Consider the following 282,870-nt stretch of genomic DNA (forward strand, 5'->3'; position numbering starts at 1 on the left):
GGGAGAGAAATAATGCAAATCTAGAGTTACTAGGAAACAATCCTGTCCTAACTGTTTCACTCTCATTTTATTATTGTGCAACTACATGTATGTTTTTAAATAACTTCAACATCAACCATTTCTTTCAAACTCTAAAAAAAATCATTACCATCTGAATATATGTTTCCCTAATTTTCGGAAGAACTCAATTAGTAAAGACATATTTGGGACTGAAAATATGTCAAAAATAGGCATATTCAACGAGGTTAAATTTAGACGTTCTTATAAGGAAACACGTATCTTTGTTGTTTTCTTAGCTATGTAGGGTTTTTACACATTTTAAAACAAGTAATTCAACACTCTATGACTCCTCCTTCTCCAAGATTATTATTTTTCAATATCATGATTATTATTTCTACACGCGAACAGATGTCAGTCAAGGAAGAAATCTTTTTATGATTTGGTAATAATGTATATTTAATTAGCCATTTTAATAAACTTGAAAAAATTTAGAAACTTTGATAACAGCTGTCGCACATTATAAAGGACCAATTAACTTATTTTCAAAAGTTTTAGTATTTCAGGGCTAGCTTTCTAATGTGAAGAGTGGTCGATGTGAAGAATGTCAGGAAATTTGCGGCAATATTTAATAAATTTTATCTTCGTGAAAGATTAAACTGTTTTGAATGCATTACTTAGAAAATGTTCACCTGCGAGTTTATATCTGGAATCTTTTTTAAAAAAAACCATTATTGTAAATTAGTTAGTAAATACATCAGGTTAGAACTAAGTACGTCACGAGGAAGAATGGATCGCATGAGATGAAATCTGTTTCAAAATGACCGCACGATAACAAAATCTCATTCCTCATGAGATGTTTTTATTTTTTCGTGACTTGCATCGTCAGGTTGAAGTCATGAAATATAATGGTGATGTCTTATGCATCACGAAATGTTTTTTTAAGATTTACGTCAACAATTACACGTTGTTCTTTCCCTATAAAAAAACACTCAAGAAACCTTGAAATGTTCTTAACTCTTCCCATTTAAAGCCTAACTATATTTCTAAATTGTTCTTAATGTTCCTGCTATTTTGTCATTTTTGAAGTTTTAAAGATATATTTAGTAATTTTCAGGTATTGACAAAGCCTTAAATGTTTTAAACATTTTGCCTTTTGACATCGAAGCCGGCAACGAAAAAACTTGTTTAGCCGTCAAGTAAGCGGTAGCGACTTTGACATAGGCAACAAACTATGGGGACGAGGATGCGATCTATGTTGACCGATCGCCCGATTTGACTAATTTTTAACCTCGTTAAAGGGGTTGGACCAATTTTGTTTCTAGTGGAAACCCTCCTTAAGACACGCTTGTTTATCTTATGCTCTCTCCTCGTAAAAGTTGTTTCAAAGAGTGGTGATGAATTAATGCAATAAGGGTAAACCGAATTAGTACCGCTTTATTGTGAAAATATCTATATGATGCATCATCTTTGAAGGTAAAAATTCTGATAGCATGTTCCGTCATTAGTTGAAAACCATGTTTCATGCATGGCAACATTTGAGCTGTATATAATCGAATTGCTTGGTTGTACTTTCAGCAACATGACAGGAAGTACGCTTGATTAGTTTGATTAGCAGTGACTGACCACGAAATGTCAGTATGGTAAACCACATGGTTAGTTGTATAACGGTTTTTGTATTCACAACGTGTCGCGCAAAAAAATACGAAAGTTTTAATCTCTTCGTAAAAAATAGGTTTTTTTTAAAAAAAATTCAATCGGTAAAATGTTCTTAAAAATAAACAATTAATATAGATCTAATAATAAATATACAGAAAAGTACAAAAAAGCTGCAAATTATTTTTTTTTAATAAGAAGAAAATCAACCTCGTCTCCAGGACATTTTGCGAATAGCATTTGATTCTGGGTTAGGTTGGAAATAAGCGAAATAGGGAAGTCTATGTTATGGGAAAAAGTGAAATTCTAGTGAGTAAAGATGGGGTACAAATATTATGTATTCTCAGGGTGACTTTTTAATTTGATGTGACAGAAAAGAAATTTGATATTATCCCTACGCCACTTATAATAAGTCTATCGAATGTTGTTCACAGCTTAAACTCTTTGTTTTTACTTTGTTTTAAACTTGATCGTCGCGAGCCATTGAAAAATAAAAGATGAATAATTGATAACCTCCGCGATCAAGAGACCAACCAACCACTGTACAGCAACATAAACCACGAGAAACTAAGTTGATATTTACAGCAATGACCTCTGGTTGTGGTCCCAGTACTACTTTTGTCAACAACTTATCTAATTAATCTTTACCTATTATTTATTTATCTTAAGATTATCAAACAAATCTAGTTTTCAAATATCTGAATTTTAAAACAAAAATAAAGTTTGTTTTTTAATGTGCTTCAAAGTATTTTTCAAAAAGTTCGCGCGGTAATTTTTTTTTTCAAAGTTTACCTCTAGAGGTTTAGTGTCAGCTGTGTTCTTATTAAACTATAGCACAGCGGGAAATTTAAACAGAAACGGCAAAAAATTCTAAAACTACTTAACACACACAGCTGGTAATTGTTGTTTTTCTTCTTCCCGCCAGTAGGCATAACGTTTAAAATACAATTAAAACACAGGAACCTATGGGGAATACCTTTCAAATAAAACAATAGAAACACAAAGTGTTATTAGCCAATCAAATCAAAGTTTATTTGATCTTTTAGCCAATCATTTTTATTTATTATTTTATGAATGGCTTTTGTTATGTTTTGATCTGTTCATATGATCAGACCAAAAGATTATGTTGAGTAGTTCTTGTTTGGCCACTGAGTCAGCGGTGCAAAAAGCTTTTAAAATTTAAAATTTAAGGAGGGAATTTTGTTATAGTAATTTATAGTGATTTATAATAATACGAGTCATGGCACTTATAAGTGAATTGAGACGTTCTTTGTTCAATATTCCTGCTGGAAAAAAAGTTTGTCGTAGTTTATTTGGGACTGTCGATCATGATGAAATAAAAGCAGACTTAAAAAAAGAATATAACGAACACATACAAATAAAGACAAAGTTATGGAACTTTGACTTTGAACGTAACATACCAAAGAATAAAGAAAATGGACTTAAATGGGTTGCTTGTCCAACTAAAGTAGCCGAGTATACTGTAAAGCCTGGAGTTAGTTTAATCACAGCATTTTTAGAAGAGGAAAAAGTCGCAAAAAATAGTTTGACGCATGAAGAAAGACATCTTTCCTTGAGCCCAAATTCAGTTTCTGAAGGGTTAAGATCAAGACTTGAAGAGAATAATACTAAAGAAGATAAGAGCAAAGTGATTGACGAAGATTGTAGAATTGTACGTATTGTTAACACCTCCCCAACTCGTCCTCGGTTACATCGGTCAAACCTGAACGACATTGTGACTCGTACAGTGCTTTCTACGACGAACATGTTATCCTGTGGTGGAAAAAGAAAACGAGATTCTCAGCCTCGTATTGATGGTAAGGAACTAAATTTTAAAATATTTCTAGCATTTTCAAGCTAAGACATAGGACGGTAGTTATTTCATTGTCTTCATAAAAAACTGTTATCTTCCATGACGTTAACTTTGATATGAAGGAGGGACTGATTTACCAGTATTTCTTTTTTGTTATACTTCTGTTGCTAAGATGATATAATTTTTTTTATTAGAAAATTGGGACAGGCCCGCCTCACTATTTGATGTTTGTACCGATGAGTACACAACTTTTTCCTAAATGAATTTTTTTTATTGTTTAAAATTTCTTTGTTTGGTGAAGAAAAATATTGCTACCCTATTAATTATTGATAACGCGTGGAGGCACATATGTCTGAGCTCTGTGATAAAACATGATGCCGAGGTGTGTAAATATCGGCGTCTATACTGAACCTTACACCTGGGAGTGCAAGAAAATTATTATACTTACACCGCTCATTAATTTGAATGTTTTATCTATTATACTTAATGATTTGGCTTATAATATCTATATATTTTATTTTATAATTAACTAGGTATTAAAAGCTTAAAATAATTTCTAAAGGCTAGTGTCTTTCCCCATTGTGTAGAGTGGTTGATTAGCAAAACATTGGGGTCCAAAAGTTTAGCATTATTAATTTTAGTGAACCTTTCCTTGTTGTACATAACAACACGTGTTCTTAGGAAATACTTCTTATTTTCTGTTTATATAAATAATTCAATGTATATATCATGAAGTAGAGTTTTGTAAAAAATGACTCAGCGATTTCTATCTCGAACAAAGAAAACTCCAAAAAAGAAGAAACCTGATAAGTATTAAATTTTAATATTTTTCTTCGTTTAGATTTTATGAAGAAAAAGAAACCTCGCGTATCAATGGATCTATCCCAGAAATCTTTACGAAAAGATATCTCTCCTATTTCAAGACGACTACGGTCATCACCCTCAACTCAGGTATGATGAACCTTTTTTATTGACAAATTCAAAAGTCATTACATATTTTCCTGAAAAAAAATAACTATTTCCGAATCCAATTTAAAACGCCGGTTTGCTGGGTGACATTTATACTATATTGACGTTTCTCATTCATTGTATGTTCGCATACGCTTCAATGAATGTTTAATTACTACGATGTAGTGCATCTGGCTATCTGTAGTATCGCCATAGCAGCCGCCATTTTGAAGAGACGTTTGTTTTTGTTTTTATTCACTTTTTTATTTATTTGTTTATTTTGTTGGTTTTAGGTTTCCGTATAGATGTTCCTATTGGTTCGAAAACACGAAAGCATTTCTTCCAAGAAGATATAAATTTAAATATTTTCATTTTGAAAAGACTATTTTTTGCAAAGTTTTTTTTTGTTTGTATTTTTTTACATCATAAATTACCTACATGATGTAATCCCACCCTCCCTTGTTTTAATATATACAAACATTATCCTTATTTACTTTGTCAAAAATTACATATTTTTTCAACAAACATATTATAGTGCGTGCGGCCATTGATGGGCAACGTTATGTCAATATTTAATATCGTACGATATAATACATGTATTTTTTTGTCTGTAATATTATAAATTTATTTTTTATGTCAGACTTATTGTTCCTAAAGAAATTGTATATAAAACAAACCATTTAACGTATCATTTGTATATACGATCTTAATTTATGTGATAAGAATCCGGCATATGTCGGTTCATACCATATCTGTTGTTTTTGTTGCGTTCACGAAGTGTCTGAAAATTAAGTGTCACTTGAATGACGGATATTAAAAAGGCGGGAATCATAGATTCGAGGGATAAGTGAAAACCAGTCTGTCTGATTATTTGCCAAAGGAGGAGGAGTTGATTTATCTTAAGGATTTTATAATAAGCTTTGTTATACATTCTTAGCTGTTAACGTTGACATAAAACCCTGCTAAAGGTTTCATTTTTCAAATATATTTATTTGTCAAGAAAGAATTTTTTTTACCTGTGGTATGTTTTTATTAACTGAGACAAAAATATAACAACACCAATATAATCTTGGCTTAACCCTTTTTTTGAAGAATCCCAAATTATCAATATTTTTTAACAAATAGCTTTAAATTTTAAACCGATTTCTGGCCACCTCCTAACTCAAGGCATTCTCGTCTTCAGAGCTCTTTGAGATTAAGACTTCGAGTTTATCTCAAAGAGCTTTGGGGTCTAGAATGAACTCAAAGTAGATGAAAGTGAACACTGTCGGATGGGAATTTTGGTGTAAGCCTCATCTTGATATCTTAAAGTTAAGTGATCACGATATATGGCTAATAGACGTTAAGTCAGTATTTCAGACTTAATGAGACGTACTTTGGAAGATTTATTGACAAACTTTTTAGAGGTGACGCGAAATATGGTGTAATAACATCAGTTATAAATATTTTAAAAATCAACGATAACTTCAATCATATTTTCTTAAAATTTAAAGTAAATTTTAACATAAAAAAAACTTGCGTTAAAATAAATATAGCAGCACGACCTAAGCAGGTAACTGTACAAATACAATGGCACGTTATTGTACAAAAGGAAGCATGAAATAATATTAGTTGCTCAACGTGGAAAACAATTTTACGCATGATTATTCTTCTTATTAAAACAATTTTTTAAGAGAAATAATTATACTGAAAATAACTGACGAAAAAAAAGCTATAGCAAGGCGAAATGTTACAAAAATTTATTTTCTTTTTGAAAAAAAGCAACACAAAAAATGTGAATAATATTAAAATGCTGGAAATATTAAATCAAAATAAGAACAACTTTAGGCTAAATAAATATATGTGAAAAAATAAAAACAATGCTAAAATCAAATATCCTGGTTCCTTTTTTGAACAGAAACGCCAGCGCGGTTACTATATTTACTCGAGTGTCACACTTGAAAGATCTGATGGTGAAATAGTTTATGCAATCTTCCATTAAAAAAGCTCTCTTCTTGAAAAATTGATTTTTCAAATGGTAAAAAAATATGTATGACGAAAGCAATCCTGCTTGATACATGCATATGAATCCTAGATTACGTTTTCCTGCGCTACAATATATTTTTTAAATTTATTTTTCTGTAGCACATTTAAATTATTAACGATTTCTTGACATCTCAAAACTAAATATACACACGCTAACTTTGAGTGAATAAGATAATTCATCTAAAGCTTGGTTTCTCTAGCAATAAGTCATCACTTTCGTTATGCGTGCAAACTAGAAGAAAATAAAAAGTGTCGTATCGATGAAACGCAGGCGAGGAGTGCGCATAGAATGCGTTTTTCGAAAACAGGTGTATCGAAAATGGTTTAAGAAAACGCGGTACCAGCATGCATCGCGTTGAGAAACAAGTGTTCGTACAACTACGAACAGTATGGTACAAAATATAAATCAACTATCCACTTAACTGCGACCTTTCTTAGAAATAAAAAAGGGTTCTAAAAAAACAAGCAATTCTGGCACACCCATTTTTAGCAAAAATGCAGAAAAAATTTAAGTAAGTGCCTGTTCCACATAGTAACAAAAATGCAGCTTAGCTACGGTTGATAAAAACATAAGACGTGTAGTGCTCATTAGCTGAAAATTGCTAAAAAAGAGTTTTAAATATTATGTCACAGAATTTCTCTTTGTATTTACAAAACAAAAGTAAATTTTATATGACCATCTTGCCCAGTATTTTTGCCTTTTTGACAACCTTAGATCCAGGTCTTGTTAGGTTTTTTAATATTTATAGATGGAACACGTCCGTCGTTTTTATTTTTCAAAATTAGTAGGCTATGGAATTTGCCCCTCTGACATCCCCCGCTTGCTACAGACCTGAGAGGACATATACCCACATCAACTTATTACTGACGACACAAAACTTGACAACATGCCATCTTTAGCTTTAGCACTATGGGAGCCTGAGGATGATGATCAGTATACGTTTTTTAGGGGGAAGGTAAAATTACTGTGCTAACATTGATAATTTGAGAGATAATTTGAGAGCAAAAAAATCGATAAACAACAACAATGTTTTGTTGCCAAAACGATCCCAGGTGAACGATTTGATTTCATTTGAAATTAACCGCGTTTCAATTAAACCATGTAAAGATTTTTAACGTTGTTAATTATCTTTCTTTTAATATTTTTATTACTTATTATATTCTCACGATATAATAAAGTTTGCACGTTTTCTATAACATGCTGATAATTACACTGCATGAATAAAAACCCGTTAAATTGATGCTTGGCACATTTTTATAAAAAGACAATATTCACATGTTAGCAGAAGGTTACACAAAATGTCATGTTGTTTCTGTTTTTTTAAAAAATAAAAATGATCTGTTAATTATATGTAATTCTCGTCCCCAGAGCTCTTTCAGGTTCGTATGAAAGAGCTCTGGGGATGAGAATGATTATATGTAACAGTTACAAAAAAGAATATATTCGCTAATTCACTTGACACCCTAAAACTATATTCTCTTCCCCAAGACTTCTTGTATTGTATGCTTTTAAATGTGTTTAGGTTGTTCTTTGTAGGATAAAAATCGTATTATGTTTTTAGGGTATGAGGGTGGCGGTGGTGGAGGGGACGGGAGGTGTGGTCAATTTTGTGTTAATTTTTTCTGAAATCAAAACAGTGATACGAACTTTGGTAAGAATAAAAAAACCAGGATTATCCATGGGTGAAAAACAGAACAAAAATTTAGATCAACCTTAGGATCCACATGGTTTTGCATTAAGAAATATTAACCTAAAAATTAAAATCCACCTCATCCCCAGGACCCCTTCTTCACTTTTTGACATTAAGTGGAAATGAACCCTAGCAAAAAGTTTCCTTAGTTGCCAAAAACATCTTAAAAAAATATTGCCATTATTAAGAGCGTTTTAACGTGTTTTTTTTAAGAAACACCGTATAAATAATTTAAAGTCCACGACATATATCTGATAAGATTTTTGTTATCAACCACATTTCATCTATCAAATTACTCAAACAATAGCAGTTTTTTTCAAAATGCTCCTTTAGAGCTAGTCATGTTCAGCACGATTAATGTTTGGTAACTGTGACGAATGAATGTCTTTTTTGCTTCTTTGTTAACAAAACCTACCAGATTTTTATATAGTTAGAATTTAATAGTTTTAAAGGGTTAGCAACATTTATTTAAAAGACGTTCCCACATTGTTTACGAGTCTTCATTAACCTTAAGTTAATGATCTGCAAGAACTTAAGATCAGCAAGCAACATCATTACTTACAAGAAAACAGTGGAAAATCTCCTACAAGGCTATATATACATAAGGCTAGACAGCTTTGTTGTATCTTTCCAAATTTGATACATTTATTTGCGTGTTTATCTTCAGAATGGGATTGTTTGTTTCCATATACCTTTCTGGCTACATGACTTTTTCTTCATCAGTTGTCTGTAAGGGTTCTACTTTATGACAGTCGAGCCACGATAATAGTTTTACATATAGTAAAAATTCCTCCCCTTGATCAAGCACGAAAACGTATCCTGGAAGAAAAAGGAACTTGCATTTTTAACCAAAAAAATATTGAAATTCCGTATATTTATTACCTAAATGGTGCAAGAACGGAAAACACACTTTAAAAAAAAAACAATTTTTTGTTTTCCTAGGTATTGAAGGGCTCGGCTTATACGCGTGTTGCATATTTTATGCATGACGTATGGCATAATCAGAAACTATGCGGCAGTTAAAAATGGTGGCGCGAGAAGGAATACTGAGTACTTTTTTACATTCCCCTGAATATAATAATACGCGGGTAGCTTTTACGCGGGTGGGCTTGTACTCGGGTGGACTTATCTGCGGCATTTTACGGTATTAGACATTAAATTAGACGTTATTAAACATAAAAACATATTCAATTCGAGTATCCAAAAATATCTGTTAAAATTGGAAAACTAATGCTGTTCAGGCAATTTTACCGGACGTTTCCTACTTTCTTTTTACTTTTAAAAAGGGCGGAAAGGGACGTGCCTGAATCATGACTTTAATACTTTTTTCCGACGTTAAAACTTTAATTCACTTTTGTTAACAGACAAGTAATCGTTCAGCAGTTAATATTATTGTTATTAAGCTGGCTAGACATAAAACCATAGACGAAAACAATCTTTTTTTGCAATCAATGGATGTCTAGCAACCGTTGATGCTACGGGTAGATCATCTATCACGCTCAACAAATTTGTTATGACGGTAAAAAGGCTGGTGTGGATTACACTCTATTTGCTTTATAAGAACAATTTTATAAGAACACAAGCCTCGGATTTTAACGAAAAATAAAAACGGCTCAAATCATCGGTTTTATTATTAAGAACAATTAGAGTCTGCATTTTTCTATAAATTGAAAAATCAAAGTATGGATTCTGTTACAAATTTCTATCAAGGTACGTACGGATAACAATTGTGCTTGGTTGCGATCGTTTCTTTTCTCACCTACCATGAATGCAAGATGGTGTTTATAATTGTGTAAATGTTCAACAGCATAATTATTAGGCTACCTAAAAACAAGCCCGGGGGACGAAGTTGATAGATTACAGAAAATTTTATAAAAAAATCCTTCAACAAAAACAACATGGCCAAATTCTTGAGATAGGTTGGTGGTTTCTAATGATTCTTATAACAAAAAGCGTGCATATTACAAAAATATGGGACCTACGGAGGTATGTACGAACAAGCCTTCAAAAGTTATTTCCACTGCAACAAAAAACAACTCGGATCTATAATAGATACATACATTGCTAAAACCATTTGAGGGAAATTCAATAGTGCGAAACTAGTTTTTAAAAGGTTTCCTATTTTTTGTTTTAATAGCACAAAGGTATAATCATGGCATGGTATAATCAGAGAACCTAGAATTAACATTTGGTTCTGCAAAATTGCGTTTTTGTTAGTTGTTTTGTAATTTCCGCACTTTCTCAGAGTAGTTTTCGAGCTCTTCTTCTATGGATTTTTCTTGTTTGGAAACCAAAATATATTTTATTTAGTCCTTTCATCATCCGTACGATTCTAGGATGACTGCTGTAAAGCATCGCTGTGTTGCAACGATAACGCGTAGTCCCCATAATAATAATCCGATTTTAATTGAACTTGTTTCGATTTTTATAATTTTTTTTACACTACTTTCTAACACATCTGCTACACGGAATAATTCTCGTCAGGGTCCACAAAGGCCCTAAAATCTGCGCGAATCTGTTATAGAAAAGGCTATATGACAACTTGTGGAAACGAACTTTAAAATTTATTTTGTTCTGTGACTATGAGTGGGAGGAGATGGATGATGGCATATGTCGTGTGATAATTTGTTGTAGTACGCGGAAATTTTTGCTGCGATCAGGCCGAGAATACAGGATTTGCTTAGAAAAATAAAGAGCAAAAATGGTAGAACAGAAGTGCAAATTTTTCTAGCCAAAAGGTCCTAGCCAAAACTGAAGTTTTTTGGTCTGTGTTTCTGTTGTTTATTTGACTGTGGACAAGTGGTAATATTTTTAGTAATCTGTTTCCTTAAGCCGGTTGGCTATTTTTATGCATAAGTATATATTAACGAGATAATAATTTCGAAGTGGCTATTTTATACGTGAAATATTATTTTTTATTCCTGTGCTGTGTGTACGACGTAAGGTTTTTGGTGTCTTTTGTTAGCTTCCTAGCTAGCTAGGTAGCTATAGAACTAATTTGTTTTAATCCTTATACTATATTGGCAAATGTTTTTCTTTACTTATAAGCAAATTATGTTTTAAGTGAAATATTCTCTTGGTTGGAGCGTCATGTGGCACAAACTTTTAGTTGTGAGGAAACACAGGCGTTTCATGGTCAAACAAACATGGTCAAGCTTTGATTAATCCAGAACTACAAGTATCGGATTAAATTAAAGCTATATAAATTAGCAATATGACATGTTAAAAGTTAGCTAGAAAACAAAGATTTTATGAAATATTCAGTCCTTATCAAAGAAAGAAAGATGTGCATATTTTACATGGCTAGCCTGACAAATATCGAAGAATATACCCTGTCCATTATTTCCAGGAGGGGTCATGGCTTAGATGGAGAGTCCTAGAGTATTTAATGCTCATTTTGAGCTACACAGAGCCCGTGCTATACTAGACAACTCCCGGCAATATCCAACAACCCACACAGTGTGCCATCTCCCCAATTTCCCTCACATGACTTGGGTTAACCCAGAATTATGGTAACATTCACTCACCCATATTGAATCACTGTCAAGAGGAATCGAACCCCAGTCTCCCGCACAGAGTACCAGAGCTATAACCACTAATCTACGGCGCCACTATAAAGAATCAGTCCGGGATAAGGCTACCATAAAAAATATCTTATGATCGCGTCCTGAAGACCCTGCAAAAATGAGTCGGCTGGTCGGTCGGGTGTATTTTTTCCTGGGATTTTCAGATCGGAGCAAGTAAGGGCCAAAAAACAGTATAGCGCCACTCGAACATCGTTTGCAGACCCTTTTTCGGACCTGTACCTTTTCTCAGACCGTCTATTTATGAAGAGATGACTGTATAAACAGCATGTTTTCCCTCAAACCATAATAGCTACCCCAAAAAATACTGACCTGTAATTGGCTTAAAAGTATCATGTGACATTTGCCAACCAGGATTTGTTGAAGAGGGGTCTTTTCCTGTGGATTTTTTCTCAGGGAACAATGGTTTAAGGTTTTAAACTATTATTGATGTCTAGATTAATGCCTTCTTATATATCAGAATTTATTTGAAGTCCTAACAAGTCTTTTGTGTGAAGAAATGGGCTGAAAATAACTTTGCTTCACCTAGCATCCTTATCTTTGTCCTCCTACGCAGATACCAGAGCCGAGAAAGAGCTTACCACTGAAAATGTAAACAAAGAATTCATCTATGCGATGAAATGTAGTTATCAACAGGAATATTTAATACAGCAGTTTTAAAACACTTATATCTCTTTAGGTGTTAGTCGAAAATGATTCCATACATTATTTTGATCAACATTTTAATCTCTACTCCTTACAGGCAGAGAATAAACTAATTTTCACCAAATTTTCAAAGTCAGCAAAACACCTCAAACAATCTATTTTTTCCAGTACAAAGTATATATTAATATTTATTTAAATTTTTTTAATTGCTGTTATTTACAAATTTTATAGACTTTGCACTGAAAGTATTTTCAGCATCATCACACGCAGGTTATTGTTATTTGAACAATAAATTTTTCTGATCTTTTCAATTTCTCATGATTTAATAATTTTTGTTTTGTTTGTTTTTCTCCCTTTTTCGTAACCTTGAAACAACTGTACAATCAAACACTAGTAATTAAGTAAGTAAGAATTTATTTCGTTTAAGTTTTTGCTACTTTTAAAATTTTGGCTTTCTAGCCACCATATAAGTAGTATAACACAATACAAGATTTGGGGGTCCGGATACTAGTGCTTTAATGTAAACAGAAACGCCAATATAGGCCTCTCCTTCTTTGGCACTTCTAGCATGCTTCGCTACCCTGAAAAGAGGTTCAAAGTCCAAAAATGAAGCACTGTTAAAAGCTCTACTACTAGTAGTATTTATTTGCTGCTATATAGATTGTACATAAATGGACTAAAAAAATGTAAATTCAAATATAAATATATGATACATCCTAATACAAACTAAAGCAGCCAGGAGACCAGACAATAGCAAAAGCTTTAAAATGAGCGAAAATTTTTTTTGGAGAACTGTGTATATAGGTAAATAAATTAAGTCTAGATAGACTGAGTGAGGTGAGGTCAAAAGTGTTGAAATGATTTTGAAGAGAAGTTAGTGATTGATAGTGAATGGAATTAGTGCCATAAGTTAAAGTTCTAATAGAAATTGAAAGGAGTTTGTTGAAACATCCTCTGGTATTTGATAGATAAGTCAGATTAATTTATTTTTTAACTTGTAAGGGTGGTATTTTATTAAGAGCTTTATAAATTAAGAAAACATTTAGTGTAAAACAAGATCGGCAAAGGTGGGTATGTGTAATATGGTAAATAATGGTTGTGAGTGGGCATGGTGATCAGAAATTGTTATCAGGCAAACTGCAGTTTTTTGAAGTCTGAATATCAAGAAATAATTGGAAGTTTTTGACCCCAAACTTGTGTTGCATATGAAAGGTGAGAATGGAAAAAAGCAAAATAGACAGTGCAAAGGGTGTCCTGTGATAGGTAATAACGTAGTTTTGTGAGAATACCATTAGTTCTACAAAGTTTAAGAGCAAGGGCTATAGTGATAGGACCATAATAAATTTTCATCTAAGAATACCCCCAGGTATTTTACTGATGATGAGAGAGTAAGATGTTGGCCACCTGGTTTTAGTTTAATATTATAGTTAGTTTTCTTCTTGATGTTTCTAAAGAGAATAACTTCTGTTTTGGTCACATTTAGAGCAATTTTATTGGCAGTGAGCCACTTTATTAAAAATTTAAAATCAAGGTGGTATCATCAGCAAAGAGAAAAGGTTCACAGTTAACTATTGATTTAGGGATGTCATTGGTATATAGTAAAAACAGAGCCTTGTGGTACACCATGTGAGATGGAAATTTTGGGATTGGAGCTGTGACTATTAACCAAAACATTTGCTTATATATACTGATACATATCCTGATTGGATAGGTATGATTTAAACCATTGTTTAGCTATACCTCTAATTCCATAGTCTGACAAGAAGAATTCCATAATCTACAGTATCAAAAGTATTTTGTAGATCAATAAATACCCCACATGAGAAGTGTTCTTTGTCTAAGAATAAGCAAATTTGTTCAGTGAGCCTGATAAGTGCATAAGAGGTAAAATGCTGGCTGCGAAATCCTAACTGTTTTTTAAAAATCATCTTGTGTGTAAAGGTGGTTAAAATAAACCACTGTGAAGAACACCAGAATTAATTTAATTAATTGCTGCTTTTTTTCTGCGTTGAACCTAAATATTTATTTATAAATTTGAACTAATTTTTTCTTACCACCTTTTATATAGTCGAGGAGGGTGAGGGTAATTTTTTGCCATTTTACAAAATTTAGTTTTACTCTATTTGCCGCAACCAGAAAACATATTTAGCATTTTGTACTATCTCTATGTTTAGAAAATGAAATTATGTTCAAATCCTTTGAGTTAACGTCCGGAAATGGCTTAATTATTATGCCTTCGCGGCAGTCTTTTTGCAGTTTTTACGTTCCAATTTTATGTGGACTTGATTCGATAAATAAGTATGATTATAAATCCTTTAGGGGTATTTCTTAGTTTTTGATGTTGAAATTTCAGGGATTTAATGTGTTGACATATCCTGCATCATAATGTTTGTCAAGCCTAATGTTTTAGTTGATTATTTCAAGTATATGTCAACCAAAGTGGATATTTTTTGTCTAGGTTGTAATGCTATCCCAATTTAGAATGGTTTTCAAGCCATATAACAGGACAAAAGTTTCTAAATGGAAAAGCAGGACAAAACTACACCATTTTGATAAAAAAACCCTTGGGGTTGGTGCATCCATTTCTAAGCCATACTTTCCATTTGTAAACTGAGCACAAATCACCTTTTTATAAGAAACCTAAGCATTTGGGTGAACTCAAGGTTTCGTAATTTTTCTTATTTAGGTTTTGACAAGTTTCTTGAAAGGATTGTTTATTTTATTTCAAGGCTTTGCAATATATTGAAAGGAATTTAATAACACTATTGTTATTGTTATGAAGTCCCATGCAAAGATTTGATCAAGTAGACTAAGAATGAAAATAATAAGTGATTTTTGATGAAACCATTTTTATTATGGAGCTGTAAATGCTGATCAAGAAAATGTATAAGATCACGTGCTTTAAATAACAAACGGTATACAACAGAGATATTGCAGTCTAAATATTTTTAATGACATATAAATCTGTTGGTCCTGAAACAGGTAGGTCTGGCCCAATTTTGGGGATTCAGTTTAATTTCCCTAGGTGGCCGCACTTACGCATATGGGAGTTTCCACATTATTGGCCCTAGAAATATATAAAACACTGCAATGACTTTGCCAATATTAATTACTGTATCAACGTCAGTTGGGAAGTCTAAGAGTTGCATAAAAATTTGATGAGTTGATGTGAATACATCAATTTTTGTATGGTTCATCATCACATTGGTTATTCAAATCATTTTTGGATTGATCTGTTGTCATAGATTTTGTTCACTTTTACATATACTTGGCTGTCTTTTTATTAAACATAAGTTCCCACAACTGAAATTAATCAATTTTCTTTAATCATTGCATAAAATTCCATTTTATTTTTTTTGATTCCATTAAAAACACTTTCCTATTCTGTGTATTGATTACATTAAGATCTCTGCATCACTTCTGGATTTTGATTCCAATGTCATCTCTTCTTGATGAAACCTTTTCAGGTCCCAAAAGTTCTTTAGAGTCCCCTTGCAGGTTGTGTGATAGTTGTGACCATTGACAATTTGATTTCTAACAGCTGCATCAGCTGTCGTGGTCCACAATTATTTGACATATTGGACAATGTGTGCTCCCAAATCATGACCTATCAATGTTTGGTTTTCCATTGGCTTGTATAAATCCTTTATGGCCAAGGCAAATATTGATTCAGTCTGTCCATCCCCATCATTCTCATTGAGTTGTTTTCTACAACATCTCCAAAAATATTTCTGTCAAGTTGTAACATTGAAACAAGATGTTGTGTTCTTACTTTTTTCAACAATTCACTTCTCGTAGCTTTAAATGTTCAACAATTCCTTTTTTAAAGTATATTTGAATTACCTTATTGTGTACCTACAATTGTGCATGTGTGCTTTAGAACCTCAGAATATTGCAAAATTATAGTAAAAAAAACTTTGAAAACACCCAAAATTGACAAAAAAATTTTAAATGGAGCATTGCTTGTGGTTTGTCCACTTAGTTAGAGAGGCGAACAGTTTTTTAGGTATACTGTTATGACATCCATCAGCCTGTTTAAATTGAATCTTGTCTACAAAACTGTCAATAAACAAAAGTTTGTAAAATGTTTTTCTTTTCTTGTGTAGAGTTTAACGTTCATCAAAATATTGCTGTGCTTTTAACGAACCATTAAAAGATATAGAAAGAGAACTACTTTAAGTTGTTCTCTTGTTGCCTCTTTTGTGTAGAGCATGAAACACTGACCAAAATGAGGTATATGAGATCATGTATTTTTTAGGATAGGAAGATACTAAGGTTAAGGGTTTTTTAATGGCGTCATCAATCCCTTGATTTTTAAGCAGACATGCGATTTGACCAATTTTTGTGTCTAAGGTATTTGGCTGCGAAGTTAAAAGTGCGCTGCAATAGATTTACTAATTTTATGTTGCTGTGAGAGGTTAAACTAATGTCAAGGCCTTGTAAGTGATAAAACAAATTTATGAGTGATGTTTTGCAGCATTTATGGACAAAAAAGTTGTAAAAAATCTAACCCTGTATGCAGAAAAAAAGCGAAAATTCTGCAGAAGTTCCACCCAAGAAAACAAAACATACAGACTGTTTTTACACTTGTAATTGGCTCTTTGTGATTGGTTCATTTGATTTCTGAGTTCGCCCTGAGAAATTTATTTACATCTAAGGTTTAGAATTAAATTTAATATTCTTGAGAAAGGCTAGTTTAAGTAAGCTACATATTCATTTATTCATTAAACATTCTCTGTTATAGATCTATTGTTACCAAGTTTAAATTTTTTAAGGATCATGTTATTTTTGTTACAGTGTCTAAATATGTAAAGAATATGTAGATTGACAATGTCTGTGACTACAGTGGTGGAACCAAGTACAACAGCTACAGTTGTTGAGCAAGTCAAAGAAGAAGAAAAACAAGAGGTTTGCCTTTTATTAAAATTGATTTTCGCAATATTTTGTCACATTTATTGCAAATTACCATTGAATTAACCCATATGTGAAAATCGACATTTTATCTTAAACAAAATCCTGAAACAGAAAAGCTATTCGATGGTATTAGAAAAAACTTACTTTACTCTGTCAGCCATTATTGTATGGCTGTTAAAACATGCTTTTATTTACAATTTTTAATTTCTGTTGCAAAACAATAATTAATTTCTAATTAATTTTTGTTGGAGCAGGTTTAATTTTCAACAATCATGTTTAGTTTATTTGCCGTAACACTACTCTTTAGACACCCACATTACGGCTTAAGCTTCCAAAATCAAATAAAAAGATACAATGGCAGGAAGGAACAGTTGATAATGAGAATATGGGAAAAAAGTCTTCAAAATGTAAGATAGTCCTATTTAAAGTGTGTAAATTTAAAATTCAGCAAAAAAATAATTAACTAACAGGAAACCAGTATTTTGCTTACTGAATACTTTTTATTTCTATTTATTGTCAGCCAAAAGAGTCTTGTGATCTTGCTATTATGAACAATAAATAATAGATCGACGTCATTTTTAAAACGTTTTTCATAACGAATGTTCCTTTTTTAACTTACATAATTTGAACTGATTAGCTTTTGATTCTGTTAGCATGTTAAAAGTTAGTTGCTCTTTGATGTAAGTTGGTTTAATGTCTGTTATTTAGGTTGCTGTGTTTACAAGAAGCCTCGTATGTTTGGAGAATCTTCTTCTGAAGAGGATTCCGATTGTGAAAATGAGGATAAATGTAAAGGCCCTAAAAACTACCATAAGCGCTCAAAAAACAATAAACATAAACACGATGACTGCAATGCATGTCCATAAAATTGAATGTTGTATATATAATAAATTTATTGTTCAATTTATTTCAATATTTGTATAGGATGCACATAATTTAAAAACTGTTTCTTTTAACATGTGGAGATGTCTGTAAGAAAGAACACTCTTATCAGTTTTTTGAATGTATTGCTGAATGAGGCTGTTCGGGTTATGAGTTTGTATTTTCTCGTTACGAACCAAAATATATTTTTTTTGGCTTATCTATTTTTGATCGCACATAAACGTGTTTTTTGTGTCATTTTTGTAGTTCAGTTTACTGTTAACAGAAAATATAGTATTCTAAAAAAGAAATTGGTGTATATGTTTAAATGTCTTATCCAGTTATTGTCAGTTTGGAAATTTAGCAAGTTTAATTTGAAATAGGATATCTTTACTAAAATCTTAGGATATCTTTACTAATATCTTGGATATGCTGGAATATTCCATAATAGTTTTAAGAACATTTTTTGTGGTTGTCTTGATGTGCAAGAAAGATGCTATACCAAGATGTGAGTTGGTCTAAAATAAAGGCATATTAATAGTTCTTTATGTTTCCTACCATTATGCTTCTTAATCAGTTGTCATAACGGTGGGTTTTATGTAAACAAGAATGTAACTTTTATTTCTATTATGTAAATATTTCTTAAAAAATAATACATCTTAACTTTTGTAGCTAGTTTGCTTTTCACAATATTCACACACAGAAATATTACACTGCTATTTAAACATTAAACAATTTTTTACCAAGATGAAGCCAGCAAGTACTTCAGCACTGCCACCTAATATCCAGTTTTATCGTCGAACTTTACCCACTTCTTGTGTATCATTTGGCAGCGAAGAAGGAAAAGCACTTTTTAAAGATGCTTTATTAACTGGCTATGCTAACATATACTTTCCATTGGCTGAGCAGTTTCGCACACAAAGTGAGCCAGCATACTGTGGACTTTCTACTCTTGTCATGGTTTTAAACGCATTAGCTGTAAGTAATTTTATAAAACTTAATTTTGTTACAATTTTTCTTATAAGAAACAAACTTTTGTTTTTAGGTTCAACTTGGATGTTTTTAAAATTTTTTTTGAGTACAAGCACTATCCCTCAAAAATGCTTTTCAACAGGATTTTTGTTAGTTTAGAAATTTACTCCTTAAATTTCCTTAAAATGTTTACTAGTCAACAATTTCAAGTTTCTTATATATAAAAAAAACATATAGTTGTTTAATTGATGAATTTTGCAATCATTTTTTCGTTCTAGGCTCTTCACAAAGTCTGGAAAGCCAGTAAGACATGGGAAATTAGTTTTTTTTTTACTGAATTTGAGACATTTAAATAATTTTGAAATATTTGACCATTTTTTGAAGATTTCTTCATATTAAATAAAGAAAAAAAGGAAGTTAATGAAGATATATTTTGAAAATCATTTAGAAGATTTTTTAGAAGGTTTTTTCAATCTTTCCTTGCACAAGTAAAGGTCAAACACGAGCGTAGACATCACGACATCAGCAAGCGAAAGTTGCATTGTTTGTTTCAACAGTCAATACAAAATTTGTGATATTTATGAAATTAATTATAGGTAGATCCAAAACGAGTGTGGAGAGGTGCTTGGCGTTGGTATCACGAGGAGATGTTAGACTGCTGTTTGTCTTTGGATGTTGTTCAACAACAAGGAATTACCATGGAGCAGTTTATATGTCTTGCTACTTGCAACAATTTGGATATCAATACAGTGCGAATCACTGATGATGAGAGCATAGAGGACTTTAGGAATGTCGTGAAAAGAATTTGTTCAGGTGGCGGACAAATATTGACATGCTCATATTCACGTCGAGTATTGGGACAAACTGGGGATGGACATTTTTCTCCTATAGGTATGTTTAAAAAAGTTCGATTTTATGTTGTTTAATTAAATTAAATACAAACCATGTCGGTGGAAATTTGTTGTTTTTTAAATTATAAATTTTCTTGGCGAGGTGGCAGAAATTGCTTAATAGCTATTACTGAAATTTCTACAATAGTCTATGATCATGAAAATTTCAATTTTTTGAAAAGTTTTTATTTTTTCAACTTCACCAAATGTTATTTATGTTATTTTCATCGTTCTTGATAAGAAGACTGGATATCTTAAAGTCATTTAACTCATCTTTCAGAAGCGTCAAACAAAATTTTAAAATACAAATCAGAGAACTACCACTAATAATTATACATTTGCTCCTCAATTTTTGAAAAGGTTCCAATCTTTGTAGTAGAAAGTAAAGGTATTCTCATAAAGTTAAAAGTTAACCAACCTTTACTTATTATACCACACTAAATGAATTCATTGGGTGTTTCTTTCAGGTGCGTACAACGAAGAGAAAGACATGCTTTTAATTTTGGATGTCGCTCGATTTAAGTATCCACCACATTGGATAACAGTTGATCTGATGTGGAATGCGATGAAAGCTCTCGATAAAACAACAGGTACAGAATTCTTATAGTTTATATACCTTTTTTTGTTTCCATTTTTAAGCAAGACACTGGCTTTACTCAGTATTCATAATGATTCTCGTACTTTAAGCGAGACAACAAAACAATTCTCTACAACAAAAAATATGATGCAGGATTTCAAAAGTACGGTAAACTTGGTTTCTTTGTTGGTTTCAGTTAGTTTCAGTTTATTTCATTTCGATTGAAACTTACCATGACTGGCTAACTACTCTAGCAAAGGTTTCAAAATTCAATAACATATTGCCCATTTCCACAAATTTTTAATATTTTTTATGGAAAATCGTGAAAAACGGACACTCTTCATCAGTAATTTATTATATAAAAGAATATACAAAATTGACCATGAAAATACACGAAGCTTTTCGTAATTAAAACTTTTACATCGTCAGGTAAATAATACTGCTATACAATAAAACCACTATATATATAATAAATTTTTTTGATGAAACTCTCAAAGGAATGTGAATAATGAGATGTGTAGAATAGAAAATAAAAATAGAAAACAATTTCATCATTAATTGTTACACACTATTAGATTTTTTTACTTTTTTGGAAATCAATATCTATATTGTTGCAGTAGTATTAGGTATCGATTTGAATATATTATTGATATTTAGGTCATCCCCGTGGTTACATAATAATGCGTAAAACTCAGGAAATGCCACTTCTTTTGTTTCGCCTCTCAAATACATTTCGTGTCACCATTGCAACCGAGAAACTTTCCAGCAGTAACATGGCAAAATTTTTAAAATCGTGGAAAGAATTCCTTAAGATGACTGATTGCTGCGGAGTGTGTGAGAATTTGGAGGGAGCGGTAACATATGCATTGAAATCGCTCAACGAGTCACTGGCAGCTCTATTAGAAGAGGAGTCAGTGTTCACCACGCAATTTAATACCTGCTGTATAGATGTATTACCAACTGAGCATGTCGATGGTGTGGAGAAGTTACTAAAATCGATTGAGAGTTTAAAAATTTACCAAGTTGTAAAAAACTGGTTCGCAAATTTCAAGTTTAATAATCAAGGTGTCGTGAAACCTAAAAGTATGTGTCGGTGTTCGTCGAGGAGGTCCAGAATCTCAAGGGTCGGGGTTTCATACAGTCAACGTCCGGAATATCATTCTGAAAATGAAAGTAACAGCACAGATCACAGTGTGGAATCATCATGTCGTAACAAAGGTGAAAATTTAGTGACACAAAATCATTACGTGACCATGTTATTGTTAAGCTGGCCGTACCCTCAACACTCACAGCCTGGATACGTGTGCTGTTTATATAAATATGTTGAGGATAGCATGAAGGATTGTGAAGCGATTTTGGATAACGAAGTAAGACAACTAAAGCAACAAATCAATTCATTGATTTTAATGGTAAAATCCTATGATAAAGCATGATTTCTTCTTTTGATTGCATTATCAGCATATTTTACAAAGATCGTAGTGACCAAGGACGTAGTGGCGTGTTTTGATTTTTTAGAATTAAGGCTGATTTTTTTTACAATAATTAACGTAGTTCTAAAAATTGGTGGATATGAAAGGGTTGAGGTATCGACAAATTTTGAAAATTGCGCACGTTAATTCTTTATTTATATGTCGTATACTTAAGTCATTTTTTTAGATTTAAACTTATCTTTGTGTTTATAACACCTTTTATTTCCTTACTTGTTTATTATAAGCTGCCAATTTCTTCGTGCAAACTAATGTTTAGATTTGAACTAAGTTTGTTACTTGCATCTAATCGCAAAGAATTTAGAAAATCTGCTAATTTTTTTGCAAAATTATCCGTCAGAATTAACGACAGGTTGTATTTTAAAACATAACGATATATTTTGTGATTTTTTGTTTTTCATTTTGTGCTATTGTGTTTGAAAAAAAGTCCTAATTTCGGCTCATATTAATGTTTTGAACAGATCAAAATTTTTTACTTAATTTTTGTTGTGCCAACCAACCAACCATTTGACCTTCTTTATTTCTGTTTGAAGTAAGTTTTGCCAATTTTTTCATTTTTAGCATATTAAGTGCAAAAATGCTAAAATGCTTTAAAAATAAAGAAAATCCAATTTTCTTTTGAATTTTTATTTTGCATTGTTTTTATTTTTCCTTTTATTTGTATAATAATGAATTATTAAAAGTGCAGTTATAATTTTATGTACTTCAAAGAAAGAAACTTTCGCGATTCCAAAAAAAATAAACTTTTTGAGAATTGTCTCTCTTAAAAATTTTTCAAGAGAAACAAATTTTGCGGATTGATATTTCAACGGTTTTTCGCGACAATCACCTTTCGAAACATGTGTAGATATCACAGCGTATGGATGTAGCCTATGGATGTTGTGTATGGGCTTGCCATGAAAATGCCAGCAAGAATAAACAAGCGAAAACCAAAAATAGAGAGAATTTATGTCCGCGAAACATATTTCAAGGATTCTTTGAAGTAATGACACATTATTTATTTTTAGAGATTTCAAATAGTTTTTTTTTAACTAAGTTATTTGAATAGTTTTTGAGTAGAGTTTGTTTAGGTCACTTTTATTGAAAAAAAGTAATCTTCACTGTGGTATAATTTTAAAAAAAATTGCAATTATTTTTAGATTTAATTCGATTTTATTTTTATATTGAGGATTTAAAAAATGTGTGTAAATTTTACGTAAGAATATAAATTATTTTGGATACATACAATTGCAATTTGATGTAATATTTTTGTGCTAGATGAGCTGTTATAGGGAATATTGCGGAAACGAAATATATTCGAAATTAGATTCGAATTAAGTTTTGGTGTCATGTTGTAAATTTACTTGGTGTTATTGTTATCATATCAAAGTGTTTTTTTGTGCAAGATATTTAGATGAGGCTAGCTAATAATCCTTTTCGATACTTCCACCAAATCTTCATAGAGGACATCTCCATAATCTTTTCGTTTTTCGGTAATTAATATTTCACAATTTGTGTTGTTAATAGAACACTTTTTTACTATGTTATAATTTTATAAGAGCATGTAATTATTTTTGAATTTAATTTAATTTTATTTATATAATTGTTAAATGTGTGTGATTATAATTTCACGTAAAAAAGGAAATTAGTAGCTATTCGCTGAATCCGTGAGAATTATTCTTGCGAAATTTGGATTTCTAGTTTACAAAATTCACAAAATTTGATTTTCGCGTAGCATTCAGGCTAACAAGATGGTTTTTATTCTTATTTTTCTATTGTTTTTAACCTGAAATAATCCCAGACTATTATTCTTATAAAGCATATTTTTAAGAAAAAGGCGTGTCACAAGAATGGCTTGAAGCAATAATCAGTGAATAAAATATTTGTATAAATCATTTTTATTTTTTTTAAAATCTCACTTTTTCCTTACAAACAAGGAAAAGTTAATTCAAAAACACTAAATAAATAATTCCATATTAAAATTACAATTTAAGAAAATATTTTACAATATTATTGCTCATTCCAGATAGCGTCGAACGGATTCATGTGTTTTATATACAGTTGTGTCTTGTTTTCTTTGTGTTAAGAGACCATTTCTAAAAAAAAAGACGAAAGAATGATAAGCATACCCAGGCATGATAAGCAGCAGAAGCTGTTCTTTTTTTTGTTACTGTTGTATTAGACTTTACATGGAATTGATGGAAGGAATTTGGTTTATTTTCTCTTTGATTGCAAAATTAATTTTTGGGGTCTTTGGCGAGTTCTAGCTATTTTATTAATTTAGCGATTTATATTAATTATTCGCGCAAAATTAATGACCTTATGATAATGAGCGATCACTTCTACAAGTTGTGTTAGTAACAAAAAAGTGACTTACCATCAGTTTGGTTGCATTTAGTTACTGTTCCAACATTTTTACCAACTTTAGTAGCTACCAACGCTTGTAGTTTTTGTACTTGTATGATTAGTGATCGATTAGCTACTTCAAGACTGTTCACTTTTTTCTTTAAACCGTTATTTTCTGACGCATACGAATCAACTCTATAATTAAAAGAATAAATATTTTAGAATCTACAAAGGTGTACAGTTTACAACAGAAACTTTGTGACCAGATTGTCCAACTGTTTTTCCTGCTTTGCAGATACGATTCTAACATCAATGAACGATATTCCACTTTTCATTTGCTGTTTTTGAGAGCTGTGTATAAAATGAAGAACTGAATGACAAGACGGTTAACTTACTTTTTCTCTAAGGCTTCCATATATTCTTTTTTCTTTCTTCGACTTTCTTGAGCTGAAATTTTGTTCTTAATCTTCCTTCGCACTTTTTTTAATGCTCGTTCTTCCATTTTATTCAAGGGTAAACCAGTTGGTACTGGGAGTCCTTCTATTATGAGTGTTCGTTTTTCTTCTTCAGATAAATAAAATGGCTGTCGCTCATGTGGAGGCTAAAAGTTCACAAAATGTCATTATTAAATTGGGCTTCCATGGTGGATCACCGTGAGACAAAATTTATCAAACAAGCACTCATTGCTACTTACAATATCAATATATTGTAGTGTTTCACAGCTATTGTAACTATCTCGACGATCCAAATCAATTGGAGGAGAGCATGGTGATGATCCAGATGAAGACGAAGGAGATTCATAACCTTTTGAAAAAAAAATAAAAAATACGGTAAAACGCATGCTATTTTTTTATCACTTAGTTTAAAAAAACGTTGTGGTTTTTTAAGTCAGTTCAATTCTTTTTTAGCTTCCAGTTGTAAATCAGATGAAGATTTTTATGTTTATTTTGCTGAACAGAGGGAAGAGAACATGTTAGCCTATTTGTATACAGTTTTGTTAATCTGTAGGCATTGCAATTTTCACACAAGCACTTTTTTAAAACAAAGCGTATATATAATAACGTTTTGGGTTGCTCATGTTGTTGTCAGGCTGTAAGATGCAAGTGTTCTTAGGATGTCCTAAGGCCCACTATTGTGTAATATTTTGGCTTAAAAACACATGTATGAAAATAATGCTTTTAAAAGCAAAATTTTATTATTTTCTAAACGAAATAAAGGATAATGAAACATGTTTTTCATTTTATTGGATTTTATATTTTTTTCAAGCCTTCTTTGACAGTTGATCAAACAGAACTTCCACCAACATGGTTGAGATGTAAATAGCGATGTATCGTGTATACAGTTATGTAAACAAAATGTCAATTGGAACCAGGGGAAACCCCATAACAGACTCGTTCAAATTTAATCCGTTACAACATCGAGATTATAGTTTAATGACGCTTTTAATAGTTTTTACAATTTATATATCGTTAACAAAGGAAGACTTATTTAAATGTCTGTGTTAATCTTACTTGAGCTGAGGGAAAACAATATCTGCACACAATTCCTCATTTGTCGGATCAATACAACAATAGATTAACATTCAAAGGAAGTTTAGAAATCACACTTTTTACATCTGAAATTTTAATATATCGCTATGGTGATTTCTGACTTCTTATGAAAGAATGTCCTCCTCGTATTGTGCCTTTCTTAAGAGTGTAGGTTTGTTTCTATAGTTAACAGATAAGGGGATTCCTTTACGAGTTGAGTTAGTCATTTAGATGGTCGATGATTCATGACATTTGTATGCAGTTATCATGTCTTTTCAATTGGATATCAAAGAATCCTAATTTGTTGTATCGTGTTCATGGGCCTCCACCGTATGTTGCTCCTCTGCTTAGTAACGAATGCCCACTATTTTTATTTTAAAACATCCAAAATGCCCACTGTCTTTCTCTTGAGCATAATGGACTGACAAATCAATCTTAAAGAGATATTTTTTTTCATTTGGCATGAACGTGCAACGTTTGTAATCTTGTTATAGACATCATAGCATGATGCATGATTCATGCTTTCCAAAATAACTAATACACGATAGTGAATTACTTTATGGCACGTTGAAACAGAACATTAGCTATGATTGTTTGCGATTCTCCGTGCACAGATTCTAATTTCAATACTGTCTTGTCTAATTTCCCTATGATTACTAACATGAAATGATCTTTCTATTTGTTATTGCAACTGACCACATCCGTCTGTACGTTCTAAGTCGTTTGTGGAAGATCCTGAACTTAAAAGATGGCCGACTCTACGACCACTTAAAAAGCTTTGAACCTCTGCAAGCAACATTTGCTCATAAAATATTATTTCGTATTTAAAATAACATTGATTTCCTAAAATATCTGTTATATATATATTCAAATTTTTTAATTCACTTACCAGAATCAACTTCTTGATTTTCTTTGTCAACTTTCATTAAGCCTTGTAAAACGTTGGTCTGTAAAATACCGTTTATACTATTCTGTCCAAATTTTGAGAATGTATTAGCAGCGGTTACATCTTCTTGTCTTAAGTACTGCGGTTCTTCTGTTTTTATATTATTGTTTAATTTTATACATTTCTTTAAGTTGATGACATTTTTAGTTTTTTCAGTGTTACCTGTTTGACCAGATATTTTGCTGAGTAAATTGGCGTTGATTATATTAAAATTCGTGCCGGCTAGTTTTGCACGATTTTCAGGCGTGTTCATAAATAATAACAATTTCTGTTGGTTTTGTTTTTCTGTCTTGGAGAAGTGTTTATCGACTTCCATTTCTGTTGCTTTACTACTCAAATTAATGTTGTTATTTTCTTCAATTTTGACAGGATAATTTTGATTTTTACATAAGTTCAACGTATTCGTAGTGTGTGGTTTTGTTTGTGATAACAAAGGATTCGATTTCCCTAGTGTCGGTGAAGGTAACGATTTTATACTATTTGATTCATTTATTAAAGACGAATTATTGATGTAGTCTTCTGTGAAAGTGGAAAGGGAGTCAAAAAATAGATTGTCTCCACCCCCATTTATTGATGTCATTTTAGAAATAGACGGGGTGCAATGGGTGCTTGCGATGTCACTTAATGGTGGATTTAACCCAGACATGTTATCGTGTATCGGTTCATCAAAGAAACTGGAAAGCCAATCAACATTTACGTCTTCGTCTTCTTCGCAGGGCTAAAAGAAATTTAATTATGCAATTATTGATTGAAAATAAACGAAATATAATTAGCATAATTAGTATTAGGAAAAAGGGTAAGATGACAGGAAACGTGTGACTACCGAAACAACTTCCTTTGTTATTATGGTAATGTTTGTGCTGCCACTTAAAAAACAAACAAAAAAACAAATAGTGACCGGTTTTTACGTACTTGACAATAAGGAAAAAAATATTTCTTTTTATTCTTTATATTTCTATTTCTTTAAAAAACTCTATTAAGTTTTCGGTACACCGATTTTTTTGCCATTTGTCAGATATTTTTCACGATAGCTCTATGGTGACATACACGTTGAATTTAGTGACAAAATTTTCGGTCTCCACTTATGACTAAAAATAAAAGTTTGCGTTGAATTGATTTATAGAAACCCCATGTTTTATACAGGTGAATTTTCAATTTGAACATCACGGTATTTACTGCTCATTCATATATTACATTTGAGTGGCAATTACTAACCGTATATCACCCAGCTCTTCACAATTGAGCAATAAAAGAGGCTTCGGTGGTTTTTTTGCAATGCATTGGGAATTAAGTTTGTCTTGTAAATTATGATTTTTAATCAAGAACAATTAAAAATAAATTTTTTCCAAATTGAATGAAAACGTGAAAAAATTATTTGCTTGACGAACAAATTACAATATGTCTCGTTTGTATTTTTCAGGTGTTTTTTTTTTTCGTTTTTATATTAACACTTAAGTTTCAAATTTTAGCTTTCATAAAATAAATTTTTACCAATCAAAATATCACACGCAAAGGACATTCCCTTTTTAGTAAGGTTTTCCTCAGAGTAACTCGTGGTCGATAAATAAATTTTTTTTTGATCACACAAGATTAAAATAACAACTTCACTTTAATTTTGTTTTTCTTCTGAAAGTTTAACAACCGATATAAAATTACACAGACTTCCGAAAATTATGTCAAAATTCCTGTGACAGACGAACATTTATTTTTTTGATATTTCCTGTGTTAAAATAAACATTTTGTTTACATTAAGTTAATGACACCTGACTGTCTAACTTCATGATCAGCTGTATACATGTATGATTTGTAGCGGAAGTACATAGATTAGGAAGAAGAAATTTTATTGTACAATTAAAATTTTTATTTATATCTTTTTATCCAAACAGGATATTATGTGACGAAACAGCCACTGTGCTTTCTACTAATAAAGATAGCTAGAACCTAATAATTTGTCCTTTTTACTTCATGATCACACAAAAATATCAAATCTGTTCTTACAGGAAAAGGCCTGGTGGGAGGTTCAAATAAACGAAAATCCATGAAAACTGAATTAATAACAGAACATTAACAACAATAAGATTAATGTTAATCATTTAATCGAATTTACGAAAATACTTTCGAATTGCATTGAATTTTTTTCTTACTTCCTCATAATTTCGATCTTTACTTTTAATTTTCATACTTTCGCTGACTGGTAATTTTTCGCAAGGAAACGTTTTTTATGCGGAAGAAATATGAAAATCAAATGCAATTCTGATTTCATAAATTTGAGTTTATAAATTCAGTGAAATAGAAAGGGCGAAAATCTAATAAAGAAAAATATAAAAAGGAAATAAAACATGGCAAATAATAAAATAAAAAGCAAATAAAAACCTTAGAAAAGAGCTACTCACAAAAGTCGCTTAGATTTAGTTTCAAGCGTATCATAAGTACCTATAGATATGGACAAACAGAACTACCACAACGCATTCCTCCACAATAAACAAAGAATTAAGAGTTGTAAATAAAAGCAACTTACAACAGTCGGAACGCTCTCTGGAAAGTTGTTATAATCATGTTCTGACAAAAAATTGTCCAAAATATTTCCAGTATTCTGTCCGTAATCTTCAAGTTCCAATTTTTCCTTCTTCACTATAGATAAATCCACCTCCATAATCTCTTCGAGTAACATGGGAATAAAAAGTTTATATTAATAATCAATACTTTGAAACTATAAAATTTTGTTAGAACTTCCAATAAAATATTCCAATAAACTTGAAATCAGCTTTCAATATTAACAACACTCGGTAAGTTATGGTTTCCAGTGCAGTTATTGACAATTTAATCCTTGCGTACACTGCGACTTTGTGTCTTCTGATGTATCTCAAGACATATGGATAAGTTAAAATCCCACTTTGAAATTCAAATTTTTACTACTTCTTTGTTTAAACACAGACATGATAATAACAAAAGCTTTAATAAAAGGCATAAGATTACAAAGAGCCAATCATGCTGAAGCATTTAAACAAAAACGACCAATCAGATTTCTTGTTGTTATGGTAAGACTCAATCATGTTTAAGTGCGGGTGTTCCTTTTAAATCTTATTGTTTTGATTTTTTTTACAGATAGAACAATACTTAATATTATGTTTTTTCCTTTGTGTAATTGTCAATAGAAACAATTTTGTATAATAAAAATTGTCTTTTCACTGCTAGGAGACATCGTGATTGTAATAAAATATTTTTAAGCAGGCGGAATTTTTTTGCAACTTTTTTTTATCGCTAAGAAACGCACGAGGTGTTGCTATTCAGAATGTTTGGCAACAAATTTATGCCTGACTTGTTTCGGCGCATGTATTGAGCATTTATTTTCGAATTCCTCGGTGTCGGTCGATCAAAAAGTCATTGGCATATTTGATCATGCTTGCCTGACAGAGATTGGTTGAAAACAGGTTGTTTGAATATTTTCGCGCTTGAAAACAATGCAGAAAGAAAAAAATATTCTACGCCTTGGGTTCATTCAATGATAAAAAATTGGCGCGCGCGCGTTAATTATATGTCTGAATGAGAAAAAATGTTTTTGAATTTAATGAAGTTTTTTTTTGCGTCAGTAGATTGTAAGGCTTAATCTAAAACTCTTCTAGGTGTGCTAAGTTTGTTTTGAACGAAGACCGGATCTAGAGTCCCGTTATAAATTGTTGTGAAGAAATAGTTATATATAGTATTAAAAATTACACTCATGTCAGCGAGCTTCTCGATTCATCGTGTGTTGGTTGTGGTAAAATTGTTTTTCTCGAGTAGAGACCTTCCGATATTCCCTTAGGTCATCAAAATTATCACCTACACTGTAGTACATATTCTTAACTCTTGGATTAAATTTTTATCCAGTAATTGCAGGGTAGTTGAAATCAAACACTGGATTATTAGGAGAATAATTTGTGAATTGTGAAAGCCGCTTTGTCTTGAGGAAATAACAAGATCTTTCTGATAAGAAAGCCACAATCTCAGAAATCTAGGTAATATCAAAAATGATAATTTTAACTGTTTTTATACAATACTGCGGTCTGTTTTTTTATTTTTATTAAATAAATTATAATTCCATCTGTTTATAATCATATAAAAGTTCTTCGGAAATGTTTTCAAAAATAAAAAAAATGCATTAACTTATCGTCGACCCGAGGATCACTCCTGATTTGGAAATGTGAAATTCTTAAGAATTATCGAGGCTCGGATAATTGAATGAAGTATATTTTTCGAAAAAATGTGTATGTGGTGATATATCACCACGGTAACGAGACAGTATACTATGGAACGCCAAGGCTGCCTTATTCGATGATTTCATTCGGTCATAAAACACTATTTGTCGCTAATTGTATTCGATTTTGTTAAAATTCATTCGATTTTGTAAAAATTCATTCGATTATGCGCTAAATTCATTCGATTATGCGCTAAGTTCATTCGATTATGCGCTGAATTCATTCGATTATGCGATGAATTCATTCGATTATGCGATGAATTCATTCGATTATGCGATGAATTCATTCGATTATGCGCTGTTTGCATGTGATAAATTATTCGATGCGCTGAATTCATGCGCTAAATTATTCGATGCGCTGTTTGCATGCGCTAAATTATTCGATGCGCTGAATTCATGCGCTAAATTATTCGATGCGCTGAATTCATGCGCTAAATTATTCGATGCGCTGTTTGCATGCGATAAATTATTCGATAGTTTTGGCGCCTCAATCAAAACTCAAGGATTACAAAATTAATATGGCTGACGAAAGAACACGAGCTATATTAAAGAAACTTGGATTGAAACACCTTATTTTGAAGTTTAGTGAAGAAAATATAACCGCTGATTTGATACCAAAGCTTTCTCTAAAGCATTTCGAAAGCTTAGGTGTAACAGATAATGGAGTTATAATGAAGCTACCATAGGACAAGGAAAGATTTATATACGTCCAATTCAAAAGTCGTTGTCGGTAATACCTCTGCAAAAGGCAAGTACAGTAACAACTTCTATCAAAGAAAAATGTTTAAATTGTTTTGAGGAGTTTTGTCTCGAAGAACTGAGACAACATACTGAGTTATGCATGCCATACTATGAATCTAGTGATGATTCAGAAGTTGCATTACCCCCTGTGTTATCAAATGAGGTGACCCATGAAGAGGAAAACAATGAAATAACTGAAACTGAATCTGCTTTTCGAATAAGCTATGAGTACATTCCAGAAACAAGAGATCAAAAGCAGGATAATGCTAATAACAACGAAGAATTTGATCTCAATGCAAACATTAACAACATCATCAGTTATTGCATTGATAATCAAGTGAATTCACCAGTCGAGATATTACGGTATATGCAGCAGAAGTTAGTTCAAGGTCGAAGTTTAGAAATAACTGATATTGCGGTTCATGATGACAGACCAACAAATTTTATCATGGTTGATCGGGCCAATCTTATTGAAACTGGTTTAGAAGAGATACGGGAACTGCAAAATAAGTTGATTTGTTTATCTGTGCAGTTTTATGGTGAGGTAGGAAAGAGTATTATTTTTATCTTCATGTTTAATATTAAGATTGTTTTTTTGTTCATCAGTTAATTTGTTTATTTTACCAGACATGTTTGTGTAATCATTATATTATATTATTTATCATTTATATTATTATATTTTTAGTTGGCAGAAGATTATGGAGGGCCAAGAAAAGAGTTTTTTCAACAGATAATAAGAGAAATCAAAGAAAAATACTTTGATTGTGAAATAAACTTGTTTCCTTTAAGTGATTATTATGATATTGGAATAGTTTTTGGTACGTAATTACACTCAGCGTTATACCACTGTGAGAAATTGAAAAAAGGAACACAAAAACATTTCTTGTTGTTGTGAGCTTCTTAAAAACTAAAAAAAAATCTAAAAAGATAAATATTCTATGAAAATGAGTGTTTATTCTTATTTTTTTAGGCTTGAGTTTGCTTCAGAATGGCCCATTTCCACAGTTTTTGGAAGAAGATGACCTGCAAAAAATATTTTTTAACGAAGAACCTGGCAAATTCAATGAACTCCGAAGAGCTTTCAAGGATCTTGGAATTTTCCAAGTTTGTATTATATATTTTTGGATGTTTCTCTAAAAGAAGCTTTTTCTCATAAAGCTTTCTCTTAACATACCGTATTTCCTCTTATCCGTCTGTTTTCTAATACCTAAATTCAGCATTTTAAGGTTTATTAGAGGGGGCGTTAATAGAGGAAATACGGTAAGTAAATACATAAGGAAAAGATCTGTTGAGCATTGTATTTACATCTACACTCAATGAGTTTATTTATCATTATAATTAGTTATCATTGCTTTCAGATTGTGGAAGCCTTTCCTATCATGCTACACCTTTTCCGACCCAATCCTAATGCTACTTTCACTTTTAAAAAACTGGTCAACTTGCTTCAGCCAAAATGGGCAGCTGAAGGGTCAAACGAACATTACAGGCAGAAAAAGCTTTATCCGTCATTAATGAAATATTTGAGGCAAGCACATGGTAAGTGTCAAATTTAAATTTCCACGCGCTCGCTCCGCTTTTCTATAAACTAAATAGCCAAACATTTTTTATTTTGTATGAGCAGAGTTTCACAAAGGAAGCTGGCTTCTGCTACCTTAAGGGAAGAAATTATGTGCGGAAGAAATATCTATATATAAACTTTCTATTTTTGTTACTGTTTAGGTGGAAAACGTTCGGGTGTTTCGCTTCCCGATGTACTAAGGTTTGTCACTGGAAGTGAAGAAGAGCCTTTGTTAGGATTTGCACTGGCCCCTTCGATAAAATTTGTTCCGGTGATGGAAGAAGGTCGATTTCTTCCGACAAGTAACACTTGCATTAATCAATTGCAATTACCAATGGAAAGTAATGCTATTTCCCTTCCAGACGAAAACGCTCTGTTCGGTTTATATGACTTAGCCTTTTCTAGTCGATTTTTTGGACAAATTTAAAAGTCGTCGACAGTTTTATTATTTATGCCTATTAGGAACTTAACTCTTGTGATTAAATGCAAACATTTATGCTTTCTTTCGTTACCTTTTCACTGATTCAAAACTTATTTTATAATTGGTAGTTGTTTACTTGTAAACTTCGTTTTGTTTACGGTGTCCCTTTCCAAAGGGACACTTAATTTTTGTTTTATTCAGAGAGAATATTTTTTATATTTTAGCTCTTATCGTTTGTATTCATTTTCTTATATTATAGGAGAATAAATGTTCCGTAGTTTCTTCAGAAATTTTCGATGTACTTTGCAAGATTAGACTGACGCTTAATCGTAACACTATGGTAAAGTGTTCCCGCGAAATTGTTAATTTTCTAAGAAATTCAGAGGTTACCATTTTTTAATTTTAATTTTGATTGAGGCGCCAAAACTATCGAATAATTTATCGCATGCAAACAGCGCATCGAATAATTTAGCGCATGAATTCAGCGCATCGAATAATTTATCGCATGCAAACAGCGCATCGAATAATTTAGCGCATGAATTCAGCGCATCGAATAATTTAGCGCATGCAAACAGCGCATCGAATAATTTAGCGCATGCAAACAGCGCATCGAATAATTTAGCGCATGCAAACAGCGCATCGAATAATTTAGCGCATGAATTCAGCGCATCGAATAATTTATCACATGCAAACAGCGCATAATCGAATGAATTCATCGCATAATCGAATGAATTCATCGCATAATCGAATGAATTCATCGCATAATCGAATGAATTCAGCGCATAATCGAATGAACTTAGCGCATAATCGAATGAATTTAGCGCATAATCGAATGAATTTTTACAAAATCGAATGAATTTTAACAAAATCGAATACAATTAGCGACAAATAGTGTTTTATGACCGAATGAAATCATCGAATAAGGCAGCCTTGGCGTTCCATAGTATACCATGTCAAACTTAGATTTAATATATTCCGTTTGTACATCCGTCAGGAATAAAACACGGAAAATACAATCAGTTATTTTTACATCAAACTATTTATGGCCACTATTTTAATTAGTGTATAACTCCTTTACTGAACATTATATAACCATTTTAGATTTATATAATATATCGAATATTTCAAATCTGATATTAGCATTGCGTAGTTTAACTTCAGCTAATACTTCTCTCCATATTTCATGTATCTTAGCAACATCAACTCAGCTGATTATATGTCTATTGTGACGTCATCGGATTGATCAACCCCCGTGTTTATACACCTGTAACAACATGAAGGTTACAAATATTTCATTAGCACTTGTAGACAACATCGAGCGTGCGTGTTTCAATGAATTTATAGAAAAAATCGACTTTCGATTCTTCCGATTTGTGTATGTTACATGTGCTTGCTAGTTTTTAACATGTATCAGTCAGCCCGACTATTTACAACTTGCTTCATACACCCGTGGAATAGGGTAACATAGCGTTAATTTTCCTTTGAAAACTCCTTCCCAGTGCTTTTTAAGGTTTTTATCGAGTAGGTGCCATCTTTCTCAATTTGTTATTTTATGGAATAAGAACATTTAACTGCATGAAAGCCTTTGGATTTTCCTAATTCTTTGCACTGTAAAGATTAACGAGTGTGTAGTCACATGGATAGTTACAAACGAATAAATCTCTAAAAAAAACTTTTTACAACACACAGACGTGTAATTTCTGCAAAATGACGAAATTTTGTCAAATTCATTGCATAATCATGATTTTGATCATGTTTTTTGTTCGCACATCCCAGTGGAAGTATTCTCACTTAACGACTTGCTAAATTCAACTTATCTAGTGTACATTGAGGACTGGTGCTGAAGTTGTTGTGTTAGACGTAACATACCGATGAGATATATTCATTCATATATAAATATGAATTTAAAGTTGGTTGCTATAGTGAAAGTTGTGATTTATTCGTACACAAAAAGTTCCATTTTCTGTTTAACTAACGACGCGAGATTAAGTTATATTGACCGTAATAATCTGTACCATTGACCCCAAGGGTTTACAACAGCTAACTCATTTAACCCTAGAACTCCTGTCTGCTTAATGTACAAATTCAGAAACAGCCGTCATTAAATCGTCTTCAATTGTCAGGAACTGTGTCACATCTAGAAAAATAAAAAAGCAATATAACTTATAAATCATAGTGGCACTATACTAGAAAAAAGCATTTAGGTAGCTTAGCTACATCAATATATTTGAAAACTTAATTCTGTTACTTTCGTTTCAATCAAAGTTAAAGGTATACATTCTGTTAATTAAAAAATATAAGAAAAAAAAAAAAAATAAGTTTGATGTTAACCGTTCAATTAAATTTACGAAAATGTTTTCGAATTGCATTAAATTTTGTTCTTACTTCCTCATAATTTTGATCTTTTGATTTTCATACTTTCGCTGACTGGTAATATTTTTTAAGTAGTATAGAATACAAGGAGAATTTCTTTATATGAAAGAAAAAAAAAATTAAATCTGAATATATAATTTAAATGTTGGAAATTTAATTAAATAGAAATTAGCTTATGCAGCTATATTTTACATGAACAACATTTCTTTTTTCAGCCCGTTCCTTACATTTGAGCGTTAAAGTACAATGTGTTTAACAACCTCGTTTCCGGGATCCTAATTGGCTTTGGTGTCAGAAAAAAACCCATAATGATCTGGGAATGAGGTTGTTCTTTATTTTCTCTTACTTTAAGGACAACAACATCCGCGTTTTTATGCGTCTTTTGGTCATTTTCGCGAAAGTTTATGGCTTTGGAAATTATAAATCAGCAAAAGCGGGAAACTTTTTACCACGCGAAGTCTTGGATATTTTTTAAGACGCGGGAGTTTTTTCTCCACAAAAAAATTAAAAACGGAGAAACCTCAAAGTTACAATAACATTTGGTGTATTCATTCTTTATTGGTCACATGAACATTTCTCGGAGATTCCGATTCCTTAAACAGTAATGGATGCAGACTTTTGATTCCTAATAATAAGAGAAAAGAAAAATTAGTATTGTCGCCATTTGCAAAAGTTTATATTCGCGCAAATGAAGTAATTTTGGCTTTTGGCAAAAACAGTTTACGCAAATTCGTCCCAAGATTTAACCAGCGAAATGTTTTGTCCCTAAAGTAGTTTATAGTAATACGAAAGGTTGTCCAAAAAATGGCATGAATTCACTTTTATTTTTTGCTGGTGAAGAATATCTTATGGATATAAAAGGACTAAGTGCGAGGTTGTTCATTTGCTTAAAGTTTCACCAGAGAAAATCAATAAATAATAATTAAAAAGGTTTATTATCTTGGGAAAAAATATTGATATGTATCATAATTAGTTGCATGTTTTCAATTTGATTTTCCCTTTGGTCATAACAACGCTAATTAAGTGATAAAATCATGACTTTTTATGTAATTTACTATCAAGACGATTTCTATGTCGGCAAGTTTTCTTAGGTCACGTAATTTTTTTCTTAATTGTCCAGAAGAGAATAACATTTACTGTTTGCGAAAGAGGGATTCATAAAGACAAAAGTATTCATTTATTGGAAGTGATAATAAAAAATGTACACAGTAATTGACTGGGGACTTTCGCGGGAAATTTCTTTTCGTGAAAAAACCTGTGTAGGCTATTTTCTACTTAAAGAGAATTTTCGGAACGAAACGGAAAGAAAAAATTTAACGCGATTATACTTTCTAGGAACGGAACGAAAAGGAAAATTTTCCACTAACGCGCTGTAAACATTGTAAGTACGCATGCTCAGAAGCTTTTCCGTTCCTATCCGTTCTGTTTCGTTCCTATCCGTTCTGTTCTGTTCCCCGGAAAATTTTCTTGAAGTGGAAAATAGCCAGATGTATAACTCGAAAGATTCATTCAAAGCTGGAAACATTTGGATTTCAAGATTTCTTAAATAACTTTCCAACTAGTGAGGGTATGTGTGTTGGTGACTTGAGGTGCACGTAAACTATTTTCTTCTTTTAACAGCTCATATGTGAATTACAAAATTGATTTACGTTTTATATTGCAGGTGTTTTGATACAGCTACCATGAACCACACATTGGCCTGAGAAGAATTATTTCACAACGGTTCAAATTTATTTTAAATTATTAAGTTGTTTAAAGAGTAACATCGATTCTCAATCCTGCGGTGGTCCAACATTCACTTTTTTCGAAAGAGAGAAAAAATTATTTTAGTTCAAACTTTATTTTTAAATTTACAAATAAAAGGCGTACGATACGTTAACAGATGTAGTGATAGAAATAAAAAGCCAAGATGTTGACAGTACTACAGAGTATACTGTGTTTGTCAATTCTAATGATCTGCAATTGTCAAAACCATAGTTGTAGGGATATCATGAATAGAGATATCGTTATGAACTATACTTTAAGTAAATTTAAAATAAATGAATCTCTGCTGACCAACAAAAGCTTGTTCCAAGAAGATTTTATCAAAAAAATACGTTTAGCTATTTATCATTTATCAATGGATACATTGTGCGTACAGACTCCATCGCATGACACTTTGTATGTTTGGTCACTGCGTGTATTATACGAAGAGATTGCAAAAAACTGCGAAAAAAGTGGAGGAGAGTTTATAGGACGAACAGGAATCTGTTTTTTATCGAATGGTACGCACAACGTTTCCATCCCAATGAAGAATTTGATAGATTCTAAGATTTCTTATGCTGTTGGAATCGGTGGAAATATCTTTAGTACAATAACATTGATTATTTTGCTGGCCACGTACTTCTTGTTTTCTGAATTGAGAACATTGCCAGGTAAAAATATCATGGCGCTATCCTGTTGTGTTCTTATAGTTCACACACTTCAATTGGTGATAACAATTGGAATCCATGGTCGTTTTTGTATTGCAAGTGGAATATTACTGCATTTTGTGATGTTGAAAAGTTTCTCGTGGAAAGTAATATCATCATTTGATTTGTGGTATACGTTTTCAAGGAATTTCTTAAGAGATAACCAATGGAAGAAAAAGCAATTTAAATATTATCTCATCATCTCCTTTGGTTGTAGTGGTTCTGTAATATTTATATCACTAATGTTGGAGTACGCAGGAAATTGTGGAATGGGATATGGCGCGCATAATCATTGCTTCATTACAAAACTACTTCCACATTTTCTTCTTTTTATCCTTCCAATTTTGTTAATCGTTATATGCAATATTTTCGCTCTAATTATTACCATCCGAAACATTTCTAAGGCTAAGAAATCCACTAAAATGGCTCACCAGTCTTCACACAATGACGTCATGTTTCTTTCAAGAATGTTCATCAAGATATCGATAGTCAATGGAACAGGATGGTGTTTTGGGTTGCTTGGTGCATTTATTGCGTCTTCGTTTTGCATGTATATATATCTCATCGTTGTTAACTTTCAAGGATTTTTCATTTTTTTAGCATTTTGCGTCAACAGAAGAATATTTAAGCTTTATTGTCAAAAATACAGACAGCTTAAATCTAATTATACATTTGAAAATACTTTTGCAAGCTTTGGACACGATGGCCACGAAACACAGGATAACCACGAAGCACACGAAACGCACTATGCACACGAAACGCACGATAATTACGTCATACCGGAAGACAATCAAGTGGAGTCTTCTATTTGATATTTGTTTTTCTATAAACACAACTGAAGATACCACCATCCTTTTGCAACCAATCAAACCAACTAGCAAGTAGTAAAATTTTTCAAATTTTAACAAAAGTTTGAATTACGTTGTTGGCCTGTGTATACACAAGGAGTAGTGTACTACTACAAACTGCTATATAGCTCAGAATGTAACTGTAAAATGTTTATTTTAATTCCGTTGTTCAAAAAGTATTTATCTTTTATTAACCCTATTATACCTGAGCTTTTTTGGCCCTTGTAACCCTGAGGGGGAGTGCCCGCGGGTCATAAATCCTGAACCAGTTGTGCTTAAGTGATGAAACTTGGCTCAGTTCGAGAATGTCTTAGTACAAACTTAATCCAGGTAAAAATAATTTGATGACGTCATAGGGATTAGAAATGACGTCATTTCGGCAAGAAAATTTCTTACTTTAACGATAAAGATAAAAAGGCCCATTCTACCAGAAATATTGATGCTCATGTCATTAAACATGGCACATATGCAGAAGAGAGCATTTAAAGATAATCGATGCAAGGAAAGCAATATAATGACGTCATTGGGATCCGAAATGACGTCAATATGCTGGATCGATAATTCCTTCTTAATCTGGTCTGCTTTTTGTCCCTAGCAACCACATATAACCTTAGCAATACCTTGGTTACCACTTAGTAACCAACATACATGTAATAAATATTTATATACTCAATACAACATCTTATAACATTCTTACATGAATGTCAACGGTTTTCAAAATTCCAAAAAATTTACCCCTGTCCAAAAAATGCAATACCCCCAGCAAAGTACCAAATCTTTCCAAAATTTTTTTTTCATCAGAAGACCTAATAAAAGTTAGGAATAGTCACAAAATTTTAGCACTTAATCACATGTGTATCTAAAGTTATGCCTAGTCAAAGAGGCCACGGGCACTTTGTGCTCCCCCCATGTATAATAGGGTTAAGGAAGGATACAAAATTTAGTCAAAAATCATATTGCTGAAATATAAAAAGTTTGAATATGTTTTCAATTTTTTAAAGTTAGAATTTTGGTAACTGCCATAATATGCCATTCACAATTTGATATATTAGGTATGGAAACAACATTTTATAGGAGACACTAGTTTTCCGTGCTAGGATTGGTCAATACTGCGATATATAGAAATTTGATCTTTAATTTGTATATCCAAATGCATTTTATTAATTCTAGATAAAATCTCTCTTGGATTTATTTTTTCAATTTAATGGCAAAATATTATAATTATTGCGAGATTTATCTTGAGTCTCCCCCTATTTTGGGAATTTATTTTTACAAATTGTATCTCAAAATGTTACTGCGATACTTTTTTATGACTAGTGAACGAATTCTTAATAGCAAAAATTAACCCCACAAGATTGAATGCAGCAATAATTATTCTTAAGGAATTAATATGTAAAAATAATCTCGATCCAAATATAATTACTGATACCTTGTAGGTCTAAAAAGGTTTAAGTTACCAAAGGAAATAGTTCGAGTTCTTATTACTTCGTTTTGACTGAATAATGTTACATGTGAATATTTTTAGCTAACTGGTGGAATATTTTTGTAAAAGTTATTGCGCCCTTGCGCCCACCCACATATGTTTCAAGTGTCTCTAATTTGTAGCTTTTTAGTGGCTGTTAAACGAGAATAAATTTTACGCAGTTTAGTGCAGCATTTACATGGCAGGTAGTTTAGCTTGAGAGACAAACATATAAAAATCTCGGCGTTAGTATTCGAAATTTGAATTATTTGTTAACTTGTACTGAGAAATGGGACCAATTTAAATAAAATTACAATAATTTTCCAGCATGGAAGCATGGATAAGAGTTTCCTCGAAAATTCTTTTATATTTATTCTATGACGATACAGAAGTTTTAATCTTTTTTTTATTAATAAATATTTTTCGCAAATTGTGAATTACACCGCGAACATCACGTCCGCTAATTTGCATTTTTTGTGATAATTAACTAAATCTTTAATTCAATCTTTTTTTTAAAATTACACGCTTCTTTTATGAGCAATATGTTATACGCAATATTAGTTTCGTATTCTTAGTAAATATAAGAAAAGACAAAAATGTGAAAAAATAATAGTTTCGAGACTTTCCTAAAAACTAATCCTAAAATGTTGGAATTCCTCGTATCACATAAATGTGGTTAAAAATGTAGTTATGATCGGCACACCAGAACAACTGAGCAACCAAACACGCGAAGTTAACCTTATTGAACACATTAAATAGATAGTCAACATGTAACAACTAAGCAAGTACTGAACCGGTAAAATAGAAGAACTTCAACAACATTGATTGTTAGGTGCATTATTTCGTGTTGTAAAAAAAAAGCGTGCACCAACATTTTGAATTCTTTTGCTATTTTTGACATAAACGTCCGTTTTAGTTTTTTGTTATCAAAAAATTGTGGTTTGAATATATTACGTGTTAAATTTTTTGTCACTTCTACGTAATGAATTACAGGTGTTTAACACAGCGAAAATATGGCAATGATCAAACCGCACACAACAGTTGTAAATTTTTGTTTAAATTATTAAATTCCTTTTATAAAAACTCCAGCAGCTGGTTGGATCCACTTGCTCGGAAAAGGAAGCAAAGAACAAAATTTTTGGACTGTTTATATCGCTGGTTGTGACTTTGAAAAGGAGAAGATATACATTCATACAGGTAGAAAATGGAGACCTTGTTTCAAATTACTTTGGTTTTGCCCATCCTGTCACTTTCAACATGTCAACATTCTGTTATTGATTGCAGTGGACCTATGGATAAACAAATTATGAATTATACTTTAAGTAAATATGGAATAAATGAATCTCTGCTCACCAATAAAAGTTTATTCCATAAAGATTTCATCTGGAAGATACAGATGGCTATTCTTAATCTAATGACGGATAGCCTTTGTTTATACCATGTATCTCATGACAGTATGTATGTTTGGTCACTGCGTGTATTGAACGAAGAAATTACAAAGAACTGCGAAAAAAGTGGAGGAGAGTTTATAGAACGAACGGGAATCTGTATGTTATCCAATGGTACGCACAACTTTTCCATCCCAATGAAGAATTTGATAGATTCTAAGATTTCTTATGCTGTTGGAATCGGTGGAAATATCTTTAGTACAATAACATTGATTATTTTGCTGGCCACGTACTTCTTGTTTTCTGAATTGAGAACATTGCCAGGTAAAAATATCATGGCGCTATCCTGTTGTGTTCTTATAGTTCACACACTTCAATTGGTGATAACAATTGGAATCCATGGTGGTTTTTGTATTGCAAGTGCAATATTACTGCATTTTGTGATGTTGAAAAGTTTCTCGTGGAAAGTAATATCATCATTTGATTTGTGGTATACGTTTTCAAGGAATTTCTTAAGAGATAACCAATGGAAGAGAAAGCAATTTAAATATTATCTCATCATCTCCTTTGGTTGTAGTGGTTGTGTAATATTTATATCACTAATGTTGGAGTACGCAGGGAATTGTGGAATGGGATATGGCGCGCATAATCATTGCTTCATTACAAAACTACTTCCACATTTTCTTCTTTTTATCCTTCCAATTTTGTTAATCGTTATATGCAATATTTTCGCTCTAATTATTACCATCCGAAACATTTCTAAGGCTAAAAAATCCACTAAGATGGTTCACCAGTCTTCACACAATGACGTCATGTTTCTTTCAAGAATGTTCATCAAGATATCGATAGTCAATGGAACAGGATGGTGTTTCGGGTTGCTAGGTGCATTTATTGCGTCTTCGATTTGCATGTACATATATCTCATCGTTGTTAACTTTCAAGGATTTTTTATCTTTTTAGCATTTTGCGTCAACAGAAGAATATTTAAGCTTTATTGTCAAAAATACAGACAGCTTAAATCTAATTATACATTTGAAAATACTTTTGCAAGCTTTGGACACGATAGCCACGAAACACAGGATAACGACGAAGCACACGAAACGCACTATGCACACGAAACGCACGATAATTACGTCATACCGGAAGACAATCAAGTGGAGTCTTCTATTTGATATTTGTTTTTCTATAAACACAACTGAAGATACCACCATCCTTTTGCAACCAATCAAACCAACTAGCAAGTAGTAAAATTTTTCAAATTTTAACAAAAGTTTGAATTACGTTGTTGGCCTGTGTATACACAAGGAGTAGTGTACTACTACAAACTGCTATATAGCTCAGAATGTAACTGTAAAATGTTTATTTTAATTCCGTTGTTCAAAAAGTATTTATCTTTTATTAACCCTATTATACCTGAGCTTTTTTGGCCCTTGTAACCCTGAGGGGGAGTGCCCGCGGGTCATAAATCCTGAACCAGTTGTGCTTAAGTGATGAAACTTGGCTCAGTTCGAGAATGTCTTAGTACAAACTTAATCCAGGTAAAAATAATTTGATGACGTCATAGGGATTAGAAATGACGTCATTTCGGCAAGAAAATTTCTTACTTTAACGATAAAGATAAAAAGGCCCATTCTACCAGAAATATTGATGCTCATGTCATTAAACATGGCACATATGCAGTAGAGAGCATTTAAAGATAATCGATGCAAAGGAAAGCAATATAATGACGTCATTGGGATCCGAAATGACGTCAATATGCTGGATCGATAATTCCTTCTTAATCTGGTCTGCTTTTTGTCCCTAGCAACCACATATAACCTTAGCAATACCTTGGTTACCACTTAGTAACCAACATACATGTAATAAATATTTATATACTCAATACAACATCTTATAACATTCTTACATGAATGTCAACGGTTTTCAAAATTCCAAAAAATTTACCCCTGTCCAAAAAATGCAATACCCCCAGCAAAGTACCAAATCTTTCCAAAATTTTTTTTTTTCATCAGAAGACCTAATAAAAGTTAGGAATAGTCACAACATTTTAGCACTTAATCACATGTGTATCTAAAGTTATGCCTAGTCAAAGAGGCCACGGGCACTTTGTGCTCCCCCCATGTATAATAGGGTTAAGGGAGGATACAAAATTTAGTCAAAAATCATATTACTGAAATATAAAAAGTTTGAATATGTTTTCAATTTTTTAAAGTTAGAATTTTGGTAACTGCCATAATATGCCATTCACAATTTGATATATTAGGTATGGAAGCAACATTTTATAGGAGACACTAGTTTTCCGTGCTAGGATTGGTCAATACTGCGATATATAGAAATTTGATCTTTAATTTGTATATCCAAATGCATTTTTAATGCTAGATAAAATCTCTCTTGGATTTATTTTTTCAATTTAATGGCAAGATATTATAATTATTGCGAGATTTATCTAGACTCTCCCCCTATTTTGGGAATTTATTTTTACAAATTGTATCTCAAAATGTTACTGCGATACTTTTTTATAACTAGTGAACGAATTCTTAATAGCAAAAAATAACCCCACAAGATTGAATGCAGCAATAATTATTTTTAAGGAATTAGTATGTAAAAATAATCTCGATCCAAATATAATTACTGATACTTTGTAGGTCTAAAAAGGTTTAAGTTACCAAAGGAAATAGTTCGAGTTCTTATTACTTCGTTTTGACTGAATAATGTTATATGTGAATATTTTTAGCTAACTGGTGGAATATTTTTGTAAAAGTGATTGCGCCCTTGCCCCCACGCACATCTGTTTCAAGTGTCTTTAATTTGTAGCTTTTTAGTGGCTGTTAAACGAGAATAAATTTTACGCAGTTTAGTGCAGCATTTACATGGCAGGTAGTTTAGCTTGAGAGACAAACATATAAAAATCTCGGCGTTAGTATTCGAAATTTGAATTATTTGTTAACTTGTACTGAGAAATGGGACCAATTTAAATAAAATTACAATAATTTTCCAGCATGGAAGCATGGATAAGAGTTTCCTCGAAAATTCTTTTATATTTATTCTATGACGATACAGAAGTTTTAATCTTTTTTTTATTAATAAATATTTTTCGCAAATTGTGAATTACACCGCGAACATCACGTCCGCAAATTTGCATTTTTTGTGATAATTAACTAAATCTTTAATTCAATCTTTTTTTAAAAATTACACGCTTCTTTTATGAGCAATATGTTATCAAAATATTAGTCTCGTATTCTTAGTAAATATAAGAAAAGACAAAAATGTGAAAAAATAATAGTTTCGAGACTTTCCTAATCCTAAAATGTTGGAATTCCTCGTATCACATAAATGTAGTTAAAAATGTAGTTATGATCGGCACACCAGAACAACTGAGCAACCAAACACGTGAAGTTAACCTTATTGAACACATTGAATAGATAGTCAACATGTAACAACTAAGCAAGTACTGAACCGGTAAAATAGAAGAACTTCAACAACATTGATTGTTAGGTGCATTATTTCGTGTTGTAAAAAAAAGCGTGCACCAACATTTTGAATTCATTTGCTATTTTTGACATAAACGTCCGTTTTAGTTTTTTGTTATCAAAAAATTGTGGTTTGAATATATTACGTGTTAAATTTTTTGTCACTTCTACGTAATGAATTACAGGTGTTTAACACAGCGAAAATATGGCAATGATCAACCGCACACAACAGTTGGAAATTTTTGTTTAAATTATTAAATTCCTTTTATAAAAACTCCAGCAGCTGGTTGGACCACTTGCTCGGAAAAGGAAGCAAAGAACAAAATTTTTGGACTGTTGTTTATATCGCTGGTTGTGACTTTGAAAAGGAGAAGATATACATTCATACAGGTAAAAAATGGAGACCTTGTTTCAAATTACTTTGGTTTTGCCCATCCTGTCACTTTCAACATGTCAACATTCTGTTATTGATTGCAGTGGACCTACGGATGAACAAATTATGAATTATACTTTAAGTAAATATGGAATAAATGAATCTCTGCTCACCAATAAAAGTTTATTCCATAAAGATTTCATCTGGAAGATACAGATGGCTATTCTTAATCTAATGACGGATAGCCTTTGTTTATACCATGTATCTCATGACAGTATGTATGTTTGGTCACTGCGTGTATTGAACGAAGAGATTACAAAGAACTGCGAAAAAAGTGGAGGAGAGTTTATAGAACGAACTGGAATCTGTATGTTATCCAATGGTACGCACAACTTCTCCATCCCAATGAAGAATTTGATAGATTCTAAGATTTCTTATGCTGTTGGAATCGGTGGAAATATTTTTAGTATAATAACATTGATTATTTTGCTGGCCACGTACTTCTTGTTTTCTGAATTGAGAACATTACCAGGTAAAAATATCATGGCGCTATCCTGTTGTGTTCTTATAGTTCACACACTTCAATTGGTGATAACAATTGGAATCCATGGTGGTTTTTGTATTGCAAGTGGAATATTACTGCATTTTGTGATGTTGAAAAGTTTCTCGTGGAAAGTAATATCATCATTTGATTTGTGGTATACGTTTTCAAGGAATTTCTTAAGAGATAACCAATGGAAGAAAAAGCAATTTAAATATTATCTCATCATCTCCTTTGGTTGTAGTGGTTGTGTAATATTTATATCACTAATGTTGGAGTACGCAGGGAATTGTGGAATGGGATATGGCGCGCATAATCATTGCTTCATTACAAAACTACTTCCACATTTTCTTCTTTTTATCCTTCCAATTTTGTTAATCGTTGTATGCAATATCTTCGCTCTAATTATTACCATCCGAAACATTTCTAAGGCTAAGAAATCCACTAAGATGGTTCACCAGTCTTCACACAATGACGTCATGTTTCTTTCAAGAATGTTCATCAAGATATCGATAGTCAATGGAACAGGATGGTGTTTTGGGTTGCTTGGTGCATTTATTGCGTCTTCGTTTTGCATGTATATATATCTCATCGTTGTTAACTTTCAAGGATTTTTCATTTTTTTAGCATTTTGCGTCAACAGAAGAATATTTAAGCTTTATTGTCAAAAATACAGACAGCTTAAATCTAATTATACATTTGAAAATACTTTTGCAAGCTTTGGACACGATAGCCACGAAACACAGGATAACCACGAAGCACACGAAACGCACTATGCACACGAAACGCACGATAATTACGTCATACCGGAAGACAATCAAGTGGAGTCTTCTATTTGATATTTGTTTTTCTATAAACACAACTGAAGATACCACCATCCTTTTGCAACCAATCAAACCTACTAGCAAGTAGTGAAATTTTTCAAATTTTAACGAAAGTTTGAATTACGTTGTTGGCCTGTGTATACACAAGGAGTAGTGTACTACTACAAACTGCTATATAGCTTAGAATGTAACTGTAAAATGTTTATTTTAATTCCGTTGTTCAAAAAGTATTTATCTTTTATTAACCCTATTATACCTGAGCTTTTTTGGCCCTTGTAACCCTGAGGAGGGGGGGGGAGTGCCCGCGGGTCATAAATCCTGAACCAGTTGTGCTTAAGTGATGAAACTTGGCTCAGTTGGAGAATGTATTAGTGCAAACTTAATCCAGGTATAAATAATTTGATGACGTCATAGGGATTAGAAATGACGTCATTTCGGCAAGAAAATTTCTTACCTTAACGATAAAGATAAAAAGGCCCATTCTACCAGAAATATTGATGCTCATGTCATTAAACATGGCACATATGTAGAAGAGAGCATTTAAAGATAATCGATGCAAGGAAAGCAATATAATGACGTCATTGGGATCCGAAATGACGTCAATATGCTGGATCGATAATTCCTTCTTAATCTGGTCTGCTTTTTGTCCCTAGCAACCATATATCACCTTAGCAACACATTGGTTACCACTTAGTAACCAACATACATGTAATAAATATTTATATACTCAATACAACATCTTATAACATTCTTACATGAATGTCAACGGTTTTCAAAATTCCAAAAAATTTACCCCTGTCCAAAAAATGCAATACCCCCAGCAAAGTACCAAATCTTTCCAAAATTTTTTTTTTTCATCAGAAGACCTAATAAAAGTTAGGAATAGTCACAACATTTTAGCACTTAATCACATGTGTATCTAAAGTTATGCCTAGTCAAAGAGGCCACGGGCACTTTGTGCTCCCCCCATGTATAATAGGGTTAAGGGAGGATACAAAATTTAGTCAAAAATCATATTACTGAAATATAAAAAGTTTGAATATGTTTTCAATTTTTTAAAGTTAGAATTTTGGTAACTGCCATAATATGCCATTCACAATTTGATATATTAGGTATGGAAGCAACATTTTATAGGAGACACTAGTTTTCCGTGCTAGGATTGGTCAATACTGCGATATATAGAAATTTGATCTTTAATTTGTATATCCAAATGCATTTTTAATGCTAGATAAAATCTCTCTTGGATTTATTTTTTCAATTTAATGGCAAAATATTATAATTATTGCGAGATTTATCTAGACTCTCCCTCTATTTTGGGAATTTATTTTTACAAATCGTATCTCAAAATGTTACTGCGATACTTTTTTATGACTAGTGAACGAATTCTTAATAGCAAAAATTAACCCCACAAGATTGAATGCAGCAATAATTATTCTTAAGGAATTAATATGTAAAAATAATCTCGACCCAAATATAATTACTGATACTTTGTAGGTCTAAAAAGGTTTAAGTTACCAAACGAAATAGTTCGAGTTCTTATTACTTCGTTTTGACTGAATAATGTTATATGTGAATATTTTTAGCTAACTGGTGGAATATTTTTGTAAAAGTGATTGCGCCCTTGCCCCCACGCACATCTGTTTCAAGTGTCTTTAATTTGTAGCTTTTTAGTGGCTGTTAAACGAGAATAAATTTTACGCAGTTTAGTGCAGCATTTACATGGCAGGTAGTTTAGCTTGAGAGACAAACATATAAAAATCTCGGCGTTAGTATTCGAAATTTGAATTATTTGTTAACTTGTACTGAGAAATGGATCCAATTTAAATAAAATTACAATAATTTGCCAGCATGGAAGCATGGATAAGAGTTTCCTCGAAAATACTTTTTTTTATTAATAAATATTTTTCGCAAATTGTGAATTACACCGCGAACATCACAAATTTGCATTTTTTGTGATAATTAACTAAATCTTTAATTCAATTTTTTTTGCAATTACACGCTTCCTTTATGAGCAATATGTTATACGCAAAATTAGTCTCGTATTCTTTTAACATAAAACGAAGCAACTTGTAAAATCCCGGGGTGAGTAAATATAAGAAAAGACAAAAATGTGAAAAAATAATAGTTTCGAGACTTTCCTAATCCTAAAATGTTGGAATTCCTCGTATCACATAAATGTGGTTAAAAATGTAGTTATGATCGGCACACCAGAACAACTGAGCAACCAAACACGTGAAGTTAACCTTATTGAACACATTGAATAGATAGTCAACATGTAACAACTAAGCAAGTACTGAACCGGTAAAATAGAAGAACTTCAACAACATTGATTGTTAGGTGCATTATTTCGTGTTGTAAAAAAAAGCGTGCACCAACATTTTGAATTCATTTGCTATTTTTGACATAAACGTTCGTTTTAGTTTTTTGTTATCAAAAAATTGTGGTTTGAATATATACGTGTTAAATTTTTTGTCACTTCTACGTAATGAATTACAGGTGTTTAACACAGCGAAAATATGGCAATGATCAACCGCACACAACAGTTGGAAATTTTTGTTTAAATTATTAAATTCCTTTTATAAAAACTCCAGCAGCTGGTTGGACCACTTGCTCGGAAAAGGAAGCAAAGAACAAAATTTTTGGACTGTTGTTTATATCGCTGGTTGTGACTTTGAAAAGGAGAAGATATACATTCATACAGGTAAAAAATGGAGACCTTGTTTCAAATTACTTTGGTTTTGCCCATCCTGTCACTTTCAACATGTCAACATTCTGTTATTGATTGCAGTGGACCTACGGATGAACAAATTATGAATTATACTTTAAGTAAATATGGAATAAATGAATCTCTGCTCACCAATAAAAGTTTATTCCATAAAGATTTCATCTGGAAGATACAGATGGCTATTCTTAATCTAATGACGGATAGCCTTTGTTTATACCATGTATCTCATGACAGTATGTATGTTTGGTCACTGCGTGTATTGAACGAAGAGATTACAAAGAACTGCGAAAAAAGTGGAGGAGAGTTTATAGAACGAACGGGAATCTGTATGTTATCCAATGGTACGCACAACTTTTCCATCCCAATGAAGAATTTGATAGATTCTAAGATTTCTTATGCTGTTGGAATCGGTGGAAATATCTTTAGTACAATAACATTGATTATTTTGCTGGCCACGTACTTCTTGTTTTCTGAATTGAGAACATTGCCAGGTAAAAATATCATGGCGCTATCCTGTTGTGTTCTTATAGTTCACACACTTCAATTGGTGATAACAATTGGAATCCATGGTGGTTTTTGTATTGCAAGTGGAATATTACTGCATTTTGTGATGTTGAAAAGTTTCTCGTGGAAAGCAATATCATCATTTGATTTGTGGTATACGTTTTCAAGGAATTTCTTAAGAGATAACCAATGGAAGAGAAAGCAATTTAAATATTATCTCATCATCTCCTTTGGTTGTAGTGGTTGTGTAATATTTATATCACTAATGTTGGAGTACGCAGGAAATTGTGGAATGGGATATGGCGCGCATAATCATTGCTTCATTACAAAACTACTTCCACATTTTCTTCTTTTTATCCTTCCAATTTTGTTAATCGTTATATGCAATATTTTTGCTCTAATTATTACCATCCGAAACATTTCTAAGGCTAAGAAATCCACTAAAATGGCTCACCAGTCTTCACACAATGACGTCATGTTTCTTTCAAGAATGTTCATCAAGATATCGATAGTCAATGGAACAGGATGGTGTTTCGGGTTGCTAGGTGCATTTATTGCGTCTTCGTTTTGCATGTACATATATCTCATCGTTGTTAACTTTCAAGGATTTTTCATTTTTTTAGCATTTTGCGTCAACAGAAGAATACTTAAGCTTTATTGTCAAAAATACAGACACTTTGGAGTTGATGTTGTTTTTACGACTTTTAGTCACGAGACACGCAAAACGCACGAAATACAGGGTACCCACGGTATGCACGATATCACCAAGGGTAATCGGTCAGAATCTTCCATTTAGATTTTTTATTTTCAGTAAAACAAATTGTAAACATTGCTTGCTTCATGTAAATATTTGTAAAATGCAGTTTTTTCTACCTTTTTGATGAAGCTGGATTGATATAGTGGCTAGAAAGGGCGTGGAAGAATTGGCGCTGAATTAGTAAATTAAGAGGTAATCGAGATGCGACCAAACTTATTCATATCTCGTTTGGGTGCAAAAATACTAATTATAATTTATCTAGTCTTTAACATGTTTTGTAAATATTTTAACCATTTGTAATTATTGTATTGAAAATAATTAACGAAAAAGCAATAATACAAGTTGTTTCTAATCGCAAACGTTTTTTGAAGAATATATCATAATTTCCTACTCGTGTGGACCTTATAATTTTTACTTCGTCTTTTCTTTTTGTTAGTTTTTAAACGTCGCAGAGTCCTTTTAAATGAATTCATGACTTTCGATATACTACCTTCGACGTTTGGAAATCTAATATCCGATGCACCAAATGTCTGATCTTCAATTACACTTTGGTCAATACTTTTTCTATAACCTGTTATCTCGTTTGACTTCAACATGGGAATCAACCCACCAATGATAGGATTCAGAATACTGGCTTTAGAAACAGCTTCTTGTTTACCTTGTAGCAAATCAAGATCAGAAAAGTCCCGTGTCAATGGATCAACATAGCTTTGTCCTTCATTTGTATTTGGTGTATCACGTGTTGTCTGTATGTCTCTCATTTTATTCATACTTCCTACCCCCTTTAAGTTATCTTTTGAAATATGGAAATGATAATGTATCTCTGGTCTCAAGCGTTGTTGGTATGACTTATGTCTATGTTTGTGTCTCGGAAACATTAATTCTTCTTCCTGTGGTACAAAATTAGATGGATAGGGAGTATCCTCCGATGAAGCCTCACTGACTTCATTCATCCGTTGTCGTTGATCACCGAGGCAGCATCCATTATCACCACTGTCGTCTTTATAATGATGGATGTATCGATGAACTATCTTTGGTCGCGGTAACCGACTTAACATTTGTTGAGGAAGACAGCCATAAACATGCTTAGGTGGAGATGAATCGTACACATGTTGAGATATATCGGGTAGTTTACAGGGATTTATTGGTCGCTGTACTGGAACGGGAGGTTGTGGTGGTGATATTGGTGGTGGTAGTGGCTGATTTGGAATATGTAGATCTGCTGAGTCAAGAATATGAACTTCTGGCTCTTTTGTGTGTTTTAAGCCTTCCGGAATTTCGGCATCTGCATCTAAGATTAATATTTTGATTTGTTTTTTCTTTTTATCGTCCTTGTGTGTTGATAAATCTTCTATTTTCGGCTCTTCAGTTACTGGCGTGATTTCTGATGTAGTGTTATTTTTCGTTTCTGTTGATTTAGTTGGTGTGTGCGGCGGTGTCGTTGGAGCCGGCGTGATAGAAGCTAAAGTAGTTGGTTGGGGTGCTGTTTTTGCTTTAGATGTAATCGGTGCCGTCGAAGTCTTCGTTGACGGCAGTGTTGTTGTTGTTGGAGACGGCGTTGTTATTTTTTGTGTCGTAGTTTTTGACACTGTTGTTGTTTTGGGGGTTGTCGTAGTTTTTAGCTCCGTTGTTGTTATTGGTAACAGGCGCGGATTTAGACTAGGTCAACCCTGTCACGCGACCTAGTAAAAAAATGCCGAGGATTGAAATCGAATTCTGTCGAATTTACCCGGAATCTGAAGATCGAAATATTTCTCCTTGTTTTCTCATAACGCGAATTGGATCAACCTATGTTGACCTGACCTGTGTTAGCCAGTCTTGGCTCTAGGTTATCCCGCGAGGCTTTTACCGTCGACTAGAATCAAACCTATGTGGGCCCGACCTATTTTGAGTCAGAAATTTTGAAGTCAGCCCAGTCTTGGCTCTAGGTTATCCCGCGAGGCTTTTACCGTCGACAAGAATCAAACCTATGTTGGCCTGACCTATTTTTAGTCAGAAATTTTGAAGCCAGCCAGTCTTGGCTCTAGGTTATCCCGTGAGGCTTTCACCATACACTAGAGTCAACCTATCTTGGCCTGACCTATTTTTAGTCAGAAATTTTGAAGCCAGCCAGTCTTGGCTCTAGGTTATCCCGTGAGGCTTTCACCATACACTAGAGTCAACCTATCTTGGCCTGACCTATTTTTAGTCAGAAATTTTGAAGCCAGCCAGTCTTGGCTCTAGGTTATCCCGCGAGGCTTTCACCGTTGACTAGAATCAACCTATGTGGGCCTGACCTATTTTTAGTCAGAAAGTTTTAAACAAACCTGTCAAAATTTGTAGCATGTTGGTATAAATATAAGTAAGGCATGCGGAAGATTCTTTCCGTTCTCAACATGGCTTGCAAGAGCTTGAGAGAGCGTGTGGAGTTAGTTTTTGAAAACGAAAATTTTGATGAGCTACCTCAAATTTACGCCGAATTAAATAAAAAGTTTAAATGTAATTCTGTTTTGCCATCTACTGACGTGTTGCAAAAACAACTTACTTTTGGTTTTATCCAAAGAAATTGCCATGCAGAATACTACCTTCCTGCCTATGTGAAAGCAAAGAAGGATGGTTGCGCAATTACGTTGAAGTGAGTTGTTTATGTTTATCTTTTGTTGTTTCTATAATAGCTATGCGTTTTTGTTACTATGACCACTAACTATGCAGCTGAATATTGTCTTAAAAAAGATTATGAATAATCTTTGTTGTTTTAAAATGTGCAAAGGTCATCTCAAATATGTCTTGCTTGTTCAGTTTCTTTTGTTGATGCATTCTTAGTTTATTTATATATTGAGCAAGTTGAATTTCATAAACAAACCTTTAATAGGCAGCAGTTTGGCAAAATGTGTAGTTAAAGTTTTAGAATAGCTAGCAATACCTATTTTTATTACAGGTCTCAGGTCAATGGAAATTGCCTGTACAGTTCTATGGCGTTGTGTTTGTTTGGGAAAAATGTGATGGTTGACGACTTACGAATTCTTGTGTCAGTGGAGCTAATGATGAATGCTAGCTTTTACTGTAAGCATCCTCTATTTTCTTCTATCCTTGCTCTTCCAGAAAGTCTCTTTAAATCTATGGAAGATATTCTCAATATGTCTGTCTGCAATTCTGCATTTAACACAGACAAAAAACAAGAAGACTTAGTTAAGGAGGTAGCCATTTTAAATTTAGTAGATCGGAAATATTGTTCCTTTCTTGCTATGCTTGCTCTGTCATCTGTCACAAACAGGAATATATTTTCTTATTACCCAGATTATGGATGCAAAAAAGCTCAAATGTTGTTTAACCAATTAATAGAGCCTAGACAACCAAGCTCTGCTTTTGCTATTCACATTTTGTTTTGCTATGAGGGCTTACTTCCATCCAGAGAAAATTTTGCACCTAATCATTTCGTTCCAATTATTTTTAAGCAGATACATAAACGCAAGTCAGGTTCAGCTGCGGACACAAAAGTTTTATCTCCTCCTGTGAAAAGGCAAACAAGGTTTTTTCCGGATGCACAGGCAACAGGGAAATTATCTCTTGTAAAACCTGTGATTAAAGATAAACAGTTTAATTTCTTTCCTAATAAAGCTTCCTTTAACAATAAACTAACTGAAGATTATAAAGATAGTAACAATAATAGCACATCTGCTGAAGATTTTAATAACAATGACAAAGCTTTAAATGATATTTCCTTTGCTACTGTTTTAAATTTTGAACATCAATATGACGTTGCCTCTTTCCTTTCTAAAGTTTCAGGTCTAAATGATAAAGGTGTACACAACCTAATCACCAATGTTTTTGTGCCCGATAAATCTTTTATTTTTCCTAAAAAAAGTGGGCGTTCCTTTCGGCATGAATGGCTAAAGACCTTTTTATGGCTTAAATATTCACCAACTTTGGATGGAGCATTTTGTTTGCCATGTATCCTTTTTGGTCACAAGGTTGCTAACAAAACTTCTAAGTTACAGAAATTGCTTTCTCAACCTTTTCGACATTGGCCAGCTGCCAAAAACTTTTTTAAACAACATGAAACATCAAAAAATGGTTTACATATTCAAACCAGCCTAACTTTTAGTGCATTTGTGAAGAATTTTTTAGGACAAACTCAACCAATCAGTGTAATCATAGATTCCAACTACAAAAAACAGGTTGCTGATAATCGAAAGTTCTTAACACCAATTGTTGACACCATAATTTTATGTGGTCGTGTTTGTATTCCTCTTCGTGGCCACAGGGATGATAGTAAATATCATCCTGAAGTTGGAAATTTTTCAACTGGTTCAACTGGCAATTTTATTGATCTTTTAAATTACAGAGTACGTGGTGGAGACACAACCCTTGAAAATCATCTTCTAAAATGTAATAAGAATTCTTCTTATATTTCTAAAACTTCACAGAATGAAATAATTAATTGTTGTGCAGATATAATCACAGAAAATATTGTTTCTGAAGTTAAGAAAAACAAGTTTTTTACGATTATAGCTGATGAAGCATCAGATACATCCAATAAAGAGCAGTTATCATTAGTTTTACGCTATGTAGATAGCAATTTTGACATTAAAGAAGATTTCATTCGATTTCTTCACTGTAAGGAAGGTTTATCTGGAAGTGCTCTTGCTTCCATTATTCTCAAAGCTCTAAGTGATGACCTAGTTCTAAATGTTCAAGACTGTAGAGGCCAGGGTTATGATGGGGCTGGCGCTGTGGCTGGTAGAATTAATGGTCTTTCTGCTCATATTTTGAGAATCAACAGGAAGGCTATTTATACTCATTGTCATAGTCATCGCCTCAACCTCTGTATATGTGCCTCTTGTTCAGTCCAAACAATTAGAAATGTGCTTGATAACATAAAAGAGATATCCTATTTTTTTAATTTTTCCCAAGTAAGGGAAGACATGTTTGTGAAAAATATTAAATTGTATGCTCCTGATTCCTTAAAAAATAAGCTTAAGGATGTTTGTCGCACAAGGTGGATTGAACGTGTTGAAGGTATGGATACATTCCAAGAACTTTATGTCCCTCTTGTTTTCACTCTTGAGGAGATGTTTGTTCAAAGGCAATGCAATATTGACACATCATCAAAAGCCTTGTCCTTATATAAATTACTTACAAGTTTTGATTTTATTATTACAATGGTAATTACTCGGTCTGTATTTGATATAACACTGCCAGTAACACGAATGCTTCAGAGCAAATCCAACGATATTTTTGAGGGACTTCATATGATTGATGCTCTTAAAAGTGCAGCCATGGCTACACGAAATTCAGTTGATGCCTACCATGAAATGTGGTATGAGAAAGCTGTATCTCTAGCTCAAAAAGTATGTGTTACTCCTACAAAACCTAGAACTTGTGGACGTCAAAAAAACAGATCTAACATTCCTGCTGAAAACATTTCGGATTATTTTAAAAGGACAACAACTATTCCAATGTTGGACCATTTAAATTCTGAATTGAAGTTACGTTTTGACATATCTACTGTGACTTCTTATCAGGGCTTGTCAATTATTCCATCTAAGATGATGTTTTTAGTTAGTAAACATGGTCTATTGGGATGGAAAGACAAGTTTACAGCTTTTTGTAGCTTTTATTCTGATGACATGCCAAACTTTTTAGCTCTTGATGCTGAGCTAGATCTCTGGCATAAGTACTGGGAGATGCAGGATAGTTATCCTGATAATATTTCAGCCACTCTTAAAGCAATTCCATCATTACAATTTGACAATTTGACTGTAGCCTTAAGAATTCTTGCCACATTACCAGTGACATCCTGCGAATGTGAACGCTCTTTCTCTGCAATGAGAAGGCTTAAGAACTACAATCGCAGTACAATGGTGGCAGATAGGTTAAATGGCTTAGCTTTGTTACATATACACAAAGAATTTGTACCATCCACCTCATCAGTCATCAATAAGTTTGCTGTTAAAAACAGGAGATTGGATTTTAAGTAAAATGTTTAAATCAATTATTTTTCTATGTAGCCTCAATATATACTCATATTGTTTATATCTAAAGTTAAAATTAACAAGTAATAAAATAAATAATATTGTTTCTTCCTTTTCTGAATAAATATATAAATATAAATAAATTTTAAAATAAAGTATAATTTTTTGTACAAATCCATACCTAAGAAACTACTTTCTGTAATAAGTTTCATACTCAATATATTTCTCTCTCTCCTCTCCCCCCCCCCCCCTCCCCATTTTTGGTGATGACAAACCTGATTGATTCAAAATTGTCCCCGGGCTCAGTAGGCTCCGCTGACAGTACCTGGGTCAAGGAGTAACTAAGTCTTTTTTTTCCTTCTAAGCTTTCTCGAATGCTTAAATTTTACGTGGTGGTGATGAAGGTGATGATAACGTTATGAATCCAATTACCTTCTTTTTAGTTTTTTTCATTTACCTTCTTACAGTAGTTATATACAGTACATTTGTTTTTGCGATGATGTGACAAAACAGCAAGCTGCAATGATAATACTTAACCCTCTGCAAATTTTACAATCATCATACGATGATGTAACAAAACAGCAAGCTGTAATGATAATACTCAACCCTCTGAAAATTTTACAATCATCATACGATGATGTGACAAAACAGCTAGCTGCAATGATAATTAATTCCTGTGCGTGCAGTTGACAGAGCCATTTCTTTACTTCCACTTTAACAATAACTTCTTTCTATAAATAAATTTTCCTTATTCCGGGCTCGGCCTGACTCCAGCCGACAGTACCTGGTTTCCGGAGCGGCATTATGACTGTCCATGTCGGGCTTAACGAACTATATTTTCATTCTATTTTTCGTTTGTCCTAGGCATGCTGACGAGCCCTGACATTGGGCGAAACAGTCTAAAAATGATTTATGCTAACGAAATACATTTAAGTTGTCATTCTTTTTCTATTTGAAGTGTTTATGCTGAGCTGCGGCGTTTATGAGAATGTTTCGTTTCTGTTATCAAGGTCTAAAACGTCTGCATACGAGGTTGTTTTTTGTCCCCGTTTAAGCCTATTTCAGGGTTCGCAAAGCCCGTTTTAGCGAAAGCTTCTGGGGCTCCGCCCCTGACCACGCTTGGGGGGCTTACAGCGCCCCCCAAGACCCCCAGCTGTATATTCAAATTTTCTTAGTAGGTCATGATGCTGCGCATCATGACCTACAAAGAAAATTTGCTAGATCCGCCCCTGGGTAACGTTGTATTTTGCGGCATATTTGTCGTAGCGGGTGAATCTTCCTTAGCTTCTGTGTTTTTTTCAGCTTCCAGTTTTACAGCTTCTGCAGCAGGAGCTAATCCATCGCCATTTTCCTTTTGTAAAGCCTTAACAGGATCGCTTGTTTTACCATCTTCTTTTTCAGTTTCTGTATTTTGTTTTTCTTCTTTATTCAATAGTTTATTTTCGTTCTCTGGTGGATGTTCACCTTTAGTGTCAATTTCAACAGCTGAATTCGATGACTTATTCGAGTTGCCTTGCTCATTCAACTTCTCTTTTTCAACTTGATTATCATGCTTTAATTTATTCAATGCTTCCAAATTATCTTTTAGATTTTTTTCAATTCTCGCAATTTCCTCACTTTTTGCGTCTAATAACTTTTCTTTCTCAACTTTTCCCGCGCCTGCATTTTCTAACAATGGATTTTGCAATGCATCGACTGGAGACTGGATCGAGTTTACGCCTAATACCTGGTTTACACCTGTACTTGGTTGTGTCTGACTTGCCAATAGAGCTTGCTGATTTGCATTCGCAGGATTTAGTGGATTTGTATTCGCAGGATTCAGTGGATTTGTATTCACAGAATTCAGTGGATTTAAAACTCCAGCTATACCGTTATTATTTTTTAAGGAACTTGCTACGCCATTTTCAAGAGCTTGGTTATTCTTGTTGACAACATTGTTCAAGTTGCTTATATCTGCTGATTTTAATTGACTTCTGTAAGTTGTAAACTGCTTGGAGCCAGGTATGATTACACCATCATCTGTTAATTTCAAGTCCACTCCATTGCTATAATTGACGGTACTATCGCTATATTCGTTGTCAAAATTGTCTTTCTTCGAACCCGTCAAATGCAGATATAATCCGTCTTTATGTAACTCTATTTTCGACGACGACTCCCGCTTCTCTGGTGTGAGATGAAGCGCTGGACTTATTTTATATTCACATGTGACACTTAGAATTGCGCATGTGAGGACCAACTCAACTGTCAAAATATTCATACCATGTTTCATTATTTGTATTACTTCTTCTTGAGAGACATGTCACAAATCTTTTACTTTCAATCATACTGCACGCATTTTGTTTATTGTATTATCCCTCCCATTTATTTTTTAACAATCTAAGCAGTTTATTTTTAATGAAACAATTTCAAAACAGATTTCATGCTGTTATTAGGCATTTGTTTCCAACTTACAGACCATTCTTTTAATATTAAATAAGAAAAATTAGGCCAGAAGGGGTCTGGGTATTAATTCGTGAACAGTCTGAATCTAGACAAAATTAAGCAATAAACAAAGTCGCTCATGCGTGCTCTGATATTATATTTATTTTTACGATAGCTAAAAAATCCAGTGAAATAGAATGGGTATAACCCAGGATATCTTAAACTCGTTTAGTTACCATAAAAGCTAAAATACCTCTAAAAAAGCGTAAAATTCATAAATTTATTTATATTTCGTTAGATATCCACAATCTATTATCGTATAATGTTTTGCGCAGCATAATTCACTACTTTTACTATTCGGTATCTTTCAACACAGCTAGAATAGAAAGCCATACCGTTTTTCACCTCTGTCGAATGATTGCATTAATTATTTAGAAAATTGAATAGAGAAATGACATTAGCATAAAAGTGTCTGTTTCAGGCTAATTTTCGGCATTTAACACACTATATCTCAAAAAGGCAATTAATTTTTTTGCATCCTCTTTTCGCACTCTATCCGGTGGTAGACGTAGCTTTTTAGGTATCTTTTAATATTGTTAATTTTAAGATATATTGAAGTAAAATTTCCAACAACTGATTCCGTCGTTAGATGATCCGGGGTTAACTTTTAGGTATTCTTTTAAAAGTTAATCCCTCCCAAGAGCCCTGGATACAAGCATAATATAAACTTAAAGCCATGCATAAGAATTTTTTTTTTATTTAAGTGATTTTCTGTGTAATGTGGCGGCAAGCTAAGATTAACAAAATTTGAAGAAATATTAAGATTGCGCATGCTCAATAACAAAATTGTGTGAAAGATCATTCAAGCGTAACTAATCGAACAATGTGTTCGGAAGGTTAACTTTACGAAGCTGTATGAAGTGCGCTTAAAACTAATATGGCGGTTGCGCGTTTCTTAATATTTCTCGTTATAACATTTATTCAAAAGGAGTCACTTTGTACTCCAATTAAAATACTTAACAATGGAGGAAACGATTTTTTTGATAACGTATTTCGTGGTCTTCGAGGCATGTTAGAAGACTCGAACATAGAGGATATAAACTTTCGAAACAAAACATCGCAAACAAATACTGTCGAAACGGATAAAGTCATCGAGTTACCAAATGGTATTGAGAAAATCGAAAAACTCGTACAAAAAGAATCTGCAAACGATACCAATAATAACGCTGAAAAAAAGTTGACAGAGTTCTTTAAATTTCCTAACCACACGATTCAGAAAGTCGAAAGAGAAGGAGACAATCTGGTTAAACGAGACGAATCCCAAGTAAGATTCTTAATATTTCGAATATCGGTTTACACTCGACGATTTCTTTCGTGCCCAGCCTTGCGTAGCTCGATAAATTTGAAATTGACTTTTCCAATATTGTTGTGCAATTCTTACCGTTTCTTCATCTAGGTTGAATGTGTAGACTCGATAGATTGCAATTCTACCGCTTTCTGCGATAGATTCTCATACACATGTAAATCATGTCATACAGAGAGTGAGAGTTGTGGGAACGGTGAATCTTGCTGTCCTGGTCACACTTGCGATGAAGTTAGTAAAACTTGTAAAAAGTCAAAAGGTATTGTTATTGAGTACGCATACAACCTCGTTTCCAGGTCTAGGGTTGTGTTTTAAGAAAAAAATGAAACAGAGTTAGCCTATATTTAACGTTGTATACATTTTTTTACAAACTTTTAGGTGGAGAGGGACAACTCTGTTCTTCTACGTCAGACTGCATAGACCACCACTGTTGCGCATTAAATAACAACGGCGATGGAGTTTGTCAACCATATTTAAAGGAGGGTGATGATTGTGGAAGCGACCCGTTTGCTTCATTATTTTCTCCACAAAAATCATATTATCAAGAAGCACTTTCTGGTTTACCGAACAGGTGTCCATGTGCATCTGGATTGTCTTGTCAAAAACAGCAGTAAGTTTTGTTTTTAAACCTGGACTGTTACAACGCAAAAAGAATATTATATTGTGTTTAACTATAGTTTTACTATGATAAAGGCGAAAACCAGGTCTATACACAAAGAGTCCTTCGGTTGTCATAGGGATATATTCCAAATTTGATGTATTTTTTAGATCTTTCTTCTTCTTGGAATCTGAAGTGTGTACAAAGAAAGAAGAGAACAAGAGGAACCCGAAAATCGTTAAAATTAGTATCAGAAAGTTGTCCCCAGCCTTCTCATTTCACAGCGACGATGATCTTGATGGCTTCCCGCTTCCGGGGTTACTTTCGAACGAAAAGTCTGCGAAAAAAGAGAGAAAGACAAAAAAACATCGAAAAAGAAGAAAAATGAAAAGACGCAATCGGTATTTCTTAAAACCACAACTTTCAAGAAAAAGAAAAAATCGAAATAGAAAGATCAGCAAGCATCATTCTTTAAGTTCAAGAAGACACATTCCGTTTCCTTTTGCTGATATTATTCCTTCACTTCACGATGATGATTTTAATGATGATGATGATGATGATGATGATATGGATGATGACATTGATAATGATGAGGATGATGATATATTCAGTCATCTTCCAATAAGAAGAAAAACTGGATTTGTAAATGAGATGGCCAATGACACTCCAATAAGACAGAAACGTGAGGACCTTGAAGATATTCACGAAGAAGCACGGGATTTAGTCCATGAAGCAGTTGATGGTGTTTTTGACAGTGTGATGAAGGGTATTATTGAAGCGTTAAAATACGGGATGTAAACATGGAGAACGGTTTTGCACTCCCACGCAATGTGCTATTATTTTTTTAGAACGATGTATATTTTTCTGCATTGATGCGTACGCATTTTTTTTGTTCATGACAAGACTTTTTTTCCTTGCTTCTAAAACGTACCATTTACTTTCATAATTCCAAAAATTCCAACAAAAAATAACCTGGGAACAAAAAAACTACACAACGTAAAGTACGAAAATATATGAGTGACCAAAGAAAGAGAAATTAAGTGAAACAATTTTTATTTACTTTTAAATAAAAGTTACAATAACAACGTTGATTATTTACAAGGTTTTTTGTTACATTAGTGACTTCATTTGTGCTCTTAAAAGTTTGATTTCATTTAATAACAATGCGTCACAGTCTGCCAATGATTTGTCAATAAACGCTGCCATAAACCAAGCATTCTTTCCTATATCACATTTGCAATAAGGCCAACATAACAGCATTAATGTAATATGGTGACTCTCTGTAATGAAATCAGAGTTTTTGATGTTATGATTACATGAAATCACTTTTCTTTGCCTAACATGGTCGCAACTGGAAGAAAAGTCGTGTGATGTTTTCCGACTCCGTACTTGACTGTCTTTTTTTATAACTACGTCATTTTGATTGACAGCTTCTTCGATGTCAATCAAGGTTTGTTCATTGTTTGCATGTTTACAGTATTTTTTATTCGTACACGAGTTTGCTCGCCTACACAGATTTTCTCGCACACAGTTATTATTCTTACTGTTATGAACCCATTCGTCCACGCTAACAAAGATTTCGGTGAATTGAAGAAACAATAACAGCTGACGAATCTTGTTTGCTTTATTTGTTGGTAATTTATCTAAACAACATACTTTTTCTTTCGTCGAAAACAGGGATTCTTCTTCAAAGAAAGCTGCCAGACTTTCTTCAATAGTGTCCAGGACTCTTTTAATCATGCTATCCAGCCTCGTATGGAAGTCACCAGTGTGATGGTCATGTGATACTTCACACTTCAAAAATGTGTTCCACGTTTTTAAGAAAAAACTCATGGGGGTATTTTCGTTGGTTCGAGTTGCTAGCGCGACACGAAAGGTGTTCGAGACTGTGAATAGTAGCAGTGGTATCTCCTCCGCTTTTTTCATCACCACATACCCCCTGGGCAAACCTATAGCAGCAAAAATATTTTATGATAATTTTATGATACACAAAACTGGATCTACACTGTTAACATTTTTCAACGTTTAGAATTTTCAAGTCAAGCCGCACAAAAGGAAATATACATGTTTAAGAAGAATACATTACCTGTTGATAAATCTAAGGCTTTCATTGACTCCCACATCAAACTCACTTTTATCCAGTGTGGAGGATACTTAAAGCGAGCTACATCAAATATCAATAACATGTCTTCTTCTGCATGGTAAGCGCCTAAAACATTTGTGGATAGAAAATAAATCTGCTAAAGCTTAATTTACACTAGAGGTAATATTTGTTTTATCGATGGTATAGGAATAAATAAACAAGACTAGTATGGATAAAATTATCGTAAAACTTTCAGAAACAGTCAATTTTATTGTAAACATGCAACAAAACGCATAAAACAATTTACGAAAAGTTTTCGTTACAGGAAATGCAAACGAACATATCTGCCATTATTGTTTTTCTTTGTGTTGTAAACAAAACATTGCAGGAGACAAATCTTTAAAAAACATGGTAATGTTTTTTAGGCTTATACCATATTGATTTAGGTGTGATTAAAAGCAAGGTGGACATAGTGAGTGAATTTTTAGAATCAATATTAAGCTATGTTTCTCTTAACTGTGAGTAAGTGAGTGAGGTGTTTTTTTTTAATCTGTAAGATAGTTAATTAAATAAATGATTCTTTCCTTTCTTGATTTATCATATGGCTATTAAAAGTGCAACAGTTTGTTCGCAGATGTGTTGTTAAACAACGAAACAAAAAAATAAACAAAAAACTATTCGTACCGATAGGTGAAAAGTGTCCATCCCCAGTTTGACCAAGGATCTCCCTTGAGTAGGAGCATGTTAAAACTTTCTCATCTCCTGCACACACCTCCTTAATTATTTTTCTAAACTCATTAATTGATACACCTACATCGTTCATTCTACCCACATTGAGCGCTAGATTGTTACAGGTAGCTAGAGTGATGTACTGTTCCATTGTAATACCTTCCTGTTGAGCAGTATCCAGTGACAGACAACAATTAAGCATGGCTTCATCATACCACCTCCAAACACCTTTCCATAGCCGTTTTGGATCAACCTACAAGGTATTGTAAGCTTTAAATAATGATCAAGACAAAGATGATTAAAAAGTGAATTAAAGTTAACAGGATATAGCTACCTCCAACGCATTGAGAACCATCACAAGTGTTGCCAGACCACAGTAAGCGGGTTCGGCCTGGGTACGAAACTGCTCTGCAAGGCGGAAATAAATATTAGCATTTCCAGACAGCAACGATTCTTGAAAAAGTTTCTTTCCCTTCACACTGTTTAAAGCTATACACGTGTCTGGCAATGTGCGTTTGTAAAATACTGTTTCTTCTGCGTTTTCACCGTCTTCATCTTCATCCGCATTCTCTTTTTCTTCATTATCCTCTTCGCAGCGTTCTTTTTTATTTGGCGGGTTGGGAAAATCCATGTCGTAAAAACTTGTTTTTCACACTATCGCTGGGTCCGCACCATAAAGTTTTGTGTTATGTGGCGCAGAATTACTACACAGAGTTATCCCATTCAATATTTCTGTTGATAAAATCAACATTTTCTAAGTTGGTTTTATTCAAAATAATGTTTGTTATTTTTAAATTGTAGTTAATATTCATTTTCCGGTGAAGCTTAATTAAAAAACATTCTATTCAGATAAGTTCTGACCACCTTGCCTCCGCAACCTCCTTTCCATGATCCCTTGCATATTTTACATTGAGGCGAAAAGGCGTAATGTAATGCAATGTAAAAAAAGCAAGGGATCCTTGGAACGAGGCTGTCGGCTTTTGCCCTGTATGTTTCGTGCCATTAATCATGTTCTCAAATTATGTGTAACTTACTATGCAAATTTCAAAACCGGTTCAAACTGGCCTTAACTAGTTTGCTCTACAATTTTATATCCTTTAAATTGTCTTTGTTTAAATAATGAACAAGAAGCTCGCTACCTAAACATTTGATGACAACCTGCTAATTCGTTGTGTTATCGTGCCAAACATTCAAAGATGTTTGATGCATGAAGCTCTGAAGATAAAGCACACAAGTGACACTATATCTTACAACAAACGCAAACAAAACGAAACGTGTCATAATAAACTCACATTTTAAAAGAAATTGCTAACAAAAAATATAGCCTATCATTCATGGTTGAAAGTCTTGCGTTTGAAACGTTTATGGTCTTAAACGGCATTTAGTTGACAATAAATCAAAATTTTGATGTGACCATCATGTTCAGCATACCTTTTTTATTAACTGTGCCAATTTTTGTCAAAAATTAATTAGTTTTAATTTTTGGACCAATTTTAGCCTAAAATGACATTTGGTATGATAAAAAATCAAAATTATGATGTCACCTTTATATGTTCAGCATACTTTATTTGTTAACTGTGCCAAATTTTGTCGAAAACAAATACCAATTTTGACCTGAAACGTCATTTAGATGACTTCCAAGTACTTACAGAGTTTAGGTACGAAGTTTAAATCTGTGACGTTGCAATTGACCATTTGGGACAGGGTTAGTTAGTTAGTCAGTTTTACCAATACTATCCTCTCAGAGGAACGTGAAATCCCAGGGTCGATTTTTTCTCAAAAAATGCTCCGAAAAAACGACGGTTTTAAAGAATTTCCTACGCCTTCGGGCGCGGAAATTCAAACAGCAAGAGAGAATTAGAAAAGTGTCGCGCACTCCTCCTGGGATCCTTTACAACCTACATTAGTCCAAACAAATGCGGGGTTCTCCCTACATTGCGACCGTCAACAGGGCATTATTTTGCTTATTTGATCATCCACAATATTAAAGAAGAGAAAACAAAAACCCTATGAAAAGATTGATTGATGTGACAAAACATTCACCGTCCATCTATTATACGTGGAAAATTTCATTGGAATGAGGCGACGAGAAAGGCATTCTTAGTGAAACAACAACGAGCAATGTAATAAATGGAAAAATACTAACGGTATTAAAAACATTATTCATCGCCAAAAATCTTTGCAACTTTTTAATGAATTCATTTTGATTTAGAAGTAATTCACACATGCTTTTTCTTCTGTTCTACCTAAAAAAAAGACACACGACACTTATATATTATTATCACTAAAATACAAAAACTAAACTTCTGCCGGGCGATACAAAAGTCTTTCAAAAGCTCTTTCATGCTTATTTCTATGCAAAACTAAAAAGAAAGTTCTTTTGAACTTTCGTTATAAAATTTTTATTACTCAGATTATTCAAATTGGAAAAAAAATTGGCTGGAATTAAGGTTGGTTACAAATTTTTTGCGATAAAGGTTTAGCGAATTTTCAAAATTCAATCTTCAATTTATTTAATCAAGAAGCTTAGCTATATAAACTTTTTAAGCACGTGATAAGAGAATGAAATCATAAAACATGAACAGACTAAAACTTTAAGCTCGTTACACATGGCAAGTGTTATTTTGTATCGTTATAAGTTCTAGAGATTTTATTAACGTAAAAACCATACTCTCTTTTTAAGAAAATCTTCTTCGTGTTGTGCTACCTCTAAATGCCGGTGTTGATTGTTAATACAATTATGGATTAGTCTAAGTTGTAGTGCAATTGTAGGTATATGCTGGTAAGTTAAACGCGTAAAAAGATTGTGGACAAGGTTGATTTACACTAGAGTCACGAAGTTGATTGACAACAAAATTTTGTATTAGTCAAGATTCAGTGCAGCTTTGGCTATATAACATTAAATAGAAATTGTTGGAAGACTGTGAATGAGGTTGTTTTATGCTAGAATTGTGCAAGCAATGCAAGTACAGTTAGTAAATAGCCTAAAGAAACTGTTGACAAAGTTCATTGACATTACAGATGTGGATAAATCCAAGTTCAGTGTAACTGCAGCTTTATATCAGTAATAAAAAAAGTGTTGGTAGACTGCACGAAGTTAATTTGCATTATGATTGTGGAATTTCGGCTTATATACATTAGCATTTACTATTTATCATGTAAACATAACTGAAATAATAAATGGAATAGTTAAAATGAAGTGTAGATGTACCTATATGCCAAAAAGTCAAAAGCGTCTGTGAACGGGGTTGATTTACACTACACCTATATCTACATTTGATGCGTAACGATAGCTAACTAAAAAACGTAAAGAGACCATTGGACATCCTTTTCCCCAGGTTCTCGTAGCCCCTGAGCTGTTATTACGGAGCGAGAGGAAAAAATTCCCTGGGAACAAAGTTGATTCAAACCAAAATTGTGTATTAGCCAAAAAAGCCCGCAAATGTAGGTATATATCTGTAAATAAAACGCGTAGCACTATAGCGTAGTGTATCTGTAGCTATATTCTCTAATTAGCGATTTAGCCATTAAATTTAATTATACGAATAATACAATGTTTGAATTGACTTTTTTTTTGCACGTCCGCATCAGTTGAAACTTATAGTTACGCCACATTGAGGAATGCACATATTTTGAATTAAAAGATATTTTTTAACAGGCTACCATTTTTTTAATACACTCACAATTAGATTTTATAATAACAGTTGTTCAAACATCGAGTCTGAGTAAGCCTCAAAAAAATATTAAACCAATCAGTTATAAAAAGACAAAGTGGATGGCCGAGTCAAATGTTCTTTCATACTAAAGTATACAACAAATGTTGATTATTTATTTATGTAATTATATGAAGTTTCTAATGATCCAGGGTTTCAAATATAATTCTAGGAGATTACTTTATTGAGTACAAGAAGAACGAAAAGCTTCGAAGTGAGAAACTTTGAAATAAACGTAAGTACGAAGTTTGTTTAAATATATGTCACAGCATATCACAATAAAGTGATTTGCGTTGGTTTTTTACTTAACTTTTACTTAGCGCAAAGAAAAAAACAGTAAAGATGACATAAATTATAGTATATATTTTTTTCTCGTCATTTTCTTTGTTTTTAAGATAGCCACCGTCAATGCTTCCTTCGTAAATATTCAAACCTCTTAGAAAATATCAACTTCAGGTGGGTTTTCTTTTTCTGATAGTTAAGGGATTGTAAGACGAGTAATATTTTTTTTAACTCGTTTTTAATAAATTATTTTGTAAAAAGCTTTCTGAAAATTTAGTGTTCGAATTATTCAAAATGACCTTCTGCTCAGGTGCAGCACATTTCGTACATTACCTAACCAAATTACAGGAAACCATTTATCTCGAAATATATTTTGTCTAATGGAAAAGAACATTTGCTGACAAAGTTCAACACCATTTTAGTGAGCCTCACCGGCTTAAACAGCAACGCCAGCTTTAACAAAAATTTTGTAGAAATATTTTATAGCTGAAGCATGAAAAATCCTGAGTAATTAGAACTTGCACTCAGCCAGTAAAAGTTTACTTTCCCAAGCGTGTTATGTTCTCACATCTGACATTCCCGTTCAAATGTCCCAAACTAATTAAGAACGTTTGTTTAATTAAGGAACCATTATGTGATTAATTATTAGCAACAACCAGGGACCGTCCAATCATAATCTCACCGCAACTCTTTAATTTGTTTGTAGTAAAATATTACTAACAGTAAAAAAAGGTAACAGCTTTCTAAAAACGGCAACGTTTTCTTCATAAATTTGAAAACATTGTGGCGAGTTTGCGTGCAAAAGTTACTCCTGTGTGTATTTACGTATTTGCTTTTATAATTAATGTTCTAATGTAAATTTTTTTATAAAAGAGAGTTTTTTCTTTAGAAAATTCCGGTTGCATGAAAGAAACGATAAAATGGTTGTCAGAGATCGATTAAAGGAATTTCAAGCAGCATACGAACAAGTAAAAAATATTTCACAAATCGCAAAGTTCTATTCGTTGCCAGGCAACTGCATTTATATGGAAAATTAATAATGGCTGCGTACATTTTTAGAGCAATGGGGAAGATGAGGATATTGATTATATCATGGAAATGGAGAGTGCGATTGAAAAAAAGAAACTGAAACCAAGAACTGAAGATTTTTTATTTAAGGTAAATCAAGCGCTGCCCAACTACTATTATTGCACTGTTTATATCCCCTGAGCAATGACATTAAGAGTGCCTCTATTAATTAAACTTTTAAAGAACTGTTTACATGAGAGGACGTGACGTTTTTATCGGGACCCCGATGTAATCATCAATAATTACACTAAAACCTGACTCCGCTTGAGTTAAGAGGAATCCCGGCTCAGGCCTTTCATAAAAACACACTGTCCCGAGACAAACGAGAAGTATTTGGCATATTTCAACGAAAAGAGAAAACACCCCATTAAATTTTTTTCTTTATAAAGGTGAGACAAAATCATCCGTCCCATCAACCTTTCCGTCCCGCTTGTCATGTAAACAGCCCTTTAATGTCAATGATGTTTTTAATTTTAGCAATTATAACTTTTTAGGTTCTTAAGCCATCCAATGATGTATAACATCATACAAGACGTCACATTTAGAATCCTATTTGCGTTTCAGGACCCACAGAGAGAATGGCCACAGAACAGTTGAACCTTGAATGATAAAATTATTATCACAATTTTTAAGTTAAATCCAGGTTGACTTCCTTAGATTGAGAAGATATGCAAAATAGCGGGAGGTTTTCAGTAGCAATTCGATAGAAAAAATTGTCATGCCAACTTATCGTTGTGTAATTTTTGGATGGCTTTTAAAATACAAGATTTTTGAAATGAATTCATCATTAGGAAGCACAAACTACAACTAACCAACCTCGTCCCCAGAACTCTTTTACGCTTATGATATTCTGACGGGACGGCTCCCAAGGATATCATAGGCGTAGAAGCGCCCTGGGAACAAGGTTGCAGATCTACCTTGACAAATGTGTATGAAATATTACAATATTGCATGAAAACAAGGATGTTGCTGGCGAGTAATGCGCATAATAAACATTACAAGTTTTACAAAAATTACGCGTTACTCAACCCAATGAATTCAAAAAAATATTTTTAGCTTCCCTTTTAAAGTATTTGTCGGAACAGATAAAACTCGCTAACTCTCTAACTCGATAATCGAGTTATCTTTATTTGCTGACGTTCGCTGCTTAAAAAAGAAAAAACAATGCAATAACAGTAAATAATTTGATATACACATTATAATTTAATTTTTAAAGACAAAATTGTAATGTACTGGTTGGTAGTTTATCAATTTCCTAACCTTAAACTTTACATATTTATTTGAATTGAAATTAAAAAGTAAAAAAAAAACAGAGGAAAAAATTTAGTCCACCAAACAGAATTCGAGTAACAATGTAATTATGCCGTAGACGAGTTAAAGACGAGTTATTTTCCAAGTAAAATAGTTCATGTGCCATCAGTGTGTGATGTTCTTACAATATCTTCTTTACAGGCTGATAACGTTAAACAACATATTGAATTGGCGAAAAATCTAATCAAAGAACTTGAAAGAAAACAACATCAAATTTTAGGTGCGATCAACTCTGAAAAAAGTAAGTTCTCATTCAACACTTTCTATCTAACTTCAGGTTCGGCTGAACGAATTGCAATAGTTTTCAATCTGAACTTTTTCTTAGAATGTTATTAATTTTTAGGATTGTTTATCCTAGTGATTCCGATAAGGAAAATTAGTGAAACGCAAGACAAACCTCATCTAATCATATTCCACTACCTCAGCTCTTCTCATTCCTTCTAGCAAACCAATTGTTCCATACCCAAGAGGGTGGATCATACTGGTATCCTTGTATGCTTTACCTAAACCCCGCCGTGCATTGACATAGTTATCGGTCACAGCGCTGACCAATTTTATAGCTAGAGAATATCATTAAGATTCGGTGTGACATTTTAGTAATACACACTTACTGGCCTTACATACAAGATGGTACGTGGTCAGTACATGGCTTGTAGTGGGCTGACAAAGCTACGTTTAAAGTTCGCCGGAGTAGGGGTTAAACCGGAGTAAGGGTTAAACCTGTAATCTTATGTTTACAAATCAAATACTGTACCACTGCACCATTTCTGCTCATAACATCTTGACGTCAAGATAACGTCATCGCTCCAATATTTTTTTCGTTGCTAAACTTTCAGTGTTTTTCATTATTTTAGTTTTAAATGAAGAAAGGGACCAACTGATTGCTACCATCAAAGTAACAACAACATATATACATTCTGATATAAAAAGTAAGCTTGTCATATATATAAACACGTTTTAGATTGCAATCTTTGTGTCTATTTTTAAAATTTGGATATCTTCTTTCCTTTGACGTGTAGCTTTAGAAATAACTATTTTGCCGCCATTTTTGTAATTTGTAAAAACCATCCGCCCGCCTAAAGAGTTCATTTTTCAGGTCCTAAACTAAACATTAAAGTAAATACGATATAAATTTTAAAATATATGAAAAATTAATCTTTTAATTTTTTTGCAGTTCTTGAAAAGACAGCAGAGCAGGATAAATTTGGAGATACAACGGAAGATAGAATAAAAGCTGGCCAGGTAATTTAAATCTTACGAAAATCTCAGTACCAGCAAACTCGTGGATTTTTTCCACCGCCTAAAATTCCTCTTTATTAATATATTATTAGTCTGTCTGTTTGTGCGGGAGAAAAAAAAGTCGTATTGCAGAAACACGAAAGAGGAAAAGCGATATAATTTTATTAATCACTTTGCTGCGACAAAGTCACGTGAAATTTTTTAAGGGGCTAATGACTAGTCTCTATACTAATAATATCCCCTCTGTTGTGCACGAAAAATGGCGTGCTATGGAAAAACGAAATGCGATTATAAAGGACGGGCGAACTCATGGATTTATTCACGAGCTATGCTTTTAGTAATAGCCGTATTCTGTCTGTTTGAAACACATCGTGCTACGGGCACACGAACTAGCGAGTAATTTAAAGACGAGCTACCACATGGAATTTTCCACGGCTTACTGCTAGTCTATACAAAATAACCGTATTTTCTTCATATAAAATGATTGCGCGCAGCTGTACTTAATCACTACGCCCCTGCGCAGTAATCTTGTTACTTCCTGCTAACAAGGGGACAAGAATGACCGATAAACAACTAGTCTCCTAACATTGACCAGGATTACAGTTAGTATTTGAATAGCACATGCATTTCTCTCTTTGTTGATGCTTAGATAAACACCTTGATTCTCTCATTCCAAGAGGTTATGTCAGAATACAATAAACTGCAGATGGATCATCGAGATCAATGCAAAGCAAGAATAAAGAGACAAGTCAATATATGTAAGGGATCTTATCAATTGAGATAAAAAATAATAAAGAATTAAAGTTTTAAGCATTGGAGTAATTGCAAATTGGGTTTAAAATCAAATGCCAAAAAACTGAACAAAACACTTCCAGAAACTCGTTTCTACTTGTTCTCTACTTGTTTTTCTTGTCATGTTAACATCTATTTCGTGTACGTCATTAAAATAAAGAATAAGCACCTGTTTCTTGGTCTCTTTAACCCATATTACTGTCTTTCTGTTTACACTTCGGGTTAGGAAATAGAATGAAATATTCAATATTTTAGGTGGAGGAAACAAAACCGCAGAAGAAATAGAAGAAATGATTGAAAATGGGACTACAAATGTCTTTCATGCGCAGGTACACGCCATCATCCACTTCACACAATCTTTGCTTACCTTTCTGTGCATATTACTTACTATATACTAGTCTGAGTGACATCTTTTGTTGGGTGCATTCTCTCTGTTCTCCATCGTATAGCTTTTGACAGATGCTAGCCGTGACGCTTTAAAAGACGTGGAAGCAAGACATTTAGAAATCCTTAAATTGGAAGAAAGTATAATGGTAAGATATATTTAGCTCAATAAGCGTTATTTCTACTTGTTCAAAAAAACAAATCAACAAAGAGCTCTGCGGTGGAACGTAAGACCTTATGACGTAATCGTCGAAAGAAATATTTGCAATACTTTATAATTTTAGGAATTATTTGAGATATTTCAAGAGGTAGCGTATATGGTTGAATTACAGGTTAGTTCGTTTTAATTTTAACTGTATTATGTCTCATTTGCCCAGCTTTTTAAATCTGAAATTTTATTTCACATTAGGTGTTATGCATTTGTGTCCGCCCTTCTTCAATACTAGCGACAAATTTCTTTGCCACAACTTAAGTCTTTCAAGAACTATTTTTAGCCACTCCCTTTTAGCAACACATGGAAGCAAAAATTATCTAGTATTAAGTTTCTCTTCCGTTTTCAAATCAAATTCTATTTATTCCGAAATACATAAAATATGAACATTTTTCGGTTTTTGTGACATTTTTTCCTTTCTGCATTCGGGAACCGGCGATCTTTCTAATATTGAATACCCTTTAGAACAGCAGCGTTTTCGTCTACTGGGCATGTATTCTAAAATCATCTAATACCTAAAGTAATCCGCTCTACAGAAACTTGTTTTTCTTTAGGGCGATATGATCGATAATATTCAACGAAATGTTGAATCTACGGTGGAAGCAGTTTCAGCTTCAAAAACTCAAATGAAGAAAGCTTATAAATACAAGAGGAGGAAACTGGTGACACTCTGCTGTCCCTGTGTAGCACTTTATAGAAGCTGTACTCTACTGTAACATTTCCTTCACCATGATCTCTTTTTCTCTATTACCGTAATGCTTCGAATAAACGCCCGGGGCTTTTATTAAATTTTTTGACATCTTTGAGGGGCTTCTAATCGAGGGGGGCGTTTAAAAGAGGGGGCGTTTATTAAATTTTTTACACTTCGTCTCTTTTGCAGTTTTTAAGGATACCTATAATATATATCTTCACAACAGAAAATAAAAGATATTCACATGTTTTAGAGAATGAACTTCACAAGCGAAAAGCTAAATTTCCAACCTTAAACCTATGATTTAAAAAAAAGTAAGTAAGTAAGTATACTTTTACTATCGCCTCGAATAAACCTCCCTTGTGAGGGAGGGCGTCTATTCGAGGGGGCGTCTATTCGAGGGGGCGTCTATTCGAGGGGGGCGTTTATTTAAAAAATGACTGAAAAGAAGGGGCGTATATTTGAGGGGGCGTTTAATAGGAGGGGGGCGTTTATTCGAAGCATTACGGTATTTAACTTAAAATATAAAATACACCTTTTTTGTAAAAGCTCTGTTTTTAAGAACGTTAAGGCTAATACTTTGCTAAAAGGTAAAAACATATTATGAATATATATCATGAGAGCAAAATAATGTGAGTCTAGAATTACCAAGAAATAATATTTCCGAGCACTTTCGTTTTTTTTACAACTTTACGTGCATATAATCTATTTTTTTTAATCCTGAAAATATTTACTATCATTGATACGTCATATATTTCCCTAGTTTTCTGAGAGACCTAAAAATGTTAATAAGAATAACCAGAATCAGATGACATTTTGACACTCTCAAAAAACCATTTGAAATTAGGATCTTCCTTTTTTTTATAACTGAAAGTAGCTAGGTAGTGTGTTTACAACATAGAGCTACGCCGTCTCTTATTTTGCTGTTAAATAAATTTAGAAAGATTGATTTTGATATCATATTTTATTTTATTTTGTTATATTATATTTTTTTCATTTATTAAAATTTTTGTAACAAGATGTAAATATGAGGAATTTTTTAACCATTAGTTTTTCTTCTTCTAATCTTTGGACTTCGTGGTAGCGTAAACACGCAACTTCCTTGGCCGTAATTGATGTATCATGGATGCGTTAAATTGATGTATGAAACAATTTTGAAGCAGGATGGTCACATTTCGTGAAATGGCCCCTCCTAAAATATTTTAAATAACCTAATTTGGACCAAAAATTTTAGTGACATGTTTTTTCTATAATGTTCTTTTAAAATTCTGACTAATCCTAACATATAAAATGGTTTTTTACGGTTCCTGTGTTTTATTTTAAATTTTTGCTCTTAAACCAAAAATTGTAAAACCTATGACCACCCTATGAAGTAAGGAAAATATCTTAGCATAAAAGTATAGTTAGCAAAATTGCTGTCCGAAAATTACATCGTCAACAATTAAAATTTGAGATGCTGGAATATCTTAATTGATGAAGCTAAATACCTGAGTCAGCAAAAATTACGTGTCTGACAAGTTTTAGTGCGCATGTGCGTGTCTTAATCTGACATTTCATCGTGCTTTGCGTGTAACAGAATTTAATCGTACCATAAAAAATAAGAAGAAAAAAATTCAAGAATTATCATTAGAACGTAGCAAAATGAAGAATACGGACTCTGTAAAGCTTATGCTTGATCAAAATATAAAGAAAAGCCAGATCAGAGTCAGATAGAAATCATACGTAATAGTGTTTGTCATCTCACTGGTGCAAAGCAGATTTTTTTGATTTGCTAATTCTTTTTGCTAGTACTTCTTCGCGATAATAAAGGTTACGCAAAATGAGTTTTTTAGCGTGAACTTTTAATTTATTTTTAAATTGTTTCCAGGGAAAAACTCAGTTAGATATACATAGAGATATATTTAGACCTGGGAAAAATTTTTTAATTCAATATGTAACAACGATATTTTTTAAAATATTGAATTTTCAATTCTTTTCAAATTTTTGTTTGATGTCTTTCCTACGTTATAAATTAATTATATATAATCTTATATATAATATGTTCTTATAGTCTATAGTTTTTTGTGCGTATGTGACGGTAAATCACGTGATCATGATATTGTAAAAGAAAAGAAAGACTTAGAAAAATATCACATTTATAATATATGAAAAAGTATAGCGAACTCTCTTTCTCTAACGTAAAAGTATCATACTAAAGTAAATTTAATCTGTTATTATTAGTTTTTCTTTTATTTTTCTTTGTTTATATTATATATATTCATAAATACAATTCATATTCTATTTTTTTAACGATTATCCAAAATAGAAGAACAGAACAGAAGCTTTCTCAAATTGTTTTATTCGTTGAAGTGAGAAAGTACTTTGAACAAAAAGATTGAAAAAGAATTATCTAGCCGTTTATACAATCAGCGTGGTAGTGGAATTCAATGCGAGGCCAAAAATATATAAAACGGAGAACTAAATGCTTTGCCTGCAGATAACAAAAAAGAAGACAGTATTGTATACAAGAAATGTATTTGATAATTTGATTAGCTCGACGAGAAGGAATTTGAGAGTGAGCAAATTCTCATGGAATTTCATGTACCTGTTAAGTTTCAAGCTAAACCAGACAGACGTAAGTCAAATTACTTTCGCTTATTTTTTAACTTTGAAGAATTAACTTAACTTCTTTAGTAAGAACTTAGTTTATAATTAGGCACATTTTAGGCTATGGTCATGTGAATAGCCGAAGAGGAAAAAAGAATAAGGACATTTAATTCTAACGCGAAATTAAAATAGCATTGCGATAGTTATTTGCATGGACATTGAGCGCCATCATTTACGTTTTAAAATCGTGCCAACCATTTAAAAATATTTTTGCTGTAAATAAAGGAGCATTTATTAGTCATAGTGACGTCGTAAAGTGAACGGAATTCATACGTTTTAATAAAAAGCCTGCCCATATCGTCTGTTTTTATCTTCAAGTTAAGAAAGTATTAAGTGAAGATTTTGGCTATCTTTTACATAACTTAGTTCCACACGCCTTCGTTCTTGGAGCCATTATATAAAATGCAATACAATGATTTCATTGTTGTCTACAAAGTAATGTTTTAAAAATGCATAGCTAGATAGTTGCATGCGAATTAGGAAGAACACACACACGCATGAAGTTTGGCGTGTGTGTTCTATTTTCTACTTTGAGAAAAAGCAGATGTGAGGGAGAGCTGTTGTTATAATGTTATAAATTTTATGAACATTTATTTTATTTGCGATATACTAACTGTTAAGTCGCGTCTAAAGGGAGAATGATTTACTAAAATAGACTTCTGTGGTCACGGTAAGTTTTGTGCTTCATTTTCAGGTATGAATGCCTCGTTTGTACTTTTCTATAGAGCACTGTTTTTCATGTACTATGTGTCCTTGATCCTAGATCTGACTTATAACTAAGGCTGGTTCATTTATTTTGACAAAACTTGCCATAGTAAACAAAACAGCATGCTAAAAGATGTCAAAATCTTGATTTTGTGTCAGGTACAAAGTATCACTTTGGTTCAAGTGGGTGAATATTTCTTATTTTATACTATTTTACAAATTTTGCCTGCAGCTGCAGCATTGCACTTTCTTACAATGTCGGTTTGATAAAAGTCGTAATCAAAGGCAAGATTTTTCAAGTCCCCTCGACTTCCTGTTTTAAATTTGATCCAACCATTGGTTAATGTGTAAAAACAATTTGCACAAACGATTTCTTTGATTTTAAAGAGCACAAAGATCTTATTCCTCATTCAAAAATAATGCCATTAGCATTTTGAATTTGAAATAATGGGTTATTTATACTTATGTGACTTCACTAGTTTTACCTATCAAGCTAGCTACATTTATTTAACCTAGCAAGCTAGCTGCATATTAATTTAATCATATACTGTATTTTGAACGTGTAATGTTATGTAATGGCCATTATATTATATGATAAGAGGTACGAGACCTAAAAATTTGAAATATAGATGTTCAGATAAATATTAAAACTCATTAAGTAACTCATTAAGTAAACAAAACAAAAAAAATTATTATTTTGACACAGTCATCATGCACGTTTATTTATTATTTAATTAGAAAATGTCCAAATAAGTTTGTTAAAAAAAAAACCATGAAATGTTTGGAAAAAGTGGGGAAGCTAAACTACGATTTTGTTATAACTAAATATAGCTAAATCGTACGGCGATTTCAGAACAGACAGAGATCAATTTTGGATAACATTTCTTCGTGGCTCTATTTTCTCTAATGGCTTATTCGATGCTGTCCTAACCTATTTTTTTTGAAAATAATTCTTTTAAAAATTTTTGTCCCAAAAGTTGTGAAATTGGTCACTTTCGCCAGAAATGTCATTAGTCGAATATGGAAGGTATGTGTTTATACCGACTAAATTATATTTGCATTTCCCAATAATAATCTAATAATGGCACACGTCTTTACAATTAAAGATTTAAGAGTTTCTTGTATCTAAATCTCTTTGTTTTTATAAAAAGGTTGTTTTATCCTGCAAGTAAACACAGCTCTAATAATTTTTAAAAGACTTAGCTAAGAAATAGTACAATCTGTCAATTCTGCGGACGAGCCCCTCAGCTCCTTACACTTCGGTGCCAAATAAAAGAGGACTGGGAAAAAATTTTTGCGCACTAAACACAAAAAAACAACAAACAAACAAATAAATAAGAAAATAACGCTATAAATCTTTCAGGAAAACTGAGATAAACTTTTATGAATGATAATGATGATAAATGATCATATATTATTAATTATTGCATATGTGAACTTCAGCTACACGAGCTGCCAACAAAGGGCATCCAAACTGAATAAACGAGACCCTTTCTTTTTAAAGAGAGACGAGCAATTAAGAATTTTCTTTTCAACAAAAACATGAAATAAAGATTCAAAAAGCATAAATTAAAAAACAGTATCCGCTTAATAAAACAAACAGAAAAACTTCATCCACGCGGCTTCGTCTCTGTTTATTCCGTTTTGGATTTTGAGAAAAAATAAAAAAGAAAGAATTAATATTTTTTGTAACGTTTTAAATAAATAGTGGATAAGATATTTGAAAAGCCTTGAAGATGTTGAATGTAACGAAACTTACCAGCTATGGAAAGCTAGCAAGAAAAAGGAGATTTCTGGATATTTTGCGTTCTAAAATTTTAAACAAACAGAAGAAGCAGACTGATACAGGTACGGAATACAACTCCATGGATATACATCAAAATTTGTTAAAATTGTTGCAAAATTATATATACAATTACAAGCCTTCCGGGTATATTTTATGCAAAAAAAACCCCAAAAACCTTAAAACGTAACAAGAGGGTGGCTGGGTTTTATTATGGGGGCATGGGCTAATAGTGAATTACGAAATTTGGGAGTATTTAATTTTTAGATGACCACTCCTTTTTTCAAGGCGTCGGTAAGAAAGAGAAAAATGTGTTTGTCAACATTTTTCATCGATGTAGCTAGCTAGCTTGAATGTAACTGCACGTGCAATGAAAAGGTTAATAAGGTTTCTTATCAAGTATTATAGGTAATGTAGCCATGAACAGGCTTCCAATAGGCTGTTAGTCTGTGGATAATGCATGCGAGAGTGGTCACCCTCAAAATTCTATCACAACGTGAAAAATCTGACAACAAGAGTGGGCTTTTGGTTGGAAATTTCTGTTCGATTATCATTTTTCTTTGGTAGGGTTCGATTTTAGAATTATCAAAAAGAAAAGAAAAAAAAACAATATTTGCATAACAAATAAAGGATTAAATGTACAAGGTTTCGAAATTAACATTTAACTATCTTCTTCTTTAGTTTTTTATTGTTTTTTTAACAATATCTCTAACGTGATTGGCTAAGAGAAGAGCCACAAACACAATATCTCATATTTTTCCGTGTAACATTTTCTAGAGTCTGGGTAGTTAGAGAAAAAACAACGAACTGTGTCAAAAAATATTCAAATTCCATTTCATTTTTGATGATTTTGGATTTACTTGTACATGAACTCAATCTAATCTTCACTGTCGAATCATTTTAAGCATTTTAATTGGCCTGCAAACGGCGAGAATAGTTGTCAGCCAATCGAAGTCTTTAATTTTTCACCCCACACGCAGAACATTCCGTCTCGTAGAAATAAGTTGTTAATTTATACATTTCGAAGTTTCTTTGTGAACACTTTTACTTAATTAGTGTGATAAGGATGCGTTATGAAAAATCAGGGGAAAAAATGTCTAAATCGATTATATTTGAAAAAGAAAATATGTTTCATAAAAAAGGGAAAATATTCTTGTTCACTGTTAAATAAAACGTAGATTAAAAGATTTTCCGGTTGCTATGGATTTTATTTGTAATTTTTTAGACTGTGTTTGTGACAAATTAAAACTTTGTGTGGAAGAAGCTAGATGTCTAGAAAAATTAATTTTTTTTATAAAAATTTTTTTTATTTCATTTTATTTTTTAAAAAAGATTTTATTCTGAATATATTTTTTTAACATTCCTTACTTTATATAAAAAAGTTTATCAATCGCAAACTCGTCAATTATGGTTCTTTTTTACATATTCGCTGTGTGTAAAAAAAGTAAAATTACAAATTATATGTTCTCACTTGCTTTTTACCTTTCTTCGCTAGTTCACAGTCTAAACATCACAGGTAAAACATGATGGAATATAGGAAAAGATACCCGGGGTCCTGAAAGTGGACCAGGTACCAAGACCAAAAATCCAGGTACCCAGCATTTGATTCGTTCATAAAGGCAGAAACCCTGGGAACGAGTTTGCTACTTAACTCTATCTATGAAGGAGATAAAGTATCTTTTCAAAGGAATAAGTTTGAGTAACCAAGGCAACAAAATAAAAAAACAATGAAAATTAGGAAAAAATAGTCGGCCTCATTAGTAAGATTGTTTTAACGCAAAAGTTGAATGAATGGAGCTTAAGATTCATAAAATACTGCGCACTTAAATCTTTATGTGATCAACTTTGGTTTGGTATAAAAATAAGATCTTTTAAAACGAAATGAAACAAAATTTGGGAAAATATAAATACTCGTTATGTATTCATTCAAAAAATACTAAACTGTGTGTATAGAGCAGTCCATACTTGAATGAATAATAAGTACAAAAATGCGGTTACTGCATCCAGCGCATGGCTTTGTTTTCGGATTACTCCTACTTTCTGATAAAAAATTCATTCTCTTTGTTTAGATATGCTGCAACCGAACACTCGCATCTTTCTTAACATCAGTGGCTGCTTGTACGAAACGTTTGAGAGAACCTTGCGACGCTTTCCAACAACATTACTTGGAGATAAAAAACGAAGAGAAAAGTTCTACATGCAGAATGATAACTTTTACTTTTTTAACCGCTCACGCGCAGCTTTTGACGCCATTTTGTATTACTACCAATCAAATGGATGCCTTGTTCGGCCGCCATGGATACCGATGGAACAATTTGAGTTTGAATGTATATTCTACGAGTTGGGAGAGGATGCAATTAAATCAATGAAAGAAAGAGAAGGATACGACCCACAAAGAAAGTTAGTTACCAGACCTCGACAAATAGGGCACACATTAGAAATTTTGTGGGATTTTTTCGAGTATCCAGAGTCTTCTCTTTACGCAAGAATTTACGCCTTCGTGTCTTTACTTTTCATTATATTTTCCGTCATACTGGATTGTTTTGAAACTTCTCCTGGCATTAAACTGCATCAAAGACATGACATTGCACTATTTGACCCATGGGACCATTTTAAGTTAGCACTAAATATTTTCTTTGCCGTGGAATTTACACTTAGGTTTGTTTCCTCACCCAACACAATTCACTTTTTAACATCGCTTTCCAACGTCGTCGACTTTTTGGCCATATTTCCATCTTTTTTAACTTATTTGCTAAATAAAGAACACGTTGAAAGCATCCTGTTCATTCGGGTGCTGAGAACTTTTCGAATCCTACGGCTGATCCGATTATCAAAGAGCTTCGAAACTCTCTCAGTTGTGCTGCATATCTTATCAAAAAGTTTGTCGGATTTACTTATGCTTATATTCTGCATGCTTATTTCGTGTGTAGTGTTCGGAGGAATAATATATTATACAGAACTGGGAGCTCCAGAAACACCAATAACAAGTATACCTGAAGGAATGTGGTTGGCGATGCAAACTGTTGTTTCCATTGGTTACGGCGATATTGTTCCAGCTTCATCTTTGGGTAAGTGCGCAGCCGCAGCCACAGCGGTTGTAGGCGCACTCACAATGACAGTTCCGTTGCTTTCACTTGGTGGTCGGTATTTTTCAATCTACACGAAAACATATGATGTTTCACTCAGCCCCGACTTGATATCAACGCCTGGGCCGGGTGTGAAGGTTAAGAAATCCAAATAAAACATAGACAAACATTGTTTACCATCACTTGTGTAATATATTTGCTTTGTTATTATTTAACGTCTTAAATTCCTTACAATTTCTAAATTTTATAAGCAATTGGTAACTTTGAACTGTGCTCCAACCACATTTTTAAGTTGCAATATTCAAGCATTCAGTCCCTTTCCTTTTCTACAGTGATATGAATAGAGGTGCAAAAAATACAGGTACGCCATGTAACACTCGTCCGCAAGATATATACAGCTTACTCTGCGCGGCTTTATAGCTGTGCTACAGACACATGAAATGCGATATAAAGGACAGACAATCATTCCTGTTGAATAATTGTGGTTTACTTAAGAATAGGCTGGCTCCATTTAGCATTTTTCGCTAGTGGGATAGTGCTTTTAGAGTTATGATTTGTATATAACATTGACCATACCATATTTAAATTGCGGAGGGTAAACTCATATATCGTCGACATCTTAGATCGCTATTTTCCTCATGTCCATATTTATTACGCTTTCAACTTGATGGGAGTATCAGATTCTCAACTACCAGTTACACTTTTTTAGTTATATTTTTAGTTATTAGAGTCATTTCTATAGTAGAGTGGAGTATTTTAAGAACGTAATTAGGTGGAGAAAACGTTTGCGGTGTAACAGCAAAAATCAAAATGCTCAAAGTTATCCCACTTTGATTATTAATGTGATGAATTGTCGCAGGGATTAAATTTCGCGGTTAAGCTCACCCGTGAAAATCAAACATTTCGCGGAAAATCATTTTAGCAGATAAGCCATTTTATAATATTTTACGAGGACTTGATTTCGCATTTGTGGCAAAATCCGCTCTCAGTTAATTTTCGTGACAACTAGCCAGAGACATGCAGCAGCAACGGTGTAACTGTCGGTCATTTACCTCGAAAAATATCACGAGAACGCGAGGCTTCAATCCAAACCTTACTCACAACATCAAATTATAGACGCACTCCACTATTTAAAGGTGGACCTTAAATAGTCTACAAGATTTATTTTGAAAGATAGAATAGATTTTAGCATGAATTTTAACTCGTTTCTTTTCTTATCGGAAAACGGGGAGGTGACTTAGGAAGTAAGGGAAAATACAAATGCTTGTGGTGAAGATTTCGACCATGGAAATGTTTTAAAAAATTTCATATAAATTTTGCGGGGCAGACAATTATTTTAAAATCTCGCGGGAAAATTTTTTTGCGGATGACTATTTTCTAAAATTCTGCGGGAATTTTAATCCCCGCGAAACTTTATCCCAAATAAAGTAACCTGCTTAACTGGCTGACAGCCTTGTGGTAGAGAGTTCGATTCCGGTGAGGAAGGTCTTGTTTTTAAAGCCCGACTGAGTCATGCCAGCAACTATAAAGGTGTCCTTTATACTTATCGTTTAGCGCTAGAATAAGATTGATAACTTAGGCGATTATCTAGTTAATTGCTTGCTGTGGTTAAAAGAACTTAACTCTATCCCTGCAAGGCTCATAAAATAGTCCTTATTATAAAACAGGTCAGAATAGCATAATCCAATTACAATTCTATTAATAAATAACTACATACTGAAATAGCTTAAAAATACTACAATATGAAAATGTACAAATAAGGAATGGATTTTAATATATTAAAAATTATTAAGCAGTTTCCAGTGGCTTTAAATAAATATTTTTAATGAGTACAGATACTTAAACTTAACCCTGGAAATTTACTTCAAATCCTTAAAACAATTTCTTTCTACGCGCCATTGTAAATCATGAGCAAAACAAAAAAAATCACGACGTTTACTTTCTTTGTCAAAATTTTGTTGTATTGTAAATAAAAAAACATTACGTAAGAAATATGTATAGGTTTGTGTTTGAATGTTACTTCAACTAAATTTAAATGGAGGGTGCAAGGAATATTTCAAAGATGACATTGGATACATTCTTACATTTTATATAGAGTAATGGCGTATGTAAGCGATTAAACGCCCGAGATAAGCTGGAAGGCGTAAATCGCCTAGAAGCTTTTCTTTTGAAGCAGGGGAATTTTAAACAGAATTTAATAAAAAATATACAACCTTCGTAAATAGAGCCCAAAATGTTCGTTAAACTTCTAAAAAGCTCGCTTTGTCGAACTCATTTAGAAAAATTTTCCCTTTTTCCTGTTTAAGTAAACGCCCAAACGCCCAAAACAAAATCTCCATTTTTAAATAAGCGCTAAGGGCATTAATCTGTTAGTCATTTAATTTTGTAGTTAAAAATCAACACAATATGAACATGCATTAATGTAATTAGGTAAAATTTTTAAATATTTTATTTATCAAAAACGTTCGTGATGATAAGCACCCAAGATGATTTCACAAATTGGATAGGAAAAACGATAAGGCGATCATGAACATCGCATGCGTGTGGTCATAATTTCGTTGAAGGTAAATGCGTATTTCACTCAAACCAAGTTAAAATAATACATGATCCGAAAAAAGCTCCTATTAGTGGTTGCCTATAAGTTTTGATTGGAACAATAAAAACATATATTAAAGTTACCTAGCGAAATATACGCTTCAGCAAAAATATTAGAAGAAAACTAAAATCGTTCTGCGCGTAGTGGCAGTAAATAATACATTTTTAAATGCAAATTCCAACCAACCTCGGTACAGGGGTAGCACTATTTCAAGGTTAAAATGTTCTGGAAACGAAGTTGGATGCAGCGCTTGTGCCGAGTACCTCTTTAAATAAAAAAGGAAATATGTGTAAACAGGACCGGAGAAATCTCCAATGTACATATTTCTTTAAAACAACTTGAGGAACATTATTAAAAACATTATTAAAACCTTCCCAGGTTCATTTTATGAGCTTGGTTCACAATGTATTATAGATTTAAAATAACTGGCCAGCCTTCACGCATTTTTTTTTAGTCCTCTTTAAATTTAATATTAACAATTTTTTACATCCCTTGATTAGCCATAAAATAGAAAACAGTAAAAAAAAAACTGCATTATTTTGTACCGTTTCTGTGTTCGCTAAAAAAATTATAAGTTAGAGTAAACTAATAATATACACAATATTTATATATAATACAAAATGTACAATAAAAAAGTACTCAATATACATGATATACAAAAAATCTGCATGTCTATTTTGAAGTGTCAAAACAGATATTTGCCACAAATATCTGTCACCGATATTTGCCACCGATGTTTGCCATAGATATTTATACTTTAGTGGCAATAATAGTAAGCCGGCGAATTCCTCTTAATGGACTTCATTTCCACACCACAATTATTACCTGCCTCTACATTTAGACAACAAGTTTGGTCGCCAATTCTCAGGCTGTACACCTGAGGTATTTACAGGGTAACAACGTGTTTCATGTAACTTCTATTGTTCGGCTGGAGCATTCAACAAAGCTGTGTCAGCAAGTGCATCTGCAATACGTCCACATATTCTCATTAAGTAGTTTTGCTTTTATGACGACCCCCGTCTTTTGAACATGTCTATTAATTTTTGTGCTTTTCGTTTCTTTTGTTCTCCATTTATTCTGAGACATAGATAATGGAACATGTCAACAACCTGATCCACATCATTTGCAACTGAAACTTCTCGATATTCTGCGCCCACTCTACTCGCCAACGTGCGCCCTTGATGGCTGGTAACTTCTCTTTTCTGAACTAAGTCTATTTGATTGGCTACTATAATTATCAGTGGTTCGTTTTTAGTACTCAGATTTCGAACGTTTGCAGCCATTGATTCGATTCGATCAAGACTTTTTTTACACGTGACTGAATAGACCAATACAAATGCTTCTGTGTAGCGGTATATGTCGTTGTTCTAAAAAAAAAGAAGGAAAATAAATGAAATGGTAAAAAACAAATTTCTTGTGTTTTTGTATGTTCCAGTCTATTTGGATTTATTGAAAAAGTGGTATTTCACTGTACACAGCCAGCACCAGTGCTCAAAGTCTTACTAAATTTATTTATTCATTCATTCATTTATTCATTTTTTCATTCAACTCTTTATTTCTCATTTTTAAAAGAACCGAAAACCGAAATTTTTTACCTGACCGTCTGAATCCACAATCATCATCTCGAATTCTTTTCCATCTTTTGATTTTTTGTATTTATAAGAAGCTTCTTTGCATGGAGCATACTCTGGTAGGAATCTTCTGGTTAAGCAGCGTACCACCAAAGCTAAAGAGAAGATACCCTGATAATTTAACACAAAGAAAAAACATGTCATCAAAATATAACTGGAAAGGTAAAACTTTAGTTTTTCTCACAACGATAGTAAATAATGTTGATTGATGTTCGCCATTTTAAGTCAAGAGTCTTCTATGACGAAGCTGACGTAAGAAAACATGTTTTGTGCCAAAGATTTTCATGCGTAATACACAGTTGTTTGGCAGTATGTAAGAGTTATTCGCAAATTTACAAAAAAAATATAAATTATTTTCTAGGCCTGTATTTCATTTACTTAAATATCAATATCATATATTCTTTGTTGTGTGAGATTCTCTAAAAAAAAAGATCGTTCTTTTTCTTATACCTAAAATAAATTTTATACGGTACATTATAAATTTGATTAAAGTGGTCACACATACCAGTTTTGCCTACACCTTGGCTTCCCAATACAACAACTCGTGCCATTCGCTCTTCATTTGTCTCATTGACCATTTTTCGTGAGATGTTTATGTGAAGTCGTGTGTCTATGTGTCTTTAGAGTAAGCTATCTTTTGAATGACAAAATTTTATTTTGTCAACGTTTTTTGATGTTGCCCTCTTTAAAATGTCAACGGGACACACTTGAAGTTTATTTTTAAATGCGGTAGATCTTTCTCTCTAGTCAACTTTATATTGTTTGTGAAAGCAATGAATCATGGGTAACATTCAATCTATTGCTTCCATGGCACCAGTATAGTATTAGCATGGCATACGGGATTAATATTATTATCAGTATTAACGTTTGTAGATTAACGTCAGAAAACTATTTTTAAATCATCTTTTAGACTTTTGAATGACATCGAGGAGACATAACTTTTTAATCTTTCAACTTTATTAAATGTTTGTTCTAACACTAAACTTGTATTAGACATGCAAACAAAATGTTTTTTGGTTGTGAAAACGAATTTCGAAAATAGTCTCCACGTAATAGTACTATGCACATATATGTCCGTTTGTGGGGAAGTTAGACATATTTGAGATGGTTGAAATTCCTCTGCTCTCACTGTTTTTTGGGTTAAACTTGAACATTATATAATAAGTTAAAGTAAAATGTAAATAAAATATTTATAGGTCAGAAGGACAGTTTTTGTAAAGAAAATGTTGCGCACTGAAATATGATGACTACAGCACGTATTGCTTGATCGATAAGTTAATTGAGTTTAACAAACAGAAAGAAATTGCTAAGCGCAGGGATTCTCATTAATTGCTTCAGGTTGTCGCACCGGATACACACCTAGACTTTAAACTGTCGTCCTCAAGTCTTGCGTGACGTCAGGAATGATTTTGTGATTGGTTTTAAGTTAACATGCTGTCTTCTGGAAAAAGAGAAAGTTCTTTCATTGTTCTTTAAATCGTGTTATTAAAGTCCTTTCCAAACCATTTAATTAGTGTGGCGACAGTAGAAGCCTGGGGAAGAGGGAGGGGAAAAGGGGTGAAGGGGCGGGTAAAGAAAGAGCAAAATACTTGCTCAATCAAGGTTATATGGTTAAATCGCATGTAATGAAAAGTTCTTTTTAGCCAATCGAAGGGTTAAAATTAAAAACTTTTCTTTGGAAGGTGATCCTCAACCATGGCCTATACAATGGTTAATTATTAATTAAAATGATTTAAGAATTAATAAAAAAAACTTATAGAGACCTCTCGCTAAAAAGCTTTGAGCAAAAATGAAAATTCTTACAACACAATGTATCTGCGTAGTTCTGTATTTTACAATTATGCATAATCTAATTAGCGAGTAACAAAGAAATAAACTTGATACTCTTTGATGGTCCTAATTTGATGGTCTCATTAGCTGCCATGTTCAAGTAAGTGAAAAAGATGAATCGCAAAGAATTTTGTCAGTTTGTCAATATACCATTTCGCAATGTAGTAATTTGAAACCGGATTTTAGTATTTGCCTAACGAAAGTTTTCATTTGTACAACACTTCAACATAACAGTTTCTTGACCGCTCTGCAACGTTTTACTACTCAAAACTGCTGTGTAGATCTCCTTTTTCTACTTGTCAACGAAAAATATTTGTGGCTAAACCCTTAATCAATTTTGATTGGTTTAGGGAAAAACATTGCGTCATTTGATATCGACATTTATGAAATGTTTGGTTTGGACGCAGTGAAAAGAACTTTGAATGTTTTCTTTTCATTTAGATTTTGTCATTTATGTCGTATTTTAAACACGTAAGGCTGTCAACAGTTTTTTGTAGGTATTTTAAGAAAAGAAACATTTAATCTTCGCGAAAATAATTCTCGCGGATTCTCAGATCATTTGGTAGAAATAAACTTTTGAAAAAGTATTTTACCAGAAAAGATTTGCATACGATTTCATGTAAGTTCTTTGTGTTGCAGAACAAGAGGATCAGGCTTTTAAAATAATTACCAAAATTATATATGCCTTCTTTCCAAGGTATATTCTTTTGGTATATGGAATGTTACATAAAGTCGTAAAAATAAAAAAAATTAAGTTTTCTTTATTGACTCGTGCAATTCTAGACCAATTTGCTTAGGTAGCCCAACAGACTGAAAGACCTCAGGTACAGTGTCGCTAGCAGAGACAGATCATATTCTCAAGTAGACAACAATAACGATAAAAAAAACAATGTTGGCGTTATAGCTTTTAGAGTGATGATGTTATCTAGCATTGTCACAAGAACTGGAGATAGTTTTAAGGGCACGGCCTGTTACTGTTTTTTTGTGAACTGCAACATAAACGATTCTTGCGACTATGGTATAATTATCGTGCGACTATGGTATAATTATCGTGCGACTATGGTATAATTATCGTGCGACTATGGTATAATTATCGTGCGACTATGGTATAATTATCGTGCGACTATGGTATTATTATCGTGTTTTGGCAAAAAAAGAGATTTATTATCATGGAAGTTTTTGTGTTTCTGAAAAATATGAATATTTCGCGAGCATAATTTTCCTGATTTTAGATTTTAGGTTGTTTAGCGGGATTAAACGTTCGGTTTGACTAATCTTAGTGTATTTTACGGGAGAAAGTTGCATTTGACCAACTTTGGTGTGTTTTATGGAGATAAGCGTTGACGGTTGAAAAACTTGATGTGTTTTATGAATTAACCTTTCGCGTAAATCAAATCAAATAAATTACAGCGAAAGTTTTTTTGTCCAACCTATCTTAATGAGAAGAGAATATGAACTATGAAAACAACAAAAACAACAGCAACCAATAACTACGAAATCAAAATTGTTAACAATCAGTTCTTGTGCATAGATTTTTCTGACATATTTTTAAATAGGTTTTGATATGAACAAAAACATTTTGACAATTGATTTACCTTTCAACGTCAGCCATGTTCGTCATCAATTCTTTTAATTGTCATTCTGTCAAGTTAATCAAATGGAACGTTTAATTGATTCCCTTTCAAGTTTTGCTACATCATCAGTAAAGTTAATTAGACAGAAGGAAAATGCGTAGTTTGCTGAAATAAACGTTTATACAAAATATTATTCCGTATTTCAATACAAATTTTATTACAGATCAATTGTGGAAAGTAGCTATTAAAGCTACATAACCCACCTGTTAGAAAGATTTTGACATAATTTTTGTGTAGGAAAAAAATATTAACACAATGTTGTCACGCAATAAAAAGATTTGGAAAAATAGGCATAAAATGTTGAGATAAAATAGCGGCATACTAACGCCGTCAAAGTTAGAATACTTAGAATATTTAGTTTATTGACGGAAGCCGTTTGTCTCTTCTCTTGCCTATTCTTACTTGGCAAAATACGTGTTTGACACATGTCTGGTTGTGCATAATGCATCTCTTTGTTAAAGATAAAAAAATTTCAATTTATTCTTGTCTATGAACGTCATAGAAGAAAGAAATAAAAATTTCGTTCTAAGATGATTTTTTTTTACTTTGACATGATTAAGTGGAGTACATGATTTAAGTTTAGAGTAGAATGGTGAAGTCATAGAATTAACTTTACCTCCAGGACAATATACCTGCTGTGTTAATTCTTGGCATACATGCTCGGCCAGCAATTACACGTGTGATTTTTTCAAAAAGCATAGCAAGTATAGTTCTGGCGGGAAGTTTTGAAGGGTTTACACCTGAGGTTTTTTACATCTTCCAACGCAATTTTCTTAACGGGTGTCTTTTGGTTGCTAAGTACCGTTCACGTCATTTATCTTAAGAAAAAAATTTGTGCGTTGATTTTGCGAGTCACGTTTTTCACTTTTTAAGTGACTTCACGAAATAACTAACCGAAAGTAATGCTAACTCGTCAAACCATTTAAGCAATCTAAATTTTCGCTATTTGTTTTTTTTTTCACATTTTTCTTTACATCTCCAGTGTTGACTGTATTTAAATATCTAACCTCCTTCCTGTCACTGACATGTCCATATCTTCTTGATTTGCGTGTTTTTTGCTACATCATCTCCTTGCGCACACGCGCAAGTCGTGATTCCTTTGACATTAAAAGCAAATTTTGCAGCATAATCTCTTTGGACACCAGTAATATCTTTAAAGTGCCTTCTAAATTGTTACAACTAGTTTATCATCATGTAACTCTTCAATATATTAGAAACTTTTTTCTGCTAACGACTCAATTCCCTCATTCTCGATCGATTTAGTTACTAGATTTTTTTGCAGTAACAACAATCACTGGCTGAGGGCATTTTTACTTGCAAGAATAACTTGCAGCTTGATGTCCAAGTTTACCAGAACGTAACTTCAACATTTCACCTTTATATTTGTTGATTTCTTTTCGCGATTTCATTACTTCATGTTATAATTGATGAATTTTGTTACGAATCATTTCGGTGAAGTTGCCAGAATTTAATAAAAAAGTCGCTTATAAAACGCGAAAAATTGTGGCAACACAAAGTCACGATTTATGCATTGTAAGAAAATGTTAGTTTTCTAACATCTTTTATTTAACAGTTTAATTTGTGAAACGACCACCAAAGTTTCGATATACATGTTAACATGTACGTCGAAACTTTGTTTTACTGATTTTATCAGAAACTGGGAAACTCTAAAAGCACATATTTTTGACTAAAAAAAAGGGTTACTTTTATCAGCGTTTATGAGGGAACAGACCTTTATTTATTTATTTATTTATTTCATTATTAGAGAGGAAGTTATAGGAGACGGACGTTTAATACGATAAAATTAGTTTAGTTCTGCGGTAAGTGCAGCCCTTAACCACCATCTTGTTGGTATATTTTAGAATGATCGGTGGTTTCTTATCCGCTGATTATAAGGTTCTTACTTTAAAATGAACTCATAAATCACAACATGGAGGTATACCTCCAAGATCACAACAATAGCTAACAATCTAACATACAATAATTTATGAAAGTTTCGCGCACATCTGACTTATCCGATCATCGGGCGGAACAGGGGTAAAAATTCCGACACTGAACGCCGCACGAAAAAATTTGTTCTTTTATAAAACATTTTCGTGCATTTGACTAAGCCAAAGTTTGATGTGCTTAAAAATAAATTGCGTGAAATTGACAAAAATAGTGAACTAAAGTATCGCAATTTTGTTTTCTAAATATTATTTTCTTTATTTAAACAAAAAGTTCTTGCAAAAAAGTTTCAGAGCTTCTGAAACACTCACTACAAGCATAATAACATTTTAACAAAGCCGCAACAGGAAACATATGATGTGTGCTTAGTAAAAAAACCAGTCTGCATTCCTAGCTGTCATTATTTTGCACAAATTTAAACTAACACTTACAACGCATATTCTTATGCTATTATTTGACCATAGTTGTCGTTTGTATTCGAATTAGCAACGCCTTCTTGCTCCATTTAAGGTAAAGTGGCTATTACTTATGACCCCCTGCCACATCATACATTTCTTTCTCCCCGATTACGCTTGTATTCCAAAAAAGAAAACTAATTTTAGCTTATTTCATGTGCAAACGCCAGAGGTTCCAAATAATAAACGCCCCGTACTATTAGATGCCTTTATCGATTCTTTGAATATTTTATTTAATAAACACCGCATCTAATAGTACTCCCCTCTTATAAACGGCCCACCCATTTTAGAAGGCCCTTTGTTCAAAAATAGTGCAAATATTGACTTTCGCTGTTAAAGATCGTTATAAAAACTACACAAAATATGGAAAACTCGATGCAGGACCAACTTTTAATATAACTGGCGATGACAATTGTTGATGCTGTAGAAATAAAGTATGTATTACGTCGGCAGGAGACAGAAAATATTACAAAAGTTTATTTAACTCTTTTGAAGTGACGCCGTTCTTTTAACGCCCTTAAAATCAAATTTAATAACCAATCCAGGCGTTTATTCGGAGCATGACAGTGATTCCTGCAGGTTTTTTTAAAAATAAATGCGCAGTGGTGGAATACAATGAAATTAATAAGCTTATTAGACCTCCTTTTAATTTGAATCAGAAAACAAAGATAAAAAAAATGTAGGTTCAAATTGTAACTTTCTTGCTTAAAACAAACTAAAAATATATGGAACTCTCTTGTTGCACCAATAACATGGTTGGAAATCTAAATGAAATATCATCTCATATAACATATTTTTGCAATTAAAAAAAAACATAAGGTTATGGATCAGACAAGGATGAAAGGGTATTTATATCAATTATTGAGTTATTTAAGGTTTAATTTTAAATCTGTGTAAGGCAGGCTAGTGGAATTGAAGTTAGCAACGAAACATTTTAGCAGCAGTATAAAAATACATGTTAATATTATTATAAATAAATTAATGTACATAATTGGATGTATGTGGTTATTATGAATAGTAGCGTTCGCAGTGTTCTTCATCATCTCAATGTTGAGATATTAATGATCACTTCGGTATGATTGAAGTGAAAGTTTTTAGTTTAGTGAGTGAGTATATTTCTTTTTCGAACTACGTTTTCTTCTAATTTGTTATATGTTTCACATCCAGTCTGTAGAGACATTCGGAATTATGCTAAAGTAAAAAAAACACGAATTAAGTAATAAAATATAGTATTTTTATAATTCCATTTCAATTTTTCTTTTAGGTTTTTAAAAGGTTCTTTATTAAGAGTCAAAATACATCCATTTCAGATACAATTTCTTTTTTTCTTAAAAAATTTCTGATTTATCTATTCGAGAAGAAAGGATAAGGAAACTATGTTGTAAGGTAGTCGATGGAAAAAGTCATTGCCAGTTTTAGAGATTTTCATGGAAAAGTTTTCTGGCTGAAATAAAGAAAAAAAAATTTTTTGTTGTTGCTGTGATTGATTTAGTGAGAGTAACTTCCAATGAAAATGTCAACATCCAACTGGCAATGGCTTATCGGCGACTCAGTCATTTTGTTCTCCTCATAAAACAAACGTCCAGGAGCGTACCTAAGCATTAAACAAATTAATATCCGTAGTCTTCTGGGTGTGGTATTTCGTCCTTGTGTACGCGCGTATGAAGGTCTTCCTCGTCTTCCTCACGAGGTATAGTCGATTTAACGTCACGTTCAGTGGAATTGTCTAAGTCATCCTGTTCTATGTTGTTATTACCGTTATTGTCATAAGGGATAGCATTGACGTAATTGACACTGGGGAATAATGAACGCTGATAATTCATTTGACTTTGTTCCTCAGAACCATGGTTACTTTCATCGCTATAACCACCCTGTAATCCTCCAATATTCATGTTTGGGCTTTCACTTGGAAATGCACCTTCTTCATGTTGGTTACTGCTCGGCATGTTCATAGCTGAACTTATGGATTCTGGGAGACCATTGTTTCCGTCTACAGCACCACCTGAATTGCTTTGTTCCATTCCACTTGACAAACCACCCATACCACCCAAAGCACCCATACCACCTAATCCCTGCATGCTGCGAGACATTTCAGGAAAATTTCCCTCCATGTTCCCCAGACTACTAGGTCCAGAAAGACCAGATTTAGCAAAAGCTCCTCCTTGAGCGCCTCCCGCCATTGGATTTTCAATAGGTGCATTTCCCATTCCTGGTTTCATGCCAGAAGATTCTAGTCCTGGTAATGGGGATCCTCCTGTTACAGAGTTTCCAACAGGTGTTTGGGATCCACTAGGATGAACAAAAATGACTGAATCGCCACCATCTGAATTTCCACCAAGTAATTGACGTCTAGGTCTGATCATGCTATACAAGCTTTTCAATGTTATCTTACCCTGTTCTGGCTCTTCACTGACTGATCTCCTTTCTTCTTCTCTTTCGATTTCACTTCTTTTTCCAAAGTGACCATATCCACCAAGGTGACCACCATCATTTCCACCACTAAAGCCGTTACTATAACCACCGCCAATACCTCCTTCATGTCCTCCAACAAGTTCATGACCACCAAAGCCTCCTTCATGGCCTCCATAGCCTCCATAGCCTCCATAGCCTCCTTCATGACCTCCGAAGCCTCCTTCATGACCTCCAAAGCCTCCTCCAAAGCCTCCTTCATGACCTCCGAAGCCTCCTTCATGACCTCCAAAGCCTCCTCCAAAGCCTCCTTCATGACCTCCAAAGCCTCCTTCATGGGCAACAATTCCACCAGCCTCTTCATGGCCACCAAAACCGCCATCGTGGCCTCCGTCGTGACCATAAACTTCGTGACCACCGTAACCTCCGTGATTTGAGTGTACGATATGAGGTTGATGAATAACGATAGGTGGTCTGTGGTACACTGTGGGTGGCGATGTAACATGAACAGCTGGTACATGGTTTCCTGCATTAATAATTGGTACAGGAGGACTGATATGGACAGCAGGTACATGTGGTCTAACATGAATTGCTGGGACATGTGCTGGTATATTGATGTAAGGTACATGAGGTCCTATATGTACTGCTGGCACGTGTGGACCAACGTGAACCGGGGGGTAATGTGGTCCAATGTGAATAGGTGGCGTATGTGGTCCTACATGAACACTAGCTGGAAAAGGATGCCATCCATAGTACGGTGCTTGTCTTTTGTATAGTCTATTCGTGTTTGTCTTGTCAGTTGTTTCAAACTCACCTTTTGTTGAACGTCTTTCTTTTGCTGCTGGTCTTTCGATGCGCGATCGGCCATAGTGTCCACCGCCAACACCACCTCCATAACCACCACCATGACCACCGAATCCGCCATATCCGCCGTAACCACCACCATGTCCTCCATCTTCACAACATTCTTCATCGTGGCCACCATAACCCCCTTCATGGCCTCCGAAACCATGACCCCCATATCCCCCACCGTGTCCATATCCGCCTCCATAGCCTCCACCCCCGTAACCACCGCCATAACCACCTTCACCGCCTCCATAACCATGTCCAAAGCCATGATCAGAAGCATGTCCAACAACATGAGGTTGATGATAAACAACTGGTGGTTGATGGTACACAGTTGGTGGAGAGGAAACATGTACTGGTGGACCCATAGGTCCTGCGTGCACGGTGTGAACTGGAGGAGGCATGTGTACAAATGGAACATGAGGTCCAACATGATATAATGGAGCATGTGTACCGTAATGTATGCTTGGAACATGGGGGCCAACATGGACAGCTGGGACGTGTGGGCCTACGTGAATTGGAGGAGCGTTGGGACCAACATGAACAGGTGGAGTGTGGGATGGAACGTATGTTGTATGATCATGATGACCACCATCGAAATGACCATAACCTCCATAATCACCGCCATGACCGCCATAACCACCTCCATGGCCACCAAATCCACCACCAAATCCACCACCGTATCCACCACCGAAACCACCTTCATGGCCGCCATATCCAACTCCATGACCGCCAAAACCACCTCCATGGCCGCCATAACTACCTCCATGACCACCAAAACCACCAAATCCTCCGAAACCACCGCCAATTCCATGTCCACCCCATCCACCGCCATGGCCTCCCCAGCCTTCACCTCTATAGCCGCCATGACCTCCAAATGGATGCTCTATTACTTGTAATTTGGATGGTTTAGCTTGAACTTTTACACCGTCAGGACCTGCATTAACAACTAACTCTGGCGGTTTTTCGTGGACAGTAAATCTTGATTCGGCTTTCTCATCTTGAAGTTCGTACGGTCTTCCAGTCACCAATACAATAAAAACTAACACCCCACATATAACAACTTGCATTTTGCCGTAATTTCGGCCTTAAACCATGTACTTTGAAATAACTGAATTCTGTTTATATTTCTGCAAAATTAATTTTAGAAAGTCTGTTATGAGCGAACAAGATAATGCTAGAGTAGATGAGATCAGACTCTTTTTGCGCATGAACTTCACAGGTTGTATCAATTGAAAACCAACGAAGCATAACAATACACAACACTCGAACAGATCAATTAATTGAACACGAATTGTAAAACAACTAAGAAAAGGCAGCATTCATGCGTATAATTAATTAGACGCTGCAAGAACACAATAGTTTTAAATTGTATTGCAGTTGTACTGCCTTGTATTCGTGGACCAAAAAGTTTTCCAACCATTATAGAAAGCAGAAAAAAGATTGTTCGATAAATTTAAGATATTTCAAGGTTAGGTATATTTTAGATAAAACAACAAAGAAAATATTAGTGTCTTTAAATAAACCAATTATACAGAATGTGAGTGAAAACAACAAACAGCAAAAACAATGTAAACTTGTATTTGTGCATTACGTATTAGTAAAGGAAAGTACTCCTAAATCCTCTGTTAAATTTGAAAGTTTTCGTCATTTTAATTCCGTCAAAAGCTTCGAACACTCAAGTGAAAGGTGATTACGCCGTTTGCTGCCTGTTTGTTATTTGTTGACTGTTTGTGTGTTTTTCTAACTGAATAGCCGCTAAATATTTTTCCAATAGGTGTTGATAACTTTTTTTGCAGGTTTGTTTGTGTTAAAACACACCCCGACAAAGCCAGAAACAACAATGGCGCAAATACCTCGATTCGTACTATTTTTTGTACCTTTTCCAGAGTTACACAATTAACTAAAGATTATATCAAAGATATAATTAACCGCTCGCCATTTTCTTCTTCCAGCGGTATTTAAAGCAAACGCCTTCACAAATCAGTCGGATCTATCCCAGCAACCTGTCGGTGTATGGATCCCGTGTGCAATCCAGAGAGATTTGTGAAAATGTAACTGAGAAACGCAGAAATGTTTTCACTACTTTATGTAATACATTTATAGATATTCCTTTTTCTGATAAGACAGGGTAAGGTGTAATTGAACACTAGGTCCGAACTTCAAACGCAGTCTACCAACCGATTCTAATTAGCAAAGCAAAAGAAAGAAACTTCGCGCAGGACCTCGGTTCAGGACTTTAATAATCAAAATCAAAATTTGATACGACATTGTTAGACAATTATTTGCCCGTGGAAAAATCTACGGGTTCGCCCTTGGAAAATCCACGGGTTTGCCCGTCGCAGCTAAGCTACCATTTTGCGTGACAGACAGACGGACGGACGGACGGATTGCAATTATTTGCCACCCTTTCCATACATGAAGCTTCTATATAACCACATAAACATTAATCTAGGCATTACCACTGATGTATAGCTATTGTACAATATTTTTAATACATGAATATTTGTTTGTACGTCTAAAGCAGTCGGAGAAATATATGCAGCAGCGCAAAATCTTAACCCTCTCTATGCGCGAAATATTCTTAACTGTGTTCGAGGCAAGCCTAGATGTATTTTTTAGTAAAGCAGAGAAATAGCGCACGTTTTATTGTGGGAATATAAAAGATGTTCGCGAAAACGGGACAGTGAGCTAAATAAGTAAACTGAAGAAAAATGTTTTAGAGGAAATGGAAAAAAAATTGATGGGAATATAATTTGGCGAAATTTTTTTAAATCTGCCAATTGTCTCCACATCCTTCTTTTGCCCAAATCTTTTCCCTTTAGGTACAGCTACAACATAAAAATAACGTGATAAATAGGTTACCATTATGACGGGCATGCAAGTCTTCCCTTAACCCTATCGATCCTAAAAGGGAAGTATTCCACCCCCGGTCATAATATGTTCGAGAAACGCCGGACGGAAAAGGGCTAAGGTATAAAATAACAAAACTGACAGAAATGACACAAGTCAACATCGAAGAACAATTTAAAATTAAATTTATGAGTTACCTGAAGACAAATCTATAAAACCTCTCAAAAAATAGGCATGAAAACAAAATCTGTGGTTATGGTTAAAAGAATACCTCTGGAATGGCGTGACTTTCACGATGGCGAGCTCTTGGCAACTCTATGCCGAAAAAACTTAAAATTAATAAAATTAATTTGTAAAAAAGTGATATTGTTCCAGGAATTTTCTGACAAAACTTACTAAGATTTCTACAACAATGATTGCAATCTGTTGCTATGATTGCTACATGTCCATGTGACGATATTAAAGAACAAACACATTGTATTGTTGACTGTAGTATTGTTAAAGTCTTAAACGAACAGTATGAAATTGTTATCAACAATACTCCCAAAGTTTTTATCATAAGTACTGCAATTATTATCATTCATGAATTTGTCATCATTAACTATTCTACTATATGTCATCGCAGCAGCTAATACCTTCTCAGTTAGGAAATATTCATCTTTGTTTATTAACAAACTTTCCAGTGCAGTCCAGTGCACGCAAAACCAAGCTAAATTAGAGCTGTATCATTGATACATCAAAAAGATCTATTCGTTTATTTTAAATTCTGTGCCATTTCGAGGCTGCACTAAGTAAATAATTTGTTTACACGAATTTAAATCTCAACACGAAAAGCGAAATTTTGCATAGCAAAGAATATCGTTTTTTCACACCTAGTGAACTAAGAGTCGCCATACTAACGCTTTGGAAGGCGTGCAGATAGGCGTATAGGTAGACGGATCATGATTTTGATTGAATGTTGAATCTGTGGTTTAACCTATTGTGGTGAATATCAGTGCGTTGCCTGGCAATCTAAAAATGCTAACTTTTGAAATTTCCTTCCCCGACTAAACTATGGTTTTCCTAAAACACGGCTCAATAAAAATTTTGGTGTTGATAGAAAATGAATTATCCGAAAATTTAAAGCAAGCTTCTCAATTAAAGATTTTTGCTTAAGTAGTGTTGTTGTGAAATCATTTAAGCAGAAGAGCACCTAATTTTACGTGAAATGTTCTTTAATGCACGATGTTAAAGGATGTAAAGTATTGTAAAGAATGGGTTGTATTCCTGAGATGTAAAAAGGGGTAAATTAAGATAGTATGGTAAAATTTAGTCAAGTTGATTATATTTTATTCGGGGACTAAAGATTTATTTCAACCTCTTTGCGAAGCCACAGACTCTTAGTTGGGTAGACAAGGTTAAAATTCATATACGTTTTTCGTATTAAGTGACGTAGATGGTCCTACCATGTTTGGGACTTACTGGCCAGGCAATATTTGAAACTGACTCTAAATTGGCTAAAATGTCATTAAATTTTAGGACAAGGCAAGTATCATTTGCCAAGGGCCGACTTTAAGTCTTCATATCTCAACTTTCAAGAAGTCACACGTATTTTTGATAAGCAACTTGGAGTAAATGTTTTATAATTTGTGACATTTGTTAACTTCCTTATCTTCTTTTTCAAAAAGTGCAGATATATTTTTCAAACAGGATTTAAAATCTGATTTGCGAACTAATATTTCCTTTTATTCTACATAAATACCTAAGCTATTGGTAACTCGAAAATCTCGCTATTTTTATATTTTTATTTTTTCTAGAAAGATTTCTTCGGACAAAGAAGCTGACTTAGCTAAATTTTATAAACTTCAAATTACTGGTCTGTTATCAGCTTGGAGTAAAGAAAGAGATTTTCTTATCCCAAGGTATTACAGCCACTCTAAAAAGTGTGTAGTAGCTTTAACAAGTTGAATGTGTTTTTTTATTAAAAGTAAGAACACCATTATCCGAGTTTAGTTTCAAATATACAAAAAATATATAAAATACATTAAATACATAAATATTTACAAACGCCATATATTTACATATCGAACTATATAATTGTTCCTCTTAAAAATAAACAAACACACTAAAAAACCAATTACTTTGTTAGGCGGTGTATTCCGGATTACATTCATTACAGATTAAAAACAGAAACGAGCAATCGATTGAAGCTTTAAGTTAATTAGGAAAAAATAGCTATGAAGAGCCAATTAGATAAAAAGGTATACCAAGCCGATTAGGAAATTGTTATTCTTGTAAATACATCTGTCTTTTCTTTTTTTTTTTAATATTGGAAAACTTGATTAGAATTTTTTTTTAATTCATAATTTGCTTTCTTCATTTACCAATGACAATTCATTTTTGTATTGGATTTGATTTCATCAAGCATAACTTTTATATGTTTGTTGTTGTTTTTGTTGTTATTGTTGTTGTTGTTGTTGTTGTTGTTGTTTCCATCGCTGTTAATACTGTTTTTGTTATTGCTATTTGTCCTGCATTCTTTGTTATTATTTACATCAAACTGAAGTGGTTGTGATATCATGGAAGCAGCAGGAACAAATGCTTTTCTTTCAGTATAAGTCAACTTATATGTTCGATGATTTTTTCTACAAAAATGGGAACAAAATGAAGGAAAATAAAAAACAAATAAACAAAAACAAACAAGTACGAAATTCAATATATTAAAACAAATGTAAAAGGCTTGTCTCATTTATTACACTCACTTACTTCTTTCTTTTTTCAGCAAGATGATTTAGGAATACGATAAGGCGCGTATGACCAGTCCATTCTGTTGACTCATCGCGAAGAGTGTTTTGAAACCACTTGGAAGAGAGCAGCTCTCTTGTACTTGGACGTTGAAGAGTATCTTTGCAAAGCTAAAAAATAATTTTTTTTATTTTATTTTTTGTTTGTTTATGATAGCTCGACCGTTAATAACACCTAGTGTTAGGTGCAGATACGGTAGAGTGATAGAACATTTATTTTTTAATAAATAAAAATTCTTCTTTCCTTTCCAGACGTAAAAAAATAAGCATTAAAAACATGATTGGGTCTACAAACACTTTTAATGTTGTTGCAATGATATATAACGGAAGGAGATTTGTCATTAGTGAGATTTAGCGTAATTATTCTACATTATGAACTGATAAACCCGTCTTTAAATATATGTCTAATTTGACAGATATGTATTAGTTCTTCTTAATAATGGCAATTCATTACCTGACAAAACAAAACACTGCTTAAAGTAATTAAATACACACAAAATATGCTGCGAAAACTTTTGCTTACTATTTTGCCAATCATATTTTTTCCTTCATATGTCACGTGGTTCCAAAGATCATCTGGAGTAACAAAATTTGCCTCGCTGATATTCTGAAGCAGATGATTGTAATTGTCATTCCAGAAAGGAGGGTATCCAGCCTAAAAGACGTAATTTAACTTAATTAGAACTTTCCACGGCCTTACTTTAATGATGTCATATACCACCAGAGATAGATTGCGTTATTGTAATGCTACAGTAGACCGTGGATAGCAAAAACCTTACAATACTAACCTCATTACCAGAGTTCTTATCAAGCCTTTTCAGCTCGATGAAAGGAGCGAAAAAGAAACATATGCTATGAGTAGCAATGAAGAAAATACAAAAGAGCACATACAAGGAGTGTATACATAATAACGCCCGCCGCCCACACGTCTGTACCAAACGAAATGGTGGGCGTATCTTGAAGACATTCGGGTGCCATATATGATGGATTCCCTAACGGATCAGCCCGCAAGCAGGTTGAATGTTCTAAATCAAACAGCAAAATATAAATGGCAAATAAGAATTTAACATAACAAAATTACACATTATTTTTTTTTACCTGGAATATTTCTTGCCAAGTTGAAGTCAATTAGTTTTAATAACGGGGACGCGTGCTGTTTTGATGCGCTCGGTACATCAGCCCACATAATATTTTCTGGACACAAGTCCTACAAAAGATACATGAATAGCATAATAAATGATTTTTAAAAAAGAGGTTGAGTAACTAAGAGTGCTTATTTGCGAACCGAACGACGTACGTATATCTCACATCGATATTTCGCATATCCTTATTATAGAAATATCAAAACTTGACCAGATTGGTTATTATTTTTATTTCTCTTATTGACATATTGTAAAAGTCCATCCTGATATTATTATAAAGCATATTCTAAAGAAAAAAAAGCATGTAATGCAAATCACTTTGTGGATGATCCGAAATAAAGCTTCCAATTTGAACCCAGAGAGTATAGCTGTTATTATAAAGTACTAATGATATACGCACCCGGTGTACAATTCTCTTCTCATGACAAAACTCCAAAACGGACAGAAGTTGTTTCATGACAATTTTGACGTCATTTTCACAAAAGTGAGGCCATGAGATGATACCATCTAAGAACATCGGTCCATCGATATACTCCAGGATAAGAATAGTACGTTCATTATCCCTCAGCGCGCCATGCAAACGTACTACGCTCCAATGGCTAAGCCGCTGTAAAACCTACAAAAAGATTACATTTCCGTTCAAAAGATTGTATAATTATTAACAGTTAATTTCTGGAAATGGCTCCAGAAGCAATTATGATGTCGGTACAAATAATATTTCCGACAAATGTTACAAACGATGATTCCGTGACGTTACAAGAAATGTCCGACAAAGGTCAACAGCTAATGAACACGACGTCATCTGTTATAAACATACCAACCTCGATTTCATTTTCTGTTTCCCATTTCAATTTATTGTCGCCATTAAATTCCACTATCTTGGCTGCATACTTTTTCCGAGAGAAATTCCTTCGACACGCGTAGACATTGGAAAAAGCTCCTTTACCTAAAAAAAGAAAAATAATTATATAATCATCATCAGAATGATCATTGCTAGAATGGAAAACTATGTGAAGTTATGCAGTATATCTTTTAACTAATATATTACCGACACAATGAACTTCCGAAAAAGCAGTTGGAAGTTTATGTTTTGTTAAGCAAACCATTTCTCAGCAAGACTTGACACGCGCACTTTATAAAACTAAAACCCATTCTGAGGAGACGTGCTGTGTTTTTATATAAAAAACGATTGAAGTAATTAAGGCAGACATTATTTATGAGTGACAGTTACTGCGGAAATAAATTACTTCACAACTTAAAGATACGGAATACACAGTTTAAATTCATCTCAGCGAGAGGTCATTTCTCTGTCCGAGAATGCACGTGTAAGGACCAAAGACGGAAAAAAAATAATTTCTTTGAAAAGCAGTAACTTTCCTTTCAGTAGAAAACCGAAAAAAAATTGAATGCAAATGATTTTTCTATTTCACATTATGCGGAGTAAATATTTTAATAAGCTTACCAATGAACTTTTCCAAGTAAAACCCCCTTAACTTCAACTTTTTCTGTGACAAAGAAACGTCCGGTTGCATCTGCGTCAACTTTATGAAGTTCCTGCGAGTTATTGCAGTATCTGATGTCCCATCAAATAAATTTTTTCTAGAAATCAGAAAAAAAGAACAATGTTATGTGTCATAATTTTATCAATTGATCTTTTTCTCCATTGATTAATATTGAATGGTATATGAAACGAATAAAATATTAATAAAGCTGTTATCATTTCGCAGCTTCGTATTTTACACGTTCCAGCTTCCTTTTAGTTACACTGTGACCACATCTTATTGCTATACCCCAAGAAACAAAAATGCACAGTCTCGTTCACAGAGACTGGGATTACGCCTTTCTATCACTTTGGTTCGCGGTTAGAAAAAAAAGTTTTAACAACCTCTACAACTTTTTTAAATGAACTGAACAAAATAAAATTGACGCACTGCGCATATATTTATACGTACCACAAGGTATATCGAAATTGCAACAGCGCATTATCGCCATGCAATATCAGCCTTATAAAGCGTTGCTCTAACCGCAATTTAACCTTACCTCGCCGCACAAGTTCGAATGTGATAACGTTATGCTTCCGGAAAAATTATATTGACGTCCGGCACGTCCGTCATGTCGGTGAAAGAAAGGTTATGGTTTAACATAGAGTGAAATTTATATAATGACATTGTTATCATGCGGCTCTGCTACTATCAACAACACTAAAACAGGAGAATTTATTTGAAGATATCTCTACCACAAACAAAAAATCGATGACGTCACACCTACCTTTTCAGCATTTTACTTAAGACTGACGACAATTTTATTTATGCTACGTATTTCAATGCACTGTTCTTAAGTTATTATGTGCCCTGATGGCAAACCTTTCGATAATACAATGCATCCAAATAAGACAAGGTTATACCATGTTTGGCAAATAACAAAAAGTTATGACAAAAAAAACAACAAAAGAATAATAACAAAAATGCAATGCTACTTCAGCTAATGCTGACATTGCAATTTTTTGTTCTAGCTATATAGCATTACAATTAGTACTCAGACTACTCACCTAAACCACGCATGTGTCTATAAATGTAGACTTTAAAATGTAAAACAATGAGTAAACTGTTCGCTATCCTTTCCATGGTTTAAAAACAACAATTCTTTGAACATATCGCCTATTAGCAACTAGTTGATTTGTGTTAGAAACCAAAATTATGTTTTATGTTTATCCAATATTCGAAAGTTCGCTTCGGTCTTCTTTGTGTATCAAGCGTTATTGTAGTGGGCTTAACCCGCTTATATTGGCAGAAAAAAATGCAATAAATATTTTACAGGCTTAAATCGATTGATTTTTACTCAGTCGTTTAACAGTCGTTCAAAAATCTTTTTTTGTTGATAACTGATATTATTTTTAAGTTAAAGTTAAAACAAAAAAATAATGTTTTTATATTGTATTTGGTGAGTTGGTACGTCTAATTAGATCACGTGACTGATTGTTAATTTCAATGTAGGACAGCCCTCCTGCAGTCAATTTTTAACACCAGATAAAGTGGAATTTATTCGTCCAAGAAACATTGAGATTGTGTTGTGATTACTTCGTACTTGTTTGATGTCGTAATTTTCGGTGTAGATTGAAGAGATTTAAGTTAACTGCTCTCATATAAAGTAAGTTACATCAAGCTTGTTAAGGATCCTCTCTTATTTCAAATCCACATAAAAGGATTTGTGTTCAATAAAATTGAAACAGTTGAGTAAGTCGGATTTGACCACGCTTGCTTCTTGTGAAAACGAAGAACAAATCCTCAGATCGAGGTTCACCACAAAAAATTATCCTTAAGAGGAAATATCGCGTGTGGAACAAAATATATGAAAACAAAAATGTACTGATAGTGGTCAGTTTGCGTCAATAGTTAAACCTAATAAGATTAATTAACTTTGTAGGGGGCACAAATTAGACGAACTTAATTTGTTACCCAGCGACCTTTATGTGAAAACAACAAAAGAACAATTTGATTAGCTTTGCATGTACAAGTGAAATATTTCAAACTAATGTAAATTAAACCACTAAAAAACACACTGAAATACACTTATATTTTGAACAAGAATAAAATATTTAGTAGTTTTCTAAACATTGAAAATTATTGTTCTTGGGTGCACCTCAAGTGTCGATAAAATGTGATAAAAAATTATTAATAACAGGAGTATTATGTCTGTTGGTGCGAAAGTAAATCGTCGTGCTACAGAAACACGAAATGCGATATATTAAGAATGACTAGTCTTTTATATTAATACCCGTCTGTCTGTGCGCAAAAAAAATTCGTTTACGGACACGAAATAGCAAATGCGATATATTTCTATCAACTTGTCTGTGGTGGATTTTTTCACCGGCTAACAACCCCTTGGTATAAATCTTTGACTTAGACCAAGTTAGGTAACTAGCTATCTAGATGTATTCTATCAAGATTTGTTTCAATATTAGCTAGCCATTAGCCCGTAGAAAATTCCATGGGAGAGCCGCCGTACATATTTCCTGCATCTTTATTTCGTGCATTCTTGCTTGTGTGTTAAAGCAATAAAATGTACTTGGATGAGAGTTTTTACTGTTATTATAGGTGCGATTATAATGTGGTTCTCGAAGTAGTGACTTGTTCTCTTTTCTTTCTAGTTATAACACACTTTTAATGTCACTGATATGTGCATATTTTGCCGATCACAGTTTATTTTACTGTAAAAAGCGCTAAGTTGAATATTAAACCGGAGTTTTTTTATTTTTATAAATTAGCAGTTTCATGATACAAGAAGTATAGTCTATATTGGTCTGTTTTTACATTTTATGTTATTTTTTACAAGCCTTCAAATATTTCAATTTAAAGCCTCAAAATGTTCCTAAAATGTTCTTAACGTTCTTCTTATTTTGTCATTTATGTTAAAGGATTATTTCTTGCTGTAGATAAAGCCTTGAACGTTCTTAACATGTCCCGATGACTTGAAGCCATGTGTTCTTATATACTTTGTTCTTATATAAAAGATGTTAAACCTTTCCCTTTTAAAGAAAGAATATTAAGAACAAGTTAAGAACATTCTAAGCTTCACATAGCCTGTGTTTACAAATATTAATAAAAAATATAAAAGAATCAAAAAAACTTTTCATTCCAGGAATTTACTAAGAAAATTTTAGGCCTTCGGACGCGAAGTAATCCATCTCACAAAACTTTTGCATAATGAATCCATGTTTTTATACTTAAAACAATTATAAGGTCTGCAATTACGAATGCGTCAAGTTTGATCAAAATGAGGATGGCGTGAGAGTTGAATGACGAGAGAGCTTTTGACTTTGACACGTGTATGAAACCACAGAAAATAAAAAAGATAGTAAAGTTACATTCTCGTTAATTTCTATCCAAACATCATTTGTTGTTTTTTCTTTTTTCAATCTTTATTTATATCGAGCCTGACCCTGCTTACAAGTTAATTTTCATTAGAAAAAATAAAACGGTTGAAAGATACTGTCAGTTTTGTCCTGAGTGGACACCCTATTTGCGACACCCAACTAGATCGGACAGTTTTCCTAGAACTTATCAATTCACGGCCTAAACTAGATTGGAAAACTTTAAAATAGCAGACACCTGCTGCAGAAGGCTGATATTTAGAACAGACACCTGTTGCACGGCTCACAAACACTGTGGTAATCATGTACTTTGAATTCTACGAAATGAAAGCCATGGAGAAAAAGAACAATTTATTATAAGTAATTGTAATTTTTAGTCAATTTTGTGTCCATTATGCTTGGTAAAAAGATTTTTGAACATTCTCTAGCATCTGAGCTGACATCTGTCTCAAACCTACACTTTTTATTTGTTCTTCAACTTTCTGCTATGCAGAGAGGCTTGACTGTACTATTCAAACTTGGATTCTACTAACCAAAAAATCAGTTTGAACATCTCAACGAGAGCTGCAGGTTATATGTTTAAAATAAATATCTGTTTAAAGAAATGTGCATTTAAAATTAATAAAACTTCACGAATTTGAAATGTTATCTTGTTTTTACTTTTCTCATAAATCTTCATTTTATGGAAGAACGAACGAATAAACTTACTGCATTATGCGTGAATAAATTCGCTGCAATCTTCATATAACCAGATGGCCAGATGACAGAGTTTCGCGTGCACAGCTAACTGCCTTTACAAATCACTACTAGATAAAAAAGATTGTATTTATTCTATGTATTATATATAACGTTACATCATATCACAAGCTATTGAGTTAATTTTTGAAAAGAGATATGATGCTACTACATGTTAACCTACAAAAGAATCAAGCAATTTGACCTGTCAGCTTAAAGTGACCAAAAGCGAAACCATTTTGAACACACAAACAGAATGCTACTATTATTACAAAAACTAGCTAAGTTACTTGAATGTAACGTTTAGCGCTTAAGTTCAGGTGAACGGTCTCGCATAAATGGCTAAAGCGCTTAATTCATGTATTCTTTAGTTAGCACATCTAGTGAATTTAAAGGATTCATTTAATAAGACTTTCCCTCAACAGCGGCTAAAATAAAACCCACATGATTCACACATCATAACACCATCCTGACAAAAACAGTCACCAGACATTTTCTGTTGTGAAAGTTGAAATGCAGAAACGGCTTTTTACCCCTCCGTAAAAGTATTGCAGAATTCCAAGACATGCGCACAGTACCTGTCGTATTAAATAAACTTTAAACTTTCACCTGGGTTTATAATATAGGCCAAGGCGTAGCTACCTAACTACATGTCCACTTAAGAAAAAAGAGAATTAACCGGCTAGATGGCTATGCTGTTCCTCACCATGTACATTTGTGTCACAATCTTAAAATTTACTAGTTAGTTTAGCCTTTATACATGTTACAAAAATTGTGATGCGATTTTTACTCAAAAGACATAAAACTCAACTTAAAAAAGAAGACAGAAAGTAAAATATTTAGGAATAAATGTAAGAACTCCAAAGCTCAACTGCATTGCACAAAATGAAATCATCTTTGTTATTTTACAGAAGTGCCTGCAGACACGCCCCTCGGACTGCAACCACGTCATCCGAAAATGGTTTAGCAGGACTGTTGATTAAATAAAAATATTATATCGCAGCCTCCCAATAGCTGAACTGATCCCTGCGCGATTTTGTATTTTGATTTCAAAAATGCACAAAGGTTTGCGTAAAAAATGAGTGACTACGGATCATGTTAGAAAAACTCTCGTTTTCCTGAATTTTTCCGATCATTATGGATTTCGCTGCAGGGACACACACAAAAAAGGTGGTATGACTATAACAGTGTATATTTCTTTTTCAGTTGGATTTCGAAAGAATCATGCCAATTCACGTGATGGTAAAAAAAGTTTAAAAAATAAAGAATAGTAATGATAATAATAATATCAAACAAGCCGGGATACCTGTGTTATCCGGCGTTTAACACCCGATGAAACGATTAATAAGAACCGTAAACTTTTCCACATATTCAGGTGAAGCTTTTTAGTACAGGTGTTGAGTAGGTCGTAAATCAAGTGAAGCGCACACAACATTATAGTATATCAAGTGTAATATATTTTTTCAAAAAATAACTTTTCTATAACTTTAGCTGACATAAAAAGTTTACAACCCAACAATTACAAAAATGTTATGAATGTTACTCTGGACTGAGCGCTTAGTAAAGGTAAAAGATGTCGCACATCCATATAGGTGTAATACCCTTTTACAAAAAACGTTATCGCAACTTTGGTTAAATAGAAACACCGGAAACAGCCAGGCCATCGTTAACACTGGGCTGAGTACAGGATAACCATGTTGCATATCTGTAGGCGTAATACCCTTTTCCAAAAAACTTTATTGCAACTTCGGCTTAAATGAAAAGCACAAGAAACTGCCTGTTGTTATCCTGTCCTTAAAACAATCATTCAGCAATTATATTTTGTAGAATAACTTTTCATGACAGTAATAAAAGGATTTAGCATAAGAATTATTATGACTATTATGACTATTTCACTTTTTTAGTCAGATGTATATAAGCCGCTAGCTAGGTAGCCACAACCCAAACATAAAAATAAATAATTTTTGCTAGAATAAAGAGCTCATATATATCAAAATGAATAAAAAAATTCATAAGAATAGCAATAACTAAGCTATCTCGGAATCTACTTTTGTAACCAAACTCTTAAAATTCGGTTGTTTGGATAGAAAGCATAACAATATTTTTATCTTATAATCCCAAATATATAAAAAAGCACAATTCAAAGGTTTTAAAAATTTTGGTTTCAAAAACGACCTACAAACCTTCAAAATGGCAACCATTACATAAGATCATCCACCAAGCACGCAGTCATCCGTAGAACTTTGTTGCACTCCACAACAGAACGTGTCACAAAGCGTACGATTTTTCTAATTTAACGATTCTTGTTTTTCGTTTTTGATAACGTTTTTTTATGTTTGAAATAATGTTAACCATACATATTCTTTTTAATTATTGAATGAAAAACAAATGGAATACTAAGATATATAAAAAATGGAATAAATCATGCCTCGTTTTTCGATGATTTCGCAGCAAGATTAAGAAAGCCCCTTTTTTGCGTGACAGACAGACGTATTCTGATATTATAACAAAGACTAGTCGTCAGCCCGTGAAAAAATCTAGGGGATCCTTTATATATCGCATTTCGTGTTTCCGTAACAGACAGGCAAACAGGCAGACGATTTTTGTGTTCAAAAGACTTGTTTTTACCAATTCACTGTGAGCCTAGTATGATTGTTCCATCCTCGAAGGACAGTTTTTTTCAACTGAAAAAAAAAATGTTTTTATGCAAATTGATTAAACCTGGTTATTTACGAAAGTTTATATATCGGCTTTCCTTTCTTCTTGAGTCATTCCAGATATAAAAACAAAATGAGGAAAAACATAAATTATGTGTGTATATTCCCTCATCCCTAACTTAAATAAATATTTTATATTAGTGTCTTAAAATCTGACCTTCAGTTTTCAGCAAAATTCTTGAAATTTCAGCTACAAAGATCCAATAATCGAAATATAAAGTCAAAGTATACCTGTTTTCAAACCATATATTTGATGTATTCTCTCACACTGTATTGCATATCTTAACAAATGCCTCAATTGCAAATATCTTGATCTTTTCAAATTTGAGCATTTAAAATAATAATCGTTTAAAACCTTCGGGAGACCTAGCTTGCTTAATGTTTTATTTCTCACATTTAAGACAGTTTACCGCAAATGTTTATCTTATCAAGTCTTAAAAACGAATTTTGAAAGAGGTAAGATAATATATGACATTTGTTCTATATAACACTAATTCACACCCTATAGAGTGTAGCTGATATGTTTTACTTGACAATATCGATTTACTGACATGTGTGACGTCATTAAATATAATATTTGATAGATTTTAAATAAGTTAATTCACCTCAAGAACGCTTCTGTTGACACTTTCAAGTTGTCCTGCTACATTTGTCCCACCTCTAATATTTATTTGAATGCAGTCAAATATAGTTACAATTAAGAAATGTTAAACAGTTTTTTCACAAAACAATTTGTGAGAAACTCAACAATTTGGACGAAATTATTATCAACCCAATGGACTATAAAATTAGCTGATAATGTGATACGTTTTCAAAAGAAAGATAAAGGAAATATTGCGCAATTGCCAAATACTATGAATTCATATACTAGTCGACAGTGCAACGGAACTGTGAGAAAGTTTTGAAATCTACTTGTACGAGTGAAACAATGCACGTTAGGAAACACGGAAAGAGAAATGTTGTTGTTTTCATTGAAAAGGGCTTGAAACACTAGTGAGAATATGAAAAAGTTATACCACACATGTGCAAAAATTGCTCATCAAACTGATACATTCTCAGTTCAGGCTCGGCGTTGCCTCAAATTCCTTAACACAGCATTTTTCAATATTTACAAACAAAATCTCATTTTTTAGCTTTTATGTTGTCCTGCAACGTAAAACCTAACAATATTTTTCTTCTCAGGTTTTTTTGCCATTTAAGTTTTCTTAAATTGTCCATGTCGGTGAAGTAAAAGAATATTTTATAAACTTTTCAGAGGATTTTATAATAAAAGTTATCTGCAGAAGATAATTACATGAACATTTTTTTAATTGTTGTGTAGCTTCTCTGCTTTAGCTAGCTACACTAACTGCAGTCGGGATAGTAACATCAGCTCCATGTTCTTGCATACAAAAGACATGATGCTTTCGTACAGTTAATTTAGTCAAAAAGTAATTAATTCCGGATGGTCGTAGATAAAAACACGTAACCGGCGCTGCATTGAATTTCTGAAAACGTCAAAGCACTAGTAGCAGATCGGAGGATGTACTGTCTTTTAGTTATGTTATCCGAAATATCAAACTTCTTTATACTGCAATGGTTAATTTACATTTGCAATTTGTCTTTCATTAGTAGCTAGGTGATAAAATGAAGCACTGTAAGATTCTTAGCAGATAACTCCAATAAAATACTGTTTTTTTGCCATGATTTGTGTTACTTGTAGAACACACTTACTAACAGAGAACGCATATCAAGATATTTTAAAAGAACAAATTTGAAAACCTTTATTTCTTAATGCAACAATATGCAGTCAACCTTTCTATAGAAGACACCTGTAAGACGAACGAAAGGTACTCGCCACTCAGAATAGTTTTTGGAATATTTTCTTGCGGCGTAGTAAATATTGTCTAAAGAAAGGCGAAGAGCCAAGTGATTGTCGAATTTGAAAACATTTTTTTTTTCTGCATAGAAGTTTACTATATGTCAGATATATGCGACTCTGGGTTGCAAAACACACAAAGCGAAACAGTGGTTGTGACTTTTATTTACTCAAACAATTGAACGGGGGTTTATATCACAAAGTACGTATTATATAATAAAGAGTTTGATTAAACCAGGTAAGCGAAACCAGGTAAGCTATTGAAAAATGTACTTCATAAACTACCAAACAGCTTGCTGAATCTAACTCTTACGCATCGATCTGTTAATAGGTATAGTAATAATAATAATAATAATACTTTTTTCCAAATGATGATGCAAAATTATTTCACCCCGTTAATTTTTCATGTTAGTTATTGAGGAGGCATGTACTTGTTTGTTGCTAAGTAGCTATCGAGTGCTTCATTATCGCGATTAAAGCAAAAAAATGTTTTGTCGTATGAGCCTAAATGCACAACATAACACAATATTGTTACCACTTTTTGCCAAATAAAAGCCGGCCAAGTCCCTGCTTAAATAGGAACAACACATGTTAGATATTTTTTGTCCAACTCTATATCAAATATAAAGGCAAATATTATTAGAAAATTACAAATCGAACTACATGATGTATGTTTTAAAAAAAAATTATGATATTACAATAACATAGTCAGGAAATAAAAAGTAGTAGAAATACTTATAATCAATTCTAGGAAATATAAGAAACACCGAATCTAAACTTGACTACTTCAGAAATGCCAAATCAGTTAAGCTCTTTGAAAAAACAACAGCGAACATTAAGAACGACTTTCCCTTAAATATTTAAATAGAATGTTTAGGACAAAATTCAGCTTAAATGCGTTAAAACGTAACTGTGCGATAACCCTGCTCAGTTTTTCAAATGCAATTTATGAAAAAAAATAAATATTTTACTTACCTTCCTATGCATTTTGATGCAAAGATCTACGATGAACCCTAACTTTACATTTAAAAGGTTTTGTGCTACAATACTGGCGCTTCCTTTACCTTGACGCTTTGAACAAGATTTTATATTCCTAAAAATCTGCTTAAAAAAAAAACAAAAACCGCGAAAGCAAATAATCTACATAATATTATGGATGATAAGAACAGCAACAGTCATCACGAGAACCAAATCGTAATAATATTTTTCTGCTCCATTGAATAATGTCCTGTTACATCTTGTTGTAGTATTATCTGCCATGGAAGGAATTACCTCTGCACCTTTTGTTTTGACGTTTGATGGAGTTGTCAGACCTAAAAAAATTAGGCAAGCAAGTTTAATATGTCTTGTAAATAATTTTTAATTGTCTTTTCTATTTCCTTTCATCACTTAAATTTCCTGCTAAAATCAGCACCTGGATAGCTGGCACTCCTAAGTAATTATTAATCACTTTAAGCATCTTTTCATATTTCAATGGAAATTTTTTTAGCAAAAAGTTATAGCGATTTTTATAATATTGTTCTCTTTTAACCACCGCAGCAAGTTTACCAACGTCCCTCCTATAGAATATGCTTAAGTGGGAGTCCCATCTTATGTTTTTTGCTCCTGGGTACATTGTCATTTTTACATATTTTGCTATTTATTTTCCAGGTTCAATAAAAGATCTCAAAGATCCTACAGCAATTAGTGTTTTCCCAAATTGATCTTAAGTCATAGAATGTTATTGCAGCTAATCCAAATAGTCCTAACAAAATTCAACCATGAATTGACCATAAAAATAAAGGAAAAATGGTGAGTTATTTTCCCACTTGAAATCGTTGGCGGTGAAAGCATGTTCCAACGAAATCCACCCTATCCATCTTGCATTATATCTGCAATTTTCCTTCTGTGGATCACTACAAGACTACTAGGTTTATCTGAATTCACTGGTACTGTAGATTATCTGGTTATATCAATCTTTAATTGTTCCAAAAAGAATTGTCTTACCTTTTACAATAAGAACCATATAAGATTCCACAGATGTTACGTTGCCTTGGATGGTATTCGTCGCCTTACATGTATAATTTCCACTTGAATCCATTGTAACTGTAATTTTTAGATTCTCATTATTGTTTGATAAATTGAATGGCAGTATGTTTTCTACTTTTTCATCATTATGATACCAAGTGATATTGGGTGTAGGTCTAAACATCAGTAAACAAGAACAACAACAACAATAACAACAACAACAACAACAACAGACAACAATAACAACAACAACAAAAGCACAAGATAGAAATACCTTCCAGTTGCTGAACAGACAAGTTTGATGATTTCGCCTTCTGCAACTTCTTTGGAACCAGATATGCCTTTCTTAAAACTTACAGGAAGGTCTGATAATCTCTCTATAAAATGGAATTAATTATGTAAAGAGAATAATTTGCGCTCTCTAAATACTTTCAGATATCCATCTTAACTGGTTAGGTACTAAAGATCTGTAGAATTTACCTTCTCTTGGAATAAATTTAAAAGCATTTGAAAAAGACCATCTGTTTTTCGCATACAACATACAATGGATGCCATTGTTAGCATTTATAGTTTTGATATTATTCTGTGTTAGATTGCCAATAAAAAGAGTTCCGTTTGGAAAAACCTGAACTCCAGCATTCAGCTGCGACAATGATGGTTTCGTATCATTATAAAATCCCCAATTATAATACTTGATATTCATGAATATTGTGTTCGGGCAGTCAATTTGAATTGCTTCACCGATATAACCATCAATGAAAATTGCCGCATCATTTTTTCTGTAAGGCGAAAAAAAAACACTGGCCACTAAAAGAAAATAAAAATATATAAGGAAATCAAAGAATAAATTGGTTGAAGGTTTACTTAGTAGTGAAATATTTTCATATCTGAAGAATTTGTATACAAATACAACAGGTTGCATTAAGAACAAAAGATTTCGGCGAAAAAGGCCATCAAAAATCAAGAAGACCAGAGCGAAATCCATTCGTTATAGCGGTTCCTAAAGTTTTAATTAAACTTTTTTAAAGAATATTTATGTTACGGAAAATATGATCAATTGGAAATTATGCATATTCACCGTGCGATATAAGGGTCAGGGTTAGGACTATTGTTATTTCACATAATCACCGGTTAGTATGTATAACTTTATCACAACCTCCGTAACATATATATTCTTCGTATTTCTCGAAATATTTTTCTGCTGAAATTCTAGAAAATCTGATAAGCTTCTCAAAAATGTGCCGAAATTTTAAATCCTTAATGTGTCTAAAACTCAATACTGTTTTTATTTACCATTGAAAACAATGTCATCGCTATACTCATGACCATATTCATTTGTAGCCTCACATTGGTATACACCTGCATCTGTCCAATCCAAGTCGTAAATAGTTAAATCGCCTTCTGTCAACTTTAAACGAGAGTTGACAGTGAAATTCATCGCTTTACCATCTTTATACCATTTGAACGTTGGAAGGGGAGTACTTCTTGCAGCACATTTAAATGTTACTTTTGAAAAGATCGGGAATAAATTTGGATAAACAAAGTCGGACTGTTTTGACGTCAGTTCACGAATAATGACCGATGTTAAAGCTAAATAGAAAGATAAGAATAATGCACAGTCATGTTTTTGTAAGTTGTAAGTCATCCAATGACGCAAGAAAAAAAATCGAAGCAAAAATGTTGAACATTTTCGGTCACAATCTTTTTCTTACCTGTTTATATTTATTTATTAGCCATAAACAGCATGACTTTTCTTACGGACAGGAAATCGAAATAGCTGAGGTGGGAAAATTTGTGCTGGGTCGCAAACACATTTTCTGCTATCAGAAAACTGGTCGCGGTTTTTGAATGGTTACTTCCATTGTTCTTTGCTCACGTAATTTTTATCAGGAATTCCTTTTTTCTTTAACGTTTTGAGCAAGAATGGTCTCACTCACCCAGAAAAGGCTGATTAATTCACTTTTTGCTTAAGAGGGTGGTATGTGGCCACACTGGATTTATACTGTCTGGTTGATTATAATCCCGGAGCAAATCTAGATATTATTTTGTGTTTATTTGTGGATTTAAATCAGGGATTTGCTCTCACACATTTCGTTTCCATGAGCAAAACTCGATTTTAATATCCTCAAAACTTATTTAATTAGGTTCATCGTTTTTGGATATCCTGTACCAGTGTTAATATATTGTTTTGGGGATAAGGGGCAACATTTAATTTATTTCGTAAATCTTATTCCGTAAAATGATTTATAATAATTCTCAAAATAAAAATTACAAAAGTAAATCATGAAGTAGGGTAAAACAAAGTAAAAATAATATTTTTTTATCGTCTTTACACATTTTAATTTTTTTTACGCGTGAAATAGTGCGTTTTCCTCCTTGGATTTTTTTTTTATATTTAATAAAAATACAACATCGTATAGAAAATTAATTTAACTCAAAAAATATTGTCAGAAAAATAATTATGTTGTCATTAGGAGATATTTCAGATATACTGAGTGTGTTTGAAAAAGGGGTTACTGTATCGTTAAGGTTCAAGCAACACTGCGCACTAGTTCCCGGTAATCTCGATATTTAAGACCACAAAGTTACTTTTGATACCCAATATTCTACAAATTCCAGACTTCTATAAGATCTAAAGCAGTGCTTAATTACTAGATAAGTGTTTTAGTCTAAAAAATGAAAAGAAGATTAAACCAACAAAAATTGTCAGTAGTTGAAAGTCTTACCGAAACACGTCAAAATAATGCAGAAAAAGAGGACAAGCAAGCAAGCAACCATTTTCACCCACAACCAACAAATCTTAAAAATGTTGAAAAAAAAGGTTTTAGTTAAACAATTTTTATTGTCAAATAAAAATTCATTAATAAAAGAATCATGTTTGACGTATCAATTGTATTTACACTAAGCACGTAAAAAAATATTTTTCAGTGGTGGCTTCCATTGACCTTGTTGTCCATAAATGCCAAACCGCTGAATCTCCTGTCGTCAAGACAGTCAAAAAATCATAAATTAATGAAATTCTTGCGATAATGCGTTTTTATAGATGCGCCGATGATTCAACCTATAATGACACGTATTATAAGTATTAAGTAATTTTTGCATACTGGATTCCTAATGGTAGAAGAAGTCTTATTTTTTTTATAAAAAAAGCGCCAACAGGAACTAATTCTTAAAACAGAAATGAAATGAAGAGGAAATGAAAAGCTTATTCAGAATTCTGAAATAAAATGTTTATTTTTCATCCTTTATTTCATGCGTATGATAATAACTGGCGCAGGTGTATTGAAGATTTATGAATAGTAATATGTAAACTAAACCGTTTAAAAAAATGAGAAGTTTTAAGAGTAGCTGATAATATATACAGTAGACAGCTTTTCTTGCAGAAAATAAATCCAAAATACGAAGTCGATTAAAAAATATTTAAAAATAACTTGGTAATAATTAAGCTAGTATATTCAAACCATAATTTAAACCATTAGTAAGTTTTTACTTTGTTTTTGCATAATAAACTAGTCTGCGGAGGTTCTACGGATCTTCAGATTTTCGCTTGTCGTCTAGTTCATTCTTCTTGTTTCACATTATAATTTTAAACCCTCCCCTCCCAATTTTTTTTGCAAAACTTCTAAAAAATACCGTTTTAGGGATTGAGTTTAGGTGACGTGTTAGGGATTGAGTTTAGGTGACGTGTTATCATTTTCAGCCAGCTTCAGGATAGTAAACATATTTAGTATGACGTCATGTCTGCTGTCAACGGTAAACAGGTGTGAAAAAAAATCCAACAAAAATTCTTTAAATATCAATTTTTACAGTCACAAAGTCTTATTTCAGCTTTTTCAAGCTTCTGTCAAGTAATTTTACACATTAATATGTGTATATATGATATATAAAATATACTTGAAACCTTCATTTTGGAGCGGATGACGTCATTCAAATTAATTTTATCCCGACTTTCTTCCGAAGTGCTAAGAAAAATTGATGTCAAGCTTCGTGGTAATCCTTTATCACTATGAGAGTAACACTCCAAATTCCCCAAATGCATGGTCCTAATGGTTAACATTTTCTAAGTCTAGAAATTAATTCTGTTGGCCATAGTTTGGAACAGTTGAGAACAATCTGGGCTACATAGAACTATATCCTAAAGCATCCAACATAATTTATAAGGATATTTCTTATATATCTTAGGATACAAAGTCCAAACTATATACCCTTAATTGCTTGTCCTTTAGTGATGAAATTTTTTAACCAGTTGTAGAATGTCTTAAAAAAATACGTTGCTTTAGTACTTTTATGAAGTAGCTAAAAAAACAAAAAAGATTTTAGCGTGTAGCTATTCTACAAAAATTCAGCACTCAATCATATACCCTAAAACAGTATACCTGGTTAGAGGTCAAGGGTAATTTATGAAACCCACTTGTGATAATAAGACTAAGGCGAATAAAAATATTCATATAATCTGCTACACAACTGTCATGATTTAGCAATGTGTAAAAAAGGGTGTCGTCTGTGACTTATGTCTATTTTAAACCGCTAGACGGGATACAATCTTGTTAGATGTGTTTAAGTCTCTTTTTTATTACAGAATACAACTTAAAAACGTTAAGGAAAACATGAAAGGAAAGCTTTACATGCGATCATTCAGCATACAAATTTCTTTCAATGAACAGGCTAGGAAATCATCACTTCCGCTTTCTTTCCTCAACTTCCTGTAGAATGATCACATTATACATTTTTAATAAAGAAGTAGCTAACATTTGGTTTAACATTACCATAAACCCCACCCTCATATCAGATGACAACTTTGACAAATAAGTTATTGGCATTCCCCCTTTGTCTAGTGGACAATATTTCTATCCTAGATTCACCTCCATAGTTTCTAATACCCAGCAAACAATGACGCTTGTTTATAGATATGACCCAGATCAGCTGTTCAGAGGAGGCAAAAAAATTTAAAATTATTTTTTGTTTGGGTTAAGTTATCCTGATGGTCTTTTAAATTTATATGTGGCTATATTTAAAATAAACGCCCGGGTTGTTTTTAAGTTATATGATTTTAGGGGAAAGGCGACTATTTAAGGGGGCGTTTAAGAAAAGGGGCGTTAATCAGTTCTTACTTTTTTCTTTTTCATGTTAATATAATGGAACAAATATTTTTCTCGTGATATCTATATCATTATCAATATTGTGGTAGTTAATTATAATACAAACTGATGCAGCTTTGTCAAAATTTTCTTCCAATATTTAAACATTTGATTTCAAAGAAAAGGCTTTTATCTTTCACACATGATCAATTCATCTTGAGTATCATTAACTGTTAAAGCTAAGCCGCAATATTTTATTGAATTGACCAATGGTTCTTCGGACTATTCATCTGAAAGAGCGTGTTTTAAAATCATCGGCATCCGTATATTTGTGTTTTTGTTGGTAAGACTAAAAAATCTTTCTAATAATTTGATTCTTTTTGAGCTTTTTTTCGAAATGCCTTCGCGATGAAAGGGGATTTATGGCGGAAATTATTGAAAAGGGCGTGCGTGTAATAAAGCGGGCGTTTAGTTAAAAGGGGCGTGTTCTGGAAGCATTGCGGTAACAACAGAACTTTGTTTTTTTTAACGCAGCAAGAATTGTGTATGTTTGAAGATCAGTGCGTTCACGTGTGCCACAGGTCATAATGCATCTCAAAGCAGTAAGGTGCGCGAAATATAAGTGAAAAATAACCCAACTTTAGGTATGAAATGCTCATATAACTTGCTAAAATACGTAAATGATCAGATGGAACCACGCCTTTGATAAATTATAAATTAAGCATACCCACTAAAACACATGGTGATCTGTGTAAGACAAGCACAATGAGAGGTCTAATCATGCCTATTGCTGATCTAGCATTCAATATAACGATCATAAAGCAAAGCGCCAGCTAAATGTTGTAAGAAGACAAAATAAACAACTACAGAAAAGAAGATGTAGAAGAAAAAAGGTAATTATTTAAATTTTTTGATTTCTTTGTTATTTGTAAGCTGTTGATTTTTTGTGAAATAGAAAGTAATTGTTTGAAACAATGTTGAGTTTATGATTTTACGAAGCACTGGTCAGCGGCAGAGAGTTGCAAGAATAATTAAAATCGTTAAAAAAACAATGATAGCTCTTATGCAAAAACTACCTGCCATTCCTTTTATTTAAAATCAGATAGAGTGGAAAAGTTTTTTTCATTTTGTTACATTCTCTAATGATTGTTTTCTTGATGTTCAAATATTCTTGTTTTTCAACAAACTGTTCATGATGACGTCAATCTCCTGCTAGGTATAATTTATAGAAAGAATTAAGTAGACATTTTCCCACGAAAATTGGAGCCCTGCAGCGTTCAGACAAACCTAAAAAATAATTGTCAATTTCTTTTAAAGCCTTTATGTCATGCAGCCGCTAAGTAAATGACTTATGATCGGTTAATTAGTCAGGATTCCTGGTTGAATTTTTTACTCAGTTTAATGAATAAAAATGTTGGCATGGTAACAATAACAATAATAACATTTCGTTGTTTGTTTGTAGTAACATTTGGATAGAGACTGCGCGGGTGGAAAAAAATCAAAATTTTTGAAAACATCGGAAGACATATCAAGTATTAAAATAGTATCAAAGAACGTTTGAAGGCATATTTAGTATCTATATTTACAATATAAAAACAATTACGTACGCTATGGGAAACAGAACTAGAAAATAAACAAATAAATAAATAAATTATTTTCTGTGTTCATCTTCCTGATCAACGTTCAAAACCCACGTGTTCTGATTCGGTTTCAATTTTTTCTGTGTCTTGTAGGATTTCTTACTACCAATAACAGGCTCGTTTTCTAAATAGTTTGAAACGAATTTCGATTGTGGTTCAATCTCTCCTATTGACTTACTTTCTTTTTTGACTTCCGAAACAAGGTCTTTATAATTTTTAAAATTTTGTTTTATTTTTTCTCGCATCATGTAAGCTTGGACCGCTTTTTTTCTTACTGATTCTTGTTTTTTAAGAAGCGTTTCCGATGTTGTCTCTACTTCATCATGTTTTGGAAATTCGTTTTTCGTTTCTGGTTGGGCATTTTTATCTTTTGTTTCCAGTTTTGTGTTTTCCAAGTCCTTATCGTAAATTTGGGTAAGAACTTTTAAGTTTTTATTTGTGGGACCTAACTGTGTGGATATGCTCAAAATTGGTTTGTTTGACAGATCCCCCGTATGGTTATTAAGCTGAGAATCATTGTTTAGATTTGGAGTATATGCATCTTCTGAGCTTTTAATCAAATCACCTGTAGCTTTTTCTAGGCCACTACCTTCATTTGGAGTTAAGCTTTCCATATTTTCACCGTTTTCTTTAGTTCTGGTCTCAGCTTCATGTTTTTTATTCGCATTTTTCTCCTTGTTCTGCGGTAATGGGTTAATGTTTATGCTGGAATTATTAATGACAACTGAGGGATAACTATTTTCACCAGTAAGATTATGAAGGTTTCCCTTAGATTTTTTGTGTGGATTGATAGTCATTAACGTGTCCAGCAGATCGAATGTATTTGCAGTTACTCGCTGAATGTCTTTCGAATCTTTTTCCTTGTCTTGCTTCGCATCGGCCTGAAGAGACCGTTGTTTGGTATCCATAGTTACTAAGGTATCTACCAAATCATCAATTTTCTTGATTGCATTTGTTAAAGGATGTGTTTTGTTGGAAAGATCTATGTTAGTTTTATTCTGTATAGCTATAGGTAGCTCTGACATTTTGTTAGCATTATTTCGCGTTTTTACTTCATTGGGTTCAATAAACAAGTTTGGCTTACTTGGTGGAGATATAGATTTTAACACTTTATCAAGGCTAAACATCTTTTTTTTGTGCGTTTTTGCTTTTCGATGGTGTATTTTATGTCTAAACGACGGACTTACGTCTGAGTTTGCGAGAGCTAAGGTGTCCATGCCACCATTGTTAAGCGGTTCTTGTGGAGGGTAATCAAAATCTATGTTGTTTAATTGATGTCCTTCTAAAGTATTTCCAACCACACTTTGGTCATTCTTGTAAAAAATGTTATATAGATTTTGAGCTTTTGAAGCACTGTTTTCCAGTAAACCTAACTGAGCCTGCAAATGTAAACCACTGTTATCTATGTAACTTGGTTGTCCTAAGATGTTTCGTTGTGTTCCTTCCATTGAGTTGGGATCATTATGGTATGGTATCACAGGTGGATACATTACCCCGCTTTGTTGCCTATTTTGTATATTATTCGTAGGGATCTGATTGTTTAAGACTGATCCAAGAGTTGACATTTGGCTTGCTGTGTTGGAAGAAAACTGTGGCCCATGGATATTTTCACTGTACGAGTTTGGTTGAATTTGTTCATAACCTTGAAAACTTTGGTGATTTGGTGTTTGGTAAAGTTCATCCAATTTATTTGTAATTTCTTGATTTATATCGTTTTGATGTGAAGCAATGCTCAATTCTTGAGCTTTAGACGCGAGAATTGACCTATCGTGATTTAGCATCGAGGTATCAACATTGATATTTTGCTCATGTGAATTTGCTAAAGCAACGCGGTGTAACTCATCTCGATCAATCATATTTTGAAATTCTGATTTAATCCTTGGTTCATTCTCATTGTCCATGTGGTCTACCATTTGTTTGGCAGCTGTGTATTGTTGCAGTTCATTTTTTAAAATCATGTTATGCATCTGAAGACTGGTGATATGAGAATTAGCCAGAGCTTTTGTTCTCATTACTTCATTACCTAACGCATTTCGCTCCATTGCACGTTCCATCTGCATTCTACGCATCTGCAACATGTAGGCCCTTTTCCCTGCTTTGTATTCATCCTCACCCTCATCATCATCCTCATCGTCATTATCATTATAATCGTCGTCCTCGTCTTCGTCCTCGTCATCATCATCGCTATCTCCTCGAAAACCTGCTGTCAACCTTCTCATTCCATGTCTTTTCTTTCTCCGTACCATGCTTCTATGTTTCTTCTCGTAGGTTCGACGTGCAGGTGGTTGATTTGGTTGAGGTGATTCAAATATTCCCTAAAGTGTTATATATTATATAGAATTAAATATGTCTATAAAATACCATGGAGCATGTGATTAACATGTTTTGCTTATGAGTAGCATTTTAAAAAGAAGAAGATTACCTTCGTTGCATTGATTCACATAGTGTTTGTGAACAAAATTGACTTTTCTAGAAATGTTGCTATAAAATATCCCCTTGATCTTATTAAAATTTAAAAATCGTAAATTATTGTTGTGCTTCCAGTGTACGATCACAGGAGATTTATGAAACGAATAAAAAGAATTAAATAATTAGGACATGACATCTATAGCTAGCTATATTATTTAGTCAAGGAAGTTGAAATTTAATGGTAGTATTGTTAACATGCAAGTTGGTAAATGTAAAAACTTTACATACTTGTGGTGGTAAACTACCGATTGGACTTTCACTATAGCCATAATCTATATAAAGTCCTCTTTGATTCGGATCAAGTTTCATATCACGTTCATGGCGACGAAGTCCAACTTCAGGTGTATTAACACAATGTCTTAATTTAACAGTATTTGCAATAAAGAATATCAATAAACACGAAGCTAGCTGCATTACTATCAGTTACGTTGCTTGCAGTCACATTTATTCATGCTATACGCAAAAGTATCTGTATTTACCATGTCCACATTTTTTAAGAATTAGTGTGTGTGTGTAAGTGGAAAGCAAAGCTGCAATTTTGTGTGTTTCTTTTGCTGCCACAACCATAAATTCATGTCGCGAAACAATCTACAAGATTTGATATAAATAACAGCAGCGATGCAGGCTCACACTCAGCATACTGTTTGCTGTTGTATTCACTCACTTAAAAATATAAAACGCCGACAAATATGCCATAAACGAATATATTCAATGTCATACCGAAAGTGAGAAATACTGTTTATCTTAGCTCTTAACTCGAACCAGATTTTCGCTTAAATTTATATACATAACTATACAGTAACAATTGATTTAAGACAAATATATAAGGGAATCGTCGATTTGACTGGTGTTGGTAGCCTTTGCCGGCAACTAAAAATGTACCTGCTAAATAATACTGAACCATTTCAATTTAATACAAAGTTTCTTAGCAGCCATTTTTATAAAAAATCAAACCAAAAAATGTACAGGCTCGCGCTGAGGCAAAGCTATTCGTGAAATTGTTTGATACGTGTCGCAGTGATAGCTATTAACTTAAGTACATAAGTTTATCATCACTGGCAGCCATGTTTGTTTAACATGTGCGCATTCGGTACAATTATTTTTATCATTCAAAGCAATCCAGACAAATTAAAACAACTTATTAATTTCATTGTCGATATAAAAAAAGATCTTCTCATATCATATTTCCATTTATTCTTTTATATATGTTTCAGTATCACAACTCCAGCAAGAGTTCTTTGTGTTGCACGTACTACAGATACGACTTTAAAAGTCTTATTGACTTAAGCATGCATTCTATTTGCGGAAACATTATAATACTAAAGTTTAATGTTAGTTTAGCCTACTGTGTTATCTGACATCTTTGGTTATAGGTAAGCAGATAAAAAGTGGATTTTATATTCACTTTTGTCAATAATGCTCTTAAAATCAACGTACTAAGAAACCACTTAAAAATAAACATAGTGGATATTTTTTGCTTGTATACTTTGCGTGACATTGCAGGGTGCTGATCGCGTCATTATTGTAACAACAACAGTCATCTCACTGATTCAAGGTTTTCTCTGCCATCAATTTTTAAAGCATCTTAAGATGTTTATGTCGTGTTAAACGATTAGATTTGATTGAAGTAAAGATGGTAAACGAAGGAGCGATTTTGAGTTTGCATGGCATGTTACTTGCTTTTTTTCTCCCAGAGAAAGGTAAACTTTGTTTAGTTGCTGTAGTGTTATCTCCGTAATAATTTCTTGCGATCTTTTTGTCACCTAAATAGTAATTTAACAACGCTATATTGTTCCAATCTTTCTTTTTAATTAGATGTTTAGATAAGAAATCTGTTAATATAATATATATTCAATGTAAAACTCGCAAAGGATACGATTTTTCAAAGGATACGTGCGGATAAATTTTTAATGTAACGCTTGCTCAGTTGCATGAAGTATAAATATATTTGATATTGCAAAACAAATTTTTGTAACACAAGCCTAAAATTTATGACTTGACCAGATTTTGAAAAGGCTAGTACCCCAAATTTCCGTTTGGGCGAATATTCTCAGTGACAGTATTTTTTATTTTAACCAAAAAAATTAAAGAATATCTTCATGATTCTTCTTATGTGTAAATCCAGCGTTAAATTCTTTTATATATTCATCTCGCGCGCTAATCAAAGTTAAAATGGCCACGCTAATGAGTCACCGACGTTTTCATTAGGCGTGATAATAAAAATAGAAAAATTGATTTTCAATAGACCTCCATTTTAACGCGAGTTAATGCCAAATGGAAACAAAACAGGTATTTGCTTCTGTATAAACAGTCAAATCGTACAAAGAAAGTTTTAAATTCTATATTTAAATGATAAAGTTATGTATGCATCATGAAAGTTAAGTTTAAAAATGGTAGATAAGTAGCGATGGAAAGGTTCAAAACAAACAAAGTGATTTTTTAAAGAGATAAAATTTTCTGACAACATTATTAGACGCTATATATAGCAACACAGCTTATCTCAGACATGAAGTTTGATTGTTTTCGGTAAATTGAATTCCTTTAAACAAACATTTGATGCGAAAATATATTTTTGTAGCTTCGAATTAATTAAAATGACCTTATTTGTAATGTGTTGACACGAGCTATAACATTCTGGCTATTGCTATAACATTGTAGCTAGCTAGCTGCGTAACTAAAAAAAACTGAAGTTAAAGTGTTACACAAATTATTTCACTTTAAGGCTACACAAAGGGAAGAGTCAGAATTATTTTAGGTCCCCCCCTCCCTTCCTTTTTACGAATCGTGTTAAATTTTGCGTGTCCTGTACATACAAGTGTATTTTCTTCTGTATATTTAATAATAAATAGGAGATGAATCTATGATAATAAACCATCGACTAATCGATTTGAACTTGGTAAACAAAACAGTTTATCTGCAAATCACAGTTCCAAATTAAGGGAGGAGTTTGCGAAATTAGTTTTTATAGTGAGAGTTACAGAAAATAATTTCTTTCTTTCAATGCGGCATGGTTTTAAAGTTAACTAGCTATTATATTTTTTAACATTGATGATGAAGATAACATTTTTGATTTAAAGACGAGATAAATTATTTACAGCGTTCAAACCTTTTGGTGATATATCCAACGAAAGTCCTTTCCATATTATTCACAAAATTTTAGTAGGTAAAAAAAACACACCTTTTGTTTTAACATTGACTCAACTATATGACATGGGCTCAAAATTCATAAACGTACTTAAAAAGTCGCTTAGGGTCGTTGTTTAACCTCCAAAGAAAATAGCCAGAGTGAAGTTTAATATATTCATATGTTTACACTAACAATACCAGATATTCGCACTGAAATAATTTTAGGGTGAAGAGCGGGTATCAGGGATGTACATCCCACACCTCAACCTCATTGACCCTATAGAACAACAGCTTTAGCTCACACGTTAGGATTTTCTATTTTCTACCTCCTATGGATTAGAAATAGTTCTTATTGATTACATGCTTTTTGTGCTCATAAGTAGAATCAAATTCTACAGAAAATGAAGCAACTTGGTAAGTGAAAGCTAGCTTAAAGTGCGTAAGTAAAACAGAAAAAGGGACTAAAGGAACAGATTACTTTAGGGGACTTTTCTCATTCTTAAAGTCATGGTTTCGTACAACGATAAACGTGATTAATAAGATGGTTGATTTCTATGGACACATTAACCTATTTGAGCAAACAGGAAAATTTGGTCTCCAAAGCAGATAGCGAACAGATAAGACTGTAAAACACAGAAAAGTACGGCGAAATATGTGTTTTTAGTGAAAATTAGTTCGGAAACAATATTATCTAATTAATTAAAGCTTATCTTTCTTAAAGAATTTGACTTAAATAAAATTAGCTATTAAAAATTTTTTATAATTCTTTTGTTAGTTTTATCGTGCTAATAGTGACACTAGGTGCGAACTGGAAATCATGTTTTGAACGACCGATGATGTCAGAAGGAGACAATCCGTAAATGAAAATGTGCTACTCTCACTTTGATTGGATCATATCGGTGAGGTCGAAGCAACCAACCGAATGCAAAAAATGAATGGATAACTAATTCAATAAATAAATACATTTACTTGTTTGTCTACTTAGCTGCGGTTTTAAAATAACGTATGGCGTGTTCTTTTGTTGACAAGCTATCAAAAGAAATCCTTCTTTACAAGCAACAAATCGTCCATTTAACTGTGCACTAACGGTGACACAAAAATATTAAAAATCGCAAATGCGATTTTTAATAGTCAACACTAGAAGACATCTTATAACTTATTTCATGTGTAATTTCTACTGCGTTTAAGACATAAAAATAAGAAACAAAAATTGATAAAAAGAAGGTTTAATTTCAACAAAAGCGAAGTTTTCATAGAAACCCATTCCCGCTCCCCCCTCCTGCACTTTTGATAAAATAAAAACGATGTTTCTATCTTGAGACTGAGATTAAAGCTGCTTTCAACTGTTGATTCGAGAAATATGTGAAAAATTAAAGATATAGCTCGACAAGTTGACAAATCTCTTTCTGAACACCATTTTTATGGGAACAAAAGCAAGGGTCTGATTCTAATTCTTATAGTGTATGTTTCTTATAACGCATGCATGTTTAAAAGTTGAGAAATACACTAAAAAAATAAACTTTAAAAAAAATGAAGTTTAATTACATTGTATACAGATTGAAATAGTTTGTTTGCTGTCGTATGGGTGTTGCCATGGCAATTAACGGTACAAAAACAATCAACGATTCTTCATGTCATACTAAAAAGATGAGCTTGCTTCTGGGTCACAATAGTAACTTTTTCCATGTGTTGTTATAATTTCCTAGTACGTATATCTAGTAGGGAATTTATTAGTAGGTAAAAAACCTTCGCCACGAAATACTTAACTCTCGCAAAGGACTATGGGAGATTTAATTGACAGTTGTATACGTGCTGTTTTGTTTAGCAGATTTATTTCTTTGTTTGAGAATGCGTTTTGTGTATACTATCGTGTTTCCCCATCTCTTATAAATGAAAGATTGCAGAATCAACATATTAGTAGCAAGGCAAACAATCCGAACTTAAGCGTTCGTAAGCTTCAGCACGGATGAAAATAGAAAACATGTGTTCTAGATCAAATATATACTACTCAGTGAGGAAGAAAATGAAAGAATTGGAAAATAGGATATTTAAAACAAAATGGCAAGGCTGAAAGAAAGGAATAGTTCGTAAGATTTTCGGTACCATTAATGTTTGTTTAGTATTTTCTGTACCTCATTTTTAAACGATTCATAAAATGATTCGTTTTGATGGACTTAAAAGCAAGTTTACGAGTTAGCTTTCTGTTATTTTTTAAAAGGTAAAACATTTTACGGATTTAAATTTTTCCAAAATAAAGCAACCTCTGCTTTCTTTACACGCTGTCCTAGACATATCTAAACTCGTTTTAATTTAAATCAGCGTACGCAAGTAGCAACAGGTCATTATAAATGAACCCGCCCGAGCGCCATTGATAAAGGGCTTTACTTAACATTTAGTCTCCACAGCATGGTAATTAGTCAAAAGTAAGGCTAATAAACCAACCCGTCATCTATCAGCTAGAACACGTGATCACTCAACTTCGAGATCAAAATGGAGGCCTTTATAGAAAGAATTAAATTTCCTATTTGATAGTGCACATTCTCGTCGAAGTTGCAGGTTGGCAAGCATCTGGTTCAATGATGAAATATTATCGGCAAAAAACCATGGATATTTTGAGTTTTTTGGAAAACATGCTTCGTATTTCAAGGTTTACCACACCCTGTAAAAAATTTGGCTTGGTCTGGCACAGTACATATCTCCTGCACGGTTAACAGGGACATTAAGACCAACCGCGCAGTTTAAAGATACCTTCACCTTTATACACAAAACATAAAACACTTTTTCATAAACAATTGATTTTTTGCACTTCGTCCAAAACATTGTTTAACAGGAAATAACGCCCCAAAAAGTTTGTTAACCTACGTAAGTTTATTATTTTTTATTTTCAAAGTATTCAGTTCATTTATACTAGCTGTTACCTATCAAATATTCGCCCCAACAAATTATTTAGGATCTTGGAAACTTTTTGTGCGATTGATTAGATTTTGGCATTGTTTTTTTTTAAAAAAAATGTAGCCTAAATTTAAATTGTAGAAATCTTTCTTTATGCAAAATTAGGTGCGTCATCATATAAGTTTTATACAGCTAGCCGTGCTTAATTCTGGAGGAGCCATTAACAAATGTCATATGTAAAAGGAAGATTTAAAAGCATTGTATCAACCTCATTATCAATCAAGTTTGTCTACGCGAGCACAGAATGACCTAAAAATAGGTTTTTGACAAATTTAGCATCCGGAATTGCGTGAAAAAAAAACAGGCGAAGCATATGGTTTAAATAATACTGTGTATAAATGCCGCAGCAAATTTACTTCGAGCTGATATAAAATTATGCCTTGACTATTTTTAAGGTGCCAGCGTGAAACCACATTAAAAAAAAATCATTAGAATTAAAATAATCTTTAAAATTGCATCACGAAGTATTTCATTTGACTAACGTGGTGTTGGCTAACATCATAAATAAATCTATGTCGAAAATTTTCGTATTATTTGATAATCGCAATAGGAAATGAGCAAATATGTCGTTACTTTGTAGCTATCGTGTATAATTATGTTGATCACCGTCACAACAGCATGGAAGGCTGGGGTTAGTACGTGATCAAAGCTTGTTAACACGGTTATTAAAAAACTTATTTTTCAGTGAAGTCACAGCATTGCCCTTAACAAGTAATTCAAAAGCAATTTGGCATCAATTTAGATTCAAATTGATGCAATTTCGATCTTTTATATCATAGTAAGCATGTTGTTAAAATGTAATTACATAGTTTTAGAAGAAATTTTATCTATTTTCTGCGCATGCGCTATAGTGATGTACTGATACGGACATCTGTTCGAAAGTAAAAAGCCTGTTGGCCCTGTGATTGAAATTCATTTGACACAGAAATAATTGACATATTTCATAAAGCATTTTAAATTGAATTATAGTTCAACATTTTTCCTATGTCTTCAAATTATTATATATGCAAATTTGTTCTTATCTTCTCGAATGCCGAAAAAGACAATAAAGCTTATTAGATATGATGAGAAACTGTATGTTTTTGTTTAAAAAAGAAAGCATAGAGGACAAAAAACTTATTTTTATCAAACAAAGGCGTTATCAAGTTATATAAAAAGATAAATGCAAACTCAACCCAATATTGTTAATTGAGATACCCTGACAAGACCCTTAGTAACCTCTCCCTTTTCTCCTTCGAACATCGCCTGATTTCATCATTCCCTACAGTGAAAAGATTAAAGGAACCCTCTTTTAAAATATTGTAATTAGCTACATGCATTATCAGATACTGCAATCCTCTTAGACTGAAATAAAATCTTGGCGTCTTGGCGACAAAAAATTTTAGTTTTTAGGAACAGTTATATTTTTAGCTTAACTTACCGACTACAAGGAAATATCGCATGTATAATCCACTTTTTTTGTTCAATTATTTCCATTATAGCACCGAAATATCTTTTTTATCAACATTGATAACGAAAACAATCGTCGATTGAAGCCAAGTGCAAATAATAGGAAGCATGTTTCAATTAAGTGTCTCCAAATAATCGTGTATGCTTACTAGAGGATTAATTTTCACTCCATAACTAGATCGGCTATTATGATACCAAATGTAGAAAATTTAATTTTATCTTGGCAAAGTCTTTTGTAACAAATGTTTTTATCACTTAGTTTTTTTCTGATCGAGTTTCCATCTCCAACCTCTTACGTATTCTGTTTCATAGGAACCAACCGTGGATGAACAATAAATATCTAAATTACGCAAATTAATTACAAACTGTCATGGCTTGTATCATTGTTAACATTCTTAACGAGCGTTCACTTCTCCTCCATAGGTTGATCAATCGAAAATCCAATGTGTGACAGTTCATAATTAAGTTGTGCTGTACGTTGAGCAGATCGCTAGAAAAGGTATTTATACTACTTTTTTAACTCATTCATCTCATTTTATTCCATTATATAATTATATGTTACGTGTTAAAGTAGTTGAGTTTTTCAAAAAGGAATGATAAAGTGATTTGACATTACATTATATAAGATCATTTTCCATGAAATACATCCATTTAGTCTTTGTGTTCTGAAATTAGGACTTTTATAACTGCATGACGAATTCTGATGTAAAAACTATTTGATTTTTACATGGAAGTTTTTTTGGTAAAAAATAAAATTTATCTTTAAGGAAAGATTAGTAGAGATAATGGATATAATAGACTTCCTTGGGAATTTTTACGATTATTAGAAAAAAGATAATTTCATTTTCGTCGTTAAGGAATAAAGTAAAATATACGTGATTGAAAGTTTTCAACGTGCCATATAGAATACCACTGGAACACTCCAACCATTTTACCACTTTTGTATAAAAACCTTGTTCCACCAACACTAAATAAAATATTAACACTAACATAAAATATTAAATATACCAATTTTAAGGTTTTAAGCTTGACTTCATACGTCAGCTAATAGAGCTGACGTCTGAAGAGAGATTATGTGAAACAAGTATATTTTCACTGCAAAGTATGAAATTTTCTCTTTTTCCCCTTCTCCTCCTTTTGTCAATTGTGCAGAAAGAAAAAACGTTGAGCAGGGACCAAACGTTCGCATTGAGGAAAAAAAAAAGGGGGAGTGTCACTAATTTTGTAGAGGGTTGTATACGATATCCACACTGTGAATGAACGCTACCCTACAATATTAGGAATTTAATTAACACCGAAGGCGTTGAATTGAGCATTACGTTCACCATTGTAGTGTTATTTACTTCAATAAAATTTTTTAGGCTTTTTAGGGGAGAGGGGGGGGGGAGGGGGGAAAATAGGGATAGAGTTAAAAAACGTTAAAAATTCTGGTATTTCAGTGTTCCTAAAAAGATCGTGCAGATAAATAGATAAAAAATTAATATAATAAAGAAAAAAGAATACCCAAAATTTCTAGATTAAAAACAGAAATGAAGAAGTAAAAAAGATTAGGTTGATGTAAACTATAAAAAATATTTTTAAGCACTAGACAAAATCTGGGATAAAATATTAAACTTAAAATCTCTGTCTACTAGTATGATACGCAGTTCTATTCTTATCACTGAGTCGCTTATGGTTTTAAGACTTCGTCTGTCTTAGTAAAAAATTAATTTTAGTTCTATGGGCCTGTTTACATGGAGGCGGAATGGGAACAGGACGTTTGCGGGATCACGCTTTCGTCAATAATTACACTAAAAATAACCTTGTGTTTAAATGGAAACTTTCTTCTCAGGACAATTTCCCAGCTAAGTGTGACAGAATCACAACGCCAAATGTTCAGACTCGGAAATCGCCCTTTCTTGCCTCTAATGTAAACAATCCCTAAGCATGAGGTCTAAGCTTATTACCTGTTGAAAACCACGCTCATTTAATATAAATTATTGGAGGGAACTTTCACAATTAAATATAAATATCTGGTTTTTCTTGTGAAACACTTATTTAAATTCATCAAAGGCAGGAATGTATTAATAAATGGGAAAATGATGACACATTTATTTTTAAATGGTCCATTACTTTTCTTTCGTTATTTTTGTTCTATGTTGTTTGTGATATAGGATCGTCACAAAAGATTTAAGAGTCCTGGAAAGTTTGTAAATTCATTGATATAATTTTAAGCCAGTAGGTGGCCTGAAATCATTGATAACAAAAAATAGCAGTTGTTTTGATGATGTCATAATTTTATGCAGCGTAATTTAAACATAAAGATGCAAAATATTGACTTTCAAAAAAAATTTCCAAAAATCTCAAAAAGACTTATTAAATAGCATTTTAAGCTCTTTATAGTTTAAGATAGTTTTGTTTGTGTCTTGAAGGTCAACGAGGGGATATAGTTAATATTGACTTTTATGTTACGAAATTAAAATACTTGTACCTGAGATTTGAATATGAAGTACCTGAAATACCTGATTTTTACACCTTTCCATTCCTTGACGCCAAAAATAACGCCTATCACGCCAATGACAGACCATTTTACTGCAATTACGGTCATAATACCTTAATTTCCCTCTTATCACTTGGCAGACGTGTAAAGGCAAAAATAATTTTCATTCGAGAAAAAACAATAATGATGACGTCGCTTAGTTAAAATGACGTTATATGCGTAAACCTATCTGTCCATAAAACATTAAAAGCACAAAACTATTTGATATACACTTTTTACTTTGCGTAATAGTATTGCAAGCTAAAACATAAAAGTCATAGATGGAAAAGAGTAAATAGCATTATTCAATAACAGACCACCCCTTCCCCCTTCTTTTCCCAATGGGAACGTTGTTACACCGTTTTTTGATAACGCAGATTTCGGATAGTGTCTGCTCCACGCCTTTCATTTCTGTAAAATTGACAGAGGGAAAGGGGAACAGGGGGAATTCATACTAAGGGATATTTTTGCAGTAAAAGCTTGAACCTCAAAATTATTTAATATTTTATTTAGTCAACAATATGAAGGCCCAACCAAAGATTAAAATTTCGCAAAAAAAGAAAAAAAGATTAGACACAACAAAGTGGTCCAGCAAGGTTTTGAAATGACATCAATAGAGCGCCGAAATGCGCAAAACAGCGAAGGATAAATTTAACTTCTCGTTCCAAAACTAGCGTTTTAAACACTACCTGTGAGTGAATAAATGGAAGCATTCAACCTCTTGGTAACTAGCATACATAATATAAATACGTATAAGAAATAACAGTCAATACAAAACTTTACACTTGCACAAGTCCTTTTTAAATGTGAAAAATAAAATCATGCGCCGTAGGTGATTTATCAGAAGCGCTTTCACTAATTTTCTCACCAAAGTTAAGCAATGGCAAACCACGTTAAACAAAACTTTCATTAAATCATTTTTTTAAAAAATTAGTCCAGGCTACAAAAAATACTATAGCTATCATGTAGTTCTTCATATCACTTTCAGGGTTTAACTTATGACCCATTTCCTATATTATAATACGTGCTGGCTGTCTTGGAGACAATTTAAAAAACCCGGGGTTTTGTAATCGAAAAAGCCATTCTAATCACACCTATAATCACTTTAATAACCCCTTCCAAGCAAATTCCATAACTTTATATTAACAGGCTGATATGATAACGACAAATCAATGCCATTTTAGTTTAAAAGAGCTCCAGGAGAGCACGTCTAATTAAGGACTTTTTATTTGAAAGGCCCCTTTATACATGATCTGATTTGAAGCAAATAGAAAATTTATTTTGGAATTTTAAAACATATACTTGAAGAAGCGCTTTCCCTTTTGGATTGTTGTTATTTTGTAGACAGGTAATCAAATTCTTTTTACAGTTCGTTTAATAAGAAATTAATTTTTAAACAGTTCAAACTGCATTCTTTAGATCTGAATAATATAGGTAAAGATGTAAAATAAGTTGCTTGTCCAAAAAAACTGTCCAAAACGTTTCTCGTGCATTTTATCGTAGATGTATCTGTATGATATTTAGACAAATTGGCGTCATGTTGATCAAATTATTGTTCTCAGGACCAAAATCTTATCTTTACCAACGGGTTTTCGAAAATTGTTGTAACATCACGAACGCTATTTGTTCAATCTCTTTGATAACTCAGCTACAAAGAGGAAAGCTGATAGGATTTGCATAAAAAGACAACATGCTGTTTTCGTTACAAAGAATTGAGATGGAAAAGGACGAATCAGCGTGTTGTATATGATAGAGACAAACAAACCGTGCATTTAAAATTATTTTAATTACTTTTGGTGGATCAATGGAATATTTCAACCATTTTCTAGCCACGGAAAACTAAAGGACAATTTAACAGGAAATATAAACATTGTGAAACAAATTTGGTTCAAGCGTTTACGATCGTCTCTTGAAGTAACTTAAGATACGTTCAGAAAAAGTCACAGCACGTCTTTAGTCATTTCTTTATACACTGAAAAGGGACAGGAGGAGATGTGGAATTAAAATTGTCATTAAAGTGGAATACACGTTGTTCAGTTTTGGTACTTTTAAACAAAGGACAGGAAATATGGGATTTCCCTTGAGAAGTTTGAGCATATTTGTAGTGCGAGGTCAAAAAAATAAATATTGCACGAGAAATTACTAAAGGGCGGAGCTGTTGTTGAAAAGAAATTAAAAGTTTGATAATAAACAGGATGAAAGGATTTTGTAAACACATTTTTGAGTTTACATTCCATCCTTTAGATAGATAGGCATTTAGATGTGTTAGGTTCGCATAGGAACTAGACGCTATTTTTTGTTGTTGTCTATACTTTTAGTCTTCACGTCATTAATAATGGTCGTTTTGTCTCATGACTGGGACAATATTTGCCAGAAATTGCTGTTTTTGATGACTGACAATTAAACTATCAACGTGACAAAACCACTGCTTAAATACTTAATAATTAACAGGTCAAGAGAAAATTAGAATGTATAGACATACCATAACCTTAAGACGGAGAGATATGTCCCGTTATCTTTCTAAACCCTCTCTCATCTCACAAAGAACCCCTATTTTATTAGCAATTTCTCGGATTAATAAGAATTAATCTAAGCAATGATGATCTTATTTTAATCTCGAATACATTTTTTTCTTAAAAAGAAACTTAGGTCATATATAGAAATGTAAACGAATAAAGAATTAAATAAATAACAAAAGATGAGTGAGTTTATGTGATGAAATTAAACCAAACCATCTATCTGTTTTTTTCTTTATTTGACAATTGTTTAATGGTTATCAATCATAAACAAAAACACTCCATTTAAACATTAGTGCATCAGATTGGAAAGAAATTGCCTTAAGGAGGAGTCTTGTCTGTTTTATTGCTATCAGCTGTTTCGTTTTGCATGGATACGCCGATCAGTTAAATTAAAGAAAACATCCTGAATTATCCTGCTTCCACAGGTAGCCAGTTCACCGACGTATTCGTACAGTTTATCTATATATATTACTGTCTCTGCGCGATTTTGTACATGAAATGCGATATTTTACGGCCTCGAAACTATTCTATATTATAATACCCAATTTTCTGTCCGTGAACTAAAGATGGTGGCAACAAATAGTGGCGGGCGAATTCTCCTGGATTTCAAAGGACCTAGGGCTAGTTATTTATACATTTACATTTCTTGAATGCTTTGTGAGTTACTTTTCCTCTTGTCGGTACCGGATGATTTGACGGACAAACATAACCAAGGTGAAAATGCTATGCGAAGTTATTAATTAGCAATAATATTGTATTACTCTTTATGCTAATTGCCATTATTCCACCTTCCAGGATAAAATAAGCACTGTGAGGAAGAGTGAAGTATACTCCATTTGTTTTGAAGTAATTAATTTAATCGCGTTGATGATGTTTAATGAACAAAATTTTAAAATGAACACAGGTGACACAATATTTCAATAAACAGCGCCATTTTAGTTAGTTTGGTTATACGTAAATCATTGTATAGGTAATGTCTATTCTATACATAAAATGTTTGAAACAAATTCATTAGCTATATATATTTTTTACTTATTTAGTAGCGTGTGGGAGTTTAAAAAAAAGAAAAAAAAAGTCCTGCTGGGTTTAATTATATTAAAAAGACTTTAAAGCATGGTGTTTAGAAATTATCCTTATTGTCAATTTTGTCATGTATATACTTATTTGTTTCTTTGTTTCTTTATTTTTCTATTGTTTTTTATTTGTTAATTTTTTCATTTTTGTTTTTGCTATTCTTACTGGCATTGCTAATGTGCTGTTATTGTTTTTGTTGTTGTTGTTATTGTTGTTATTGTTGTTTTGTTGTCGTTAATGTTGTTGATGTTTTTACTTTTATTATCTTTTCTTTATGTTTGATTGCAAAAAGTTATTTTTTTGTTTCAGGTTTAAAGCTACCACGCACGCATCTTAGGAACTCAACAAGAATGATAAATTCAACAAATTTCACAGCTGTCAGCACATCATGCGATAGCGTGTTAAAGGGAATGAAACCAACACTGGATCTTCCAATATTCATTATAAAAGAATTATGCGATGCAGCTGCGTACAATCTTACCAATCATACAAACAGATTTGAGAGATATTGTTGTCAAAATGCCAGCAATGTGCCGGTGGATTACAATGCACTTAACAGTTTCCTGAACTACAATTGTCATAACGTGAACTTGACGAATTCATCACGGATAAATTTCTGTTCTTATGATCACATATCACCAACGAAGAACATCCAGGACCCTGAAGTACCTTTAGGTTACATCCTTTTAATAACAATACTTGGTCCAATTGGCCTTCTCTCAAATATGCTGATCCTTTTAACTGTGATGAAATGCAAAAAGCTTCAAACTGCATCTAGCTTATTTATATGTAATCTTGCTTTTACTGACTTGATTTTGATTATTGAGAGTGTTAGCTATCTGTTTGTGAGTTTGGAGTATATTAACATAACTTCGCATCAGAAAGGGTTGTACATCATAATAACATCCATCGATGCCATGTTAGGCTCGGCTTCGTTGCTTTATGTAACAGCTATCACGATTGAAAGAGCTATTGCTGTTGCTAAACCACTGAGTTATCCCTTAATAGTTACGAAGAAGAGAGCCATTGGTTCAATGATTGTTATATGGGTATACTGTGTCATCGTCCTTATAATTTTTCTCATCAGGTACTGGTGGAACAACGCAAAGTATGCAGATGATGTGTTTTTCTTTGTTGTCGTTTGCAGTTTTCTTGTTCCATGCTTGCTTGTTTTGATTTCATATGTCAAGATTGCATTGATTGCGTTGAAGAATTTACAAACGGACAGGAAAATATACAAATCCATTTTTGCTATTGCCATGTTAGGCCCCAACACGCCGAATCGTCCCGCACGTTTTCGTGAAATCAAGCTCGCTCTTAATCTTGCTATTATGACCACGCCTTTCGTTTTTGGTTGGGGGTATTATATGATCTATAGCATTGTAGAAGTGATCAATGATGAGATAACGAATAATGAAGTCGTCATGTTCATGATGAACTCTCTACCATTTATTATTTCGTGTGTCAATCCAGTGACATATTTGATTTTTACAAGATCCTTAAGAAAGGAATCGTATCGGGTGATCAGTACGACGTTTGTCAAGTTAAATGATTTGCGACGAGCTAGTACCATGACAACGACGTCACTTTTATCAAACTCATCACGTCAGCAGACATCGGTTACTGAGTAACGAAAAGAAGATTTGAATAGAATGATTGTCTTAAATAAGACCAATGGTTGTGTATTGGTTTTAAATAAACGATGTCAATTGACAGTTAAGATTAGAAATTAAAGAAATTGTTAGAATTTGGTAGGATTTTTACGACATACATTTTATTTCATTTATGTTTTTATGTATATAGTTATTTTTTATCGACGAATTTTATTTGATTGAGAATTTATGATTTAAAATTTGCATTACATTTTATCAAATCAGTTTTAACATTATCGTGGGTTGAAAATAAAGCAGCGCGCAGAGATAACGTAGGTAGAGTGATAAAGAGAGAAAGAAAGAGATGACAGAATTGGTGCTTTATATTTTTGATCAGTACTTTTAGATAAAAACTCACAAAAAGGCTAAAATTTTCTGAAATCGATCCATATCTCTGATCATAAAAAAATACTTTAATCCCCTTCAACCAACGTATGTTTATGACTGCTATAAATAGATTTATATACTATAAATAGAATTTAAAAAATGTATTATTATCATTATTATTTTGTCAGTTTATTAGTAGCGAACACGATCAATTTGCCTTTGGCTATTGTGACTAAGAACAAATTGTCATTTTTTCTTTAATATTTTTCCCATAAAAAATCCACTTCATTCTTATTAAAAATTGTTTTCTTCTTAAATTGAGGTTTCTTTTGTTAATCTCTGAGTCATGGTCTGTCTATTATATATAAATAGGATTAATTGAAAATACGTATAAACAAAAATCCACGCAATTAGCATGTGCTTACCTAATATGTGTGAATGTGTCCATTAGTTGCTGTCATTTTATCAGTTGCTTTTTACTCTTTCGTAACAACGTAGTGATTAAATGTCATCTAACAATGTTGTTTTTTACATTTTAGATACGAAAAAAAATTATGAATATTAAATAATCACACTGGTTTGAATTGAAGATGAATAGTACATCAAACATCACGTCTTGCGAGCAACTTGTTCAAGAGTTACATGTTAGTGAAGGTCTGACACACTATGTCGTGAGAAAGTTATTGCCACACATTTGCGCCTTAGTAGATATTAACAATGCAAACACTACAGCATCAGAATTGTTGTTTCATGACTTATGCTGCGATCCTATACCTTCAGTTATGCTGAACGGTACAGTTGGGGCTGGAAATACACATAGTAACACTGATCAATTACTGCATGATCTATGCCATCATTTGTCCACATCATCTATGCCAGGTGATGCAGCTATATATAGAAACATGTGCCACCCTACAACTCATCCAACCCAGACACTACACCTTTACCATCAGTATGAAATGTTGTCTATGCTTTGCTTAATAATTGGAACCCCGATTGGATTTCTTGCCAACCTGTTAGTGTTGATGACGGTCTACAAGGTAAAAAGACTTCGCAATACTACTGGTTATTTTATCAGTAACTTAGCAATCGCTGATATTTTAGTTATTTTCGAGATGATATTCTTCGTAATCTTGTTTAACACTGGTGCAATGGTAAACGCTAATGTTCAAGTTAAAAAGTTTATTTTTTCATCCATGGATGTCGCGTTTGGGGCTGCTTCATTGCTGCATGCGACAGGGAGCAGTATAGAAAGAGCTATCGCAGTCTCCATGCCGCTAAAATATCCGCGATATCTTAGTGAAAGGCGAGCAAAACATGTTATTCAAACACTTTGGAGTTATTCATTTCTTTTATTTCTCTTTGGTATCTTCAGAATTTGGATCGACAACCAGACTTATGAAGTAGTATACTTTTGTATAGCCGCAGTAACTACCTTTTTCATACCTTGCATTTTAGTGTTAATATCTTATAGTTTTATTATGACGTCAGCCTTAAAGAATATAAAAATGGAACAAAAAATTACTAGGGTTATTGTTATGATAAGTTTAATGAACCAATCAGACATCCATAAGGCCTCATCAACAAGGCCAGCAAGATGCCGTGAAATAAAAATTGCAATGAACGTAGCCATTATGACAGTTCCGTTCGTCTTTGTTTGGGGTAATTTTATGATCTGTCAAATGTACGAAGTTTCAACGGATAAACACGTGAATGGTTTGGAGAACTGGTTGGTAACATATTCACCGTTTATTATTTCTTGTGTAAATCCATTTGCATACTTAATGTTTACACGGTCTTTAAGAAAAAGTTCCTGGAAAATATTGAGACAATGCTTTGGCGTACTGAAATCTCGTGAAAGGTTAGTTATGCGGAGAGAAAGCTATGTGACAAGCATGGCGCCTAGCGTGCCAGACGAAACAACCACGTTAACCGAGAATGAACCAATTCAAGTATGAGAAAAATAACAAAGCAACAATATATTTTTATTTCGCGTTTATTCTATTTGTTTACAGATCTCCGACGGATTTAAAATCGACAAAATTAAAACACTTTATTTTTTTTAATTTTATCTTTTTTATAAATGATATGTATTATATTTCTTATTTAGTTTTTCTGTTTTGTTGTTGTTGTTTTTTATACTTGTATGTATATAATAGAATTCATAAACATTAATAATGCTAACCATATTTTCTATAGTTATTTCCGATAGCAATCTTTTCCTTAGCTTATTAACGATGCTTAAATTAGATGCGCTTTTGTTTCATCTAATACCGTGTATGCGTAAGAGATAAAATTATCTTTTCCACAGGAGACCGTGCACATTTTGACTGCTTCATGCGATAGTAAGCACCAATAATTCAATGAACTATTACGTTATTGTCATAGAAAAAAAGGAATTGATACCATATGTTCTTTTGACTTAGTAATAGCTATCTTCAACTCTCCATACTGTTATTACTATGGTAATATATTTGCTTGCGTAACTTATAAAAGTCTTGTGACCTCACTGACGAAACAATTTTTTTAATAGCTATTTTCCCGCAATCATTATGCTGGTCTAGACAAAATTTGTTATTGTTATGATCATTTTAGTGTATGGTTAGTGGGATAATAATTGACCAAATATTAATTTTTCAGTAATTTTTATTTGCTGATAGTAAATTATACAGCTGACAATAATATTTGCTAAAAGATGGCAAAACAAGTACAACCAAAGTTAAAATGATTGTATTCTTCATTCAGATACATTAAGACTAAGAATTCGAGCGCCAGCTTTTTTTAAACTTATAATAAGCTAGACATTCGATAAGGCAACTAGAAAGGAAAATGCTCATTGTGATAATCCTTCATCCTTTCAAAGTCATTCTATGGCGCATGTGCATATTGGGAAAACTTTTTACAGTCAGATAAGACTTCTTTGTTAAAATGTTTAAATCATGTATTGTTTAAACAAGGTCAGGTAAAGAAAATAATCTTATTTACCGCCCTAGTATCATGTTTTAAATGGGTCTAAATACCATTTACCACCCACTAATTGGGCGTATCTTCTCTAACTCACTTAATTTCCGATTTTGCAATTTAGAAGAAAAAAACCATGCTGGCTACACACACATGCACAAATTTACTAGCTCACAATCAGATTCCTTCGGAGCTTTCGAGTTTTCCAATCGGGCTTCGTCGGATAATCCTGATCATTGTTAACCTCTAAAAACAGTTTCTGAAGTATATACTTCATACACATTTTGTAAGAACAACCTTGTGAACTTTTGAAAAACGATTGTTCTTTAAACTGGATTGTGTGAAATAGGAATCATTTTGTCCGTCATCACTTTAACTTGTAGCAAGTAACACATTTATTTGATTACAAAATATAAAAAAATAATTGTCAGACAATTCCAACTATTCCAACTCAGAAGAGCAGCACGGCATCTAAAATGCATCTTTGATCCATAATTCAAATGTGAAAAAAAGCTTTTGAAAGTTGAAACTTAAAAAAATGAAATTACTTTGGTGACAGTAATAATATTAATAACAAACTAGTTCGGCCGTGGATATTTCAATATTTGGTTTATAGACGGACAGCGAGCCTCATAACATGGACAAATTGTTAGCCCGTGAAAAAAAATTCTTTTAACAGGCAGAGTATATTCTGTCCGTGAAAAATAATATGTGGCTGTCATTATAGAGACTAGTCGTTAACGCGTCAGTAAATTAATTGTGAAGAAACACAGAATGAAGCTGCCTGCAGCCATTTTCAGCGTCGCCCTTTCATTAAATCCCCCGCTATATTTCGTGTGTTCGTAACACGACGTTTTTCTCACCCACGCACAGAAAGACTACAGGTAATTTTTACATTTAAAAAAAACCACGTGGGAGTGTTATGTAAACAAGAATGCAAATATGGTTGTCCGTGTATTTCATGGAGTGGGCACAAGGCCAATAAAAAGTTTTAAGTATGAGTATCAGCATTAAAAAGGCTTATTCGACACCTGTTAGAATTAAATTGACAATCATATTTGAGGTGTTTTTCCTTTACCTGCAGAAATAGTAGTTAGCAAGCGCATGTATATTGATGCTGTTAAATTCATTACACTCTTTTTGACTACACAACCTAATATTGCGAGTGAATGATTGAGCAAAGCAAATTTTAACATTCTAGAATTTGTAGGAATGGAGTTTTAATACTTTATACAACTTAGCACTATATTTAGATGCAACCTGTCCTTCGGCTATTGTTATTATAGAGACTGGTCGTTAATCCGCAGAAAAATCCACGGGTTCGCCCGTCAGTAAATTACTTACTCTGCAGGGGACCCGAAATGAAGCTGTGCGCAACCGTTTTGAACACACATAATACGGCTAATATTAAATGTGCTAGTGTTTAACCCATGGGATGTGCTAGTGGTTAATCCACAGGATGGTCTGTCCTTCAAATTCCACACTATTTCGTAGCACGACTTATTTCTTGCACACAGTCAGTAGCGCGTCGATAAATTCACGTATATAAAACAAATTTCTTTCTGTATAATTGTATATTACCAATGACAAAAATAAATCTGCGTTTTATTAAAATATATACTTTGTAACACACTATATGATGTTTACGATGGATAAAAATATCTGTGGTTTATGTCCAATAATACATGGTGTTATCAATGTGCTTTCAAAAACGAGAAATATCAACAAAAAGATTTCTTGGACATAAATCAAAGACATTCACATAAATACAACCTTGTTCTCAGGTATTGTTTTTTTTATCTAGGATTACTTACAATTCCCTGGGAACGAGGTCGACATATATAATTTTGATGATGTGACACTAAAACAATAGGCAACACATATGTAAGAACATAAAAGTGTATAATACGTATTCTAAAAAAATCTAATGTGAAAGGAATATATATGAAAGTGTTAGTTGTTGACTAAGTTGAAATCAGATTAGCTGGCCACAAGATAAGTTGTAGAAACATTAAAATCGCCACAATAAAATATTGTACGTTAAAAACAAAAACAATAAATAATTACAGTGACCAGATGTTAATCATTGAGGATCAGTTCAATGAGATCGATAGATTTTAAAGTACATTAGTCTGGATTGAGAGCACATGGCGAATGTTAAAAAAAGTTAGATGTCATGAGCGTAGTTTTCGATTCTACTTCTATCAGAAAAGACAACTAAATAGTTTACGTCAGCACTCTTTCTAATTAGAAACCTAAAAATACAAGTGAAAATACATAAGGAAATGGCACATGTATTCAACAATAATAAAATCAAAAATTTCAAGATACCTCAATTCTTCTTAGGAGTTTTGCTTTTCTTTGTTGATTTAATTTTTGGGACTTCAGATTTTTTACTGCCTGGATATTCCATTGCTCTTAGATCAGCACCGTATGGGGTCATTCCCTGTGTTAGAAAACAATAGGTGTAGCTAAATGCTCGCAATATTGTTTTTTAAATAGAAGTATATACACAATGTAAATAATACCTGCGGGAGGAACATAGCTTGTTGTGGCTCCGGTACCATACCAGACATTTGTTCAGACATTGGACCTCTGCCCATTGGTGCAAACGATCCTTGATCACTGCCAGGTTGTTCAGGTTGGTCAATATCTAGAACACATTAGGTAAGAAATTTTTATGCCTACCAAAAAGCTACACAAACTTGATGTAAAAAATTGGAAATAAAGAACATGATGTTGTTATTTCAAACAACATACTTTGTCTACCATATCCTGGAAGAGCCTCTCCTTCTGGAAGTCCTTCGCCACCATGTCCATATGCCTCTCCACCATGACCAGCAAATCCACCTGCGCCTCCTGCAATTTCACCCATACCTCCCATAGCACCCATACCTCCAATAGCTCCCATGCTGCTCATACCTCCACCCATGCCTCCCATACCACCTGCTGGACCAATTGCTCCTAATCCTCCAAGGCTACCAGCCCCGCCAGCCGCACCGACATCACCACCATCGACTGGACCAAAACCATGATTTCCTATATAACCATGTTCAGCAGCGCCAAATAACCCATGATCACCGCCTCCATAACCAACACCTCCAGCCGCTCCATGCTCACCGCCTGTGAAACCCTCAAAACCATTAAAGCTACTAAAACCGCCCATATGTCCATGAGCCATTGGAGCACCATGGTCTTCAATCATTCCACCTGACATGCCATGTCCATATCCACCGATACCTCCAACGCCTCCGACTAATCCATATCCACCTTCTGACCCATGACCGCCTATGAAACCTTGAGGAATATGAGAAACAACCCCATGCATTCCTCCTTCGTATCCTCCCAGGCTATGACCGCCACCGTGTCCATAATAGCCACCCCCTAACCCTGCGTAGCCATGTAAACCCGGAAAGCCAATTTCGTGACCACCAAATCCTCCTTCATGACCTCCATATCCACTTAAATGTCCCCCAAAGCCTCCTTCATGTGAACCAAATCCGCCATAGCCATGATTTGAGACGACATGGACAGGTCGCATGCTAATAGCATGACCATAACCACCATGATAACCTCCGTGGAAACCTCCACCAAAACCACCTCCATAGCCTCCAAGTATATGACTTCCGCCTAAGTGATGGCCGTAACCACCTCCTAAGCCACCTGCATGACCACCGTAGCCGCCGTGAGACATTGGATAACCCATCCCTACGCCATATATTGGTAGCCCTATAACGGATGGAAATCTCAGTATTAGAATGGGTGTTTTTGTTTTTGTTTTTGTATATGCGTATAAAGGTTTTAAAAGGTATGTTCATAAGTTTTATTGGGTAAGGTGAATAGATAAACGGAAAAAGGTGGATTGTATATTGCTGTAAACGTATATGGCGGTCATGCAAGTGGCTGTATTGTTCTGTTGTGCATCGTAACTTCCTCACTAAATAAGTCACTTTAAGAATGCGTTTACCATAGTCAACAGTCCCTGTTTTAACATACAAGCTACTGTTATGCTTCTATTTCAACTATTTCGACTTCTATGTGTTTGCGTTCTGTTATATTTATATATAAATTGTGTATAGTATTCAGTGTCAACATGTAAAACAGCAAAACAAAATGAGAACTGCTACCTCCGTGATAAGGATAACTTTCACCAGCGCCATGTCCTTCATATCCGGGATGAGCTAAAAATTGTCTTTTTGTTCCCACCTTGGACTTCTTTTTTTCTTCCTTCTCAACGGATCTCCTATGTTTACCTAGTGATAATGTTATAAATGTACAAAAAATCAAAAACGCAAACATGTCTATTGCTTCCTAGTTTAGGAGATAAAGTCATAAAAGCACATTACGCAATTGACAAAAACCATACAGGCAAGAAAATACCTTTTTTAGCCTTGTGTTTATAACCTTTTTTAGTATGATGCTTGGGTGTGTGTGATTTACTCCAAGCATATGGTCCACCGTATTGATGACCATAATTAGCTGAAGGCCATATGTAGCTATCAAATAAAAGGACGTTATAAGGTTTCTAGTTACATCTGAAAAAATGCTCAAAGAAAAAATGATAAAGCGAGCAGAAAATGCAAAGAAAAATGTGTTTTTAAAGTCTGAAACATTTTACGTAGGGTGTTGTTTGTTTCTAGGTGCGCTAAATCAAAAATAAAAAAGTGATAATGTATATGCTAACCCTGCTCCTAGAGGATATCTATCTGCAGCTGGAACTGGATATCTGTGTGAAAGAATATGGAAAATTATAAATTAATAAGTACAAAAAGAATGAATGCGTTAATTTATCCACGCTACGTATCCAACAATGTTAAAAATCATACGTATTTTCTAGGAAAATTTAAAAGAAGAATCTCTTACCTAATGTCTGGTACACCAGCTGGTTCTGACACAACAGGTGTAAAGGCAGGAGTTATTTGTCGTTTGCCACCTTTTGGTGTATGCGATTTTCTTAATGCTTTCAATTTTTCGTTTGTTTTGGTCAAGGAATCAGATACATCATGCACAAGTTTCTTTATTTCACTCATTTTCTAAAAAAGCACATACATATTTTAGAACGTACAGCTTGATTGTGTAGCATGTCATGTACATTGACACACAACAAGACAGTTATGTTAGTCATGCACAAACAACATGCAAAAACAGAAAACAATTGGTTATTAAGCAGTTAATTATCCTTACTTGAGCTGATACATGCACAGCAGGACTACGAGCTATTTGAGATTTACTTGTTTCTACTTCCACCTTAACGTTTGGGGTTCCTACACCAACATGAACATGTCTTGGTTGATAAGGATTTGTAACGTGATGATAGTAATTGCCTAAGTTACCATATCGGGTGTATGGTACTGAAACGGGTGTTGACACGTGGTTGTTGTTATCGTCATCGTCCCCAATTGGTCCTGCAATAGGTCCAACTACGTCATCATCATGACTTGGAGCATGATGACGAATGACAGGTACTCTGACATTGTGATGTCCCATGAATGGAACAACACCATGGTCAGCGTTATATGGTACGTTATCATCCAAATCCTAAACAGTCCGTTTTCGTAGTTACTGTCTGTACGGCGGTATTACAACAAATGTTTTCTTGTTTGCATTGTTGAACATATAACGGCTCTTAAATTGTACTATCAATTGGTTAGGTAAATTATTCTTGACAGATTAAATCCAAAGAACTTATTTGGTATTTTTCACATAGGATTAGTATTACATTCACATTGACATTTATATTCACATTGACATATACCAACGAAAGTATGACAATCATGCGACATACAACAAAGATAAGTTAATTAAAATACCTCTGAACCTGACAAAGGTGCTCCAGAAAGTCCCGTTATAACTTGATTTCCCTCAAGACTGCCATGAGGGTAGATTAGAGCTCTTTTTGAGCCAGACTCTAAAATTCCAAATAAAATACGAATTACGTGGCTGTAAAGAATTCAATTTCGAGCACCTTAAGTATATGTAAGTAGGTATTCTGACGTACGTACAAACGTAATAATTAATAACCATAAAAAAATTACCAACCTTGTTGAGAAGATTCAGGTTGAGGTGTATTTTCAGCTGCATTTGATTGCTGTCTAAAATGGCCACCTTCGCCTCCCTCGCCTCCCTCGCCACCTTCGCCATACCCATAGTTACTATATCCATGAGGATGCATTCCTGGTCCCTCTCCATCCCAACCATGTCCAAATCCACCAGTACCTCCGTATTCTCCTGGTATGCCAGATACACCAGATGACATTTGAGGAACACCAGGATGGCCAAGACCCATTCCACCGACGTTGTCAGCAAAAAGTGTACTGGCTCCAAGTGAACCAATTAACTGTCTTTGTTTAGTAACATCCATCATAGCTTGTTCGTCTGGCATTGCAATATCTTGTCTAGCAGTACCTTTGACAGACTTCTTACTTGCTGCTTTTCCTTTCTTCTTCTTAATTTTTGACTTATATGCAAAATTAGAATATTTTCCATGAACAGTAATGCCACCATTAAGTCCAAGTGGACCACCAAAATCATTTGATGCAATGTTCCCAATTGGAGCGTTAAATATTCCGGTTTGTCCAATTGGTCCTCCCATATTTGGTCTCATACCATATCCTTGTGCTGTACCAACTGCCATATACGGCCTTCCGACAGGCCCATGTACGTCTCCAAGACTTTCTTGTTCGACATCGTCTTCTTCGTGTTCGTAACCTCCAACAAACCCATTTGGTGCCCCAATGCCGTATCCACCGGCAACACCGTTATCTCCAACCTGTTCTAAATTTTCCCCAGTGTTAAATGTGTCACCCCACCCAGCGAACTTTCTGCCTTGTCCAACTCCACCACCAATTGCGCCCCATCCACTTACTCCACCAAAATCGTGGCCAAGCTCTGGAGTGCCACCGCTAAGTCTATCAAATCTGCCACCATCCAAAACAGTCGGAGTTTCAATATCATTATCGTTATCACCTGGTGCAAAATCAATAGAGCTTGTTGAAGGCATATTGGCAACAGCTCCATTGAAATCATTAGATCCAACCCCAAATCCACTGCCAGCAAAATATCTCCTTCTTGCTTTCTTATTAACTTTACTTTTAATATGGCCTGTTTCTTCTACTTTTGGGACGACATTTCTACTGCCCCAATAACTTGAAAAACCATGATCATTAGCTTTAAAAAAATGGGATGCACCTCCATACCCACCATACCCACCATGTCCTCCATGACCACCATGACCACCATGTCCACCACCATATCCTCCTCCATAGAAGTTACCATGACCATGACCATGGCCATGATGGCCCCCTACGTGATCACCGTGACCGCCAGCTTCATTATATCCACTTACTCCTGTGTGGATACCAGCTATACCGGGAAAACCCATACCTAACCCACCCATGCCATCACCAAATAAAGACCCTCCTGCCATGCTTCCAATTACTTGTCGTTGTGCACAACTTGTATCGCCATCGTTGCACGCTACGTCTTTGCTTACAACTGTTTGTCGTGCTACTCCATTTTCTGACATCTCGTCTTCCATCGGTGGAGCAATTACTGCTGCCTTTGACATCGCAGGAAGAAGAACATAATCACGGCACATTAAATCACTTTTTTTATTTTTTCCTTTAATTGAAGATTTTTTGATATGTCCATGTGGGCCATACCCGTGGTGACCACAGCCCCAACTGTATCCGTAAGCAAAGTATGGATAATCACTATTCCAAATGTGAGACGGACCCCATTGATGTGTATGTCCCCACCCATGTCCTGTTGCAGGATATGTCAAGATCTGCCTTGTTGAAGCGGAATCATCTGCATCATTTTCAGTTTGCTTTTCAAATGGAGAAATGAAAAACATTTTTACCTTATCTTCTTCATCATCTTTTTGTTCTGCACCTGATTTAGTTTTAGTTTCTTCTGCACTTTCTTTTTGTGTTGTATCTTCTGTTGTGTCAGATTCAGACGGTTTCTCTTGATCCCTGTCTTCTGCTGCACTTTCTGAAGACGATACTTCTTCATTTTGCGAGGAATTCTCGTTTTCATTTGCTTCCTCTTTTTCTGCGTCTGCATTCGTGTCAGCTTCAATTTCTTTATCTTTATCTTCATTATTTTCAGAAGCTTCCTCCTTTTCTTCATCAGAGTCTTTATTTTCTTCAGAAGCTGTTTCTTTTTCTGTATCTTCATTGTCTAATTTACTATTCTCTGAAGCTGAATCGCTATCACTATCTCCTTCATCTTCGTTGTTTTCTTCATTGGAAATTTCACTTTTAGAGTGGGCATCTGGTTTTTTCTCTTCCTTTTCCGCACTTTTTGTTTTTTGACTACTTCCTTGTTCGGCTTTTGAATCAACAGCAGTTTTATTTTCTTTGCTTTCCTTAGAGGAATCTGCAAAAGCTTCTTTTTCTTTGGGTTTTTCTTGATCAGATTTTGTTAAGCCTGCAGCTCCCTCGCTTGTAAGTTGCTGTCCATCACCTAAAGCTGGTGCATCTTTTGGCTTTTCTTTGTTACCCTCTGTAAGCTTTTCGGAGGATGTTTCGTTTTTAGGTTTATCCTTTCCTGGTTCTGGTACGGATTCAGCTGTTGTTTTATTTGCAGCAACACCAGCATTAGCCGTTGTGTTCTTTATCTCATCTCTTTGAGACAGTGAATCGTCATCTGTTTCATCATCGTCATCAGAATCGTCACTTTCATCACTTCTGTCGTTCATAATATTATCAATGTCATGAATTGCTTTAATAATATCGCTTGCCTCAATGTGCGTTGGTCTTGATAGAGTTAACTTGCATACACAAAACAATAATGCCACGGTTAGTAGCAATTTTTTAAGTAACATTGTTCAAATAAGAGCTAACTGCTCTGTTGTCTATTATCGTTCCTAACAAATAGATAACTTTTTTTGATGTAAAATTATATTTTTGCTTGATATATATCTCGATATAAATAATCTTCAAATTTCCATTTTAAACAAATTTTTTCACCGCTAATTAGTGTTTTCAAGCGAAATTATCGACAGGCATGCTTAGGTAATCTAAATCGTAAATAATTAATGAGCTTAACAAAGCGTGAATTTGTGTATAATTATCGCTGAAGATTTGTATTGGTGCTTCCGGTGGCTATATTCAGTATGATTTTTCTTTCTTTTTTTCTACAAAGGTACAAAATTATCATAATAGCGAGCTAATTAATTTTATTTACTTTTACTGGTAAACAAACTAACCTATTTAGTGAACAGTAACAATGTAATGAACATTCACTGAGCCACATAACCTACAAAACTTTAAATGATTTTTCTCCAGAAATCATACTCAATTTGAATGTTGCCACAGCTGTGTTTTGTCGACCAAACACTAAACTGAAAACAGTCTCCACTTAATTGTTTTTAGATAACAATAATATATTTTGCTCGTTAATAAATTTAAATTTTGAAGAAATGTGACTAAGTCCAATATTTTGTTAATCTTTCGCCAAATATAAATATACTTCTAATATTTTTTTAGCTTGGCAACTTCATTTCCATTTTATTTTATTTTTTGAAAACAAATTCTTTAAATGAGGGAAGTAGCTTAAAGAAAAGACGGTACCAATTGTTTTAGAACCTCGCCTTGACTCAGCTTATACTTGCTATCCAACGTTTTGATTTATTTTCGTGTAAGTCACTAAGTTAAGATTTACAGTCTATTTTGTATTTTCGTTCAGTTTACTCTAACTTTTTAAAAGTGTCTTGGGTAAGGTACTAAAGGCAATTTATTTACAAGTTACAACTTTGTGTTATTAATAGTATGCTCAAACTCAACACAAAAACGTGCGCATCGTTCGTGCGTGTAGAATGGGTGTGACCCTTTCACAAACATGGATATCCCAAATTACATTCTTTTTTTATGACCTTAAATGGGAGTAATGTTTATCCCAGTAAGTAGAGTTGTTTGAACCCAGGAAAACACATTAAGAGCACTAACAGTGAACTTCATATAAACCTTACGATCAAATGAACGATTAAAAAAACATTTTCGGCATGTTTAAGCATGCTGAATAGTTTTTGCTCTGAAATTGTTTTTGACAATAACCAGCATTTTCAGTGAAAACCATTGATTGCCGCACATTCTGCTTGTTCTTCAAGACATAGACAAGCTCTCTAATCGTGCACAAAAAAAATTAAAAAAAACGGAAATAATTAAGCGTTTTATTATTTGATATAAATGTAAATTGTTAACTGGTAATTCAGAATCGGTCATGCCCCTTATGAAGGGTTGGATTTATGTTTTATTCTTGTTGTGTCTATTTACCGTAGTCAAATCAGATGACGATCAACCGGAAGAAAAAGATCCATGGGATAAATCAACCGATAAGTATGTTCACAAGGACGGAAATGATGGTCGAGAGGACCTCAAAGTTGACGTGACCGAAGAAAGTGAATCTGAAGTGCATTCAGAAAAATCAAAAGTTGAAAAAATCGAACAAAGTAAGGCGAAAGAAAAAGTTGACTCTGAGACAAAGGATCAATTTGAAGACGCAACGGACGAAACGGTAAATATTTTTTTATTATTCACTTCAGTTTAAAAAACAGCGACGTAAGGATACAATTTGAAATAGTAAGCCAAATTACAGAAAGTCATCAACACATTTTCTTATATAGGATCCTGCAAATGACATAGGTCCTACTACAGAAAATTCACAAGCAAAGAAAACTTCCAGAAAAGGAAACAAGAAACAACATTTATCGAAAAAACAATTCAATTACCACGGAGACTTTTATCCTGGCAGTTTATGGGAATACCCTTATCCATACTACCATCCTCAATATGGGTGTGGATCGCCTATAGATTGTCCATGCAATAAAGGTATATTTACATTAGTAAGTAGTTCATAAACAATTCATTGCTTTTCGTAATAGCATGAAACTTGAAAATGTTTTAGCTGACAAAGAAGAACCAAAAGAAGAAGCGAAAGAAGACGAACCTGATGTCCCTGCGTTAAAACCTCCAAAGACTAAAAGAAAGCAACTCGTACCCACACATTATTATGGTCCACCAAGCGCAGGTTGGGGCGGTTTTCAGCCTGGACATACAGGAGGTGGATGGGGTGCCCCATATTGGTATAAGTACGTTCCATGTTAATTGTATTAATGTATTATTTCGTCGCAGATCTACTAAACTTAGCAAGTTGATACTTTCTATACATACGCATATACATTTAGAAAAAGTAACTGCAATTGTCGACAACTTGTACCTACGCATTACTACGGTCCTCCAAGTGCTGGATGGGGTGGGTTCCAGCCAGGTCACACCGGTGGAGGATGGGGTGCACCATATTGGTACAAGTACGTTTAGATAATGTTACAGCTTTATGTTTACAGAAAATTTGCCAAGCTGTCAATACTATAGTGATGTAACTTTACTCAGATGCATATGAAACTCACGCATTATTTCGTCCTTTATCCTCCCATTTTACAATTACCTATATACAAAATGACACACATACATATATATCATATATTTAGAAAAGAAGAACTTCCTCATCACAATCATCATGGACGCCAACTGGTACCTACGCATTATTATGGACCGCCCAGTGCTGGTTGGGGTGGGTTTCAGCCTGGCCATACTGGGGGAGGTTGGGGTGCCCCATATTGGTATAAGTACGTAACGTAGTCATTATGTGTCCAGCAATAGCTTATATTTAGTTTAAATTCTATAGCTATCAAAATTACAAATACAATTAACATACTACTAACTTGCACATCGTATTTGTTATGTTCTTATTATTTGCTTTTATACATACGTTCAACATACATCACACTCGTTTAGAAAAAGTGAGTGCCCTTGTCGGCAGTTAGTACCAACACACTACTATGGGCCACCTAGTGCAGGGTGGGGCGGTTTTCATCCTGGACACACAGGCGGTGGATGGGGCGCGCCATATTGGTACAAGTACGTAGAAATGTTTGCATACACGTATATAAAACATTCGATTATTGATTAATTATATTCAACTAATTAATTTAGAAAGAGTAATCCTTCTAAGAAACATCGTCAACACAGTGGGCGGCAATTAGTACCAACACATTATTATGGTCCACCAAGTGCTGGATGGGGTGGGTTTCAACCTGGCCATACTGGTGGAGGTTGGGGTGCACCATATTGGTACAAGTACGTGAAATTAACTTATTTAAAGTTTATTAAACACTTAATTCGAGGTGTAACAAACACGACACCAATTTTAGTATTTTCTTTTTTCTTGGAAATCTTTGTAATGTTGATACTCGGATGACTGTTTATTTTTTTCTATAGTTCACTTTCCCACTTTTCACGAAACGTAATGTTTCGATATTGCATATAAGAAAATATACAATCAACAGACGACAGATGTCAAAAAAACCAGTTATTAATAATTTCCCGTGCATGTTGTTCTTCCAAAATAAAATGAATTCTAAAAATAGCTATGATAAGGTTTTTTTACCTACAAGAAGCGCGTGTAGAAAAATTCGCTCAAAAGTTTTGTGAAATTTTGTAAACATTGCAAGTCATCTGTAGTTAGACAGTTGTCCTTATTGTTTTACTTCTAGGATTCGTAATAATCACTACAAATAAATATACTTTATTAGAACATTAAACTATACTATAAGACACCAAGTCTTGTTATTTATTAGTATATTTACATAACAATTGCATTGTATAACTTATTAAAAATACTGTTTAACCTTTACAGCCTCATGATTACACCATCGTTCTGCATTTTATAGGTCAAGTGTTTCAAAACCACACAAAACGAAAATAATCAAGAGTCAACGAGGATCACGAAAGTACATTGTTGCTGGTAATGATCACTTGGGTATTGGACACACAGGTAATGGTGGCTGGGATAGTGGACTTGGTAATGGATTTGGACACTCGTGGGGTGCACCAAATTTATATGGAGCTGGACCGCTTGCTGTTGCCGAAGGAGGGCCACACGGTGTAGATTACTCAGCCTGGCACGGTCCAGACAGTTTTGGGTCTCATGGCTGGGGAGGACATGCTTGGCTCGGTGATTATGGAGGTATGCATGGGGATGTAGAAGGGGAGCGTGGTTTTGGCAGTTCCTTCTCCGGTTGGGGTGGTGCAGGCGGTGACATGCATCATCTTGATCAGCAAATTGGAGACCCTGCATTTGAAGATCTTGGACATGCAAACTTATTGCATCATCCTGGAACCGGTCACATGGGTCATAACAGTTTTGCTCAAAGTATTGGATACGGTTTACGGCATGGCTATAAATCGAAAGTCCCTTTTGAACGTGTTGCTGTTGTTGCTAATCAACCATACGAAAACGAGACTCCATCTCTTGTCCCGGCTTCTGAGTATGTTAAAGGAGGTACAGACGAAGAAAATGACGATAACGACAAAACGTTGATGCAAAGTTTGGATAAAAGCGAGAGCAAAATAAGCAAATACATTGAAAAATCTCTTAAAAATGTAGACACTGTACGAAAGGGGGGAGATACGAAGAGAAAAACAGTTAACACACGAGCGGCTAATGAAAAGCCAACTACGCAATAACATACCACGTTAAAGTATTAGCTAGAAGTAGAATATAGAAAATCTTCCATTCTCTCCAGTTGCATGTCTGTAGTTTTTGGACTAATGAACGTTTAATTGTTAGTATCACACATGTTACATGTAAATATCCAGTCTCGTGATTGTATTTTATGTATGTTTAAATGTTCTTACAGTGACAAAAATATCAACTTTCAGTGCTTTATTCTGTGATGTACTCCTGACGTTTCAAAAAATCCTTAACATTTCCACCAAAAATACCCTACTGATCCGAACCTTTTTGGCTCCAAATTAGGCCGTTTACAAATCTTTGTTTTTAATTTGGAAAATTCGAACGTTACATTCAGGTAGCAAAAGAAAAAAATAAATGAAAACTAGTGTAAAGATGTCTAGCTACTCTTACTAAGGAACTAAGTTAAGTTTTATAATAATAAAAAAAATAATAATAATACGCTAAATTTGTAAAGATTATTACTCATTAATACTTTTTATCCTTAAAATCAACTTCTCAAAACAGTCCAAATTGTTTATCAGCTTAAATATTAGAAAAAATATAAATCAGGAAATTATAACATTTATACATTTCTATAAAGTGAAAAATTGAAGAAACCGACTCGGTTTGAACAGTCATGTCTCCAAGAAATGACAAAAATCGGGAAATCGGGTTACTCACTTGTCCAACCTTTACATAGTGAAATTAATTTGCGATGTATATCTATATATTAATACGCCTTGTGTGTGTGTGCGCACGGTGAGGCCATTGAAAAGAATTACGGGTTTCCTGCCCTAGGTCCGATGGTCACTCCTTCATAAGCGTGGGCAAGCGGGATCTCAATCCTTTTGTTTTGGCTTTGTAACGGTTTCTTATTGTTATCATGTGACGTTTTTCGAACGCGTTCATTGGTTCAGAACGTTCGATTAAGAATCTAATTCTTTTACGTCGCTAAGAAAAAATAAACAAAACAAACTGTGCAAAAGAAAAAAGTTTTTGTTTACAGCGAAGAGATTTACAAGGTAAATGATTTGCTAATTTGCATATAAGGCTACACCTTACCTAGGTTAGGTATGTTTGTAAGAACACCAAACTCCAAAAATTACGTAAGCATTTGTTTTGAACCTACATGCTTTTTGTTTAACGTGTGAACCACGATATTGATAAACGACCTTATTTTTGCTTCATAGCTTTTCTCCAAATTTAGTCTGTAGCCACATTTTATGCATCTAATTTATAAAATCCTGTTTTATTCTGAATTGTAAAAATTGTAAAAAAAGGTGATTGAATTAGCTAGCTACATATCGAGTAATGATTTGTGCCTTATAAGAACATGTGTATACATAGTTATTGTAATTACATAATATGCTGAAGTTTCCGGCTATAATTCTCTATTATATAGTCTATTATACTCATTTTTTGGAGATGTAACAGATACATCTTTTTTATTTTAGGACAACTTAATCTTGTGTGTACGTAAGTAATGGCTGGTAGCAATGGGTTTAGAGTAGTTTTAAACTCATTAGGCAGATTTGTTTTGCAGCGGCCTGCTAATAATACCAACCATTCTAATAATAATATAGATAGTAATAATGCACCAAATAATATAGCAGAAGAGTTTGAAAATGATCCACTAGGTAATGTTAGTTCTTCCTCCAGAATATCCACCTTACCGCATGTTGAAGTGAGAAGTCGACGGTCCACCAATACTTCTCGCATGTTAGCACACAGGGCAATTGAAACTCCTGCTGAAGCGGAAGTTAGAAGGAGGCGCAATGCACAGCAGGTAGCTGCTGCGAGGAGAGTAGAGCAAGTAGGAGTACGAGAAGAGAGACTTGCACGTAATGCTGAAAACATGAGGCATGTCAGAGAAAACGCACGTAGAGTTTTTCATAATATTGCAAGGGATTTTGGTGTTGTTTCTCAAACTTCTGTACACACACTTGGTCCTATGTCTGACACATGTCCATATTGTTCCAGTAAAAAATTTCAAAATGAAGGAAATTTTAAATGTTGTCAATCCGGTAAAGTAGCCCTTCCTGAATTAAATGAATACCCTGAAGAGCTGACTCACTTGCTTACGGGAAGGGAGCAATTATGTAAAAATTTTCAAACAAATATACGAAAATATAATTCATCTTTTGCTTTTGCCTCTCTAGGAGCAAATATAAGACCTCCACAAGGACATGGGCCCCCTTGCTTTAGGATAAGTGGACAGCTTTTTCATCGGTCTGGCTGTTTGCATCCTCCTGAAAATGTTACACCCTCCTTCAACCAGTTGTATATAATAGATTCAACAGAAGCACTTAACATTCGTTTGAATAATCCAGCAAATGCCGAGTGTTTAGAAGAGGTAATGCACATGCTTCATACTGTAATGGAAAGAGAATCTCCTTTCAGTGCAGCGTTCAAAAATATGTTTGCAGTTGAAATGGAGGAAAATCAACGAGCAGTGCGTGAAAATCGCCCAGCTTCTCAAGTAACGATGCGAATGCTCGCTGGTGGAGATAGGAGGCGATATAACACTCCAACTCAAGATGAAGTAGCTGTGGTATTTGTTGGCGAAGATGGTGCACCACCGACCACACGAGATATTGTAATATATCCAAAGGATCGACCATTAACTAATCTCTCTACGATGTCGGCAAATGTTGACCCAATGATGTATCCCGTTTTTTTTCCAAGGGGAGATCCAGGATGGTATAATAACATTCTCCACGTTGAAGAACACCGCACAGCAAGACGTCAAACAGTAACAATGTTACAGTTCTATGTGTATCGACTTGCAGTAAGGAATAGCTTCAGTTCTATTCATTACGGCAAAAAATTATTGCAGCAGTACATTGTTGATGCATATACTAAGGTTGAAGGTCAACGTTTAGATTTTATACGCAGAAATCAAGCGCAACTAAGAGCTGAGTCTTACCAGGGCTTGGTAGATCATTTGAGTATCAGAGCTGACGAAAGACAGCTCAATCCAGGACGTATTATAATTCTTCCATCTTCATTTCAAGGTAGCCCAAGAGCAATGCGTCAAAATTACATGGACGCAATGGCCATTGTTGCAAAATATGGAAAGCCTGATTTATTCTTAACTTTCACATGTAATCCAAATTGGCCAGAGGTTAAAGACAATCTCTTTCCCGGTCAAAGTCCATGCGATCGGCCAGACCTTATAGCAAGGGTCTTTAATTTAAAATTGAGAGAACTTCTTGCAGATATACACACGCGAGGAGTACTAGGTAAAACCATAGCTTATGTTCATGTAATAGAATTTCAAAAAAGGGGACTTCCACATGTCCATATGCTTATACATTTGACTCACGAAGACAAGCTCCGCCATGCTGATGATATTGATACCATAATATCAGCGGAAATTCCTCTTGAAATAGATGATCCGCAATTATATAAAACAATAAAAAGTTGCATGATTCATGGTCCATGCGGACATTTAAATCCTGTTTCTGTTTGCATGGTAGATGGGAAATGCTCCAAAGAATTCCCTAAAGATTTCTCAAATTCCACAGTTTCAAATCGTAATGGTTATCCAAAATATAGGCGTCGTGATAATGGAAGGACTATTACTATCAGAAATTCAGATATTGATAACAGATGGATTGTTCCTTATAACCCTTATTTGTCAAAAAAATACAATGCTCATATAAATATTGAGGCCTGTATGACGGTTAAAGCTGTAAAATATCTTTATAAGTATATATATAAAGGTTTTGACTGTGCGAATATTCAGATAAACGAAAGGTTAGATCATGATGAAGTAACAACTTTTCTTGATGCAAGGTACGTATCTTCTCCAGAGGCATGTTGGCGTCTTTTTGCTTACAATTTGCATGACCAATCACATGTTATATTCAGACTAGCTCTTCATTTGCCAAATTATGAAAGGGTTTACTTTCGTGAAGGTGATGAAGCAGCTGCAGTTGAGAGAGCTGAAAATCGCCTTTCTCATCTCACTGCTTGGTTTCTACTTAATCAGCAAAATGCAAATGCAAATATGTACTTATACACTGACATTCCGTACCATTTTGTGTTTGATAAATCACAAAATAAATGGAAGGTGAGAAGAAGAGGGGGTGGTAAAATTATCAGCAGAATGTATTCTTCAAACCCTAAGGAAGGTGAAAGATTTTACCTTAGAGTGCTATTGCTTCATGTTCCTGGTGCAACTTCTTTTGAATTTTTAAGAACGTTCAATGACCACTTGTACCCAACTTTTCGCGAGGCTTGCCTTGCAAGAGGTCTTCTTGAAGGTGATGATGAGTGGGAGAGGACGTTGGAAGAAGTGACTGCTGTCGGTTCTCCAAGGCAATTAAGGCAAACCTTTTGTTTCTTACTTACCCATTGTGATTTAAACAATCCACTACAGCTGTGGCTGGATAACCGCATGGGTATGATTGAAGATTTCAGTCGTACTATGGAAGAAGTTAATGCAGAACTTGCTGCTCTAAGCAATATAGCAACAACTATCAGACAATCAGGTAAAAGTCTTGCTGATTTTGGCTTACCAGAAGTAGAAGAACTTCCAGCAGACCCAGATCCGGATTTGGGTTTGATAGCTCAAGACGTAGCCCAAATTCGACCTACATTAAATCGTGATCAGGTGAATGCAGCAGATACCATTATTGGCGCTGTAACAAATGTTTGTAATGGTAATCCACAGAACTCCCGCTTATTTTATCTAGATGGTCCTGGTGGCACAGGAAAAACATATACTTACAACTACATTATAAAATATTTGCAAAGTAGGGAGATAAAAGTAGCAACCTGTGCTTGGACTGGAATAGCTGCAACTCTTTTGAATAAGGGTGTCACTGTACACTCTTTATTTAGGCTACCCGTTCCTATAGTGGATACAAGTACGTGTAATTTGTCTCCTACAAGTCATCAAGCTTTATCTTTAAGGGAAAAAGATCTTATTGTATTTGACGAGTGTAGCATGATTCCAAAGTATGCTTTACAGGCTATTGACACTATGCTTAGAGATATTACCAACGTCAATCTCCCTTTTGGAGGAAAAGTTGTTCTTTTAGGCGGAGATTTTAGACAAATTTTACCTGTAGTCAAAAAAGCAAGACCTGCAGAAGTGATTGATGTATGTTTAAAGAGCTCATATATATGGCCATTAATAACTTCTTTTCAACTACGGTTAAATATGCGAGCCGGACTACAAGAGCAGGAATTTGCAGATTGGCTTTTGCAGCTTGGAAGTGACCAACTTCCCACAAAACCAGCTGATCCTTTTAGGGACTGCATAGAAATACCTCCTACTTGTGTATTAAAAAACAGTGAAAATCTCATCGATATCATGTTTGATGGCATTATTATTGAAGACTATTCGTCGAGAGTTATATTATCTGCGACAAATGAAGATACGTTGCAGATAAATGATGAAGTTCTTGAAAAGATCCCAGGGGATGTAATAACATACAATAGCGCTGACTCTGTTGTAGCAGATGATGTTGAAGAACAAAATTTGTATCCTTTAGAGTTTTTAAATTCTCTTACTCCGTCAGGTATGCCACCACATTCTCTTAAACTAAAGGTTGGCGCGGTAGTAATGCTGTTAAGAAATCTTGACTTAAAATCAGGATTGTGTAATGGCACAAGGTTAGTTGTGCGCCACTTAAGGATAAACACAATTGATGCAGAAATATTAACTGGTATAGCGCAAGGTCACAGAGTTCTCATTCCAAAGGTTCAATTAACGCCTTCTGACACTGGCTTACCTTTTCAGCTCCGAAGGCGTCAGTTTCCGTTGCGATTGTCATATGCAATGACAATTAATAAAGCACAAGGACAAACCTTTGAAAAAGTTGGGATTTTTCTCCGAAGACCTTGCTTTTCTCATGGTCAACTTTACGTGGCTTTTTCAAGGGCGCGTTCATTCAACGATATTAAAGTTAAAGTGTTAAGAACAGACAAACAAGGATATGTTTTAAATAAATCCTACACAAAAAATGTTGTTTATCAGCAAGTACTTTAGTCCAGCTAGCAGTAAGTTTTTGTCATTTTTGAAATTGAGAAATGTTGCCTGTCTGGCAGGATTTTGCATCTTTACATGCACATTATTTTCCGTTTAAAATTGTTAGAATAAAATTTTTTTTAAATTTTATTTTATTGTAGGAGTTGTTTTGTTATATCAAAATGAAACAAAAAATACAAAAAAAAACAAATTTTCAAAAAAGTTGTTAACAAGCTTTAAGTTCTTTAAAAGCATTCTTTTTAGGACAGTCAATTGTTAAAAATTACATTATTTGAATTTTTACATTATTAATTCACAAATAAGTCGAAGAAATGGTCGTGAAAGAATCAACCATTCTTTTTTTTACAGTTTGTGAAGCTGAATCTCTCATCGAGTCCATATGATGGGTGCCAAATAAAAACATAGAACATGGAGAACGTGGAGAAATCCACTTTAATCAATATCTATATATATCAAGAAAGTCTGTTATGAATTACACTGACAATTAATTCTATTATTGACGAAAAACAGCTAAAACAATATACGTAATAAAAAAAATCTTACATTTGGTATGTGTAAGTTGATTGAATGTCCGTAATCCGCGATGCATAAGGTAAAAACGAATTTTGGAATGTTTAATCAGCACATAAGGTGTAAATATATAACCCGCTGCTAATAACGATATAAATATATATACCCTTATGCCAAAAAACTCTATGTTAGCATTCCTTTAATCAATAAGTTAGCTCTGAAAGTTAAAACGGTTAAAAAAAACGTTACACACCTAAACTTATCTCTTTACCAGATAAACTAAACAACACACCTGCCTTTCTTTGGCTTTCTCAGTTAGCTAGCGTCTGTGGATAAAAGACCAATCAGTTTTTTACTTCGATTATTAAACTTCGCTTCATCCCAAAGAAAACAAATTGAAAATGTATAGCTAGCTACAATTGTCTGATACATTTCCAATCAGTTCTCTTTTTGACGTTTTATCATCGTACGTTTTTCTTCTTTATAACAAATATTTCTGGCAACAACATAAACTTTTTTTATTCTCGCTCGACATCAACAGTCGCTCTACAATGACAAATGGTTTTATTTGTTTTTTTGTTGTAAAAGCCCCGCTGGTCGTTTAAGATAGAATAATTAAATTTTACCCCCGGTTTACCATGTGCGCGCCGTATCTCACGGAAACAAAGTTTATTAACTGAAAAATGAACACCGAAGCGAAGAAAGTTGTCTCTTTTTCAAAGTAATCCTGAAAAAAGTTATTTCAAACAAGGTTTACTCATCACGAGGTTAGATTAAAGCTTATTTGTTTCTTCTATCTTTTTTGTGTTCTGGGACCGAAGTTGCTTTCTTTTAAAAAAACTATCGAATTCGAATGATAATTCGAATCTAAGAAGTAAAGAACAAAACTGTTGTCATTGTAGAGCGACTGTTGATGTCGAGCGAGAATAAAAAAAGTTTATGTTGTTGCCAGAAATATTTGTTATAAAGAAGAAAAACGTACGATAATATAACGTCAAAAAGAGAACTGATTGGAAATGTATCAGAGAATTGTAGCTAGCTGTACATTTTCAATTTAAACGAAATGTTGCCTGTCTGGCAGGATTTTGCATCTTTACATGCACATTATTTTCCGTTTAAAATTGTTAGAATAAAATTTTTTTTAAATTTTATTTTATTGTAGGAGTTGTTTTGTTATATCAAAATGAAACAAAAAATACAAAAAAAAACAAATTTTCAAAAAAGTTGTTAACAAGCTTTAAGTTCTTTAAAAGCATTCTTTTTAGGACAGTCAATTGTTAAAAATTACATTATTTGAATTTTTACATTATTAATTCACAAATAAGTCGAAGAAATGGTCGTGAAAGAATCAACCATTCTTTTTTTTACAGTTTGTGAAGCTGAATCTCTCATCGAGTCCATATGATGGGTGCCAAATAAAAACATAGAACATGGAGAACGTGGAGAAATCCACTTTAATCAATATCTATATATATCAAGAAAGTCTGTTATGAATTACACTGACAATTAATTCTATTATTGACGAAAAACAGCTAAAACAATATACGTAATAAAAAAAATCTTACATTTGGTATGTGTAAGTTGATTGAATGTCCGTAATCCGCGATGCATAAGGTAAAAACGAATTTTGGAATGTTTTTATTGCCCTGACTTTTAGTTCGTGGATTATCCCTTAAACAAGAGATAATCTACTTAACAAAGCGCGCCACGGGAAGGCAAGCCATGGGACTTTGCGCTTCACCTAAAAAAGAAAGAAGAGCATGTGTTAGACAACATAAGAAAACAGTGGTATGGAGAAGTGTGGAAAAGGAAATAATAACCTACTGTAATGGACAATTGTGTTTTCGAAGGTGTAGTCAGAAAGAAAGACAAATAAATCTGGTGTGCTATATTAAACTACCTGTTTAATTTATTGTACAACATAAACTCTTTAAGTTATCCTCGCACTTTTATTAACGATAAGAAATAGGAGTTATCTGAAAGATTCGAACACAATAATGTAAACGGTGGAATGTAATAAACCATTACATACTAATAAGGTTTTATCACTTAGTGAGTAAAAGAATGTGACAATAAAATAAGAATGAAATGAAGTTGAAAATGGGTAATTTAATATAAGCCATCTGGAATCGCAACAGAAACTTCAATTAAGAGAATTGTTCCGTAAATAATATGTTATGAAAACTTCTCAACAGCTACTTTGTAGTGTCAACGTGACACAATAGGGGGCATTCAAAAACGCTCAAATAGTCATTACTATGTACTCATCCGTCAACTAATTTGTATTTGCCTTAAAATGTTTGAACAAACTGTTTTTTGAATGCCTCCATGTTATCTATCTATAAATTAATACGACTTGTGTAAATTCAAATGGATTTGTTAGGAAACACAAAAACGAAGTCTGTTCAGAATTGTTTTTACTCCGCAGAATTTTATTTTTGTTTGAAAACATGTTTAATTATAAAGCACTGTCGATCTCATCACCATGACAAAAGATTCATTTTCCAAAATGAAAAGTGATAGTTCCGTCATGGCAATTAGACACAACAGTGCAGGGTCGACTTCGCTCTTGTGTTTCGGGGAACTGTGTTTGTTTATCATTAGTTGTAATGCTGGTGGTAGTTTTTTTATTTAGTTGTTTCTTCCAGCTCCTTTTGAATTTTTCACTGTCTTTATACCCATTATGTTTCCAAAACTGAAACGATCTTTCAGATTTTGGACCAGGGTTCTCATCCCTATATTCTTTGTAGCGAGCACGAAGCTCGTCGTTCTCTTTTTCCTTTTCTGAAAAAAATTAAACTTCTAATAATCAAAGATTTTACGTGCAAGTGCTAACGGTGTCCTCAATTTTATGTTACTTACTACTTACTATTTAAGTAACAATTGAAATTTGTAATTATGATTGATCTCTTTAGGTAAGTTGTGAAAGTAATTAAAATTAAAAATTAAATTGCTCGACATAATATAATATCTGCACTGTAAAGTCATGAAATGTGCTGATTTAAGTTGTCCTTTTTCACCATGAAATTTATGCTTGTTGATAGAACGTTTTTAAGAAAGTTTGAATGATGACGTTAAAAGATTTCGCAACAGTCTACGATGTTGTCATTAAAACACTGAAATTTTAGGTCATTCTTAGGTAATAAAAATGATCAATGATGTACACACATGAGTTTATAGTCATGTGTTTTCATTTTATCTAATAGAAACGTATAATGACACTTACGTTCCCTTCTTTTCTCTTCTTTTAAACTTCGCATTTCTTTTTTCATTTGACGCAAAGCGTCGGCATGATCTGCAACTAAGGAGATTTATTGGTAAAACTTTATTAAAGTCAATATAAAAAAAAAGGTTTTTAATCGATATTCCCTTCACTGAGTTTACACAGTATATATGAGCAACTTACTTTCCTTGTCACGCCCCTCTTTCAGTAAGTCAATCTCTTTTTTCAACGTCACCAAGGACTTTTCTTGTTCAATACCTAATTTGAAAATAATATAAAAGTAATTTATTTTTCATTCTATTGGTAGTTAAATTTAGATGTGTTCTTCTTAGACAAATAAAGTTTAATTAAACGAAAATAATCGTTAAAGTATTTCCTTGAGATTGCACCTCAGTATAATAAAAAACTTACTTTCCTTTCGACGACATTCTTGCATGTTCCATAATTCTTTTTTTAATTTTATTATCGTTTCGTCTTCTTCCATAACTAAGCAAAAAAAGTCATTTATTCTTGGCTGTGTCCTTTTAGATAAATAGAATTTTGAGGAAAAATAAATTGTGAATTATTAATTATTGACATGTGCATTAAAGAAGAATTAACAAAGTTTGTTTCCAGTGTAAATTTTTGCAAATTTTCTAATAATAATACTTTGAATCGAAAAGCTATAGCTTTTTTTTCAAGCAAACTTTGTCAGTTGTTGTTCTGCTTACATAAAATTACATGGATTATTATACTCAAGATAATTATACAAACAATCGTGGGATACTTACTATTGTTTTCCAAATCATCCATCTCAAAATCTAGCTCTATTTCACCCATTTTAATATATTTATTACCTAAAACAAATGTGCGTCATTTGTTTAACTTTATAAAGTATTATAACACACTTTGAAAGTAGAATAAAAAAAACTTTTTTTAAAGGTCGTGGGTTTAATCCACTGGATCCATAATTTTTGCAGCACTTTTAAAGATAATGCGCAGGTTCACTTCTACTAAAATTTTAATTTTTTATTACCGTTTATAATAATGGTTAGATCTACAAAGCTATCATTTTTGCAATTTAAAAAGGCCTTGGCTTTCAGTTCATGGAAAGTTCCTTATTCGTAGCAATTTTTTGGGTAAAAACATTTCATTTAAAACAATTTTGTTCATTTATAGATTGAAGTTACTTTTGGTTCCGTACAAATTTGCAAAAACGTAAAACAATTGTCTCTAACTTTTATTTTAATCAAATAAATCGACGTAATTAATTCGATAAGAAGAACATTTTGGCTTTTATAAGGGTCTGTAAAGTGTTAAATTTAACGAATTAAAGGGTTTAAATACTTTTGTAAATCTTTTATTTTTGCAATTTAGCCTTGTTCTTATATACACATTACTAAAAGTACGAACAATGAAAATCCAAGTTGTAATACAATAAGAGTCAAATTTGCAACATTTCTTCAGTAATATTACTTAGCTCTAAGCGATGATGTTTTGCCAAAATATATATTAGAAGTCAAAATAAAAAAAAATTAGACCATAACAATGCAGTCTATTTGTAATCATGAACTATATATATAAAACTGATTAAAAACTGAATTCTAAGTCCGAAAAAAATTCTATGAACTAAAAATTTATAGATGTCAAATGAGCGAACAATAACTCCAATATTATTTCCAAAAGAACTGCTACGAATATGGTAAATCCACTTAACGAAGTGCACCACGGGAAGGTAAGCCATAGGTCTTTGCACTTCACCTAAAAAGACATAAAGCTAAGTCTTTATGATTCTACCCTTTTTAGGCTTGCACACACATTAAAGCTATCAAGTTCTTCACATTGCACTTGCCTAGACAGTTATTTACACATGCTTTCCAATTTCCAATTCTTTTATATGGTGTTTTGATTAAGAACTATAAACCTATTCTTGCGCTGACATATACGATATTTATATATATAGAGGAGAGGTCATTGGATATAACATATGAAATAAACTGTTTGCATATTACAGTACAAGCGCTTGACAACAGTTGGTGAACATTGAAAAGCAATGCAAAACAAAATATTAAAGTGAAAGACTTTAAATTTGAGTTAAATCATTTATTTATTGACGTTTTTTTTATCAGTGGATTGCACTGAAATCCTGTATGTAATAAAAGTGCTTTTCAAATTTCACCTGTGTGCAATTTTAAAGTAAATGTTAATCCATAGCATTCTTCTTGCAAGAATCATATCATCTTGCGCAGGAATCATCTCATCCCACCTGGTTACTGTGAATTAACATCATACTTTAATCAGAAAAAAGAAAGCGAGAACTCAAAAAAGATTATTATTAACAAATTCAATTTTAGAAAAAAATTGTGCAATTAAATGTTTGTGAATTAATAATGTAAAAATTCAAATAATGTAATTTTTAACAATTGACTGTCCTAAAAAGAATGCTTTTAAAGAACTTAAAGCTTGTTAACAACTTTTTTGAAAATTTGTTTTTTTTTGTATTTTTTGTTTCATTTTGATATAACAAAACAACTCCTACAATAAAATAAAATTTAAAAAAAATTTTATTCTAACAATTTTAAACGGAAAATAATGTGCATGTAAAGATGCAAAATCCTGCCAGACAGGCAACATTTCTCAATTTCAAAAATGACAAAAACTTACTGCTAGCTGGACTAAAGTACTTGCTGATAAACAACATTTTTTGTGTAGGATTTATTTAAAACATATCCTTGTTTGTCTGTTCTTAACACTTTAACTTTAATATCGTTGAATGAACGCGCCCTTGAAAAAGCCACGTAAAGTTGACCATGAGAAAAGCAAGGTCTTCGGAGAAAAATCCCAACTTTTTCAAAGGTTTGTCCTTGTGCTTTATTAATTGTCATTGCATATGACAATCGCAACGGAAACTGACGCCTTCGGAGCTGAAAAGGTAAGCCAGTGTCAGAAGGCGTTAATTGAACCTTTGGAATGAGAACTCTGTGACCTTGCGCTATACCAGTTAATATTTCTGCATCAATTGTGTTTATCCTTAAGTGGCGCACAACTAACCTTGTGCCATTACACAATCCTGATTTTAAGTCAAGATTTCTTAACAGCATTACTACCGCGCCAACCTTTAGTTTAAGAGAATGTGGTGGCATACCTGACGGAGTAAGAGAATTTAAAAACTCTAAAGGATACAAATTTTGTTCTTCAACATCATCTGCTACAACAGAGTCAGCGCTATTGTATGTTATTACATCCCCTGGGATCTTTTCAAGAACTTCATCATTTATCTGCAACGTATCTTCATTTGTCGCAGATAATATAACTCTCGACGAATAGTCTTCAATAATAATGCCATCAAACATGATATCGATGAGATTTTCACTGTTTTTTAATACACAAGTAGGAGGTATTTCTATGCAGTCCCTAAAAGGAACAGCTGGTTTTGTGGGAAGTTGGTCACTTCCAAGCTGCAAAAGCCAATCTGCAAATTCCTGCTCTTGTAGTCCGGCTCGCATATTTAACCGTAGTTGAAAAGAAGTTATTAATGGCCATATATATGAGCTCTTTAAACATACATCAATCACTTCTGCAGGTCTTGCTTTTTTGACTACAGGTAAAATTTGTCTAAAATCTCCGCCTAAAAGAACAACTTTTCCTCCAAAAGGGAGATTGACGTTGGTAATATCTCTAAGCATAGTGTCAATAGCCTGTAAAGCATACTTTGGAATCATGCTACACTCGTCAAATACAATAAGATCTTTTTCCCTTAAAGATAAAGCTTGATGACTTGTAGGAGACAAATTACACGTACTTGTATCCACTATAGGAACGGGTAGCCTAAATAAAGAGTGTACAGTGACACCCTTATTCAAAAGAGTTGCAGCTATTCCAGTCCAAGCACAGGTTGCTACTTTTATCTCCCTACTTTGCAAATATTTTATAATGTAGTTGTAAGTATATGTTTTTCCTGTGCCACCAGGACCATCTAGATAAAATAAGCGGGAGTTCTGTGGATTACCATTACAAACATTTGTTACAGCGCCAATAATGGTATCTGCTGCATTCACCTGATCACGATTTAATGTAGGTCGAATTTGGGCTACGTCTTGAGCTATCAAACCCAAATCCGGATCTGGGTCTGCTGGAAGTTCTTCTACTTCTGGTAAGCCAAAATCAGCAAGACTTTTACCTGATTGTCTGATAGTTGTTGCTATATTGCTTAGAGCAGCAAGTTCTGCATTAACTTCTTCCATAGTACGACTGAAATCTTCAATCATACCCATGCGGTTATCCAGCCACAGCTGTAGTGGATTGTTTAAATCACAATGGGTAAGTAAGAAACAAAAGGTTTGCCTTAATTGCCTTGGAGAACCGACAGCAGTCACTTCTTCCAACGTCCTCTCCCACTCATCATCACCTTCAAGAAGACCTCTTGCAAGGCAAGCCTCGCGAAAAGTTGGGTACAAGTGGTCATTGAACGTTCTTAAAAATTCAAAAGAAGTTGCACCAGGAACCAATATATTCATTTTAACCTTACAGAACATTGCTATGATTAATTTATAAAACCATGCTCTTCTTCAAATGTTTTTTTAAAGATTTATTTTGAATGAAAGAGTAGAGAATAACTAAGGAACAATGGAAAATATTGTTGATTAGAACCATTTCAACGACTAACAAATATACATAATACCACGTATTATGATTTATCAAACACAAAATGGTACGGAATGTCAGTGTATAAGTACATATTTGCATTTGCATTTTGCTGATTAAGTAGAAACCAAGCAGTGAGATGAGAAAGGCGATTTTCAGCTCTCTCAACTGCAGCTGCTTCATCACCTTCACGAAAGTAAACCCTTTCATAATTTGGCAAATGAAGAGCTAGTCTGAATATTTTAGTTTGAATATATTGGTTTCTACTTAATCAGCAAAATGCAAATGCAAATATGTACTTATACACTGACATTCCGTACCATTTTGTGTTTGATAAATCATAATACGTGGTATTATGTATATTTGTTAGTCGTTGAAATGGTTCTAATCAACAATATTTTCCATTGTTCCTTAGTTATTCTCTACTCTTTCATTCAAAATAAATCTTTAAAAAAACATTTGAAGAAGAGCATGGTTTTATAAATTAATCATAGCAATGTTCTGTAAGGTTTTTTCATGTTTTATTTTCAGTTTTGATTATATTATTGTTGCCAGACATGTTTTATAGCTAGCATCATAAAAAGCCAACCACCACCAACAACTAGCTAGCTAGCTAGAAATATATATATATATATATATATATATATATATATATATATATATATATATATATATATATATATATATATATATATATATATATATATGTAGCCATGTTCTTTATACCTAGCTAAGTCTCCAGTTTATATTTAAGTGACTAGCTATTAGCTGCTGTAGCTAGCTAATGCTAGCTTTAAACTAAAGATTCCCAGTATATATATTCCCACAAAACCCATCAAACGTTATTAACCCTGAAGATTTTAAACATTTTCCTGGGTTTTTTTTGGTTTGCGAAGTTCTTTTCCTCCAAATATTCTGAAAATAAAGTTCAGAAATTACTTATTTTTAAAATGTAAATTTAATTTGTTTCAAATTGTGGTTTTGACATTTTCATGTAAGAATTTGTGGGCAAAAACCTTAATCAGCATGCTAAAAGAACTGATTTTTCTTAATTTAGAATTACTAAACACAACCATTTTCTTACATTTAGTGTAAACTTTTGTGCGTATGGCTTATATTTAATACACCAAAAGAGCTACTTTGTTGATTTCAATTTTATACTCTTTGTAAGCTAATTTTTTCTTCTTTTTGACATTTTGAATTAACTTATTGCAGGCATATAATATACATGCATATAAAAAAATGGAATTTTGCAAATTTCTGTTTTACCACTCAATTTTTACATTTTATAAGTTATTTGGAACAGAATGGTATGAAATAGACCAAAATACCTGATCTTCGTTGTTTTTAATTTACAGGCTGTGTCTGTGAAACTTTAAGGGGAACATTTGGTGGAAGACAATGGCATGACATATACTGATAGAACTGATTTTTGTTGTGTTAGATGTTATATCTGAACCTTTTTGACATTTTATGTTAATTTTGCGAGGAAGGACCATATATATACACAGAAGAAGAATTCAATTTTACACCTTGCAAGCTTTGTTTTTCTATATTTTGTATAAATTCTTACTGGGAAGGACTCCGTGCAATATATCGAAATGACTGATCCTTCTTGATTTAAATTTGATGTTCTAAATCGTATATAGTTTTGGAAATTTTGTGTAAGATTTAATGGGTAAGGGCTAGATGCAATATGTCAAAAAAACTTTTTTTGTTGAATCAGAAGCACTCCCTACAACCATTCTTTTTTTTACACTTTGTGAAGCTTTTGTGAGGAAAGAGTGTATTATCGAAATAACTGTTTTTTGTTGCAAACTCTTTTTCTTTGGCATTTTGGATTAAAATATTGTTTTAGAGGGCATATGCAGTAGATATATGTACTGAAATAGTTAAATTTTGCAAACTTTGATTTTGTCGTTACCTCTCACTTTTTACCTTTTGATTAAACTTTTGTGGGAGACCGTCGGTATGCGAAGGACCAAAATAAGAGATTTTAGTATTATTTAGAATTTGTATTTTGTTTTGCAAAATTGGTGCAAAAATTGACATAAAATGAACTTATATATAGATTGATTGCTGTTGTTTAACATGACTCATTATGACTTATATATATATTTTATGGAAATTTGTGACAGAATACTATGTGAGATTTGAAATTTTGTTTACTTTATTGATGGTAAAACAGCATGTAAATTGCTAAAAGGACTTTATTAATTTTAGATTTAAACACCGTTATTTTTCACATTGTGTGTCAACCTTTGGCAGGGTTTGCTATAAACTAACTGATTTTAACATATACAATGAGAGAGATTTGTGTTTGACATTGATCAGCTTTTTTGTATATATGTGGCGTTTTGGGTGATTTAAATTTTATGGGTGAGATGTATGTTGAAATGCTTTTTAAAAACTTTTTTCCGAATAATTTTTTGCATTTGTCAGATGGTCAGAGCAAGTAATTTTAGTAGATTTAGATTTTAAATGTCACATATGTACTGCAGTTTTTTTGGTCATTTATATAATAATGCAGATGTAAGATGTGCACTGCTGTATTGTTTGTTTTTTGATGGACATATATCTGCTACATAAATTAAATGGAATACAGTGGATTCTTCCACGGGAAACAGCTAGTTAAAAATTAATGTCACTAAGTTTTGAGATTTTCAGTTTAGTTGAAAAAAGGCATAAATTTCCTTAAATTTCGCAAGTGTTTATTATCCATTTGTCCTTTACATAGCGTTTGCATTAAAAGAGAAATTATTTTTATTATGTTAAATCTTTCAAAAACTAGTCTCAAAATGTAACTGTGTAAAATGGAATAGGAGAAAATGACTAAATTTTGTGCAAGTAATTTTTATTTTTAGCGAATAAATTTTCTTACTCACTATTCTTTAACCGACTGGTGACCTTGTGGTAGAGCGCTCGCCTTCAGTGCGGAAGATCTTGGTTTCAAACCCCGACCGAGTTATCCCAAAGATTATGAAAGTGGAAATCCATCCTTTCTGCTTAACGTTCATCATGAGAATAGGATTGATATCTCAGGCGGTTGTCTAGTTGAGCAGCTGTTGTGCTTGCACTCCTTTGAAGCTCAAACAGGAGCTTTAAATGCACTAGGACCCCCTTGGCAGGACTCTCATTGATAACAGTTCTTTTAAGGAATGAAGAGGCTATCCTGGGTAAATAATTGTAATAACAATTTATCTGACTTTTTACTACTTAGACAGTTGAAAATTATAGCATTTAATCAATTTAAGTGCAGCCCTTGTCTGTTAATTGCAATATAGTTAATTTTTTTTAAATCTGTGATAAAACTTAAAACTTTTATTTACCATCGTCCAACATGGGTTTTTATATAAGAAACCACTTTATAAAAAACTGACTAGTCGCTTTCCAAAAAATTAAGAAACCTGTAGCTACTTCTACATGTTTCTTACATGTGGAAAATATCCTCTTTGTTACCAAAAAAGGCATATTTTTATTTCATTGCCTTCCATTTTTTGTAAAATCAGAAAAAAAACAGCATATTTTCTTTTCGAAATGCTTTTTTGTTTCTTCGCAGGAATAGTTTTGTCCTTGGTAAATGCGCACTCAAGTTGGGGTTAAATCCGGTTAAAAAAATTTACTTTCATGACTTTTTGTAAAAAACAAATAAACGCGTTTGGTAACAACTGAATATGAAAATCAATCTTTTGGTATCACAAAACAAAAGAAGGTATATTAATGGAAAATGGAAGGTATATTAATGGCAAGCGCTTTCAAATATTAATACTTCGTGCTAAGTAAGCCAACCGTTTAAATACACGGAAAATTACACTGTACATTTACGCTTGCCTCACGAAGACATTTCTTGTAATGCAAATTAAAATTCGAATAAAAATTCGTCTGCAGAAAGGTTTTATGACTTAGGGTAGTCCAACAAATGAATGTAAAAGCGATGTTACTTAATGGTTTATAAGTGGCAGCCGGCACAAAGAGCTCTAAAAGACGTCTTTTAGACATCTTTCGCAATTCTAAAAGACGTCTTTTTTTAGCGCTGATTTGTCCGTGTATAATGCATCTTTTTAAGTGTTTTTAAAGATGCATTTTAAAAAATCTCTTTTAGACATCTTTTAAAAGACGTCTTTCCAAAGACGTCTTTTAGACGTTTTTAAGAAATTCTTTTACGGCAGATCTTTTTTAAGACGTCTTTTAGACCTTTTACAGATGTAGCAGCGCCCAAAATGCATCTTTAATGCAACTTTTTAAATGAATCTTTAAAAAGACATCCTTTATCTCTCTATAAGACGTCCTCCTTGAGTTGTATTTTTTTACTTTTTAGAAAAAATAGGCATTTTATAAAATAAATTTAAGACGTTTTTGTACATTAAGGTTGAAACGTACATTTTTAATAAATTGCAGAAATAACGATATCAAAGACGTCAAATATTTTGCGATTAAAATATTTTGAACTTTTTATATCAAACTCGTATTAAACAATAAATATATTTTACAATTACAGTAAACAAATATAACCGGAAATAAATAAATAAAATATTATTTATAATAAACACTATACAATTAAATCATTCATATTAATATTTAAAAACTGTAATCATTAAAATAATCTGTATTACGAATTCTACCTATGAACTTATCCATGTAAAGATGTACACTAATTTCCACGTCAGTTTTTAAATAAAGCATGCTATTTAAGCATAAATTGGAACTCTAATCGAAAAAATCTTAAGCATATTAAGCTTAAGCCATAGGAAAGAATCACCTTAAAAATTCTGTGAAAATTGCTAGTAGTTGAAATTCGTCGTAACGCTTGCAAGGTCGAAATAACAAAATAAATATCTCTATAATAATAACCGTCGTCTGTCTGTCTCTGCGCGGACCCCCCGCCGCGTTAGAAAATGATGTTACGGAAACACGAATATCAAATGCGATATATTTCTGTCCACTTTGTTGCAACGGGTTAATTTAAAGGACGGGCGACCCCGTGTATTTTTTCACGGGCTAACGACTATCTATATTATAATGCCCGTATACGTCCGTCTGTCCGTCCGTCCGTCCGTCACGCAAAATGGTAGCCTAGCTGCGGCGTGCGAACCCGTGGATTTTTCAAAGGCGGGGTAACGACTAGTTTAAAATAATAAAGAAGTCAGTGCAAAAAAACAAAAAGAAAAATATTAAATGTATGAATGCCATTCATAAATGAGTAAAGTCGAAAGGGTTTTTCCTTTGTTTATAGATTTAATGTACCCCTTATGTCTCTGATCCTCTAACTTGGAGCGTTTGTCAGCTTGGTCCCAATTATGTGTCGCATTTCTTGTTCATTCGCATCTTTAAAACGCTCGTTGATAGAATCTAGAGAGAAAATAATAGCTTATTTCCAGATAAATTTCCATAGAAAGGTAGTCAGAAAACACACCATACATAAAAGGTAACAACGTAATAAATCAGCTAATACACTTACGTACTATAATTTTATAAATTAATTTGCCGAGAATTACAAACAAAAGTATTTCCTTTTTAAACAACAGGTGTCCCGCAGATGCTTTCATTAAAATACCGCCAATTTTTGCTGAATGTTCCGATAATCAAAGAATATCCGCCAGGGGGTGCAGGAAAACAAAATTACGACGTATTGAAATGAAAACGTATTATGAAGGCTCTTAAAAGTAATTAAAAGTGAAAAATAACTTTTAGATGTCTTTTAAAAGACGTCTTTTAAAGATCTTCTAAAAGACATCTAAAATGCGTATACTACAATATTCGAATTTATTTACTTTCAAAAGACGTATAAAAGGTGTCTTTTGAAAGACGTTCTTAAGAAGATGCATTAAAGACATCTTAATACAGTTTTCTACCAGAAGATTTCAAAAAGACATCTGAAAACGTCTTAAGACGTCTTGTGCCTGCTGGGTAAGTAAGTAACGGGAAGTTTTAACGTCCTTGGGATTCCATCCTAACGGTTGGCTCTTCCTTCCCTCCGACTGTAACTATGTTACATTACCGCCAGAGATACATATAGCATTGCACATAAGCCGGTTAGCGGTCAGTAGACGGTACCAAATGGGCTGACAACACTGCATTTAAAGTGCAGCGGAGTGGAGACCCGAATCTAAAACCTTACGATTACAAGTCGAATGCACTACCACTACACCATATCCACCGTAGTTTTATGTAGTATGAAGATACCTTGATGTAAAGAAAGTATCAGAAATATTTAAGTAGAGTCGTATTTTTTTGTACCCTTTCATTACAGAGTACAAGATAACAAAAAAAACGAATGTCTCTCCGAACTTTCACAATTGCCTAGCACTTAGGACCGCTTTAATACACTTAGTTCTCGGTCCCTTTCCCTTAAAATGCGGCGGTGTACCGGATACGACATTGAATTCGAAACTTTCAAATCAAAATTTTCAAATTGAAACACTAAAATTTGGGATAATGGCAAGAGAAATGCGTGTAATCCTAACTGAGAACCGAACAAAAAAATCTTGTCTTGAATTTAAAAATAGCACCTTGTGCACATTCGAATATTTGCGACAGACGCCTGCATGTCGTTTTCATCAAGGAACAACGTAGACGTTTTTATGACCTATTTATTCCCTTGATCCAGCGCATCAACTTAAATGGCAAATCTTCGTCCTGATTCTTATAAGAAAGTATTTTTGTAAAAAAGAAGTTTTTACAGTTCGATGTTTGCTTCAATTTTTTTAAAGTTTCACCTTTATTATTTTTCGCACAAGCAACTGTACAAAATGTTCTTAAAAATACATACGGATTCGAAAATGTTTTGCCGATAAATTCTTCGTCTACAAATGCTCTGCTTTTTCGATTGTAGAAATTACAGAAGATAATGTTTTAAACGGCCGTCTGTATTTGGAGTTCAGAAGCAATTACGAACGTTGTGCATCCAAGTGTTGTTATTCTGTGCTTTCCCTTATGTTTAGCAGTTCGAGAGAAATGAGGAAGGACATGGACTTGCTGAACTTCGATATGCGCTTGAACAACGTGTACTTTGCACAAAAATATATGTACTTTATACCGACAACACTATTTTCCTGAGCTTAACAACAAAAAAATATTTACAATATTCATTAAACTATATTCTGCATGTCTTCCATAATCCAGATCCATTCGAGCCTGTCATTCTCCTCTCGCAATAACAATTTACTCTTCCCTTGCGCGAAATAGTTACACCGTTGATGTCAGAATACTGGGCTTTCTTCGCAACACAGGCCTTAATACACTCCTTCACGGTCTTCTTATACCCCATGTGTATTTCAGGACCACCAGTACCATCTCCTTTTATGAACTTGCACGGCGCGTCTGAAATATAAAAACTATCAGCGCTAGAAGAAATAAAAGTTCTGCAATCCAAAAAGTTTTATCAGCTCCCAATCCTTTTTTCACAAAGTAAAAAGCAAGCTTGAGAATTTCAGATTTACCGTTGAAAGGATTCTATAAACCCGAGTTAAAAATATTAGATTTTTGTTAAATTTAGGTATGTTATGAATAGCTAATCTTAACCGTTGTATTCGGAAATTCGTTAATATAAAAAGCCTTGTTTATATATATTTTTTACCTGGGAGGGACATAAAGCACGTTTTCCATTTGGAGTTTCCGTTTGTAGCAGTCATGCCAATTTCACAATAGCATTTAAATTTATCAGCGGTTTTGCTAGGAATCGTAACTCCATTTATCTTTGGGTTCTTCGATCTCATTGCTGCACACGCATAGATACATGCTGAGGCTGTTCTCTTGTAGCCAATGTTAACTTCCGTTCCACCCGATCCATCACCGGTGATAAAACTGCATGATAATTCTAAATGAATTAAGTGATTGTAATTATTTAGGATGGCGATGCACTTGATGGCATGGCGAACACACTGAAACAGTTGTTACTAGTTCGAACAAACAAATAGAGGAAGTATTCAGAATTTCGCTTAAATTGAAAAATTAATTCAAACTTACTTGGTGGAGAGATAAGACACGTTTTCCATTTGGAGTTTCCGTTTGTAGCAGTCATGCCTATTTCACAATAGCATTTGAATTTATCAGCGGTTTTGCTAGGAATCGTTACTCCATTTATCTTTGGGTTCGTCGATCTCTTTTCTGCACACGCATAGATACATGCTGAGGCTGTTCTCTTGTAGCCAATGTTAACTTCCGTTCCACCCGATCCATCACCGGTGATAAAACTGCATGACAATTCTAAACGAGTTACTGACAATGCACGCAAGTTCTTTAAATAACCCGACTAAAATAGTGATACAAAATTTGTATTAATTTAGAAAATATCCTAATTTACCTGGTAGCTGCATAAAGCAAGTTTGCCATCTCGTATTTTTATTTGTTCCTGTCATCCCTATTTCACAGTAACATTTTACCACGTTGCTAGTTTTCTTACTGGGAATCGTGACTCCGTTTATTTTAGGATTTTGCCATCTCTTTTCTGTACACGCCTTTATGCAATGTGAAATTGTCCTCTTGTATCCAATTAATATTTCCGTTCCACCTGATCCATCGCCAGGAATAAAATTACAACGAAATTCTGAAAAAGTAAAAGCATTTAGGAAGTAATATAAAAATATGCGCTAGAAATAAGCTAACATAAACCATTAGAACTTAATAAAATGTAAGCCTTACCTTTAGCTTCGACTATGGTGACAGTTACTAGCAAAACCAACCAGAGCAACGGCATGTTTCCTCACTTGTCCTAGTATACATGGCTAGATAGATAGCGTTTTAGTTAAATCGGCGTAGATATTATTTTGTACACAAACTGTACAACAGCTTCTTATATAAATATGAATGCGGATATCTTCAAGCTTGATAAAATAAAATTAGTACATAAATTTGCCTAAACATTGCATTATTAAGCCACTATCTAAATAAGTCTTATGTCAATATCAGTAAACATTCCAATCTTTCATGCTAAAATGAAATTAAATTGCTTGAGCTGGTAAATAAAGCTATACTTCTGATCTGTTTGGTAGAAAACTTTCTGGTTGCAGTAAAAAAGAAAACATGCCTTACGTGAATTCTAAGCGTGGGCTTTTACTTGTTCTTTAAGTTGAATTTGAATTGAATCAACGTGGAACAAACTTATATAGCCTTTATAATTTCACATTACTCAAGCATGACATGAACCAAAGTAGTGCTGCGGGAATTAATTTGATTAATTCTATTAAGTAATTGCTCTAGCTTTTTGTCTGTAACAACGAACTGACCGTTGCTTTTCACAGGTTAATATTTAACTCCACGCTCGTGTGTCTACTTTTCATTCATAAGTGATTGTGTCGCATGCTCGAATTTCATCTACTTTTCCCCATGTGTATCATCAAAAGTTTCTTGATGTAAGAAAAACCTTGGGTTAGTTATGTCTCTCGTTTTGGCTTGAACTAATATAATTTGAAAAACTTATGCTGGGCAATTTTTTGTAAATAACACGATTTTTGCAGCAAAACTTTTAAAAGTGACCATTCGCTAAAATTGTTGCCTTCCCCAGAGCGATGTTACCATTTGTCGTGTTTTTTTCATTCACTTTGAGCTATTTTGCCAAAATAACGTTTAGTTTTCATTATTTTTGTTCTATAAATGGACAGCAAAGTTCATTTTAAGTATACGTTAAGTGCAAAAACTTTCCTGAATAAGAAAATAAACTTCCGCCGATAAGCTTATTCTATGTCAGAAATAGCGAGGATTGTAAAGTGTTACAAAGTGCGACATTAAAGGATTACAAATTTTAAACTGAAGAGCAAATTTTCCCGCATGGAAATAATCGAAAAAAACTTCAGTAACGGTCAATTCCTAAATGACTCAGATTTTAGAAAACAAGCATATGTAGAAAAAGTTCTTATAAATACATATTACGGAGGATTGATATTATTACTTTCTTAATTTCAGGACTAACAAAAAAACAGTACTGAAGGTTTCCTATCTATCAGCGGTTTTTTTGGAAATTGTTTTACAAATTCTTCCAACTTTTTGCACTACACTCCCTATAACAATCTTTCCTTAACTCAAACGTTCTTTTTTATCTCTTCGGGTATTTTTTTCTCTATAACTCGAACGTCGCAACATGTATTTAGAACTTAATATGACACAAGCCTTTTTTTCGCATTGTTTTGGCTCTGTAAACGTAAATAGAGTCTTAACTGATTCGAATATTTCATATCAACATGTGTGAAGGGTTTTTAATGATTCGAATATCTTTCGAACAAAACGTAAACACGATTCTTTTGTATTTTTTCAGTCTGTTCTTAGCTCACAAGGCTGAGATTTTATCCTGTACAAAAAAAGATTTCGTCTACATTCCATATAGGAGAGAAAAATCACGAATAATTGGCCCTTTATCAAAAAGTTATACAAATACTTGGAAAAACTGTTCTGATTTCCCGTGGCTGTTCCAGTTATAGAGAGTCCACTGGAATAGGCCACGTTAATGTCATACGCGCAATCACAGCACAGAACCGAGAGGCCTGCGCAAGCGTCATGTGGGGTTAAGTACTGTAGCCAGTTTGATTAGAGAAAATGTGATACTTAGTGTTAACCCTATTTGGTATTGGGGGAGGGCGTATAGTGCCCGCGTCATTTTCAAAATCTAATAACTTTTTAAATACTGAATGAAATTACTTGAAATTTTGTGACTTTTTCTAACTTTTATTGTACTTTCAAAAAATAAAAATAAAAATTTCCAAAAATTGTCCTGTCAATGTCACTTTGGTCTGTTTGGCAGGTGGTCATATCAACTTCTTTACTGTAGTGCTAAAAATAAATGCTTTCTAAACTAACCGGTTATATGGATATGGCAATATGTATGTGACAGTGAAAATACAATGTTGACATACATACTGAATAATTCGCAGACCATATTGGTAATTTACAGTCAGGAATATTTGTAATTTCCTATTTCTCTATATCTATTGTCATATGATGACGTCATACGTTATTTTCTCCCAATTCAATCCAAACTCTCTTTATTGAGTAGCTACTGACATAAGTGCTAATAGATATACCAAGTTTTGTTCCATGACAGCTACTTACACTACAGTTCTCAAATATAGATTTTTCAAAGAAAATACTTCAAGGTTTGAATTCTGATTGATTCCCATTTTCTCCTTAGAGAAATCCTTTGTCTTTATACCAGCTGTTAATGTTCCTTATAATATCTTACATTCTCATATTACTTTTTTAATGACTAGTGTTGTAAATAGTTTTAAAAAAGATTCTACAACGAGAATTTCCAAGAAAGACATATTTTCTTTAACCATTGTCGTATTATGATGTCATCATTTCCTGTGCATGTCAACCTATATATTTTGTTACTAATTATGTCACATCATATTGATGCTTCTTTTTGCCAAGCCTCGTCACTTAAAACAAAACGGAACTAGTTACAGCCCGCGGGCACTTTATGCCCCCCCCCCATACTTACAAGGGTCAACAAAGTCCATACCAAATTACCGGAGCGGTCTGAGTACTAATAAAGAGCTTGTAGGGACAAATTTATTGGCGTATTTTGAAGGTCTCGGTGTTCCGTTGTAAAATATATTGAAAATGTGTTTTTGTGAGGCAAAAGTAGTTAGAAATATTCAGACAAGTGTCAAGACATACTGCTCTATACTATTTCTTTTCAGCAAGTTAATATTTTACCATTAAATACTAATTATCAAGTTCTCCTGTAGTCAATAATTTGTTTAAATTGTTTAAGTGGTGATTATCATCAACAACATTGTGGTTCTACCTTAGCTAGGTAAAGTTAGCTAGCCAGCTAGTTATAGTCAGACTGTCAGATTGTTTATGAGATACAGCGAGCTATAGTTTACAACAATGGTTAAATGGTTTTGCTCATCCGCCTTTTGTTTTAACAATTTTCGCTCAAAAACAGCAAATGGGGAACCAATAAAGTTCTATCGCCTGCCTAGAGACCTAACATTACAGATGAAGTAGCGTAAAGTGCTACAAACCGATGGTACAAATTGGAAGAATGGTCATATGTGTTGCAAACATTGGCATGGAGGAATAAGAAAAAATACTGCTGATGTACCTAATATTGTTGTACCATATTCACAAATATCATTATTAGAAAGTAAATTTGAAAAAGCTTCGGCAAGATACAAATCTATTAATCAACCAACATCTGCCAAAAAAAGCCGCTATAATTCCATCAAGCAAATTAGAAATAGCAAGAAAAGAAAATTCAGCACATTCATCTAGAAAGCAACCGACTGTTAGAAATCCTTCCATGCTCATATCAACTCGTAAAAAAACATTTTCACGAAAACAGTTAACTTCTAAACTTTCAACTTCTAACAATGAATTAACAGAACTGAAGAAACAGCTAAATGAAGCTAATAATAAAATTAACATTTTACACACAGAGAATAAATCACTGAAGACACAATTGATATATGCTAAACAATCTATGTCTCAAAAAGATAAAGAAAATGATAAACAGAAAAACATTATATCTATGGAATTAAAGAAAAGATTCACCTATTCGAATCTTTTGCTAAAATCTAATTTTCAATACTTATGTGGACTCTACAGAAAAATTTGAAGTGGTATTTAAAGTTGTTGAACCATATATGTCCATTATTGAATATCCCAGTTGTAAAGAAGGTAGGAGTAGATCATTTGAAAAAGCTACAGAACTCTTTTCAGTTTTTACCATATGCAGACATTCACTTCCTCTTGGTGTAATGGCACACATGCTTAACTGCAGTGACAGTACTGTGCATCGTATATTCGTTGCATGGATAGTTTTTCTAGACACTATTTTTAATGAACTTGACCTCAAGCCTGTTGATGGATTTCTTTTTAAAAAAATGCATGAAATCTTTATAAACAGCGGTCATGGTTTTACTGACATGTTCGTAGATTGTACTGAGTTTAAAGTTCAGCATGCAACAAATTTTGATCTGAACACATTAATGTTTTCTCATTACAAAAATACAGTCAATGGAAAAGCAATGATTGGAATATCTGCCCATGGTAGTGGACTTATCTTTAGTGATTTTTACCCTGGTTCAATTTCTGACAGTGTCATTACGGAAAAAACTGGGGTTCTCGCATGCATAAAAGAAGGACATGAGCTAATGCCTTACAGAGGATTTGTATTTTAAGACTGCTGTTCAGCTAAAGGTGTTTATTTAAATCGGCCAAAGGTGTTTATTTAAATCGGCCAGTGCAGAAAAGTAATGCCCAGTTTTGTGATTCTGAAGTGGCTTCAAATTCCGATATTGCTTCTACAAGAATTCATGTTGAACGTTTTATTGGTAGAGTGAGGGAGTGGACAATTCTAAACTCAGTTTGGCCATTACAAAGAGTGGATCTATTATCATCCACATGGCTAGTGTTGTGTCATATAGTAAATTTAACTATGCCACCAATAGGTCCTAAAACAAATTAACTAAATATATAACTAACTATCTATCTCCAATATATACTATAATTGTTCTCTCTATATATTTTGCTTTCTCTCACAATATATGTATAATATACGTATTTGTTTAAACTATATAAATGTAACAGTAGGTACTTCCTTCACTATCCTGTTGATATAACTACGCAGTGGCTTAAGAGACTCAAATTCTGGGACTCTGCAAAAATCTTTTTTTCTAACTCTAAAAATTCTCACTCTTCTTTATGGGACCATTCGGTAATTGGAACATTTTGATAAATGCTTGTGGTAACACTTTTAATTATTGACCAGAAAAGATTGTTTCTCTTAATGATAAAGTAATTTGCAGACTTTGATTCTATATGATATGACATTAATATACAAAAATCAGTTGGTGTGCATTCCATTTGTATAAAGTAACCAGGACTTTTTTTGTAGACTCTAAAGGACCTTCTGAATTTTCTCCTCTCGCTTTAATTTCCAACAGAAAGCCAGGACAAATTAGTCCTTCAGGACTAGCACCATAAATTTTATCTGATGGATGATTGAAAAATCCACTGGTAATGTCTGTAATTTAGTTTGATTTTGAAAAAAAGTCAGTGCCTCATCTTCATACTGGTGACCTCTAACAAAATTTTTAAAATTTGTATTTAATAAATCACTCTTTTGTAAACCTTCATTTACTAATTTCCAATATGTGTCAACTTTTTGTAACCGTATATTTCAAGTAATGCAGGCAAGCGACTACCGGTTATTTTATTTTTTCTAAGTGACAGCCATTCATCTGTATTCTGTTTAACATTAACATAATTGGAATTTATAATTGGATGAATTGGCTTTGTACTTATAAGTTGAATCTCAATGTTATTTTTATTTTGTTTTAACTGTTGCTGAGTACTATGTAAAATGTTCTTATAATTAGTATTGTTAGGAGATTTACTTGCACATTTTGTTAAAGTATTTTTTTTATTATCAATTGCACGGTCAATACTTTCTTGAATACTTACAGTTTTTGTAGTGGGAATTTGGATACTGCTATCATAAGTCTTATTAACAGTGTAATCATGGTCAGCTAAACTTATTGCAGAAAGTGTTATACTTAAATTCTAGGTGTTCTTTGAGAGATGAGTTTATGGAAGATTGATGTAAGACTTCATAGCAATGTTGTTCAAATGGTTTCTCAATTTTTTTAATTATTTCCTTTATTTTGTTTTTCATTTTAATTATGTCACATTTAAAAGATGAATTTTCAGGATCAGCAGGAATTATTTCAGCATTGCTGACCATATTCTTGCTGATTTTAGTTTAATCTCGCGTAAAGGCATCATGGGAATTGATCTATTCTTTGTTCTTCGATGCCACTTTTGTAACTGCTCAGTACATGTCAATGCCAGTGTTTTTTTATTACTTGTGTGGTAATTTTTTAAATAAAGCAACAAAGTTGGTACGTGACAACATAAGCCGCAAACTCCAACTGGGCATTCACAAGGGGCTTTAAGGGGGACACCACAATGAAAAAGAATATCTGCTGGTGTAGATATCTTCGCCATAGGATTTTTTTACTAATGCCTTGACAAAAATATCTTCTTCTGATTGCTTGAGGGATTTTACTAACACAATTTTTCGGCTGGTGAGCATTGTATAAGCCTTTTGCTGTTGCCCTATACTTCCCTTTCGTTTATTGGAAGCATGAAGTTGAAATATTGAGGAAGTCACTTTTGGGTACAAGCTTTCACATGGAGCTGTTTTTTCAGGAATATCAAAAGTACTAAGACTAGTGCCAAACTGGTAATTCCTTTCTGTCTTCTTTCTGATTTTCTCAGCTAATGATGGATATAAACTAAACTTGTTAACCCTCATTTGTAACTCATGGTAAGAGCCAGTTGTAGATAGACCACGCTCAACAAGCCAAGTTAAACATTCGTCTTTATTTTTAATTGACATTCTTGTATTTATCGATATTAAAACTAACTGTATAAGAGAGAAGGTAAAATTTCCTGCTTAATGCTGTTGTTTTCTTCTTGTTCTGCAACCATTATGAAAAAATTTGTCCGTACAAGCGTTTTACTAGTGGCCAGACTGCGCTGCATGAAAGTCGGTAATAGGGTTAATGTACGAGCCAAAAAAAAAATTTTTTTGGAAAATCGCTGTTTTAAAAGGTATGATTGGGGCACAGGGGGGTGGGGGGGGAGGGGGGTTCAAAACGCATTCAAAAATGTTTTGCCGATAAATTCTTTTTCTACAAATTGTATGCATTTTTGATTGTAGAAATTACAGAAGATTTTGCGTTTTTGGAATTCAGAAGCAATTATGAACGTTGCCTTCCCACATCACCATCAACTTAAGCGGTTCTGTTTGGAAATATATTTTCTTATGCTTAGCTGTTCGAGAAAAATAAGCACATGGACTTAGCTCAACTTCATATATGTGTATGAACAGCGTGTACTACAGGAAAATATATATGTATTTTATACTAACACCAGCAATATGCATAAAAATATGTGTATTAAGTTAAAAAATTACAATCTTTAGACTATATTCTGCACGTCTTCCATGATGCAGATCCATTCGAGCTTGTCATTCTCCTCTCGCAATAACAATTTACTCTTCCCTTGCGCGAAATAGTTACACCGTTGATGTCAGAATACTGGGCTTTCTTCGCAACACAGGCCTTAATACACTCCTTCACGGTCTTCTTATACCCCATGTGTATTTCAGGACCACCAGTACCATCTCCTTTTATGAACTTGCACGGCGCGTCTGAAATATAAAAAATTATCAGCGCTAGAAGAAAAAAGTTCTGCAATCCAAAAAGTTTTTTAAGCTCCCAATCCTTTTTTTACAAATTAAAGTAAGCTTGAGAATTTCAGATTTACCGTTTAAAGGATTCCATAAACCCGAGTTAAAAATATTAGATTTTTGTTAAATTTAGGTAGGTTATGAATAGCAAATCTTAACCGTTGTATTCCGAAATTCGTTAATGTAAAAAAGCCTTGTTTATATATATTATTTACCTGGAAGGGACATAAAGCACGTTTTCCATTTGGAGTTTCCGTTTGTATCAGTCATGCCTATTTCACAATAGCATTTGAATTTATCAGCAGTTTTTCTAGGAATCGTAACTCCATTTATCTTTGGGTTCTTCGATCTCATTGCTGCACACGCATAGATACATGCCGAGGCTGTTTTCTTGTAGCCAATGTTAGCCTCCGTTCCACCCGATCCATCACCGGTGATAAAATTGCATGATAATTCTAAATGAATTAAGTGATTGTAATTATTTAGGAAGGCGATGCACTTAATGGCACGGCGAAAACGCTGAAACTGTTGTTACTGTTGTAGTTCGAACAAACAATATACTAGAGGAAGTTTTCAGAATTTCGCTTAAATTGAATAATTAAATTCAAATTTACTTGGTGGAGAGATAAGACACGTTTTCCATTTGGAGTTTCTGTTTGTAGCAGTCATGCCTATTTCACAATAGCATTTGAATTTATCAGCGGTTTTGCTAGGAATCGTAACTCCATTTATCTTTGGGTTCGTCGATCTCTTTTCTGCACACGCATTGATACACGCTGAAGCTGTTCTCTTGTAGCCAATGTTAACCTCCGTTCCACCCGATCCATCACCAATGATAAAATTGCATGACAATTCTAAACGAGTTACTGACAATGCACGCAAGTTCTTTAAATAACCCGACTAAAATAGTGATACAAAATTTGTATTAATTTAGAAAATATCCTAATTTACCTGGTAGCTGCATAAAGCAAGTTTGCCATCTCGTATTTTTATTTGTTCCTGTCATCCCTATTTCACAGTAACATTTTACCACGTTGCTAGTTTTCTTACTGGGAATCGTGACTCCGTTTATTTTAGGATTTTGCCATCTCTTTTCTGTACACGCCTTTATGCAATGTGAAATTGTTCTCTTGTATCCAATTAATATTTCCGTTCCACCTGATCCATCGCCAGGAATAAAATTACAACGAAATTCTGAAAAAGTAAAAGCATTTAGGAAGTAATATAAAAATATGCGCTAGAAATAAGCTAACATAAACCATTAGAACTTGATAAAATGTAAGCCTTACCTTTAGCTTCGACTATGGTGACAGTTACTAGCAAAAGCAACCAGAGCAACTGCATGTTTCCTCACTTGTCTTAGTATACGTGGCTAGATAGATAGCGTTTTAGTTAAATCGGCGTAGATATTATTTTGTACACAAACTGTACAACAGCTTCTTATATAAATATGAATGCAGATATCTTAAGGTTGATAAAATAAAATTAGTACATAAATTTGCCTAAACATTGCATTATTAGGCCACTATCTAAATAAGTCTTATGGCAATATCAGTAAACATTCCAATCTTTCATGCTAAAATGAAATTAAATTGCTTAAGCTGGTAAATAAAACTATACTTCTGATCTGTTTGGTAGAAAACTTTCTGGTTGCAGTACAAAAGAAAACATGCCTTACGCGAATTCTAAACGTGGGCTTTTACTTGTTCTTTAAGTTGAATTTGAATTGAATCAACGTGGAACAAACTTATATAGCCTTTATAATTTCACATTACTCAAGCATGACATGAACCAAAGTAGTGCTGCGGGAATTAATTTGATTAATTATATTAAGTAATTGCTCTAGCTTTTTGTCTGTAACAACGAACTGACTGTTGCTTTTCACAGGTTAATATTTAACTCCACGCTCGTGTGTCTACTTTTCATTTATAAGTGATTGTGTCGCATGCTCGAATTTCATCTACTTTTCCCCATGTGTATCATCAAAAGTTTCTTGATGTAAGAAAAACCTTGGGTTAGTTATGTCTCTCGTTTTGGCTTGAACTAATATAATTTGAAAAACTTATGCTGGGCAATCTTTTGTAAATAACACGATTTTTCCAGCAAAACTTTTAAAAGTGACCATTCGCTAAAATTGTTGCCTTCCCCAGAGCGATGTTACCATTTGTCGTGTTTTTTTCATTCACTTTGAGCTATTTTGTCAAAATAACGTCTAGTTTTCATTATTTTTGTTCTATAAATGGACTGCAAAGTGCATTTTAAGTATACGTTAAGTGCAAAAACTTTCCTGAATAAAAAAATAAACTTCCGCCGATAAGCTTATTCTATGTCAGAAATAGCGAGGATTGTAAAGTGTTAAAAAGTGCGACATTAAAGGATTACAAATTTTAAACTGAAGAGCAAATTTCCCCGCACGGGAGCAATCGAATAAAAAGACTTCTGAACGGTCAATTCCTAAATGACTAACGAATCTTCCGAACGAATTTTGTAGCACACCATTGTATAGGAAGTTAAATACGAGGGAAAGTGAAACGATCTTTTTTGGTTTTTCTACGCAATACAAGGCTGTTAATAAGGCTTTTCCCACATCGTTGGAACATTTTAATACTGGAAAAGTCTTAAACGCATGAAAATGAGATAAATTATGCCAGTTAGACATCTTTTCAATTTATAGTCTTGCCTTATGTATGTGAACACTTAAAGCGTAAAAAAAAAATTAATAAAATTACATGAACAAAATTACAACAGAATCCAATCAAGCTTGTATGAATGTGGTTTTCCATGCCATGATGCAGCGACACAATTCATCAAACCATTTTCAAACTCTTTACCATTGCCTGAGTAGATAATTAAAAAAATACTGTTGTCATGATTATGAACATAACCCTGGCCGAGAAAATCAGTAACTATATCTGTATTCTCTGCAAAAAGCCACAAGATATAATGGGTTTTAATGGCGTTTTTTAGGCTGTACAGACTTTAATTGGGCAGTGCCTAATGTAGTACTCCACTGCCGTTCTTGGAATGTTACTATACGCTCTGTTTATCTAAAATTTAATATAATAAATTACATGTATCTTTGTTCCATCAAAAATGCATTTTCCCATAAATAGGATATCCTACCAATTAGACGACTGGACCGATAATTATACAAGATGTTAGAAATACATGTTAAATTTTTGCAAGTATATACGTACACGCACATTAAATTTCCAAACACTGGCTGTATTTCCAATTAGGAATTAATAAAAAATGATCTTTTGGATGACAAAGTACATCAACGAGACCAAGGTTAGGATAACTCATTATCGCATAATTATTTCTTTTTATGCGACGAAGAATGCTTGGTGGTGGTACTACATGATCTTTAAAGTAACTAACAATAGTGTTGTAGGTACATTCTGTCATTATGCTACAATTTTTTATGTTTACATCTTCTCCTAACCACTTCTCGAAGTCATCATGTGCAGGCTTCACATTGCTACTTCTTTACATCTTTTTTCCAAAATACTGCACAACATGCGAAATTGTACCCTGCTAGGTGAGCTAGCTAATTTTATTTTACAAAGTCATGGACCAGATGACAAAGTAGGTAGCTGTATTTAAAAAACATGCCATAGCTATGTCTTACTTTAATACTAACCCATGCAAATAAATCTTTTATAAACTAAACCATAAATTAATTTTTTATAGATAAATTTGAATTCTGGTATATATATTAAGTTTTCCATTTGCTGCGCTAAAGGAATGGATCTCGCCATGAGCTCGACGAGCTTGTCTGGTAGTTTGTTTCGCTCGCTTAAAAAAGGGCCGGTAATCGAGCAAACACCGCATATTTTGCGGTGTTGAACACCGGCCAGTGCCAGTGCCAGGCTATTTCGTCTCGCCGTTCCGTTATAAAGAAGACACAAAGACCCGTGGATTCGCGGATTAGGGATGTTTAAATCTTCCGCGGGAACTTAATTTCGCCGATGAAGTCATAATAGCAATAAGTTGTCAAAAGGGTTCGGGACCGAATGGCACTGTCTCATCGACCCTCGTTACACCTGTCATTTCTACACCGACCGAGACAAAATGTAGTTGTGCATTTTAATTCAAAGCTCTTTCAGCACAACTATAACGTCAGGTAGAACATATCAACTATGGGTAGAATAAAATAACTAGATAAAAAACGAAACGATCGAATTCAAAAAAGATGATTTTTCATCCGTTAAATCGACTACTACTATTTCACTTCGTGGGGGATGTAAGGAACTTTCAATTGTTCATCCGTGAGGCTGGAAAGAGAACTCAATTTCGGTTGATCATCTACATTAGAAGCTGGGAGCAAAGGATCGATATCCTTGAAAGGGTCAACTGATTCGAAACCTTTGTCAAGTTTCTCTTATCTTTTCATCTTCAGTACTCGGTTGAAAAATTAAGCCTACGAAAAAGAAAGCCTCAGGGACTTTGAAATGACAGAAAAACCAAAATTTAATATTTCGATTGAGCAATTTTTCAAAATTTCCGCTATATATATTTTTGCGAATAGTACCCAAAATCGCGAAATGCGCGAAATTTAATCCCCATTAAAGTAACCAAATGGTCAATTGCAACGTCACATATTTAAACTTCGTACCTAAACTCTCTAAGTACTTAGAAGTCATCTAAATGACTTTTTAGGCCAAAATTGGTATCAAATTTTGGCAAAGTTAACAAAAAAGGTATGGTGAACATGATAGTGACAACGAAATGTTCATTTTTTGTCAACTATAAATGCTGTTTAAGACCATAAACGTTTCAATCGCGCGACTTTCAACCATGAATGATTGCCTGTATTTTTTCTTAGCAGAAATTGTAGAATTGGGTTGCATTTTCGATGTTTCATAGTTGTGCATTTTTAATAGCGAGATAGTTTAAGCAGCGCCTGCATCTTGTGTATTTTTTAAAATGATAAGTGTTGAAGAGCTTTATTTAACTAACTAGTAAAGTAAAGGTGTTTCCACCAAAGTTTTCCAAAGTGAATGTAGGCAGAGTTAAGGTCTCCCCAAATACCTTAGTCTGCAAAAAATAAAATTTCCACAGAAATACGTAAGAGAAAAACGAAGATGCTCCACCATATATAAATAATGACGAGAACAAAATTCTTTTTGCTACGCTATTGACACGCAAACATAGTGAAATATGATTTCGGAAACACTCTGAAAAAGCGTAAATTCTCTGATAAGTGTACAGGATTCTTTTATCGAAGTTTGCTGTTTGTGACAGTTCTGGTAATATATTTTTTTTTAACTAAAGCTATTTCCTTTTTCGAACAATTAAGATCTTATACCCCGTTTTTTTTTTGTTTTTTTTGGAGGGGGGGGGGGGGGGGGGAGGTTACTAAATTACTGAATTTCGAATATTTTAGGTGGAGCTTGTGGTCTTTCTTCATCCTGTCAGTCAGTTTAACCCACACTGACCTAACGAAAATTAAAATTTTGAGGAATTTTCCGTTCAAGAAAATCAATTTTTAAAAATAATTGCCTAGTGCGTAACAAATATTATTGCCTATCCGAATAGCAAAATATGTCGTGTGTAACTTCGCAACAGAAATCACAATTTGATAGACAGCTTTTTGTAAACTTTATTCGCGAGGTTGTTTGCGTATATCATACGTCTTGTTAAAAATTAAAAGATATGATCACATATATTACCTTGCAATACAACATAGTCACCTAAGAAAAATGGTTATAATAGCGATAATGCAAAATATTAAGATATTATATTCATATGCACGGCTTCATGAAATAAATATAATATATAATCAATCCGTTTAATGCAAAAAAGAAAGTTGGTGTATTGAGCTGTGCGAGCCACTAACTTCCTAACTTGAACGAATCCTATACTGCCCTCTCTTTTGCAGCTGGTGACTTAAGGGCCATAAAAAGAAGTATTGTGAAATTATCCACCAAGATCTAGTTTAGCTATAGCCAGTTTGCTTAAATTTAAAAGGTCAGAGAGAAGAAGAAAGGGAAAAAGGGAATGGCTGGCTCGGTTGCAAAAGTTGTGATGGTGGTATTTTGCTAGCTAGCTTGCCAGCTACAAACTAATAACGGATATCACTGATAACTCCTCAGAGAAGAATACCAGACGATGCTTTATAGCACAATCTTTATATAACTATATGTCGATTTTTGCGTTACTTATAGTCTAATTTTTAGCTAAAAACAGATAGCTTTCTTTGTTTAGTTTCAGCAACTGACATCTCCTCGTGTGGAATGCAAAAATATGCTAGCTAGATCCTGATAAAATAGAAAATTTCTAGCAGATTTCTTCTTACAAAAGCATCATAGAGCACACATATAAGTTAGAGGACCACTGAAAATGTAAACAAAGAAATCTGCCTATAGCTAGCTAGGGGTGGGCAACAAAATAGGTTTGGGACGCTTAATGGTTTTTTTCAACAAAAGGCGTAGTGGTCAGGGTTGAGATTTTCTAAAGATATTTATTTCATGATGAAAATCTGTTCATGCATGAGTCATGGTCATGGCTTTTTTCTTTGTGTTTTAGCTGTGTAGTTAAACATAAAGGCAGAAGGTATGGGATAAAGTTTCTTGGTTATTTGAACAATGGCAAATGTCATCCATGACAGGTTCATTTTCCAGTATCAAATTCCGCTCTCTGCAAGATTGTTACAAAGGTTTGCTCTGTCGATCGGAAGTTCAATGTGTAAATAGTAAATTTTGGTTGGATTATCTGGGGTTAGGAATAAAAGTATCCATTAAGGGGGTGGTTGGGTGTGTGGGGATGTTAATTGATGAAATCTGCTAGGCGTTACAAACCTCGTTTGTTTAGGCCCCTTATGGTTTTTGTTTTAACCACCCTCAAAATATGTTTGGTTGGTATTTTTTTTTTAATTACAAAAATGAGTCTGTCATATTTTATTCTTTGTTTTTATTGTGAGTGCTAACTGTACTTAGCTAGCCTACAGTTCAAGTTCATTTTTTTCAATTATTATTTCTGTGGTTTTTACTCTTTTTGCACAAAACATATATGTTTGTTTTGCAAAGTGGGAAAATAAAAAGTGTGTGTATGTCTGTATGTTTACGAATTGGGTGATTGTTTTTATAATAGTCCGGGACATACAAAATAATTTAATGCTGCCGTAAATATATTTACCAGGCCTATCAATAAAAAAACCAGAGTAATAAATCATTCCCCAAGGTTACAATCTGAATAAATAGAATAAGATTATAAACGCATATTTTATCACAAAGTCTTTTTTATTTATTTTGGTTCTTTTTACCGGAAATAATAAAAAAGAGAACATTGATTTTCATGTGAGATAAATTTATATTGCTCAGCCAGAATTTTTTTTTTTGGGGGGGGGGATTAATGGCAAAGCTAGTTTCTCATTTCTCAGAATTAAGTGAGCCTTTGTTCTCCCTTTACTGATAGGCCTGATTTACGCAGTTTGGTTCCAGGTAAGCTTTCCAAAATTTTTGAATTTTTAAGGTTTAGTGACACACCAAATTCAAATGTACATATTTTAATATGAAGATTGTATATATAAATTTCGAATTTTCGCTTGCTCATATGACATGTAATGCGCTTTTTACTTGTGGCGCGATATTTTTATTTTACGAGTCACTTAAAAAAAGAATGATAATTATACCACAGTGGGGCTGAACCTTGAAAGTTATGCCGGAGTTCAGGATTAATGTTAGGGCAGGGTTATTTTAAATTTCCATTTTGTTTCTCATGGTGACCCGCCGCTTAACTCGCCATTATCAATGCGACGGAGAGCGTAGGTAGTATATATGCTACAGATACAAAAAAGGGGTTAAGGTTAGTCGGGGTAACATTTTATAATCATTAATGCATAAATTTAGTCGCATTCCCTCGGTCTCAGTTAAAGAAATTTTCTTAATTAGTATGACAACTAGTCTGCTGGCTTAAAGTTTATTTATTTAATTACTTTTTCGCGGGTTTTTTTTTCAAATGAGATAATTCCGAGTACGGATTTAGTAAACAGGCGGAAATATTTTTCAATCCATACCAAGAAGGCAAAATTACTAGAGTCGGGGTGTCAGAACAACATGTGAGTATAGAGAAAAATATTTGGTCAGGCGTACTACGGGAAGTTCTCCAGCGGGAAATCTAATTTCAGCCTTTGAGATATTCTTTCATATACTAAGCCGTATTCCTCTATTATTTAGCAATGATGAACTAAAATTTTTCTCTACCTCACTCTTCCAAGTTTTGGATGGAATAAGAGCCAATAACCATAGCGTTTTAGTGCAATATTTGGAGCCAAAATGAAAGAACTTGGTGAATTCTTTTGGACAAACTCTGGGAAACAAAGAAAATACACACGTTGTGAACTTCCATGTCAAACGTATTGTTATCAAAAATGAAAATGAACACGTACAAAATATATGGAAAATAAAAATAAATAAATCTATATACAAAAAATTTTTGTGCAAAAATATAAAAAAACCTGGACTGGAAGTTCTCAAAATACAACAGCCCAGGTTATAAGAGCTTTCCGGCTAGCTTAAATTTCGCCCAAAAATTTCTCTGATAATTGCAGTTGTCTGTTTAAAGCTAAAGTGAAACATATATAAATTAAAACTCGAAATGAAACCAAAGCTTCAATGAATTCGCATTTTTATATGAATACACCCTAACCTTCTTCGCTGTTTTCCATAACATATTCAGGCATTCAGGTAACTGTGGAGCTAAAGTTTATTGTAAATTTCAGGTTAAACATATAGCAGAAATAAATACATCTTTCAACACTTCTCACAAATTTCAACTTACCAGTCAATTCAATTGTTTTTTTCCTTTCATTTACTAACTTCACTGGTCTCTTAGATTTGTAAGTTCAACTCCTTGACATCACAATGGCAACTATTTTTTTCTTTAATGCCACACTTTTCTTCTTCTTTTTATTAGAAGCTCGACCATACTTGATGTTAATAAGGATTGTTTACTTAAATAAAATGACATACACCTAAAAAGGCTATTATACTCAGACTATACTCGTATTCCAATAAAGTTGTAGGCACAAGACTTTGTCAATAGGTACCTCGTAAATACACGGGTTTTTTTATAAGAAACATGTTTATAAGAAACCTACATGTAGAATCTTTAAAAATTAAGAAACTTTTACCACTACAGCCTATGTCTATTTCTGAAATAAGAAACTTGTTATGAAGATTATCACGTGGGAATCATTACATGGTATAACACAAAGGCACCGTGTCTTCTTCGCAGATAAATCAGAAGATTACCTTTAACTGGATAACTTCGATGGAGTGGACTTGATTTTAGTGGACTAGGGTTATGTTTTTGATTCCTCTTGAGTTGTATAGTTATGTTTTGTGCTGTTGTGTTGTTGAGACCTTTCTAATAAAAGAGGCTTTGAAACGAAAAATGCTTTTTTTTTCTTTTGAACTAGCTATTTATATGATATAAGAAACCCTTATTTAACTAGGAAAATTAAGGAACTAAATAAGAAATTTTTGCAACCAAAAACATTGAATTTCAGCCTACAAATAAGAAACTTTAAGAACTAGGCCCTTCGCCAGGTTTCTTATATAAAAAAAGTGTAGGACGATAATCATCAGAGCCCTCACTCAAGTAACCTTCTACACCATACATTGCCAATTGCTCTTCTCCAATGTCAACATCTACGGGACAGTTCAATTGTCCTGATACCCATAACCGTATTGGTGAAGTTTTGATAGTGCGTATTCGATGTTTTGACCAAGCGTTTCTCCATGCGTCTAATTTTTCATGAATTAGAGATAAGAAAACGTAGTAAAGAGCTGAAATATCGATTGGACCTAGAGGATCCAAAATATCATGTTCTTCCATGAAGGAAATTATTTCATAGTGAAGTGATAGTACTCCATCAAAAACATCCCGCCAAAGCCGCTATATACGTTGATTATCTGTACTTTTCCCAGTATTTATACTTCCCCTTCTGACACCGTGTTTCTGTATCATAAAGTCTGCGATAAGGACACTTTCCCGGCCTTGATCAGATCGAACTCTACTTGGTAATCCATATTTATCAACATCTTTCAAAAAAGATGAAAAAATCAACTTCGCTTTGTTATTGCTAATACATTCTATAAATACAGGAAGTCAGCTAAAGCCATCGATAGTCCCAAAGACGATGAAATACAATTTCACTAATTTATAATTTGTATCTACATGCCAAAGGAAGTTTGGGGCGGCCACATTGTAGGATTTCTTTTCAGTTCCACCTTTTTTCCTATCTTGCACACCAATTTTATCTACTCGATGGATACTGTCTCAAAGCCGAAATTTTGGTACATGTAAACATCTTCCTTTCAATAGCTGGTTAAGAATTAATTCTCCATTACGACGATATATTGTTCTCTCTGAAACACACAGGATAGCAGCTACTTCACAAACAGCAAAACTCTCCTTAATCAGATTCTCTAGAATATTCCTTGAAATGTCATACGTCTTTGTTTCTGGTACTGTCATTTGAGATTTGCTACCATATTTCAAGCACTCAACCTTAGTTTCATAATCAAAGTTCTATCCACAATTCCAAGCTGCGCAAAATCTTTTAACGTTAGCTTACATACAATGCCTGCAATTATCTTTTCTTGTAGAAGCTTTTAAGAGAACTCTTTCTCTAGGTTCAGTTTTTGTAGCACTCTACACATGTTTTTGTCAGCCATTTTCAACGATCTTTCTGGGACAGGGAACTAACAAAGTATAATAACGTCTAAGTATCATAATGCTAAACTATCATAATGTCAAACTATCATAAGACCAAACTATCATAATACCAAACTATCATAATGCCAAACTATCATAATACCAAACTATCATAATACCAAACTATCATAATACCAAACTATCATAATACCAAACTATCATACTGCCAAACTATCATAATACCAAACTATCATAATGTCTAATTATCATAATGCTAAAGTATCATAATGTCAAACTATCATAATACAATGCTAAACTATCATAAGATAATGTCGAAGTATCATAATACAATGCCAAAGTATGATAATATAACGGCAAAGTATCATAATCGCCTGAAATACTAACTCATAAAGCATTGCCGTACAGAATCTGAAAAAGAAACTTAATTTCCAGCATTATACGTTAGTGGAAACCTTGCACACCACTTTATTTCATGAAAGGGAATCATTCAGTAATTTTTGAACTCATGAGTAATCCAATTTCCCGTTTTTTTGAATTTTATTCAAAGATCAGATAAAATTGAATTTGGTTTTTTTCATGTGAATTATGTAAAAACCGGAGAGTTTGTTAAATAACATTTATTTGGCTGTCAGAAACATTAAACCGAAAGGGTCAAACTTAAATTTCCTATATTATAATCACATAATAAAATAAAATCATCATTGCTTATCCTATGTTGAACGTATTGGCCAAGTTTCACCTCAATATCTTAAGCAGTACCGGGGTATGCAAGGTTGTAGTGAACTACCCTAACTCAAAAATATTCCAATAATTGGTAAATTCAAAATGGTAGACAAAGAGCTCTGGAAAATGTGAAAGTAAGAAAGTAAGGAACAAACTTGAAAAGTTTCATCTTATTACAAAGTTTTCAGTCAAATCTTACATTATATGAAAAAAAGTTATCAAAACTAAATAATATTGTTATGAAAAAATACCAAATATAGTAAAATTATAAATGAAATTATACGTCGATTAAAAAGGACATTAAGATGACTACATTGTCCTTTCAAAGCGTTTAAAAATCAAAAAGTAACCGTCGGTCTTGTTTCTACACTCCACTTATCTGTACATGAAAGGGAGTTCTTTTCAAGTAATTGAAAGTTTACATCATATTTTTGGATCTGATTTTTTCGATTCTTTTGCCTGATTACCAACACAGCATCTTATTTTCATCCATTTAACAAGCATATCAAAGCAGAATACAAAGAATTCTACGAATGTTATCAGACTTGCTCCAAGACATAATCCAATATTTCCACCAATACTTCCTGCAATAAAAAAAAGTATAAATGAAAAAGCACAGTGCTACAAATTGATGACTTTACACGACCTAAAAAAAGTTCCGCAAAAAAGTTACTAAAACATTGGATCCAATTTTTACGCTGGTTATAATTTAAGAATGTTGGCAATAGGTAGTGCAATTTCACTGTCCGAAAAATCAATAACTAACCTAGCAAAGATGTCCATGTGACTGTGGGCGATATTGTTTCTTTTGCATACGAGATATCACTAAATGAAACATCCATTCCCACAAGGTTTTTCCTGTAAAAAGGTTGCATATTACAGAAATTAAAACTTTTTACAATCAAAATTTTACAATCCTTTTTTATAAATAAACTTAAATAAATAACCAGTACTTTAGCTATACCTAACATATTCTATCGTATCCATTCTAGACAGGTTCCACCCTGGTATGCTCATAATGTCGGATGTGGTTATTCTGGTACCAAGTGTGGTTTGATCAGACGAAACTTCATATTTTGTATATTTGCACTCGACTGGACACTCCTTGTGACAGTCCATTTTCAGACGCTCGTATTTGCCTTAAAATTAAATTTGTATCAATTTAATATTTTATTTCAATTAGCTCATTCTTAATGTACTTTTTAATTATACACTCCCCAAAGTGCGCACTCGTAGTATATTCCTATTCAGGAACAGACAAGTTAATGATTTACTACAGTTCTTACTCTTGTTTATCAATTACAAAGTCAAGCAGCGACTTACAATTTTAGAAGCGTGCGTATTCTTTAAACATTTTTAAAAGAAATGTTACTTTAGAATTGTCATGTTTAAGGAATGATAAACCTTCAACAATAATGAGAATGTACTTGCCTACAAAATCCAACTCGCAACTCAAGTCTTTAAACTGGCAAACAGGTCTTGCACCTTAAAAATGTCGTACAAAGAGATTTAATTTTCTTCTCCTCAACGTGACGCCACTGTAATTTTATATATAAGTGTTTCGTCACTTATTTGAAAAAGAAGCTGACCCTTAAAACAGTTCTTTATTTCTAATTTTAATTAGCAGGTTACATAAACTTAAATAAAAACCTGCTATAATATTAACACTTAATAAGTGTTAAGGCTGTATTTATAACTGGGGATGGCATAAAGAGCGTTTCTTTGACTAGCCAATAATTTTTGTTGGGCATGAGATATGATTTAGTGATAAAAAAATTTTCTATTTCTTCCAACTTTTATAGAAGCTTGTGACAAAAAGAAAATATTTTTTTAACAATGAACAATGAGAAGATTGGTTTTGTGGTTTGACGTCATTTCCGATCCCTTTGATTAATTATATATATTTATTTGTAAAAACTTTCCCAACGCACTGTAAATTTAAGTCAATTTAACGTCTCCAGCATCTAAGGCATGGAAACCCAAAAAACGTTTCCTAGTGAATATTCAACTTACAGTCTGCCGTTGTTGAACATGCCAAACGAGAATCTCTCGCAAAAACAAAAAACCCGAACAGAAAATATGTAGAAACGAGTCAACTAATATCAAAGATTTTGGCGGAGCTAAGCGAAGTCAATTTTCTGATTTCAATAGTTCGGGCGCATATAAAACTTCCACCATTTCCCTTATCAAGTGTAATATGATAAAAAAGAAGGATGAAAAAGAAAGATATTGAGTTAAAACTTGTTAGGAGATGCTTTTAGGCTGGTCTGATGGGATTAGCATAAAAAATGATTGTGTAGTAGCTATACTTTTCGAATTTAGGCATTTAAGGCAGGGCGATAAGATTTTTTTTAAAGACAATTATAAATTTTGACCTAATAATTGTAAATTTTTTTAGACAATACAATTTATTTGGGTGTATATGCATGTTAGGACGATGGCTTTAAATGCGCTAGGACCCCCTTTGCAGGACCCTTGTTGATAGCAGTACCAACAGAAACTGAAGAGGCTATCCTGGGTAAATAATTTTAATAATAAAATAATAATAGACATCTAATCACAAAACCCTCTGAGAATTCCGTGGCTTGGAAGTTAGCTATAGCTAGCTAAAAGTACTTTCACTTTTAACTATAATATGAAATAAAGATATAGCTAAAAATCATAATCAAAAAAGTGTATAGCTAGCTACTTTGGTTTGCACAACCTTTGTAGCTACAAAAGTAAGTATTGGACCTTTGCTAGCTAGCTAGCTATAGATGGCTGAAAACTTTAAAATTAATATATATGTAAAATTTGTATGTAGCCAAAAAAAGCGAAGGCAACACTGCAATCATGTTTTCTCGAAGCAAAAACTCAAAACACTTTAACTAACTTGTTTGAGATTAAATTAAAAAAAAACTCTATTCATTATTTCCATCCAAGATTGTTTTGCATAAATTATAGCAATACAGTGTTCTCGGCGGTCCGCATGCAATTCTTAACAAAATGACCAAATGCCCTGGGAACGAGATTGACGTAGCTGGCATAAAAGTTGACTGCAGCTAGCATAAAAGAATTTTGTGACAGATATTCTACCTTGTACAGTGAGTGACATAATTCCGCTCTGACTAGAAATTCTTCATCATATAGCTACAATCATTCACAATATACATTGGCTCTGACTATGTTTGATTAAAACCAAGGATCAAAAACTTTAGCAAAACTAGCAAAAGAACATATCTACATGCATAATAAAATTCTTTGGTCGAGAAAACAATTGATATGTTAATAAGTTACATAAGTTACATTAAGGCAAATATCCGCACACGAAAAACGTTCCGCGGACCGGACTAAATCAAGCCAAAACAAAGCTTTGCGCATGCTCATTGTTAGCTCATTACGCAACCGAAACAGAAAGTTGTCCGCTCCAAGAAGCTAAAAGAAAGTTGAAATGTTTCAACTTCTTTTCTGCTCCGCGAAGCGACTAGTATTTTTTACAAGCTGCAAAAAATAATAAGCGACATCAACAAACCACCGACAGCAGCTAGCACGTGGTTTTCATCCATATTAAGTTGTTGTTATAGCCGAGCAACGTAGAAACGAATTTTCGTTCTTCAACGTGCTGGAACAGAACGTAACGGGATGGAGCAGATTTTTATTGTTATCCGCTTGATTAGTCAGTTCACAAGTAAGAAATGGTTAGGCAAAATCTTGCTATCTAAACTAAACAGTCATACTTTGCGTCGCATTATAACTCTAAAAAACACTTTATATTTCGTACCTGGTAAGTGTATAAAATGCAAAGGAAGACAACCACATTTTTCTTTCACTTTCTTCATGATGCAATCAGCTTCGCACATTGGTTTCGAATAAATCGTACTGTTCACAATAGAGTATAGTTGTTCATCTACGCATTCACTTTTGTACGGGGACTTTAAAAGTTGCAGCTGTATAAAAAAAATTATTTATTTATACATTATAAACTCAACTTACTGCAAATTACAGAAACATTATATTGCACCAATGCATTGAAGCACTTTTGTGCACGATACACCAATCAACGTAAAAACATAGACTTACGTTGCTCATTTTAACATGGATAAAGCTCATTGTCCCTGGTTGAACTGGCACCAAAGTTGAACGTTGTGAATTGAATGGAGTTCCAAAGGGATGTACGAACACTGCTAAGCCTTGATATGGAACTCTGCTAGTAAGCAAATCGTCTTCGTGGATATTCAAATACAAATGTAAACCAAATCCTTCTCCCGCTTCATTTACATGCAACCTATTCTCCAACTGATAATACGAATTAAACTGTTGACAAATACCATATTTATCAGAAAAAACCGTTGTGAAATTTACGTCTGTGCATTTTGTATTCCGAAAAGAACACGGCTCCCTGCTTAGAGCAATAACAACAGGGTCATCCATCATATCTGGGATTTCCAACTCAAGATGTTTAGCAAAATTCAACGGAGTTTTGATACCTCGACTGTATAACTGTTGCATGATTGTCATGGTCTTTGTGTCGTTGGGATTCATTGTTTTGTTCCTGAAGCTTTTGTACAATTCAGCAATATCAGTATCACTTAAACCCAATTCGTGTATTTTTTGTTTTGACACTGAGTTTAGGTTGCAGATTGTAACAGTCGGAAACTCAACCAGCTCAACCCCAAATATTTCTTCACGTATTGCAACGGTTTTGTATTCAAGAAAATCTGTTATGGTTCCCTCAAAAAGGAAAATAGACAATGTAAAAGATCCGCACAGCAACAGCAGCCAAAGAATTCTTCTGATACCTTTTGATTCAAATATAAAATGTACCCCATGCATGGAATAGCCAGTGTAAAAATCTTCCCATCGTGATTTGAATGTGCTTGAGGTCGTAATACCTTCGTCCATATTCCGGCTCAGAATTCAATTTTGAGTCTAGGATAAAAAAAACTTTTTAAGTAACATATATTCACTGTATTAAAATTATCACAAAATTCCAAAAGTTACAGATTTATTTTTAAAATACTTTTACAAACTGTGTAAGCACTAGCCACTTGATAACTGGTAGGCGACGTAACTTAAGCTTTTATCACTTCGAACTATTTTTACGTATATACCTATATTTTTGTACACGATGCCAACCTGACAAAAAACGCATTTGCACTAATTTTTGTTGCGAAGCTTATAGCATATTTATTGTGTGACATTAAAGTTCAAACAACTACAACAATTAAACGATAATACAAGAGAAGCAAGCAAAGAATTAACTTTTTTACCTCTCAGAATATGGTCTGAGTGTCAAAGGTTAGCAGTGGGAGGAAGGAAAAGGGTAAAAATACCCAAGCCTTGTAACCAAATCAACCACCTTGTACTTGTCGATAAACCCCAATCACAAGATAGAAAAGATGGCAGCCTTAGTTTATAATAGTTATTATTTTTTATTATTATACATATACTTGGCATTCATCAATATACAAATGGTTCTTCGGCCTACTTAATGTAACCGTAGTATAAAATATAAAATCTACATACAGAGGGTAAAACTGTGTCAAATTATTTTTATAGATAAGGAATTATCAGATTATAAACTATAATAAAGCAGCAAACATCAAAATATATGAAGCAATATCTTTGACAACATGTAAGCCTGCGTGCACGCAAACATCAAGATGTATCGTGAAGCTGTAACACAATTAAAAACTCAAGTAGAAAACAAAAATGAAAGAAAAAAAAACTCCCCCCTGAAGATTTTCACCTGTTTCAGTTTTTGTAACTGTGTAAAACAAAGATGAAAAAGAAAATTGGAACTACTTTCTTGGTGAAAATCCGTAACACTGTTTTTTATGTCTAATCCTATTAAAGTTTCACGGCACGATAGTTTAGTCATTGTTTGTCTGGGTAGGTTCAAATTTTTTTTTAAAGTATTTTTTAGTTATTTTGTCGCCCATCGTCGTCCCCTGGGTTTGTTGCCTGATGTTAAAGCCGATAGCGGTTACTTGACGGCTACAAGATCATGGTACAGGGTGATTTTCATAGCCAGTATATTTATTGTTCTATGAATAATTAATTAGGTTGTCTCTCAGTTGTAGTAAAAGTAACTTGATCGAGTCCTCGTTCTTTAGTTGCACATGTCAGCAGGGCAATGAATCTTGGTTATTTATGATTTTCAACGCTTAACTTTAGAAAGTTTTATTTCAAACCTTATTACTTGTTCGCCCTGAAACTAAATTTTATAGTGATAAAATCTTTTAAGAAGCATTACTTATTAAAGGAATGTGATAATGCTGATTAGAGGGAGTTGATCTTGTTACATACATAACATATCGATGCATAACATAGCTAACTTGTTAGCCGGCTAGCTTAGTTTACCAATCTAATACCTCTTTGGGACAAAGTTGTAAGACATAGATTGTACCTACTACCTAGCTAGCTATATACTCAATAAAAAAACAAAAAGCTTTATCAAAGGCTAGCTGGCTTAGATAGCTGAGTAACTAAGTATAAAATAAAATGTTTTCAACATCTCATGTTAGCCGGATTTTTTAATAAACAACCCAGTTTTTAAGACTACCTGTGAAATTTAGCCGAAAGTAACTAAAAAAGTAACTTGGTTAGCAACCTTTAACCCTATTCGGTCCGGGGGGGAGGGGGCGGATTTCGCCCCCCCCCTGACGGTTTTTTTTAATAACTCCTGATTGCTTTCTTATATGGCTATGATACTTACTGAGTTTCAACATTTATCTATTAGACACCTGCATGCTGAATTTTTAGGTCCCATACCTTTCAGAGGCTTTGATATTGGCCATTGCTCGAAACTACCCCTAAAATCTCTATGAAATCCTTATAATGGGGAAAATATAATAAATCCTGTTAGGATTATCCTTAGAACTTGAAACTTGCAACACAACTTTGTTTCATCAAGAAGAATCATTTTGAATAATTTTGACACGTGATTAATCCGATTTCCCGATTTTGTCGGATTTTACCCGAAAATCGAAAAAAACCGGATTTTCGGGCAATTTTTGGCAATTTTTTATTCGATCCATGTAAAAACTGGAAGATATGTTAAAAAAATTTTATTTAGCTTTCAGAAACTTCAAACAGAATGTAAAAATTCCCTCTAGAACAAAAGTAATTATATTTTAAGCAGATAGTGACATTTTTAACAATTTTCAAGCTTCTGATGACGCCACAGAAAATGTGCTGACGTAAGCAAATATTTATTGCGGCCATTTTGTTCCTTTTATGACGTACTATAAGTGTGCCAAGTTTGATTCAATTTGAACAATCCTATGAAAAGTTATTGAGGGGGGGGGCGGAATCCGCCCCCCCGGTCATAGTATGTTCGAAAAACCCCGGACCGAATAGGGTTAAGCCTTTGCTACGAAATTTCACTTAACTAGCAGCTTTTCCAGTTAAGCTATGGCAAAAGTCTTCCCAAAAGCAACATATACTGCGTTTAAGCACCAATATAGTGTACTTTAGTGTGATAAATTCACTACTGATAAACATCATCCATAGGGTCATGATTCGGTTCACATTTCCAGAACTATGTTGGTAAAATAATTATAGGTGCTAAGAACAATTAGCCAAGAAACTTGTTATCAAAAAAGGCACCAACAATCTGATGTCTGACCCAAAAGGTTAGAGATTGTGTCATATGTCATATTGTATAGCTACAATTCTTGTCAAAAGTGTTGAGACACTTTTCATAATCCCCATTATTCACACACCACATACTATAAAAAGAACCGTAATTCTGTATTTATCGCCCTTTTTGTCAATTGCGGTTACTTTTCGCATTATTATAAACTACTTTTCACTTGGATTGTAGCTACATACAATTTTTTCTTCTGCTAAAAGTTGTGTTCTTAAAATTAACAAGGAAAAATGAGCTAAAAAAATATCTTTTGTAAAAATATTTACTGTTCGATTCACCATTTTATTGGTTAATTATTTTAAACATGTTATAGTCCTCTCAATATTTTGATACGTGAATCACCATCTATATCAGATGTAAATTAATCACATTGCAGAAAAAAGGCAAGAACCCCTGGGGGGGTGGAGATTGGTTTGTCGCCCCGGTCAAATTGTCCAATCAATTTATATATAAAAAACTTTGCACAGAAAAAAAGAGTATGAAGATTTCTTTACATAAAATCTTAAATTAGACTTCTTGTGTGGGAGCAGCTTTATCTCGCGCATCTTTGGTATAATACTCCTTTGTTATTATATTCTTGTGGAGTTTTTCCTTACGGAGCTTCTATTATTTATAAATAGGATTAAATATGCACGAGATAAAGTGCTTTATAATAAGTTTTTAGAACAAAAAATTTGTGTAAAAGGGAGAAAATGATAAAATTGTGCACGAATTAGGTTACTTTCTCAACGCGCAACTGTGAATAAAAAAATCACGCAGGTACGTAAGTATGAAATAATTAAAAGGACACAAAAATATTATACAAGGAAACAAGGAGAATCTTAATGTTTGTTCTTAATTTGACCCACACTTTCTTCAAAAAACGATTTCGGTACATGTTTAACCTGTCATTTTCAACGATCGTTGTAAATGAGGAAATAAAAAATGACATGATATTGATCGTATAGAAAAAAGCAAAATAAAAAAAAGGCATTAATTGTTTAAAAACAATGCAATGCAATAACACAAATATAAAGCAACGACACAATGCATAACCATCACAATTTATACGCAATACTAACCTGGAGAATTAGATGTAAATTGAAGGTAGAAGATAGTCTGTAAAAGTCTCAGGTATGACTTCGTAAATGCTGAGAGTGTTATATCGAATGACGAAGAAAACGCATTTAAAGAGAACATGCAATTCTTTAATCCTGATTTCATTATATCATTAACAATTAACAGAAACAGATTCCGTTGTATTAAATGTTGATTTGCAATCCATTGTTTCTTAATCGTTGCTATACAGAAAAAATAGGGGGGCAATTAACCTCAGATAAGATCACTGTTTGTTATTTCTATTCAATACAGCAATTATTGCGACCCTATGTCACACGACCACAATCTGGACACAATGATTGAAGTAAAGACAGTATTTTCGTAATTTTTCAAATATGGACAAAAGCTTCAAATGGTCAATATTACGCATTCAACATTCTGAAAAATCGCTTCTTGCCCACACGTAGATGAACATGGTTTAAAATTTTTTAGTAGAATTTTCTATCCTCCCACAAAAAGATATATGCCTCGCCAGGAACCATGGCGTGGCATATATCTTGGTCGTGCTTGGTCGTGCGTGAGTTTGGCAGCAAGTAAAGTATAGAAGTCAAATTACCTAAGTCCTAAATTCGCTGTACACAACAGTGACAAGCAAATTGTATTTCAAAATGCTACAATCCAAAATATATAATTAACTGTTTTGTTTTAATATATTTTGTCCATGATTACAGTCCAAGTCTTGAAAACTTGAAAAAGAAATTATTAACACATTTTCTTTTTCTCTGCATATTCAACTGTTTTGCTTTAAATAAGAAATAAATTATAATTATCAAGGCGCCGGAATTAATCGATTTTGTATAAATACCATGATTACATAAATTAACATTGTTGACAAAACGAACAAGTTTTACAAAGCTTCATCCGATCCTCCCATCTTAAACATTCCTTTCGGTTTTTGGTACGGTGGAGTATTATGTACACTATAAGCAACAAACCGATTTTTACCCCCAATTTTTCGACATTGTTACTATGCTTGTGCGACAACCTACTCAACAAATTTAAGATAAATCATTTTTTTTACTTTGGCTATACTTTGCTGAATCAGCAAAAGTTTTAAACCTTTACGTGTTCTTTGAAAGTACATGATCCTATACATTACTTTGCTCAGCGCTTCTAGCTCTGCACAATAGAGTTGACGGCCGAATAAATTTAATTAATGAAAAATCTTTGCGTATGGACGGGGCATTGCAATTCAAGTGAAGGATCTTTTCTATATCTTTTTAAAGTGCCGTTTCCAATGTCGTTTCCAGGGCTTTATGTCTAAATATAGCAGTACAGATATTTGCTCCATGGGATTTCTCAATCCACCCTTGTCAAAAGCATAATAAACAGTTACGTCATTTCAGAAGGTTTTATAAGCTCAACTAATCTAACAATTAAGATTGCTTGCTGAATTATGTAAGCGCTGATATTGTTTTAGATTTAATTCACCTGATCGAAAGCCATACACCTTATTCCTATATTCGGGGATTCTGTAAAGTCACAAGGTTCATACCTGTACATTTCCTGTCGCTTTTTTTAGAATGAACTCACTGTAGATCTTGTTACGATATGATGGCATTAACATTAAAAATCACTGATGAATTACCGGCAATTTCTATGTTGTTGTTGTGAAATGCAATGTTTAGAAAAATCTAACTAACTAATAGGATTATTTTAATCGCATAAATTAATGTTTTGAAATTCATATACATGCGACTAATTTTAAGGTGTTGTTGTCTAAATTGGATAATTCTCTCACTGAACTCGATAATTAGAGGAAACAGGATTGGTAAAAAAATAACATGCACAAAATTAAAATTATAAAAATAATACTGGCTAGTTCTAACGATGACTTTTGTTGTTATTTCTCTGTTATTCCTCTGTTATTTCTCTGTTATTCCTCTGTTATTTCTCTGTTATTCCTCTGTTATTCCTCTGTTATTTCTCTGTTATTTCTCTGTTATTCCTCTGTTATTTCTCTGTTATTTCTCTGTTATTCCTCTATAGCTTACTACTATAGTTTCCAAATTTCTTAATGAATTCAAATAAATCAGAAGCCATCAATTTATAGTCAATAATAGTTTATAACCTCGATGTCCGGTTAGAAGAAATCCACAGTAAAAGACACCAAATCCTAGCATCCTGCCACGCAAAATACAGAGCCAAAGAGCTTACCGCTAAAAAGTAAATAAATGACGTCACGCTGAAATTCATCTATAATTTTTTTCACATTACCTTAAAGTGTGTGTTAAGTTATATATTATTGTTTTGTTTCTGATTTTGTAATCTAATAGGCGATGACTGTATGCCATGAAATGACTGATTCTTCTAAATTTTGATGTGCTTCATAATCTTTTTGTGAAAGATTGATGGGTAATGGAATTATACGACATGCTTAATGCAATTATTTTTGTTGATTTAGATGTGTTTCTCAAAAACCGATCTGTTTTACATTTTGTGTAAACTTTTGTTTACGAACCGTATACAATGTTTCCAAAATAATTATCTTTGTTGATTCAAGTTTATTCTTTGCTCATTGATTTTTTGACATTTAGGTTTAAAATTGTTGGTAAAGGGCAGTACGGAACTAAAAAGGAAAATATTTGTGTTCTTAACTGCTTGATTTTTACACTTTGTGTAAATTTTTGTGAAATAGGATGGTATCCAACCGAAATGACTGATTTTTCTAGATTTAAATTTGATGTTTTCGAAACTACATCGCTTTTTCATATTTTTGTATAAGCTTTTAAGGGAAAGACAATATTTAAAATTTGTAAAGAACTTATTTCTGTTGATTTGTGCTAACTCTTTGCAGGCCTCCTTTTTGACATTTGAGAGTAAAATACTGAGGATTTTAAACATAATCACTTATAAGTTGTACATATTTTAGATGCGTTATTTCTGACATTGTTATTATCGTGTTGTGACTGTTGGTGTTGTAACTGTCGGTGTTCTTACTGTCGGTTTTGTGAGTATTGGTGTTGTGAGTGTCGATGTTGTGAGTGTCGATGTTGTAACTTTTTATCAACTAGATTTTAAACCTTGCAAGCTGTTCGTTTTTATTTTGTGTAAGATTTGTGTGGAGGATTTAATTTGACATTTGACATTTCGTGTAAGATTTTAAGAACATTTTTTTTTGTATATGCACTACTGACTAAAGCAAAACATCTAAAGCAACCTATTTTTCATTGGCCTTTTGCCTAAGTGGATTTTTCCACAGGCCTTATCGACTAGTAACAATAATTTCTGACAACAACATAAACTTTTTATGCTCGCTCGACAACAAAAGCCGCTCTACAATACAACAGCAGTTTTATTTTTTACATTTTAAATTCGAATTATCATTCGAATTGGATAGTTTCTTTTAAAAAGAAAGCAACCTCGGTTCCAGGACACAAAAATGATAGAATAAATAAATAAGTTTAATCTATCCTGATGATGAGTAAACGTTTAAAATGACTTTTTTCAGGATTACTTTGAAAAAAAAGAAAACCTTCTTCGCTTCGGTTTTCCTTTTTCAGTCGATAAACTCTGTTTCCGTGAGATACGGCGCGCACATGGTGAACCGGGGGTAGAATTAAATTATTCTATCTTAGCGACCAACACGGGGCTTTAAAAACCAAAAAAACAAAACAAATAAGATTTTTTTTAAAATAAAATAAATATTAGCTTTAATAAAATAAAGAAAAGAGTTTTATTTTTTAAAGTAATAAGAAAAGAGAGTTAAATGTTTAAGGAGTAACCCCCTGGTTTGCGTTTTTTTAACTTAGTAAATTTTAGCGTTAGGCAACGCTTTGGGGACACAATGCATATGAAATTAGAAAGTAACCCGTATATTATTGTCCTTGGCCTCATCGTGCGCGCACACAAGGCGTATTCACATATAGATCATTCGTGTATGGCACAACAGTTTTCGGCAGCCTTAATTTAACCTTACTCGGTCCCGAGGGGGTTTATTTCATTAACTCTTTCCTGCTCGGTATGGTTATGATACTTCCTGAGTTTTAATATTTATCAATAGGAGCCCTACATGCTAAATTTTTTGGTCCCGCACATTATTACTCGTAACAACATTATTCGTTAATACATTCGTAACCATAAGGATTATACTTAGAAGTTGAAACTTACAACACAACTTTATTTCATTGAGTAGAATCACTCTGTAATTTTCGGACACGTGAATAATCTGATTTCCTGATTTCTTTGGATTTTAACTAAAAATCTGAGATATTTGGTGTTCATCGGTTTTTTTGGAGAAATTTGAAGCTCCAATAACCTCAGAGAAAAAGTGTTAAGAGAAGATTGCTGCCATTTTGATTTTATCATGACATGCTGTAAATGTACCATGTTATGTCAATTTTGACTATTCTATCAAAAGTTATTGACCCCCGGTCACAATGTGTGAAAATCACTTAGCAAATAGGGTTAAGAAAGTACCCATACCTAGTTTGCCATTATTACAACAGTCCTAAGTCGATACCAGAACAATTTAAGCTCCATGTTTGTTTTGTTTTCTTTTCAAATACTTATACAGATGTATAAAGAGTAAATAAAAAAATAATAGAAATATGGTGCTTAGATTTGACAAATACGTAACGTAAAATTCTCTGTTTTGAATACGAACATGTTGATGAAATTTTTGAACTTATAAAAAAGGATAAAATATCCTTCGCTGTTTTGCACGTTCTATCGTTACTTAAATCTGCATGTTCTGTATTAACTTTAGCACCATCTCATATTACAAACTCTATTGAAAGTATGTTGTTAAAGAACTATCTAATTATAACAAAAGAAAAAAGGCTATTAGAAGAATTGCTTGTTGACTTGCTAGAAAAGTTGTTCGGCTGTTGGTATTAACGCTAATTGCTAGGTTGATTTTTACTTGTTGTTGTCTGCTTACCCAGCATTTACCTAGCTAAGTATATATATAAATCATAAACATGAAAATGAGTTGATGATTTGTTGATTTGTTATCCAAAACCTACCCTGGAGTGTTGTTAGCCTAAAGTATATAGCTAGCTACCCTACTAATGTAATTTTAGAATTAGTCTAGCTAGTTGAAAGCAGAAATGAGTGACACATGTAGCTAGCCCTGTTTACCTGCTTTTAGCTATATAAAATTGTAAGTTTAGGGTAGAGGAAGTTGACAATTGGCTTTCATTATTGAGTCCTTTTTAGCTCTGGATGCTTATCATGGCATTTTCACCCACATGTTTAAACGATATGTTGCTAATTACTTCTGACTTTGGCAGAGATAAGACATGGCACTTTTAAAATGTTAAAGGTACAATATAACACCACATTTTCTTTCTTTTTTGTCGGTTAAAATATGTAGTGTTTATGTATACATGTCTCTAAAAAGTTAAGGCGTGACTAAAAAAAAATGTTTGGCTATTGTCCTTTTGAGAGTCCAAAAGAGGTGAGCTCGGTCGCTGAAGTTTTGATAGTGCGTATTTGATGTTTTGACCAAGCGCTCCTCTATGAGTCTAATTTTTCATTAATTAGAGGTAAGAAAAGAGCTGGAATATCGATTGGACCTAGAGGATTTGATATATCATGTTCTTCCATGAAGGAAATTATTTCATAGTGAAGTGATAGTACTCCATCAAAAACATCCCGCCAAAGCCGCTATATACGTTGATTATCTGTACTCTTCCCAGTATCTATTCTTCCCATTCTGACACCGTGTTTCTGTATCATAAAGTCTGCAATAAGGACATTTTCCCGGCCTTAATCAGATCGAAATCTACTTATTAATTCAAATTTATCAACACCTTTTAAGAAAGATGAAAAAATCAACTCCGCTTTGTTGTTGCTAATACATTCTATAGATACAGGAAATCAGCTAAAGCCATCGATAGCCCCAAAGACAATGAAATACAATTTCACTAATTTATGATTGGTGTGTACGTGGCAAAGGTTGTTTGGGCCGGCCACATTGTAGGCTTTTTTTGTCATTCGACCTTTTTTCCTAACTTGCCCACTAATTTCATCTCCACGATGAATAATGTCTCTAAGCCGAAATCTTGGTACAAGTAAAACCTCTTCCTTTTAATAGCTGGTTAACCATTAATTCTCTATTACATGAAAATTCTGAGACCAGATTTGAATTAATACAATCCAGTTCTTCATCAGTTATCTCTAAGAAACTGCTTTTTCAGAAATGAAACTCTGCCATACGACGTTATGTTGTTCTCTCTGAAACACACAGGATAACAGCTCTTTTACAAACAAACTCGCATCAATAAGATTCTCTAAAACGTTCTTTGAAATGTCATACTTCTGGGAATGTCATTGGAGATTCGCTGCCATAAAATGTCTGCAGTTATCTTTTCTTGCAAAAACTTTTAAGAAAACACTTTCTCTAGATTCAGTTTTTGTAGCACTCTACACAAGTTTTTGTCAGTCATTTTCAACGATCTTTCTGTGACAGGGAACTAACAAAGTATAATAATACCAAAGTATCATATTTTCAAACTATCAAAATGTCTAATTATCATAATAGAGATAGAGAATTGTATGTTCTGGCACAGGCGCACGCTCACACACGGTCAAACCCAACAAATTCACACCATCCAATACGTAGAGGGGCAAGTCCCCTTCATGCTGTGCTTATTCATGCATAATGAGGAAAACTCCCAATCATACCGCAGATGCGCACATCCACATCATCCTGCAAATGAGTAAAAAGTTCTGGCACACTCCAACGTAAATTCCCCGCACACTGCTTACTTGAAAATGACATCCACATATTCAAGAAAGCACCGGACCAGTTCAAGACGCAGGACATGTGCAATTGGGCCGTTGAAGAAATGCCCCACGTGTTCGAGTATGTCCCGGATCAGTTCAAGATTCAAGACATGTGCAAAAAAGCCGTTGAGGAGCTCACATATATGCTTAAATATGTTTCGGAACATCTTATGACACAAGAAATGTGCAACGAGGCTGTTGAAGAGGATTCATGGCTAATCAAAAATGTGTTGGACAGGTTAAAGACGCGAGACATGTGCAACGAAGTTATTGAATAGGATCCCGACATGTTAAGGTATGTACCAAACCAGTTCAAGACGCAGGACATGCGTAACGAAGCTGTTGAAAAGTATCCTCTGTTGCTCAAATATTTAACCAATCGGTTCAAGACGCAAGAAATGCGCAATTGGGCTGTTGAAGAAATACCTCATATGTTCGTTTATGTTCCGGACTGGTTTAAGACGCAAACCATGTGCATCAGAGCCTCTGAAGATGAGCCTGTTGTACTCGATTCCTATCGCCGAAGGAAAGCGGAGAAGTCTAGGATTAAGGATGAGCTAGCTAAAGCAGCCTGGCATCCCAAAAAGTCCTGTGGTCCTAGATAATAGGCGCGACTATCAAAGGATTGGTAAGTATCGGTTTTAATTGGCCAAAACCCAATTAAAACTTCAGCGCGAACAAATTTTATTGTGTAAAACAGGTTATCATCAATAAAATGGTACTCTGTTACTGGTGCTGTGTAGAACTGTGCGACAAAAAATGCGTCAGCTCCCCTATGAGGTACACCCCCCGCAGGCTAGCACAAAACATACAACGGAATCTGGATTTTTTCATGTCAAAGAAGACATGGCTGCTCATATGGGCGAACACAACGGCAAGTACGTGTACGAGGGCTACTTTTGTGGAAATTCGTGCTACTTGGCTTCCGTGGAGCAGTGAAAGGTGTATGAGAGCGCGTACGAAATGTCGCTGTGTTTGTTGAAAAGGCGTTACAAAGGAAAGCCCCCCCCCCCCCCCCCGGACTGCAGAAAAGGAATTCCAGGCATCCTGCCAAGATCATAGATTTCTGCTTTTCAGATGATGCAAAGTTGTGGAGTCAAGAGTAAGTTATTTTATCTTCAGAGTCATAGGATAAATGGAAGAACAATGCGACGACTGCGAACGCATACTCGATGAGTACGACAAGTGTAGCTGCGGGCGAAGACTCATCATAAAGGCTAAGATGCTGTGTTGGTACTGCTACCAGGAATATAAGTGATTATGGGGGTAGGCGCATGTGCCAGAAACGACAGAAGCAATCTTCGGACCTTGTTTGAAATTCAATAAAGGATTCTAAAATTTGAAAAAAAAATTGCCAAGCCCAGAGAATTCTACGGCTTTGCGTATACTTTTACAAACATCAGTGATATTAGCATCAATGATCTGGCGGTATCGGATCCTATCCCTGCCAACGGAGGCAAGGATCCACGATATATCGTGGGCTACCATCGCGAGTCACCATAATGGCCCTCAGGATAAAAATGCCTAAAATCTGGTCCCTGAATGGAGTTGGCCAATAAAATGCCGGCGCCGTGGCAGCGATGGGCCTTGATTTCGACGAGTAGCCCGACTGGATTGAAAAGTATCGTCAAATGTGGACTAAAATCGAAGAGTTAATATCTCAAAACTTGACGACGGAGCCGGTGAAAAGGAAGAGCTATATTAACGCAAAACTAAAATACCACAAGGACACGATAACAACAAAATTTCATGGTATGTGTGTACCCTATGATGAACCCTGTCAAGTTAGTGCTATCCTGGCTATAGCTTCCGTGTATGTGCAGGGGAAAAACTACTACTCACAGGTGCAGGTCGTGCAATATAGGTACAAGGACTTTAAAGTCGAATGTCTGCTAAGTGATGACTAAAAGCCATTTGTTTTACAAGCCCTTCAGTATACATATCATGCGTTTACGCCCTGTAGTATAGTCATATATTTTACAAGTCCTATAGTATAATACTTTTCACCAGCTGGAGCAGGTAGACCCATGAGCTGTGCATGACTATTGACAGTAGCTGCCAGATCCTCGAACCTGTACAGACCCTTCATAATTTCGATTCAAGTAACCCTCTGATCTGGCCCCACCTAACGAATGGTAAAGTCATTGTCGCTGTAAATGTTAACCACCGTATGTCGAATACTAATCCATTTTAGGGCAATTCTGGTATCCTGCCCTAGGTAATCCTGAAACATAGTTGTTTTTTCGATATCAGTGATGTAGAGTTGTTTCATCCTTTCTTCTAAGAAGAAAGAATAAACATTTACTCATACAACTTGAGAGTTAGGTATAAGTCAAACAGGGGAGGATGGTCCCTTGGTATAACGAACTTGGAACAACAAGACCTGTATGTATCGACGGAGTCCTACGACCTACCTTTATGCCCCGTTCAAGTTGGCTGAGATGGGCAAGCATTGGATTACTGGTACATTCAAGTTTATTTCGCAACCCATTACGCAACCACGGCATCAGGCATATCCGCCAAGCATGTGACGGGCTCTGTACCACTCGTAAACCCAATATTTCAGTTTCACGTGTATTACCACATGCGTTGCATATTAGCAAGAATGAAGGTTTCAATGCCATTTGCTCAATACAAAGACCCTTACTTAACCTCTGAATTTACACAAGTATGTCGCAAATATGGTGCGGATCCCAATGTTCTGTACAAATTTAAATCGGTAATGTCTTTACCGACAAAGGTTCATGGTGGGGATTACGCGAAACTTATTATGCCTACAAGCCAAGACCTTACGGCGGAAGAGTTGATCTGCGTCTACGTGGTCTTGTTGCTGGCCTCTCAGGTGGGGGCAAAAGCATCCCTACCCGGTTCTGGCGCAGATAACTATACAACAAGGCAAATCCTATTGCTAAAATTTAAATGTATGCCTCGGCGGGAAGAAAATGTAGGGCAAGTTCCAAAAAGTGCTCCAACATGCCCGAACTCCGGTTAATTTTGCTGCTATGCCCAGTGTGTACATGTTGCCTTGTGATACGAACATGCGCATCGGTTAAATTTAGGGATACAACAACAATATACTGATTGCACGTGCCAACGTAAGCGTTGGGGTGCAAGTTGATGTGAACAATTTGAAGCGTCATGTCAAGCCTACGGATCATACCATCAAACATGCGGTACCCCCTAAACAGGCTATCAAATGAGCCCATAACCATGTTATTAAACTAGCGCCTAGACATACTATCAAACATGCGGTACCTCCTAGTCATACTATCAAACCACCCCCTGAACACAGGGAAGCCCCACAGGGGAAAAACATGAGGATACCAAGGCCGTGCTGATTACAACAGAGGTTGGGCTCATTATAGACTTTCTTTTTTCCAAAATAAGCCACAACGAGCGCGACGGCAGCAGCGATTGCCATGTACAGGTGTTTGGCTGTATATTCGACAAACTTTGCCTGTACTCTGAAAAAGAACGAGAAAACCGTGCCAATAATACCAATAAGGGCTGGACCTGCTTTACCTGCCAAATATCTAAAAAATTTTCCAAGCCTCTCCAGCTGTTTTTCTACAAAGCCCTTGATTCCGAAACTTCCTTCGGCCCTTTCCAGATGACAGGGGAGTTCCCCTGTCATCTGGAAGGTTCTCCTCTGGCGTGAAATCGTATTCATATACTGGGTTCGTCGGCATCCTTTATTTTTAAGAAAAATACCCTAAAATAAAGATATGAGTAACACATTTGGAATTAAACTCGATCCTTACCAGGAGCTTAAAACGCTTTTTGGAATTAAGAGTAAGAAACAGCGTGTCAAAGTAAGTTGTGTGCCCTCTACGATCAACCAAAAAGAGGAATTGCACGTGGATATTCCCAAAATGGGGCAGAACGATGTCATCTTTACAGGTAGCATCAAGCTTTTGTTCGATCTGGAACTTACGGGTACCAACACTAAACGCACCATCGTAAGCAATGTCGGGAAAAGCCTGGTGCAAAACCTACGTATCACCATGAATGGCAACGAGATTCAAAGCATTAGCGACTAAGATGCGCTTGCGGTGTATCGAGACCTGTGGCTGCCTAAATTTGATCGGGAGACCTACTTGATCCTGCAGGATATCAATCCAAACGACGGTACAAACGCGCCCTCCAGGTAAAGGCGAGCGATCATGTGGGTACTGAGCAGGAAAAGTTCATTGCTGCCGCGTACGGTAACACCTTTCGTATTCCACTAGGAAAAATGTTCGAGTAAACGAGAGGCTTGCTGTTTTACCAGCCTGGCCTACACGATAGGTATTTATGACCTAAAGGTACGCGTTCTTTATCGATTTTAGGGCATCCCCTAATGATAGTCTGCACGGTCTGGAAGGCCCTCACAACGTCTTAGTGACGGTATCACGTTACAAATCATAAAAAAGGCTGACGGAACCGAGGATATGTATACTTGCTTATACTTGCTACCCAGCTGAAAATCCTGGTTGGTAGATTCCGCAGCGTTTAATGTTGAATAAATGGCAACCTTTGCAATCATGACAGGGGGATCACTAATCAACGCGGTGACTTTCAGTGGTAGCAATTTCCTGTTTAGTAAACTTTCGGGGCACGGCGAGGCAGAGCGCAAAAGGCACGATGAAGCGGTTGAAGAATTACAAGCAGCCCAGGAACAATGGGTAAAGGATTGACAGACAAATATCGACTGGTTTAACAAGCAACGAGAGCTTAAAAGACGAGCCGGAGAGAACCTGAGATAGCCCGGAGATGACATGTACAAGTACTTCGTCGCGCCAAGCGATAAGATTCCAAAATTGTCCGATTTTTACACACCTTCAAAGCAACAACAAAACGGCGAACTCACCTTTATTGCAAGCTCCTTGACTCTTCTGAGGTTTTTTGCCTACAAGTATTTGTAAAACACACATCGCTACCGAATAGGAGGTGGAAACTAAGTAAAATTTACTACACCTCGGAACACCTCTGGACCAGACGGAAAGGCGTTAAAATCCTCGAGAACCAGGGGGGTTATCCAAAAGAAAGTCACTCACTGGCTTTCCAGGCAACTGCTCTGGCTCCTGCATATTCAGGGTCCGAGACGTATCAATTATCTCTACTTTACCAATACGAGACCCAACGAGATGCATCAGTTTGATCTCTTGTACATGCCTCATGACAAGCTATATGGAAATACGTACAAATACATCCTCATGCATTGACGCAGCTTTGAGGTACAAGGTAGCCAGGTCCCTACGTACAAAAAAAAGCTAGCGAAATTGCGAACATGATCAAGGACATTTATAACATGTATAAAGCAAGACTTCTTTGCTATCCGAAAACCTTTCAGTGTGACAATGGCTCCGAATTGAAGTCGGCAGTGACGAAACTGTTGGAGGACAAGGGTGTGGATATTAGGCGGGCCACCACCAAATACCACCATACGTTTATGGCGTTTGTAGAGTCGTACAACAAGGTACTCTCTGAGAGACTCTTTGGGCCCCAAGATGCGCAAGAGTTGGTTTCCGAGGGGACCAGTAGTACTTGGGTGAAACACTTGTACTTCATAGTGAAAAATTTAAACAACACCAAGACTGCCATGATTGGGATGAACCCTAGTAGGGCGATCAAGCTCGAGGAGGTACCGCTCACAAAGGCGTAACACAATCCCGAAGAAAAGCCATTAACCGAGGATGGGTTGTATCTGTTACAACCAGGAGAAGAACATGGTGATGCGACAAGACGTGCAATTGATGCTTTTTGGAGCAAAAAACGTATAGACTGGATCGTATCGTAGCGGGTAGTCATGTGATGTGCTACTTGAAAGACGGGCTCAATCAAAGTTTTGTTTTCGAATAATTCATGCAGGTCCCAGAGGATGTCGAAGTACCTCCAAAGCATTTCAAGGAGTAGTAAATGTTTTTTACAATTTCATCTACAATTGTGGACATAAATAATGAGACAAATCAAAAATTCATATAAAATTAGAGTTCGTCCCTCCCCCCTCCCCCAATCTCAATGTTGCGAAGTCAAAACATCTGTCAAATGCAAGTTTAGGCTGTCCACAGCATTAAGAAAGGGGGAGGGGTTTTTTGAAGAAATTTTTTATCCAAAGATGTGTCGATATATTATGTCCACGATTGTAGATCATCCTCAACACCTCATCTTTATCCTCTTCATCCTCGTCATCTTCATTCGGATTTCGCAGATAATCCCAGGGAAGTAGGATATAGAACGGATACCCATATACTATACCTTTGATAACATTAGGTTCACTATCAAGGTCAATGTCAACCAATAGTCTATCATCTATAGGAAATTTGAGGATTTTGCTTATTCTTGTTAAATCAGCTAAATTTGATAGCCTTAATTCCTTATTTTTGATGATCTCCTAACAGATAACGCCGTATTTGCTCACGCCCGCATCAACAATATGCAGCCCTAGACGTTTTATATGATTCTCTAAGTCCTCATCTCATACCTTGCGAATCTTCCCCATGCTTTTTCATCCGATGCTAACCTGTTTAAAAGCTCCTCACCATCAGGTTGATCAAATCCTGCGTAGTAGAGTCCATTTCGAAACCTAAAATTTTCCAAGCATTGCTGGCAATAAACAGTCACCGACGCTGCCTCAATGCAACAGCGTAGTACAGATACATGGATATTGTAGATTTTTTAAAATTGTTCTTGTTGTACATATGCTTCCGTATTCTTTATATCAAAGGTTTCTAGTAGGAGGTCAAACGGGTCTAAAATTAAAACCTCTTTTTTCCCAAGTGTAAGGTGTTGGAGACCATTAAAATTGTGTTTGGCATGCAGGTGGACAGATCTGTCCACCTCTTTGAGACATGCGTCGCCTATTCCGTAAGCTCTAAGAGATGTTGATGTGTGTAGTTTTCAGCAAGCATAAAATGTCTAACACGCTCCGGGTTGAATTTGATACAGCCATGTTCTCGAAGCCAGTTTTACTGTATAATGGCATTTGGTGTCGTTTTTGCTAGTACCACAATCTCACCGTTGGGGTAGTCAACAAGTTTGTTCCGAATGTTTTGTACCATGTACCCTTGTTGACCACATATGGCGAGGTACGGAAAGGTATTGTTGTTGTTCTTCTTGATCACAACCATACCATTATCTTTTCCAGGATCTTCAAGGTAAGGCACGGCGCGTTGCTGTAATATTCCTTCTTGATCCTGGAACACCTATCGTCTTCAAAGAGTGCCAGGACCATATCCCTTTCTTCGAGGGCTTGACGCTGCTTCCTGACCTCATCTTGAAATTTTTCAACACCTTTTTTCGCGAGCCATTTGATTATCTCTACAGCCCTGGGTTTCCTGGAGCACTGCACAATCTCTAGGGCGCCATCTAACGTTACGATGACTTCATGTTGGTTTTTTGCCTTAACAAGGGGGCCCATGGGATGGGCCACCTTAAACCCTACTATTTCGGACCTGGTAGATAGGAAATTGAAAGTATTACCATATTTTTTATTTTTCAATTCCCCAAAATCTCCCCAGATTAGCAGGTTTAAAAAGAGGCTGGTGTTGTTCATCGAACATGGTCTCAACTGCTCCAGCTGGTACTGCGTTAAACAGGGAAAGTTGCGATGACATTTCTAATATGGGGGAAGCTCGGCCAGAGGTTTCCACCCCTAAGTGGTAATTTTACTACTCACAGAGGTAGTAAAATTAACTCCTGCCTACGCCTTATCGATGTCAAACAACCTTTCGAATAGCTCCCGCGTATCATCGCCAGGTAATGTGAAAGTGTTGCGGTAAAAATTCTCAATGCTTAGAGTGTCGTCTCTAAATCGGCACCAGGCATGGACGGCATTCAGATCGTCGCATTTCGGTTTCCTAACAGTCATATCCGGGTACATCGCTTTTAACGTGTTTGTTATTGTGCTGAGTTGCATACGCTGGCATCGGACCATGCAGTGCTTATGACTGCCTTTTTTTCCACGCTCGTGAGGATCGTTCTTATCAACCACGCATAGCACCTTGTCATATTAATGTCGGTGCAGGACATGTAACCGCCGTATTTCCAAGTTATCTTGACTAAGAACACTAAGTTGTTCATCCCTGGCATCAAGATCATCCTCTAGGATGGTCATGGCAACGTCTCTTTCCTCGATTGCCGCAGCAAGTTTTCGCATTTCTCTGGATAGCACCTCTTCTACAACTCACTCCGAAAATTGCTGTGCCTTAAGCTGGCCACACCAGGAAGGTGTATAGAGCAGCGTCAGTCACTAAAACTGTGTTTGGAAGACCAGTAATAGCGTCACCTAGTCCCATTTTATACTTGTGAGGAACATATCTCCGAATGGCTTGTAATCCAATAAAGTCACCATAAATGTATCCCATAGCTAGTTAACTATAAATAGCTAATATTGCTGTTTTAAAAAAGCACAAAAGAAAAAAGAATGGGCAGTTATGGGATGAAGTTGTCTTTATAATTGCCACACCAACACCTAGTCAGGACATCTATAGTTGCTTTTTATGCAGAAACCTCTAACCAACAAGAAAATACATAAATCAACACTACATTATTACAAAACAAACTTGAATTGAACCTATTCTAACCTAGAGGCAAACGCAAAAAAGAGAACCGCCTTCCTTTTGTGTTGGCAAAGTGTGTTTCGTAGTTCCGGAACTCTCTTCAAACAGCCTCATATCCATAGCTAAAACCTCATTGTGCTAGTATTGGGACGCTGCCAGTTCTCGTTTCAAATTCAATATTATATACATTTTCCCTAGAAATGGAAATTCTAATATCTCCGTACATATGGATATAATGTCCATGTTGCATTATCGCTATTATATTCATTTTTTGAGTGAGTATGTTGGAATTGTTTTGGTGTTTAACTTCATAAAACGTAAATAAAATTAATCAATGATATACCGAGTATATCAAGTTACAATGGTTTATTTTTTCTCGAAAAATATCATCATATTTTTTTCGTTCAAAGTAAAAATAAAATAAATTTTATAATTCTAATAAATTTAATAATTCTAAATTTTATTTCTCAAATAGTGTCCAAGTCTTATAGAAATTACGTAGACAATAAGACAGGCGCGGATCCTGGGTTAATCAGATAAGTCGTGTGAAGTTGAGGAAAAATGCAAGCTAATGATGTCGACGTTCTGGGGATTACGATACGTGTGTTGCAAACGATGCGCGTTAAAAAATCAGTTCAGATTCTATATTTTTTGTGCAGCCCTTTCAATATCGCCTATTGCGATGTTGACATCAAAGTTGTGACGTTGCAGCATATAGACTAAGGGGTTGCAAATTATACCTTACATATTTTGACTAAATTGTTATAATTAATCAGTCACTCAGTCAGTCAAAAATCAAATAGCTATGGCCCGCAATCCTGCCGTTTCACTTTACAGGCATGTGACGTCAAAATCCTGACGTAATTTTTACGCTATATGTGTAGACAAGCAATATGCGGTCTGTAGTAAAAATTTAGGTTCCGAACTGCGCGCTTACTTATAACCTTTTAGGCTATAGTTTTAACTCCAATCCGTCAAGATCAGTCAAATACTCACGCATTTTGGCTTGCATCCGTTCGTAATAACATGTGTTGATTTAAAGTGTGCTAATGTTAAATCTCTTCGTTAAATGCAAAAAGAACATTTAGAAAGTGTTCATTCAAGGAGATTTTTGTTTTCTGGAGATATTTATCCCTTGGTTAGTAAATTTTAGGTGGAGATAAATAGCTATATACACTCCATAAGGCGAGGTGTGAAGATAAAAGGAGTTATTGCTTTAACCCTATTCGATCCGGGGGATTCCCCCTGACGGTTTTTTTTTAATAACTCCTTATTGCTGTATTATACAGCCATGAAACTTACTGAGTTCCAGTATTTACCTATAAGACACCTGCATGCCAAATCTTTAGGTCCTATACCTTTCAGAGGCTTTGATATTGGCCATTACTCGAAACTATCCCTAAAAATCTCTATGAAATCCTTATAATGGGGAAAATTTAATAACTTTTGTTAGAATTATTCTTAGAACTTGAAACTTGTAACACAACTTTGTTTTATTGAGAAGAATCATTATGCATAATTTGGACTCGTGATTAATCCGATTTCCCGATTTTGTAGGATTTTACCCGAAAATTGGAAAAAACCTGATTTTCGGGCAACTTTTGGCACTTTTTTATGCGATCCACGTAAAATCCGGAAAAAATGTTAAGTAACCTTTATATAGCTTTCAGAAACTTCAAACAGAATGCATAAATGCGCTCTGGAACAAAAGTAATTAAATTTTAAGCACATAGTGGCATTTTTAACAAATTTTAAGCTTCTGATGATGTCGTACTATAAGTGTGCCACATTGATTCAATTTGAACAAACTTATGTTTTTGAGGGAGGTGGGGATTCCTGTTCTTTTTCTCTTTACGTAAACTTTAAAACTACACTAGGCGCATCATGGTTTAGGATCGTTTAAATGGAATTGTGCTCATCTACATCCATAAGGAAATCATGCCTTAGATGCTGTTAGGTCGGTATACAATGAGCAACCTAAGGCTTACCTTTTCATAACCCTATTTTTCCATGTAATTGGTTATTGTTTTTGTTATATTTGTGTTTTTATATGCTGTCCATGGTTGATGTAATCATTTGATTCACCTAGTCATGCTGATGAAGCCTGATATTGGCAGAAACAGTAAGAGTTTATAAATATTGAAATATATTCACAATTGTCTCACATTATTGTACTTAAGCCCTGTTAATCTGTGTTGTTGTTTTTGATTGATGCACAGTTTGAGTTCTACATTTTAAGGAAAATTAAAAAACATTTCAGGCTCAAATTATCGAAATTTTAGGAAACTCCAGACTCGACCAAATGCTAAAGTTTCTTATAAAAAAAATGTAGGAGGAAGAGTTCTTTCTTATAAAAAATGTCCTTAGAAGATTTTCTAATAGGTTAGCGTTTCTTTTCGTCAATTTTGATATTAACTAGATAAATCAAAAGACAACTTTCGCCCATTTTGTACCTGCAAAGCTCAAATTAGCGAAAGCTTCTGGGGGGCTTACAGCTTGGGGGGGGGGGTGGTGGGTGTTACAGCGCCCCCAAAGTTACCCCAGTTGGTAAACTTAAGACTTCGTCAAAATAATGCTGCTGCGTAGCAATATTTTGACTAAGTCTTAAAAAACTCTGGATCCGCCCCTGTAAGGCTCCTATTTTCGGTTGAACAAGGTAAATAAGAAAATAATACAAAATAACCAACCGCCATTTAAAACAAAGTGGGATCGTAAATAATTTATGTAGAGATCTACAAAGAAGAACTGATACAATAATGATCCTAGTATTAAAAATAAAAATGACAAGAAGTTGCAACGAAACAAATGTGTTTGACTTATAAGAGACGTGAGAAAAAATTGCTTCTTAAATCTTAATGTAAAAAGTTATCCGACAATAAACATTTTGAAAGCTGTCAAACCAAATTTCAAGCCAGAAAACCGAATGGACAAAATCAATGTCATAGTGAAAGAAAAAATGTTAGCACAATATCTGTAACTGTAACTATGCTGATGAAAACTCCCTTTTTATTTTTCCTGGTAATATATTTGAAGTTAAAACGACTTCAGAATGTACGTAATTAAACACATTTGAATGATTTTCCAATAACAGGACTACACAACTAAATGCGTCGAAATGCAAAGTCGTTATTTTTTAGAATACCACTTAATCTTGATGATGATCAATTTTGTAACAATGCTGATATATTAATGTTGATGCAAATGTTGAATTTCAAAAGAGCAACTCTGTAACTCTGTTTTCACAACAAACTCAATTACGCGGATCATGTTAATAAAATCTGTAAGAGAGTCAATAACAAAGTCATTACTTGTCCCCCCCCTCTCCCCTCCCCTCCATCCCGTCGCCATAGCAATAAACAGAAAAATATTCTACGGAAGCCCATTAGCGCCATTTAATTTGTTTCGGAAATTTGACCCTAAATGGAGCAAAGAAATATTAAAAATTTAATATGCCCCACTTATAAAGAAATAACACAAGCATAAATTGCTACCCCACTTATGAAGTCATAACACAAGCAGAAGAACAAATTTCATTCGCTGCTCCACTTATGAAGTCATAACACAAGCAGAAGAACAAATTTAATTAGCTGCCCCACTTATGAAGTCATAACACAAATAGCGAAACAAATTTAATTTGCTGCTCCACTTATGAAGTCATAACACAAATAGCAAAACAAATTTAATTTGCTGCCCCACTAATGAAGTCATAACACAAGCAGAAGAACAAATTTAATTAGCTGCCCCACTTATGAAGTCATAACACAAATAGCAAAACAAATTTAATTTGCTGCCCCACTAATGAAGTCATAACAAAAGCAGAAGAACAAATTTAATTCGCTGCTCCCCTTGAAGTCCCAACAAAAGCAGCACATTTATATGCCACATGCCTGTGTTCAATGTGCGCATGCGCTGACATAATTATTTAAAGACGATAGCTTCAAAAATTAGAGAGACTAGGTATTTTTAAGTATGGACTATAAATCCACAATGTTATTCTAATTTATGTTTAGTTTGCGACAGTTGAAACGCATTTTAAAGGAACAAAACTTGCTTCGAAGGAAATCAAATTATTGAGGTAAGTCTATTTTGTTTTTAGCTTTCTTGTATGCGCATAACTTGTGTAGACTAATGCTATCGACCTACGTAGTGTTTAGAATGAAATAGAAATTAGTGGAGGACTTTTGGGATGCCGAAATATGCATCACAAATTAAAAGTTCAGTATAACATCCAAGTCAGCAGGTGAGTAGGTTTTATGATGTCAACATTGTTGAAGTATCATAATATGATTTTATAATTTTAAATCTTTCTTCCAAGAAAAATAGTACAAGAAGTCCAAAGTGTCATAGATCCAGAAGGAGTACAGCTCAGAAAAGCACATATTTTAAAAAGAAGGAAATACATATGCGAAATATGCTTTAAGTGACATATTTTACAAGTTGAAAACCTTCAGCTTCTGTTTTTATGGATGCATTGACGGGTAGGTAGTGCTACGCTTATAACATAACATAGGTTTTATAACTAAATCATTTTTGCGAATTCCTCTTTCAGCTACTCGAGGGAGATTATTTGGTTAGATTCCACTGTTACTAATAACTGTCCGAAAGTGGTGGCAATTCATCATGTAAACCCTGTGAAGAATTTAAAATATCACTGCTATTCAAATATTTTTCAGAAGAAATGACACTGACGCCTTTGCTTGCGAAAACAATGTCAAATTTCGAAAATCAACATCTAACCAGGTGAACTGCAAGTTTTCTAAAATTTGGGAAAAGAGAATAGCTTTCTCTTGTTGCATTCATTAATCACAGAGCAATTTTAACTTTTTGTATCTTAAGAGCATAGAGGCTTTGTGGTCGTACTTAAGAAAGACCAAAGTTGACTGTGGATCGATTACTTCAAAGTAATTACTTTATGTGGTTATAAAATAACATTAGTTTTCAAACTTTTATGCAAATAAAATTTTTGTACAGGACATCCGTTTGGCAAATGAGTAAAATACTTAAATATAAATAATTCAGCACTCACAAAGAAACAAAACTGGTATTTATGACAGACTGATTAATCTTTTGTGGAGTGTGATTTACACATTTTTTATTTGAATATTTTCAATATCAAAACATTCTTAATCTTTGATCAAAACTGTTTTCTTATTGATAGCTGTTACATTTAAAAGTCGGTCTGGTCTTCAAAATCAACACTGGCTTCGAAAACTTTTAATCAGCAGCCGTGTCGCAACGCAGTCCACCTTTAATAACTTTTTTCTATACATTAACAGGCGCACCTGTCCAATTTTATCAATATGTGAACAAATAATATGCAACTTTTAGTTTAATCAAAAAACAACCGTTCTAATCACGTATTTATTTTCCCGAACACCTGCATAATGCACAGTTACACGTAATACCTTTGTATGTACCGCTATAAAGGTACAAACAAGCGAACATAGCTAACTCAACTTTTCTGGATGAAGGCAAATAATAAACATGCAGTGTCTAGGATTTTTGTTTTTGCTTTTTGTCAGCATTAAAGTGAACGCAGCACTTAACAGTAAGTAAACTTTGTCTATTGCACTTATTTGAAACGAAAAAGCGGAGTGTGATCATATATTCTCAATCGTGAAAAAAATATATAAATAAAACGTCGGATTGCACCCTTTTTTGGCGTGACATCAAACCAAAAACTTTTAACTACCCTAAATCTAACAAAAAAGAAAAACCCCACTAAGTTTCAATCTATAAAACGGCATGCCTCGGAGATTACCAGAAAAAGAGTTGAGAAATTACAAAATACATTTAAAGGAATTTGATAATTTTTATTTTTTTAGAACATGTTACATGTGTGCGGGATTATCGAAAAATTGGATGCTTCAACAGCGTTGAACATTTGTTGACCGAAGAACTTGTCAACGATCGCGATCTAAAGTCAAAATATTCCATGGACTTAATGATCAATTGGAGAAATTTTTCAGCTTCGACTCACAGGTTAGAAAGGCTTTAATAAACGAGAAAGAAAAATGAGAAGAGTACTCAAATAAAAATTTTATGCACAAAGTGTCTGTAATTTTAGTTTTCGGTCTTTAAACATCAGAAATTCTTCTGTTAAATTTATGAGCACATATTATGGAAGGCATTAGCGCTAATGTTGCGAATTTGTTACTGCAAACTGTTTTTCCTTCATGTATTGAGTATGACTAACTTTTACAATGCGATGGCAAAATTGTAATTCCTATGCACTGCAATGTTTTTCATAACAATTTTCAAAGCTACCTTGCATTTAGTTTGGCCTGTCGATGTTCTGAAAAAGCTCGGGCAAAAGGTTTAAAATTCTTCGGCATTCGCTTTTACGGAGTGTGCTACGGAGGAAATGACATTTCTGCCTTGGAGAGGCAGTTAGTCCAAAATAAGAATAAAAAAATTAACAACTGTGTCAATGGTAAATACAGAGTGTGTCTAGCCGCTGATAGCAACATGGAATGCGCTGGAAAAGCAAATGGTGAATACATTTACGAAATTACAGAAGGCGATGCAAAAGGTCAGTGGATTAAATACATCCAAAAAGTTGTAAAATTTATTGCCAACAGTGCCATATGAATGCTATTTTTTAATGTCTTAAGAGTACATCCACAACAGGCAAAATTAATAACTTTCACCGACATTATGTAAAACTGCAAAATTTATTTATAGTTGTTAACGGAGGTTTCAGTGCATGGAGCAATTTCAGTGAATGCACAGTTACATGTGGATCAGGACTACAAACAAGAGAAAGAACTTGCACCAATCCAGAACCAAAAGGAGAAACAGCCGAAGATTGTTCTTCATTAGGACCATACACAGAAACTAGAACATGCAATGTAAAAGAGTGTGAAAGAGGTATATAACTGAATATATGCATAGAGAAAAAGACGAATGTAATGTAATGTAATGCTTATATATACTTTAGACATACCATGTAAGTTTGTTACTGGAGATGGTTCAGGTGGTACCGAAGTTAACATTGGTTACAAAGATACCATTCAAGATTGCATCATCGCCTGTGCAGACAGGAAAAAGAAAAACCCGAAAATAAACGGTGTAACGATTCCAAGCAAAATAAGTGGAAAAGTTAACTGCTACTGCGAGATAGGAATGACTGGTAGCAACGGAGGTTCTTCATGGCAAACATGCTTTATGCTTCTACCAGGTGAAAAGAAATTTCAACTCTTAACCGCAATTAACATTCAAATAAACATCTTAACTTTTGTTAAGTCCTAATTATTTTTACTTCTAAGTTGACGGAAAATTATCTGACTGGTCTGATTGGTCTAAATGTTCAAAGTCATGTGACGGTGGAAGTCAACAACGGACACGAGCATGTTCACCCCCCAAACGTGGTGGAAAACCATGTGACGGTCTTCTTGTACAATCCAGATCTTGTCACACTGAGAATTGTCCAGGTGAGTTTGGTTTACATACTTAATAATGTTTTTTGTAAAAGACGTAATGCTTTTTTGATATTTCGCAAGAGTAAGACCCAAGATCTCATATGTGGGGAAAATAAATGAGCTTAAAACCATGGTGAAAGAGCTGTGGTTATAAAATAACAAGGTGTTTAAGAAAACAAGGAACGTCGAGACATGACTGGAGCATTTCTTGTTAGGATATTTTAATTCTTTTGGATTTTTGGGAAATAAAAAAAGTCTTATTTTCTTGCATGATTTCGTCTGGTAAAAAAGGTACTTCGTAAAAAGCAGTGCGTCTAAACGTTGAGAAAGATTGCCTCTCAAGTGTTCGATTAATTGTCTGTAAAGGCTCGTTTTCAAAGATTTTTACTAAGGGCATGCACGCTAAAAGAAAATCTTGTAAGGTTTTACGCTATAACGGAAAATGCAGTCAAATAGAAAAGAGACATTACCTCGTGTTTAACTGATTTAGCTTGTTAGAGTTTTAAATAGCCAACGTAAACCATAAAGCAGGTTCCTTTATGACGTATTTCATTGGAATGTTAGCGCAATCTATGCATATTATTCAGTGATGTTTCGTTAGGTTTCTTTATTTATTCTGATAATCAGTATTACATATGTCTTTTGTAGTTGTTGATGGGAAATAAGGAAAAAAATTTATTGATTCATATTTCTTTGAAATCATACACTGCTAATGAAAAACAATTCTGTGCTTATAGCTAATAATAAAATCTTTTGTTGTCCAAGATTGCAATTGTTGTCTTAAAATTAGACTGGCACCTTAAAAAGATTACATACGTGCTGAATACATCTTGACATCTTTAGAATTTCCTTGCAACTTTGTTATTGGTGATGGAGCAGGTGGTACGGAAGTTAATATTGGATACAAGGAAACAATTTCAGATTGCATAAATGCTTGTGCAGCGAAAAGATTTGAGAATCCAAAAATAAACGGCGTGACTATTCCCAGTAAAATTACTGGTAAAGTGAATTGTTATTGTGAAATAGGAATGACGAAAAGTAATGGTGGCTCTTCATGGAGAACTTGCAAAATGCTATTACCAGGTAGGTAGGGTGACAAACAACCGCCTTTAGTTTTCTCTTTTAATTAACTGTTTAATTTTTAAACTTTCCAGGATTAAATGTTTACTTTTTTCTTTTTTCTTTTTTCTAGTTGATGGAAAATTATCTGACTGGTCTGATTGGTCTAAATGTTCAAAGTCATGTGACGGTGGAAGTCAACAACGCACACGAACATGTTCAGCACCTAAGCGTGGCGGAAAACCATGTGATGGTCCTCTTGTACAATCCAGATCTTGTCACACTGAAGCTTGTCCAGGTAATACGAGGGAAGGTCATTTTTTCATACTTGGATTTACAGGTTCATAGAAATTTCATAATCCAAGAACAATAAGATACTATTCGTACGTAACTTACCACGATTATTTAATTTTTGTTACATTTTACCCATGCGCCATTAAGAGGAAAGTATGAAGCGTTATAACCGTGATAGTATCGTTGTACCTCACTTAATTAAAACAGAAAGAAATTTTGTATCACACTAATGTATCCACATACAGTTTGTTATGAGTTAAAGTTATGAGCTAATTGTAATTTGTGAAACAGATACAAATATTATAAATTCATATTTGTTTAAATTTTGTGCTATTTCTGAGCAATTTCAAAATGAAACTGTATAATATCTATTATATAAAATCTTCTTTAGACGTAAAATGCAGTTTCGTCAAAGGAGATGGTACCGGTGGTACTGAAATTAACATTGGGTACAAAAAGACAGTGGCAGAATGTATTAATGCCTGTGTTGCAAAGAGGGTCGAGTATCCAGACATAAATGGCGTAACTATTCCACCAGCAGGGAGAGTGAATTGTTACTGTGAGAGAAGAATGACAGGATCGAATGGCTCTGGTTCCTGGAAAACTTGTAAAATTTAAGAAGTTTAAGAAAAAGAGATCTAAGCTCATCTTACATTTTTTGTTTCATAATGTGGTCCTTTTCAACTGGTCCCATTTTTCGAATTAAGTTTAAGACGTGGATGAGCTAGATTCCTGAGTTGTTCAGGTGAAGTAATATAATGTTGATACAAAATACCGCCATCTTTGATTACTTCTTGAAACTAAGTCATGTAAACATTAAAGACACAAAATTATTTATACTTTGTGAAGAAACTCTTTGGTTATGGTACATGGCAACACTGCTTAAATAACTAAAATAACGTCGTTAACGTGGTTAAGGTGAAAGAAATAGCAGACGCACAGAAGTTAAGACAATCGCTTGTGTCCAATAGTGATTGATTTTGTCCATGTCCTAAGTAACCTCTTTCTCATTGTTAGTGCTTATCCACGTAGCAATCTGATGTCATCCCGTTCTTTTCTTACAAACAACCATACTATCCGAAAAATGGATACAAGTATGAACTAAGGTGAACTACTTTTATTGCAGATAGTGATATGCTAGTAGTTGGTCTATGCGTCTTGCTCTAAGGAAAAAAAACATTTACAATGTATTTAGCTTAAGACCTTTTGGTGCAAAAAAAATTATGATCTGCATGGAATATGTGTTTTATTAAAATCAAAATATCTCCCTCAGAAAAACTCCTGCAAAGTAAATGGGTTACTTCTTATAAAATGTCATACTTCCTGGCTGTAAGGAGATAATGATTTTCTAAAATTATTTTGAAGACTCGTTTTGATACTTCGGCAGAATTAAATTGCTTTTGGTGCCAGCTTTGAACTTTGACTCCAATTGATAAGGATGTTGTGCTATTTCTAAGCTACTAGGGCATCCTCAACAATAGAACATTAATTTTATCTGTACCGCACTTTGGGTGTAACGATTGGTACAATTATACTTTACACCGCAAATATGTTCAATTAGCAGCTCAAATAGAGTCGTAGCCTGGCCTAAATGTTACCCGACATTTTCTCTATGCTAAATTATCTCTCAAAGAATTGATAAAATTTAACCTAACTTCAACATGATTTCTTGCAACAAAAAAATAACAATAAACTTTTTGCAACTTTAGCTAACTGAAAACACAAGTTACAATTTCTTGTTACCGTCATAGCAAAAACAATAAGCTAAAATCTTTATTTTGCGAAATAAGTAATCATGGAAGTTCCAAAATTATGTAGGTGAATATTCATCATAACACATTCACCTTTTCATTTTCTGACTTCCCTTGAGAATGGTTCACCCCGATCGAACCTACTTTGCCTCCCCTATATACTATATACTATATACTATATACTATATACTATATACTATATACTATATACTATATACTATATACTATATACTATATACTATATACTATATACTATATACTATATACTATATACTATATACTATATACTATATACTATATACTATATACTATATACTATATACTATATACTATATACTATATACTATATACTATATACTATATACTATATACTATATACTATATACTATATACTATATACTATATACTATATACTATATACTATATACTATATACTATATACTATATACTATATACTATATACTATATACTATATACTATATACTATATACTATATACTATATACTATATACTATATACTATATACTATATACTATATACTATATACTATATACTATATACTATATACTATATACTATATACTATATACTATATACTATATACTATATACTATATACTATATACTATATACTATATACTATATACTATATACTATATACTATATACTATATACTATATACTATATACTATATACTATATACTATATACTATATACTATATACTATATACTATATACTATATACTATATACTATATACTATATACTATATACTATATACTATATACTATATACTATATACTATATACTATATACTATATACTATATACTATATACTACATACTATATACTATATACTATATACTATCAAGTTTTATTACATACTAATTTTTATTTTTGCAGAATTTCTGGAGGGTGGGTACTTTTCCCCATTTATTAAAGGACTTTAAAAGGCTCTTTTAAAATGGGTTTTTGGGGTTCTGTGTATGTAAATTATTAAACTAACTATATTCGACATAAGTGTCTTTGAATTCGATAATCAATAGCCTATTTTGTAGCCTTTTAACTGTGCGTCGACTGGTTTTAAGATTTCATTTAAAGGGATTGTTTTTTGTATACTTCATATGACAACAGTATGCTATACAAATAGGTTCGCATGTTGCTAACATAGACCATGGATGCAAACGCCATTTAAAAGAAAGGAATTTAATTTTGAAGCGTTGCACGCTATTTCTAAAGCAAATAAAAATCTTTTGTTAAAAGGAATATTTCATTTAAACTAGCTTGCGATAATTTGTTGTAGATATCACAAATACACTTTAACAACACGCAATTATTATTAAATAAAACTTAACCTATCCTAATATTAAGAAACATTTGTTGCATTTTTTTTAAATGTTGAAAAAGCTATGATAGTATTTCGGATTCTGCTTTTGTTCGGTGCATGGCAACATGTTCAATGCACGGAAGGTAAGATTTTCTACATTTGTGGGAATGTTATTTTGAGAGTCTAGTCTTGAGTATAGAAAAGATCTAGAAATGTTCGCATGCTCGATATGGGAATATTATTTTTTATTTTCTTACCCTGATTTTTTTTTTTTTTTTATATAACACTGGAACCTTCCTCGACTTCTAAAGGAACAAAATACCAAGAAAATGTGTTAACCTTGAGCCGTAAATATAACGATTTGATCTCCGCGTAGAATGTAGAACTAACTTGAGCCAATCTATTGATACATAACACACATGTAAGTCATCCCATATTTTCATGAATTTGTTTTTAGAACACGTTGTTTGCAAGCGTAATTATCAAAAGATTGGTTGTTTCAACGGTATGACTGGCTTATTTAAACAAGAACTTGTAAATGATCGAGACTTGACTTCAGAATATTCAACCAATCATTTGACGGATTGGGGAAAGTTTGCCGCTTCCATACACAGGTGTGTGAACTAATAAACTTTCATTCTTCCTTGTTTTTAATTTCCATATTGAAAAGCGAAATTCTTTATTCAGCTTGGCTTGTCGCTGTTCAAAGAAAGCTAGATCTTCCAAATATAAATACTTTGGGATAAGGAATTATGGATTGTGTTTTGGTGGCAATGATATTAAAGCATTACGAAAACAAATGGAAATGCGCAAGCACAGCGACCCCAGCAATTGTATTACTGGACAATTTACTGTATGCAACGCAAAGGAAAAAGCTGAATGCGCGGGAAATGCCGGAGGAGAGTACATCTACGAATTGAATGTTAACGACTCCGATAGCAATAAAACCACAGGTGAATTTTTGTTTTATTCATTGTAAGAACTTGACATTATATGTATTTGAACTACATATTCAGGCAAGCATATTGCAAATATAAAAGAAGGTTAAAGAAATACCATAAAATTGTTTTTAGTGGTTATCAATGGTGGTTTTAGTAGCTGGGGTAAATTTGGAGCGTGTTCCATGACCTGCGGTTTGGGTATTTCAACAAGAGAAAGAACATGCACAAATCCTGAACCACAAGGCAAAGGGGCAAAGGATTGCACTGAAATTGGAGATTACACTGAAACTCGATATTGCATGGTCAAAAAATGCAACACAGGTAAAATAGTATAACTTAATTTTCTTTTAATAAAACTTAAAAATTAATTACAACAGAATGACAATTTACTAATCAATAGGTAAACAGGGTTAGCTTTTTTTATTAGTGATAGACGGCGGTTACAGTAGCTGGTCAAGATTTAGCTTTTGTTCCGCTACATGTGGCGATGGCTTTAAAACAAGATCAAGGACATGTACGAATCCAAAACCAAAAGGGATTACTGCTAAAAACTGTTTAAGGCTTGGCCCTGCTACGGAGACCATAAGGTGTAATGCGCAGGAATGCCCTCCAGGTTTGAATTTTTCAGTAATTTTTCCTTCTCTGTTTTTATGCAAAGTAATACCAACTGGCAACTCCTCTCGCCTTACTGTCCCTTCGTTTTAAAAGCCTGCCTATTGTCTCTCTTTTTCTTTAGATATTACTTGTGAATATGTAACTGGAGATGGATTAGGAAAAGACGAAGTGTATGGTGGAATGGGAAAAACTGCGGAGGAATGTGTTTCGATTTGTTACAAGAAACGAAACGTGTATCATGACATCAACGGTGTAACCATTCCGAAGACTGGTTATAAATGGTGCTACTGTGAAAGAGGGATGACTGGTAGAAACACGTTAGAGGAAGGTTATCAAAGTTGTATGATGATTTTACCAGGTATGTGCTATTACTAGTGTGTAAGCACGACATGACTAATTCCCTAAAAATAATGACTTCCAAAACAGAATTTTGAAAAGGTTTTCTCATTTCATAGTGGATGGCATATATTCAACTTGGTCGAAATGGACAGAATGCTCGAAATCATGCGCCTCCGGAGTTCAACATCGTATGAGAAGTTGCACTGCCCCCAAAAATGGGGGAAAGCCTTGCCAAGGTCCAAGCACTGAAAGCAGACAATGTAATACGTTCAGTTGTCCAGGTTAGTAATGAAGTCGTCTAAGAAAATGCAGCATGTTGGTTACATTTTAAGGCACGTATAATCAATGGTTTAAAACAAGTGTAACTAGGTACCGTGTTGTCATCAAAAGTATTATATTGTTTTATTTCATTTAGACTTCTCCTGCAATTTTGCGAGTGGTGAAGGCTCAGGAAGATCTGATTGGAACATTGGAACTCGTATCAGTGTTACGGAATGTGTGATGGATTGCGTAGAAAGAAGAAAGTATAATCCAGAAATTAATGGTGTGTCAGTTCCAACAAACGGTAAAGTCACATGTTATTGCGAGAAAGGAATGAGAAATCGAACCACTTCATCGTTTTGGAAAAGCTGCTTCTTGCTGTTTCCAGGTACGACGGCAGTTATTTTATGGAGCAGATGTGTGTTGTATTTAAAAACGAGTAATAAAGTAATGATAGAGCAAGAAGAAAAATTAACAACGTTTTTAAGGAGCATATCTGTCAATTAGCTGTTTATCACAATAATTTATGTACTCCATTAGTTGATGGCAGATTATCAGAATGGACAACGTGGTCTTCTTGCACTAAATCATGTGATGGCGGCAACCAGACAAGGACAAGAACTTGTACTCCACCGCAACGTGGTGGTAAATCATGTAGCGGTCAATTGATGGAAAGAAACCAATGCAACATGGCTAAATGTCCTTGTACGTATTGAACTTTTTATAACATTTTTTTTATAACAACAGTTAATCATTACTTGCTTTTTACGTCTTATTGCAAGAAATAGAGTTTTTAAATATTGACATCATGAAGGAATTTAAAAACATGTTTTAATTTTAGCGTTTAGGTGTGAATTTGCAAGCGGCGATGGAAAAAGTCTTAAAGAAATCTACGTAGGAAAGACAAACTCAGAAGTAGAGTGTGTAATAACTTGTCATGAAAAGAGAGCAACCTATCCAGACATCAATGGCGTGTCTGTTTCAATGGGAGGCGACTCGAGTTGTTATTGTAAAAGAGGAATGTATAATCGAACCTATTCATTGCTTTGGAAAAGTTGTTTCATGCAAATACCCAGTAACAAATTTTTATATTTCTATATTTACACTTAATTTTAAGATAACACTACTTTAAGAAGACGTTTTTGGTTTCTTTATTTCTGTCTTGACATATTTAGTTGATGGCTACTTTTCCGATTGGTCACAATGGTCCTCATGCTCAGCATCGTGTGGCGGTGGTAAGGAAGAACGAACAAGAGAATGTATAGAACCAGCACGAGGAGGTACACCGTGTCTTGGCAAGAAGGTTGAATCAAAACCATGCAACACTTTAAGATGTCCTGGTAAGTATTGCACATTTCCCATGGCAAGAGATGACAAAAAATACAGTAGTTGCGAATAATACCTCCTTTTCTCTCCTTAGATTTCAAATGTGATTTTAAAAACGGTGACGGGATAGGAGGAACAGAATATTACGCTGGCGTGCAATCATCACTTGTGGCTTGTCTTCTTACATGCAACGAAAGACGTTCAATATACCCGGACATTAATGGTGTGTCTGTCCCAAACAGTGGAGAAATTAGCTGTTACTGTAAAAGAGGAATGACAAACAGAAGTCGTTCGTATACTTGGAAAAGTTGCTTCATGCTAGTTCCTAGTACGTATTAAAAGGTTTAAATTATATGTCCCGAAAAAGTATTGCGCAGTTTCATGAAACTCGTTTAGATTTTTTTAGTTGATGGATATTTCTCTGAGTGGTCTGACTGGACAAAATGCTCAGAATCATGTGATGGAGGTTTGCAAGAACGAACAAGAAAATGTATTGCTCCTGTTCGTGGTGGAAAGCCTTGCAATGGAACCACAAAACAAATGATGACATGTAATAGAATAAAATGCCCACGTGAGTAAAATACTTGAAGAAATAAATATTAGTCGTAAAGGAATGAACTAAAGGAAATATTTTACTAATTTTAGCATTTAAGTGTGAATTCCAGCCTGGTGACGGAATAGCCAAAGAAGATCTGTTTGCAGGAACACAACGTTCTGTTGTGGATTGTATATGGGCATGTGATAGAAAGCGAGCAATTTTCACAGATATTAACGGTGTCTCTGTTCCAACCAGTGGCCGGATCAGTTGCTACTGCAAGCGTGGAATGAAAAAGCTGTCACTTTCAAAAATCTGGAAGAGCTGTTTTATGCTGGTTCCAAGTAAGACATTGCAGAATATTTTGTTGATATTGTTGTATGCTTTTTACGTTACGTGGGAAATATTTTTACAAAGAAAATATATTTTATTTCATTCTTTGAGAAAGGAATAAGTTTTCTGGAAATTATAATTAGTACTGTTGTGCAATGATAGGCAAGTATTTTAATGTCCTTCAAAATATACAATTTTTTATATGAAGTATACCTGATGTTTAAGCGCACTAATTTGATTAAAATTACTTTACCTGAACGTTCGTGCGAGGAGGTAAAAACTAAGATTTCATGGACGTTTTAGTTGATGGAATACTTAAACCATGGTCCACTTGGTCTCCTTGTTCGAAGTCGTGTAATGGAGGTGTTCAGAAGCGAACAAGAGGATGTACAGAGCCTGTGCGAGGTGGGAAGCCATGCCAAGGTGAAAAGACGCAATCAAGACATTGCAATGCGATTACGTGTCCATGTTAGTTGTTGTATTTCGCTAAAGTTGTAAGCATTTGTTAGTAACAAGGTAAGTTAATAGCAAATTCTATTTATTTTAGCATTTGCCTGTGAGCTGAAACCAGGTGATGGAATCGGTGGTAGTGACATATACCTTGGTGAAAAAGCATCTGTTGTGGAATGCATTTTGGCATGTGCTGCGGAGGCTAGAGGCTTTCCAGATATAAATGGAGTTTCTGTGCCAACTTCTGGAGAAGTAAGATGCTATTGCGAACGTGGAATGAAGAATAGGACACGGTCTTACATATGGAAAAGTTGTTTTATGCTGTTACCTGGTAACATATTTCTGCTTTATCACATTAAAGTATTTTATAATTACATTAACAATTATGTATTGATGCTTTTTATTATTTTTTTTATAGTAAATGGGCGATATTCCGAGTGGTCGTCATGGTCAGAATGCTCTGAATCGTGTGGGGGCGGTCAAATGAAAAGAATTCGCCAATGCAACGATCCTGCTCCGTTAAGAGGTGGCAAGCCATGCCATGGTCCTTCAGTGGACACTAAATCATGTAACAAAATAAAATGCCCAAGTAAGACTTCTTGTGCGCTGCTGCCAATGCTGAAAATTTATAAACAAAATCTACAAAAATTAGATAAAGTTGATACTATAAATCATATCCTTCACTTCGTAACAATTTTTTATTTTTCAGGGTACACATGTAACTTTAGTTCTGGTGAGGCTGTTGGCGGCACAGATGTATATGCTGGTTTCTTCAACAAACCCGTAGAATGTCTTCTTGCTTGCGAAAAGAAAGCAGTCGAATATAGTGACATCAATGGCGTTTCCATTCCAGTGGACGGAGATGTTGAATGTTATTGCAACATTGGCATGAAGAAAAGGAACACTAGAAGATCATGGAAGAGTTGCTTTGCAAGCATTCCTGGTATTTTATCTATCTTTTATCTTAAACTATCTTCTTTTCAAACGCTTTTTTCTTGCAGGGTAACTAAAAGTAAAAATATTCGTTTTTAGAATACTTCCGTGTATAACCTTTAGGTCCAGCTTGTTCACATTTTTTCTCACCTAAGTTGCCTTGTAGAGAATTCGTAAAACAACGTTAAGATGCTCCTTTTGCACTGTTTTATTTTGCGCGTACAACAGTGGTTGTTTTCCATGCAGCAACGCTGGGAATTAAAGGATTAGAAATATTTGCAGAAACAATTAATTGTGTTTATTACAAAGTTAATAACAATCTGTTTAAAACCTTTGTATGATTGGCCTTCTGTGAATTGCAATATTGATATGAACCATTTTATTCTGTTTCTTTTGACAGTTGACGGACAGTATTCTACCTGGATGGCTTGGTCCAAGTGCACCAAATCATGTGGTGGTGGAACACAAGAACGAACAAGAACATGTACTCCACCACTAAGAGGTGGTAATCCATGCCAAGGTGACAAAATTCAAAAAAGAAAATGCAACACAGATTCATGTCCCAGTACGTGTAACAATAATAAAATTATGTATAAAACACTAAAGGCAGCTTATATTATGGAAATAACTTTCGTCTTTGTTTTCTAGGTGCCATTGCATGCAAATTTTTGTCTGGAGAAGGTATGGGCGATGATGAAATAGATGTAGGTCCAAAAAATAGCGTGGAGGAGTGTGTCAAGGAATGCCGAAAGCAGAAGTTAAAATTTCCAGCTATTAATGGCGTATCTATGACCAGTAGTAAGCCAATGCAATGTTTATGCGAAATCAATATGAAAGATCGCATTCCTATTTTCGACTGGAAAAGTTGTAAAATTTATGAGTAAGCTAATATAAACAATATTGCTTGATTCCTAAGAATTATTAGTGCTTATCGTGGACATTTTTATTTCCCTTAACGATACTCATAACCAAACTAATTGTTAATTACAAGCTCGTGAGCTTGTATTAACCCTATTTGGTCCGGGGTTTTTCGAACATACTATGACGTCATCAGAAGCTTGAAAATTGTTAAAAATGCCACTATCTGTTTAAAATATAATTACTTTTGTTCTAGAGCGAATTTTTACATTCTGTTTAAAGTTTCTGAAAGCTAAATAACATTTTTTTAACATATCTTCCGGTTTTTACATGGATCGGATAAAAAATTGCCAAAAATTGCCTGAAAATCCGTTTTTTTCCGATTTTCGGGTAAAATCCGACAAAATCGGGAAATCGGATTAGTCACGTGTCAAAATTATTCAAAATGATTCTTCTTGATGAAACAAAGTTGTGTTGCAAGTTTCAAGTTCTAAGGATAATCCTAACAGGATTTATTATATTTTCCCCATTATAAGGATTTCATAGAGATTTTAGGGGTAGTTTCGAGTAATGGCCAATATCAAAGCCTCTGAAAGGTATGGGACCTAAAAATTTAGCATGCAGGTGTGTAATAGATAAATGTTGAAACTCAGTAAGTATCATAGCCATATAAGAAAGCAATCAGGAGTTATTAAAAAAAAAACCGTCAGGAGGGGGGGGGCGGAATCCGCCCCCCCCCCCCCCAGACCAAATAGGGTTAAAACGCAAATGTGTCCCACAAGAATGGAAATTTCTGCCTCTCTGAACACCGAAACGGGAGTAGTCGTGTGTTGAATCTCATCTTGGTATATATTTTTACTTTTTTTTTTTCTAATTTTATTTTTCCAAAAGATAAGATAAGTGTTCAAAAGCATTATTTAACTAACTGGTAAAGTAAAGGTTTTTCCACCAAAGTTTACAAAATTGAATGTAGGCAGAATTAAGGTCACCCCAAATGTCTGGAAAGTAGTTTACGAAAAATAAAACTTCCACAACATTATGTAACAGAGAAACAAAGGCGCTGCACCATATTTATTTATTAAATACATCGATTTTACAAAGTTTGGTTAAAATGTAAGCAAAAGTTAAAGTATATTGTAAATAATGACAAGAACGGAATTCTTTTCGCTACGCCAACATACAGAAATATGATTTCGGAAACACTCTGAAAGAACGTAAATTTTCCAATCCCGTTCTTGTTATTTGTCTTCACGCCATAAGTGCACTTGATCTTTTTACCGAAGTTTGCTGGTTGTGATAGTGCCGGTAACATATATATTTTTTAACCACAGCTATTTCCTTTTTGAAACAAGATTTACTCGCCTCCCGTGCCACCTAGGTTAATTTTTTTGAATTTTTACGGTTTTTTTTTTTGAAAATTCGCGAATATTTTTACACTCTGAGGCTTAACAATGTGTTTCCTGAAAAAAAAGTAAAAAAAAAAAATGAGAAAAAGAGAAGAAAAATTTATTGTCACTTCAAACTACCCGGCCACTGCGGCAGTAACTGAAAGTGTATTTTCAAACCATATCAACAAATTTACGTTTTGGCACTAAAAGTCGCGTGTGTATTGGTTAGTTGTTGCTTTTCTATAGCTTGGGCCGTCAGAGGGAACAAGGTTGGATTTAAGAGTAGCACGCACTAGTCCAGGAAATCTCGTAGCTTAGTCTAACATTTTTCGACACGCAAAGAAATGATTCGTCTAATTGTGAAAAGTGAAGAAAGAAAAGGTTTTGAAAAGGTTTTGATCTCGGAACCATCAAACTGTCAAGATGAAACGTTATCACATAGCTAATTATACACATAGTGGTGAAAAAAATTAGCCAGATTGGATACCTGCAGGACTTACAGTGTGACATTAATAAGCAGTTTTAAAGTTACAGAAGCGTAGTAGCACGTGTTGTAAACATTGAACGCCATCTTTGCTGCTCTTGCTGTCGTGCTCCACATTTTGACATCTGGAGAACTCCAATTTCAATAAATTTTGGTACTCGTTTGGAAACTAAAATTGATTATGACTGTCAACGTCTGTTATTTGCGAGCTAGTTTACGTATATCATACATATTGATTCTCATAAGAAGCAAATCTTCTACTATATTAACAGTATGACTTTTTAAAGATGGTGAATTTAGTAAAGAAATGGTGATACCAAGGTCATCAATAACACCACCCCTACAAGGGTTAAAAAAACTGTCTTTTTAAAGCCTCGTGTAACATATCGGTTAACTTTGAAACAAGAAGAAGAATATTGGCCAATAAAAAACAAGTTAATAATATTGATTATACTACTAATTGCGACATTCATTTGTCATTGATTAAATGACTTTTGCTTTTCAAATTTAAAGCTGACAACACCAGCACTCAACCTGCGTCTGTACTTTATGGGCAGTGCACACTTAGGCTAATATCAATGGAAATTGAGTTCTTCGTATTGATGGTCAACAGCTAGATTTGTTATTTTCATGTAAATTGGTATTTCCGTTTTTTTAATTGGAACACACTGATTTGGTTTGCTATTACCTTGCTTTTAACACTATTTGATGTCATCTAACTTCACAAATACTGTTGCTTCTGGTCCATGTTTTATTTTAAAATATATGAAAATTAACCATTTATCAACCTATCTGAAATATTCACATTTTCCTTCATAACCTTTGCTTCAATCTTTAATTGTAACGACAATACAAGACCTTCTCTTTCAGATTGCGTACAATTTCTTGCTTTTACTATAATATCTGCGTTTCTGCAATTGTAGGGTAATTCATCGAGAGCATAGAAATAAGATTTCATTATGTAATCTTGCAGAACTATTTTGGCAAATATATATATAGGGCTTCATTCGATTCGATATGAAGGATCTGTTGTGGTAATCAATCTTGTTTGAGAGGATTTTTTTACATTCTTATCTAAGTCACCACATTCTCATCTCAGTCACCCCTCACTATTACTTTTTGTTAAGCAAGCAAATGAAATAATGCATCATTCTTTGACGCATTATTTCAGGGAACGCCATTAACGTAAAACCCTATAAAGCAATGGGAACTATATTTAATTGTAAGAACTGGTTTATGTATCAACATGTAAGTAATTTATAATATGCAAATATATGTGCATATTGCTTCCTAGCTGCCAAGATATTTCGAATTATTGGAATAAACAATTTATCTCTCAAAGTTCGCGTATGATAAATATATTTCATATTTAATGTCACACTGCATTGATAATGAGGTACATCTCTATTTTTTGTATAATAGTTGCCTAAATGAAAATCTATGTCGATTTTTTTCCTCCTTTGTGCCTCGGTGTTTGTTTACACTATGCCGCCATTTTGAAAAGTTTTAACTCTCGCCATAAGATCTCGTGGGCATTGTTTAGTTTAGTGATCCTAGCTGCTGACATCAGCATTCTGTGACCTTTATCGCTATATATCATCGCATATTATTATTTTTTTTTAATTTCTATAACAACCTGGGTTTTATATTAAATGAAAAAAACTTGTTTTAGAATACAAACAATCTGTTTTATTCTTCCAATTTATATGCAATTATTATGAAAAGTTTAATTATTTCAATCTTTTTCTGTTATGTTTTATTTGCTTACCTGTAAAACAGAAATAGCAACGACAAAAAAAATAATTGGAAGAAAATCTTATCAGAGAACTGAAAAAGGGATTTATGTATTTTTATTAGTCAGAAACAGAAATTATTAAAAGAAAATCTACCATTAAATAATGCAAACTATCTTGACATTCTTAGTTGCAGCTCGTTTTATTCCTTTGACGTTACACATTGTGGGTTGCTACTTGCTTTATAAAAGAAGTTGTTGTCGAAACTCCAACGAAAGACTTCTCCTGTTGCAATTGGGTATAGCAGAGAGTTTCTTATGCTTGATTCCATTTGTGTTATCGTTCCTGTATTTCAATTACGGAGATTCTAATCCAGTCGTAATAGCTGTTTACATATTTCAACTCTCATTTTTCTTATCGTTTTATCTTTTTATGATCGTCATCACAATGAATCGATTTGCAGAGGTTTACTTAAGTATTCGCTATCCACTTTATTGGTCTGTAAACCATACAAAGAAATTAATTGTGTTGGCGTGGTTAATAACCCTTGCTTTTTTTGGTTCACTTTTGGTGTATTACCTTGCAACAAGTGACTACAACGAAAGCACGCTTTTAAACGTTCTAGTGAGTATATCAGAAATGTATATATTTCCGATCCTAGACGTCTTAGTTATGGCTTTTGCTTTAGGAACATATGGTTATATTGTAAAGAAATTAATGGCAACACGGGTGCAAGTAGTTCCGAATAATACAATACAGAACACGGCTGAGCCATCCACACGAAATGGGAACATAAAAAAGCTATTACTGCCTGTTTTATTAATGACTACATATTTGTTTTTTTCATTTCTTCCCAGTGTTGTCGTGTTTTACGAACGCGTTAATGGAAATATTGCAAATGCAATTGGGGTAGTTCAACAAGTAAGACATGCCATGTTTACTATTGGTCTGATATCAGATGCTCTTATTTATATTTTTTTGTCGACTGATGTAAGCAAAAACGAGATAGCATTTTTTTTCCGAACTAATCGCAATTGAAAGTCAAGGTTCAACAAAAGAAGAATGAAAGAATAAAACAATTCTTGGAATGATACTGAGTTTTTTTAATAACACAAGAATACTTACATACAAATACTTTCTATCTATTTTAAAGTTCTCTGAATGGCGCTGAAAATGTCAAGCTAGGAGACTATATTATTACCACCAAATTGTACAATTTCCAGATAGCAATAAGGCGCAGGATGTGCTGACACGTTGCATGATAACTTTACCTCGTACTTGATATTGCTGTCTTTATAAAAATCATATAAAGTTTTAAAGAGACCATGTCCTCTGGGTAGATATCTTCGAAAGTCCAATTGGTTAACCATTCTTATGGCAGTCGAGATTTCTATTTTCGTGATCATGTTTGAAAACATTTTGTAGAAATCTTGAAATAAACACAAAATAACTTTCTTTGTTCCAGTCGCAGATTTTTTGATGACAAAGCCACCATTTCCTTTGCTAGTTGCTTCAATTTTATATTTTCCTTTGCGCATGGCTGACTTCTTTATATTCAATATTTGCAATCTTGAAAGAGAAAGTTTGTTATTGTAAACTTTCATGGCGATGGAAGATTGAATGTTGTGTTTCTCCTCTGCTGATCCTATAAAAATACAGTAAAAAGCATTACAAGATACATTAGACCCAAGAAGCCATAAGAACTACAAAGTAAAAATACTTACTTATTTGAAGACGAACTGGAAAATGATCGCTTATTAACTGGGTCTAAAAAAAGAGAGTAGCACCAGAAGCAGTCGTTATTTATGTAGCAGTGTAAAATCGTCTTGAATCTATAAATTTTCAGGCATTAGAAAATTTTAGCATAAAAAAAAGCTGTCATCCTCTTAATATGCAAAAGCGACCGAATTTCGATTGTATGTGAAAAATCCTTTGGAAAGGCAAGAAAAGAAAGATTTGAAATAGCCGTCCACAAATATTTTGGCTTAAAAAATCGCAGCCTCGTGTGAACCCTACAATGCCTGTAACATACCGTTTTTTGTGTCAGTTTATATTTCTCGTCAAATCTAAATACACTGGCACTGAGAGGAATTATAGCTTTTAACAACGAGTCACCGGTCACTACAATTCTGTCATAAGAACAGTCGGTCGTTTTTGTTGTCGTGTCGAATGTGTTATCAATCAACCAATAAAATCTTGGATCAGTAGCCAATTTGATCCTTCTCCAATGTTTAGTGTAATGGTATTCAGCATTAAAATCACCCATTATAATAGCGTTCTGAGTCTTTAACTTTTGAACGATGTTGTTGTAAACCAACGTCAAGTTGCTTATCTCATTTTCCGCGTCCTTAGGGGCAGTGTGAATTCCGGCCACTGCAAAATCTTGAATTTCTAAATAGCAATGAAACGTCTTGTTCGATAAACTTTTGATTTCAATAAAATCTTTAAAGACTAAAGCCTTATTTTGGTCACATTTGTTAAGTGCGGCATTTTAAATCATTTTTTTAAAATATTGTGTTCTTCAAATTACGTCGTTTTTCCAAAACAAGCATTTTGGGTTGTTTTAAATGCAACAATTTAACGCTGCATAATTATTGATCTTCCCACATCCCATGTTTGTATAATTTTACCTGCTTTCTTGCTTTTGAAGTGGACGACGTAGGGCTCTCGCGCAAAAACGTCATTCTTGTCGTCATAGGTAAAGCTTGACACAGGAGTTAACCAATCCGATCTAAACAAAGTAATAATGGTTATTAGTAGTTAGGGCGAAACTGAGCTCGATGTCTTTTTAGTGACGCTGTAGCATTGTGGTTATAACCCTCGCTCGTTGTGCAGGAGATCGTTCGGTTTCATTATGCGGCGATTTAATATGGACAGTGAATTTTACCATAGCCCTGTGCCAAGTCATGTCAGGTGACGTCACACTGTGAGCTTTTGAGAGTTGTCTGATAGAGCGCGGACATGAGTTGTGTCTGCATAACTTAAAGTGAGCATTCAATACTGTATGACTCCTTATCTATGCCATGGCCCCTCCTGGAAATAATAGACAGGGCATATTCCTCGATATTTGTGAGACTGGCCATATAAAATATGCTTATCTCTTTTTGGGTGCTCAAAGCTCTTGTTTTACAGAATCTTTTATTGGTTTATACCTGTATATGAAAGCATACTGCTCCTTGCTTGTTGACCTGCCAAGTCTATCACTTACCATGACTTTGTACCTAAATCAGAAAAAAAAACATGTTTTAAATTCCTTAAGGATTCTACAAAAAGTCAACTAAACTTCTACTCACTTCGGTTCAACTTTATTGAGCTGCTTCAGAAGATCAAGTATTGCTGTGCCCGTACTGTCACGAATCTCTTGAATTAGCACCAAATCAAACTGTAGAATGATCTAGTTGCAAAAGTGAATACAAATTTTCAAAATTCTGCAAACAGTTTATTGTATGAATAACATTGTCTGACACACACAACACATCCACACGCATTTGTTACTTATTTGCTATTGTATGAATAACATTTCTGCTACCAGGCTTTACCTTAGTCAAGTATTTCCGCACAACGGGGTTTTTCATTTTTTTAACTCCAAATATTTGAACATTAAACGAAGCAACATCTAACACTCCGCGATCGTTGTATGCAGAAACACTAAAATAAAGCCAGAATGGGTGAGTCAAATAAATCTTACGTAATTATACCTGTAGTCATGGAAGCAATTTTTCTGATACCACTTGGTTGCTCAAATGGCCAAAGATTTTTTATCGCAAATAAAAAAAACCCTTTTTTCCATTAGTTTTTGCAGCGAAACTTTCCGAATATTTTTCATAAATAAAAATGAAGCACACAGTTTGTACGATGATGATTATTTCGAAAATGTAATATCTGTCTGCTAAATTATAAAATTGTCTAACAGTGCTTACCAAAACACAGCACACGACAGTAGAAACAATAAAGGCGCAAAGCGAACATCCATCTTGTTTGATTTGTTTTTACAAATGAGGTTGCTAGCAAACTGAAAGACCTACTCATATGATAATTATTTTAAATTTAAGTACATTTGGGAAATAGATACAAAAATTGGAGAATTATGTTCTGTGTTGCAGGACTAATAGTCTTTTGATAATGATTTGCACGAACCAGTTAGGGTAACGGACAACTATGAACAGTCAATAGAGTTTAATGTAGCGAGCGATTAGTACCCAGCTTGTCTTGGTTAGCCAATCGTATCAGTCAGATTTGAATTCCGCGCGAAACGAATGTGGTACCGATTCACACTCTTGGAATTGGCTACCCATTCAGTTAGCCTTATTACATCTGAAGTAACATTAAATGGAGAAAATGCTTTTAATTTCGTTCCCAGTGGTTTTAACGTTTTCTAACAAGTCTCAAAATATTTAGTAAGATTGTATGAACGCTCTAGTTGCTTCAATAAAAAGGCTCACGTAACAAAGGGTTTTAAGCGGAAAATGCAATAAGTAAGTGGCACATCGCAATAAAGAGGTCTATCACATTTTTTAAAACGTTTTGCCTAGTTGGCGCAGCGTAGATTAGGGCTAAACAATAGAATACAATCATTCAATTGTGGCCTGTGTAGCTTTTGTAGGAAAGAGACATTTGTTTCAGATTTTTTAAAGATGCGAAGAGAGTACAGACAAACACGGATGCACGAGATATTTGTGCTGGGAACCCATATTATTGGCGAATTCCGATGAATTTGTCCACAGGGTAAAGAAATAACAGCTGTCTGTTCAAAATGGCCACATGAAGTTTAATTCCGGATCCCCTTGTGAGAAATTAATTATTCTGACGGGCGCATCCGTGGAGTTTTCCACGGGTTAACATATAGTCTATTTATAAAAGAATTGCTAACATAAACCTATTGTTGTAGTTTTTCAGTTTTTTTATGCCAGTGAATATCAATCTAGGTCACCTTTTAGTGAAAAAGTTGCTCACAGATAAGTTGGCAACTGTTCCACGGGCAGGAATACAACAATGTCTTTTCCAAGTTGGGAAACTAGACACAAAAACCTCATATTTTAAAAGTAATTTCGAGGTGTGATGTTTCATCTTAGAAATGGCACAACAAAGCCAATTACCTTAGGCACTAAACAATGGGTCAAGAGGAAAGTTATGTTTTGCAAGTAGAAGTTAAGAGAATGTTAACCATGGAAGTAGTTAAAAAGCCAGTTTAAAAGCAAGTTACTTTGTGTGAATAATATAGATATTATCATGTCATAAACAAGCGAGTTTATTCTAGGCTACGTTTCGACAGCAACAGTTGTTATGTACGCACAATGATTGTAATCTTTGTTGGCTATTTATTAGTTGAGCAGATAATTAGAGGATCAAATCAACCAATCAGATCACAGAAATTTAATTAATTAACTTTTTCAAGGATCCAGATGGAAGCAATAGAATGATTAAAATCTTTCCTTCTTATAAAAGTTTACACTTTTTTCTAAATATTCGCTTTCCGTAATGCGGGTTCTCACATTTCTGGTAGTTTATAGAAAATACTGTTGATATGAGTATTTCAGTCTATAATATTTATGGTTTCTTGCTACCCAACAGGACTCTTGTTTTTTGATGTTTTTATTGTCCCGGTATGATCATTCTTCCATTTATGATCCGCAATCTCTTTTATGTCCATATTTGCGTTGGGTACAGCTCTTTTGTGCTCTTGCACACGTTGTTTGAGCACTCGTTTTGGTTCACCGACATAAACAGCAGCACAAACCTTACACGGGACGCGACAGTAGACTAAAACACTGGCTTTTTTTATGTTATCTTTTAATACCCTGATTTTCTTTAACTTTTTTTATGTTTTGTCTCGAGTAACCAATTGCAAGTAAGGCGTTGTTTATATGAGATAACTCTTTCTTTTGATCATTCTCTCCACTGACTACATTGACTACATTTCAGTATATAGGACGCCACACTTTCTTCGCAGGACATTTGGTGATTGTGTAGCTATTGGTCATTATGAGTAAGTTTGTGGTATACTGATACTGAAAGGTTACCACCGTTTTGAGACACTAGAGTGCCCACGAAAGGAAATGAGTTTATTTTGTTTCTTTGGCGCGCCTTTATCACGTGTCCTAGCTCTTTTACGGGTGTATCGTCTTGCGACTCATCACAAATCGATAGAATTGGTACAGGTAGGATGTCGACTAAAGAAGCAGTTTCAGAACTGAAAGCTTACTTTGATGCAAAACGTTCTATTTTGAAAAGAGACATTGTATCTGAAGAAACCCAAAGAGGATAAAGAGAGAGCATGAATTTAAATATAAGGCGAATAAGAAGCAGTTTAACGTCAACCAAGAATTGAGAGAAAACCTTGAAGAAATTATTGAGTTAGTTCAAAATGGTTCTAGAAAAAGATCTACAAAAAAAATTCAAACCACTATAGATGAGATCAAAGCAAGAAACAAACTCATACGCATCGCTGACAAGTCACCGGGTGGGTGGGGCACAGTAGCGAAATGCGAATCAGATAGTATAGCGAGTGATTCCGCAGACGAGAAAAAAATCAGAGCAGCTGAGAAGAGAGCGTTGTCAAAACAACAAAAATGGAGAAAGATTGACCCTTCATCAACAATAACACGTAGAGACCAACACATCAATTCATCTTCCAGAAGGCCTAGCTTCAAAATCACTATGCCTAGAGCAACAACAAAACCGACAGACATCTGCTTGCAGTGTGGTGACCGTGGACACTCGGAAAGAGATTGCACAACGCCCTCAGGTAACAGGAATGATTAAAGATAAGTTACTTAATATGAATTCGTATCAAATTCTATTGACGAACTTCCCGTAGCCGGTTGAGCAATCAAAGTACCTTTTAAATCAGAGGTTATTAATCCTTTTTCTGTCGCTATCAGCTCGTCTGGAAGAAAGCGTTCGATTCTCAATCTTAGCCATGTAAACGAATGTCTGGTAAAATAACACGTAAAGTTTAATGATTGGCGCGAGTTCAGTCGATTTGTTCGTCCTGGGTCTTTTTTATTCAAGTTTGATTTAAGAAAAAGATACCATCATGTCAATATGTTCGCAGAACACCAAATTTACTTTGGGTTTTCCCGGAAAAGAAATAACAAAGAATCGTTTTATGTTTTTACTGTTTTACCTTTTGGCCTTTCTTCGGCTCCAAATGGATTTACTAAGCTCTTAAGGCCACTAGTTTCTGTCTGGCACAAAGATTCAATAAACATATTAGTTTTTATAGACGACGGTGCAGGAATTGAATATACATATGAGAAAATTAAGAAAGCATTTAAGAAGCCCTGCAGCTTAAAAATTTCCGCTGTTAGCAATAATCTGAAAAAGTACTGAACTTTGAATTGGACCTTAAAACCAAAATACGGGGAACAAAATCATTAAATATTCTAAAATTTTAAAATTCAGTTCTCGATTACTAATGTAATTAAATTAGAAACACCTATTTTCTCTCTAAGAAAAATTTTACAACAACAATAAAACGCAATAAAAATAAAATAAGAAAAATAACAAGGCTGAAACTTTACAGATTTTTCCCTTTTTTCTGAAAACCAACATGGGAATTATCTTTCAACGCAGAATTTTTCACAGAATCAATTAATAGATTTCTGGTTTTAAAAATTTGTAATATACTGTATAATTCCAGGAAAGTAAAAAATTGAGAACACACAATATTTCTGGTTCTTATAAAAAGAGTGTATTTATATACAACACAACTGAACAAATAAAATACAAATAAAAAAACAAATAAAATCTTTAACTTGATACCTTTGAAATTACTCTAGAAAATTCTGGAAAATTTTAGAAGATTGATCGAATATAAATAGTTCATTAATTCAGCAATTAGCATTTGAATGTTTTGGTATTTAGGCGTTCAAAACTTATCACTCGCTCAGTATTTTTTTTAAAAAGGTTGATGATCGATGTTTTGATAACAGCTGATCTGAAAAAGAGAACATTTGGAATATATGAGAAACAAGATCACAATTTCAACTGATTTAAAACCTAATCAATTACTGTCTCTTTATAAAGCAATGCTTTAATTGTTCAATCGACATGACATAAATCGATGCAATCTTTTTATAAAAAAAACTGTTCAGACACAAAAAAAAAACGAGATGCTAAGGGGTCCTTGCAAAACTTGCCACACCTATCGCATTTAAGATTTTAGACATACATACATACTACAATTCGAAATTTCTTCATTTGAAATTTTATATATGTAAGACTGCCACGTCTTATCGTCAAGGTTAACATACATACATGCTTATTTGCGACATTAGCCAATAAGCGTGTCAAGTTTGGTAAGGAAATCCTCTTTCAATATATAACCCTATTTGTTGGCAGTCCCTTACAATGACGCCATACAAAACAAGTAAAAATAGCAACATGTAGTTAAAGACAATTAATTCCGATATATATCAAATACAATTCTCAGCATAGGTTACGAGAACTAGAAAAACACAGTTTCTTTGTTTCGCAGTGTCATTTTGGCACTTTTTTAGAATTTATGGGTACTTTGATTGCACTGACATGCACAATATATCCCAGAATGTTGTCTTATAGCTACACATATTTGAGAACACTTGTGGAAAATTCCATTGTTTGTTATGTTACCCCATGTGGTCATATTTTGTTGGTAGCTATGTGCAAAATAGTTGCACACTAATTTACAATATAAATATTTTGTGTGCAATAATTTTAGCGCTAGCATTCCCCTCACAAAAAGAGGAAATAAACCAATAAAATTCGGAGTTTTAGACAAAACAGAGATGCCTTTAAAACGTTTTCTTTATTACAAAAAGTTTATTCACTTGTTCATTTTTACACAAAATGTTTCGCGCATAATTTTTGTACTAAATTTTGCACGATAACAAACTTTTTTGCACTGTTCACTTAGGAAGGTATATGTCAGCTTATACACATTAAGTGTGACACGCACATTTTGTTTCTTCCACATACCGAAAGAATATGATTAAAGTCACATGTATGGGACGAAATTTATTTTTTTCTCTTGTATCTCAATTTAACTTTTTCACTCACCCCCAGAAGTGTGGCCTCAAAAAAACCCTGACAAGGTGGCAGTCAGAACAAATTAAGGTGGCAGTCAGAACAAATCTAATGCACAAGAGGGAGCCAATAAACTGCAAACGCCTGCATATAAAAGGGCAAGTTCGGGCAATTTTTTTGAATTAAACTTACCATTTTCTTTCCAATCTAATTGTCATGAGAAAAAGGCTCCAAATGATAAATGCTTACCATGAAATAATCATAGAATAAACCATACCATGACTATATTTTCCTAACATTATGACGTAGGAAATATATTGTAATTATTGTGAATCGTATACATTCATTGTCACTAAACTAAGTGCCTAAAAAATATTTTCCTAAAATACGGAAAACAATGTCTGTTCAATCTAGCCCGATGATCGTTTCCAAACCCCAAGGGGAAATTCTAACGGAAATTAAATTTAATGAGTTTGACTGAAATCAAAGATAAGTAATTTTGGCGCGAATCTAATTCGCGGGATGACGAAGACTTTTTTCAAAATAAAAAAAATACAACTTTTTAAATCAGAAATTTCTTTACAATAACAACTATCAAATAAAAACAAAAAAAAAAGAAAGAATTGTATCGTGCGGTAGATAGGTAATCAAAACATTAAATAATTTGCATAATGCGCAGAGAAACTACTCAGAGAGGTTCACTAAGTTCACTAACTGCCCGAAGCAGTGATAGAACTGAAGAATGAGACAGAAAATATGACAACCTTTCAGTACGTATTGTATTAGTACGTATTTTATCTTGTGATCAGTGGTATTCGGAATGTTTAAACTCTTTGTGGACTGTGACTATTTCAACAAAGATTAAAGTTTTCTCTGTACGACGGATGTTGTATTAAATCTTGGTATTATGTGCTTTGTTTTCATTGTCAAAGCGTTGGAAAGCTTTCACGGCTGTTTTCAGTTCTTTCATTTAATGCAGGTTAATTAATTTCTGATAATTTAATTTACTTTATTGTGACAGGAAATACATTTAATTTTATTTATAAGCTCTATGTATAGTCGTCTTTATGGCACTGGTTTAAAACTTTCAAGGTTGGCTTCTTACCCTTTTAGTTTTTGTCAAACGGACAAACATCAAAAGCGACATGCGGGGAAAGTAATCTCTTAAGCTTTGTAACCATACACTCTGATTTCTCGAATTGCAATCTTTCGTTGTTCAATGTGTTCCTTGCGAAGTACAATATATCTTGCTTTGAGAAACGTTTTACCACTTGTACAAAAGTAGGATAAACCATTTCCTCCACTTCCTAATACTTTGCCTACTATCGGGTTACTAGAAGCACCTTCGGACATGCCAACTCTTAGTTTTAGATTATTAAAAATGTATTGTCGCCAAACTCTAACATATAAGACGTGGTATGTACTTTGCAGATCAAGTTTTATCCAACCTGTCTTTCTGGGTTCTGTCGATGCAAAGTGAGTGTTGCTGATGTCTCCATCTATAGCATATCGGCCAGGATATCTAGTTGTAGATAAGGATACTATCCCTTGAGAAGCAACATTCTGCAACGTCACTAGAAAAAAACATATTTCCTTTTTATAGATTTCCATCGTGTGGCGTAAGAAAGATTTAGAAATTTTTACATGTGCAAAGTACACAAAGAAATAAAGAAAATCCATATGAAGTAACAAGCAAGGTATCAATGAAAAATTAAGACGCCTTTTAATTCAATTACGGTTTTTAAGTCCATGCCATCACGATCTGTTTGACAAAGAAGTAAGTAGTTTTAAGAAATCAATTTTATTGTGAAGGGAAAGATAACGGTATAAGGCCTATTTTTTTCGAAGTTTATTTGTATTTTTAGACGTTAGACCAATATGCCACGCTATTGGCCTTACAAGTTGTTTGTACATGCTAACTTTTGGCTACGGTACTAGTTATAGTCATAACTAGCTAGGAAGTATTGGTAGTTATATAACAATATTGCTATCTACAAACACAACGCCAATTTTTAAGGCAGTAGCAAAAACCGTCAAGTGGCCAATACGCCGAGATCGCTAGACTGCGAGAGTGCAACTTTTATATATGCGACGGTGTGTTAAACAGCTTTTAGAATGTCCTAGTTGCATCTTTCAAGCATTTCATAGCTACGAAGTACACAAATATCAAGAAAAGGGTCATGCTGACGTCATCAAAATTTAACGAAATATCCTAAGATCCTAAAACCGACGTGAACATTGACAAGTTCACATTGTGCAAACCTATTAAAAAATAGCCGAGATTACTACATTTGTCGATAGACTTTATAATTAGTACTTATGTGTAGTAATCAGTACGACATTTTTTTCTTCCTGATTACTAGATAGTAATATTGATAGCTAGCCCAGTTGTTCCTACTTTTTATTCTATTAATTTTTATAAAATCCCATTACATGACAATCGTCTGATTTAGCTAGTATTTAATATTTATCTTAATCAAACACAAAAAATCCGCCACCTGTTTTTTTTAAGTCCAAAATTTTTTCGGAAACTTTGTCAGTTTATCAGTGGCGGTGCCAATTTTTATTTCCTCTAAAAAAACCTATAAGAAATCCTTGACCAAAAGGGGTTAAGTCTTCCACTTTAACAATCTGAACGTCCTTTGTTTTAATAAAGTTACATTCAAGGCATTTATTAATGAGCAGCTATCATGCTAGGAAGCAGTAATTAAATCGACAGCCCATGATTTAATTGTCAAACATATGAGGCATAGTTGTCTTGTAAATGTTTATAAATATTTCTTAAGGATTTAATCATGCAAAATAAAAACGACGCCTATTAAGATAAACTCCAGCTTTTAATGCCCACCTATTGTTCTCCCGCCACTTCCATACCACTTTCCTCCCATCCTGCTATGACAAAAGGGACTTAAAAATAACAACTTTAAAGACCAGCGTGGTAAGGGACACGCATTGGGATCCTAGCAAGAGAAGTGATTTTTATTGTGTATATGTTGAAAAAATTAATCTAAAATAAAGGTGAAGAAGAAGAGAAAACCTTACCACATGTGTATCCATCATCATTGCAAGCGTCATCACACATTTGTGATTCAGCACATGGGTTAAGACTTTTACAAAGTGGTCCTCTCTAAAGAAATGATTTAAGATATATGGAAAAATTCTATGAGGAACAAGTGAAAGAATATTTGAAGCGAAGTTCCAAGGAGTCCTATTTTTACGCTGACATTTCGGTTTTATAAATCTTTTGGGTTACAAAAGCTTTCGTCATAACGGTCTTAATAAAAAATTTTAAGCTTTTTTGTTATGCAACAGAGAATTTGTTTCGCAAATATGTTATGTCTCGTAATTACCTTAGGTTAAGCTTTCTTCAAAACTTCAAATGTTTGAGAACAATCCTTTAAAAGAGCTTCTAATATGTTGTACAAACCACCCTCCACGGTTTTTCCAAGCTTTAAACTACTCATTTCACATACATAAGTAGAAAACTACAAAACTATTTTAATCATTGGGAGACGCAAAAGTTACTTTAAACAACTGTAAATTACTTTTGTGATCTAGCCTAGAGACTATAACTCCCTGATTATCTGTTACATAAAGGTTTTAGTATTATAGGAAATAAATAGATGGGATCTTAAGATTCGAAATATTACGTAACAAGTGAGGTGGGTATTACTAGATTTGTTGCGATGCGTTGCAAGGAATGGGAGGAGTGGTGATAAGAAGGGCGAATTTGGATGTTACGTAATTATTGAATGGCTCATTGATGTTTTTGGCAGTGCTTTGTTAACCCTATTCATACCGTGTCACCGGGATCTAACTGGTACCGTGCCGCGCTCTAACAGCACGGATGCCATAACTCCGGAACGACAAGTCCTTTCGATTTTACATTTTGGATACGCTTTATTTAACATAAAATGAATTCTTTGAGATAATAAAAAGCATATAAACTTACAAAATCATCCATAAAATGACCTCTGAGTAATCGCGGTCAGCCAAAAAAGTAAAATACGTATGTCGTCCCTAAATCAACAGGACGGGTGGAAAAAAATAGAAAAAAATATATAACTTGGTTCTAGGCCAATAATATATACTAAATTAACCTAAAATCAAATTTGATTCAAGAAAACGTGATATTAGGCTTCCAAAATCTCTCATGAAAAAGCGAGAAATACGAAAAAATTTATACGGTCAAGTATGAATATTGCACGGTTGAGGTACATCACTATTGGGCCTACAACTGAATAAAAAATATTTTTCTTAATCTGAAATGTTGTATGAAGTATTCACAATACCTAATGGAACCACAAAAATCAAGAAAAAGCTAAATTAGTCCGAAAAATTATCAAATAAATTAACAATTTCCTAAATTTTATACGTAAAAGTAGGAAAATCAGGGTAAAACGAAGTAAATTTCCATACTTTATATCAGTAAAATATATAAAAAGCAAAGGAAAGTTAGTAAAACTAGTTCCTAAAGTAGTAAAATGAAATAAAACAAGACAACTGGATGAAAAAAGTCAATTGCGCATTCAAAAGTTAGTCCATACAACTATGGCAAATACGGACAAGATGTTTCTGTTACCGCACGATTGACATAACGATTTTTGACTTAGTAATTTGTTTTGAGTTACACAATGTTCCATCCCTTCAATACAAATTTTGCATCTTCTTCTTCTTTCACCTACGGCGGGAAATCTAGCATTGCCCGGTGTTGAGGTCACATTCGGGATACCCATTGATGCAAGTGTCAATGCAATTTTCTGTTTGATGCCTGGCTTTAAGTTTGCCGGATCACGTTGCTTGACGAAAGGACCAACAAGACCGAAAACGAGGCACATTCCAAAATCAAAAGAATCCTGTTTCAAAGGATCAATTTTATTATTCAGCGCGAATACAGTAGATGAATTTACGCGTGCCATGTCGAGAATGTATGCGAATGCTACCATTGACCATTTTCGTGATTTAAATTTGCTGGTGTAAAACCCCATCAGTTGGTCAACTATATCTGTCCCATCTTTGGTGAAATCGTAAAGCTTGTACAGCATAGCTTTGTTCTTCCCATCGTCAATAGTGGTGCCAAGAAAGGGTCTGTAGGTAGAAAGGATCATTACATTCTTTTCTTTTTTTGTCGAGGTACTAACAACATACGAACCCAAGATGAGATCATTCTTGTCATCCCAATAAAATTCAGTCGAAAGGACTTCCCGCTTATCAACATTTTTGATATCCTTCGGTAAACCCCTTCTGTTTGCAATCAGGGTACCAATGCAAGTCACATGTTTTTCAGTGAGAAGCCATGTCGCAAGGGTAAATGTTGTGTAAAGACGATCAAATGAGATGTTTTTACCTTCGAGCTTTTGATTGCTGTCAAGTCGATTGATCATATACGTGGTTACATTTTCTGTACCTGGACGGTAAAATTCACCATCTCCAGCTTGTGGTTTGCCTGCATATGGTGTAGTTACAGATGTATACGGGTAGCGAGCAGAATTCAACGACTTGAAAAGTAGCCCGTACTTTGCAGGTTTATTTGGATTGTACTGTTTGAAGGCGACCTGGCTTTGCATAGGATACAGAGTTTCATCCAAGGACAAAAGGTCTGTTGCCTTCATAGATGTCATGAATTGCTTGTTGAACATTTCAAAAAATTCTCGTGCAGCCGCAAAGCGATCTTGTTTCCACCGTTCAGCACGTGTAGATTCGTCATCAAAACAAAAACACCGTTAAAGAAAAAAGAATCGGTTACGTGACATGGTTGCATCAAATATTGGTGGTCCATATTTATCTGAAAAGGGCTTTAGGAGTGAGAAATTATTGAGGCTGAAAAGTCCCCTATACAACATCAATTCGACAAAAGCTTAATCTCGTCGATTATCGTGATTTTCATAAACGACTGCAATTTTTCTTCTAAAAGCGATGCACGTAAGTTATTAATTTTTCTGTTAGTATTTTCTAGTATTAGTTCAAACATTTCTTTGGTAAAAAACATGTGAAATGCATCAACAAGTTCCCAAGTATTTCTAGCCCTGGGCACTGGACCTGATTTTATAACGTCAGCCCTTCTCTGTCGACCGATATTGTCTGGTTTCTGGTTTGAAAAGTTATATATAAGTGTTTTCTTTTTATCTTGGTTATTTTCAATGATCCCTTTCATTTTTTTACCTCTTCTGGAATATTCATTGGCTGGTAGCTGGACTCATCTAGAGCAGATTCTATGGAATAGACTTTTCTTTGATAAGTGAGCATTCTTTTTGGGTAACGTGAGTTGGGGTAGAATTCTTCATCCTTATCGCCTGCGAATATTGACCATGCACGGTTACTTATTTCTATTCATAAATTTGCAATGAAAAGGCGTAAATATGGACAGATTGATTAATTAATGATATACCTTCATTCTCATTTCCATTTAGATCATTTAGATCATTTTCATCATCAGTGTCGTCTGCTTCTTCATCGTTGTAGACAAATTGCAGGATGTCGTTTACCGCATCTTGAGCAGATATTTTTTGCCGTTTCATTATTATAATTTATTACTGAAATTGTAATAAATATATATAAAAACAGTTAGAAATATATTAGAAAAAGTCACTGTAACATTGGAAGAGCATATGCTTAATATTTTTGTGAAGATTTTGTATGTAAGAGTCGCCCAAAAACAACAAAAATCTTCAAAAAATTTAATTTCTGACCGGTCATGACAAACCGTTAAAATTAGCAGGATTTTTTATTTAAATTCTTTTTTTTACCAGAAACCGGTTCTAAATATAAAAAAAATAAAAGTCAGGCGGTTTCACAATGAACGGTGCCCCCAAAAAATAATGGCGGCTTTTTAAAAACCATATGTGCTGCAACAGCGCGGCATGGTATGAATAGGGTTAATACAATAATAACCGATTACCTCGGGCTGTATCTCAAAATATCGCCCAAGGTCTAAGTGCCAACCGAGCTTGCGAGTCGGTGCAATGACTGAGAAGAATTCGAAAGTCCCTATAGAATAAGTCCCTGTAAACAAAACATTATGATGTTCGACACTTACAGAAGAAAAGTTGAATGTACAACTAAAATTTAGTTAAAGCGAATATTGAAGTAAATTTTTTAACTAGCTCGTTAGCTAGTCAAAAATAACGTTGGCTTTAACGAGTTTTATATTGACTGAGTAACCAAAAAGCTGAAGAAACGAGTCTGAAAATGGGAGGAGACAAATGTTTTTATCGATAAATATTGTAGGAGTTAGATAAATAACTATTCTTGCTTGTTTACATTTTAAGCTACCATTTTTCTTGACGACGGGCAATACCGCAAAATATCGCCCCGTCGTCAAGAGCGCTAAGCCATTCAGAATGCCTAAAAAACCCGTATTGCCCGCTTAAAAAATCCAGACGGTTAACTATTGACCAGATCGACGTGCGATAGGTAGCCTCCCAACGATAGGATGAATTGGTGGACGTATTCATAGCGGTAGTCAAGATTTTAAATTTAAAAAGAAAAAATGATAACAATAAAAGTGTTTTTTTTTGTGTGTGTTTTGAACGATCGAAGAAGTGTATTCGCTTTATATATATTGAAATTTTCAGTTGCATTCCACATTAATAGCACCTGATTCTCAGGGAAAAAATTGCAGCGTGTTGCGGTACAAGAAAGATTAAACACATAAATGTCGATCCAAAACCTTGTTAGTTACTGTATGAAAATGGTTAAATTAAAGTGAAAAATCCAATTCTGCTAAGCAACATATTTGTAAAAGTGCTTCTGAAAAAATTCCAAACTACATAGTAATTTAACTTTACTGTCACGTAAGATATGGCCTGATATGATTTTGAATATTAGTCGTTTTATTCACAGATTTATCAACAGCGAAAAAACTTACATTTCTGTTTGTATTATCTGTTCGCATATAAATTGATCCACTCTTTGCTGAAATTGCTGCAACATTAGAAGATAGAAGATCACATAGTTGAGTTGTGCTATGGTAATTACACGCTTTGCACAATGATTCTCCCACACATTCAATCATACACTTGTCTCTATTTATTGTTTGGATCGATTTAATAGCATTCCCTGGGGAGTACTTGTTATATTGGATATCAGAGAAGTTGCCATGGTACTTGCATGGAAGCCTTGTGATGTAACCATCCACATGTTTCAAAACGCACAACGTGAAAACCAACACAGTCCTCAGTAATTGTAAGAAATTTGCATGGATGCAAGCATATTCTCTAAAATAAATTTTGTTCAACGTGTTAAAAGGTTCACGATCATCTTTTCATTTTGTACAGCTTTTTTGAAACCGCACATTGATAATTCACCCACAATGTATAATTATTGCAGCGTGGGAACCAGTCCCCTTTTCCCCAAGCGAGAATTGTAACTCCGGTTATACGATTTTTGTAGATAGATAAAATTCGTACTTAGTATCAAATATAATATAGTAAAGAAATGTTCTAACTATACTGACTAAGGAAAACGACTGGTATAATCTACAAAGGTCTCTATATACGAGTGTGCATCTAAAAATATTTATAAATGTCTAAAGTTCCATCGTTTAATAATTTTTATTTTACTTTTCTTAAAAATTTTAAGAGTTTTGTTTGCTTTAATTGCATCAGATAAAAAGGTATTCTAAACGTATGGTCCCCTATGTCTAATTGAAAATGTGCTAGATTTTAATTAAAATCTTTGGTACTTCATAAAACTGTGTATGAAAACTTAAGTATCGTTTGGCCTGAGATTCCAAATTTTATAGAGATTGTATTTGTATTTCCAATGGTAATGATTTATCCAAAATTACGCCAAGGGATTTTGTTGTTTCTTCTCTCTTTTTATGCTTACATTATTTATTTTAAGCAAAGGTAGTTTGTGTGGGAAGTCATTGGTTTTGTAACAGTTATAGAATATTACATAGTAAGTTTTACTTTTGAGTGAGAGTTTTTTTATGCTATAAACCATTCGTTTATGTGCGCAAGTTCTTGGTTAGCTGGTTTAAAAAGATCTTTAATGTTAGTATGAGTGTTGTCAGCAAATAGAAAAAATTTTAACATTTTGAAAGTATTGTGTAAGTCGTTTATGTAAATCAAAAACAGATAGGGTCTAAGAACGGATCCTTGTGGAAAACCACATTTTATTAGTTAGGGACGTCGTTGTGTCGTTTTATGCTATGCATTGTTTTCGGTCAGTCAAGTAATCTTTAATTCACATGTTATAAACCCAACCAAATTAAAACAAGGATTTTCACAAAGTCTGAGAGATTTTTTTTGAAGCATTGTGCGACCTTCTTTTTTTTTAAGAAAAATTATAAAGGCATTGCATATCGTTTTGACTAAATTTGACACTTAAAGTGAAACTTCAGTAAAATTAAAAAAGATAAATTAACAGTGGTACCAAAATACTTATGACACCATGCGAAATGCTTTGGTTTTGCAATGTCCGTAATCTGAATATTTGGGCTGTCGAGCATTTATACTTTATGAAATAATATTAGGACCAAACGGTAAAAACAAAAATGTTTGTATGTAGACCTAAATTATCTTAAGTTTTTAAAAATTTATCGCCATAAAAAGATCTGATGAAATAAAAAAGCTTTTGCGCGTGTACGAAGTGGTATAAATATTGGGATTAGCCTGGAACTACTGACATACTGGAGGCAAACAGGCTAAGTAGTAAGATTCGACAATCGGAAGAACGGCATACCATAGATGAATTAAAAGCTATACGAGTAATTTTTTTCCGTCTTGAAAATAATAAAAAAATCATTTTTAGTAACACCGGTATTATTGTTAATCCAAATTAAAATGTTTTGTGATCTAAGCAAGATCTACCACGTCTCGGCGCAGACCTTGCAGGAAAGGATTGGAAAGCAATTCTTGCTTATGCAGTTCAATCTCATAGATCTTGTTATCGAAACTAGACGAGGGATCGAATAAATTCATTTGATGTTTCAAGTAATGACCCTGTCGATTTCAATAAAATCTTTTTTTTTACGTTCGAAATAAAGTATTAGAAGATAAACAAATCATTTACAAGGGCGAGCTCTTAAAAATTTGCAATGAAACTTACGAAAAGACCTTGTATGACACTGAAATTTTACTTGAAGTGATTCAGAAACATTATACTGATGAAATTTCAATTTTTAAGCCGTCTATGGAAAAATTCACAACGGAAATGGATTAAACGGAAAAATCATAGATTTTTTTAACAAAAAACTTCAAACGATTGACACGAAAGACACAAAATGAAAAGGTAATTATGTTTGCCACCAGAAGAATTTGAAATGAAATCAGAAACTCATCAAATACCTACCATAATTGGACACCTAACAGTTCCTGAATTAACAACACTTTTTTAAAAACAACACACATAATCACTATGAGAATCCCAATCAATGCTTTTAATTAAAGAGTTTAATGTGTGAACACATCTATGTACATTTTATCCAATATTTGTTGTAACAGAGCTACCGGTGCCTGGCCTACGCTTACATGACACACATGGAACTATACTTTGTTATACTAACCTGGGAATTTAACTTAACGCCTGAGCTGTTCATGTTCAACCTGTATCGTTTTTTTTTCTTTTGATAATTTGAGGATTTTTTGTTTGTTTTACAGTGTATTAGAAAAGGTCTACAAAATCGAACAACTAATTCTGAAAATATTTCTGCATTAAAAAGTTCTATCCTTGACATTTTTTGATTTCTTTTTAGACAAAACAGATCATCAAACTTTTATCCTCACCACTGTTCTTATTTCTTCTCATTCGTTTACCTGTTTGCAGTTTCATTGTTTTGATAAAATGGTTCTACTGAAAAAACTTGTTTAGTGATAAAAGACCCGAATTGTTTTAATGTGTTAATTGTTGTATTCTTATAGGACGAATTTCCATTTTTTTAATTGTTTATTCTAAATGAGTGTATTCTAAAAAGTTCTATTCTCACTTAAAGTCATGGATAGTCTAGAGGTAGTTAAAAAATGTCGCCTACAAAATAATCTTATCTGGTTATACTGTTATAAAAAATATTTTTACCTTTTAATCATCTTCATAAAACTGTATTTATGTTCTCAAATACACCGTCATCAAACCTGTTTTATCAAGTAAATGTGTCTATAATATCAAACTTAATCGTGGTTTATTTTATATTAAACATAATTCACGCTAACGACTAGTATTTATTGAATATTCTAACTCATTAATTTTACATTATTATTCGCTAAATTAAAATAGATTCGCTAGATTAAAATCTCCATGACACATTAAATATACCTACTGTGCAATTTATTATTAACACTGTGAAGCTCAAGGTCAAAGTAGTCGATAGCGCGCTATTTTCGCCAAAACTTGTGCTTTTTGTTCTTAACCCGCGCCGTTGAATTCAAGTTTTACGTTTTCAACTGGTCGTAAACGCGATAATTTCGCATTGTTTATTTTACAGCTCTTTCTACTTTTTCTTTTTATTTTTTTGTTTTAATTTTAATGCAATGCTGAACGTTATGGTTATTCTGATATTTTAAGCTGCACATAAACTGGACATAACGAGGGGTTCATATGCTTTCGTTTTCTTGCTATATTGGCACCTATTTAACACATTTATATTTATGATGTTTAGCTACTTGCATAGACATAGAACTAAAAGTACAAATATATAGCTACTCAGAACTTTATATAGTTTTTTGTGGTGCTAATGCTATACTAGATGCAAGCTAGCTAGCTCTAGCCTTTAGTTATACAAAAACCATGGCAACATTTTAAAGATTGTTAGTACAAGCAGTTGAGAACGCCATTTCTATATAACTCACAATCAACCACGAATGCAATCTTAATGACAGAAAACGTTCGCTTACAGGATTGAGGTTTCTCCAACCGATTCAGTTTCTTTTTAAATTCTAATGCAGAAAGGTTGGAATGTCGTGTCGCGGTCGTTATTAATTATGTACTTAAAAACAAGATAGTTGACAAATTAGGTTACCTGGCTCTGCTATTTTATTTGGGCTTAAAAGTGAGAGATAAACATGAACCTCTAATACACAGTTTTCTTGGCGTATTAAATATCAAGATATTGGTATCAGCTGAAGAATATGAACAGTACGAATAGTTTTTTATATGATCATATGAAAGTGAATTATATAAGAAATATATACACATGAGTCCCGCGGATGCAAAAATTCCTCTCTGAGAAACAGAAAGTATTTTCATTTCCATTTTCAGTAAAGATCCAATACCAAAAAATCTTTACAAAGTCGTAGAATCTGTTATAAGTTTTGTATCCAAATATCGATTGTAAGGCAGAGACAACTGGATTTTGTGTTCACCTGATCTTTTACAGTTAATTCGTCATAAAAAGTGCAGTGTTATACTTATTGTGCCAAATTTGCATCACCTAGATAAGACTAGTCGGTCAACCAGTTCAAATTCTCATTGGCCCATCCCATCTAAAAATGTTCACAACAGTCAACAAACAGGAATTTAAGACAGGCAAATTTATCCTAAAATCGGTGCAAATTAATTGAATAATACCAGTGGCTATATTATATTATATTTTCATTGTACATTTCCTAGAATTTAACCATTCAATTCGAACAACGTTTGAAATGTTCAGTTCTTAGAATGTTGGAAGGCAAATCGTGAGCGTTTTAAGACAACTAAAGAAGATCATCTACCAAATACCTAATGCTATTGCCAAAATTTCAAGTGAGGAGTAATCTGAGTGCAATTTTGTGAAAAAATACATTGCTTTAAAAAATTATTTGAAAACATTTTTAGGTCATCTGCGGAAATTATTACCCGTGTATTTTTTTATAAATAATTTTTCGCAAAATTTAATGCTAGATTTAATTTTATCATGTTTCTAGTTGGAAAACGGGAAGAAATTTGAGATTTTAACCTTCTAGATTAAACAAAACTGTATTCACCGCAAAGTCTCCGCAATATCCTAACTCTAGAGACAGCCACGTAAATCTATTGCAGCGAATATGTTTAACTGTGGGTAAATATTCAAGTTAAATCCTTAATAGAATTAAAAATTCGGATGTATTTATTGTCAAAACGTTGTTTATTAATTCCTAATATATCTATTTAGCTATAAAAAACTATTTAAGCTTTAGAGTGTTTAAAACGAAAAAAATTACCATCAAGTAAGACACTTAATCAGGAAATCGTGAACTAGCAACTTGCCACTTTCTTGCGTTTCAACTAGAGTGGAGAAAATATATTTGTAATATTTATAACGAGGTAAATGAAATTTTGGTTTTGGACTTCAGGAAATCGTACGGAGAAACTCAAAAAACGTAAATTCACATTAAACCCGTGCTTACACAAAGTTAGCTTCAGTTTGGTTTCGTGATGAAGTCAGTTAAAACAGATTATAAAGATTCTAAGAAAAACCCCGAAAAAAAAGATCCCGTACTAGGTACATAAGAGAACATTTCCAAAATTATTAGAATTGATACTATTTTGTGTAAGTCAGGCCTTTTGAGCTAATAAATAAGACAATAAGACAGTAACCTGCTTAAGTCACGTGCTTCGCAGTAATAGGAAATGGCAGAGTATGATATTGGACACGATTTATAAAAACTTTTTTAAGAAATTCTTGCTTTTAAATGCTTTCCCGATCTCGCAACAGTAATTTCAAGTCTATTGTGATATTGTGATTTTAAAGAGTTTGTAACTACAATAGACTCTCGATATAATAAAGGAAATGGAAAAATTTATATCGAGATATCAGAAAAAATGGAAATTTTTTCCCAACTTTCCCAAAATCGCTAAAATTTTTGTCCATTAGAAGGTCCTTTTGGAAAGAGTGTTGGCTTTTTCCTTGATAATAATTCTGTTGACAGGAATATTTTGTGAACGCGCGTTTTTAAACCATAGAAAAACAGCTGCATGAAGGTCGTTGTTGGTACTCTTTCTTTTATTTGCAATCCAGGCAGGGAAAGTGTTTTTATTGACACCATATTCCGTTTTCATTGACACCATATTCCTCAGCGATGCATTTGTTTGTACTTTTGCCCTGTGCAATTTTTTGCAGCGCTTTATATTTATCGGTTTTAGGATATTTACTCGCTTCATTTTTTTCACTTGCTGTTTTAATTTGCTTTTTTCACCTTAAAATTGCATATAGTTCTTTGCGTTTTGTTCACACTTAGTTTTTAGATTATTTGAACGTCAAATGTTATGGTCCAAATAACCCAATTTGGATGACATTGCATTGCGTTTTCTTTTTTCTGTACGTAAAGTGCTATCTGCGTGGTGTAAAATTATTGAAAACATTGTGTGTGTTTTGGTTTTTGTTTGTCGTATTTTGTGGCGTTTGATATTTTGAGTTCGTTATATAGAGCTTTATTGATTCCGGGAACGGAAAATTTGGTTCGCTAAATCGAGGGTTTGTTATATCGGGGGTTCGTTATATAGAGGGAATTTATAAGAGTTTCTTAACTTTGGTTCATTAAATCGAGTTTTTCCTTAAATCGAGGGTTCGTTATGTCTACTGTATTTCAAATCGCCAAAAATGCGTTTTCTCCAAAAACGGGGTTACAACATTGTATTGTATATGCGAAACCGCCAACAGATAATAATACATAAGAATAAATAGTGACTGTAGACATATCGCACAAAATGTGACACCGCCCCACGCGGGAAATTAATTTTATATTCTATTTCTGTAATATACTAAATATTCGGTATTTTGTTTCGAAAATACTTAAATCTATTCGTTGTCAAATATTAATTTCCTTTGCGTAAAGGTTTTAAAGATATTTTAAAATGAAGTTTACCAAAAATAATAATGTTTGCACTGAGACTTTAGCAATTTAATATTAAAACAGATGATTTGAGTGAACCAATGAAACAAGAGAAGTTCCTATCTTGTTGGTAGTCACAGGATATTGCCTAATAAGGACGTACCCTTATCACTTAATGAAAATAAGATTCTCAATTAATTCTATTCTGCATTGAAAACAGTTGTTTTGCACGGACTATATGAAGTTACTATAGCAACGCATTCCAACATTGTGATAAGTTTTATATTTTGTGTGTTCTCAGCGGAACATTCTTTTTCGGACAAAACAAGTCATTTTGTGAGTTTTGTTGAGCACAAAGCAGAGCAGTACAGCAAGGTATCTACATTTTGTTTCACTTCTTGTTGCATATTATACTCTACTGTATATTATATAAGAAACAGGATTGCATTCAAACTTTTCTATACAGATATTTGGATCTTGTAATGTGACATTACAACTGAGACAAAATATAAGAGTAAATTTAATAGAATTTGGCGGAAATAAAGTTTTCAACCCAGAAGGTTGTCGGCGATAAAATAGCTTAGCATTGGTGGATGTGACTTTATTTTCAATAGAAAAATTAACAATTCGAATCAAGTCAGTTAAAATCACTAATTGAGAAGACTTTTACAAGCATTTTTTTTAAGTCATTTTTTGAAATCTCAGGAATATTTTAGTAAGAATTTTTTTTCTTTGAGTTATTCATTGAATGTATTATGATAATCCTGCCATTCAGATGACTCACCAGAAAATGTAGTTGATTACCATTCAGTGTATGGTTACCCATTGGCAACGTGAAAGTCATACCAGAATAAAGTGAGAGTACTGATAAGAAACTGATCTAGCTAATTATTTTAATTTCGGGGTATAAAAATCCAAACCGAGATCTGCTGACATTAGTGCTGGTGTTCATGCAAAAATCTGAAAAAAAATTAAAATGCAGTCTTGAAGATAGATATGAAATGCTGTTTTTATGAAATCTCATGTAGCCTAAAACATCTTATACAGACATGAGGTTTTTGCCGGCACAAGGTTCTTCCTGCCTAATGTGTAACCATACACTTAACATTGGCTACGTGTAACCATACCTTAAGTGAGTTAATTAACTTCATAGCATGGTCTAAAAACCATAAAAAAATTGTGCCATTTATATTTTTATATTTTTATTGTAGATCGCACTTAAATCGATTCTTTCAAGATGAATTGGATTATATTATTATTATGTTCTTTGTCATCTGCACACGCTTTCAAAATTAATAAGCATTTGAATGATATGTTGTTGGATGACGGAGATGTGAATGAAGCAATATTAGACAGTAAGGTGGGCGATACAAAGGTTAATTATGGAGATGAATACAGAGATAATGATGATGAGGACGAGGATGATGATGAGAATGATGACGACAGTGATAATGGAGATAATGCTGATGGTGATGATGGAGAGATTGATGGTGAAGGTGAAGGAGAGGGAGTTGAAAAAAAGGATGCTGAAAAGAACACAAAAAGAGGTCTGATGCTCGCCTGTGGTGCTACAAGAAGAGTTCATACAGATTGTTGTCCTGTTACCATAGCAACAAAGAAAACAAAGATGCAGCTCAACTGTCATTTTGTGTGTGAGCGGCAAAGAAACCCACCGCACTGTGGATTAAAGGTGAAACGCATCTGTGAGCATAATACGATAAAAATAATACAAAAGTCTGTGTGTAAACCACGACGAGTGTACAAGACAATCCAATTTTTACTTCCTTCAGTGATACAGTAACAACAAGTCTACAATGACTACAACAAGATGAAGTTTACTTCATTATGTTTTTGTAATTTTTTATTAATTTTCTTTGTAATTATCCGTCTCATTTTGTACAATCCAAGTTCCATTCGTATTTCAAATATTGCAGTGTGTTTATAAAATTACTAGCATTATCATTTACTTAAAAATAAGATATATAATGTGGTGAAAGATCCTCGGAATAGACCTTTCCCAACTTTTCTAATTATGCCAAACTCAATTAAAGAGGTCGATACCAAAAATGATTCTTATCTCTAAGTTCCTTAGCAAAAGGTAAAAAAAATTAACTAATTTGGTAAACATTTTTGTTCGTTAAGTGCCTCAATTCCGAGCAGAGACGGTCAAACCCTTTATATAGCCGAGTTTTCCAAGGATAGCCTCGTTTTCAAAATAATTATTATCTTCAAATCTAAATAAAATCCAACCAGAATATTATACTGCTCTAAAAACTACATTTTTCATGATAATTTAATATTCTATCTGAATATCCTTATTTGAAGAGCACAGAATCATTATAAAATTTTGGATGACGTTGTAATTTTTATAAGGTATATTATTATTAGTCTCAATCGTTGCACATAACAAACAAAAAATAATTAAACATGTTTTTTAAACGAGCTTCCGACCAGAGTCATGATCACATTTACATATTTTGTGAACAAACTACCCAAAAAGATAAAAGGCAATAAATGACACACACTCCAACAACAGACATAGAGGCTAGCCATGTAAAAGTTGCACATCACTCTCTCATAGACAGTAATAAGGTTGCACAAAAATTTTACTATATCAATTTTGTCGGTGCGAAATCCTTAAAACCTCTTAAAGGAGAGCCAGTATAGAGCCTGGATGACCGACAATGGTAATCCAGTCTGTATATACGTTGGAACTTGAAATTAGAGAGTGAATTTTTTAATTTCAACTTGTAGAAATTTAAATAAACATCAACAGATTTTAATTGGATGCACAATCGATACTTCGTATGTTCTATGTTCAGTACTGTTGTTTAGGAGTCTGTACGTTGCACTGTGTGTCACGTGCTGGTATATAAAAACCTGTATCTCTGTATTTTGAGTTTATCTCGAACGGTCAATACGAAAGGTGAAGTAGTATTTCCTACGTGAAACTTCATAACAGTTCTTTCAAAGAAGTTTAGTAAAATCTGGTAGAGATTTGAGTGAGGATAAGACTTTAAAAAATCCGAGAATGTCTGAAGGATATACAGCTGACGTAGAAGCCTACTAATTCTTTATCGTATTTATAAATTACCTCTGACTGGGTGTTTAATTTAACAGTTAAGACATATGTAGTACATCCCTTAAAATTTCCTTCGCGCTTTGTAATCGAAACTCAAAACTCATTTTGTCGCACTTTGTAATCCTCCGACCTGCCACACTTGCTAATTCTATCTTGTCGCACTTTGTAATCCTCGGTATTTCTGAGATAAAATTATACGTTATATTTCTGTGATAAAATACATTGAGAGTACTTTTGGTAGAATACTTTTGGTGACGTAGCATACTTTTTCGAAAAGCTTTTTGTATATATATATATATGTGTATATAGAATCATACAAACTGAAAATAGTGCGTTCATACCACTCGTTTTTAGCGCTACTGGAGGAATGGGACGGGAGTATCGTAGATTTTACGCTAAGTTAGGACAGCATATATCGCTAAAAAAGAACAACGAATATAGGGCAACTGTTAGTTATGTACGAACAAGAGTTAATTACAGTCTGCTGAGATCGAGGAAATTCTGCTCATCCGTGGATCACGTACGCACAAAAAGAGGAGATTTATCGAGATGCTCGATATCTAACTAGCGCAAAAGCAGATGCTCTCCGATAACTCAATCCTGATTATTTCTAGAACTGTAGTGTCAACTGTTAAATGTTTAGTGTTATCTTTCCACGACTAATGTCTCCTGTTCTATCTGTAGTTTTTTCATTGTAATGATGTGGTTCTCTTTGAATTTAGCAATGGTAACACGCACCGCATACTTATTAACAGTTGTAAAGGGTTATTATATTAGAATATGTAAGAACATGGTTTTCTTCGCCGCAAAAAAAAAAAAAAACTTGTCTCAACAAGTCAACTTTCCAAAGCTGCTACAAGACAGGCTTCACAATTAAGCAGGCCTTGTGGAAAGCGACTTATAAATGCTTTCGTCGACCAATGAATACCAAGCGAAGAATTCCAAGCCAAATCTATGCAGGTCCAACCACACGAAAAGATGTCGTAATGTAACTAATCTACGGCAAGGAATCCAAAAATCGAAAAGTGGAAAAGTTGGAAAAGTTGGAAAAGTAAGGGAGGCACAAGGGCTCTAACTATAGTGCTAAGGCTTTCGTTATAGGAATTGAGGGCTATCACTCTTGTAGTTGGTGTGGCTCTCTAACATATAGGGTTGAACGGTTCTTTCATCACACCCCTGACAGTTTTATTAAAACGTCTCAATTTACCAAGCGGTTTCGAGAAAGTGCCCAAGCTTTCAGATAAAAAATCTAAAAATCAATGAAATGGATAATTAAAACCCTTGTAAACCTAAAGAAAAAGGGGTACTTACATCCAGTTGGCTAACTATTAACCAAACTAAAAACTTTGCTTTTCTAGTAGCTAGCTCTAACTACTCTATTGCTAGCTTGGTGACTAGACAAAGACATCTGCAGATCAGCTAAAAAACACCAGCTAGCTAATCAAAATACAATAATTCTTACCTCATATCAAGTATACTAAACTACTCTGGAATTTCCACCAACAAGCAGTCAAATGACGATTCAGTTCAAGCAGAATTCAAAGTGCTTTTGGTTATAGTCCAAAGCAATGGCCAAGAAACGTAAAATACTACAGGGTCGTGGAAGATCAGATTATTTAAATCTGTATTCTTATTAGTTGTAAACGAAACGAAGCCTTGCTATTGGCTTTTCAGGTAATAACAATTTTAGCCTAGATATCACAACCCCGTACGTCCAGCCTAGCTGCACTGTCTCTATCTCTCTAACTTCTTTAAAGCAATTTTAAAGATTCGGCTTTGCGTAGCGTTCGGCGGAATTCAACGATATGGGAGCCGGTACAATGTATGACTTGGTTGGAAATGACAATAAATTTAGTAGAAAATACTTACAAAATTAATCCAGAACGTATCTCATCCATAATTATAACAGATAAATTTCTATTAAAAAGCCCTTACACTACTGCAAGATTGTTGTTGACTGTTGATCGTTTAACAGGAAAAATTGCTTTAACAAAATTTTTGTTATCAAATATAGTCAGATTAAAAACGCGTTCTCTATACAATGCAATCGACGATCAGTTATCATGGGACAGTAGATTGAACATTCTTAATTATCCCGAAGCGCATAAAGAGATTTTTTCTTAGAGAGACACTATTATTATTATTAGACTATTATTTCGAATATTTATACAGGATATAGCCACTTTAGTGTAGGAAAAACTGTTATCAATGTAGGTCCTGTGTTCGGAATGTACACATTAAGTATACACCGGTAATACCTACCCAATTTCCCTCACATGGCACGGGTTGACCCGTAGCTGTGGTAAAGGCACTTGCTAAATATGCCCGCGCTGTGGACTGAACCACAGACCTTGTGATTGCGAACTCTATAACCACAAGGCCACACGCCACTTTAATCACACTTAATGTTAAAAAACTAATTGTGGACCATTCAAAAGCGAAGATTATTGTTTGTTCTGATGCAAGTAACAAAGGCCTAGGAGCCTCTTTGGAGAGTCAAAATGGGTTAGTTAACGAAAATATCTGTCACAAAATTTTCAACCAACTTGAGAGTGTAAAGAGCTCTACGTTTAAAAGCGTGTGGAAGTCGTTTTAGAAACACCTGTATTTCTGGGAGAACAGATAACGAAGCAGCAATGTACGTAAGTAAAAATGGAATTAGCAAACCTGATTTACAAAAACTAACTTTATTGATTTGTAGTCATATAAAATACTTTAATATTTCGTTAGACGCTACGTGGGTTCCTAGGGAACTTAACGTGAAAGTGGACTATTTTTCAAAACATTGGTTGATCCTGATGATTGAGAAATAACTCCAAATTTTTTCGTATTTCTGAACACTAAATGGTCCCCATTTACCATCGACAGGTTGGCTAATTTTAATAACAAAAAGGTTGACCGTTTTAACTCAAAATATCTCGTACCTGGTACAGAGGCTGTAGATGCTTTTCCTCAAGATTGGTTATCTTCTTGTATTTCTTCTGATCAATCTGATAAACCGTATTAAATCTTCGAACGAATGCTTAATTTACTGCATTGGCCTGCACAATTTTGGCCTCTCCTGCACAATGGAAATGGTTACAAGGAATTTATCCATGACTATTGGTTTGGGAGCAATACTTCTGGGATCTGGAAACAAGGACATTTTAAAGATTCTTTGTTGGGCTCTTCTAGATGTAAAGTAGGCATTGTTGCTTTTAAAGTCAATTACTGACTTCGCAATAACTAAAATATAATTGAATGGGGTTCAAACAATTTGAATGTTGAAAACTAGGTCTTCGAGAGAACAGGTTCTCAATTTTTAAAACTAGATTTTCTGGTTTTTAGCTTTGAAAAAATGCACAACTTAAGTCTCTTGCTGAAAAGTTGGACGACGTGCTTCAACATGCTCGTGCAGAGAACACAATAAAAAATAACAATTTTATTTCAGTAAATGGAGAAAATGGTGCGACCAGTTTTCGAAAGTCCTTCCATTGCCATCGAAACCCGAACATGTTGTCTTGTTCCTTGTCAGCCTAATACAGTCAGGTGAATCTTTTAATGCTATCAAAAGTAGCCATTACGCAATAACATATTTTCACAATATTTCTAGCTACGCAGATCCTACAAATACGATATTGTCTGCATATATTTTGAATCCAGCTGAACGAATCTGCCACCATCCGAAAAAGAGGAAACAAGTTGTCACTGTAGATCAGATCCACGAAATTTATAAAACGCTGAAAGGCGACAATATTACTTTATTAGACCTTCGAAACTTCACGATGATGATATTAGCATTTGCTGGCTTTCTTAAATATACGAGGTTATAATTCTAAAACTGTCAGACGTTAATTTCAAAGCATCCTATGACAAGCTTTTTATTGAAAAATCGAAAACCGATCAATTTCGTGACGGATTCTGGTTGCTTATTTCCAAAACTTCTTCTGGCATATGTCCTGTTAAAATTCTAGAAAGTGTATAAACATGGCCTGCATCAACGATGCAGAAGAGTTTCTTTTCCGGCCAATGAACTTTTGCAAAACATCTGCAACACATTGCATCAGAAAAAAAATACACCATTTCACATTCAACAGCTAGATCTGCAATCCTGAAATACATTAAAGATATCAGGTTAGACGAGAAACTGTTTGGGACGCATAGCTTCCGGCGAGGTGGTGCTACTGTAGCAGCCAAAAAAGACATGTAAATGATCGCCTCTTTCAAGATCATGGCAGATGGAAATCTGTAATTGCAAAAAACGGTTATGTGGACGATAGTATTGAGAATTTGCTATTTGTGTCATTAGGGCTAGACCTGTAAATATTTTATTTGCATTGTAGCGACATACCATGTTGCTACTGCTTCTGTTACAATCGCTACAAGTCATTTCTAGACTGACTCTACTATAAGTGATAAAGAAGTAAAGATAATAATATTTAAAGTTTTTTTCGTTCGAGGTAAAAAAGCGTACCGTTCTTCTCGTGTTCAATTGTAAATTCAATTTTCGGGTGTAAATTATTTATATGTTCATGAGATGCATCTGGATGTGCTTCTTTAATTATTAAGAAGATGTCATCCACAAATCATTTTCAAACTCTGGGAGCGCTATCTGCAGTTGTTAAAGCTGTAGTTTCATGAACCTGCATATATATTTCAGCTACAACAGCTACCATATATGGCTGTCGAAGCGTAGCCTAGAATAAACTCGCTTGGTAATGGCATGATAATGTTTATATTATTCAGTGACAATAACTAAACAGATAAGCGGTAATATTTTTAATGTTGCTGTGTGTGATGAAAAAAGACGAGGCATTTGACCAATCATATAATAAAAGAGTTATCACTTTAAAATAATTATTTGGGCGTGGTAAAGAACTTACTTCGAGAGACCAACTATAAGTGTAAAGGTCTTTAAGGATGCTTATTTTTGCATTCCGATAGACAAAAGGTCTATCAAAAATATCTAAAGTTTCTTTGTGACGGAAATTGCTCTACCTACTTTTTGGTCTTGTTCAAGTCCCTTAATATTTACAAAACGAAAATAAAAATCACAATTAAAATTTTGAGAAACATCATGAGTAGAAACAGTGTTTGTGGACGATATGCTTTTATTGTGCCAGACTACATCCAAGCTAATCTAACGAGCTTAGAGACATTGATTTTTCTTTCACAGAATCTAGATTCTGTAGTCAATTATAAAAAATCACTTTTCAAACCACGGCAGATGATAAATTTCCTTCTGGTCATAAACTATAAAGCAATTACCGAAGTTTAGTCTAAAGGCAGCAATATCAGAACAAGATGTGCTTAACGAATGTCCAAACCACAAGCCACAATATTGGGACCGACAAAAGTTATGGGAAAGCTGTTATTCGCAGCTCAAGCTGACCTTTTAGAGAGACTACACCATTGATATTTAAAAATGCAGCAAATTTTAAAAATCTGAAGGACCTTCTGCAGCACTGAAGCCACTTGAAGATAGCACCAACAGATATGGTGATGGCAGCCAACGTTTTCAAAAGGGGTTTGGGATCTAATTGTCAAGGTTGTCTTCACAGGAGGGAGGTGGAATTGAAGAAAGTTAGGAGACACATAAATGTAATGCAACTCCAAGCAGTGAAATTGGCTTTCACACCTTTCTGATTCATCAGACGAGCATAGTAGTACGCATCCATGTTAACAACATGACTGCGTTAAGTTATTTGAACAAAATTGGGGCAGCAAGAGTCAGGAATATTATGCAAAGGTTATATGAAATTTCCTATTGTGCAGGTAGATGACAATTACTGCAGATTACCTGCCAAGAATATTTTATGTCAAAGCAGATTGGAAATCAAGGAATCAACTGAACCCAAGTGATTAGTAGTTGAACCTCCAAGAGTTTGTCAAACTCATGACAAGAAGACAGATTTGCATGACATCTAAACTACCTGTTAGAAGGCTACGTGGCACATAGACAGTTAAAGAAGCCTCGTTCTGTCTGATTTTAAAGTTTTAAAAGGTGTTTTGATAGCACCAGCTTTGTTACTCAGTACATTTAGCATTGATACAAGTGATGAAGTACATTCAATTGAAGATTTAATACATAAGTAGCCATTTTGTTGGGGTAGCCTTTGCTTTTAGAGGGTTCGACAAAACTTAATAAATCTTAAAAGAAGAGCAGCAAAACTTTATCTTTAGGGTACGTAGTTTTCCCTAAAAACCTAAAATTGTGTGATTTAAATGCCTTACACTATTATATGCGTGTTGCTAAAAATTGCCGTACGACTTAGTGAACCCAGTTCTTCTTAAATTCTTTTAAACCGCATCAGGTAACTAATAAATCTATAGTGTCTCGGGCTGGATTAAGGACAGGTTAAGATATTGGGAGTATATACGTACTACAGTCGAAGCTCACTATCTCAAACTCTTTAGGGACTGACGAAGAAGTTCGAGATAAAGGATAGTCGAGATATCGAGCGCCAAAGGCCGTTAAAGTGCGAGACAGTTTACGTTTTTGTTTACATTGTTTAGCCGAAAACGAGGAACAAAAAAAGCACAGAATATATGGATTTTATATCCACGGGGATATAGTGGTTTTGGGCACTTTATACTTTTCTGCGACAGCTGTCTGCAATTCTTTCATAGCATTACTTTTCTCAACCAACGTTTTTACCATGAGCTTCTTCTTGGTAGCCATTTTTGAAATGTGGATGATTTTAAAAATCCAATATTGTAAGCAATCAAAAGTCTCTAAGTCTAGAAAATAAAATAAAGTCTATAAATCAAATGTTTTTGCTCAAAAAATAAGGGAAAAGTTCGAGATAACGTGATAAAATGAACGAAATGGACCGAAAAAATAGTTCGACAAAGCGGAAGTTTGATATAACGGAGTTCGTTCGCAACGGAGTTTAAATTCGCCTACAAGAGATTGCAAGGACTGAAGGGACCGACAAAAGATTTCGAGTTTTCACAGCCAACTCTACTCCTTCTGCTTCAACCTCGAAGTCTACACAATGGATTTATCTAATTGGTCTGTACAAAATATAAGGACAGAAAAAATATCACAATAAATTAAAAGTCATGCTAATTCTTTTTTAACCAGGAATAGGTTTAGCAAGCGCTGTGAACTAAGGATGATGGGTCCTGTTGGTCCGCAAGTTTGCAAAACCTTTACTACGGTACCGATTGGAAAAACTCAGCCTTATATTGACGAAAACTTTATGAAATGATTCTTTTTACTTACGTAAGGTCACACAGCGGCCACATTGCAATTGGGATGTTATGAATAAAATAAAGTACCCTACCCTATTCCGACCTGTACTAAAATGTTTTAAATTGTATTGAACTGTTTCTTTCTTTTTTGAGAAAAAAAAAACATCGTATCGTCGTAGTTATCGAGAAAATTATCGTGGCGTTTATCGTGGTTACTTTCATACTAGCATATAGATTTTAATTTATCGATTTTAACTTTGCTAACTCTAACACTAGCTTCGTTTCTTGATTACCCTTGTAGTTTGTCCAACTATCGCCACGGGAGGGATTACAATGGCTTAGGATTACATCGTACAGTTTCATTCATAAATCCAATGCGTCTGTTATAGGTTGATTACATTATTTGAAAATACGAATATACGTGCGTTATTTTACAAGCAACAAGGTTTAACTCTTGGAAGCAGCAGCCAGGTCAACCAACAGGAAGTAAAAAAATCAGAATTCTCGTTGTTCTAAAATGTGAGTCATGGGAGTTTTATATGACGACAAACGTAATTAAAATGGAAGTTTGATTCGGTTGGCAACACAGTAAATGAGTAATCAAGCGAAAAGTATCAAGCACGCTAACGTGATCTTCCTAGGTAGATAGTCATCAAGCAGCAACACAGTAACAGTTAACCTTGGAGAATACATTAGATTAATCGAATAATATCAATTCACTTGCCTGCTTTAATAATTAAAAAAAGCAACAAAGTAAGGAAATTCCCGTTGCAATTCTATCGAAGGTGTTTACCATAAATGACAACGTTAACCTTTTTAATTCATTTAGTGTTTAATGCTTATTTACAATTTTATTAGGTGTTCAGGTAACCATAACAACATAATACTAGTCATGCTATCAACAGTTGTAGTATATAAATTATAAATACAAACTAAATCTTCTCTTTAACTACAAATATAAAAATATCACACCGCAACAAAAATTATTATTTATTGTGTTACCAACTTTTTCCTTGTGCTCTGTGTGGAAACCACAGGTTGAAAATTAGTTATTTAATCAGATTATTGTACTTTGTGAGAGTTGTGGAAATTGTGTTTACTTTTTGTATTGAAATGTGCGCAATAATATAAAGTAAAAAATAGTCTTTACCAGTCATAGTACCAAAGAAATTTCTCAAATGTATTTTATTTAAGATTTAAGCACCTTTCACTTTTGTGGTTTTCAAAGTGGTTTTTACATTTTTGATGATCTTTATAAGCCATAGTCATACCACAAAGCTAAATATACTATATCGTAAAACCTACAAAATCTTAAGATTGAAAAGTGTTGCTCGTAAAAGCATGCAATGGGCCAGATTAAAACAATTAGCGACAACATATTTCAGCCACACAAGTTTTTAGTGTATAAATACAGGTTTTGTGTCTTGAGGTTGACAATTGTCGTAATAAGATGGTGGTGGTGGCTGATGATGGACCGGCGGTTGGTACGTAATAATCCCTTGTGGGTGATTGTTTTGTACAGGTGGGGCGCTCGATATAATTACTGTTTGACCGCCCTGAGCAAGAACAACATTGTTCTAAAAATAAAGAGAAAATTTGAATAAAAAACATATGCCGGTACTATGCGTCGGAATGGTGTATAGGGGGGTAGCCTTTTCTTTATATTGACGCCATTATTTTTAAAATATTTTTATCAGCTACCAAAAATGAAGAAAAAGAAATAAATGTAAGAGATAGTGTTTTAATATTATAAAAGACAAGCACTGTAACGAGTGCTGTGCAAAAATTTTATTCCTGACTCCTTAGTTTTGAAATAAAAAACGTTTGCTCCTGTTTGTTCCAAATTTAATCAGCTTTAATCACGTCCCCTGCTTAACAATTTCCTTTTTTAAATCTTTTATATGCTTAGCAGTAAAAATAATCACCTCCTTCGGTTTGTAGCAACATAGTCCAGCGCAAGCAAAGATGGTTGCAGCTAAGGCTGATAATCCACCAAGTACACCAAATGCTGTCAGTGCTTCCAGTAAGGAATGAACCATTTTGATGTTGTCACAAGACATATCTAAAGTTGGTGTTTATATAATTTTATGGAAAATCCAAGAAACACTTTTTAAGCTATTTAGCAACGATTAATGACATACCATGGAATGTTTGTGTGTGTCCGAAGGATTTTCGACACACACAATTATTTCCGATATCATAACAACCGTATTTCTCTAAATATTTAACAGCGAGGCTAAACAGAGCACTTGCAATCGATGTTAAAGCAGCACCAATGAATAACATGATTGTCAGAATAATATCAATAACTAGCCAGGCAGTTAGCTGCAAGAAAAAGTCAAACATAAGATAAAAAAAACATCAACACACATTCCTACAGGTTTTAATGATTAAAATGCATTAATCAGACACTTACCAAACATTGATTCCTTGTAATAGCGCATGCAATTCCAAAACATGCTGAAAACAATAACTAGAAAAAGAAAAAGCGGATAAATTTCATAAATAGTGTTACTGGTAACTACTTCTCTCAGTATTTGGTAATAATAGAAAAAGAAATCAATCCGGATTGAATATGCTATTGGGAATTTAAAAAAATTTTCGCCTAAATATAACATTATTTATTTCGTTTGCTATTAAACTTCACATTAAAACAACCACTAGGATAACTTTTGCAATCCTTGAATATTGCAAATTTCATGAAAGTCATGTTAGCACCAAATACCAAGAAAGTAGTAAACTTACTGGTATAGCCGTCCAAAATGGTGCAAATGCATCAGAAGTTTTACCAGCGAAAATAAAGCAACAAATACACATGCTTAACCCAAAAAAAAGTTGTAACCCTGCGATTACACCAGCAGCTATACGAATTTCTTGGCGAATTTTCTGCGCCATATTGTTGCTGAACAAGTTCTTCTGTGCTATAATACTGTATTCTATTTTAAAATTTTTTTTTCAAATAAGATTTCCGTTCAAGTTTAAACCTTAAATAAGAAAATAGCTGCTTGTATGGATAGCAACATTCAAAACATTCATTTATAGATGGAAAATGATATATATATTTTTTTAGTATCTATGGGTGTTTCTAACAGGTCCGTTAAACCAATGATTCAAGATTATGAAAACTAATTTAACCTTGTTTAAATTATTAAAGAAGTTTTGAATTGCTGCTAAGGGGTTTCCCGGTAAAAGAAATAATATAATAAAGAAAGTTCTATCGAAGTATCTATGACAACCTAAACTGTGTTTTTTCTATGTGCGAGTACATGTTCTTGACAAATTTGTAGATCATTGGTAATATCAAGCAGTACTTACGATAACTTAGAAAGAATTGCAAGAAAAAATGCAACGAATCTCAACATAACGTCTTATTTTGAAGTCAACAAGATAATTAATATTTTCTTTTGATGAATGGATTCGCGTACTAACCAATCAAGATTGTCCAATCAGAACATCTGATTCTGACTAACGTTATTTCATTCTTATTAATCTATGAAAGGAATCATGCTGACTACGTTACCTACGTTCTTTGTTTAAAACACGTGTTAACAAAATTCACGGAAATAGAAGAATAAGGCTGTAGAACTATTACATTAGCGTGTAACTGATTGAATCTTTACTGTCATGTAAATTTGCGAGGAAGAGTGTACTGCAGGCGAACTAGTGTCCCACCGGAATTCGCTGCATTGGTTTTCACTAAAGCGTTGCAAAGAGTCTTTCCTATCAAATGATATGATATAATCTAATGTACTTTGAACTTGACGCCAATACACTTGTTTGGTATAAATTATGAAATGCTGTTATTTCCACGCCGGCTGAAAATCTTTTTATTACATTTTCCAAGACTGATACACATTCTTTAAAAAACGCAATTATAACGCGAATCAACGAAAATGAAACATATTTTATTGTATTTTATCTTTCTAAAACGTTGGTGTGTGCAAAAATATATTTAATAACAGTTATCTATTCGACCCTATTTGCTACTTAATACCTGTAAGTTAGATAAAGCGACCAGAAATATGATGTACCAGTCAACTTCTTCAAAATGGTGTTAGTACTTCTCTAAGTACACGTACAGAGGTAAGATTTACCCGCTGGTTGAAAACAATTTTGCTTTGCCACAATTTCCCTCTAATCACTCGTTACAAAATTTTAATCAATAAAGCGTTTTGGGTTTATATAATATGTCCTCATTTAAATTTGTTACAAAAGAATAGAAAAATGCTACTCATGATTTGGTAAGTAATCTAAGGAATTTCGGCCTTCCCTTGCTTGCAGCTACATCTTTTATTTACAGTCTAACAACGGGTGACATAATGCGCATTTCAAAAATATGTCCATCTACTTTTTTACGAGGTTTAAAAGGGTTTTTTTGACAGCTACTGCTAAAGTGCTTTTTCACTACAGATTCAGGAAACATACCTTAGCTATCGGTGTTTATCGGTGTTAACATACATAAATCGATAGAAAGTGCTGATGCTTTTTTTTACTTTTTTACGATTTTTATTACGATTCTTGCATCAGTCTCTGCGCTCATTTTCTTCCTATAATAGCGCTTAAAGTGAGCGTAGCAAAAAAAGAAGAGAGCCGGAAAAAAAGAACTAAGCAGAAGTTAAGGGACCAAAGCAGAGAAAATGTTCAAATGAAAAAAACATTATTATTGAGATTGACTGAT

At 33.8% G+C, this 282,870-nt stretch overlaps 35 protein-coding genes and 1 long non-coding RNA gene across 63 annotated transcripts; 19 read left to right on the forward strand and 17 right to left on the reverse strand.

Annotated features, from left to right (window-relative positions):
- The first annotated feature begins 2,450 nt into the window (after window positions 1–2,450).
- Window positions 2,451–5,163, forward strand: LOC130654172 (uncharacterized). The gene is made up of 3 exons (XM_057456711.1): window positions 2,451–3,470; window positions 4,308–4,417; window positions 4,708–5,163. The coding sequence occupies exons 1-3, from the start codon at window positions 2,894–2,896 to the stop codon at window positions 4,717–4,719; spliced, it is 699 nt and encodes a 232-aa protein (XP_057312694.1). The 5' UTR covers window positions 2,451–2,893; the 3' UTR covers window positions 4,720–5,163.
- An 11,958-nt stretch (window positions 5,164–17,121) lies between these two features.
- On the forward strand, window positions 17,122–18,453 carry LOC130653939 (E3 ubiquitin-protein ligase PPP1R11-like). The gene is made up of 3 exons (XM_057456436.1): window positions 17,122–17,267; window positions 17,581–17,680; window positions 17,982–18,453. Exons 1-3 carry the CDS (start codon window positions 17,190–17,192, stop codon window positions 18,137–18,139), a joined length of 336 nt encoding a protein of 111 aa, XP_057312419.1. The 5' UTR covers window positions 17,122–17,189; the 3' UTR covers window positions 18,140–18,453.
- On the forward strand, window positions 17,937–25,177 carry LOC130653936 (glutathione gamma-glutamylcysteinyltransferase-like). Of its 2 annotated transcripts, none has more exons than XM_057456433.1 (6): window positions 17,937–17,953; window positions 18,882–19,112; window positions 19,703–19,997; window positions 20,464–20,586; window positions 21,231–21,940; window positions 24,956–25,177. In XM_057456433.1, exons 2-6 carry the CDS (start codon window positions 18,882–18,884, stop codon window positions 25,040–25,042), a joined length of 1,446 nt encoding a protein of 481 aa, XP_057312416.1. In that variant the 5' UTR covers window positions 17,937–17,953; the 3' UTR covers window positions 25,043–25,177. The 2 variants fall into 2 exon arrangements, with proteins under 2 accessions (XP_057312416.1, XP_057312415.1); XM_057456432.1 differs by lacking the exon at window positions 17,937–17,953 and adding an exon at window positions 18,538–18,642.
- On the reverse strand, window positions 23,920–29,809 carry LOC130653937 (uncharacterized). The gene is made up of 6 exons (XM_057456434.1): window positions 29,379–29,809; window positions 26,804–27,578; window positions 25,080–25,189; window positions 24,781–24,986; window positions 24,417–24,580; window positions 23,920–24,135 (listed from the first exon to the last, which is right to left on the reverse strand). Exons 1-6 carry the CDS (start codon window positions 29,529–29,531, stop codon window positions 24,122–24,124), a joined length of 1,422 nt encoding a protein of 473 aa, XP_057312417.1. The 5' UTR covers window positions 29,532–29,809; the 3' UTR covers window positions 23,920–24,121.
- A 1,715-nt stretch (window positions 29,810–31,524) lies between these two features.
- LOC130653938 (uncharacterized) lies at window positions 31,525–34,096 on the forward strand. The gene is made up of 5 exons (XM_057456435.1): window positions 31,525–32,379; window positions 32,521–32,653; window positions 32,806–32,939; window positions 33,194–33,371; window positions 33,555–34,096. The coding sequence occupies exons 1-5, from the start codon at window positions 31,936–31,938 to the stop codon at window positions 33,818–33,820; spliced, it is 1,155 nt and encodes a 384-aa protein (XP_057312418.1). The 5' UTR covers window positions 31,525–31,935; the 3' UTR covers window positions 33,821–34,096.
- On the reverse strand, window positions 32,143–36,398 carry LOC130653940 (uncharacterized). Its single transcript, XR_008984307.1, has 2 exons — window positions 36,200–36,398; window positions 32,143–35,951 (listed from the first exon to the last, which is right to left on the reverse strand). It is a non-coding gene; the product is annotated as an uncharacterized LOC130653940 (long non-coding RNA).
- A 983-nt stretch (window positions 36,399–37,381) lies between these two features.
- Window positions 37,382–39,661, forward strand: LOC130655416 (latrophilin receptor-like protein A). Of its 2 annotated transcripts, none has more exons than XM_057458171.1 (2): window positions 37,382–37,568; window positions 37,851–39,661. In XM_057458171.1, exon 2 carries the CDS (start codon window positions 38,097–38,099, stop codon window positions 39,447–39,449), a length of 1,353 nt encoding a protein of 450 aa, XP_057314154.1. In that variant the 5' UTR covers window positions 37,382–37,568; window positions 37,851–38,096; the 3' UTR covers window positions 39,450–39,661. The 2 variants fall into 2 exon arrangements, with proteins under 2 accessions (XP_057314154.1, XP_057314153.1); XM_057458170.1 differs by having other exon boundaries at window positions 37,383–37,754.
- Window positions 39,662–42,479: 2,818 nt separating this feature from the next.
- Window positions 42,480–43,719, forward strand: LOC130654760 (latrophilin receptor-like protein A). The gene has a single exon (XM_057457375.1). The coding sequence runs from the start codon at window positions 42,497–42,499 to the stop codon at window positions 43,505–43,507; it is 1,011 nt and encodes a 336-aa protein (XP_057313358.1). The 5' UTR covers window positions 42,480–42,496; the 3' UTR covers window positions 43,508–43,719.
- Window positions 43,720–45,968: 2,249 nt separating this feature from the next.
- LOC130654964 (latrophilin receptor-like protein A) lies at window positions 45,969–48,874 on the forward strand. Its single transcript, XM_057457662.1, has one exon. It carries the CDS (start codon window positions 46,203–46,205, stop codon window positions 47,556–47,558), a length of 1,356 nt encoding a protein of 451 aa, XP_057313645.1. The 5' UTR covers window positions 45,969–46,202; the 3' UTR covers window positions 47,559–48,874.
- Window positions 48,875–49,688: 814 nt separating this feature from the next.
- On the forward strand, window positions 49,689–51,668 carry LOC130655982 (latrophilin receptor-like protein A). The gene has a single exon (XM_057458809.1). The coding sequence runs from the start codon at window positions 50,252–50,254 to the stop codon at window positions 51,566–51,568; it is 1,317 nt and encodes a 438-aa protein (XP_057314792.1). The 5' UTR covers window positions 49,689–50,251; the 3' UTR covers window positions 51,569–51,668.
- A 102-nt stretch (window positions 51,669–51,770) lies between these two features.
- Window positions 51,771–53,937, reverse strand: LOC130655986 (uncharacterized). The gene is made up of 2 exons (XM_057458819.1): window positions 53,806–53,937; window positions 51,771–53,511 (listed from the first exon to the last, which is right to left on the reverse strand). Exon 2 carries the CDS (start codon window positions 52,585–52,587, stop codon window positions 51,907–51,909), a length of 681 nt encoding a protein of 226 aa, XP_057314802.1. The 5' UTR covers window positions 52,588–53,511; window positions 53,806–53,937; the 3' UTR covers window positions 51,771–51,906.
- Window positions 53,846–58,584, forward strand: LOC130655978 (52 kDa repressor of the inhibitor of the protein kinase-like). Its single transcript, XM_057458806.1, has 2 exons — window positions 53,846–54,143; window positions 54,447–58,584. Exons 1-2 carry the CDS (start codon window positions 53,878–53,880, stop codon window positions 57,487–57,489), a joined length of 3,309 nt encoding a protein of 1,102 aa, XP_057314789.1. The 5' UTR covers window positions 53,846–53,877; the 3' UTR covers window positions 57,490–58,584.
- Window positions 58,585–59,329: 745 nt separating this feature from the next.
- On the forward strand, window positions 59,330–62,761 carry LOC130655981 (uncharacterized). The gene is made up of 4 exons (XM_057458808.1): window positions 59,330–61,228; window positions 61,361–61,526; window positions 61,646–61,877; window positions 62,036–62,761. Exons 1-4 carry the CDS (start codon window positions 60,842–60,844, stop codon window positions 62,661–62,663), a joined length of 1,413 nt encoding a protein of 470 aa, XP_057314791.1. The 5' UTR covers window positions 59,330–60,841; the 3' UTR covers window positions 62,664–62,761.
- A 132-nt stretch (window positions 62,762–62,893) lies between these two features.
- Window positions 62,894–65,758, reverse strand: LOC130655979 (uncharacterized). The gene is made up of 4 exons (XM_057458807.1): window positions 65,012–65,758; window positions 64,633–64,930; window positions 63,952–64,074; window positions 62,894–63,814 (listed from the first exon to the last, which is right to left on the reverse strand). Exons 1-4 carry the CDS (start codon window positions 65,306–65,308, stop codon window positions 62,976–62,978), a joined length of 1,557 nt encoding a protein of 518 aa, XP_057314790.1. The 5' UTR covers window positions 65,309–65,758; the 3' UTR covers window positions 62,894–62,975.
- A 2,437-nt stretch (window positions 65,759–68,195) lies between these two features.
- On the forward strand, window positions 68,196–75,623 carry LOC130655984 (syntaxin-1A-like). Of its 6 annotated transcripts, none has more exons than XM_057458815.1 (13): window positions 68,197–68,483; window positions 68,563–68,625; window positions 68,786–68,846; window positions 69,562–69,640; window positions 69,732–69,830; window positions 71,193–71,292; window positions 71,906–71,980; window positions 72,226–72,293; window positions 72,940–73,048; window positions 73,338–73,411; window positions 73,532–73,615; window positions 73,751–73,798; window positions 74,232–75,622. In XM_057458815.1, exons 4-13 carry the CDS (start codon window positions 69,593–69,595, stop codon window positions 74,391–74,393), a joined length of 867 nt encoding a protein of 288 aa, XP_057314798.1. In that variant the 5' UTR covers window positions 68,197–68,483; window positions 68,563–68,625; window positions 68,786–68,846; window positions 69,562–69,592; the 3' UTR covers window positions 74,394–75,622. The 6 variants fall into 6 exon arrangements, with proteins under 6 accessions (XP_057314801.1, XP_057314800.1, XP_057314798.1 ...); XM_057458814.1 differs by having other exon boundaries at window positions 68,790–68,846; XM_057458818.1 differs by lacking the exon at window positions 68,786–68,846 and having other exon boundaries at window positions 68,196–68,483; window positions 74,232–75,623.
- Window positions 75,624–76,425: 802 nt separating this feature from the next.
- Window positions 76,426–82,822, forward strand: LOC130655983 (potassium voltage-gated channel subfamily A member 2-like). 3 transcript variants are annotated; one of them, XM_057458811.1, is made up of 2 exons: window positions 76,426–76,982; window positions 81,572–82,822. In XM_057458811.1, the coding sequence occupies exons 1-2, from the start codon at window positions 76,937–76,939 to the stop codon at window positions 82,741–82,743; spliced, it is 1,218 nt and encodes a 405-aa protein (XP_057314794.1). In that variant the 5' UTR covers window positions 76,426–76,936; the 3' UTR covers window positions 82,744–82,822. The 3 variants fall into 3 exon arrangements, with proteins under 3 accessions (XP_057314794.1, XP_057314795.1, XP_057314793.1); XM_057458812.1 differs by lacking the exon at window positions 76,426–76,982 and adding an exon at window positions 77,551–77,684; XM_057458810.1 differs by lacking the exon at window positions 76,426–76,982 and adding an exon at window positions 78,378–79,567.
- A 2,884-nt stretch (window positions 82,823–85,706) lies between these two features.
- LOC130655656 (ras-like protein family member 11B) lies at window positions 85,707–87,852 on the reverse strand. Its single transcript, XM_057458435.1, has 3 exons — window positions 87,321–87,852; window positions 86,780–86,910; window positions 85,707–86,551 (listed from the first exon to the last, which is right to left on the reverse strand). The coding sequence occupies exons 1-3, from the start codon at window positions 87,391–87,393 to the stop codon at window positions 86,189–86,191; spliced, it is 567 nt and encodes a 188-aa protein (XP_057314418.1). The 5' UTR covers window positions 87,394–87,852; the 3' UTR covers window positions 85,707–86,188.
- A 5,761-nt stretch (window positions 87,853–93,613) lies between these two features.
- On the reverse strand, window positions 93,614–97,124 carry LOC130655188 (elastin-like). 5 transcript variants are annotated; one of them, XM_057457914.1, is made up of 3 exons: window positions 95,377–97,124; window positions 94,276–95,301; window positions 93,614–93,872 (listed from the first exon to the last, which is right to left on the reverse strand). In XM_057457914.1, exons 1-2 carry the CDS (start codon window positions 97,004–97,006, stop codon window positions 94,292–94,294), a joined length of 2,640 nt encoding a protein of 879 aa, XP_057313897.1. In that variant the 5' UTR covers window positions 97,007–97,124; the 3' UTR covers window positions 93,614–93,872; window positions 94,276–94,291. The 5 variants fall into 5 exon arrangements, with proteins under 5 accessions (XP_057313897.1, XP_057313895.1, XP_057313896.1 ...); XM_057457912.1 differs by having other exon boundaries at window positions 95,356–97,124; XM_057457913.1 differs by having other exon boundaries at window positions 94,276–95,280; window positions 95,344–97,124.
- Window positions 97,125–100,763: 3,639 nt separating this feature from the next.
- Window positions 100,764–111,757, reverse strand: LOC130655184 (probable myosin light chain kinase DDB_G0292624). 5 transcript variants are annotated; one of them, XM_057457906.1, is made up of 10 exons: window positions 111,268–111,757; window positions 108,293–108,387; window positions 104,177–104,313; window positions 103,536–103,660; window positions 103,115–103,330; window positions 102,671–102,779; window positions 102,464–102,597; window positions 102,096–102,227; window positions 101,535–101,683; window positions 100,764–101,413 (listed from the first exon to the last, which is right to left on the reverse strand). In XM_057457906.1, exons 2-10 carry the CDS (start codon window positions 108,295–108,297, stop codon window positions 101,149–101,151), a joined length of 1,272 nt encoding a protein of 423 aa, XP_057313889.1. In that variant the 5' UTR covers window positions 108,298–108,387; window positions 111,268–111,757; the 3' UTR covers window positions 100,764–101,148. The 5 variants fall into 5 exon arrangements, with proteins under 5 accessions (XP_057313889.1, XP_057313888.1, XP_057313891.1 ...); XM_057457905.1 differs by having other exon boundaries at window positions 108,293–108,390; XM_057457908.1 differs by lacking the exon at window positions 108,293–108,387 and having other exon boundaries at window positions 111,268–111,756.
- Window positions 111,758–121,514: 9,757 nt separating this feature from the next.
- On the reverse strand, window positions 121,515–124,824 carry LOC130653618 (uncharacterized protein DDB_G0283697-like). The gene is made up of 2 exons (XM_057456141.1): window positions 124,317–124,824; window positions 121,515–123,934 (listed from the first exon to the last, which is right to left on the reverse strand). The coding sequence occupies exons 1-2, from the start codon at window positions 124,500–124,502 to the stop codon at window positions 121,631–121,633; spliced, it is 2,490 nt and encodes an 829-aa protein (XP_057312124.1). The 5' UTR covers window positions 124,503–124,824; the 3' UTR covers window positions 121,515–121,630.
- A 3,964-nt stretch (window positions 124,825–128,788) lies between these two features.
- Window positions 128,789–139,914, forward strand: LOC130653620 (histamine H2 receptor-like). Of its 2 annotated transcripts, XM_057456143.1 has the most exons (3): window positions 128,789–129,301; window positions 132,039–132,114; window positions 138,036–139,914. In XM_057456143.1, the coding sequence occupies exon 3, from the start codon at window positions 138,077–138,079 to the stop codon at window positions 139,355–139,357; it is 1,281 nt and encodes a 426-aa protein (XP_057312126.1). In that variant the 5' UTR covers window positions 128,789–129,301; window positions 132,039–132,114; window positions 138,036–138,076; the 3' UTR covers window positions 139,358–139,914. The 2 variants fall into 2 exon arrangements, with proteins under 2 accessions (XP_057312126.1, XP_057312127.1); XM_057456144.1 differs by lacking the exons at window positions 128,789–129,301; window positions 132,039–132,114 and adding an exon at window positions 137,319–137,622 and having other exon boundaries at window positions 138,036–139,913.
- Window positions 139,915–140,146: 232 nt separating this feature from the next.
- On the forward strand, window positions 140,147–141,905 carry LOC130653619 (alpha-1A adrenergic receptor-like). The gene has a single exon (XM_057456142.1). The coding sequence runs from the start codon at window positions 140,296–140,298 to the stop codon at window positions 141,661–141,663; it is 1,368 nt and encodes a 455-aa protein (XP_057312125.1). The 5' UTR covers window positions 140,147–140,295; the 3' UTR covers window positions 141,664–141,905.
- A 2,049-nt stretch (window positions 141,906–143,954) lies between these two features.
- LOC130653621 (hornerin-like) lies at window positions 143,955–151,676 on the reverse strand. Of its 5 annotated transcripts, none has more exons than XM_057456145.1 (11): window positions 148,706–151,674; window positions 148,477–148,574; window positions 147,851–148,204; window positions 147,530–147,699; window positions 147,351–147,392; window positions 147,047–147,162; window positions 146,791–146,919; window positions 145,427–146,395; window positions 145,195–145,319; window positions 144,998–145,112; window positions 143,961–144,921 (listed from the first exon to the last, which is right to left on the reverse strand). In XM_057456145.1, the coding sequence occupies exons 1-10, from the start codon at window positions 151,494–151,496 to the stop codon at window positions 144,999–145,001; spliced, it is 4,908 nt and encodes a 1,635-aa protein (XP_057312128.1). In that variant the 5' UTR covers window positions 151,497–151,674; the 3' UTR covers window positions 143,961–144,921; window position 144,998. The 5 variants fall into 5 exon arrangements, with proteins under 5 accessions (XP_057312132.1, XP_057312131.1, XP_057312130.1 ...); XM_057456146.1 differs by having other exon boundaries at window positions 143,962–144,921; window positions 146,794–146,919; window positions 148,706–151,673; XM_057456149.1 differs by lacking the exon at window positions 145,427–146,395 and having other exon boundaries at window positions 143,955–144,921; window positions 146,794–146,919; window positions 148,706–151,676.
- A 1,062-nt stretch (window positions 151,677–152,738) lies between these two features.
- On the forward strand, window positions 152,739–156,386 carry LOC130653623 (uncharacterized). 3 transcript variants are annotated; one of them, XM_057456150.1, is made up of 8 exons: window positions 152,739–153,187; window positions 153,297–153,501; window positions 153,578–153,761; window positions 153,858–153,980; window positions 154,161–154,298; window positions 154,468–154,590; window positions 154,666–154,809; window positions 155,403–156,386. In XM_057456150.1, exons 1-8 carry the CDS (start codon window positions 152,894–152,896, stop codon window positions 156,196–156,198), a joined length of 2,007 nt encoding a protein of 668 aa, XP_057312133.1. In that variant the 5' UTR covers window positions 152,739–152,893; the 3' UTR covers window positions 156,199–156,386. The 3 variants fall into 3 exon arrangements, with proteins under 3 accessions (XP_057312133.1, XP_057312134.1, XP_057312135.1); XM_057456151.1 differs by lacking the exon at window positions 154,468–154,590; XM_057456152.1 differs by lacking the exons at window positions 153,858–153,980; window positions 154,161–154,298; window positions 154,468–154,590 and having other exon boundaries at window positions 152,742–153,187.
- A 665-nt stretch (window positions 156,387–157,051) lies between these two features.
- LOC130653625 (uncharacterized) lies at window positions 157,052–170,181 on the reverse strand. The gene is made up of 3 exons (XM_057456153.1): window positions 169,980–170,181; window positions 160,711–160,741; window positions 157,052–160,617 (listed from the first exon to the last, which is right to left on the reverse strand). Exons 1-3 carry the CDS (start codon window positions 170,172–170,174, stop codon window positions 160,355–160,357), a joined length of 489 nt encoding a protein of 162 aa, XP_057312136.1. The 5' UTR covers window positions 170,175–170,181; the 3' UTR covers window positions 157,052–160,354.
- LOC130653896 (uncharacterized) lies at window positions 157,671–160,327 on the forward strand. Its single transcript, XM_057456393.1, has 2 exons — window positions 157,671–160,278; window positions 160,320–160,327. Exons 1-2 carry the CDS (start codon window positions 157,671–157,673, stop codon window positions 160,325–160,327), a joined length of 2,616 nt encoding a protein of 871 aa, XP_057312376.1.
- LOC130653626 (uncharacterized) lies at window positions 164,294–166,758 on the reverse strand. The gene is made up of 4 exons (XM_057456154.1): window positions 166,692–166,758; window positions 166,333–166,407; window positions 166,105–166,179; window positions 164,294–165,999 (listed from the first exon to the last, which is right to left on the reverse strand). Exons 1-4 carry the CDS (start codon window positions 166,738–166,740, stop codon window positions 165,851–165,853), a joined length of 348 nt encoding a protein of 115 aa, XP_057312137.1. The 5' UTR covers window positions 166,741–166,758; the 3' UTR covers window positions 164,294–165,850.
- Window positions 170,182–177,573: 7,392 nt separating the features above from the next.
- LOC130655121 (uncharacterized) lies at window positions 177,574–179,660 on the reverse strand. The gene is made up of 6 exons (XM_057457819.1): window positions 179,575–179,660; window positions 179,185–179,267; window positions 178,847–179,089; window positions 178,510–178,749; window positions 178,121–178,360; window positions 177,574–177,864 (listed from the first exon to the last, which is right to left on the reverse strand). Exons 2-6 carry the CDS (start codon window positions 179,237–179,239, stop codon window positions 177,638–177,640), a joined length of 1,005 nt encoding a protein of 334 aa, XP_057313802.1. The 5' UTR covers window positions 179,240–179,267; window positions 179,575–179,660; the 3' UTR covers window positions 177,574–177,637.
- A 6,771-nt stretch (window positions 179,661–186,431) lies between these two features.
- LOC130655119 (uncharacterized) lies at window positions 186,432–188,439 on the reverse strand. The gene is made up of 6 exons (XM_057457818.1): window positions 188,421–188,439; window positions 188,032–188,114; window positions 187,694–187,936; window positions 187,357–187,596; window positions 186,958–187,197; window positions 186,432–186,703 (listed from the first exon to the last, which is right to left on the reverse strand). Exons 2-6 carry the CDS (start codon window positions 188,084–188,086, stop codon window positions 186,477–186,479), a joined length of 1,005 nt encoding a protein of 334 aa, XP_057313801.1. The 5' UTR covers window positions 188,087–188,114; window positions 188,421–188,439; the 3' UTR covers window positions 186,432–186,476.
- Window positions 188,440–198,294: 9,855 nt separating this feature from the next.
- LOC130655109 (acid-sensing ion channel 5-like) lies at window positions 198,295–208,503 on the reverse strand. Of its 2 annotated transcripts, none has more exons than XM_057457811.1 (7): window positions 208,378–208,503; window positions 202,211–203,059; window positions 201,912–202,077; window positions 199,583–199,636; window positions 199,116–199,290; window positions 198,918–199,009; window positions 198,295–198,735 (listed from the first exon to the last, which is right to left on the reverse strand). In XM_057457811.1, exons 2-7 carry the CDS (start codon window positions 203,030–203,032, stop codon window positions 198,575–198,577), a joined length of 1,470 nt encoding a protein of 489 aa, XP_057313794.1. In that variant the 5' UTR covers window positions 203,033–203,059; window positions 208,378–208,503; the 3' UTR covers window positions 198,295–198,574. The 2 variants fall into 2 exon arrangements, with proteins under 2 accessions (XP_057313794.1, XP_057313793.1); XM_057457810.1 differs by lacking the exon at window positions 208,378–208,503 and adding an exon at window positions 206,846–207,006.
- Window positions 208,504–227,541: 19,038 nt separating this feature from the next.
- LOC130655212 (adhesion G protein-coupled receptor B1-like) lies at window positions 227,542–231,580 on the forward strand. The gene is made up of 9 exons (XM_057457947.1): window positions 227,542–227,702; window positions 227,980–228,136; window positions 228,433–228,686; window positions 228,839–229,024; window positions 229,095–229,334; window positions 229,423–229,587; window positions 230,419–230,658; window positions 230,768–230,932; window positions 231,320–231,580. Exons 1-9 carry the CDS (start codon window positions 227,639–227,641, stop codon window positions 231,544–231,546), a joined length of 1,698 nt encoding a protein of 565 aa, XP_057313930.1. The 5' UTR covers window positions 227,542–227,638; the 3' UTR covers window positions 231,547–231,580.
- Window positions 231,581–233,985: 2,405 nt separating this feature from the next.
- LOC130655203 (SCO-spondin-like) lies at window positions 233,986–240,644 on the forward strand. The gene is made up of 20 exons (XM_057457934.1): window positions 233,986–234,146; window positions 234,461–234,617; window positions 234,691–234,956; window positions 235,077–235,265; window positions 235,372–235,557; window positions 235,681–235,917; window positions 236,015–236,179; window positions 236,314–236,547; window positions 236,700–236,864; window positions 237,001–237,234; window positions 237,335–237,499; window positions 237,580–237,813; window positions 237,892–238,056; window positions 238,131–238,364; window positions 238,657–238,821; window positions 238,901–239,134; window positions 239,222–239,392; window positions 239,513–239,746; window positions 240,137–240,301; window positions 240,385–240,644. The coding sequence occupies exons 1-20, from the start codon at window positions 234,086–234,088 to the stop codon at window positions 240,618–240,620; spliced, it is 3,897 nt and encodes a 1,298-aa protein (XP_057313917.1). The 5' UTR covers window positions 233,986–234,085; the 3' UTR covers window positions 240,621–240,644.
- A 4,634-nt stretch (window positions 240,645–245,278) lies between these two features.
- On the reverse strand, window positions 245,279–248,229 carry LOC130655433 (deoxyribonuclease-1-like). The gene is made up of 8 exons (XM_057458189.1): window positions 248,120–248,229; window positions 247,739–247,847; window positions 247,493–247,593; window positions 247,352–247,420; window positions 246,830–246,930; window positions 246,232–246,590; window positions 245,924–245,966; window positions 245,279–245,844 (listed from the first exon to the last, which is right to left on the reverse strand). Exons 1-8 carry the CDS (start codon window positions 248,170–248,172, stop codon window positions 245,381–245,383), a joined length of 1,299 nt encoding a protein of 432 aa, XP_057314172.1. The 5' UTR covers window positions 248,173–248,229; the 3' UTR covers window positions 245,279–245,380.
- Window positions 248,230–253,749: 5,520 nt separating this feature from the next.
- On the reverse strand, window positions 253,750–272,970 carry LOC130654850 (uncharacterized). Of its 2 annotated transcripts, none has more exons than XM_057457491.1 (4): window positions 272,886–272,970; window positions 261,073–261,421; window positions 256,248–256,332; window positions 253,750–254,779 (listed from the first exon to the last, which is right to left on the reverse strand). In XM_057457491.1, the coding sequence occupies exons 1-4, from the start codon at window positions 272,912–272,914 to the stop codon at window positions 254,370–254,372; spliced, it is 873 nt and encodes a 290-aa protein (XP_057313474.1). In that variant the 5' UTR covers window positions 272,915–272,970; the 3' UTR covers window positions 253,750–254,369. The 2 variants fall into 2 exon arrangements, with proteins under 2 accessions (XP_057313474.1, XP_057313475.1); XM_057457492.1 differs by lacking the exon at window positions 272,886–272,970 and adding an exon at window positions 264,225–264,348.
- LOC130654851 (uncharacterized) lies at window positions 262,054–270,547 on the forward strand. 2 transcript variants are annotated; one of them, XM_057457494.1, is made up of 2 exons: window positions 262,054–262,106; window positions 269,146–270,547. In XM_057457494.1, exon 2 carries the CDS (start codon window positions 269,172–269,174, stop codon window positions 269,733–269,735), a length of 564 nt encoding a protein of 187 aa, XP_057313477.1. In that variant the 5' UTR covers window positions 262,054–262,106; window positions 269,146–269,171; the 3' UTR covers window positions 269,736–270,547. The 2 variants fall into 2 exon arrangements, with proteins under 2 accessions (XP_057313477.1, XP_057313476.1); XM_057457493.1 differs by lacking the exon at window positions 262,054–262,106 and adding an exon at window positions 267,575–268,309 and having other exon boundaries at window positions 269,146–270,541.
- A 6,029-nt stretch (window positions 272,971–278,999) lies between the features above and the next one.
- Window positions 279,000–281,215, reverse strand: LOC130655824 (uncharacterized). Its single transcript, XM_057458629.1, has 5 exons — window positions 280,938–281,215; window positions 280,609–280,665; window positions 280,334–280,517; window positions 280,118–280,254; window positions 279,000–279,769 (listed from the first exon to the last, which is right to left on the reverse strand). The coding sequence occupies exons 1-5, from the start codon at window positions 281,085–281,087 to the stop codon at window positions 279,590–279,592; spliced, it is 708 nt and encodes a 235-aa protein (XP_057314612.1). The 5' UTR covers window positions 281,088–281,215; the 3' UTR covers window positions 279,000–279,589.
- Between the last annotated feature and the right edge of the window lie 1,655 nt (window positions 281,216–282,870).

The sequence above is a fragment of the Hydractinia symbiolongicarpus genome, chromosome 8, assembly GCF_029227915.1.
Source record: "Hydractinia symbiolongicarpus strain clone_291-10 chromosome 8, HSymV2.1, whole genome shotgun sequence".
Taxonomy (NCBI): Eukaryota; Metazoa; Cnidaria; class Hydrozoa; order Anthoathecata; family Hydractiniidae; genus Hydractinia; species Hydractinia symbiolongicarpus.

Coding starts and splice junctions, on each gene's coding strand:
- LOC130654172 (XM_057456711.1), top strand. CDS start 2,894: ATGGCACTTATAAGTGAATTGAGACGTTCTTTGTTCAATATTCCTGCT. Junction 3,471..4,307: donor TTCTCAGCCTCGTATTGATG/GTAAGGAACTAA, acceptor TTCTTCGTTTAG/ATTTTATGAAGAAAAAGAAA.
- LOC130653939 (XM_057456436.1), top strand. CDS start 17,190: ATGTCTGTGACTACAGTGGTGGAACCAAGTACAACAGCTACAGTTGTT. Junction 17,268..17,580: donor AAGAAGAAGAAAAACAAGAG/GTTTGCCTTTTA, acceptor ACTACTCTTTAG/ACACCCACATTACGGCTTAA. Junction 17,681..17,981: donor GGGAAAAAAGTCTTCAAAAT/GTAAGATAGTCC, acceptor TCTGTTATTTAG/GTTGCTGTGTTTACAAGAAG.
- LOC130653936 (XM_057456432.1), top strand. Junction 19,998..20,463: donor TGGACATTTTTCTCCTATAG/GTATGTTTAAAA, acceptor TGTTTCTTTCAG/GTGCGTACAACGAAGAGAAA. Junction 20,587..21,230: donor AGCTCTCGATAAAACAACAG/GTACAGAATTCT, acceptor ATTGATATTTAG/GTCATCCCCGTGGTTACATA.
- LOC130653937 (XM_057456434.1), bottom strand. CDS start 29,531: ATGTTACTCGAAGAGATTATGGAGGTGGATTTATCTATAGTGAAGAAG. Junction 27,579..29,378: donor CAGAGAGCGTTCCGACTGTT/GTAAGTTGCTTT, acceptor AATTTCTTTTAG/CCCTGCGAAGAAGACGAAGA. Junction 24,987..25,079: donor CACTACAATATATTGATATT/GTAAGTAGCAAT, acceptor GTGAACTTTTAG/CCTCCACATGAGCGACAGCC.
- LOC130653938 (XM_057456435.1), top strand. CDS start 31,936: ATGCCATACTATGAATCTAGTGATGATTCAGAAGTTGCATTACCCCCT. Junction 32,380..32,520: donor CTGTGCAGTTTTATGGTGAG/GTAGGAAAGAGT, acceptor TTATATTTTTAG/TTGGCAGAAGATTATGGAGG. Junction 32,654..32,805: donor TGATATTGGAATAGTTTTTG/GTACGTAATTAC, acceptor TTATTTTTTTAG/GCTTGAGTTTGCTTCAGAAT.
- LOC130655416 (XM_057458171.1), top strand. CDS start 38,097: ATGTTGACAGTACTACAGAGTATACTGTGTTTGTCAATTCTAATGATC.
- LOC130654760 (XM_057457375.1), top strand. CDS start 42,497: ATGTTATCCAATGGTACGCACAACTTTTCCATCCCAATGAAGAATTTG.
- LOC130654964 (XM_057457662.1), top strand. CDS start 46,203: ATGGAGACCTTGTTTCAAATTACTTTGGTTTTGCCCATCCTGTCACTT.
- LOC130655982 (XM_057458809.1), top strand. CDS start 50,252: ATGGAGACCTTGTTTCAAATTACTTTGGTTTTGCCCATCCTGTCACTT.
- LOC130655986 (XM_057458819.1), bottom strand. CDS start 52,587: ATGTTAAGTCGGTTACCGCGACCAAAGATAGTTCATCGATACATCCAT.
- LOC130655978 (XM_057458806.1), top strand. CDS start 53,878: ATGCGGAAGATTCTTTCCGTTCTCAACATGGCTTGCAAGAGCTTGAGA. Junction 54,144..54,446: donor GGTTGCGCAATTACGTTGAA/GTGAGTTGTTTA, acceptor TTTTTATTACAG/GTCTCAGGTCAATGGAAATT.
- LOC130655981 (XM_057458808.1), top strand. CDS start 60,842: ATGGCGGTTGCGCGTTTCTTAATATTTCTCGTTATAACATTTATTCAA. Junction 61,229..61,360: donor TTAAACGAGACGAATCCCAA/GTAAGATTCTTA, acceptor TTCTTCATCTAG/GTTGAATGTGTAGACTCGAT. Junction 61,527..61,645: donor AACTTGTAAAAAGTCAAAAG/GTATTGTTATTG, acceptor ACAAACTTTTAG/GTGGAGAGGGACAACTCTGT.
- LOC130655979 (XM_057458807.1), bottom strand. CDS start 65,308: ATGGATTTTCCCAACCCGCCAAATAAAAAAGAACGCTGCGAAGAGGAT. Junction 64,075..64,632: donor TGGACACTTTTCACCTATCG/GTACGAATAGTT, acceptor CAAATGTTTTAG/GCGCTTACCATGCAGAAGAA. Junction 63,815..63,951: donor AGCCTTAGATTTATCAACAG/GTAATGTATTCT, acceptor TTGCTGCTATAG/GTTTGCCCAGGGGGTATGTG.
- LOC130655984 (XM_057458817.1), top strand. CDS start 69,593: ATGGTTGTCAGAGATCGATTAAAGGAATTTCAAGCAGCATACGAACAA. Junction 71,293..71,905: donor TGCGATCAACTCTGAAAAAA/GTAAGTTCTCAT, acceptor TCATTATTTTAG/TTTTAAATGAAGAAAGGGAC. Junction 71,981..72,225: donor TATACATTCTGATATAAAAA/GTAAGCTTGTCA, acceptor ATTTTTTTGCAG/TTCTTGAAAAGACAGCAGAG.
- LOC130655983 (XM_057458810.1), top strand. CDS start 79,456: ATGTTGAATGTAACGAAACTTACCAGCTATGGAAAGCTAGCAAGAAAA. Junction 79,568..81,571: donor GAAGAAGCAGACTGATACAG/GTACGGAATACA, acceptor CTCTTTGTTTAG/ATATGCTGCAACCGAACACT.
- LOC130655656 (XM_057458435.1), bottom strand. CDS start 87,393: ATGGTCAATGAGACAAATGAAGAGCGAATGGCACGAGTTGTTGTATTG. Junction 86,911..87,320: donor CCAAGGTGTAGGCAAAACTG/GTATGTGTGACC, acceptor TCTTCTCTTTAG/CTTTGGTGGTACGCTGCTTA. Junction 86,552..86,779: donor TTGTGGATTCAGACGGTCAG/GTAAAAAATTTC, acceptor CTTTTTTTTTAG/AACAACGACATATACCGCTA.
- LOC130655188 (XM_057457911.1), bottom strand. CDS start 97,006: ATGCAAGTTGTTATATGTGGGGTGTTAGTTTTTATTGTATTGGTGACT.
- LOC130655184 (XM_057457904.1), bottom strand. Junction 102,780..103,114: donor AGAAGAGAATTGTACACCGG/GTGCGTATATCA, acceptor TATCTTTTGTAG/GACTTGTGTCCAGAAAATAT. Junction 102,228..102,463: donor TTATTATGTATACACTCCTT/GTATGTGCTCTT, acceptor TACGTCTTTTAG/GCTGGATACCCTCCTTTCTG.
- LOC130653618 (XM_057456141.1), bottom strand. CDS start 124,502: ATGCAGCTAGCTTCGTGTTTATTGATATTCTTTATTGCAAATACTGTT. Junction 123,935..124,316: donor TCGGTAGTTTACCACCACAA/GTATGTAAAGTT, acceptor ATAACACTTTAG/GGAATATTTGAATCACCTCA.
- LOC130653620 (XM_057456143.1), top strand. CDS start 138,077: ATGATAAATTCAACAAATTTCACAGCTGTCAGCACATCATGCGATAGC.
- LOC130653619 (XM_057456142.1), top strand. CDS start 140,296: ATGAATAGTACATCAAACATCACGTCTTGCGAGCAACTTGTTCAAGAG.
- LOC130653621 (XM_057456145.1), bottom strand. CDS start 151,496: ATGTTACTTAAAAAATTGCTACTAACCGTGGCATTATTGTTTTGTGTA. Junction 148,575..148,705: donor ACCTGAATCTTCTCAACAAG/GTTGGTAATTTT, acceptor TTGGAATTTTAG/AGTCTGGCTCAAAAAGAGCT. Junction 147,700..147,850: donor CTGTGCATGTATCAGCTCAA/GTAAGGATAATT, acceptor GTGCTTTTTTAG/AAAATGAGTGAAATAAAGAA.
- LOC130653623 (XM_057456150.1), top strand. CDS start 152,894: ATGCCCCTTATGAAGGGTTGGATTTATGTTTTATTCTTGTTGTGTCTA. Junction 153,762..153,857: donor GGTGCCCCATATTGGTATAA/GTACGTTCCATG, acceptor ATATACATTTAG/AAAAAGTAACTGCAATTGTC. Junction 154,299..154,467: donor GGTGCCCCATATTGGTATAA/GTACGTAACGTA, acceptor ACACTCGTTTAG/AAAAAGTGAGTGCCCTTGTC.
- LOC130653896 (XM_057456393.1), top strand. CDS start 157,671: ATGGCTGGTAGCAATGGGTTTAGAGTAGTTTTAAACTCATTAGGCAGA.
- LOC130653626 (XM_057456154.1), bottom strand. CDS start 166,740: ATGGGTGAAATAGAGCTAGATTTTGAGATGGATGATTTGGAAAACAAT. Junction 166,408..166,691: donor GGATGATTTGGAAAACAATA/GTAAGTATCCCA, acceptor TTTTTTGCTTAG/TTATGGAAGAAGACGAAACG. Junction 166,000..166,104: donor AGAGGGGCGTGACAAGGAAA/GTAAGTTGCTCA, acceptor AAATCTCCTTAG/TTGCAGATCATGCCGACGCT.
- LOC130653625 (XM_057456153.1), bottom strand. CDS start 170,174: ATGGGTATGATTGAAGATTTCAGTCGTACTATGGAAGAAGTTAATGCA. Junction 160,742..169,979: donor AAGACGTAGCCCAAATTCGA/CCTACATTAAAT, acceptor CCCAAATCCGGA/TCTGGGTCTGCTGGAAGTTC. Junction 160,618..160,710: donor TGGAAGTTCTTCTACTTCTG/GTAAGCCAAAAT, acceptor CTTCTTCCATAG/TACGACTGAAATCTTCAATC.
- LOC130655121 (XM_057457819.1), bottom strand. CDS start 179,239: ATGCCGTTGCTCTGGTTGGTTTTGCTAGTAACTGTCACCATAGTCGAA. Junction 179,090..179,184: donor CACCATAGTCGAAGCTAAAG/GTAAGGCTTACA, acceptor TTACTTTTTCAG/AATTTCGTTGTAATTTTATT. Junction 178,750..178,846: donor TTGCTTTATGCAGCTACCAG/GTAAATTAGGAT, acceptor TAACTCGTTTAG/AATTGTCATGCAGTTTTATC.
- LOC130655119 (XM_057457818.1), bottom strand. CDS start 188,086: ATGCAGTTGCTCTGGTTGCTTTTGCTAGTAACTGTCACCATAGTCGAA. Junction 187,597..187,693: donor TTGCTTTATGCAGCTACCAG/GTAAATTAGGAT, acceptor TAACTCGTTTAG/AATTGTCATGCAATTTTATC. Junction 187,198..187,356: donor GTGTCTTATCTCTCCACCAA/GTAAATTTGAAT, acceptor TAATTCATTTAG/AATTATCATGCAATTTTATC.
- LOC130655109 (XM_057457811.1), bottom strand. CDS start 203,032: ATGGACGAAGGTATTACGACCTCAAGCACATTCAAATCACGATGGGAA. Junction 202,078..202,210: donor TCCATGTTAAAATGAGCAAC/GTAAGTCTATGT, acceptor TTTTTTATACAG/CTGCAACTTTTAAAGTCCCC. Junction 199,291..199,582: donor TTGCGAGTTGGATTTTGTAG/GCAAGTACATTC, acceptor TTTAATTTTAAG/GCAAATACGAGCGTCTGAAA.
- LOC130655212 (XM_057457947.1), top strand. CDS start 227,639: ATGCAGTGTCTAGGATTTTTGTTTTTGCTTTTTGTCAGCATTAAAGTG. Junction 228,137..228,432: donor TTTTCAGCTTCGACTCACAG/GTTAGAAAGGCT, acceptor CCTTGCATTTAG/TTTGGCCTGTCGATGTTCTG. Junction 230,659..230,767: donor TTGCAAAATGCTATTACCAG/GTAGGTAGGGTG, acceptor TCTTTTTTCTAG/TTGATGGAAAATTATCTGAC.
- LOC130655203 (XM_057457934.1), top strand. CDS start 234,086: ATGATAGTATTTCGGATTCTGCTTTTGTTCGGTGCATGGCAACATGTT. Junction 238,057..238,130: donor TAATAGAATAAAATGCCCAC/GTGAGTAAAATA, acceptor TACTAATTTTAG/CATTTAAGTGTGAATTCCAG. Junction 239,747..240,136: donor TTGCTTTGCAAGCATTCCTG/GTATTTTATCTA, acceptor TTCTTTTGACAG/TTGACGGACAGTATTCTACC.
- LOC130655433 (XM_057458189.1), bottom strand. CDS start 248,172: ATGGATGTTCGCTTTGCGCCTTTATTGTTTCTACTGTCGTGTGCTGTG. Junction 246,591..246,829: donor CTTCAAAAGCAAGAAAGCAG/GTAAAATTATAC, acceptor ATTGCTATTTAG/AAATTCAAGATTTTGCAGTG. Junction 245,967..246,231: donor ATAAACTGACACAAAAAACG/GTATGTTACAGG, acceptor CTCTTTTTTTAG/ACCCAGTTAATAAGCGATCA.
- LOC130654851 (XM_057457494.1), top strand. CDS start 269,172: ATGAATTGGATTATATTATTATTATGTTCTTTGTCATCTGCACACGCT.
- LOC130654850 (XM_057457491.1), bottom strand. CDS start 272,914: ATGGATGAGATACGTTCTGGATTAATTTT. Junction 261,422..272,885: donor ATACGTTCTGGATTAATTTT/GTAAGTATTTTC, acceptor AATTTATTTTAG/AGAATATGCTTGCATCCATG. Junction 256,333..261,072: donor CAGATAATACAAACAGAAAT/GTAAGTTTTTTC, acceptor TCATTTCTTTAG/AGAGGACCACTTTGTAAAAG.
- LOC130655824 (XM_057458629.1), bottom strand. CDS start 281,087: ATGGCGCAGAAAATTCGCCAAGAAATTCGTATAGCTGCTGGTGTAATC. Junction 280,518..280,608: donor TTACAAGGAATCAATGTTTG/GTAAGTGTCTGA, acceptor TTTTTCTTGCAG/CTAACTGCCTGGCTAGTTAT. Junction 279,770..280,117: donor GTTGCTACAAACCGAAGGAG/GTGATTATTTTT, acceptor CTTTATTTTTAG/AACAATGTTGTTCTTGCTCA.